Source organism: Caretta caretta, chromosome 1 (assembly GCF_965140235.1).
Source record: "Caretta caretta isolate rCarCar2 chromosome 1, rCarCar1.hap1, whole genome shotgun sequence".
In the NCBI taxonomy this organism is placed as follows: domain Eukaryota; kingdom Metazoa; phylum Chordata; order Testudines; family Cheloniidae; genus Caretta; species Caretta caretta.
This window is the reverse complement of record NC_134206.1, coordinates 339,574,653-339,792,694: the sequence shown is the minus strand read 5'-3', so window position 1 is coordinate 339,792,694 and position 218,042 is coordinate 339,574,653. Positions and strand designations below refer to the sequence as shown.

The following is a 218,042-nucleotide window of genomic DNA, read 5'->3' as shown; positions in this document are numbered from 1 at the left end:
CAAATAATAGCCTAGAATGACTGTGTTTGTCAGGCACTCGGAGTCAGTGGTGCTGGGGGCACCCTACATAAGAACGCAGGCAGGCAGGATGGGGTGAGGAGTGGATGATAAGGGGCAGTAGAGACTCAGTCATAGAATTAGAGTGGGAGACGAGGAATGGGGTAAGAAGTGAGAGGAAGTGGGATTGAGTTGGTGAAGTGAGGGACGACTGAGGAAGAAAGCAAAGGAGAATGTGTGGGCTACAGCTTCCCTGTATCCTCCTTTCCCCTACCCAGTGGGAAGGGGAGGAGTGGAAGAATACCCCTTAACCTTCCTCTCTCATTCAATGCACAGGAGATGAGGAGGAAGAAGACCAACTTCTGGGCAGGGGAGAACCCCTTCCTGTCAGCCCATCTTTTCTTACCAGTCACATGTTACCCCAGGCTACTTCTCTCCTCCACCTCCTGCTTCCCCACTTTGCTTACCTATATTAATTTGTTTCAGTCACACATATTTAAAAGCACCTATCCCTAGCTCTAGGCATTTTTTAAATCACACACAAGAAGAAAGATAAAAATAGAAAGGCAGGTCCAAGCACATCAACCCTTTCCTACCATCTCATCCTATCACATCACAACCTAGAGGTGTCTAGCGGTACATTTTGGTCTCTTCTGGTTAGCAGGACTACTAGGCCCTGGAGAATGTCTCCAAGGCTCTGACTACCACTTCAGCAACAGGATACATCTACCAGGGAGCATTTGGATCTCACACCTCTTACAGGTATTTCCTGAGGCCAATGGCACTGAAGACCACCCAACTCTGTTATAATAATAATTACATTTACTATTACTGCCCTTTATCTGAGGATCTCAAAGGGCCCAAACCTGATCAACTAAAGTTGATAGGAGCCAGGAATTAGGGTTACCATATTTGAACATTCAAAAATGAGGACACTCCACTCCACTCCACTCTATTTCCTTGCGCAACCCCCGCCCCTGGCCTGCCCCAACTCCACCCCTTCCCCGCCCCCATTTCAACCCCTCCCTGCCCCATTGGTCTCCTTCCCTAAATCCCCGCCCTGACCCCTCCTTCTCCCCTGAGTGCACTGCGTTCCCCCTTCTCCCACCTCCCTCCCAGCCGCGCAAAACAGCTGTTTCGTGGCGCAAGCACTGGGAGCTAGGGGGAAAAAGCAGGCACTCTCTCAAATGATCAACATTCACTTTCTTTCTTGAATGATTAACATTCACTCTCTTTCTTGAATGATCAACTTTTCTTTGCGGAAAAATAATAATGGCAAAATCCTGGACGTTTTTAGATATTTAAAAATTCCTCCCAGACGGTGATTTAAGAACCAAAAAGCCAGACATGTCCTGGAGGTATGGTAACCCTACAAGAATAGGCCCAAGGCACCTATAAAAGTCTTGTTAGCAGCTATACATCATGCAAAGTTAGTTAAATAACACTGGCTCAACTTCTGCTCTCAGTGACACTGGTATAAATCTGGAGTAACTTCACTAAGATCAGTGGAGTTACTCCAGATTTACACTGACAAAGCTGACAGCGGAATGTGGTCCAGAATGTTAAATAAATGCAATATTCACTTTTCATTAGTAGACAGTTCTCCTATACCTTAGTTCTTCTTCATAAATTTTATGGAAAAACAGCAAAGATCTGCCTAGAAATAGATTTTTTAAAATTTATCCCTCCTCCCCCCTCATTCTAGAGTAAATTTGACTGACAGACTCAAACCTTTTTCAACAGTCTTCAGAATCTGTTTCTTGGAGAGCAACATATTGATTCATAACTGTCAAGAAAAGCTTGATGGGGAAGCCACAATAATAAGAAATAATAATAAGAAAAATTACACAACAAAGGTCAAGGAATCAACAAACTACATGTGATTTTGAAAATGTAATCTCCCAGGGCAAAGTTCTTTTGTTTTGCAAACTGTGCCAGAGCTGTGATTATTAGGGGATAGTTCACAGGTTTGTTCTACAGATTTTGGGTGCAAATCAGAACTAATGTTCTTATTCAACTCCCACTGAAGTTGAAGATTCGATGTCATTGAGTTCAAAAGGAGCTGAATTGGACCCTACTGTATTGCTGTGCAATGCTGTATGTAACAATTATGAAGGCATCGGTGGTAACCCCTTAGTTAAGTTCGTATTGAAATTTGCACTTAAACAGTACTCAACCCTCTGTCAGACTTCGGTCATTGGATTTAGGCTCCACTTTTAGCACAGTAACTCTTCCAGGGACCTTTGAATAGTCCATGTAGTTTTTAAAGAGAAATCTTGACTAACATTTGCCAAGGAAACATTTAAAAATACTCCCTCTTTGAAATGTTGCCCTGCTTTTCTCACATTTACTTGGGTTTGGGGATTTCCCTACACCCCCCAATGGGGGTGCTTACCCCCCCTGAATTTCCCCAACGCCCACCCTCCCACACACACACACACACACACGCGAGTTCTGTGAACTAGTTACATACTGTGTTGCCAATTTATTGATTGTTTGGAAATGTGAATTGAAATTGAAACATTAATACACACTTTAAAAGCATATACAGTGTATGATAAAATACGTGTATCTGAAAAAGTATAATAGATTTGAAAAGTATGAACATAGACTAGCTTCCTTATACAGCTGTTGTTTTTAAGACCATGTCAGTGCATTCATTTAGGTGATGTTGGCCAACCTAATAATTTCAAATTATGATTTGTAAGCAAAGCCTAAATGAGCTCTCCCTGACAGCTAGTGATGAGCTGGGGGCTGGGGGGAAAGGCTTCAGGACCAGATTGTATTTACATTCACACCTAATCTACCTAGGTATCCAGCAAACAGAGCTGTGTTGCCCAAGTGATAGATTTTGGCTGGGGTTGGGTTACAAATCACTTGAAAGCGGGGGGGGTAAAGAAATGTTGTTATTCTTATTGTATGAGTAAAGGGCAGTAGAACTGTACTTAGCCTCTGCTGATTAAGGGCATAGAGAGAGAGAGTGGGGACAGGTGTTTTGCTTGATGGTCTGCCTGAGTCAGAAGTACTATTTGACCTGCCCCTCTCCACTGTTTAAAGACAGAGCTGATTAGGCTCCATAGATAGTCTTTTGTTCTGTTAAGTGACCACAACAGCTGAAATCACTGATGATCAGGTCTAAGTGCTTAGACCTGCTGTGGGACAGTGTTTCTGTGGAAGAGACGGCCCAGTCTGCACTAGCAGCAAGGTTCCCCCACTGAGAGCTCAGCTGAAATCACTGAGAGCTGGGTGGAACCTCATGAGACCAACTCACAGAGGTCACAGTGGCAGGTAGCAGCAGAAGGTGACAGCACAGGGTCATTGGCAACAGAGCGATGGAGTGAATGGTGGCACAGCGAACAACAGTGGCCAGAGCGAACAATGAGCAGCTGGAGGAACGAGCAAGGTGCCTTCTTGCCCCCCAGCTGGGAGGTGAACTCATGTGAAAGCAGCTCTGAACTCTGCGTCTCCACTGACCAAGGACAACACCGGTGTGTGTTAATGAGGCTGTTAAGAATGCTGGAGACACAACACAGTTCATGTGAACAAACATGGCTGTGGCATCCTACTTTCTATTTAACCAAGAGATACCACACACTACAAACTGGGAGGCCAATGTTAAGTGCATTGTCACTTGTTCATCCTGAAGTTGAACATTGCTTCCAAACAAGACCACCAAATACTCACTATCTTTCTGCAAGAAACTCAGCTGACTGGCTAGAAGCATGCGGTGCAACAGTGAAGGACTCTCTCACCACATTCAAAAAATTTGCATACATGGCTGATGAATGCACCAATGCAAATGGTCATCAAGTATTAAGTCATTGTGTTCGTTATCTTGATGTCAGTGGTAGGCCAGTAGATGCATTTCTAGATATTCAAGTTATAAAAGACAGATTGGCTGCATCTGTGACAACCCACATCTTAGAAGAGTTAAATATTTGTCAATGGGACCCCAAACCAATGGCTGCTTGTGCATTTGATGGAGCTGCAAACTTCTCTGGAAGACATGGTGGAGCACAAGCTTTGCTCAGAGAAAAGCGTAACCCTAATCTCTCCTATACACACTGCAGAGGCCGTCTACTCCAACTAGTGCTAGTACAAGCTGCAGACTCTTCAAAAAATTTTAAAAATCTATAAATGTAATGTCTTCATTATATTCTTGTTTTCAGCAAGAATCCAAAAAGACTGAATATCTTGGAAAATATAGACGATACACTGGGACTGAAGTTCAAATTAGTCCAACCTGGGAAAGCCCTCTGGCTTTCTCATGAGCGATCCTTGGCTGTTGTCTTAAAATTACTCCAGCCTTTATTACTGGCTTTGGAAAGTGTCTACCAAGATGGGATGGATCTAAGTAGTGAGGCTGGTGGATTACTTTTGCTGCTGCATTCAGAGAAGACTATTGCTATTCTCTCTCTTGTAAGTCTACTGTTGAAGCCACTTGGGTCATTAAACAATGGCATCCAGGCATCTGCTACAACAGTAGTAGATCTTTGTCCAGCAATAGAAGCTACATTTGGATCAATCAGAGAGCTATCCGTTGAAAAAGTACTGGAAGAAGCAAAGACTTCAGTCCAGAAGTTGACTAATGAAGGCATTTATCTTGAATCCTTAAGTGAAGAGGACAAGAAGTGTTTATTAAGACAACTGAAAAAGTACACAGACTTGATTCTTAAAAATCTAAAACGTGACTTCTAGATTCTACTCAATCTCTACGTAGCTTTTACAGATCCCTGTCTTATAAAACACTGACAGTTGAGTGGAGTGAGGCACTACCAGCAATGGGGCTGCCATGTGCTCAGGACAGAATAGAGAATTTGAACACAGAGTGGAATATCCTATGACGAATGAATGAAGATTTGACTTCAACTTCTTTTTTATCATCACTAGTGGCTCGACCTGATCTTTGTGCCATGTTTCCTGGGCTGAAAGAAGTAGGAATTCATCTCTTGCTACTCCCAGTCACAACAGCTACAGTTGAGCATTCTTTTTCGTCATTGAATAGAATTTTGTGTTTTGAAAGAAGTCGCCTTCTGCCTGATCATGTGAATGAACTAATGAACATATCAATTGAAGGAATGGAAGTACCGGACACACGAGAAGCCACCAAAGATGAATGCATTGCATTCAAGAAGTTCATTAACAGAGTTGTGCAAAATTATAACAAGAAACCAAGAAGGATGTAGATGTAATGCTTCATAGAAGGCTTGAGTACCCAACTTTAATTTGTGTGATGATTTTAAAATCTAATAAAATGGTCATGAAACATTTTTCAGTTTTTACTATGGTGCCATACAGCCCACTTTCACCCTCATGGTCTCACCCCTCATCGGCCCTGACCCCCTCCCATAAATTTGAACACCCCCCCTAATTTCAATTCTTGGGGAAAACACAGCTTGGGTTCCTCTAGCTAAACAACCATAATCTCCAAACCTCACCACCCGGGGGCCAAGGCAGCTGTGCTATGGGAAAAAAACCCTCTCCCCCAAATCCTATTTCTCCCATTCAGGGAATCCTATGTCATCCCGTTCCCCCCCCCCCCCCCCCGCAGATTGTCCCCGTGGTCTTCCACAGCTCTGTCAACATGCTCTTCCTACCCCACCATGCACCCCTGCTTTCCAATGACATTTAGCTTTGAAATGTTTGGCTGTATTAGCAGTTACATCTGGCAACAGTGGTACTTACAAATGGGGCTACATTATAAATATGGATGTTTGCTAATCTTTAAAAATCTTTAAAACTGCGAAGAGCAAGGAAATAAGCCATTGAGCCTCTCTCCCACTGCCTACAGCCCATATATTTTCATCCAACCAAGGTGCAGCCTTAACTCAAACATAAGTGTAATGCACCAGTACACACATGCACATTTATGTTCTGTAATTCCTACATAAAAACTACTAACAAGTTCACAACCATTAAAAGCATAGATGACCTATTCACATAACTCTTCCTAACCATTATAGAAAATCATATATCACAGCAACCTTTAGCAATTTGACATCATACCATACTTATGCACACCAATGCAAACCCGTGAACAGAACTATGTAGCGTGTTTTTCATCAATGCCACACCCATTCTATTAATAATCTAAACACATAAACTTAAACTCGGCTGGAGTCAAGTCTGTTGTGTTAGTTGTCCTGGACAAGGGTGGAGGTATGTGGTCTGTGGGTGATAGAAGGGAGGCATTTGAGGTTGAGAAAGAGAATGGATGAGTGGATTGTTGTTGCCTCCTTGCTTTGTCTGGTTTGTATTCCTGGGAAATGGAGTCTACCAACTTTAACTCCAAGTTAACTCAGTTTTTTTGTGGAGGAATATATATACAGGTACTTGGTGCAGCATTATTATCCACATGTTCATATATGGGTATTTGGTGCACCATTGTCATAGGACAAAAGTAGCTGATGGAAAGTGTTTATACCTAGATAGATACATGTGTATTTAGAGCAGCTTTATTATACTTGAATAGATATGTAGATACTATTTATTAATCATCTAAATAAGAAATTGGTAGCTTTCTAGATAGAGAACAGGTTCAGTGGAAGGTTCATTGTTCTTTGTTTTGTTTCGTATGTGTTGCAAATACCTAATTGGCGAAGGCTTAACAATGATCAAACCAGTTTTGGGAATATCTCATGTGAGCTGTGACTGATTCCATCACTGCTATTCCTTTCGTTTAATTTAGCCACAATGTTACCGTTGGGTTGTTTGGGGTTTTTTTTTTTCTTTTCTTTTTTGGAGCCCTACTGTAGTGCTGTGTTTTCTTAATGCCACTGTTAATAAAGTGAATAAATATGCTGTGTGACCAGAATATCCGAAACACAGCAGTCCCAAAATGCATGTGTGTGCTGACATATTTGCCTGTATCCTTTGGCTCAGACTGGAGCTGTCTGATTTCCTTTTCTGTGGTGATTACTGCAGTGTAGAAGCAAATAATTACTCTCCTTTGGAATTCTCTCCATGGTCCAGCAGTGGCGATGATGCATACATTGTGGAGACACATCTGGTGAAATCCTGGCCCCACTGAAGTCAATGGCAAAACATCCATGGATGTGAATGGACCCAGGATTTCACTCATTGAGTGCAAATGTTGTCATATCCTTAGTTTTATACAGAACCATGTATATATAAAAATAACAATACCTTTAATTTAAAGACTCATATTTCCTGTATCTATTCCATTTATCCAGTCTAGTTCTAAATGTCCAACACAATGAGGCTTCCTTTTGGAAGGCGTTCCACATTTTGCTAGCTTAATTATTAGAAAGTTTTCCTGATAATCAGCAGTAGGTGACCTTTCATCCCAGAGCCATCACAACCAAACTGGCTCCCCTAGACTGTTTTCTGTTTCAGTTAGGGATTTTATAAACCACTTTTAGATCAGTATTTTAGTAGATATGTTTAGCTCTCTGGACTCAGGACATGACAATTAATGCGATGTTCCTTCTAATTTTTTCACTGCAGCTCTTTTTTTTTTTTTTTTTTGTAAGCGGCAGATGTATTGAAATGTAGCGAGACCTTCTAAATTCTTACCAGGGTTCCTCTTCTTCTAGCTCCGGATAACAAGGTTTTAGTGACATAAAGCAAAGATTAAGAAATCCAGCCAGGAGTCTGCATCTTTAAGATCCGTGTTTGCTGTTTCTCCTCAGGGACCCTAAGGCTGATCTGAGACATTCTTCAGTGCAGTGTGATTTTTTTTCTGTGAACTCAGAATGGATCTGACAAGCACTGTAGCCAAAACTAACTAATCAAAGTAGCATCAATAGAGCCAATTATAGCTGTGTCCATGCTTTTAACCACTCATGCATGTGCCATGGGTTATTCATTCACTTCCTCCTCTTAGATAGTCTTGTAGACTTTGAAACAGACTTGTGGTTTTCCCAGGCAGGAACTCTCCTTCCTTTTCACACATTTTAATGAACATTAAAGCCAAGGATTTCTCCCTCAGGGCTTTGTCATTTTACTTCCTGTTTCTATGGCAATACAGGTGATTTAGGAATTCTAGTATAAACATAGCTCTGATCTTGCTCTCTTTGTCTCTAAAGCATTGACTGAGTTGAGCGTTAGTCCAGGTACCAAACAAAAGAGCACAGTATCAGACTCTGGCTGTCTTATGGATGAGTGTAGGTGACCTGAAACCTCAACTCAGCTGTCTTTTATTTATATATCCTCAGCGATTCCTTTGTAGTCTATGGTACAAAATATCAGACCCAGATTTTCCCCCCCCCTTTAAACCGGGTGACCTAGAAAGATGAATATTTGGCTTTCTTAGTTCCCAAAAGGAAGTGGTGTTTTTCCTTACCTTCTTATGACTATGTTTCCGTAATTTGGTTCATTCTTCTTGTGCATTTTAAAATTTGTTCCATTACATTTCACGATTTTTCTACCAACATCTGTTATTTTTTCCCCCATCAAACAAAACATTCTGCTGCCCCAAATTTTCTGTTAGCTTTTTTGTTTCTTTTGGACAATATTTATGACCTGGTGAAATAAGATCTGCCTTTTGGGGATCAGCTGTAATACACTGTTACAATGAACAGCAATGCAAAAAGCCGAGCATGATTTTATAAATGACAATAAACAGACTTTCTCCTAAAACAATTTAGAATTTAATGTAAAAGTGCTCAGGATGGATTAGGGAACTGGCAGTGAATTCCGGACTCTTCAGTTCTACCTATACTTTCCCAGATTGAATCCAGCCTAAGTCAGCAGAGACAGGAGGTTGTTGCAATCAGGTGTCTACTCATTAAGCAAAGTGAGCCAAGTTTGTGTTTCAGCCTAGATGCCAGTGGACAGACATCGACATAACAAAAAACACTTCCACAACTGGCAGCCTTAGCAAGGGGAAACCTATCTGAACATATCATTCCTACAGCTGTGGAGGAATGGAGCCAGATGAAGATCCTTGACTGTCTAAGTCACGCTCCCCCGTAATCCAAGTGAGTTGAGAGAGAAAATACCATTTGCACTGGACTCTTATGATTCATAAATGTTAAGGCCAGAAGAACCATTGTGAACATCTAGTCTGACCTGCATAGCCCAGGCAATAGAATTTTACCCAGTAATTGCTGTATCAAGCGGGTAACTTCTGGTTGATCTAAAACATCTCTCTTAGATTTCAGAGCAGCAGCCATGTTAGTTGGTATCCGCAAAAAGAAAAGGAGGACTTGTGGCACCTTAGAGACTAACAAATTTATTTGAGCACAAGCTTTCGTGAGCTACAGCCCACTTCCATGTGATGCATTCAGTGGAAAATACAGTGAGGAGATTTATATACACAGAGAACATGAAACAATGTGTGTTACCATCCAGACTGCAATGAGAGTGATCAGGTAAGGTAAGCTATTACCAGCAGGAGAGCGGGGGGCGGGGGGTGAACCTTTTGTAGTGCTAATCAAGTTGGGCCATTTCCAGCAGTTGACAAGAACTTTCTGAGGAACAACGCGGGGGGGGGGGGGGGGAATAGTTTTACTTTCTGTAATGACCCATCCACTCCCAGTCTTTATTCAAGCCTAAGTTAATTGTATCCAGTTTGCAAATTAATTCCAATTCAGCAGTCTCTTGTTGGAGTCTGTTTTTGAAGTCTTTTTGTTGTAATATTGTGACTTTTAGGTCACAGATTGAGTGACCAGAGAGATTGAAGTGTTCTGCGACTGGTTTTTGAATGTTATAATTCTTGATGTCTGATTTGTGTCCATTTATTCTTTTATGTAGAGACTGTCCAGTTTGGCCAATGTAAATGGCAGAGGGGCATTGCTGGCATATAATCATATATCACATTGGTAGATGTGCAGGTGAACGAGCCTCTGATAGTGTGGCTGATGTGATTAGGCCCTATGATGGTGTCCCCTGAATAGATATGTGGACACAGTTGGCAACGGGCTTTGTTGCAAGGATAGGTTCCTGGGTTAGTGGTTCTGTTGTGTGGTGTGTGGTTGTTGGTGAGTATTTGCTTCAGGTTGGGGGGCTGTCTGTATGCAAGGACTGGCCTGTCTCCCAAGATCTGTGAGAGTGATGGGTCGTCCTTCAGGATAGGTTGTAGATCCTTTATGGTGGGTTGGAGAAGATAGCTCACCTTACCTGATCACTCTCGTTACAGTGTGTACGATAACACCCATTGTTTCATGTTCTCTGTGTATATAAATCTCCCCACTGTATTTTCCACTGAATGCATCCAATGAAGTGAGCTGTAGCTCAAGAAAGCTTATGCTCAAATAAATTTGTTAGTCTCTAAGGTGCCACATGTCCTCCATATCTCTTAGAAAGACTTTCATTCTTGAGTTAAAGATTTCACAAAGAGGGCAAAGGTGGAGTGAACAACAATGGAGCAGGCAGAGGCATGAGTGACTACAGAACACATTTTGAAAGAGAAAGTAGTTAAGGACATAGAGGTCAACGGTAATTGGGATAAAATACAACATGGGTTTACAAATGGTAGATTATGCCAGACCAACCTGATCACCTTCTTTGAGACGATAACTGATTTTTTTAGACAAAGGAAATGCAGTAGAGCTAATCTACCTGGATTTCAGTAAGGCATTTGATACCGTTCCACATGGGAAATTATTAGTTAAATTGAAGAAGATAGGGATTAATATGAGAATTGAAAGGTAGATGAGGAATTGGTTAAAGGGGCGACTACAACAGGTCATACTGAAAGGTGACCTGTCAGGCTGGAGGAAGGTTACCAGTGGAGTTCCTCAGGGATTGGTCTTCGGACCAATCTTATTTAACATTTCTATTACTAACCTCGGCACAAAAAATGGTTGTGCGCTAATAAAATTTGCGGATGACACAACGTTGGGAGGTATTGCCAATATGGAGGAGGATCGAAATAACATACAAGAAGATCTGGATGACCTTGTAAACTGGAGTAATAGAAATGGGATGAAATATAATAGTGCAAAGTGCAAGGTCATGCATTTAGGGACTAGCAACAAGAATTTTTGCTATATGCTGAGGACTTATCAGTTGGGAGTGACAGAGGAGGAGAAAGACTTGCGTGTATTGGTTGATCACAGGATGACTATGAGCCATCAATGTGATGTGGCCATGAAAAAGGATAATGCAGACCTAGTACACACCATGCAAGCTACTTCCAATAGAGACAAAGAAGTGTTAATACAATTATACAAGGCACTGGTGACACCTCATCTGCAATACTGTGTGCAATTCTGGCCTCCCATGTTTATGAAAGATAAATTCCAACAGGAACACTTGCTGAAAAAGGTTACTCGGATGATCTGAGAAATGGAAAACCTACCTTATGAAAGGAGGCGCAAAGAGTTTCTTCGCTTGTTTAGCCTAACCAGAAGAAGGCTGAAGGGAGTTATGAGGGATAAATACCAGGGAGGGAGAGGAGTTATTTGAGTTAAATGCCAACGTGAACACAAGAACAAATGGATGTAAACTGACCATCCACAAGTTTAGGCTTGAAATTTTCTAACCATCACTATTTTCTATAATAGTGAAGTTCTGGAACAGCCTTTCAAGGGGAACTGTGGGAGTAAAAAACCTAACTAGCTTCAAGACTGAGCTTGGTAAGTTTATGGAGTGGATGGTATGATGAGATTGGCTACAATGGCATGTGGCCCATTGGCAACTACCAGTAGCAAAAATCCCCAACTGCTGCGGATGGGATGCTAAATGGGATAGTTACTAGAGAGAATTCTTTCCCAGGCGTCTGGCTGGTGGGTCTTCCCCACATGCTCAGGGTCTAACTGATCACCGTATTTGGGGTTGGGAAGGAATTTTCCCCCAGGTCAGATTGGCAGAGACCCTGGGGGGTTTTCACCTTCCTCTGCAGCACGGTCACGGGTCACTTGCAGGTTTAAACTAGTGTAAATGGTGAATTCTCTGTACCTTGAAGTCATTAAACCATGATTTGAGGACTTCAGTAACTCAACCAGAGGCTAGGGGTCTATTACAGGAGTCCGTGGGCGAGGTTCTGTGGCCTGCAATGTGCAGGAGGTCAGACTAGATGATCACAATGGTCCCTTCTGACCTTAAGGTCTATGAGTCTATGCGGTGACGGAGCAGCTGACAGCAGAGCGACTGATGCCTGGGTGAGCGATGCAGAGTGAACGGCAGGGCAGCAGAGATGATGCATTGCTCGACGCCTTCCCCCCTACCCTCCAGTGTGGGAAGTGAGCTCATGCGAATGAACCTCTGAACTCTGGGTTGCTTCTGACCAAGGACAACAACCATGAGTAGGGTGAGGTGGAGGCAGAGGGGAGTGGTGTGTTAAAGAGACCTTTGTTTGTTGGACTTTCACACCACAAGGTAAGAGACTGAGGAAAAGGACATTGCCCAACATATGCTGGGGTGAGTGTTTGGCTCGTGGTCATATGTCTTCTAATCATGTTTGTGATGATTTCCCAAATTAATGCCAGGTTCCTTTCCCCTTTTATTAAAAGTTTTCTTTTTCCTACACAGACTCAGCGGTTGCGAGAGGGGAAGTATTGCCTTCTGGAGGCACCCAGGGTTTTTCCCAGATTACTGAGTTTTATTGAAAAGGTGCCTTTTGCATTTGGACCTGAATCCACTCAAGCTAGGGCAATTCTAACCCCTTCTGGCAAAGAGTTCTAGAGCTGTAGCCCCAGGATCGGATAGTTCTTACTGGTTCTCTTTAGCCACCCCAATTGTCTTGGAGGACAAAGCAGTATCTGAAGTACTTAAGTTGCAATCCATCTATAGTATTGTTGATTGAGTCCACAACCCTGAATTCTGTTCTGAAATGAATGGAGTTCATAAAGCATAGCTGGGTAGTGTTTTGCTTTTGTCTTTATTGCTCAAGCTTTTAGTATTTATATCCTGCCATTATCCTATTTTCAAAGAGCTGAAACTGTTATAGTTTTTAGATACCTGCTTGACACTGCTTGTTTTTAAAGTGAATTGAGTGCTTATAAATGGCACCGGATTGACAGTCCTCATTTCTGTATCTTTCCACAGAACAGGAATAGCAAGAGCAGCAGCAGAACAAATTGCCCCCCAAATTTCAGTTGGAGGGAGGGACCACCTCTGAAAGGGGACAAGAGAGTAAAGTCTCTGTGCCCATTCCATCTTTGCCTTTGTGCCGAGGCTGTTCGTAGAATGCTGTGCTAGCAAGGATGAAAGATATTTTGCTGTCATTCTGTAGGGAGGGGAATAGGCTATGTATGGTAGGTCTGATAGGCCGGCCTTCCAGTTTACAGGCTAACTAATGGTGTTTCTACAAGAAACCACTCACTTGCCTCCTCCTCCCTCACCAAGAGCCAAATTCTGCTCTCGGGGATCCTTGTGTGGGCCCCTGCACTGAGATTAATTTCCTCCTCAGATATTCATAGAGTTCAACGCAAGAAGGGACCATTGTGATCATCTTGTCTGACATCCTGTATAGCACAGTCCAGAGAACTTTCCCAAATAATTCCTTTTGAACTAGAGCATATCTTTGAAAAAAATCCAAACTTGATTTAAAAATTGCCAGTGATGGAGAATCCACCACAACCTTTGGTAGATTGGAATATGTATGTACAGGCCTCCCATTGAGCTCAGGATAGGTGTCTGTGCACTAACATGAAGTCAGAAAATCAGAGCCTATACCAGGTGAGGCCAAACTATGGCCTGTGGGCTGGATCCAGCCCGTCAGGGCTTTCAATCCGGCCCACGGGATTGCCAGCCCCATGGCACAGCGAGGCTAAAGCAGGCTCCCTGCCTGCCCTGGCCCTGCACTGCTCCTGTAAGCGGATGGCACCACGTCCCTGCGGCCCCCTGAGTGGGGGGCAGAGGGCTCCGTGTGCTGCCCTTGCCTGCAGGCACCACCCACCGCAGCTCCCATTGGCTGGGAACAGGGAACCGCAGCCAATAGGATCTTTGGGGGTGGTACCCACAGGTGAGGGCAGCACATGGTGGAGCCGCCTGCCCCACCCCACCCCCAGGAGACACTGCTGGACATGCTGGCTACTTCCAGGAGCAGCACAGGGCCAGGGCAGGCAGGGTGCCTGCCTTAGCCCCACTGTGCGCCGCTGCCACCCTGGAGCCGCTCGAGGTAAGTGGTGCCGGGCCAGAGTCCACACCCTGAACCCCTTCTGCACCCCACACCCCAACCCCCTGCCTTGAGCCCCCTGACACATCCCTCCTGCACCCCAGCCCCCTGCCCTGATCCCCTAACCCCCTGCCCTGAGCCCCCTCCTGCACACCACACCCCCTCCCACACCCCGCACCCCAACGTCCTGCCCTAGCCCTACATCCATGGCCCTGCATACAGTTTCCCCACCCAGATGTGGCCCTCAGGCCAAAAAGTTTGCCCACCCCTGGCCTATACAAACAAGTATTTTCACTTACTCTCAGACTGGAAAAGATTAAAAATGAGAAGAGGCATCGCTAGAGTGATTTTGGCACAACATATAGTTAATGCAATTGAATTCAAACTGTGCTCAGTTTTCAAAACTAGGGTCTTATGTTGGTGAGCTAATTTCCTTCAATGTCCCTTATATTGTTGCCCGCCTCTGTGCTGAGATTCAAATAACCTAAGTGTCCATCTTGCTTATGGAATTACTGAACTTTTTAAGTGAGCAGCAAATACGCTTGCATCAGGATTAAATCTCTTTTTGTTTATGTTAAATTTTAAAAGTTTTAATTTGTCCACTGCTAGAGTGCAAGTTAATCCCCTTAACTCCACGGAAATGTGCTTTCAAGCACTGCAGAAACGGTTAGCCACAATTATTTCTCATTACAGTTGTTCTTTCCAATAAAGTTGTCCCATAGCATATTATAGTCTACTTATAAAGCTGTGCTTTGAATTTGAAAACACCTTGGAATTTGAAAGCATTTTAATAAAAACATTATGCTTAAAGGTTTTATTAAAATGTTTTCAGATTCCAAGACAGCCTGTGTTTCATACCCAGCAGCAGAGGCTCTTCTATTCTACACAGGTTCTTATGACCGTCTCATCACTATACTATCTGAGCACCTTCCAGCAGTGCATTGAGCAATGTGACTAACATGTGTCATGTGTGTGTATCAGTCAACACACAAAGGGCACTATCCATTGCCTGTGAAGTTAATGGAAGTGCCCTTGACTGGAGTTGGTTCCAGCACAAAGGCCTGTGTGTCCGTGTGTCTGGTCTGTGGATGGCTGAGGAGGGTCAAAAGCCACACAGAATGCAGAGCGAGAAGCATCTCTGTTGGAGAGAGGGGAGTGGTTGTAGTAAAGAGACATAGGCAGGCAGAATTGAAGGAGAGGGAGCACCATGGTGAGTGGGGCAGATGAGCAGTCCACCTCTCACTGTCTATTTCCCCCATAAATCCTGAACATGGCCCTACCATGGCCCTGCTCTCCCCACATTCTGTGGCCTCATAGGCCTCTCTCTATCCTTAGATTTACTCCCATCTCCAGTGTTTGGACCCAGTCTGTTTTTAATAAAAATCCCAAAGGATGGGGGGTTTCCACCAGTTCTCTGGGGTGACTGTTCCACAACCCAATAGATCTCAATGTCAGGAAGCTCCTCTGTACTGGTTTTGACAGTATTTGAATATTTTTGGCACTCATTATATTCCGCCTACTCACCCAGCCATCACCACCACTTCCACCTCTGCCACCTGGACTGGGCTGTTATTCAGCCAAGTTACACACATTTAGTTCTTGTAATCATTCCTCATAATCTATCCCTCCAGCCTCCTATCATTCCCACTTCTCTAGACTCCTTCCAATCTGTGAATATCTCTTGCGTGAAGAGATGCACAAAACTAAACCCTGCAAGGCTTAGGACGTTAATATCTCTAAAGGGACTTGAAACTACTGGGTGAAAGGTGCTATATGTGAGAGCGGTGTATTATTGTTACTTTGTATGCCAGGAATACATACCGCTCTTGTGTAGAGCACCTTTAAACAAGGTTCACTGGGTGCTTTACAAAGAAAACATGTTTAAAAAACAGATTGTGGCACAGTGTCCTTGCACTCACTTTATCAATACACTCACCCCGGTTATATTATTAAATGTGGTGGGGTTAGTTGTACTTCCATAGTAGCTGCATTGGTCTGTGTAATGGACAATAAATGATGGTTAGCGCGCTGTGCTGACAATCAGGGCTCCGAATGGGGCACTCTTGTAATGCTGCAGCACAAATCTGAGCAGAGGAAACTAAATGCGGTAGGCACTACATGCGATGTAGCAGAAACAAACATTGCGGAACCGGTCCAGTACTGTTCCGCATATGAATTCTTCATTCTTCCTTTTGAAATCTCCTGGCTAATGCACTGAGCACCACTGCCCTCTGCTGGATGGAATGTCAGAGCTGCTCTAAGTGTGTGATAATTTCTGACATTAGTAGCTGGCCGGCAAGGCTATGAGCCCTAACGCTACTGCTTCCTAACAAAGATTCTCCTTTGGCTCACGCAATGGAGGGCTGTGTGGCTGAAGCAGACAGTCCAGCATTCTGTCTCTGTTGCTGCACATGTGTCTTCACTGGCCGTCACATATGGATTTGTTACTTTTTCCAGAGCCTGGATTGGAACCCAAGATTCCTGAATCTCACCTTTCCTCTACTGTCAGCAAATACCGTTGAAGCCCACAGGCAAAGTGTATCTCATCCCTCTCTCATGCTGGTCCACATAAAGGACGGCAGCCTACTATTGCTCTCAGTTACTTCGTTAGCACAAGTGGAAGAGGTCTGTGTGGTGGATCTAAAAGTTCCAATCCTGCTGATAATCCATGTGGATGACAATATGAAGCTACATGATGGAATTTCAGGGTTTTTTTCAGTTTGTTTTTAAAAATCTAGGAAGTGACACACAGAAAAGCTAGATAAAAGAACGTTATTATGGTTGCAAAATCAAACACGCAAAAATTAGGTAAAAGGGCAAGAACAGCACTGTGGGTCTCTAAAAGTCTTGCATCTGTCCAGGAAATGATTTCCCCAGCACCGTAACTGCAGAAGATGGCCATAAGCCTGTCTTCGAAGGACCCCTTTGTAAGACCTGGCATGAGGGGCATGTCAGGGGCATGGCTGGGGCAGGAGAAGTGCAGGGTCTTAGCATGTAGCATTGTGGGGGGTTTGAACAGCACTGCCAGCCAGGCAAGGCTTCCATAATTTAGACAGCCCTGAGACACCGTCCAAACTACACCAGAGCAGCCTGGGATCAGGATGGTGCAAAGGTGACTTAACACCACCTTAAACAACCCCACCGCTGGGACTGCAATTTCTGTGCAATTGCTGCACAGAATCTCACCCCACTGTATATGTGATAACATTATATAGAGAAAAAAAGAGAAGACTCTCTCCTTGGCTGTGATGTGTTTTAATTTCCAATTCTCATTAGATTTATCCCAGCTGCTAGGAACAGCTGTGAAAGATGTTTTTTTTTTCTTTGCCTTTCTCAGATCTGATGTATTTCTCGTCAGCGTCTTCTTAAAAGAGTTACTAAGGGTGGGGAAAGAAACACCGGATAAAAGTGTTGCTCGAGGGAGATGCAAACTGAAGCTCTGCATAAATCTGTCACTTTGATACCCCGGAGAACAACTGCAAACTTGAAAAACGGCATGTTGAGCCAGGCACAGGTGTTAACTTTTCTTTTTTTTAAAGGTTGCTGTGAATGGCCATGGATACCCAATTTCCTTCACTCTGCTTTAAGCTTAATTAGCTTCTCTAGGTCTATCACTGTGCTGATAAAAGTCTTATTAATACTCGAGAGAGGAAAGTGTAACAGACAAATTGTACAGTCCTGCTACCTGCTGTGGGAACCATAGTAACTGCTCTTTGATGCGGCAGATGGTTCATTCCCTCGTTAGAGCGATTCGCAAGAGTGTCTTAAAAAAGGCATCGAAAGTTTGGTGTGGGTTTTTAATACAATGGGATTTAGGTGGATCCTTTAGCCTTAGGGTCAGCTTTGTATCCTCTTTTACTATTTGTCCCATTGAAACAAAGAAACATTTGATTGAAGAATATTCCTCATGAACGTAGAAACTTTCATCCCAAAGTGCTTTGGAAACAACTGGCCAGATTTTCAAACGTGCCCAGCTCCCAGCAGCTGAAGCCTCTGGGAGCTGAGCACATTTGAAAATCTTGCCGACTGTGCTCCATTCACTCTGGTTGACACAGCCTTGCCAATGGCTATTCGCACCCCTTTGAGACACCAGGGACTGCTGCACCCCAGGGCAGGAGCTACTCCTGGGAGGAAGTCAGGTGGCTTTGCTACTCCTGCCCTCCACAGGGTAGGTTAACTTTAGGCTGCAGTGAAGCCCTGCAGGCAGGGGCTGCCTGCACGTTCACTGAACTGGCCCACCCTTACCAAGCCCCCTCAACAGCTAGCCACACCCACCTTAGGGGTTGTACTAGCTGCTGCGGTTGTCCAACTACAGCAAGGGCTTTGCAGGCTCCTTGTGCCAGCACAGTCCTCCCATGCAGAATTTACGCTGCTGAGGGCACTGCATCCTGGGTCATAGATATTAAGGTCAGAAGGGACCATTATGATCATCTAGTCTGACCTCCTGCACAATGCAGGCCACAGAATCTCACCCACCCACTCCTGCGATAAACCTCTCACCTATGTCTGAGCTATTGAAGTCCTCAAATCATGCTTTAAAGACTTCAAGGTGCAGAGAATCCTCCAGCAAGTGACCCGTGCCCCATGCTACAGAGGAAGGCGAAAACCCATCAGGGCCTCTTCCAATCTGCCCTGGAGGAAAATTCCTTCCCGACCCCAAATATGGCAATCAGCTGAACCCTGACCATGTGGGCAAAATTCACCAGCCAGATACCCAGGAAAGAATTCTCTGTCGTAACTCAGATGCCACCCCATCTAACATCCCATCACAGGCCATTGGGCCTATTTACCATGAGTAGTTAAAGATTAATTAATTGCCAAAATCATGTCATGCCAGTAGAAGGCAGAAAAACCTAGGGATGGATCAAGGTCATTTACACACAACTCTAATGAACAGCAGCCACTTCTTGGGTGGAGGGCACCAATGAAGCAGCACAGTCAGCCAGCTACACAGCAGGGGACGGGACCGGCCTGAGTAAACCTCTGTTCTTAGGCAATGGGGTGCTTAACGGCCACATTAAGCAGATGGCGCCTTTGTTTTTAAGTCTCCATCATAAAGGCAGATGTTATTTTTTGTTGCTACAATATCTAATATCCTGCATCTTTTAATGTCATTACACCTCTGTTAGTCTTTATGCTGCTGAAATAACTGTGTGCTAATGGAGAGACATGCTGACTCACACCTGCGGATAAGAACATAAGAACGGCCATACTGGGTCAGACCAAAGGTCCAGCAAGCCCTGTATCCTGTCCTCCGACAGTGGCCAATGGCAGGTGCCCCAGAGGGAATGAACAAACAGGTTATCATCAAGTGAAATAAGGTAAACTAATTTTTAGAAAGTTCAGGCTCAGATCATACATGGGCCAATATTTGTTTTGTTACAAATGAAACTAAAATATTTTGAAAGACAAGGTGGATGAAGTGTAATATCTTTTATCATTGTTTGCAGTGGTGTTGTAGCCGTAGAGATTCAAAGATTTTTGAGGGACAAGGTGGTGAGGTAATATTATTTAATGGACCAACTTCTGTTGGTGAAAAAGACAAGCTTTCCAGCTTCTTCTGTGTAAACTCAAGTCAATGGGAGTTGACCATGTGACTCAATAGTATAATCTGACTCGCAGAGTGTATAGGTAATGCTTTGTTCACCTTGTAAATTTTGTATTCAAAAAGTGCAGGTCTGCTTGTGTTAAATCAAAATTAATAACAGGATTTTGGCCAAGTTTTATATAGGTTGAAACTGGCTATATAGGACCAAGGGCCAGTTTTAAAAATTGAGATTTCTCTCCTCTTTTCAGTTGTGTTTTTCTGGTCCCATTCCAGTTAACAATCAGTATTTTGCTTTCAACCACATTTAATTTTGCCTCCTGATAGGCTTCCCTCTGGCTTTGATGAGTTGTGATATTATAGGTAGAATGGAGTGGGGTTCATTTTAAATATTTAAAATGTCACGATTAATGAGACATCATTGCAGTCTAACTAAGAAATTAGTTTATAGCAACAGAAATAGCATTCATTCTACTACTGTCATGCATTCTGCATGGGCCTAGACTATTCAGAAGCTTAAGCTAATGCAGAATGCTGTCCCCTGTTTGTTGACTACTAGTGCAAATACACAGGAAGTATTCAGAACTCGGCGAGTTGTACTGTCTCTTGTGTGGAGTTTTTAATCTTAATAATCTGCAAGAGCCTGATTCAACCCCAACTGAAGTCAATGGAAAGACACCCATTGACTTCAAAGTGAGTTGGATCAGCTCTCTGGGCCATACATCCACAACTGAGGTCAGAAGAGGCATTTTGTGTGAAAGACCCTTTGTGTATAATGGAGGGAGCTGCTGACAGACCATTCTCTCTGACGGGTCCTTGATTTTCAAATTTGCTTCCTTTAGCTCCTCTTTCTTTGCCGGTGCTTGGTGTAGTTTGGAAATTCATAGGCAAAGGGACTGGAGACCATGACTAGGGTGCTAGCCCTAGACTTAGGAGACATGGGTACAATTTCCAGATCTGCCACAGGCTTCCTGTATGACCTTGGACAAGTCACTTAGTCTCTCTGTGCCTTCAGTTCCCCATCTGTAAAATGGGAATATCAGCACTTCCCTACCTCACAGAGATGTTGTGAGGCTAAATATGTTAAAGAATGTGAGTTGCTCAGTTACTACTGTAAAGGAGGGCCATAGAAATAACTCAAGGTATGTCTACACTGCAGTAAAACACCTGTGGCTGGTCTGAGTCAGTTGGCTCAGGCTGTGGGGCTATAAAATTGCAGTGTAGTCATTCGGGCTCAGGCTGGAGCCCAGGTTCTGGAACCCTCCCACTTCGTGGGGTCCCGGAGCCTGGGCTCGAGCCTGAGCTCAAACGATTGCAGCACATTGCAGTTTTATAGCCCCGGAGCCCAAGCCCCACCAGCCTGAGTCAGAGGACATGGGCCAGCAAGGGTGTTTTATTACAGTGTAGATATACCAATGGGTTACAGAGAGTTTTCCTGGGCTTGTACACACTGCCATCTGGCCATGGGAAGAAAGCTGGAAGAAAATACATTGTGACAGGAGGGGCAGATGGGTTGTGTCTAACAAGACTTTTGTTTTGTGTTTGTTTAAAATCACAGTATCTTCATCTATTCTTGTCTCTATGCAGACAGTAAATAAAGATCACAAAAAGAAAATTAAAGAATCCGATCTGGCTGTTGTTTGAGAGGGGGATGCAAACTTCACCCAGCAGAAGGGCTAGCTACACTGATAGTTTACTGAGGTCCCATGAAACTCACCCTAATTGTGTATATCAACTTCACGTATTGTAAACTGAGTTTACAACTTCATTCAATTTTTCCCCTTTCAAGGTGGAATTTAGAGACTCAGGAAGTGGAACTCCTGCATACTCAAATGCAAAAGATTTTCCAATTCTTATTCCTTCTTGAAATAACACATGATTCTCTATAGACCACACTGACTGTGTACCAGTTGAATTTATGGAAGAATTGCACCAGTACACCACATACCTTACCCCAAAATGCTTGCCTAACTGAAGTCACTAACATCTCTCACAACCAAGCCCTTAGTTTTTCTCTAGAGTGTCTGATGATTCTGCTCATTCATCCCATCCCTCATCAATGCTTGGACACATTTACTTCCTTGATCACTACAGGTGCAGATCAGGTGCAGGCTAACCACCATCTGTGGCGCTCAGTAACCTACAATTTGCTGTTCAGTTGTTCTGCTGTCCCTCTCGACTGGTGCCATAAGAAGCTTCTGGCTCTCTCAGCCATTTCTTCCATTGGTCCTGTGGCCCCTTCACCAAAGCTACTTAGAATTCTAAGCACTTTCCACCTAGGCTGTGCAGAAACCCTCCTGGGATTCCCATGAAAGAAAGGTTTCAGAGTGGTAGCCGTGTTAGTCTGTATCAGCAAAAACAACGAGGAGTCCTTGTGCCCCTTGTTGTTTTTCCATGAAAGAAAGAAAATCTTTACTTGGTACTTTTTGTCCTTTAGTTCTGCATCACACATGTCTTAGCCATCTTGGCATTAACTCCAACTGGATTTCTTTCCATACAATACTTGGAGGCCTCCAATTAATATTTACTGCTTTGCTGGTAGCTCTATCAATAGAGAATAATCCATACATTCCAAATAAATCCTTCATTAAAAATCCAGGCTATTCATTGAATCTCCTGTTTACAACATTTTTATTTAAACGTAGTGTAGTAAATGTCGGTCTCTGTAACCTGATCAACCACAAAACCTTCAGGTTTAGCACCTCCACACTCTCAAGCCATGAGTGAAATATCTACACAAATTGCAAAGGGTATCATGATTAAAATGACCTAACACTCCTTCTGCACTGTGCATCTGTCCCATAGTTTGTTTTGGAGAGGACAGCCTGTTCTCAGACTGTTTTGCACCTTTACAGTGGGATATTAAAGGATTGCTGCATTCCACTCTACAGGTGGCTGCATTTCAGTGTGTGAAGTGACCTCCACCCCATATGCACTGTAAAATTCTACTACCCTGATCAGGGTCATATCTGAGAACCTCCAGAAGTGCATTAAGCAATGTGACTAGATTCTTTTTCCCTTTTTTCCCAATTTCTCTCCAAGTTAAAAATTATGTGAGTGTTGGTTTTGGTTTTCTAATTTACGTTACGCGAACTGTGCTATGCGTGTTTGTTACCGAAGACGAGATCCAAGGAGAGTGCCTGGCACTTGGAACAGAATGTGGTGACATTTGAGATGGTTCTTAAATCCTGTGGGAGATCGTTTCCCCAGCCTAAAATTCTATGGGATCATTTTAAAGAAAAGGAGCTATATAAATAAATATGAGACTGCATTATTATTCACTTCTGCAGCTCTTTTTGTGAGCGCTATGACATCACAGCATGCTCTGACTGCTTTGCAGGGTTTTATGGGGGGGTTAGTGTTGTTTATTGCACCTTAAATCTAGACCTCTCACTGCACTTATTTTTCAGATATGTTAGCTCAAACTATGAGAGTCATGGATCTGATTCTGAATTAGGGAAGTTTTGTATTCAGTTGGCTGGCTGCTACTATCAATAATTAATGCAAGAGTACTATTGATTTCTGCTCTCTGTGCCTGGTAATGAAAAACTGAACAGATATGCAAAGGAGCAAAGAAGTAAGGTCTAGTATCAAAGCGATTCATTTCTACATAGTCCAAGTTGACACTGAATTATTTTACCGTATTAATGTATAAAGTTGTATTCAGTCTTCACACATCTGTTCAACTTCCTCTGTTGCTTTAACTAAATACTGTACATTATTCTTCTTTGCTTCCTGCCCCTAAAATGTGTTGGGTTGCTGGGCCCTTTTATAATGCAGCCCCATTCCCAGCACTCAGAGATGGGGATACATACCTCCAACTCCTGGGTGCCGGCCATGGGGCAGCAGGGCACGTGCTACAGCTCGAGCCCAGCCACAGGAGGAGCGTGAGGAGAAGAGGGCCGGGCAGCAGCGGGAGAGGCGCACGCCACATGACCCCGGCCTCAACAGCCAAATGCGGAGCGCTCGCAGGTCGCGCTAGTTCCTCCCCTGCCCTGACCCAGCCACTGGGAGCTGCAGGGTGGGGGGCGGGGCAGCACGCGGACCCACCCGGCAGCCCCTAAGGCTAGGAGTCGGTTACGAGGGCTGCTTCCCGACCCGGGAGCCGTGCGGCGTGGCGGCTAGCAGGGAGCCTGCCAGCCCCGCTGCGTGGCGCTGTTAACCGGACAGTCAATGGCCCAGTCAGCGGTGCTGATTGGAGCTGCCAGGATCCCTTTTCAACCAGGTGTTCTGGTCCAAATCCAGACATGTGGTCACCCTAAACGCACCACGCCTCCCTTCCTGAGACCCTGAGCCACCTGGTGGGAAAAGCAGAAACCCTTCCCGAAGAACACTGCGCTTTTTATACGCGCTATGCAAGTTCTGGGGCAGCTGAGGAGGTGGTATCTGCTACTTAGCTTCCCGGGTTCATCAGTGGAGTCCAGGGAGACTTCTGATGAACCCAGGAAGTGGAGTAGCACATACGGCCTCCGCAGCCACCACAGAACCTGCATGGCACACAATAATAAGCAAAAACTTCTTCTGGCAGAAGCCCCGCCCACTCCCAGCCCACTCCCAGCCCAATCACAAAAACACACGACCTGGCGTCCAGCGGCAGTGGCTGCACCAGGGGAAGCATAGCCTCCCCTGGCCTATTATACCTGCCGCCTATGGTTCTAATAAATACATTGTATGAACAGAAACTTGACATTTCTCAAATCATTATTCCACAATGTAATACAGTTAAACTAAAGCCTACATCACCCTGTGGAGCCTGTTCTCTCCCTGCAGGGTATGAATAACTCCCATTGAAGTTACTCTCCACTTCTCCTTTTTATCTTCTCCCCACTGACTTCAAAGGAGGTGACATGTATTCTGCAGGGGAGAACTAGGCACCCAGTGGAGAGAGGTGAAAGGATAGAAAGAGAAGGTGATAAAGGAAATAGGAAGCAGAATATGAATGATGGGAAAGAAGCTGTAAGTGGAGATGGACATCTTGGGTCCAGTGCTGCTCTTGGTCACATCTGTGCAGCTCATCTGACTTCAGAGGAGTTTCACAGGTAGATATGACAACAGGATTTGGGTTCTTGTATAATATCCTCCAACAACCTGCACAAAGGAAAGGAGTCAGATGGGGAGGACAAGGGAGTGGGGAAATGAAGAGAAGGAAACAACAAATTGTGTCTAAACCTAATGGTCACACTTTATATTAAGGTTCCTGTCACAGGGTGGCTGGCCCTTCCAAAGGGAGATAGGTCTCAGCCCACACTGGCACAGCTGATTTGCCTTGCCAGGTAGACAGAACAAAGAAAGTCATGTGACAGATGGTCATGTGATTAAATCAGGCTTCTAAGGCAATAGAGAAACAGAGGCCCATAGACAGCCAAAAGTGGGGAACAGCAGAGAGACGCTGTCTCCTGCAGTGGTCCCACAGGAAGGGAGTTGTGGCTGAGTAGGAAGACCCACCTAAAATTTTGTTTTCCTTTTAGGGAGAAGACAAAGAAGGCAGGCCAGGTCTTATATCTTCTCCAGCTCTCAAGAGCAGGAAAGAGAGGCAGGAAGGAGAGGCAGTGCCCAACTTAAGGCTGGGTGGAAGACTTTTCATGCTTGTTTTGGACCTTTGTGATAATAAAACCAGAGCCCAAGAAGGGCTGTTACTGTATTGGTGAAAGCCTCTTTTTGCATTTATTAAAGAAGCCAGAGGGGAAACAGAGGCATGGCTCTGCAAAACCACCACTGGTCACAAGAGGGCACATAAGAGGTGGCTAACATTATTACAGTTCCATTTTTAAAAGTGTTAATAACTGATGAGTAGGTGTTTTAATAAATGGTTAATTGATTGTTATAGAGTCCAACAGATCAATAGGTTGTTCATAACCATAGTTTATAATAACCATGCTATAAGATTTTTCAGTGATGTTTATAACCATCTATAACACGTAGTACTCATGTCTAACATGGTTATTACATCTATTTGTTATTTATTAACCTCTTATAAATTAAACCTTTATATAACCATGACTACTGTTATCCTCTAAAAGACAGAACTGGCTCAAGCTACTGAAAGAAGAAAACCAAAGTTGCAGAGAGAACTAGGAGGTTAATGGGGATGAGTGAAATACCTACCTACTCCATTTTAGCATACCTACAAACTCTTCCTATACTACGTAAGGGCCAAACTTGCGGGATGCTGAACTCAGTGGGAGTGGATGGCGCTCAACACCTCTCATGTTCAGATCATTAGAGTGTTAGCAACCAACGAATTACTCCTAACCCAGCGCCATTCTGAAGCCAAATACAGATTGATGACAGATAGGGTGACCAGACAGCAAGTGTAAAAAATTAGGTGGGGGGTAATAGGAGCCTATATAAGAAAAAGACCCAAAAATCGGGACTGTCCCTATAAAATTGGGACATCTGGTCACCCTAATGACAGATTAAGAAGAGATATCTGAGAGGGACGCTTCACTTTTAAGTGCAGCCACAGCCTATCCAGGAAACTAGTCAACTATGCCTTGAGAATCCTAATCTGAACTGCTCCAGACTATAAACAAGCAGGAAGGAGAACAGTCATTTGCATTGGCACTTTTGTAGCCGGCACTGCAAGGTATTTATGTGCCAGATATGCTAAACATCCATATGCCTCTTCATGCTTCAGCCACCATTTCAAAGGACATGCTTCCATGTTGATGAAGCTTGTTAAAAAATAATGCATTAATTAAATTTGTTACTGAATTCCTTGGAGGAGAACTGTTTGTCCCCTGCTCTGTTTTACCCACCTTCTGCCATATATTTCATGTTATAACATTCTCGGATGATGACCCAGCACATGTTCATTTTAAGAACACTTCCAGTGCAGATTTCACAAAATGCAAAGAAGGTACCAACATGAAATTTCTAAAGATAGCTACAGCACTTACCAAGGTTTAAGAATCTGAAGTGCCTTCCAAAATCTGAGCGGGACGAGGTATGGATCATGCTTTCAGAAGTCTTAAAAGAGCAACACTCTGCTGCAGAAACTACAGAACCTGAACCACCAAAAAAGAAAATCAACTTTCTCCTGGTGGCATCTGACTCAGATAATGAAAATGAGCATGCGTCAGTCCACACTGCTTTGGATGGTTATTGAGCAGAACCCGTCACCAGCATGGACACATTTCCCCTGGAATAGTGGCTGAAGCATGAAGGGACATATGAATTTTTAGTGCATCTGGCATGTAAATATCTTGCAACATGGGCTGCAATAGTGCCATGAGAATGCCTGTTCTCACTTTCAGGTGACACTGTAAACAAGAAGGGGGAGCATTATCTCCTGCAAATGTAAACAAACTTGTTTGTCTGAGCAATTGGCTGAACAAGAAGTAGGACTGAGTGGACTTGCAGGCTCTAAAATTTTATATTTTTGAATGCAGTTTTTTTGTACATAATTTTACATTTGTAAGTTCAACTTTCATGATAAAGAAATTGCACTACAGTACTCGTATTAGGTGAATTGAAAAATACTATTTTTTTTACAGTGCAAATACTTGTAATCAAAAATAAGTATAAAGTGAGCACTGTACACTTTGTATTCTGTGTTGTAATTGAAATAAATTATATTTGAAAATGTGGAAATATCCAAAAATATTTAAATAAATGGTATTCTATTGTTGTTTAACAGTGTGATTAATCGCATAATTAATCACAATTATTTTTTTAATTGCACAATTCATTGCAATTAATTTTTTAATCACTTGACAGCCCTAATATATATGTATTTTTCATATATATTATTTTTATAGTTGCCTTCACTTCATTAAAAAATCAGTTTTTTTAAAACCAATACCGCCTCCTTTCCTGATTGTGAAATTGTGGCTTTTTGGGCAACTAGTAAAGTGTTCTTAAACAATTTACAAGTATTATTCACTTTTTTAAATTAAATTCATCCTCCCAGCTGATTTGTCTCATAATTGTTTTCGGCTTCATGAAGCTGGCCCTTTTAAAGCACCAAGTTTATATATTACTCGTTTGGACTTTAGTCTGTTTGCTCATTATAAATGTGATTGAGTCATGATCACTTGTACCTAAGTGACCATTCATTTTAATTATGTGCCCTGTGTAAAGAGGACAAAAGATCCCATAATGAATAAAATGTTTGTCATGATCCCTAACATACCCTCTGGAACCCCAAGTCATTAAAAACATTTACACAGTTTTTCTCTTAAATTAATGCATTGTAATGCTTAAGATTAAGAGCCCCGAAGGCTAAAGTTCTCTATGCACAGAATAGCCCAGGAGTGCTCCATTCCGTGTATATGTAAATAGTTAGGTAATGTGCCAGTAGATTTTGCTTAAGAATATATAGCGTAGTTCCTGGGTTTTGTTGGGCCAATAAAACTTTTTGTTATTGTGCACTATAAAATGGCTACACATGTGCTACTCTTTACATGGAGCTCTTAACTCCCAGACAGAAGTGATTTTCAGAGCCCAGTTTTTATACTTGAACCCCTCGATTGGTTCTGCATTAGGGTACTCAAATTGGTACACAAGTACCTGAAAGAGATAAATGAGTGCCTATTTGATCATTTCTATTCCAGATATGAAACTGGACAGCATTTGAAAATTAAGCCCACAGTCACAATTGACCCAGACTATATTAGAAATGGGGACATTAATTACTTCATTTCCTAAAATAAGTTGTCCCTTGGTGCTGAAACAAGAATAGAAATCATTGCCATTATAATTAGATTAATCCTTCTTCCTGAGGACTCAGAAAGAAATGCCCAGCTAGGCAGATCTTTTAATATTTTAAAATTAATTATTTTACCTCTTTTTTTTAAAAAAAGAAACAAGTATAATTTTAACTTTGTTGTTTATACAGGAAACTGGTGGCAATTGTACAAAGAGAAATAAGATTGATAATAATTTGCACCTCTGTAGCACTGAGGATCCCAAAGTGCCTTACAAGGATTAGTTAACTGAGCATTTTCCAAAGAATATCGATGAATGAAGAAAGATCACAGAGGATTTTTAGCGGTCATAGTAACTTATATAAATGTATGGAAGATAAATTAGGAGCATTGCATTTGCAATGCAAAAAAACCCTTATCTGTGGCCAATGCAAAATGAATTTGGGAGGTATCAGTCTGGATTCCTAGTGGTAAGTGTCCATGTCACAAAATCCACCACCGTAGCTGGTATTCCAACTTTCTTGGAGTCTGGTTTGGCATCTCCAGGACTGATGTACATAGAATCATAGTAATGTAGGGCTGGAGGGGACCTCAAGCGGTCATCAAGTCCACCCCCCTGCACTGAAGCAGAACGAAATAAACCTAGCCCATCTCTGACAGGTGTTTGTCCAACCTATTCTTAAAAAAATGCAATGATGAGGATTGCACGACCTCCCTTGGAAGTCTATTCCAGGTCTTACCTATCCTTATAGTTAGAAAGTGTTTCCTAATATCTAACCTGAATCTTCCTTGCTGCAGTTAAAACCCATTACTTTTTCTCCAAATTACTTGACTTCTTCAGTAGACAAGAACAATGAATCACCACCCTCTTTACAACAGCCCTTAACATATTGGAAGACCGTTATCAGGTCTCCCCTGGGTCTTCTTTTCTCAAGACTAAACATGTCCAGTTTTTTTAACCTTCCTCGTAGGTCACTTTAGATAAGCTATTACCAGCAGGAGAGTGGGGTGGGGGGAGAGAAAACCTGGATTTGTGCTGGAAATGGCCCACCTTGATTATCATACACATTGTAAGGAGAGGTTTCAGAGTAACAGCCGTGTTAGTCTGTATTCGCAAAAAGAAAAGGAGTACTTGTGGCACCTTAGAGACTAACCAATTTATTTGAGCATAAGCTTTCGTGAGTTACAGCTCACTTCATCGGTGATCACTTCACCGATGAAGTGAGCTGTAGCTCACAAAAGCTTATGCTCAAATAAATTGGTTAGTCTCTAAGGTGCCACAAGTACTCCTTTTCTTATTGTAAGGAGAGTGATCACTTTAGATAAGCTATTACCAGCAGGAGAGTGGGGTGGGGGGAAAGAAAACCTTGTGAAGTGATAAACACCCATTTTTTCATGGTCTGTGTGTATAAAAATATCCTCACTGCATTTTCCACTTTTATGCATCCGATGAAGTGAGCTGTAGCTCACGAAAGCTTATGCTCAAATAAATTGGTTAGTCTCTAAGGTGCCACAAGTACTCCTTTTCTTTTTGCGAATACAGACTAACACGGCTGTTCCTCTGAAACCTATTCCAAGAGTGGGTCCCTACACACTTATGCCTAGAGGTGATCCCTAAAGAAGAGAGCTGAAGCACATTGATAGGACATTACAAAGAGACTTACCCTGCCACAGCGCCGGCTACACTTCTTCAGAGTATAAATATCCAGGGGTGTCAATCCGGCAATTTTCTTCAGTGCTAACTTCACACAGAGAGACTCAAAACTGTAAAATTGAAAAAAAGAAAAGAAAAAGAAAGCACTTCTGCTGCTTAAGGGAAGTAAGTGATCAAAGAGTTCTTTTAAAATGGTGTTAAAAATTAAAGTGTTAAATTCACACTGATCCAAGAATGAGATAATAAGCTAAGGCCTTTTACTTCTTAGCTGCATTTGTTGATAGTGTTAGATTCTAATCTCTGGTAGAGGTTTGTGAACCAAGCAGTGTTATCTTTAATTCAAGTCTCAATGTTTTTTTCGTGGTATGTCTCAGGGTCCATGCTTTAATGTGCTGAGAACTGCCCAGAAGTGCTGAGCCCCCTCAACTCCCAGAGAAAGATTTCATAGAAAAATTCTAACTTCTGTATGTTTTGCTACCTTGAAGAAATAGTCTCTGGAAAATCTCCATGTTTCTTTCTTGTAAAGCCTATCATTTCTGATGTGTGCCATTCTCCACATGGGAGGGTAAAGGTAGTTTTTGTCCTTGTACTTGTACCTTGGATTTTTGCTCCAGAGGTGGTAGATGTTATACATTATGAATAGTCCTTTTATTATTATATATTATTTGTACCTAGGGGTACCTAGGAGCCCCAGTCATGGACCAGGACCCCCACTGAGCTAGGTGCTGTACAAACACAGAAGAAAAAGATGGTCTCTGCCCCAAAGATCTTACAGTCTAAGAATACAACACGAGACAATACATGGATACGGACAGACAGATCACTGCAAGGAAAAAATTGGTCAGTATGATGAGCTGTATAGGATAATATTTTCAAAAGTGCCTAAGTGATCTAGAAGTTTTAATCCTATTTCCCAAGTCCAATTTGATCATAATGGTCTCTCCTGGCTTTAAAATCTGTGAACTTCAATGGCTCTTAAGTGCTCACTAGGGCGCTTTTGAAAACTTTATCCATAATCTGGATCACTAGCTGAGATCAGAAAGTTTTCTTAGTGATTTGCAGGATCTCACACAGTATTTATTATAAAAAGAAAAGGAGTACTAGTGGCACCTTAGAGACTAACCAATTTGGTTAGTCTCTAAGGTGCCACTAGTACTCCTTTTCTTTCTGCGAATACAGACTAACACGGCTGCTACTCTGAAACCAGTATTTATTATGTATACTGGGGATTGGGGCCCCAGTGTTCTAGGGATTGTACATGCATATTAGTGAAAAGATGGTTCCCGCCCCAAAGAGCCGGCATTCTAAGTAAAAGCTTACAATCTTTTGCTTGTATTGTAATATAGTTTTCCTGGTGGTTTGCAATCTCTTCTGATATGTGCTTTGCTCTTTTGGTTTCCACTCATTCTATCTAAAATGTTCATACTGCACTCTTCACCATGGTGTCATTATTGTCCATTCCCTCTTTTTGTGTGTCTCCCCTCACCATGTAAATAAGGAGTCACCCATGGAAAGTCATGATGACTGCATTTACAACAAATCAGAGGTGACATTTATTCACCCAGCATATAGTCAGCCTGTGGAATTCACTGACACAGCAGGTTGTTGACCAAATATTGTAGCTGGATTTGTGAAAAGATTGGATACGTTTATGACCAATAACACAGGCTGGGATTTTTCAAAGGGATTTAACTCCAACAAAATTCATTGGGTGCCTAACTCTCTTAGGTTCCTTTTAAACTCCCAGCCATAATGTATAATGTAATGCCTTCTAAGATGAGGTTAATTGCATATTATGCTTCTGGACATAACTTAATCCCCACGCTGGCCAGGAAGGAATTTCTCCACCATCTGCATGTCAACATGGGCTATGGGAGAAGGGGTTCATCTTCCTATGTGCCATGTGATGGTGGTAAAGAATCCCAGAGTTGTTTTCTTCTAACGCTGAACAAGGAACATTAATAGCATAAAGGAAAAACTGCATTAGCCCTAAAGCCATACTTGTTCTCTCTCTCTCTCCCTCTCTCTCTCGCTATCTCTGCTTCATTGCAGTTTCTGCCTGTATCTTTTCCCAACCCCACTCTTGCCTGGCTTCCTATTCCTGTTTTAAAGAAACAGTGCATGTATCCTCACACTCTGAAGCATCAACCAGTGGCCACTACCAAAGGCAAAATGCTAGACTTGATGGACAAATGTTCTGATGCAATATGGCAATTTCTTTGTTCCTGCCCTTCCCACATTTCTCTGTCTGGCCTGGAACACTGTTTCCTCATGCTCCTGTACAGATGCCTCTTCACTTCTTCTTAATACATCCCTAAAATATCCCAGCTTTTACCCGGTGATCTTCCCTAGCAAAAAGCCAACTACCCTCCTTCCCCCTGTAATATTAATTAATATTCATTGATTGATCTGTCTTTATTTTCATTACACTGCAGTATTTGGCAATAGTGCTGCATTCCAAAAACTTCATTTTCTCCGTCTGTTGCCTTCTGGGTCCAAATTTCACACTCAGACAGAGCAAAGGAAAAGGACAGATATGTCCTGATTTGTTTTAAAATATTTCCAGTATTTCCAAGCTGCTCTATTTGACCGACACTGTTGCAACTGACCTGAAAAGATCACTGGCACCATCTGCTGGAGACATGCAAACATGAACATATTTTTAGTTTATGTTTAAATGTTATGCCCAACATGAGGAAGTTACTCACCGTGTGCAGTAACGATGGCTCTTCGAGATGTGTGTCCCTATGGGTGCTCCGCTGTAGGTGTGCTTGTGTCCCTGCACTGCTGATTGGAGAACATCAGTAGCAGTGTCTGCTAGCACTGCATATGTGCTGTCTCTCCTTGTGCTGCGCCACGAGCGGGCCTGTCCTTACCCATACGCAAAGTCCGCGGCTGCATAGGGCATCAGGAAACTTGGGGCACCAAATTTCCCGGTTCCCTGTGCAGTGCGTGCTGCTCCAGCTCCTGCCCCACCTCTTCCCCACGGCCCCCGCCCCACCTCTTCCCACCCCTGAGGATTGCAGCGGGGCTGGGCCTGCACTCCCCGCCACCGGTGAGTGCAGGGACCTGGCCCCAGCTGCGCCGCCAGTGAGTGCTGGGGGGTGGTTCCCCCCTGCCCCACAAGCCAGCCCCTCCCCCCCTGTGGAGACCTGGGGCCAGCCCCCTCCAGCCCCATGGAGGCCTGGGCCCCCACACCCTCCCCCGCAGGGGGGCTGCATAGGGCCCCAGAATAGTTAGGGATGGCCCTGGCCACGAGGCTAGCCAGCACACATGGGCTAACTCCCTTCGGTTCCTGCTCTACCGCAGAGTCACTGACAAGAATGCTGAAATAAAGGTGAGGAGGGTGGGTTGTGGAGCACCCACAGGGACAAACATCTCAAAGAACCATCGTTACTGCACAAGGTAACTTCTTCTTTGAGTGATGTCCCTATGGGTGCTTCACTGTAGGTGACTCCTGAGCAGTATCCCTTCTGGAGGGCTGGGACTTTGGAATCGTGTCAGTTACAGATGACAGCGCTGTGGAAGCGAGGATGGCATCGGAGGTGGAGTCCCCAGTGATCGCATAATGATCTGCAAAAGTGTGGACTGACACCCATGTCGCCACTCTACAGATCACTGAGATAGGAACATTCTTGAAGAAGGCAACAGATGAGGAGACTGACCTTGTGGAGTGTGTATGAATAGTATCTGCAAACTTGGTAACAGTGTCAGACACGGTTCGAGACACACTTGGAGGGTCTTTGGGCTGATATTGCTGAATTCTTGGGTCTTTCCACAATGGAGAGGAAAAGCCTGGGGGACTTCCTGAAAACCTTTGTCCTGTCCAGGTAGAAGGCTAGGGCTCTCCTGACATCAATGTATAATTCAGTCCCCCTGTTGTCTTTGTGAGGCTTGGGGTAGAAGGTTGGAAGATGTATCAATTGGTTCATGTGACATGGGCAGGTTACTTTAGGAAGGTATTTTGGATGTGGCCTGAGCATAACCTTGTCCTGAAAGAATACTGTGTTGTGGGGGATGTGCCATCAGAGCCACTATTTATCCTATTCTCCTAGCTGAGGTCACTGCTATCAGGAAGGCTGTTTTCATTGAGAGGTATGTGAGCGATCAGGTGGCTATGGGTTAGAAGGGAGGCCTAGTCAGTCCTTTCGCTATCAGGTTGAGGTCCCATGTGGGAGTAGAAAGTCAAAGTTGAGGGAAGAGGTTTACTATACCCTTGGGGAGCCTTTTGGTGGTCGGGTGTGACAGCACTGAGTATCCCTCTACTGGTTGGTGGAAGGCTGTTATATCTGCTAGGTGGATTATGAGAGAGCTTAGAGACAGCCCTGATCTTTTTAGGGCCAGTGCACAGTCTGAGATATGTGGAAGAGTTGCAGATGTAGGGGAGATTTGTTGTGAAGTACACCAAATCTGAAACCTGAACCATTTTTGCAGGTAAATATGTCATGTCAAGGACTTTCTACTGTGTAATAGTACCTCTTGCACCTCCTTCGGAAAGGAGCTTTCTAGGTGTTTGAACCAAGAAGGAGCCATGCCTTGAGGTGGAGAAACCCCAAGTTGGGTTGTGGGTATGTCCTCTCTCCTGGGAGAGGAGGTACAGAGTGAGTGGGAGAGGGATCAGCGGGAATGTCATGAGCTGTGACAGATAAGGGTACCAGGTATGTCTCGGCCAAGTAGGAGTGATCAGAATGATGTGTGCTTCATCTCTTTTTATTTTCAGCAGGATCAAGTTGCAGTGGGGGAGGTTTAGATTGGATATTAGGAAAAACTTTTTCACTAAGAGGGTGGTGAAACACTGGAATGCGTTACCTAGGGAGGTGGTAGAATCTCCTTCCTTAGAGGTTTTTAAGGTCAGACTTGACAAAGCCCTGGCTGGGATGATTTAACTGGGAATTGGTCCTGCTTCGAGCAGGGGGTTGGACTAGATGACCTTCTGGGGTCCCTTCCAACCCTTATATTCTATGATTCTATGATTCTGTGACCTTCAATAGTAGGGGAAAAGGAGGAAAGGTGTAAAGAAGGTCTGCTCCTCAGGGGAGGAGGAGAGCATTGTCCAGAGAGTGTTGTCCTATCCCTGCTCTGGAGCAGTAGCATGGACATGTCTTGTTCAGGTAGTTGGCAAACGAGTCTGTGGTCGCAAAAAGAAAAGGAGTACTAGTGGCACCTTAGAGACTAACCAATTTATTTGAGCATAAGCTTTCATGAGCTCACTTCATCGGATGCATTCAGTAGAAAATACAGTGAGGAGATTTATATACACACAGAACATGAAAAAATGGGTGTTATCATACACACTGTAAGGAGAGTGATCACTTAAGATGAGCTATTACCAGCAGGAGAGCGGGGGAGGGGGAGAAAACCTTTTGTAGTGATAATCAAGGTGGGCCATTTCCAGCAGTTAACAGGAACGTCCGAGAAGCAGTGGGGGGTGGGGGAAATAAACATGGGGAAATAGTTTTACTTTGTGTAATGACACATCCATTCCCAGTCTCTATTCAAGCCTAAGTTAATTGTATCCAGTTTGCAAATTAATTCCAAGACTCTCGTTGGAGTCTCTTTTTGAAGTCTTTTTGTTCTAATATTGCGACCTTTAGGTCTGAAATCGAGTGACCAGAGAGATTGAAGTGTTCTCTGACTGGTTTATGAATGTTATAATTCTTGACATCTGATTTGTGTCCATTCATTCTTTTACGTAGAGACTGTCCAGTTTGACCAATGTACATGGCAGAGGAGCATTGCTGGCACATGATGGCATATATCACATTGGTAGATGTGCAGGTGAATGAGCCTCTGATAGTGCGGCTGATGTGATTAGGCCCTATGATGGTGTCCCCTGAATAGATATGTGGACACAGTTGGCAACAGGCTTTGTTGCAAGGATAGGTTCCTGGGTTAGTGGTTCTGTTGTGTGGCGTGTGGTTGCTGGTGAGTATTTGCTTCAGGTTGAGGGACTGTCTGTAGGCAAGGACTGCCATGTCTCCCAAGATTTGTGAGAGTGATGGGTCGTCCTTCAGGATAGGTTGTAGATCCTTGATGATGCGTTGGAGAGGTTTTAGTTGGGGGCTGAAGGTGATGTCTAGTGGCGTTCTCATATTATCTTTGTTGGGCCTGTCCTGTAGTAGGTGATTTCTGGGTACTCTTCTGGCTCTGTCAATTTGTTTCTTCACTTCAGCAGGTGGGTATTGTAGTTGTAAGAATGCTTGATAGAGATCTTGTAGGTGTTTGTCTCTGTCTGAGGGGTTGGAGCAAATGCAGTTGTATCGTAGAGCTTGGCTGTAGATGATGGATCGTGTGGTGTGGTCTGGGTGAAAGCTGGAGGCATGTAGGTAGGAATAGCGGTCAGTAGGTTTCCGGTATAGGGTGGTGTTTATGTGACCACTGCTTATTAGCACCGTAGTGTCCAGGAAGTGGATCTCTTGTGTGCATTGGTCCAGGCTGAGGTTGATGTTGGGATGGAAAGTGTTGAAATCATGGTGGAATTCCTCAAGGGCTTCTTTTTCATGGGTCCAGATGAGGAAGATGTCATCAATGTAGCACAAGTAGAGTAGGGGCATTAGGGGACGAGAGCTGAGGAAGCATTGTTCTAAGTCAGCCATAAAAATGTTGGCATACTGTGGGGCCATGTGGGTACCCATAGCAGTGCCGCTGATTTGAAGGTATACATTGTCCCCAAATGTGAAATAGTTATGGGTGAGGACAAAGTCACAAAGTTCAGCCACCAGGTTAGCCCTGACATTATCGGGGATACTGTTCCTGATGGCTTGTAGTCCATCTTTGTGTGGAATGTTGGTGTAGAGGGCTTCTACATCCATAGTGGCCAGGATGGTGTTTTCAGGAAGATCACTGATGGATTGTAGTTTCCTCAGAAGTCAGTGGTGTCTCGAAGATAGCTGGGAGTGCTGGTAGCATAGGGCCTGAGGAGGGAGTCTACATAGCAAGACAATCCTGCTGTCAGGGTGCCAATGCCTGAGATGATGGGGCGCCCAGGATTTCCAGGATTATGGATCTTGGGTAGTGGATAGAATGCCCCAAGTCGGGGTTCCAAGGGTGTGTCTGTGCGGATTTGTTCTTGTCCTTTTTCAGGGAGTTTCTTGAGCAAATGCTGTAGTTTCTTTTGGTAACCCTCAGTGGGATCAGAGGGTAATGGCTTGTAGAAAGTGGTGTTGGAGAGCTGCCTAGATTCTGACCTATTCATGATGATGACAGAACCTCCTTTGTCAGCCTTTTTGACAGTCTGTGGTCGGTGTGCCCCACTGCCTGAATAGATCATGAAGTACTGCTGCATCTATCTCCCATTTGTAGTCATGTGGGAATTTGCAACTGAGACTGTTCACTATGGAATTTTGTGCGCTGAGAGGTAGGCTGCTGACAGTGTGATGTCATGGGAGATACACCAGTTCCATAGTCTCATCACCTCCATGCAGAGGGAGGGTGACCTGGCACCCCCTTATCCATTTATATAGTACATGCAGGCTATGTTGTCTGTTAGGACTCTTGTGTGAGATCCTTTGAGCAGCGGAAGGAAGCAGGTGCAAGCATTCCTGACCGCCTTTAGCTCTAGGAAGTTGATGTGAAGGAATATCTTCATGGGTGACCATTTGCCTTGTGTTGTAAGGCTGTTTAGATGTGCACCCCACCTTATTGTTATCCGCACACTCTAGTGCACCCACCTTTACCTCATTCCTTGGGCTCAGGGCGTAACCTACTGTGCGTTTGCGGGGTCTTTTACCAGTGAAAGAACCCTACACAGTAATATCCTTAATCTCTATTAACAATCACCAAAACAGAATGCATACGCTAAGCATACAATGCTTACCACTCCCAAAAAAGCAGATGAATTTTCCTGGTGGCTAGTCAGGATCGGGTCATCCAGGGACTCCAGCTTCTGCACGATATAGTAGGCAGAGTGTTGAGATCTGGCAGCTCTGATCTTGGGCTGTGTCTTGGAGTTGGTTCCAAAGAACTTCCTTTTGGACTACAGTTTATATAGTGAAATTTGAGTCCTGCTTAGCTATACTTTAACCAAGCATTTTACTAAAATATTACAAAATAATTATTTGACCAATCCTAACATATTCTGAAACAATTCTTTACCCAATCATACCCCACCACCTTAATTGATTTAAATCAGGGTTTCTCAAACTGGGAGTCCTGACCCCTCAGGGGGTCACGAGGTTATTACATGGGGAGTCGCGAGCTGTCAGCCTCCACCCCAAATCCCGCTTTGCCGCCAGCATTTATAATAGTGTTAAATATATTTAAAAGTGTTTTTAATTTATAGGGGGGGGTCACACTCAGAAGCTTGCTATGTGAAAGGGGTCACCAGTACAAAAGTTTGAGAACGACTGATTTAAATCTTGCAAAATTAGTTATGCAACATCAGAAACAATCAAAGAACCAGACAGAGACCATGCAGATAAACAATAGAGAAGTGGGGTCCATAAAGACAAAACAATAAAGAAGTATAGATTTCACAACCACAACTGTTGATAACTGATTCCTTGACAGCAATGCTATTAAACAAAGTTTTCTTTAAACATCTTAGGATCTCTTTCTTTATCTGGCGATGGTGGGTACTGTTAGGACAGGATCGCTTCCTGAACAACCCGATATTACATTGTTTTAATGGAATTTAGATGGAATGTGAGGAAGTGACTTTCTGCTTCTTGGCTCATGGCTGCTGCTCTCCGAATATGGCTGCAGAAAAAGGCCTCAGACCTTACACTATGAGCGATGAGTCGGTGGTGAGAAGCAACGACAGGGGGTTTTGCGAGAAGGGGTATCCCTTTGCAAATGTTGGCTAGGTCTTTCCACCCATCTAAGGAGATTTTGACTTGGTGGGTAGGGAGAGGGGTTTGTCGAGTCTGCCCCTCTTTGGTCTGTAAACCAAGCTGAACCACATCTGTAGACATTGCATATGAAGCCCGGCGTGTGGCATTATCGCTGTGCCCGCTGCCATATGCCTCAAGAGTTGTAGGCAGTGTCTGGCTGATATTTGTGGGCTGTTTTAAACTGTCTATGAGTGTGATCAAAGAGAGGGATCTGTGTTGAGGTACGAGGGTTCTGGCCTGTAAAAAGTCAAGGTCAGAGCGTCTGAATTCCAGGCACTGCATTGAAGTGAGGGTTGATTTCTGGGCGTTGATCTGTAAGCCCAGCTCTGTGAACAAGTACATTGCAGCTTTGGTGACTCAGTGAGCCTCTTGCAGAAACCAGGCTCTGAGGAGGCAATCGTCCAGATAAGGGTAAATCATGATTCCTTGGGAACATAAGTGAAGAGCCACTACTGAGAGAACCTTGGAAAATACGCTTGGGGCCGATGATAGTCCGAAGGGGAGCACTCTGTATTGGTAGTGGTCTTGTCCTAGAGAGAATCTGAGAAATAGTCTGAGAGTCAATAGGATTGAGATATGAAAATATGTGTCTTGAAGGTTGAGGCCAAAAAACAGTCTCCGTGTTCCAACGCTGGAATAAGCGTTGCTAGAGTGACCATCTTGAATTTTTGAGCCTTGACAAACTTGTTGAGAGCTCTGATGTCTAGTATGGGTCTCCCTTCCTCTTGGGCATTAGGAAATAATGAGAGTAGAACCCTTTGCCTCATAGATGTTGAGGTATTGATTCTATGACTTCTAACTGGAGGAGATGATTTACCTCTTGTAGTAACTCTCATAAGAAGGAACTCTGAAGAGGACAGGGAAGGGTGTTGTGGATGGAGTAGGGAGATAAAATGGATAGAGTACCTATTGTTAACGATCTCTAGGATGCATCAGTCTGATGTTATGCATTCCCAGGTACCGCGGAATGGCTGCCAACTGGCGGCCAAATGGGTAAGTAGCAGTGGTCAGTTGTAGCAATTGGGGGGAGTGGTCTATTAGCACTTCTAACAACACGTCAAAATTGGTGCTTGGATGTAGATGGCTGGGACAAGGAAGATTGCCCACAATCCTCTCCAGGGGCCAACATTGCTGACCCTCCTAGGGGCCTGGGTTGGAGCCCAGTAGAGTGGGTGGGCCCAGGCTTCCCTACCACTACCCCCCGGCTGGGGAGGATGCTAGCCCCTGGGCCACCTAGCCCACTAAGGACCCTACTACAGGGGTTTGGTTATTTGACAAAAAATTGAAAGTTTCTATGGACAGCAGACACTTTTGCTAAATTTCATTTAGTCAAAAATCCAATTTTCCAACATAAAACAGATTTGACAGAAAATATTTGATCATCCCTAGGAGGGTTAGCGATTCTTACTCTAAACTGAGCCTGTCCTGTAAGGGGATTGATTAGTTCCTGCTCTCCGTGGAAAGACCCTTATTGACTCTAACGAGCTTTGGATCACACCTTAAGTTCAATAAGTTTTCAATGTTCCTCTTCAACACAATATGGCATCTTGGGGCATTGGTATTCATTGGGGCATTCACCAACAGTTTTCTAGTCCTTATCTATCTTGGGTTTGGTATACGTAAACTTATCATCTGTTGGCTGTTCAGTGGCCTGCGGGAAATGACCTCTGTGAAAATGTTCATTGGCTGTTCTGAGGTTAAGTGAAATGGGGATCTCAATCCAGTTTATAGTGGACCAGGGCCTCCATCACAAAAATCACCACCACATCTGACATTCCTATTGACAGTCTCAATGGACAACATAAGGACTGGAAAAGTACAGAGACTCAACTACATCATCCTTAATGGATTTGAATTAAGAAAGAGAGTAGTGTCTTGGAGAACAAGGGCTGGGAAGGAGTTCCATGCTTCGGGGTGGCATGAGAGAAAGCAATAGGAGTCGTAGGAGAACACAGAAGTCTCTCAGAGGAGCACTCATTTAATAGATGATCATGGCCAAGGCTGTTGTTTTCTATCTGCATCTGGCCAGGATGGCCTTTCTCTTGGATGACACCTTTGCAATCATTATCTATGTGTTTGTCACTTAGAGATGAGTCTGTTGGTATGTACTCAACATGAGACAACATCTTATATTAATTCCAAACAAATGCTAGTGCAGAAAGTGGTGATTTGTGTGAGCACAGGACACCAGTTCCCAGAATCTGCACTGGCTACGTGTTAGTTTCTTTGGATGGAGCTTAAAGTGCTGGTTCTGATCAGAGAGAGAGAGAGCATGAGTGTGTGAGACCCTATCATGATTGGGATATGCAGAGGTGTTTGAGGTGGAGTTCCCTTGGCTTAGATATAAGTTTTGTAGATTTTAAGGCAAGTAGGGACCATTATGATCATATAATTTGACTTCCGGAATAATACTTGCCGTAGGACTTCTAGGAATTAATTCCTACTTCAGGTCCAATAGCTGTGGCTGAATTAGAGCATATCTTTTACAAAAACATCCAATTGTGATTTAAAGATTTCCAGTGAGACCCTTGGCAAATTGATCCAATGGTCAATTATCCTCACTGTTAAACATTTGCACTTTATTTGAATTTGCCTAGCTTCAACTCCCAGCTATTGGATCTTGTTACACCCTTGTCTGCTAGTTTGAAGAGCCCTCTGTTATCAGATTTTTGTTCCCCATGTAGACAGACTCATAGACTTTAAGGTCAGAAGGGACCATTGTGATCATCTAATCTGACCTCCTGCACGTCACAGAACCTCACCCACTCCTGAAATAGACCCCTAACTTCTGGCTGAGTTACGGAACTTCCCAAATCATGGTTTAAAGACTTCAAATTACTGAGAATTCACCATTTATTACACTAGTTGAAATCTGCAAGTGACCCGTGCCCCATGCTGCAGAGGAAGGCAACGTGTCCCGTCCCCCCCCTCAGCAATTTTTACTTATAGCTGGTGATCACATCCCTTAACCTTATCTTTGATAAGCTAAATAGATTGAGTGTCTTGAATCTTTCACTATAAGTCATGTGTGCCACTCCTTTAAGAGAATACGAGGTGGGGCTGTTGCAAGACTTTCCCCATGATGGTCTCTTGACTTTGCAATTCACTTCCTAACTCAGTCTAAATGACCAAATTTGTTGACCTGTTGCAAAGCCAATCTGTTTGGGGAGGGATGAAATTTGGATGTGGGGGGGGGGGGGGGGAGGGAGAGTTTTGCGGCGGCTGAGGTGAGGAAATTCCACTTTTGTGGACCAATTCCTCTTGTGTGGAGAAAAACTGTTGTTCTAGATTGGATTTTGAATGATCTGCCAAAGGTGCTGTCACAGTGGTCACTGGCCCCTTGAAGAGATAATGGATCCAGCTCCACCTGTGTCTCACTCAGATCTTCTCCACAGGTGGGGAAAGTTATTGCAGTCACATGACAGATCACGTAGCTAAATCAGTCCAAGCCTAGGGATAAACAAGAACCATCCAGAGAGCCAAAGGAAGAAAACAGGCAGACAACTCAGAGAAGAGAATGCCTACCTGGCCTTAGAAGGAGAGCTATGGACCCCTGAACCAAGATGGGGAAGAGGTGCTCTGTGAAGCAGGACTGGAAACTGGCTACTGGGGAAGATGGCTTGAATCACAACACAGGCCCTGAGCAGGAGAGCTGTGGGAGCACTGGGAGTCCTGAAGAAACAGGATGAAGGATTTGAGATTGAGAGGCCAAAGAGTCTGGATTTTGAAAACATTTAATAAAAAAGACCCCATAAGTATTCTGGTCTGGAGAAAATTATTGAAAGAACCCTGAGGGAACTGAGCGCTGGGTGATGGCAGGGCCACACTGTACCACACAGGATTTGCTCTAGCACAGGCCCCTCTTACAGTTGCCTAGTGCCTGTGTTCCTCTTATATGTTGAAATTAAAATAACTAAGGTGGAGCTAAATTGCGCATTTTGCCTTTGAAAATCTCCCCCTCAGTAAAGAGTGTTAGCACAATGGGCTTTTACTGGAGTGTTGTTTATTAAATATATAGCCATTTCCTAGCTGCCCCTCTAACTTTTTAATTAGTTAGCAACTTCCTGTGAGTATTATGGCCCAAAGAGGTCTCAAGGATGGAGTTGCATGAGGAGAGCTTGGCCACCTCAGGACTGGTATTCCAGGCACAGGGGCAGCACAAAAGAAATGAAGTAGAAAGGCTGGTATCGTTAATAGGGTTTGTAAGGCATCCTAGTAGAAAAGGGACCCTGGCGGCTCCAGTCAGCACTGCTGACCAGGCCATTAAAAGTCCGGTTGGCAGTGCAGCAGGGCTAAAGCAGGCTCCCTGCCTGCCCTACCTCTGTGTGGCTCCTGGAAGCGGCCAGTATGTCTCTGTGGCCCCTAGGCGCAGGTGCGGCCTGGGGGCTCCGCGCGCTGCCCCCTGCCCCGAGCACCGTCTCTGCAGCTTCCATTGGCTGGGAACTGCAGCCAATGGGAGCTATGGGGGGTGGCGCCTTTGGGCGAGGGCAGCGCTTGGAGCCTCCTGGCCACCCCTGCACCTAGGGGCTGCAGGGACACAGCAGCTTCTTCCAGGAACCGCCTGAGGTAAGCACTGCCCAGCCGGAGCCCACACCCCAACCCCCTGCCTCAGTCCTGAGCCCCCTCCCCCTCCTGGGCCCCAACCCCCTGCCCCAGGTCGAAACCCCCTCTTGTACTCCAAACCCCTCATCCCTGACCGCACCCCCAGGCAGAGCCCTCACCCCCCCTGCACCCGAACACTCTGCCCCAGCCCAAAGCCCCATCCTGCACCCTGAACTCCTCATTTCTGGCCCCACCCCAGAACTTGCACCCCCTGCTCAAGCCTGGAGCTCTCTCCCACACTCCGAACCCCTCAGCACTCCCCCAGCCCAGAGCTGCTTCCTGCATCCCAAACCCCTCATCCCCAGAGCCCACACCCCCAGCTGGAGCCATCACCCCCCACCCCAACCCCCACCCCAGACTAGTCAAAATGAGCAAGAGACCAAGGGAGGGGGAAAGCGAGCAACAGTAGGAGGGGGGATGGAGTGAGGAGGGGTGGGGCCTCGGGGAAGGGGCAGAGCACGGGTGTTCGATTTTCTGCAATCAGGAAGTTGGAAACCCTAGTCATTAACACAGTGGATTATGGGTGCATAATTCTTTAGTAAAGGAGGGAGGGGTATGGTCTAGTTATCCGAGTTGCAGCAGCCTGGATGCTAGGATCGCCTGACGTCTAGTCCTAGTTCTGCTGCAATGTACTTTGGAGGGGCACAATTGCTCTGTTTCCCCAGTCTCAAGATGGGGCTAAATAAACTATGTACCCTAGCTAACCCTTACTTAGTGCTTCGCACCAGGTTTGTGAGGGTTAGTAGTTGCAACGGGCTTCCCCTCATTTTTCATGCCCTTGCTGAAACAAAACAGAGAACAGAGTTCTGTAACATTGATGCACTGAGGCCTCAAATGTCCTACAGATTCTGGATTTCAGCTATGAATGAGAATGGGACTGTGAATACCCCAAGTGAGGAGACTGATCTCTCCATGAAGATAAACTCTTTGATATATTTGCATATTCTCCCCTCTAACACATGTTGTAGCTGTTCCATTTTGTATGAATATTTAACTAATCATTAGGTCAGAGAGAGAGAATGCGAGAATGACTCTGGGTATGTCTACACAGCAACTAGACACCCGTGGCTGGCCCATGGCAGCTGACTTGGGCTCAAGCTGTGGGGCTGTTTCATTGCTGTGTCACTCCTAGGGGAATTCTGTGCCAAAAAATTAAATATTCTATGCACAATATTTTAAAATTCTGCATATTTTATTTCTCAAAATAACATTATATAATCATGCCAGTTTCAATTATTTTGATAATTTATTTCAAAATACTTGCCAGCAATTATGTCTATAACAACAGACACACAAAATAATTCCACCAGAAGTAGAGTTAAAGAAACTGCAATGACAACCCAGTTTCTGTTTCTCTGCCCCCCCCCCAGCCCAGACATCTGCACCCCTCCTCCACGGAGTCCAGCCACGGGGCACCCCCCAGCCCAGACATCTGACTCTCTACCCCCCAGATCCCAGCTGTGGACCCCTCCCCAGCCCAAACACCCCTCCCCGCCAGAGCCCAGCTGCAGGGTGTCCCGTCCCCCCGCCCAGACACCTGCATCCCCTACCCCTGAGAGCCCAGGGATCCAGAGGGAGAAACAGCCTGGTGCTGGGTCCAGTGCTTGCATGGAGATTCCTGCACACTGCCTCCTTCCTTCCTTCCTTCCTTCCTTCCTTCCTTCCTTCAAGGCATGCTGAGAACTGCAGCTGCCGGGGTACCTCCAGCTTCCTCTCCCCAGCCCCCCGCAGCATATTCTGTTTGTGAGCCGGTCTCTGCTGGGTCCAACAGCCCCTAGTGGCGGCCAGCAGCTCTGCAGCCCATTTCCAGGCGGCGGGAGAAGGAAATTCTGCGCACACAACATTAATTTCTGTGCAAATTCTGCACGCACAGCAGGGCAGAATTCCCTCTGGCTGGGGTACGGTGTAGACTTGACCCGTGGGATCCTGGGCTCCAGTACGAGCCAGGAAGTCCGCGCAGCAATGAAACATCCCTGGAGCCCGAGTTGGCTGGCACAGGCCAGCGGTGGGCATCCAGGTGCTGTGTAGACACAGGCGCTGTAGCCTGGTGGCAGGGGTGCTGGAACAATGTGTGTAGTGGGGGTGCTGAGAGCCATTGAACCAAACTGTGTCTGTAATCCCGGTATATGATGGAAACCACTTCAAGCCAGCGAGTGCAGCAGCACCCCCAGCACCCCTAGTTCCAGCTCCTATGCCTGGTGGTTAAGAAACCCACCTGAGAGATGAGAGACCCAGGGTCCCCTTCCTCTGTGCCAATGATTGGATCAATAATTAAAGGAGGACCGCTTCAAGAGGAGTCCGGTGGCACCTTAAAGACTAACAGATTTATTTGGGCATAAGCTTTGGTGGGTAAAAATCCCACTTCCTCAGATGCATGGTGTGAAAATGACAAACGCAGGCATCGTACAAGGACACATGAAGGAGCATCAAGAGGGGACCCAGCGCCTGACCCACAGCAGGAGATTGGGGGGTGGGAAGGCGGTAAAAGGGGGCTCCCATGGGAGAAACCATTTCAAGGCAGGTTTCAGAGTAACAGCCGTGTTAGTCTGTATTCGCAAAAAGAAAAGGAGGACTTGTGGCACCTTAGAGACTAACCAATTTATTTGAGCATAAGCTTTCGTGAGCTACAGCTCACTTCATCGGATGCATACTGTGGAAAGCACAGAAGATCTTTTTATACACATAAACCATGAAAAAATGGGTGTTTACCATTACAACAGGTTTTCTCTCCCCCCACCCCACTCTCCTGTTGGTAATAGCTTATCTAAAGTGATCACTCTCCTTACAATGTGTATGATAATCAAGGTGGGCCATTTCCAGCACAAATCCAGGGTTTAACAAGAACGTCTGGGGGGGGCGGGGTAGGAAAAAACAAGGGGAAATAGGTTACCTTGCATAATGACTTAGCCACTCCCAGTCTCTATTAAAGCCTAAGTTAAATGTATCCAATTTGCAAATGAATTCCAATTCAACAGTCTCTCGCTGGAGTCTGGATTTGAAGCTTTTCTGTTGTAATATCACAACTTTCATGTCTGTAATCGCGTGACCAGAGAGATTGAAGTGTTCTCCGACTGGTTTATGAATGTTATAATTCTTGACATCTGATTTGTGTCCATTTATTTTTTTACGTAGAGACTGTCCAGTTTGACCAATGTACATGGCAGAGGGGCATTGCTGGCACATGATGGCATATATCAAATTGGTGGATGTGCAGGTGAACGAGCCTCTGTTAGTGTGGCTGATGTTATTAGGCCCTGTGATGGTGTCCCCTGAATAGATATGTGGGCACAGTTGGCAACGGGCTTTGTTGCAAGGATAGGTTCCTGGGCTAGTGGTTCTGTTGTGTGGTATGTGGTTGCTGGTGAGTATTTGCTTCAGGTTGGGGGGCTGTCTGTAGGCAAGGACTGGCCTGTCTCCCAAGATTTGTGAGAGTGTTGGGTCATCCTTCAGGATAGGTTGTAGATCCTTAATAATGCGTTGGAGGGGTTTTAGTTGGGGGCTGAAGGTGACGGCTAGTGGCGTTCTGTTATTTTCTTTGTTAGGCCTGTCCTGTAGTAGGTGACTTCTGGGAACTCTTCTGGCTCTATCAATCTGTTTCTTCACTTCCGCAGGTGGGTATTGTAGTTGTAAGAATGCTTGATAGAGATCTTATAGGTGTTTGTCTCTGTCTGAGGGGTTGGAGCAAATGCGGTTGTATCGCAGAGCTTGGCTGTAGACAATGGATCGTGTGGTGTGGTCAGGCTGAAAGCTGGAGGCATGTAGGTAGGAATAGCGGTCAGTAGGTTTCTGGTATAGGGTGGTGTTTATGTGACCATCATTTATTAGCACTGTCGTGTCAAGGAAGTGGATCTCTTGTGTGGACTGGACCAGGCTGAGGTTGATGGTGGGATGGAAACTGTTGAAATCATGTTGGAATTCCTCAAGTGCTTTTCTTCCATGGGTCCAGATGATGTAGATGTCATCAATATAGCACAAGTAGAGTAGGGGCATTAGGGGACGAGAGCTGAGGAAGCGTTGCTCTAAGTCAGCCATAAAAATGTTGGCATACTGTGGGGCCATTGGGAGACAGCCCCCCAACCTGAAGCAAATACTCACCAGCAACCACATACCACACAACAAAGTCATTATGGAAGGTAACCTATTTCCCCTTGTTTTTTCCTACCTCCCCCCCCCCCCCCGACGTTCTTGTTAAACCCTGGATTTGTGCTGGAAACGGCCCACCTTGATTATCATACACATTGTAAGGAGAGTGATTACTTTAGATAAGCTATTACCAACAGGGGAGTGGGTTTGTGGGGGGCGGGTGGGGAGAAAACCTGGATTTGTGCTGGAAATGGCCCAACTTGATTATCATACACACTGTAAGGAGAGTGATCACTTTAGATAGGCTATTACCAGCAGGAGAGTGGGGTGGGGGGAGAGAAAACCTTTTGTAGTGGTAAACACCCATTTTTTCATGGTTTGTGTATATAAAAAGATCTTCTGTACTTTCCACAGTATGCATCCGATGAAGTGAGCTGTAGCTCACGAAAGCTTATGCTCATTTCAAGGCGAATCCTAGACTGAAGCCTGCCCTTCAGCGGCCCCGGGGCAGCGATTTCTCTCTCCCCGGCGCCGGGGGAGGGCAGCGGGGTTGTGAGGGGCAGAGGAGGAGCGGGCTGGGGGAAGCTCACGCCGCTCTTTGGCAGCCCACAGCCGCCCTCCCACGGGGCGTGAGCTCCAGGCGGGGCGCCTCTGGCTCCGGGCCAAGGCAGGCCCCGCTCCCCGCGGGCGGGGCCCGGGAAAGTCCCGCGGCGGCGGCGTCCGGCGTCACGGGAGTCAGCTGAGCTGGGCAGGGCGGGGAGCGAGGCCCCGTAACAAACCCGCCCCCGGCCGTGGGAGCCTGCGGCGGAGCGAGGAGGTGGCGGCGGCCGGGCGCGGCCGAGGCCGGGGACGGAGCCGTTGGGCGCGGCCGGACGCGCGGGGTCTGGAGCTCAGGTGAGCGTCGCCCTCCAGCGCGCCGCGCCGGGGGCCAGGGAAAGTGAAACTCACCCCCGCAGCGCGGCGGCGGGGAAGGGGCTGCCGCAGGTGCCGCTTCCAAAGAGCGACCGCGCCCCGTCCCGCGGCACTGCGCCAGTGCGGGGAGCCGGCCCTGATCCCCAGGGGGACCCCCCCGCTCCCTGGGGGAGCCCGGCGCTGCCCTCCTGCCGCCTGGGCATCCCCGCGGAGGGGGAAGTGCTCGGAGCCCGGGGACGTTTGGAGACCCTGCGAGCTGGGAGCATGCTCAGCCTCCCCCTTGCTCATAGGATCCCCGGCCCTTGTGACCATCTCGTCAGACCCCTGGTAGACCACAGGCCAGATAACCCCCCGCCCCGATAATTCCTATTTGAACTGGAGTATAGTGGGGTGTCTGTCTGTTTTTTACACCACAGCCATTGCGCAGTTGCCACCTTTCACACCCCGACTTTCACAATGAGCCAAAAATCAAGCTAATCCCATTTCAAAACAAGGCAATCCCTAGGGACCCCCACGCTGTATGTGACTAGAGCCCCTGGCATGCAATCTGGGACTGCGGTTGGCCCCTTGTTTCTCCCCTCCCGCACTCTCTCCCCTGCTTGCTCCCCCCCTTACCCCTGTTTGCTGGAAGCTGATTTAAAAAAAGAAGAAAGAAGAAGCTACAAGCCAAAAACCACCCAACAAGCAATCACAAGCCAATTAAGCCAAAAACAAGCCCAATTTCTGTGGTGGTGTTTTTTGGTGGGTTTGGCATGTCTGATTCACTGTTGTATGTCACCGGTTCCCATCGTGCTCCAAAATAGCCATTACTTTAAAAAATGATTGTACTGCACAGTCACGGCTCAGAGCCCTGCAGGCTTAGAGATAAAAAAAGGCACTGAGTGTTGTGGCCTTTGGGTGGAGGCACCAGGAGAATCAGCGGCGTGTTTTGTGGGTTGCTCTGTACCTCTGTAAAGAGAACCTGGTAGCAGGTGGCTGGAACTGGGAGAGGAGACACGAAAATTAGGTAGTTCAAAAGTGAGGCTGAAAGACTAAATCAAGAAACAAGATCTCTCCCTGCTGTCATAAAGCTGTGACACACAGGAATGCTGCTAAGAGACTGCGCTCTCCTGGCCTTGACCCATGTCAGGTAACTGGGGCTGTGGAATAAAAGTTAAAGGTCCCATGATAAGAGTCAGTGTCCAGAGATGATTTTACATCCACCTCCCTGTATTTAAAGAATAAATGATTTTTACCAAACCGAAGGGGCGTGAACTACTGCATTGCTAATGACTAAGGCCTACATTTTAGTCACAGGTATTTTTAGTAAAAGTCATGGACAGGTCACGGGCAGTAAACAAAAATTCACAGCCCGTGGTCTGTCCATGACTTGTATTATATACCCCTAACTAAAACTTGGGCCGGGGGCTGTGGGGGGGAGGGGGCAGCGGCATGCGTCTGGGACTCCCACTGGTGTTGGGGCGTGGGCGTGAGCAGCAGCGCATGACCCAGGACCCCTACTGGGGGGGAGGGTTGGTGGGGCTGGCAGGCTCCCTACCCAGCTTCGCGCATCTCCTTGGAAGAAGCCGGCACATCCCTGCAGCTCCTAGGGGGATTGAAGGCCAGGGGGGCCCCCCGCATGCTGCCTCTGCCATGAGCTCTAGTGCCGCAGCTCCCCTTGGCCGGGAACCGCAGCCAGTGAGAGCTGTGGGGGCAGCACGCAGAGCCCCCTGGACCCTCTGCCTGGGAGCTGAAGAGACGTGCCAGATGCTTCCGGGGGGGTCCTCCCACCCTGAGGTAAGCGACACCCCTGCCCCAGCCCCCACCCAAACTGCTACTGGGGGGAGGGGCACGATGGCCTGAGACTGCCCCAGCAGCGGCCGGTGTGGCTGGCCCAGAGGTTGCCTGATCTGTTCGGGCAGCCCTGGAGCCAGCTGCAGTAGCCGCTGCAGAAGTAATGGAGGTCATAGAAAGTCACAAAATCTGTGACCTCTGTGACAGACACAAAGCCTTACTAATGATACATCTCTTTAGGATTGATCAAGCCCTCCCCTTTACATGACCTCAGGGTTTTGGTTTCATGGCCGCCCTTCCCTTGGATGAGAAGGAAGAATTGAGATTCTCACTGGAACCTATTGGTAGAACTGTTCATGTTACCTGTTGAACCCAGCACTTACAGCTCCCTACAGACCAGGGTCAAGAAACTGGAGGCCTGAATTTTCTTCCCCTTTTTGCTTTTGGCACTTGTGTTGCTCCACTGGAGTGACACCAGTGTGGTGAAGCAGAGATTCAGGCCATGTGACTCAAACCTGCACCATGACTGTGGAGAGCAGAAACACATAGGTATCTTTTGCTGAGCAGCTTGCAGCTATTTCTGTTCTGGATGTTTCCATATGAACAATTTCTTATAAATGGGTTGCTATTTGCTTATCTCATTTATTTATTTATTATTAATAATAATACATGTTAAATATGTATAGTGCAAAAACTTTGTATGGGGCTTTACAGAGTTGAAGGCCAGGTCCCTGCACTGAGAACTTAAAATTTGTATTGGACAAAGCAAATAAAGGTAATCAAAAAAGAAAAGAATTTTAGGAAAGGGAAGGATAAAAGAGAAGGTACTATTTACTGTAAACAAATCCTAAACTCTCACTTTTTAAAATTGAGAATTTTTTGGGGCATCATCATAAGTTTCATTAATTTTGTTGTGATTATGGAGTTAGCTCTAAAATCCCTCCCTCCCTTACAATTAACTTATGTAGGTGAGAGTGAGTCATGCACCGGGCTAGGACTTAGACCCAGTTTGGCAGCCCTAGATTCAATTCCTTACTCTGATGCTGGTTTGCTGAGTGACCCTGAGCAAGTCCCTTTCCTTCCCTTCCCTGTGTCTCCCCACATCTAAAATGGGGATAACACTGGCCTCCTTTCTAAAGAGCTTTGAGATCTACAGGTGAAAAGTGCTATATAAGAAAAGGGCAGTATCTGTCCCTGACAATAGAATTACAGCCACAGGGCCACATTCCTGAGTATTTGGTTTTCTGGATTCAATAATTACATATTGCACGCCAGCACCACTCTGACAGGGCTGTCTGTCTGTCTCTTGAGCTTGACCTCTGTGGCAACCATCAAATGCTTGGCGGTGCTCCTAATGGAATAGAAATAAATACACTATGAATTATACCATACCAGCCCTTTAACATCCAAATGCTCAGAAACTTATGAGAAGGCCTGATTGAAAAAGGGGTGGAAAGGGACAGGTAGATTAGATAATATAAGCCCAGCTGTGGTGGTTCTATAAATACCTTTTTGGTGTAGGGAGGGAAAGAAAACTTTAAAGTGCCTTTTTTTTTTTTTTTAATTTAAAATAAGGTGAAAGAGGACAATATGGAGTTCAGGTGAGTGGAGATATGGATGTGTTCCATGCTATAAGGCCAACCATAGCTGTGAATGAATGAACTTTTAATGTGACGTGCCTACACTATTCTATTCTAAATAGTTTTTTGTACCACACTTATCACCATAGTGTCTGAGCACCTTCCAGCAGTGGATTGAGCAATGTAACTAACAGCCGTCATGTTTGGTTCTCTCATGCTGTCCTCAGGGGAAGAAGTGTGGACAGTGGAGTGTGGTGTTTTGGTTTTTTTAAATATATGTGTGTGTGTGTGTGTGTGTTTGTTGGAGAAGTCAAGTCAAGGAAATGCTCCTTGTTTTTGGAGTGGAAGTTGGTGAGGTTTATGATGGTCATTAGTTCCTGAGGTAGTTCGTTCCAAAGTCTTGGTCTGGCCTCCAAGAAAGCTGTTTCCTGCACAGAGGAGCTTTATCCTTATTGTAGAAAGTTCCATTGCACCGGAGGAGAGAAGCTGTCGACCATGGTCTTCATCCCAGAGCTTTAGCCGCTCTTTTAGATACTCTGGGCCTAGGCCATGGAGCGCCTTCTGGGGAAGGACCAAGACCATGAACTTGATTCAGTATTATATGGGGATTTGGTGTAGGGAGCCAAGAACAGGTTTGATGTGTTCCACGGTGGATTTGATTTAAATCACTAGTCAGGAAGTCTCGATTTAATCATGGATTTCTACATAAAAGTGTATTCTTATTGGTTGTTATAACCTTAATACGTATTCTTCACAACTCAGAGATAGATGTAGGTTTCATTTTTAGAAGGTACACACTATACATTTTTAAAGTGATTTATTTTGAAAACTTTTCAGATTAGTTTTACAGCTATATCAGAAAATGAATGATTGTTTGGTTATTTCATTTACCAAAGGTAACTGAAGCAGATATTTATGAAGTCATTGGGAGGTGAACTATCTACAAATCAACAGTTTAAGCATTAATATTTGGAGAATTTTCCTGCCATGCTGTATTAGGAGGAGAACATCACGAGACAGACATTTAAATTGTTTTGTTTAACTAAAACAACAACATTATGTATTCTAGATTTTTTTTCTTCAACAGCAAACCTATAATAGTTTAACAAAACAAGCATATGAATTTTTGAATTTAGTTAAACATTCAAGTTTTTTAATATCAAGTTAGTTTTTGTTAAAATTGTTTTTAACTAAAATAGTTAAATATATATATTTTTAAAACAAAAATTAAATCGACTATGTCAGCCAGATCAACATGAGAAGCTTAAAATATTGGCTTCTGCAGTTAACTCAGTCATCTTCACCTTCATTTTCCTCTTTGTTCATAATCTGGAAAAGAAAAACAAGCGTTCCTGGTTTTTCAGGTCCCAAACGATTTCTCAATTTGGAATGAATTAGTCCAAAGGAAGAAAATATTCTTTCTACACCAGAAGAAGAAGCTACTGTTGTTAAAAGTGAGATTATCACTTCAACAGTCTCTGAATCCAAGTGCTTAAGTGACTTTCACCAGTTCACTGGTGTGCCTTTCTTTAAAACATCATCAGCAAACATATATTTCTTGAATGGTTCTTATTCCCAAACTGGGTCTCTTTTATGGCCTGCTGCCATTATAGGTTTTCCCTTCTAGTGAGAGAATGGTATGAAGGCTACACTCAGAAAGACCTCAAAACTTCTTGAATATGCTGCTCAAACAGTTTCACTTTTGTTTCTACTGCCTGTCCCTCCCTGCTCACATTTATCTCCAGACGTCTTCTCCTTGTCTAGATCTATCCCGCTTGCAACAATCTTCTATTCACTGAACTTTTTGAAACTTTGCACTTTTAGAGAGAGGTAAGGTATTGACTCTGTATACACAAATTTGCAAAGGGACAATAGGGTTGAGGTCTGTGATTTCTCACCTCTATATATTATTTGTTTGTTTAAAAACATTTTTGCTGTTAACAAGCATGTTATCTCTGGAGACACAAATCCACAGTTTGAGAACTGCAAAATTAAGCATCTCTGATCGTAACTTCTAGATTGAGCACTGAGTCCCATTGGGTAGATAGAAAGATTAACCTAAATAATCTATACAGAAGCCCTTAGAACCCCATAAAATTGGGTCCCTAATCCATGAACTATTGGAACTCATTTACAAAACTTTTCTTAAACATTACATGAATATATTGTCTCATAATATAGAATTAGAATTTATAATCCTATTCCATGATGAGATATCTTTGAGCTATAATGTATCTTAATTAAAACCATCTTTAGATAGGTTTTTTCCTCAAAAAGCATTTTATCAAAAAAATTCTATTTAAATTTAAAAAATCAGATTTTTAAAAAACATTTTTTAAAAAAAAAATCATTGATTTTTATCCACCCTGATGTGTTCACAGTAGATTGTGTATTGCTGAGGAGATGTGCTGCAGAGTTCTGTATCAAGGCCCAGAATTGTAGATGAATCTCTTGAACAAAATGTGGATGAAACACCCAAGTGCTGCCTGGTTTCAAGTCAAAGCCATGTGCAACTTGTAGGGGTTTGCCCCAAAATGATGATACAAGCCCACGTTTCCTGAAGGTTAATGAGTCTTGGCTGAGTGTTATGTGAATAAACTAAATAGCTCAAGGCTCACACAGATCTTTTGCAAAAAGAAAAGGAGTACTTGTGGCACCTTAGAGACTAACAAATTTGTTTGAGCGTAAGCTTTCGTGAGCTACAACTCACTTCATTGGATGCAACAGCTGTAGCTCACGAAAGCTTATACTCAAATAAATTAGTTAGTCTCTATGGTGCCACAAGTACTCCTTTTCTTTTTGCAAATACAGTCTAACATGGCTGCTACTCTGAAACAGATCTTTTGGGGATTTATGGGGAATACTCTGTTGTGGTAAGCTCAATAGCAACACTCCTTTGTCATGGCAGTGCAGAACGATCTAGTGGTGTATCCATGGTATGTCTCAGTTGTTGGCTAGCTACTGGATTTTTTTGGTATGCAACTTTTCATCAAGAAATTAAATTTCTCTTTGTTAATCTTATTATAGTCACTGCAGTGATGTCCAGCAAGCCGCTAAGGCGTCCTGCTGAAAATGGTGAATGTCACAAGAGTGAAACGGGAAATGGACCCCACAATCTGGCTTCTCCTACACTTGGCACGTACACCCCAGAAGAGATGGTGCAGCAGATGAAAGAGCTGATTACAGAGAACAATGAATTAAAAGGTGAATGAGAACCTGCCTTGAAATGTAGAGGCTAGATTCTCCATGGTCTTGTTTCTTGTGTTGTCCTTTATACCTGTGCCAAGTGGGTTTAAAAACACTATCAAATACGAATTCCCCGCCCAACCACAGTGGTGTGGTAACATTGCACTGTGCATAGGTGTAAATGACTACACAAGGTGTAAGGCAATACAGAATCTGCCCCATGCTATATGGTAATATTTAAGGTGATCTTATGAAATTGAATCTGTATGGAAGAATAAGCGGAAACAACCAGACTGAAGTATAACTTGGTTTCTTGAGAATTATAGAAATAGTTAGTACAGGTTTGCAAAATTAGTATGAAAACTTACCAGACCAGGCACAAAATCTGTTTGGCTATGATGATTGATACAAAAAAAATGACATTTCCTTGTCAAGGAAACAAATGTATTTGCCCTGGTCAAGTAAAGTGTTTTTTCCCTCCTGAAGGCTGGGTTAGTGTGACCCGTGGCCAGAGAGTTCCATGAGCCATTAGGCTTTTAAAGTTTATATTTCAAAACAACATTCTGTATTTAAAACTTAGATTATTAATAATTCTTATCGCACTAATCTTGCATTACTAATTACATGGGGTACATGAAGGGACACATTTCAGAGCCTTAAATCAATACTATACATAGGAATTATGTTGAGATAAAATAAGAGAGCTCTCTTGGGCAGATCTTAGGGCAAATGGAAAGCTAGAGCAACATATGTAATTCATCACAGGTTAAAAAATGAAGACCAAATATCTGTACACACCTACCATTTGTCTTGCATCTTGTAAGATGTCGTCTCTGTAGATGCAACATCACTAGTGCTGCTCATTAATTGAGTACCACCTTTTTAGCTGTAAGAGCTCTTATTTTTACAGCTGTCAGATTTCCAGAGTCATTAGATCCTCTAGGATGTAAAGCCAAGGGTATCTTTCGTGGTCTGGGAAGCGATGTATAGAATAACTTTAATAGTATCTTTTCAATACCAGCTGGGCAGTCCAATACCATATGAAGTAAAGTTTCAGGACCAAACTTTCAGCTCATGTAAACTGGCATAGCTCCATTGTCTTCAGTGGATTTATACCAGAAGAAGAAATAGTCCTCCGTGTATATTACAGCTCCAGCACACTTTACTATTGGAAGCTAAAGAAAAGTACATTGTGTTTGAAATCCAGTAACCCTGAAAGAAGTGAGTCTTTAAAGTGGCTCTGACCTGAAATATTTTAATTGATTTGTCAGAGCCCTTCATAATTGTATATCCTCACAAATTCATGATGTTTATAAAAGTCTTCTCACCAAGGGAAAAAATCACTATGTACAGGACAGCAATGAGGCTGTTTACTTTGTGTGTTTAACAGCACTTTGTATCTAATCAAACAGGGAAATAATATAGCAAACCACTTTCAGCCATAGTAAGCATCGGTATAACTTGTAACACTTTCAGACAGAGATGTGGCTTTCAGATTGACAGCGTGTCTTTTAAATTCAGTGACTTTTTTTTTTGTGGATGTTAGAATGTATGATCCCTGACTGAGTCTGACATTTTGTGTAGTGGCCCCAAAGCTCTCTAATTTCCTTTAGCTAGATCGCTCTTTATTTAAATAAGGATCAGCACTGGCCTCTACATGTTATTGTCACTCAAGTCAATGGAAATTGTATGGGTATCTGAGCACTTAATTGGATCCTAAAATATCTTAGGTTTTGAATATTCAGACTGTATTTATGTAAACGTGTAGCCAGGATTTTCCAGTGAGGCTCAAGAGTATGGTCTGATTCTCCCCTGTCTTGTGTCTTGTAAAGTCATTTACACCTGCACAGTATGAAAGGCAGTGGAGAAGCAAGTCATGCCTCACTGGTAAGTGGTGATCTAGTGGTAACCCAAGAGATTCAGAGACCATGGACAGGTAATTTAGTGTTATGGCAATACTATTTTTTTTAGAGGGCCCCAAACAAGATCAGCACCCCATTGTGCTAGATACAACAAACCTATAGTGAGAAAGTCCTTATCCCAGATAGCTGACCATCTAAATAGAAATACTCTGCTCTTCTGTGCAGAACATTGTCACTGGCCTGGCTCACTTTCCTATTTCTCTGGCAAGGGATTAGTATCTGTTCATATGTTGTTTCTGAACACTCTCTAGAAGCCATGAAGATACATAACCAAGCTATGAAGGATCGGTATGAGGAGCTTTCTGTATGGCGAGAGAAACAGAAGGAGGAGCGGGAGTTTTACGAGTCCAAGTTCAAAGAAGCTAAACATTACTTGCAAGTCAAGTGCCTTGAAAACGAAGAGCTGCAGAAACAACTTCAAAGCTTAAAAGAGAAAGAGGTGGGGTCTGAAATGGTAAATAAAAAGTGGCCCACCAGCTTTTTATTCGTATCTCTTTATTACACTGTATTTTTTAAATTTTTTTCCATTTTTTTGTTTTGTTTTTACTTTAGAGGGATTGTATCATAATGGAAATCATTGGACTGATTTTTTTCCAAAGGTAACTGACTTCCAGGAGATTTGAGAAATCAGGCCACAGCTGAGAGAATTAAAACTGAACTTCGGACATCTCATTCACTTTTCATTCTCTGTTCTGTTAGTCATGTTTCTCTTTTGGTTTCATTTCTTTTTCCTAGTTAGTTTTTTCCTTCTTTTTTCCTAGTTTAGTTTAGTGCTCTTGCGTTTGGGCTTCCATTGTTAGAGGGGGAAGTTTAAATGCAAAAAACAAAACCCCACCAGAAACCCTTCCCACTATTTCCATCTAACTTTTTTTTTAAGTCATAAAAATACTCTTGTTCATATTGGGCCAAATGCATCTCTGGTCTGCAGTACCTATATTTTGAGTCCATCTAAACTGCCTGTCTGCATCCCTCTAAGTAATGGGAAAAGTTGCTTTGTAACTGAGTGGTTTGAAACAGGGTAGGAGGTGGTGCTAGCTCATTGGGGTGCCTTAAGCAGGAATATTGTTGCCCCCTCCCCACATACAGATGGCCCTCTTGAGCTGCTCAGGGTCCTAAGCAATTGCTAGGTCTGCTTATGCCTAGTGCCAGCTCTGCCCCCTGAGGTAGCTATCTAGTAGCTTGGCAACATTGACTTGCATGTATTGTCATGCAGAAGGCCTATATTGAAAAAACCTATTTAAGGTTTGTACTGGGATATGCATGTGGAGATATATTTGCACCTTCAGGTGTAGAACGTTATTTAAAATTGATACTTCAGGGTTTAAACCAACTGTTAGGGATTAAGATGAGAGCTTCATGGGGGCAGTTTATCGCCCATCTGCCTACTAAGGGGCTTCTTGCACCTTCCTTTGAAGCATCTAGTGCTAGCCAATGTTGCAGGATACTAGTTGTTTATTATTATTAGTTTGTATTAGATGAGCTACAGATCTGATCCAATCTGGCAGTTCTTATGTTCATTCAAATTCAAAGCTGACATCTCACTGGCATTCAAAGATTGATGTCCACAAATTCACTCTGTGACCTGTTTGCCCTCTGAAATATGCTTTTCTGCATTTGACTGGTGGGCAGGACTCTCTCTTTGTCTTCCAACCCCAAAGGAGTGGGGTGCATGGGGAAATGGAGGGAAGAGAGAAATCACTGTAGGGTAGAATAGAGGAGGATGATCAAATCAGAAAAGAACAAACCTCTTGTAAAAAGAATGAGAGCATCTTTTAGACAGAAAACACGAAGCGGGAGTTAGGACTCTGGTCTAACATGGGGTCTAAGATTCTGATCCTGCAATGAATTCTACATAGGCAGAAGTTATTGGGGCCCTTGGCAGGCCCAGGTGTTTGTCTGTCTAGACCTTGATGAGCTCTAAGGGAGGAAAAACTGTTCATTTTTTAATTCACAGTATGTTAAACTAGTTTCTCAAAACTCCGCTTTAAAGTGATGCTGTCAGGTCAAACTTTGCGCCAAATTAATTTTTTTTGCAAAGCCTGCCACAGAGAGAGATGTTTTTCTTTTAATATTTTATTTTGTTTCCTGTAAAAACTCTGTTCAAAAAAGCAAACCAACAACCAACTGCAGGATTTGCAAAATAAATCTTGCAGCTTTTGCCAGGGCATGAAAACATCAAAGTGACAAAGAAATTCAAGAAGTAAGACTAGATTTTTTTTTTTCAGGGTTAAGAATCTCTTGTGGTGGTGACCTAGGCAAGGACACTTATTACTGTTTGTGATTTCTAGCCTGACAATATCACTTAAGCCAAGACTATTTTCAGGAATTGTCCTGATTGTAACCTAAATTCTCTTCAGAGAGAGAATATGAAACAGTCCCTTATTTAAGATGAACTTTATTTAACTTTAACTTTGAATCCTATCTTTTTACTTTAGCATTTTCTAAAATAAAATACATCATAGCCACTTGCTGCTCATTAGGTGACCTCATGTGCCCACACAGTTTCAACTACTGATGAATCACAGATCCATCCTCTGGCCTTCACAGGCTATAAATACTAGCACTCAGAATGGCTTTGAGAGGAAAAACCCCTACACTTCTGCCTTCTTGCCAGCAAGGGCTGTGATAAGGCTACTTCCCCTCCTGGTCTGAACACAAAATCCGAGGCAACAAGAGGTGGAGGAGATGCTCTATGAGGAGTGGCAGCACCAGAGCAGATGCCAGCATGGCAAAACTTTAGGAGCTGGGGAAGGTGGGGGGGGAGGAACTGGGGCAAAGGATGCAGCATAGAAGGGAATGGAGGAGACTGGGGGGAGGGGGGGTTGCCCAGAACTCATAGTGGCAGTGCGGAGGGCAGGAGGGAAAAAGCTGGGGCAGAGGGAGACAAACTCAAGGGGAAGGATTGGGAGTTGAGCAAGTCACCATAGGGAGGGGTGGAAACTGGAGCTTAATGGTTAAGTAGAAGCCAAAAAAAGGGGTTCTCAAATCCCCCCTCCCCACCCCCAAGGAGGGAGAAGAGACTCTGGGCAAGATGTGGGGAGACTGGGGGGATTTGGAGAGGCTTTCCGAGGAAGAGATAGGAGGGAGAGATTTGGAAGAAGGGATGGGGGAAATTGCAGATGTGAAGAGAGAGCCTTCAGCAAAGAGAAGGGGAACAGGGGGAGAGATTGTAGGGAAAGGGGCAGACAGACGGGCATTTGGACGATTCCAGGAAGAGAGGAGGTAGGATCCCAGATGAGTTGGAGAAAGAGAAGTGAGGAAGAAGGGGGTACACAGGAGAGGGAATAGTTCTAAGTCCAAGGAGAGACTGGTGGGGATTGGGGAATGGGGCTTAGAGTGTTGGAGTCAATGGTGGGGAATGAGGAACAAAGAGAGATTGGATTTAGAGTCTACCTATTTACATGGCCCCCACACTGTATTGTCCACTTATTTAAAATAGTCCTGTCGGCACTATGGAATTTACCGTATTGAAGGACCTGGTGAAAACACATTTGTCTCCCTGGCATGGTTAACTTAAAACACAGTTTGTTCTTGCAGTGCAGATAGGGGAGAACTGGGCTTAATGAGCTTGAGTCTCCTCTTGCTTACACCAGTGTAGCTCTGCTGACTTGAGTGGAGTTGCTCCTGGTTTACGGCAGTGTTGAGGAGAATCAGGTGCATGTTTCAAAACTGGGCTCCAGCCTTGCAGGAGATGGTTGCGTTATTTGATAACTTAGTTTAATGCAGTTTGATCAGAGCAAATTTTAATAGTTTATTCACTGACTTTTTCTGTGTATACCTAATGGTGTTGAGGCTGTTTGGGATGCTGTTGTGTTGTTTTTGCCTCAGCACTTCTGCTTGGGTAGCTTTGGATATCTGTTTGGTTGGCTAATATGGTGTGTATTTTACATCTTTCCCAGGGGAACTGCACAGTCCTTAGGGAGGAAATGACCCAGGAAACTAAGCAGCTGAAGACCCAGGTGGTGCGGCTCCAGGCTGAGAAGGCAGATCTGCTTGCCATTGTTTCAGAACTACAGCTCAAACTCAATGTCCCATCGACAGAGGACTCTTTTGTTGAGATCAGAATGAGTGTAAGTTATTGGGAACAAACCATTAACAGCACCATATTTTTGCTTCAAGAAGTATCAGTTGGCCTATTGCAGGAAGAGTATGGAGAGCACAATCTGAAAAGTTTTTGTGGTTCAGACAGGATATTTTTGAGGGCAAATTTCTGTGAGATCCATGAGGGATTTAGCAGTGCAGTTTCCTGTAATGGTAAATGCACAGCTCAGTCCCTGTGCAATGTGTTGAAAAGACTGTATGCCACTTTGAGAGGGGGGCTAACAACCCCAGCCCTAATATCTGCAACACAGGTTGCACAGAAGTGCATGAGTGAATAACATACTGGTTTGTGGTTTGTTTGGTTTTTTTTTTTGAATAACTGACTTTCCTCTGGGGATGATTCTTTAAAGGGATTTTTGTCTACTTTCTCCTATAGTAATGAGGGCCCTTATGCGTGTGTGCGTGAGGGCTGGAGAACTAGATGGCGTTTCTGTTCTCCATTCTCTCCTGTTCAGTCTGTGTCTTCCACACTGTGCTGACACCACTCCAGGCAGATGCCTGGAGCAGGCATTGCATACCACAGGTTCACTTTTGTGCTGTGTTTAGTTCAGGGGAAACTTGTATGTATATGTGGGTTTTGGGTTTTCTTCCCCCTCCCCCCTTCCTGGTGGCAGGGAAAGGGTTCAATTTTCTGTTGACAGAAATTAGAGATGCTGTCAAACTCAATTTAGCTCAAATTTTAGATATTCAAAAGTTCTGTGCTGTAACTGTGCTAGAGACAGAGAGAGCTACTTCTGCTATCACCATTGAATCTACGGAGGCTTCTTCATGGACAAAATCAATAGTTTCTTGATCATTTTTATGGTAGTGGATCCATGTCTGGAAGGGCAATCGCTGCGTTAGGCTGAAAGGGTTTAATTCACCCTCACTCACTGGGGAATTCTAGAGTTGCTGGGGAAGCTTCAAGCCGTGAGCTCAACTTATGCCCCATTATGGCTACAAAATTCAATCAGGAAGGCACTGGGCTCTATATTGGCAGGGAGAAATTATTCCCTATGGGAGGGCAGGTTGTTGGCTTCCCACAAATGAGTGGTTGTTAGACCTATACTGGAAGTCATCTCTGATATTGATGAGCATGTCAACTGTCTGATCTCTGATTTTTTTGCTAGGGAAAAAATTAGTGGCAAAAGGTTGTAGGGGGAAGGGATGGCTCCTCTGTTGTCCTTCTCATTTGATCTGTACTAATGGGATGGCCAGAGTACACATTAAATATTAACTTTTAAAATTTCCAAATGTGAGATTTATTCCCTGGAATCTTGTGTAGTTGTGTTGTCATGGTGTGATTCTTCCTCAGCTTTCTCTTATTCAAAAAGTAAATGAAATAAAAGCAGATACCTAGCTAGTGACAACTTGGAAATATCAAAGCTAATATTCTTTTTATCCCCAACAGGAAGGAGAACCAAATGCAGCTTTAAAAGAAAATCAGGATGTTGTTAATGACCAAAGGACCAACAACGCAGCTGCCTACATGTATGTGGATTCTGGTGCTGTTTCAAGCTTGAGATATATAATTTTTTTTAAACCAAAATCACAGAATGTATTGCTTAAGACTCCTCCCACAATTCTATCTTCACATGAACTTTATGCCTGAGGCTTGTTTCCTTGCTGAACTTATACTTCTTTATAGGTTTAGGCAGCTGATACTATTAAAGTTTCCATTTTGGATGCTGCCCAATTTAGTAGCAAGAACTGTCTTAGATAATCCCATGTGACATGCTAGCTACGTTTCAGTAGCACATAATGTGATTCCTATACATCCTATCACAAAATTTGGGGAGTATGAACGTAATGAATACCCAGACACACACTCCCAAGCCACAAGGGGAGGAAGGTTGTGTCCTATCCCAGGAAAGTCAATTTCCCTATTACTTATAGTGAGGTCTCACATTTGATGTCATGAACTAATATGTTTTCCACTAGCATAATCTGACTTAAAAAAGCACTTTATGGGGGTGAAATACTACAGGATTTATTGGCTCAAAAATAAGGCAATTTTAATGAAAATGTAATTTTATTGGGATTTTGGGGTAGGGGGGGAATTGTTTTATAGAGAGATGTGAAATTTTGCATGTTTAATTGGAAAAACAGCCATTTTGTGAAGACATCCATCATGAAAAGCAACAGTTTTGGTTCCACAAAATGACCCATAATATACTTGTGAATATTTTAAATGTCAGATTTCTGTTTTTACATGGACCTACTCAGTTAAGTGGTTGAATACATCCTCCCTCTTGTTGTGAGCTGTTTTTGAAGTGGTGCTTGAAGCAAGAACTGCACTCATGGTCATGGAGCCAGATCTTGAGGATCATGGGCTGCCACTATTTTAGCCTTTTGGCAAGACTCATTTTTTGGGTGTCCAACTTGAGACACTCTAATGGGGCCTGACTTTCAGAGAGCTGGTTCTCAACAATTTCTGAAAATGTGGTCCCTATAAAGTGTCAAGCTGAGCATCCAGAATCACTAGTCACTTCTGAAAATCTTGGCATTCAGCTGGGCGAATGGTGGACTGTAAAAATTAATTTGTAATCACCTGTACTAATAGCATGTTTGATCAAAGCAGGAGCAGATCTGTGGATGAACCAAAGAATTTGGAATCTGAAGAGCTTACTGTTAGCCAACTTCTTTGTTGCCTTAGAAATGAGACTCAGATGAGAGAGAGCCTTGAAAAGGAACTTCAAGAACACAAGGAGAGGTATAAAATAGATGGTAACAAGTATTTTGAATTGCAACCATTATCCATCAGAGCCATTTCAGCCAAAGCTACCAAACCCGTGGGTAGACAGGGACAAGCTCAAACGTCAATATGATGTTGACAGTAGTATACAGGCTGTAGTACATGCTGCTGTGCATTGACCGATATTTATCTGATAATGACTCCTTTATTGTAGCCATGGGAGTGGTAAATCACAGGTTCTCTTCTTCTATTTTCTACTCCTGTTCTCTTAATTCTCAACACAAAGCAGTTCAGGATCCTTTTCCCGTTGCCCCCTCTGGGCTTGCAGTTTCCCAAAATTGAAGTGAAATGGTGTAATGGATATTTGAGGACATTTTAGCTCATGAATTGCTCATGCACTGTCTCTGCAGTTTTCCAATGAAATATTCTCATGGTGTGATGTCCTTTCTATGGGACCTTGGGCAAGTCAAATTTTATATAGTGTGAATAATAATAGTTACTTCACAGGGCTTTAATTCTTTAAAGTTTGAGACTCTCAGATACATTATTTTTGAAAGCTCCTTAGAAATGCCTAAAATAAATTTAATTCCAGATACCTAAAGCGAATGTCCCAGATGAGACCTGCATAAGCTCAGTCACATTGGTGTAAATTGGAAGTAACTGTTCAAGTTACTGGAATTTCACTGGTGTGAAACGAAGCTGCTCCACAATTGCCATTTTGCAAGGACAGCGTGAGATCTGTTTGGAGTAGACACTATACCAGTGCAAATCAGTCACATAATGATTCTAAACGGCCTTCCTAGAAGTGATAACAAGCTTTGCCAATAGCCAAATTACTTTCTAGATATGTCTACACTACAGTTAAACACCATGCAATTAATCACCTCCAGCTTGAGCCCAAATATCCACACCGCAATTAAACAGCTCCATGGCCAGAGCCCCTCAGGCTGACATGGCGAGCTGAGGGTGTTTAATAGCAGTGTCGACATATCCTCAGGATATGTCTACTCAGTAGTTTAAGTTGTTTTTTTGTAGTGTTGGCAGGTGTACCCATGCTGGCTTTAACCTGGCCAGCACAGGTAACAATAGCAGTGAAGACGCAGTTGTCACGGGTTGCTGCATAGGCTAACTGCCCCAGTAAAAGCCTACCTGGGGCACTATGTACTCAGGTTGTTAGCCCACACTGGAGTGCATGCTGCTATATTAAAGCTAGTATGGGTGTACCTACCCACAATATAATTTGCACCTTAATTTGCAGTGTAGATGTATCCTCAGAAAAGTGTGAAATTCTCCTTACCATTTGAAAACCTCAAAGGAAAAAATAGATTCAGAATTAATATTTCTGATCGTGTTCCCAACTTCCAAGAGACACAAGGGACAGATGCATCCATACTCATAGAAAAAGATTTTTGGAAAGTAGCTTTCATTTGTACTGTGACATGATCACTATGAACAATGATCACTACGAACAATGATCACTACAGCTGAATCCCACTTTATTCCTGTACCATGAAAATAAACTTGTATGTCTTTATATATAAAATGAAGTAAGGGCAAGGTATGTAGGAGAATCCAAAAAAATAAATCAGCTTCTGGACATATCTTCATATTTCACTGTGTGCTTATATATTTTTAATTCTGACTTATGCGGGAAATGTTAATGTTAGAGTAATATATACAGCAATAGCATATGGTCTCTGAATGCTCCCACTTTTTAAAATGCTCATTATCTCATACTGAATGTGTGTTGAAACTATCATCATTGATTCCTTATGTTTCTCAGGCTATCGAAGTTGGAGAAGGAAGTGGCTGATTATCTGGAGACTGGAACTCAAACGGAATGGGCAAAAGAAGAGGATGAAAGTGCAAAGAGAGTACGTAGCAGTCATCTGGGGACACGATTTTGAGCAACTACAAAGAACTTGTTGGGGGCAGGCAAGATTAGTGTTAATGATACAAGGGTCCAGCCCTTTGGCTGCACCTGAGAAGAATTGGGCAAAGTTCAAGAGGAAGATACAAAGGTGAACTCCATGCTCCTCTGATCCTGGACTGGTTCTCCTGAAGGGTGTTCTAAATTACACAAACTACCAATAGCCCCAAGAAGCAGTTAGTGGAGTCACACTCATGCCCAACTACCTTGACCATGCCCTCTAAACAGGGCACAAAGGAGTGACATAGGATCTTTTATGCCCACAGAGGATCTCTCTAATTTGGAGTAATCCTCCCATGTCTTGGGCCACAATCCACTGGCAATGTGGTGTAAAACACCGACCCTAGCTGCAGAGTTCAGGCCTGAATCCATGTTTGGATGGGGGTTATTTCTCTCCTAGCATTAATGTATTTTCCCCCCTGATTTTGGTGAGTTCATTGCCATGGAGGAGCACAACTGTCTTGGACATAGATGCAGTTGCAGATATAGCTGGGTCTTAATCCTTTGAATTAAGGCCTTGAACTGACGGTGGGAGCCAATGGAGAACAAAGTAGTAAGCTCACAGTGACTGGCAGTTGTATCTGCATAAGTTGGTTTTTCTGTTGCTCAAATGTTTAGCCATAAGTACAGTGAATTATAGTAATCAAGTCTGAAGGTGACAAACGTGGATTATTGGGGCTAGATCTTCAAGGAAGAAGGGGTGGAGGATTGTAGCTGCTGAAGGTGGAAGAAGGTGGTGCTGTGTGTGGTTGGTTTTTCATTTGGTTTTTTTTTGGAGGGGGGGGGCGGAGTTTGCTGTCACAAACCACTTGAAGGGGAGTCCCAGCCACTGATACTGCCTGGTCATTTAGGGGATGGTGGGTGTCCCAGGCAAACTACCTCTCCATACCAGTCTGATGAACAGAGTGGGAGATGTCCCAGCAAATTTCTTCAAGTATTTTCCTCTTCTGACTACTTCAGTCTTGTCTGGGTTCAGGTTGAGTCAGATACCCTTGATCCAGATGTAGGCATTGTGACATACTTATGACTGTGCTGGCTGCATCTGTGAAAACATGAAGTGTACAGCTGGGTTTTCTTAATATATTGTTGGCAGCAGAGTTTCTGTTGTTTCACCAACTCTCCAAGCAGCTTCTTGCCAATGCAGATGTTGTAGGGGGCCAGGAGAGCAGGGTGGATCTTTTGGAGACTATGCAGGTGAGAGCCCTTGGGGACCAGGAGCAGTTGCCCATCACCACTGAGTCTGGTGTGAGAGGGAAGACTGCAGCTGTTGCAGTGCTGTACCACCTTCTCCAGCTGTGTCATGTAGATGGGTCAGCAGCAGCTTGGAGATGGCCTTCATCAACTGTTAGGAGGAGAGTTGTCTTAAAGTGCCACTAAGGTTGTGGCTATGCTGTCCCCTGGTCTTGAAGTTTTCACGAAGTTGAGAGGTCACATGATGCTGGAGTTTGCCTGTCGTTACTTTCCTGTTCGGAGGCAGGTGTTGGAGAGGTAGTCTGCGCTAAGTGTTGGGGTTTTGTTGAGGATTGGGCTATTGCATTTTGCAATGAGGATGGCAGAGTTGCTTCTCAGAAGACTGTGTTGACTGTGCCCAGTGCTAATGGGAGTACTTGATCTTCAATGGTGTTCACCTGTGACAAAGCACAGCATTCAAATGTTTCCAAGGGCTTCCAGCACTTTATTGTGCATGAGTTAGGGCCTAACTGTTTTCTGTAAGGAGTGGTTAATACTGTCTGGGCTGCTTCTCAGTTTGCTGCCATGGGAAGTTCCTCTAGTATTTGATTTTCTGCAAATTAAAAAGAGAGCTCCTTTGGTGGCTGGTGCTTTGGTCTTGGAGTCAGCTGCTGGTAGCTGTTTTGTAGCTGTGATGGCAGAGGAGTAAAATGTTCTTTGCTTTTGTTTTGGAAGTGGGATTGTGCTGCTCATGGATGGATTTGGAGTGGGTCTTACACCGCCTGTGTTCCGGCCTTGTGCTTCATCTGATGTAGCTTGTGAACCATCGTGGTTTCAGTAGGTCATAGGAGTCAATGGCAGTCATCCGTAAATGACTGGTGTTCTTCTAGCTTGTCAGCACCTTGGATGAAATGAGAGAGCCTTTTAAGATGGCTAAAAACTTAAAGGTGTCTACTCCAAGAATGAAGATCCAATCCAGTATGTGCCAGGCTGATTGCATGGGGCTGGAGTGAGTTAATTTGAATCTCATGGTTCCATGCATGTGATATTATGATGTGTTGGTGTTTGTGGAAGTCACAGTAACTAGAGACAATTAAACTGGGCATTTTTAACTGCTATACTAGGTAGCAGGTCCAGCTCCTCCAGGAAATCTGCAGGGTCTATGTTTAGAAGTCTGCAGACCAGCAAGAGTCCTAGATTTCTCTTGTCCTTAGCTTCAGAGACCATGTGGAACAATTCTAAGGATTTGGGTCTGGAGTATCTTCTGCTTCTAAAGTTGGAGGGGAACACAACTGCTGCAGCTCTTTCCTTTGTCTTCTAGGATTTTGCTCAGTTTGTGTTATGTTGAGTAGTGTGTGAGGATGAGCTGTATTATGGGGGGGGCTGAATCTGGATTTAAATCAGGTATTGGTGCAGCATACACATCTTGTCCAAATGCAGATCCTGAATGGTGCTGGTTTTGTTGGTGACTGACCCATGGATTCATCACCATGAGTTTTTGAAGAAGTTATCTTCTGATACCAGGCACTGAACGTGGCTTGCAATAATGTGGACAGCTGACTAATTCAAATCAGTGTTTTGTTTTAATTATGTGGGATTGCTTCATTTTTGCATATGCGTTTTCATTACAACAAATTTTGGGGGTGGAGGGGAAACAAATTATTTCTCATTAACTTCAGAAATATTTTGTCTAAATAATTTACAAGTGGTTTGAAGCCATAATGAGAGAGCCTGGAGGCAGAGATTCTCATGGTGGGGATAATCTGTTGCAGATGTATGCAGTTTTGCTAGAAATCCTTTTCCTTCTCTTCTGGGTAAAGAACATAACATACGAATGTAAGAGTGGCCATATTGGTTCAGCCCAATAGTCCATCTAGCCGAGTATTCTCTGTTCCAGAAGTGGCCAATGCTAGGTGCTAGAGCTCTGCATAGGACAATTTTTTTAATCCTGCTCCCGTCCTGCCCTGCAATACCTACTCCCACCCACTCCTGCATTGTTTGTTCCATTTTTATCCCACTCCCACCCACAAAAACCTTGGATCCTGCAAGACAGACAGATTTCCCCCATGCTTCTAAAAATAAATAGTCTGTTAATATATTTTATTATACAGAATTCAGATAAAATTTTTACCACTAAAAGAATAAAACAAATCTTGCTTAAACCATGTTAAAAAAATACTTTAACTCTTGTTATAATAGAAATAAAATCTTTCTATCCCTTGCTTAAATTTAAGTATTAAAATCTTTATTTAAAAAAACAAAACTTGCTTTACATTGCTGAAACTCTTTGACAAACTGACAAGAGATTTAGTGTTTGCCCGCAAATTACTACAATCTGCTTTTTTAGCCCACCCAATCCCAATCACAACAAAATACATTTTACCTGCTCTCGCTATTATGGCAGCAGGTCCTGTGGGATCCCAATCCCACTGTAGGGCTCTACCACATGCTTCAGAGAGAATGAACAGAACAGGCAATCAAGTGATCCATCCCCTGTCCCCTCCCAGCTTCTGGAAATCAGAGGCTATGGACATCCAGATCATGAGGTTGCATCTCTGACCATCTTGGCTAATAGCCATTGATGGACCTATCCTTCAGGAACTTGTCTAATTCTTTTTTGAACCCTGTTATACTTTTGGCCTTTATGATAACCCCGGCAAGGAGTTCCACAGGTTGACTGTGCGTCATCTGAAGACACAATTCCTTTTGTTTGTTTTAAACCTGCTGCTTATTAATTTCACTGGGTGACCCCTTGGTTCTTGTGTTATGTGAAGGAGTAAATAACCCATTTCTTCAGATGAATAAAGAAGGGTTATTTACCCATGAAAGCTTATGCCCAAATAAATCTGTTAGTCTTTAAGGTGCCACCAGACTCCTCATTGTTTTTGTGGATACAGACTAACACGGCTACCCCCGGTACCTTTTTTATTCACTTTCTCTACTTGTGCTGCTGATCCCACAAGAATCCAGAAATAAATATTCATTCCATTCATCCTTTTAAAATGTCAGAACTGAAGGCTTCCTATCGTGGTACGAAGATGTGCTGTATAAGACTGGCTTAGATTGGGGGTTGTTTGGGGTTTTTTAATATAGGTATCTAATAAAATATAAACACTCCCTATATCCTCAGTTTCTGCCCCTACTATGGAAGGAGACATGCTATTTAGTGATTCAGAACTGGTAATTGGGAGGATTGTAGTTCCGGTTGGCACCTAACCTCTCTACATTGAAGTCCCTCCTGATGTTCTGTTTCTGCTGTGATGCCTACATGAAGACATCTGACTGAGGATAGCAAGTTTGAGGTGTACTTGGGAATAACTTTGTTTCAAAGAGATATCTAACTATCTAATCGCCTTCTATGATGAGATTACTGGTTCTGTGGATGAAGGGAAAGCAGTGGATGTATTGTTTCTTGACTTTAGCAAAGCTTTTGACATGGTCTCCCACAGTATTCTTGTCAGCAAGTTAAAGAAGTATGGGCTGGATGAATGCACTATAAGGTGGGTAGAAAGTTGGCTAGATTGTCGGGCTCAATGGGTAGTGATCAATGGCTCCATGTCTAGTTGGCAGCCGGTGTCAAGTGGAGTGCTCCAGGGGTTGGTCCTGGGGCCGGTTTTGTTCAATATCTTCATAAATGATCTGGAGGATGGTGTGGATTGCACTCTCAGCAAATTTGCAGATGATACTAAACTGGGAGGAGTGGTAGATACGCTGGAGGGCAGGGATAGGATACAGAGGGACCTAGACAAATTGGAGGATTGGGCCAAAAGAAATCTGATGAGGTTCAATAAGGATAAGTGCAGGGTCCTGCACTTAGGACGGAAGAACCCAATGCACAGTTACAGACTAGGGACCGAATGGCTAGGCAGCAGTTCTGCGGAAAAGGACCTAGGGGTGACAGTGGACGAGAAGCTGGATATGAGTCAGCAGTGTGCCCCTGTTGCCAAGAAGGCCAATGGCATTTTGGGATGTATAAGTAGGGGCATAGCGAGCAGATCGAGGGACGTGATCGTCCCCCTCTATTCGACATTGGTGAGGCCTCATCTGGAGTACTGTGTCCAGTTTTGGGCCCCACACTACAAGAAGGATGTGGATAAATTGGAGAGAATCCAGCGAAGGGCAACAAAAATGATTAGGGGTCTGGAACGCATGACTTATGAGGAGAGGCTGAGGGAACTGGGATTGTTTAGTCTGCAGAAGAGAAGAATGAGGGGGGATTTGATAGCTGCTTTCAACTACCTAAAAGGGGGTTCCAAAGAGGATGGCTCTAGACTGTTCTCAATGGTAGCAGATGACAGAACGAGGAGTAATGGTCTCAAGTTGCAGTGGGGGAGGTTTAGGTTGGATATTAGGGAAAAACTTTTTCACTAGGAGGGTGGTGAAACACTGGAATGCGTTACCTAGGGAGGTGGTAGAATCTCCTTCCTTAGAAGTTTTTAAGGTCAGGCTTGACAAAGCACTGGCTGGGATGATTTAATTGGGGATTGGTCCTGCTTTGAGCAGGGGGTTGGACGAGATGACCTCCTGAGGTCCCTTCCAACCCTAATATTCTATGATTCTATGAACATTGCATTGTATTTATAAGAGGTGGTCAGTCACTAACTCAAGCCACTTTGCTCTACAAATTGGGGAGAGCCCAGAGGAGAGGCATAAAATGATAAAAAGTTTAGAAAACCTGACTTACGAGGACATGCTTAAAAAAAAGGGGTGTGTGCGCTTAGTCTTGAGAAAAGAGGACATGGGTGGGGAGCTGATAAGTCTTCAGATATGTTCAGAGATGTTAAAACGAGGACTGTGATCAGTTGCTCTCTGTGTCCCCTGAAGGTTGGCCAGAAGTAGTCTGCAGCAAAAGGTGACTTAGGTTAGATATTAGGAAAAACCTTATAAGGATAGTTAAACAGTGGAATAGGCTTTCAAAGAAGATTGTGGAATCCCGGTCATTGAAGGATTTTAAGAACAGGTTGGACAAACACCCATCAGGGATGGTGTAGGTTTACTTGGCCTATTTTACATCACAGGGGGCTGGACTAGATGACCCCTTAAGGTCCCTTCCATCCCTACATTTCTATGAGTCTCAATCTTTATTTTTTGATAGTCTTTAAATTGTGAACTCTTTGATATGGTGCCTTTTCTGTCTGAACAGGGCCTAGCATGTTATGGGCACTACTGGAAATTAATAATACTCTTATCTGAATTATTGCCCATTTCCCCACAATTTTAAAGAAGTTTGCGGTGCCCAAAATTGCAGCTCTGCTTTCTTTAGGAATGCTCAGTAACTGCAAGATCTTTATATTAATCTCACAGTGGAACAGAGTTTACTGGTGCTGAATGATTTGTGCTATTCTCTTTAGAAAGAGAATGGTTCTTGCCTGATATAGCTGTCGAGTGTTTGCAATTTTCAAATCTTGAATTGTCTGAGTATACTTTCTTTCTCTCTAACAGGTTGGTAGTGAAATAGAAACCCTGAACCTGCAGGTGTCATCCCTCTTCAAAGAGCTTCAGGAGGCACATGCTAAATTAGAAGAAGCGGAGCTGATCCAGAAGAGGCTTCAAGAAAAGTAAGGCTCAGAAAAGGAAATGTTCTGCTGAGATGCTTGATTGTGCTGATGATAATCTTAATATTCATAACCCCTTCTATCAGAGGAGTTTAACAAGCTTTACAAACACTAACTAGTGCTTTGAGACCTACTTATGAAAAGCACTATATTAAAGCTAGGTATTATTATTGATTAAACCTTAGGATACTTCTGAGAAGTGGATATGTATTAATTTCATTTTACAGGTGGGGAAACAGAGGCCCAGCATCCAAAGGTATTTAGGCACCTGACTACTACTTATTTCAGTGGGAGTTAAGTGCCTAAAATACCTTTGAGGATCTAGTCCTCAGTGGCTTTCACAAGATCTGAGATGCCATCACAAGTCAAGCAGAGTTAGAAATAGACCACAGGAATCCTGATTTACTGACTGAGGATTTAATCCTTCCTGGTGTGAAAGGGCATTTTAAAATAAATGAAATCCCTTGAAGGAAGGGTTTTGCAATCTTAAAAAAAGCAATTAAGGGCCCAATTTGAACCATTATTCACAGGAGTTCTCAGCACACTTGAAAATCAGGCCACTTAATTAGGTGCATAAAAAAAGAATGTAAGAGCCGCACTTTCGGCACCCATTTTAAAAAACTTTTAGCCACGATTCCCATCTTTTTGAGAGCGTATAACCTAAGGAAAACCTATAGTTCAATTTTTTTTTTTTTTTTTTTTTACAGTTGTGCATGGGTTTTTCCTTCAGTCTCATGAAATAAGCTTTGGGGGTAAATTAATCACAAATGTAGGTTCTTTGTCTGATACCCATCATGATGATTTTCATCAAGAAAGGGAGATAGGAAAGATAACAACTCTCTTTCCTTTTGGTCAGGTGTCAGATACTTGAAAGAAAAAACTCTGCTACTTCTGCAGATTTGGATGAGAGGCAGCAGCTCCTATATACCATTAAAAAGCTGGAGCTTCAGGTGGAGAGCATGCAGTCAGAGCTCAAACTGGAACAAGCCAAAACAGAGGAAGAAAAGTGAGTGCGACAAGATTTTGAACCTTACAAAGAGATAGGTCAAGTGGGTGAGAATCTATGGTAATGTGTCCAAGGAGTAACTGAATCTCAGATGTGACTGTGTACACACACACTCCCACCCTCCACATTAAATTGAGCTTGTAGAGATTAATCTGAACTGGAACCCTGGATCCAGATAGCCTCAGTTTATCAAAGTTTTGACAGTTCAAACCTCTGTACAATAGGCCCAAAGTGGATTTTCATATTCAAAGAGCCCCAACCTTTGGGGAAATCCCAGCTCTAACCTCTGACTTGTGCCCTTCTCTAGCTGTATACAAGTTGTACTTTGCTGTCTCAGGGACATGTTGCAGATCTAAACTGATCCCTGCCTTCAAACATTGGGTACATTAACTTACTGTGTCTAGCCTGAGGACAAATGTAAACTGGCTTCCCATCTTGGCTTTTTCCCTACAAAAGGGGAAGAAATGGATAGGCTAGGCAAAGTGTTACCGTATTTTACTAAATTCTTCCTATGGAGCTGCACAAACATTCAAAACTGTATTGTGGGTAAGACTACTTGGCTAGTTACCCGTATGCTGTCCCCAGCGTGTAGCATGGAGCCCATCTCCCAATCAGCAGGAATTTCTGCAGGTTGGTAGGTTTGTCCAGCAGCCAGTTAGTAATTTCACTTGCCTGGACTAAGTTTAATTTCCCCAGGTTGTTACACAGTAGGCATTTTCTTCATTTGGCTTACAAAAGAAAGTGGAGAAACAGCTGAATTCTTTTTTAAGGATAAATCTGAGGAACGTTCCCTCTGATGGTTACATCCAAATGATGGCTACATGTGACCAGCCATAAAACTGAACTACTCCAGTCTGACATACATAGATGCAAATTTTAGGATAGGCTGTGAAGGGCCTTGAAAGTCAAGACAAGCAGTTTATGCTTGCAGATACTGACCAAGGTCTACCAGGCATTTCAGTACCAAGGCAGATCAGTTGGATTATAACTGGCTCTCCTGAGCATTCCCTGATTTGTCACTTCCTTGGACCCAAAAGCCGCAATCAGTTATATGTAGGGCTTGAACATAATTACATTAAGGAAAGGCTTGGGAACTGAGCATTACTCTGGTGGGAACAAGACAGTACCCTGGATACTCAAATGTTTGTAGACATGTTCACATTGTTACTGGATGCTCTCTGGTCATGAGCACAGTGCTCTAGAGCAGCGGTTCTCAAACTGTGGGTTGGAACCCCCAAGTGGGTCACAGCCCCATTTTAATGGGGTCGCCAGGGCTGGCATTAGACTTGCTGGAGCTTGGGGCCAAAGCCCAAGCCCCACTATCCGGGGGCAACTGAGGGCTTCAGTCCTGGATGGCAGGGCCCAGGTTACAGGCCTCCTGCCTGGGCTGAAGACCCAGGCTTTGCCCCCCTCCCTCAGCCCAGGGCAGCAGGGCTCAGGCTTCCTCCTCCCAGGGTAGCAGGGGCTTGGGCAGGCTTAGGCCCCTTCCTGGGGGTCACAAAGCAATTTTTGTTGTTTGAAGGGGGTCACAGTCCAATAAAGTTTGAGAATCCCTGCTTTAGAGGAAGCAACCCAAATGGCCCAGAGGGCACCAGGAGAATGGATGAAGTCTCCTACACTCTAAGGTCAGAAGGGACCATCATGATCATCTAGTCTGACCTCCTGCACATTGCAGGCCACAGAACCTCACCCACCCATTCCTGTAGTAGACCCCTAAACTCTGGCTGAATTACTGAAGTCCTCAAATCATGGCTTAAAGACTTCAAGTTATAGAGAATCCACCATTTACACTAGCTTAAACCTACAAATGACCCATGCTGCAGAGGAAGGCGAAAAACCAAGCTGCTCAGAAAGAGAGAGAAAAGGGCATGGGAAACACCAGTGCCTCCAAACTCTACTGGGATCAGTGTTTTGGTGAGACGCTCCACAAATAAGAGTCATAAAAGAATTAAAAGCTGTTGAGACACTGATTCAAAAGCTTAGCTCATTCTGTTTTATTTAATGAAGAAATGTTAAAGAAGTGACTGTTCTATGGTCTGTAAGCACCTACCTGGATAGTATATGGCAACTTAATCTAGCAGAAAAAAGCATAATGAGATCCAATGGCCAGAAGCTGAAGCTAGACAAAGTCTGACTGGAAATAAGGGGCACATTTTTAACCATGAGGGTAAGTAGCCACTCTTTACCTAGGGACATGGCAAATTCTCCTTCACTTGAAGCCTTCCAGTCCAGACTAGCTCTCTTTTTTTGAAAAGATATGCACTCTCTCTCTCTCTCAGAAGCTGTGGGCTTGATGCTGAAATTATTGGGTGAGAGTCTTTGGCCTGTAATGCAGGAGGCCTGATTTAAGTGATTGGAATGGTCCCTTCTGGACTTGAAATCTGTGAGAAGACTAGCTCCAGAGACCTTGAGAGAGAGGGTATGGTGAGGGGTAGAAGGCTACTTTTTATCAGACTGAAATATCATTTGTAAGTTGTTGACTGTTTTTTGCCCCTCCTTTTTTTTCCCCCCTCCTGTAAAAGTAAAAAGTCAGACTGGAGAAAATTCTGATAGTTGATATAGTTAGTCCTTCAGCTTTCTGGATCAGTGTGTCTTAAACTCTGGAGATTTGAAAGTTTGATGGGAAGGAGTGATGAAAGAAATCCTAAAGCGGGAGCCAGTGGAACAATTTAACAAAATGGAAGATGATAGAAGGATCATTTCCATGTAATTTTTTTTGTCTTAAACAGGGCAAAGTTTTCTGACTTGCAGCATACCTACAGTAAGCTTCTCCCTGAACTCACTAATGCAATGAAAACCATTGAAGAACTAAAAAACAACGAGGTAAACTGGTTATGAAGAGAAATTGCAATGAATTTTAGGGGAGAGAAATGAATGTGGATTGTAACAATATTTTGGCCGAGGACTTCATGATTTTTCAGCTTTACCATACTAATGACCATTAAATCTATGCAGCTATGGTGTAAGGACAGACCTAGACATCTCCTGCTCCAAGAACACAAATGCCACCTCCCACCACTTCAATTAAAGAACCACCACATCTCTGCTGTGTTACTACTGATATCCTCTGTAGGCTGCAAGCTACTGCAATGCGACACAGTTGCATACATTTGAGCAATTCTAAGTCTGTCCCAACTCAAGAGCCAGAAGTTAAGCATCTAAATATTAGTGTACTCTTAAGAAAGTAAGGTCTTTGGAGCAAGGATCATCTTTTTAGTTATGTTTTTTACAGTGCCTCACACGATCAGGTCCCAATCTATCACTGGGGCTCCTGGAATACATATAATAAAATACTATACAATGTATGTTGCAAAAGGGTTAATTAAACCTTAACTTTGAACTTGGTTGCTTTTCTCAGTACTTTTAACAGAGACCTTCCCCCCCCCCACCCACCCCCTTTTTTTTTTTAATACTGAATAGTAAGATCTCCTTCATAGACTGCATAAAGAGATTCCTTTTGGGCTTGACACAGTGGGAACTGGTGGGAACTGTATATCAGAGCTGGAAGTAGCCCTGAGCTGATAGATTTGGGGGGGGGGGGTGGGGGGAAGAGAAGAAGTCAGGCCATTTAAATGAATTCTTCCTTGCAGTTGGAGAGAGTGGATAAGGCGGTGGTAGAGGACCTGAATAAAAAGCTAGAGCTGGCAGAGAGAGCTTTGGCTACAAAACAGCTACAGATGGATGAAATGAAGCAGATTATTGCTAAGCAGGAGGAAGACCTTGAAACCATGGCTGTCCTCAGAGCTCAGGTATGGGGTGCCCTTCAGAAAAGTCAGGGAGGCTTGGATAGTTCTCCTTCCTACTGTTCAGAAATTGGAAGGAAAACCCTAATGTCTCGAGCAATTGCTCTGATTAGTTTAAAACAGACTTACAAGAATCCAGATATATAATTCCCTTTTTGAGTTTCCCCTACAGATCTTTATAGAATCTGTACTTCTGTGAATTCCCAGCTTCCATTGACCTTAGTGGATGGGATTTCTGGGAACTAAACGAGTCTGGAATGTGACAGTTTCACACCACCAATAAAAAGTTTGGTAGTTGATATAGAACAAAAATCTATTTTCAGTGGGCTCCCTTAATGTTAGAGGGGTAGTTTTAGTCAAATTAAGTGAGGTCATGGGTGTAAAGTGTGACTAGGAAGAAGGCTGGTCTTGAACTGGAACTCTGGGACCAGTTTCTAGCTCTGCTAGAGATTTTCTGTGTGACCTTGAACAAGTCACCTGCTCACTGTCTTTGCATCAGTCCTGCCTGTAAAATGGAGATGCCTGATTTCTTCCAGCCTCTCTTTGCTATTAGCTCTTTGGGTCTTGGAGTAGGCCTTTCCCTGTGTATGTGCAGCTTCTAGCACAACTCGGGCACTGATTTTGGTTGGGGCTTAGAGGGGCTGTTTCAATACAAACACCACACTGGTTGGCTGTGTTGGCAAATGAGATTAATTTATACACGGATAGCGTTAGATCTGGTCTAAATAGTAATGCTGAACATGATTTTATTTTTTCTGACCAGATGGAGGTTTATTGTTCTGACTTCCACGCGGAGAGAGAAGCAAGAGAGAAGATACATGAGGAAAAAGAACAGCTGGCTGTACAGCTGACTTACCTGCTACAAGAGAAACATACCCTGGACAATCTTGGCAGGTGAGAAACTGATTAAGGGAAATTCCAAACAGGTTTCTGACTGAGCTGTCTGGATTGTCTTGTTGTCACTTGTGTTGGGGAGCTGGCTAGGGACTCATTAAAATCAACATTGGCTTTAACGAGTGTTTAAAGCCACAACATATCTGTGCTCATTAATAAAATTAAAAAACCACTCTGCTCTATAGTGAGCTAGCTGATTTAAACAAGAAGTTAGCCAGATGACAGAATAGTGAGCGTGTGTGCGAGATTGATCATCCAAAGAACTCAAAGCACCAAAATTAATTAAGCCATATGACACCCCCCCAACCCCGTGAATTATGAAAGTATACTTATTGGAGAGATACAGTTAAACTCAGTGGGTGAAAACCTGGCCCCACTGATTTCAGTGGGGCCAGGTTTTCACCTAAGGACTCTGTAAATTGGCTTCATCTGAAACCCCATTTATTCAAGTTTTTCAAGTCTCTTCTAAAAACTAAGTCAATAGATACAGTTTATATCTTAAAAGAAAACAAACCAACCATTCTGTTCACCACCCAGATATCTAATATTTAGCTAGAATTAAGAGCAGAAAGGGCTTCAGAGTTATTTCTGTACATAAAGGCCATACTGGGTCAGACCAAAGATCCATCTAGCCTAGTATCCTGTCTTCTGACGTTGGCCAATGCCCCAGAGGGAATGACCAGGTAATCATCAAGTGATCCATTCCCTGTAGACTTCTGTTCTTCCTCTTAGGTTAACATCTCTTAAAAGGAAAAAGCCAAATTGATATCTAAGCTTTTATTTTATGATGGTAATAATAATTTGTACTTAAATCATAAGATTGAAATTTGGCCCAGACACAGGAATAAACAATTTGTATAAGTAGACCCAATATTAATTAATTCCCCCTGTGCTTTCATGTGAATAGTTTTTCCTTCCATTTTTGTCCTAAACTATAATGCTGGTTATTCTGTGATTACTATTATTGTGCTGCTCCTAAGAGACAAGTGCAGATCAGTCAGGGGTGGAGTAATATCTGGGTATATATAATCAATGAAGTATATTTTTTAATAACACCATAATAGTGGCTCAACCTAAATGTATACCCCAAATTAAAAAACAAACAGAGGACCAAAAAATGCCACTATGGCTAAAAATCATAGTGAAAGAGGCAGTTAGAGGCAAAAAGGCATCCTTTAAAAATCAGAAGTCAGATCCTGCTGAAGAAAATAGGGAGGAGCATAAACTCTGGCAAGTAAAGTGTAAAAGTATAATTAGGCATGCCAAAAAGAAGTTTGAAAAGCAACTGGCAAAAGACAAAAAGAGTTTGCTGTTAGTTTTTTAATAAGTACATCAGAAGTAGAAAGCCTGCCAAACAATCAGTGGTGCCACTGGACAGTAGAGGTGCTAAAGGAAGATAGGGCCATTGCAGAAAAGCTAAATACATTCTTTGCATCTTTCTTCACTGCAGGGAATGTGAGGGAGATTCCCACACCTGAGCTATTCTTTTTAGGCTACAAATCTGAGGAACTGTCCCAGATTGAGGTGTTGTTAGAGGAAGCTTTGGAACAAATTGATAAATTAAAATAATAAGTCACCAGGAACAGATGGTATTCAGCCAGGAGTTCTGAAGGAACTCAAATGTGAAATTGCAGAACTATTAACTGCAGTATGTAATTTATCACTTAAATCAGCTTCTGTACTAGATGACTGAAGGATAGCAAATGTAATGCCAATTAGTAAAAGGGCTCCAAAGGGGATCCTGGCAATTACAGGCCAGTAAGCCAAACTTCAATGCCAGGCAAACTGAAACTACGGTAAAGAACAATCAGAATGAGGACACATAAATGAACACTATTTGTTTGGGGGGGGAATAATCAACATGGCTTTTGTAAAGGGAAGTCATGCTTCATCAATCTACTAGAACTCTTTGAGGGGGTCAACAAACATGTGGACAAGGGTGATCCAGTGGCTATAGGGTACTTGGACTTTCAGAAAGCCATTGACAAGGTGCCTTATCAAAGACTCATAAGCAAAAAAGCAGTCAGGGGATAAACAAGAAACAAAGGCTAGGAGTAAATGGCCAGTTCTCAGAATGGAGAGAGGTAAACGGTGGTGTCCTCCAAGGATCTGTACTAGGGCCATGTCACGGGCTTGCACTCACTTCTCACGAGCACCCCCTGGCTGAGTGCGTGTGCCTGGACACTCTCTCTACCTGTCTCAGCCCTCCGGCCAAGTTATACACAGTGTCTGTGAGATAAAAGCAAACCCCTTTCAGGGTACAAGTCCAGCTCTGTAATGTCTGTTTTGAAATCAAGCAGAGCCCCAGGGCTTCTTCCCTGGAGGCAATGTCTTCGCCCTCTTAGGGCCTTTCCAGCCACAACTTTCCAGCTGGGCCACTGCAGTTCAGTCCCCCATGCCCCTCCGCCCCAGGGATGCCTCAATGTCCAGGCCACTCCCTCCTGTGGCTTATGGGGGTTGGAGGGGACCCAGGCCCACCCACTACTCCAGGTCCCAGCCCAGGGACCCTCTAGTTAGCAGCTGTCTGCTGCATCCCTTTATCTAAGTTATGCAACTGCTCTAATTCCCTGGGCCACTTCCCCACTGCCCTGTGCCATCTACACCCTTACCTCAGGGCTTTGTCCTGATAGAGTCCCCGCAACCAGCTCAGGGCTCCTTCTTGCTGTCCCTGGCTTCTGGCAGTACTACCTTGTCCAAGGTCCTGCAGCTTCCTCAGCCAGCCGCACGCCATCCACACTTCTCCAGCTTGGACAAGGAACTGAACTCACTCTTGCTCTGCAGCTCTTCTTGTACTGACCTACTGGGTCCTGATTGGCTGCCTCCCACACAGTCACTCTAGGCAGCTTGGAGGACCTCTGTACTGCCCTTTGCTGGGGCGAGGTGTAGCAGGGGGCCTCAGGGCCTACACCACCCGCTCACACAAGATTGAAGTGGTGCTCTTGCAGGTAATGTCTCTGCTTACCCAGCCTTTTGCCCTAGTTTCACAGGGTATTTACTTTCTCCAACCTTTCTGTCTGAAGAATTCCTTTGCCTGTACCCCCGTTTGTCATGGTTCTCCCTCCCTGGCCTCTCTTATCCAGGGAGCTTTAATAGTCCTTGCCCTGGTCTCTCTGGGTTTCCCTGCCAGGCCTCTCTGCCTGGAGAGATTTGGCAGTCTCTCACCCCAGTGAATCAGGGTCTTCTCCCTCAGGCCTTTCTCCCTGTAGAGCTGTCTTCCCTCCCAGGCCTATCTCTGCCCCTTTTTTGGTCAGGGTTCCCTCCCAGGCCTCTCTGCCTGAAGAGATTTTTCAGATCAGGCTCCTTCCTTAACTAGCTCTGTGGCACACCTGTCAGTTATGCCCTGCTTCTTCAGGGTACTTCACTCCCAGACCTTTCTACCTGGAGAGCTAGTCATGATAATCTCTGCCCTGGTGCCTCAGGGTTTCTCTCCTAGGCCTCTCTACTGGGAGAGCTTTTAACAATTCCTTGCCCCAGTTAGCCTGGGTTCCTCTCAAACCTCTGTCTGGAGAGCTATTCACTGCAGTCTCTGCCATTGTCTATCAGGGTTTCTCTTCCAGGCCTCTTTACCTGGAGAGCTTTTAATGGTTGCATTGCCCCAGTTAGTCAGGGTTCCTCTGACCCCTTTGTCTGGAGAGGTTTTCGTTGCTCAGTCTCCCTGGGAGCTCCTTTTATTTGGAGCCAACCTATCTCAAAGGTGGGCTCGACCAAAGTTACTCGTTAACCATGTTCTTTAGCCAAGGGGGAACTTCTTGTTTGGCTGACACTAGAAAGTTAACCAGGTCCTTGGCAATACCCCTGTCTTCCTCAGATAAATATGAAGTGACCACAGCCTGGGGTCCCTCTTTTTGTAGGTTACCCATACAGTGAACACAACCCATCATATTCAGTGGCATGTCATAATCTACCACATGCAGGGCGTTCAAATCGTCAAAGCCTTTTATCGCCTTTAGGGTGATTAACAGAGCTGGGTTTTCCCCTGAAATACTCTCTTACTGTGGCCTCCTGATCTGGAGAGGAGTCTTTCTGGATGCAACTGCTTGCACACACTTCAGAGTTAAGGATCTCTCTGTTCAGGTTCAGATCCCTTCTAGGGTTTCCAAAGACCAGGGACTGTACTGTTTTGCCCACTGCTTTCAATACTTGGCTTAGCAACACCCACTTTGTTTTCATACCCACACTATTGTATGAATGACATCCAGCATGTTAGGACCACTTTTACCTTCCTTTTTCCTCTGAGAAGTGCTTCTCTTTTTGGCAGAGATCTGCTTGTGGCCTTGCTCTGCCACCACTTCAAGATTCTGCGGTTTTATAGCCACAGTCTGGCAGCTCTCCGCTTCAGCAGGAAGCTGTATATCCCTGTCCAAGCTATCTTCCTTCTGTAGTGACCTCAGACCACATAATTCCAGCTCTTTCTCCTTAGCCAAATTGCACTTTGATCCTGGCTGGACCTTGAGCAGGTTCTGGAGCCTAGTCAGCTCCTTTTGCAGCAGAAAGCACTGCTGTTCCCCCTTCTCCACTCTGAGGTGGGTCTGCTCTTGCTCCCATTTTACTGATTGAAACCACCTCCATTCTATTCTCTGAATCTGGGTCTCATAAGCCTTCAACCTGTTACTTAGTTCATGCCAGAGAGCATTCATCCGGTTTGGCAGGTTGTAGGGTTGCCTGGTGCCCAACCAAGAGTCCTGGCTATCAGTCATTCTTTGAGCTCCCAGGCCCTGTGAAACAGGTTTCCCCTCTGTCTGACACCTCCCATCAGGGAACCCCGCTGTCCTCTCATTGGGCTCTTCTCCACTGGAGTAATTTCAGAGCCCTGGTCCTGTCTCAGTTCCTGCAACACATTAGGTACATTCCCCATGCTCTCTTCCCTCATAAGAGACTAGGTCTTTCCTTCAGCGAAAGCGTTCTTCAAACCCCACAACTGCTTTCTCATTTCTGTCCTGTGGGCCTCAATCCTGCTTCTTTTTCTAGCCCAGGTTTGCCAATTATGGGGAGGCCTGGGTCTATGATAGTACTAGTACTGCCTTCCTGAGTTAGAATTTTTCCTCGGGGCAATACCTTCTTGTGTGACTCATTTCCCCCTAATAGAAACCAATTGTCCCTGGGGTAGCCTTTCAAGCCCTAAACTGAGTCCTGATGGTCCTCTGCTCCACCTTCACTACAGCCTGAGCCTCAGTCATTTGTGGCCGGGTGTCTTGGTCAGCCTGGCCTTCACTGGTCTCAGTGGCTCTCACAGCAACTGGCCTGGCCTTACAAGCCATGGTTGTATCAGGGTAAACCCATCTCACCTGCCCCACTTGCCCATAGTACCTGCAGCTCCACGGTGGGGTCTTCCGACTCTTTCCTTCACAGCATCTGCAGTGGCTGGGCCTGGCTGTCAAGCTCCCTGCCACGCCTGAGACTGGTGATCCTGGAGTTGCTGCTGTTAAAGCCCCTCCAGGGTTTTGCCATGTGGCTGCTGGGCAGCTTGCTGGGACTTTACAGCTGCTGGCAGAGAGCTCTTATTTGCTCTTCCATGATCCCGTTGTTTGCAGGGGCTGGTCTGAATAAATCCAACTTCTGGTTCCAGTGTAACAGGGTTGTACTCACCTCTCACGTGCACCCCCTGACTGAGTGTGTGGGCCTGCACTCTCTCTCTCCCTGTTTTTGGTGGGCCTTTGCTGACTCAGCCCTCCATCCAAGTCATATACAGTCTGTCTGTGAGATAAAAGCAAAGCAAATCCCTTTTGGGGTACAAATCCAACAGGGGTCTCTGAGTGCCCTCTATAATGTCTCAGTTTGTCCCTGCTCCAGAATAGAACAGTGCCCCAGGGCTCCTTCTCTGGAGGCAGTGTCTTCACCCTCTTAGGGCCTTTCCAGCCACAACTCTCCAGCTGGGCCACTGCAGTTCAGTTCCCCCCTTTGGGGGTGCCTCAGTGTCCAGTCTATTCCCACCTTGGGGCTTATGGGGAGTTGGGGGGGGACCCAGGCCTGCCCACTACTCTGTGTCCCAGCCCAGGGACCCTGTAGATAGCAGCTGTCTGCTGTGTCCCTTTATCTAAGTCGCGCTGCTGCTCTGATTCCCTGGGCCACTTCCCCATGGCCCTGCGCCATCTTCACCCTGACCTCAGAGCCTTGTCCTGATGGAGTCCCTACAACCAGCTCAGGGCTCCTTCTCACTCTCCCTTGCTTCTGACAGCTTTACCTCATCTGAGATTCTGCAGCTCCTTCAGCCAGCTACACACCATCCATGCTTCTCCAGTTCTAGCAAGGAACTGAACTCCCTCGTCCCCTACAGCTCTTCTTATTCTGACCTGCTGGGCCCTGATTGGCTGCTCCCCACACAGCCACTCTAGGCAGCTTGGAGGACCTCTCTATTGCCCTTTGCTGGGGTGGAGTGTGGCTGGGCCACAAGGACTCCAGCAGAGGGCCTCAGGGCCTAGTCCACCCCGTCACAGATCAGCACTGTCAACATTCATAAATGATCTGGGAAAAGGTATGAGCAGTGAGGTGGCAAAGTTTGCAGACTATACAAAATTACTCAGGATAGTTAAGTCCAAAGCAGACTACAAAGAGTTACAAAGGTATCTCACAAAACTTGAGTGACTAGGCAACAAAATGGCAGATGAAATTCAATGTTGATCAATGCAAAGTAATGTAGACTGGCAAACATAATCCCAACTATACATAAAAAACGATGGGATCTAAATTAGCTGTTACCACTCAAGAAAGAGATCTTGGAGTCATTGTGGCTAGCTCTCTGAAAATATCCACTCAATGTGCAGCAGCAGTCAAAAAAGCTAACAACGTTCGTAACCATTAGGAAAGGTATAGATGATAAGACAGTAAATATGATTATGCCACTAAATAAATCCATGCTACGCCCACACCTTGAAGACTCTGTGCAGTTCTGGTTGCTCCATCTCAAAAAAGATATATTAGAATTGGAAAAAGTATAGAGAAGGGTCATAAAAATGATTAGGGGTATGGAACAGCTTCCTTATAATGACAGATTTAAAAGACTGGGACTGTTCAGCTTGGAAAAGAGACAGCTAAGAGGGGGTTATGATAGAAATCTATAAAACTATGAATGGTGGAGAAAATGAATAGAGAAGTGTTATTTGCCCTTTCACAAAACACAAGGACCAGGGGTCACGTGATGAAATTAATAGGCAGGTTTAAAACAAACAAAAGGAAGTACTTCTTCATACAACACACAATCAACCTGTGGAATTCGTTGCCAGGGGATGTTGTGAAGGCCACAACTATAACTGGATTCAAAAAAGAATTAGATAAATTTATGGAGGATGGGTCATCAATGGTTATTAGCCAAGATGGCCACAGACACAACCCCATGCTCTGGATGTCCCTAAGCCTCTGACTGCCAGAATCTGGGAGTGGACGATGGGATGGATCACTCGATAAATTCCCCCATTCTGTTCATTTCTTTCTGAGGTATCTGGCATCGGCCACTGTCAGAAGACAGGATATGGGGCTAGATGAACCATTCATCTGACCCACTGTGGCCATTCGTATGTTCTTATGCAGTGAGATCTTTGGGATTCCAGTTTTTATTCAAATTAACAATAAAATATGTAAAACGTTGTTGTTGATAAGTAGGACTGTCGCTTAATCGCAGCGATTAACTCAAAAAAATTATTCGCGATTTTTAAAAATCACAATTAATTGCAGTTTTAATCGCACTGTTTAAGCAAAAGAATACCAATTGAAATGTATTAAATATTTTTGGATGTTATTGTACATTTTTATACATATTGTATTCTGTGTTGTAATTGAAATCAAAGTGTATATTTTTTATTACAAATATTTGCACTGTAAAAATGATAAATAGTATTGTTCAGTTCACCTCATACAAGTACTGTAGTGCAAGCTCTTTGTCATGAAATTGCAACTTAAAAATGTAGATTTTTATTTTTTTGCTATATAACTGCACTCAGAAACAAAACAATGTGAAACTTAAGAGCCTACAAGTCCACTCAGTCCTACTTTTTCTTCAGCCAATCACTAAGCCAAACAAGTTTACATTTACAGGAGATAATGCTGCCCTCTTCTTATTTACAATGTCACCAGAAAGTGAGAACAGGCTTTTGCATGGCACTTTTGTAGCCGGCATTGCAAGGTATTTATGTGCCAGATATGCTAAGCATTCGTATGCTTCTTCATGCTTCGGACACCATTCCAGAGGACATGCTTCCATGTTGATGACGCTCATTTAAAAAAAAAAAAGCTTTAATTACGTTTGTGACGGAATTGTATGTCCCCGGCTCTGTTTTACCCACCTTCTGCCATATATTTCATATTATAACATTCTCAGATGATGACCGAGCACATGTTGTTCATTTTAAGAACACTTCCAGTGCAGATTTCACAAAATGCAAAGAAGGTACCAATGTGAGATTTCTAAAGATAGCTACAGCACTTGACCCAAGGTTTAAGAATCTGAAGCGCATTCCAAAATCTGAGCGGGACGAGTTGTGGAACATGCTTTCAGAAGTCTTAAAAGAGCAACACTCTGCTGCAGAAACTACAGAACCTGAACCACCAAAAAAGAAAATCAACCTTCTCCTGGTGGCATCTGACTCAGATAATGAAAATTGAACATGTGTCAGTCCACACTGCTTTGGATGGTTATTGAGCAGAACCCATCACCAGCATGGAAGCATGTCCCCTGGAATGGTGGTTGAAGCATGAAGGGACATATGAATCTTTAATGCATCTGGCACGTAAATATCTTGCGATGCCGGCTGCAACAGTGCTATGAGAACACCTGTTCTCACTTTCAGGTGATGATGTAAACAAGAAACAGGCAGCATTATCTCCTGCAAATGTAAACAAACTTGTTTGTCTTGGCAATTGGCTGAACAAGAAGTAGGACTGAATGGACTTGCAGGCTCTAAAATTTTACGTTTTATTTTTGAATGCAGGTTTTTTTGTACATAATTCTACATTTGTAAGTTCAACTTTCATGGTAGAGATTGCACTACGGTACTTGTATGAGGTGAATTGAAAAATACTATTTCTTTTGTTTTTTACAGTGCAAATACTTGTAATCAAAAAAATATAAAGTGAGCACTGTACACTTTGTGTTCTGTGTTGTAATTGAAATCAATATATTTGAAAATGTAGAAAATATCTAAAAATATTTAAATAAATGGTATTATTATTGTTTAACAGTGCAATTAATCACGATTAATTTTTTAATCGCTTGACAGCCCTACTGATAAATTATACATGCATTTGACAGTATCCGTGTGTTGGCAGTACAATCGAAGGGAGTTGAGAATTTGAAACCAAACTGGAACCTTGGAATGCTGTTCCAGAACTTCACTCCTCTGAGAGATAGAAAGTTTTGTGTAATTTCAAGCCTAAACTTATTGCTGGCCAATTTATATCCATTTGTTCTTGTGCCAACATTGGACCTTAATTTAAACAACTCCTCTCCCTCTCTGGTGTTTATGCCTCATATGTATTTAGAGAGCAATCGTATCTCCTCTCATCCTTTGGTTAGGCTAAACAAGCCAACGTCCATAAGTCTTCTCTCGTAAGATTCCTCTGATCATACTAGTAGCCCTTCTTCTGCACCTGTTCCAGTTTGAATTCATCTTTCTTCAACATGGGAGACCAGAACTTTACATAGTATTTCAGATGAGGTATCACTAGTGCCAGGTCCAATGTTACTAATGCTTCCCTATCACTACTGGAAATACCTCACCTTAGGCATCCTAGGATTGCATGAGCCTTTTTCATGGCCACATTGGTGGTTCATAGTCAGCCTGTGGTAGGCCTTGGTGCATTGGTTGTTCTCCTCCTCTGTTGTTGACAACTTATAAGTCCCCAACTTATAGCAGAAATTCTTGTTAGTCCCTAAGTGCATGATCTTGCACTTTTCACTATTACATTTCATCCTATTTCTATTACTCCAGTTTTCAAGGTCATCCAAATCTCCTTATATGATATTCTGGTCCTCTCCATATTTACACTATCTCCCAGCGTTGTTCCCCTGCAGACTTTACTGGTACACTTCCACTTTTTGTGCCAGGGCGTAGCAAAGCGATGGCTTACTGCTGCGGCGCCTCCTGCTGGTCATCTCGGGAATTAGCTCTTTCTAGCACACGGAGCGCCCTCTGCAGGTTGGTGGCTCGCCTGCTGCTGGCCCCGTGTCCCTCCCAGACCCCGGTGACCTTTACCTCAAAGTTCTGACCCAGCAATACCCCTTCGCTCTAGGTCTCCTTTAACCCCCAACCCTCTAAACCCACCTTGCCTCAGTGGCTACTGCCAGTCATCATCTAGCCCCCGCTCATTGGGGCAGACTGCAGTGTCATGGCCACTCATCATTGGCAAGGGGTTGGACCAGCTGCCTCTACCTAACCCCAGGCTACACCTCTGTAGCCTCAGTACCTGCTTTGGGCCTTATCCAAGGCCTCAGCCTGGGGAGTTGCCAGGCTGGAGCTCCCCAGCTCCTCTTGCCTTTCCCCAGTGCTGCTCTACCTCAGTTACTCTGCACAGCTCCCAGGCAGCCAGCTCCAGGGCTAGAGTCAGACTCTTCTTCAGGTTCTGGCCCACAGCCCTCTTATTAGGGCCAGCTGGGACCTAATTACGCTGGCCACAGCTGTGGCTGCTTCCCCAATCAGCCTAACTTGGCTGCTTTTAACCCCTGTTCTCCAGGAGTGGGGCAGCCACCCCAGTACACAGAGTCATTCATTAAAATATAAAATAAGATTTGTGCCAAGACAGATCCTTCACTAGTAACCTCCTTCCAGCCTGACAGTTCACCTTTCAGCATGACCCATTGTAGTCTTCACATTTTCTTACCCACCTTTCAATTCTCATATTAATCCCCATCATCTCCAAGATATGTAGCCCAAAACATTTTCCTGTATAACTTTGTCTTTTAACACTTACAATTGTGCATTAAATTATTTGAGTCCTGAGAATGTTCCAAAGGACAGAGTTCTAAGCACTTGTCCCAGGGCAGAAGCCTCTGTGTTGATGCCATACTACTTTCATAGAATCATATTTAAGGTCAGAAGGGACCATTACGATCGTCTAGTCTGACCTCCTGCACAAAGCAGGCCACAGAATCTCCCACTTTAAAATTCTTCCCTTCAGCAGTTCGTATCAGACAATCCTTCTGCTTTCCCTATTGTTCGAGGTTCGTTTCTCTTCCTAATAGGCTTTGTGTGTGTGCTTGACAACGAACAGCCTCTTAAATTCTTTAATCTCTGCAGAAGCTCTTTGGTGGAAATGCAGAGTCGTCATGGAGCCAGAGCATCAGTGGATCAAGATCATTCACCTCATCTTGTACAACGAGGTAAATTAACAGAAGATAATTGTTATGGCATCAAATCCTGGGCCTGGCCCTGCTGTGCCCAGTATAAGCCAGCTTCGCATTGCTGCCTGGGCCAGTCAAGTGGCACAATACTGAGCACTCTCAGGACTGCCTTGTCTTAGCCCAGCAGCCCGCAGGGCCTTTTTGTAACTGAAGATAGGCCAGCAAATGCAACTCCCTAGCTACAGTCCACGGGGCTATCAATATGGCATCTTTTGCCAGCACTTAATTCACATTTTCACAAAAGAGTGAAAATCCAGTTTAACATAGTTTTAATTCTCTTTCTCTGCAGGCACTGATCCTCAGGACTGGCGGCAGCACCAGAGGAACATTCCAGTACATTCCTGTCCCAAGTGTGGAGAAATTCTACCTGACATGGACACGCTTCAGATCCACGTTATGGACTGTATCATCTGAATGCTGATCTCCAACTCTTCATAAATGGAAATTTTCACATGCCAAGCAAATGCATTCTTTCCCTCTAGAATAGGGCCTGATCCTACTCCCCATGAAGTTTTACAGGGTTTTTCCACTGATTTCATTGACAACAGGGCAACACCACTTTTTTTTTTTTTTTTTTAGCATTTCCATTTGCTTTAGGGAAGAGAGAATTTTCATATTGTAAAATGAGTTGCTAATTTACGGAATTCCACATATATCTGCTGCGGTGGAATCTTTAACCATCCTCTAACAGCAAGCTCGACTTCTCATAGTTTATGATCACTCAGAGCAGAGAATGATTCACAGTATCTGGCTGAATTAATGCAGTCAAAGGAGAAACAAGATAGATATAGCTGTTCAGTTTATATATGAGAGATGAAGTGGTTACAGGCTTAATCAGGAAGCTAACTCATGTTTGAGAAGCTTTTAATAAAATGGAATAGTTTTGTATTCATTACACATTTGAAATGAATCCTGCTCTTGCGCTGAATAGTAATTTTATTGAATTCCCTGTAACCAGGCTAATCTGATGTTAGATTCTTGATACAGTAGTTTGTGTACTCTTTGCTTTTACCAGATGTGGGCAAAGTGTAAGATTAAACCGGTTGGGTCTGATATATGTAGCTGCTGCTATATTAAAGTCATTTGGTTTTAGAGAACAGTTCACAATTTAAAGAAGTTGTCTTTACTCCTCTCAATTGTAATAAATTCACCTGAACTTGTATAGTAGATCTCAAAATATTTTGCTGGAAACAGGTATGGTGGATGTAACTTAATCATTGAGGAGAGTTAATTGAGTTTCATGTTCACGAGACAAAAATAAATCTGTTGTAAAACACAAGAACCAACTTTGCAATTTGTGCATATTTTAGATCTTTATTATATTCTGGATTGGCTTTTTGTCCATATGTATTTCCAATAGGAAACTGTGTTGGGCTAGGTCTTTTGATGCTCTCAGAGGTGTGTGCATGTATTCTTTGCTTATATAATATCAAGTCTAAAAACTATCACCCTCTTCCTCAGGATTGTGGTGGGATTCCAGCTCAGCCCCTCAATCTGCTGCTTCTGTTGAATTACCATTGAAATCTAGAATGCAAAATCTACTGTGACAGCAACAACAACAAAAAAAAGAAGTGGGCACTGTGCTATTTTTCCAAAGTTGAGGGGAAGGGTAATTGTACACATCAGATGTAGATGGTCAGTGTTTTTCATATGTCACTTTATTAATTATTTCTTGGTTTGCCCTTATATTTTTGCGGTTGACCATTATGTAATAACCATAAATGTTTCAGTCCATTACTGCACACATTAGTATTGTGCAGCAGTATTAAAGCTTATGTGCTTGTTAGCTGCTGTCATTAGAAAGACTGATTTCACAAGTGCTGAACTTCTATTGCCGTCAGTGGAAGCTGTGAGTACTTGGACCTATGAAAAATCAAGCACACAGGAACATGTACTGCAGTAGGATGACATGCCATCCAGTAGAGAAGGCAGTACTCCTACACAAATGTGAAGAACAATGTGCAAGCAAAGCGTTTTTTTTAATAGCTGATACTTTGCACTTGGTGTACGTTTTCATCAAAGGATCCTCGGGATACTTTACCAACACTAAGGCCAAGTCTACACTACAAAGTTTTTCTGACACAAGTTACATCGGCATACAGGTGCCACAGTTAGAATATTGCTTGTCATATGTATATTTGGCTCCTTCTGTCGGCGCAGCACTTACTCACCAGAAGTGCCTGTGTCAATTCACAGTGCGGTGCACCATAGGTTAGTATCCCATTGTGCAACCCACCATCGTTCAGCGTGCTGTCTTTTGAGTGGTTTTGGCAATGCATGGTGGGGCAGAAATGACTTGTGCAGTGGTGACAGGGAGCAAGGGGTCTCATAATGTTCTCCATCTCATAATATTATCTCTATCCCATAATTTTCATGCCTATTTTCAATTTCCCACAAAACCCACGTGGGACTTGTCGCTGTCTACCGTCTCGGATAGGAGTATGGAGACTGCATAGCTCAGCATTATTGTCATAAGTGTTGCAAGCATAGGACGCATTGTCCTCTGGCATTCGCAGAGCCTCAACAAGAATCATGGGGAACATGATGATTTCCTTGTGGTCAGTTTGCTGTGGGACCTAGAACCAATTCAAGGCTGTAGGTGACCTGCACAGAGCAGCTGCAAATGGTGAAGTGCCACTTCTGGGTCCAAGAAATGAGCGCTGACTGATGGGATCACATTGTAATGCAGATTTGGGATGATGAACGGTGGCTGCAGAACTGTCGTATGCACGAGGCCATATTCCCAGATCTGTGTGCTGAGCTTGCCTCAGCCATTCAATGCAGGGACGCCAAATTGAGAGCTGCACTGACAGTGGAAAAGCGAGTGATGATCATACTGTGGAAATTTGAAAGCCAGATTGCTACTGGTTAGTGGGAAGTCATTTTGGAGTGGAAAAATCTACTGTGTGGACAGTTGTCATGCAAGTGTGCAACCAGCTCCAGCTACTCAGGACTGAGAGTCTTAGCAATGTGCAGGACATAGTGGATGGTTTTGCAGCTGTGGGGTTCCTGAACTGCAGTGGAGCGATAGACAGCATGTACATATCCATTTGGCCCCAGACCAATGGAAAGGGCTCCTTTTCCATGGTTATGCAAGCGCTGATGGATCACTGGGGTGTTGACTGGTTGGGGAAGGTGATGACACTCACCTCTTTAAGAACACAGTGCTCTTTAGAAAGCTGCAAGCAGGGACCTTCTTTTGCAACGGTCAGATTATCATTGGCAATTCTGAAATGCCAATAATGATCCTGGGGGATCCAGCCTACCCCTTACTCGCCTGGTTCGTGAAGCCATACACCAGCCACCTCAACAGCACCAGTGAGAGATGCGACTACAGACTCAGCAGGTGCAGAATGGCAGTTGAATGTGCTTGTGGTAGATTGAAAAGGCGCTGGCGCTGTTTACGCACCTGAATCTCAGTGAGAAAAATATCCCAATGAATATAGCTGCCTGTTGTGTCCTGTATAACGTTTGTGAAGCGAAGAGGGGAAATTTCCTGCAGGGATGCAGGTGGAGCGGCTGGGGTTTGAACAGCCAGGCACAAGAACTAGCGGATGTGCTCAATGAGGGGCTATATGGGTTAGGGAGGCTTTGAAAGTACACTTTTAACAGTGAACCACAGTAATGTGGTGTACTGTGCTCAAACTGGGGCAGCAGTTTGGGGGCTTGTTAGGAATTGTGTGGTGCTTTTTACACACTCTGTCACTGATATATGCACAAGTGCCTATTAATGTTGGGGGGGTTGTTATACATTTATGACAACTGCCATGTTTAGCACTAATCCGATGGGCTCTGGGTGTACAAGACTGATTTTCACTGCCAGCAGGCATTATATACAATGTGTATACTAATAAACTAATAAAAGATGAATAACTAGCAAAACAAGAGTTTTACTCTGTAACAAAAACAGCATCTAACAAAAAAATCGGAAGGACATAATAGTAAAATTTGGGAACCTTAATAAATAAGGGAAAGAAACACGGATGTCTGTTATAGCTACACATACATCAACTGTAGCTCTCAAAGGTCAGTGTAGGTGACACAGTGGTTGTCCATGCTTTCCCCCGGTGTGGAGTGGTAGAGGTACGTGTGCTAGTCCTGAGGCCATGGGGAATGCTGAGGGGGTGAGTTAGGGAGGCAATGGGAGTTGGGACCAGGATGGTTGACCCTGGAGGTCCACAAAAGTCTGCAGTATCTGAGTGCTGATGGAGAAGCCCCATTACGTCCTGGTGCATCTCCGTCTCCTTTTGCTGTGCCTTTTCACTGCCTGCTCTTTCCTTCTCCATAGTCTTCAATATTCACCCTCCAGGCCCTCTGTTCAAGGTCTGATGCTGCACTGGCTTGAAGGATGTCCCCGAACATGGCCTCCTGCATCCTCTTTTTTCCCCTCCTGCTTATCTAGTCAGTCATTCTGCTGGTGTGGAGAGTGCCCCTTCAGCCACAACGGCTGCAGCTACAGATAAAACACACAAAGGTACCAATGTCAGGATAGTAGGAACAGAAACGAAAACTGATGCTTCAGAACTCTTCCCCCCCCCCCCCCGCCACCTTCCCTTGCTCCCCTAAAGTGTTAAACAAGACAAGCTTATTGACGCTTCTGCTTTGGAGTTCCTGATCCTCATTGCCATTCTCAGCTCAGGCCACGGTGAATATGACCCATCAGGGAAACAGGGAATTGCTCAGTTGCACGTACAGGGCAATGGCACTGAATACTGGCACCGTTGTCCACAGGTGGTAGAGTTAGCTGATATCTCGCTCCTGAGAATAACAAAGGCAGAGAGAGCACAGCAGCTGCTGCTGTCCCAAAGTTGCCCGGGCCGACATGCCACTAGCCTGTTTACTGCAATTGTGTCTACCAAGTTATTGCAGACACAGGCATGCAGGGGTGTAATGAGGAAAGCCAAAGCACAATTGGAGTTGCAGCTAGCAAGAGATGTGAAGGGTAACAAGAAGGGTTTCTACAGGTATGTTAGCAACAAGAAGAAGGTCAGGGAAAGTGTGGGCCCCTTACTGAATGGGGGAGGCAACCTCGTGACAGATGATGTGGAAAAGCTGAAGTACTCAATGCTTTTTTTTTTTTTTGCCTTGGTCTTCACAGACAAGGTCAGCTCCCAGACTGCTGCACTGGGCAGCACAGTATGGGGAGAAGGTGAGCAGCCCTCAGTGGTGAAAGAACAGGTTAAGAACTATTTAGAAAAGCTGGACATGCACAAGTCCCTGGGGCTGGATCTAATGCACCTGAGGGTGCTGAGGGAGTTGGCTGATGTGATTGTGGAACCATTAGCCATTATCTTTGAAAACTCGTGGCGATCAGGCGAGGTCCCGGATAATTGGAAAAAGGCAAATATAGTGCCCATTTTTTAAAAAGGGAAGAAGGTGAATCTGAGGAACTACACACTGGTCAGCCTCACCTCAGTCCCTGGAAAAATCATGGAGCAGGTCCTCAAGGAATCCATTTTGAAGTACTTGGAGGAGAGGAAATGTGATCAGGAACAGTCAACATGGATTTACCACGGACAAGTCATTCCTGACCAACCTGATTGCCTTCTATGATGAGATAACTGGTTTTGCGGATATGGGTAAAGCGGTGGATGTGACATATCTTGACTTTAGCAAAGCTTTTGATATGGTCTCCCACAGTATTCTTGCCAGCAAGTTAAAAAAGTCTGGATTGGATGAATGGACTAGAAGGTGGATAGAAAGCTGGCTAGATCGTCGGGCTCAATGGGTAGTGATCAACGGCTCGATATCTAGTTGGTAGTCAGTATCAAGCGGAGTGCCCCAGGGATCAGTCTTGGGGCTGGTTTTGTTCAACATCTTCATTAATGATCTGGATGGTGGGATGGATTGCACCCTCAGCAAGTTCGCGGATGACACTAAGCTGTGGGGAGAGGAAGTTACACTGGAGGGTACGGATAGGGTCCAGAGTAACCTAGACAAATTGGAGGATTGGGCTAAAAGAAATCTGATGAGGTTCAACAAGGACAAGTGCAGAGTCCTGCACTTAGGACGGAAGAATCCCATGCACTGCTACAGACTAGGGCCCGACTGGATAAGCTGCAGTTCTGCAGAAAAGTTCCTAGGGATTGCAGTGGAGGAGAAGCTGGATACGAGTCAACAGTGTGCCCTTGTTGCCAAGAAGGCTAATGGCATATTGGGCTACATTAGTAGAAGCATTGCCAGGGGATCGAGGGAAGTGATTATTTCCCCTCTATTCGGCACTGGTGAGACCACATCTGGAGTATTGCGTCCAGTTTTGGGGCCCCTAGTACAGAAAGGATGTGGACAAATTGGAGAGAGTCCAGCGGAGGGCACTGAAAATTATTAGGGGGCTGAGGCACATGACCTACGAGGAGAGGTGGAGGGAACTGGGCTTATTTAGTCTGCAGAAGAGTGAGGGGGGATTTGATAGCAGCCTTCAACTATCTGAAGGGGAGTTCCAAAGAGGATGGAGCTATGCTGTTCTTAGTGGTGGCAGATGACAGAATAAGGAGCAATGGTCTCAAGTTGCAGTGGGGGAGGTCTAGGTTGGATATTAGGAAAAACTATTTCACTAGGAGGGTGGTGAAGAAATCTCCATCTTTAGAGGTTTTCAAGGCCCGGCTTGACAAAGCCCTGGCTGGGATAATTTAGTTGGGGTTGGTCCTGCTTTGAGCAGAGGGTTGGACTAGATGACGTCCTGAGGTCTCTTCCAACCCTAATCTTCTATGATTCTATGATCACTGCCTGTCGCGGGGGAATGTCTTACCAGAGGAGGAGAAATAAGGCTGCCATCACTAGAAACTTTTGGGAGAGGATTGCAGTGTACCTCTATGGAAGTTCCATTGAGATCTCTCAGGAGGATTCAAGGGATGTCCCTGTGTACATGGATAAACTGCTTTGTGTGCCCTCCCTCCGCCTAACTCTAGATAGAGGGAAATGAAAAGAAGATAACAACTCTACCTCTCTTTGGTGTACCACTCCCTCCACTACAAGTGAAATAATGAAAAGTCAAAAAATACATCCTGCTAATTTGTGGTGCCATCCCTGTAATGGAAAATTGATTTACACATTTACATGAAGTTCCTTCCAATGCATCGGGCTCACCCGTGTTGACTAGCAGGACTGGCTGCATTGCAGTGGAGTTAAAAACAGATTCTGGCTTATGGAACAGCTGGATCTCCAGGCCCCTGTCTTTCATACCCCTCCTCCTCGCTGTTCATGACTCAGGCACCTCAGAAATATCCATGGTGGTGTATGTGGTGGGGGGAGTGGGATCTGCGCCAGGCATGGTATGCAGTTCATTGTAAAAGTGACACATCTGTAGCTTGGCACCAGATTGACTGTTGATGTCCCTGGCCTTCTGGTATGCCTGCCACAGTTCCTTGGCTTTCACGCAGCACTGCTGCTGGTCCTTGTTGTATCCTTTCACATGCATCCCTTGAGCAAACTGCTCGTAGATGTTGATGTTTCTACAGCTGGTTTGGAACTCTGCCTGCATAGCCTCTTCTCCATGCATGCCCAAGAGATGTAATAACTCCTGTCTACACTAGGCAGAAGTGCAGCTGGAGCATGTAGCTGGCATGATCAGTTGGGCAGCTACGCATAACAATGGAGAGCCGATAGAGGTGTGCTCACCAATCTGGACAACCAGAAAAAGGAATTTCAAAAATGTGCAGAAGTTTTAAAGGGAGGGTGGTATCTGGTTTACGTGATCCCTGGGCAATGAAGCTCTCAGTTGTGACCAGAGCGGTCAGTGTCAAGCATTGTGGGACAGCTGCTGTTAGGGTCGACATGAGTAATGCCGTCTGTGTTTGCGCAGTATCGACCTCTGTACAATGACTGTTGCTCAATGCTGCTTGAGGAGGTAATGTTACTATGTTAGCGTAATGGGGCAGTTAAATTTGTCTCCCATCATTGTAAGTGTAGACACATGCACAACTAGGTCGATGCAAAGCAGCTTATGTTGACCTAGCTTTGTAGACCAGGTCTAATTGTCACAAATTTTTTAACTATGAATTACTTTGTGTCTGTTTTGCAAATGAAGAAACCCAGTTGTTAGAGATTCTGCATGTGATAGTAATTTGATAGAAGTACTGTAATTCAGCATTCTTCTGATAGAAGGTTAATGGAGCTGATTTAATAAAAGGAGCATTAGTCCTACTTGGAACATGGAAAATCCGTGCAAAAGGCCATAGTGAGAATTACCTATTCAACAATCAAGCCAATAATAATCATTTTTAAGTGGTTTGAGTTAAGTGGGGAGCTGGGTGTGAAGTGCGTCTGCAACGGCCAATCTACACATGGGGGAGGGATAGCTCAGTGGTTTGAGCATTGGCCTGCTAAACCCAGGGTTGTGAGTTCAATCCTTGAGGGGGCCATTTAGGGATCTGGGGCAAAAATTGGGGATGGTCCTGCTTTGAGCAGGGGGTTGGACCAGATGACCTCTGAGGTCCCTTCCAACCCTGATAGTCTATGATTCTATGATACACTGCAGCAGCATAACTACGGGGCTCTAGCAGTGCTGCTGTAGCACTATAGCATAGCTCAGGGGTCTCAAACCCCATTTACCTCAGGGCCAGCGCCAGTCCTCAAATACTCCCAGCGGGCCAATCATGTCACTGGAGATGGTGTTCGGAAAATAAAATGGTTATACTGTATTTTTTATTTCAAATTTCTTAGAAATAATAAAACTGTCAGACAACTTTATATAATTCTTTGCCTGCCAGAGAGTTTTTAGTGTTTGCCAGACACCTGGCAACGCTTCAGTTCTGTCAGTTTGTTGATGTTTGGCCTCAGTGACTGAGCAGTTGAAACCTTCAGGATTGCAGCAAAGTGGGCGTCAGATAGTTGTGTTCGGTATTTTGACTTGTTTATGTTCATTGTGGGGGAAAAACGTGGTGCTGCCTCCATGGCTGACTCTGCCTGGCAACTAACGATGGTATCTCTGTCCCTCTCCCCCAGCCAATGGTGGGGGGGCGGCGCCTGCAGCAGACATTGCTGGCAGCGTGTCTGCCTGCGTGTCTCCTCCGCAGGCCGCAGCGGGGAGGTTCTAGGGCCACAGATGTTGGATCACCCCTGCATTTATATATAAGAAGTAGTGGTAGGCCGTTTGATATATATATGTTATAAGGATTCTTTCTTTCTTTCTTTCCTTTTCTTTCTTTCTCATTCTGTCCCTGCACAAACTGTATTCCCGTTTTGAGCTTACCTCTGTAAGAATTGCAAGGCCAAAGCGCTAATTATCTCAGGCTGCTACGGGGGACTGAGTTAAAGTTTGTGTTAGAAAGTGATAGGAATGGCCGTTACAAGACAGAGAGTCTGTACCAAGGAGTGATAAGAACTTCGAGAAAACAATGCTGCTCTTTGAAGCAACACACTCTCACCCCTGAGGTGCTTTATCATGTCTATGTAGATTTTTGTATAACAAGAGATGGAAAGGGAATTGGATTGAATTTGTTACACCCTAAAAGTCATGAAATTACATTTGAAATAGAAGAATGATGAGTGTATGGGAGTGAGTGTTTGAAACAGGTAATTGATTGGTTAGTTGATGGTGCCAACCTAAACCTAAGAATTATAACTCCAATATCGATGGGCTGAAGAGAATGCAGAGTGGAGATAACCGGATGACCCCCTGAGGGCAAACTGGAATCCACCCGAGCGCATCAAGGAAGGACAGAAGAACTGAAGATAACACCCAGCCATCATGGAGCCGTCATGAATGTACCATCTGATGATTGAACTGATTAATGGTCATCTCGAGTGCAACATCAGCATGATGAAGCAACCTCCATAGACTTGTACTGGGCCAAAGACCTATAAAGACAGAACCAAGGGATTGGGTTCTTTGAGTCTGGTTCTGCGACCACCCTCCAGGAGCATCAGATGAGTATCTGACCATGACTTGGCTCCACCCTCGTGTCCGGGCCACCTGGCCAGTGACATGGCATGAGCAACCCTTAGGCTGGAAAGTATAACAACTCTGCAGAACCTGTGTGAATGTTTGTATGAGTGAATAGTTGTAGTGATTGCATTTGCTGATTTTCTGTTGTATTTACAACAAACGCGGCATTTTGCCTTATCCCTCTTATAGGATCCTATTGGTATTATTTTATTAGTGTAACACAGTTGGCCTGCGGGCCGGGACTTTGAGACCCTGGTGTAGATGCTTCCTACATTGATGGAAAGGGTTTTTCCATCAAGATAGTTGATCTATCTTTCAAAGAGGTAGTGGCTAGGCTGCTAGGTACCTAGCTATGTGTTCATTGGCGATTAGCTCAGCTTAACTATGTTGCAAACAAATAGTTCAACAACCAACTCAGAGATGGACAAATTGCACCAGTCACCAAGTCCCGTTATCTTCAAGCAGAGTCTGCAGCTACACTCTCTGTTAGCTGTGTTTTGCTCTTCTCTGAAACAATGACAGGTTTCAGAGTAACAGCCGTGTTAGTCTGTATTCGCAAAAAGAAAAGGAGTACTTGTGGCACCTTAGAGACTAACCAATTTATTTGAGCATAAGCTTTCGTGAGCTACAGCTCACTTCATCGGATGCATACTGTGGAAAGTATAGAAGATCTTTTTATACACACAAAGCATGAAAAAATACCTCCCCCCACCCCACTCTCCTGCTGGTAATAGCTCATCTAAAGTGATCACTCTCCTTACAATGTGTATGATAACCAAGTTGGGCCATTTCCAGCACAAATCCAGGTTTTCTCTTCTTCCCCCGCCCCCCCAAACACACACAAACCCACTCTCCTGTTGGTAAAAACCCTGGATTTGTGCTGGAAATGGCCCAACTTGATTATCATACACATTGTAAGGAGAGTGGTCACTTTAGATAAGCTATTACCAATAGGAGAGTGGGTTTGTGTGTGTTTTGGGGGGGGGGGAGACGAGAGAACCTGGATTTGTGCTGGAAATGGCCCAACTTGATTATCATACGTATTGTAAGGAGAGTGATCACTTCAGATAAGCTATTACCAGCAGGAGAGTGGGGTGGGGGGAGGTATTTTTTCATGCTTTGTGTGTATAAAAAGATCTTCTACACTTTCCACAGTATGCATCCGATGAAGTGAGCTGTAGCTCATGAAAGCTTATGCTCAAATAAATTGGTTAGTCGCTAAGGTGCCACAAGTACTCCTTTTCTTTTTTCTCTGAAACAGTTACCCCAAGTTTCTATATTTGAGTTACTCCCTGCTTGAGCTAGTTTAGCTAAAGTGACAGGCTAAACTGCACTGCAACACTTGAATTACACAGAGTGATTGGATTAGCAGCTAACTCAGAGTCATGATAAAGGGAGATGTTGGGGTGCATTCTCGAGACTCCTGTCCCTAGAACATAAGAATGGCCATACTGGGTTAGATCAAAGGTCCATCCAGCCCAGTATCTTGTCTTCCGACAGTGGCCAATGCAGGTGCTCCAAAGGGAATGAACAGAACATGTAATCATCAAGTGATCCATCCCCTGTTGCCCATTCCCAGCTTCTGGCAAACAGAGGCTAGGAATGTCATCCCTGCCCACCCTGGATAATAGCCATTGATGGACCTATCCTCCATGAATTTATCTAGTTCTTTTTTGATCCCTGTTATAGTCTTGGCCTTCACAAAATCCTCTGGCAAAGAGTTCCACAGGTTGACTGTGCATTGTGTGAAGAAATGCTTCCTTTTGTTTGTTTTAAACTTGCTGGCTATTAATTTCATTTGGTGATCCTTAGTTCTTGTGTTATGAGAAGGAATAAATAATACTTCCTTATTTACTTTCTCCACACCAGTCATGATTTTATAGACCTCTATCATATCCCCCATTAGTTGTCTCTTTTTCCAAGATAAAAGTCTCAATCTTATTAATCTCTACTCATACAGAAGCTGTTCCATATTGTAAGTAGAGTCAGAATGGCTCTACCCTGACATCTGGTGGTGAGATGTGGAAAAGGACTTCAGGGGCTGATCTCGTTTGCCTGGGCACACCCACCCTGCCTAGCATGATGGACTGCTTGCCCAAATGGTCACTTTGGCTGCTGTGGGATCCCCAGTCTCTCTGTTATTGGGGCAGGAGTAATAAAGTGTTGTTATCCTGGTTATGTGAATCAAGGACAGTAGAACTGTACTTGGCATTTTATGACGGAGGGACTCGCCCTCAACTATGTAGCACTCGCTGGGCAAGGGACATGGGTTCCAAAACCCAGTGAATGGAGAGAGGCTGGGGACAGGTATGTGTACCTGGTAGTGTGGGCCTATTCTTATTCTGAGGGCTTTAAACACTATTTTGACCCCTCCACTGTGTAATAACAGAGCTAATTTTGGCTCCATTAGGAGTCTTGTTACATGCTGCAGAGCTGAAATCACTGTTACCTTGGTCTAAGCATTAGACCTATTTTGGACTAGCACTGAGGCTCCCCTACTACCAGTTAAGAGTCACTGAGAGCTGAAATCACTAAAGAGCTGAAGTTACTAAGAGTTGAGATCACTGAGAGCTGTGTTAAGTTGGGAGTGGGGGGGCCTGAAGACAAGTTGGTGTGCAGACAGCAGGACCCCATGGAGAGGCGTGGCACTTGGCCATCGACCCAGCAGTGGAGCATGTAAGATGACCCCACATACCTCCCTCCACTTCCACCCAGGCTGGGAGGTAAATTCTGCAGATGAACTTCTGGACTCTGGGGGGCTGCACTGACCTAGGACAGAAACTGGGGGGGGGGGGGGGGTGACTATTGGGTTGCTGGACTTAAGACCCTGAGGGGAAAAGGACACTGACAAACTTACTTCGGGGTGGGTCTTTTGCTCATGGTTGGTGTTATGAATCCTGTTTGTGGTATTTCTCCAACATAATGCCACATTGTTTCCATCCTTTATTAAAAGGCTTTTGCTACACTCAGACTCTGTGCTTGCGAGCGGGGAAGTATTGCCTCTTAAAGATGCCCAGGGGGGTGGTATGTAATTGTCCCAGGTCACTGGGTTGGGGCTTGAGCCGGTTTTGCATTGTGTTATTGAAACGGAACCCCTAGATACTGAACCCAGCCCTTGTTGCTGCCAACTCTGACGGGCAGAAGAGTTACAATATGTTTAATCATTTTTGTTGCCCTTTTCTGAACCTTTTTCAGTTCCAATATATCTTTTTTGAGATGGGGTTACCACATCTGCATGCAGTATTCAAGATGTGGGTGTGGATTTATATAGAGGCAATATGATATTTTCTGTCTTCTTATCTATACCTTTCTTAATGATTTCCAACATTATGTTTGCTTTTTTGACTGCCACTGCACATTGAGTGGATGTTTTCAGAGAACTATCCACAATGACTCCAAGATCTCTTTCTTGAGTGGCAACAGCTAATTTAGACCCCATCATTTTGTATGTATAGTTGGGATTATGTATTGGTATGTGCATTACTTTGCATTCATCAACACTGAATTTAATCTGCCGTTTTGTTGCCCAGTCATCCAGTTCTGTGAGATCCCTTTGTAGCAATTTGCAATCTGCTTTGGACTTAACTATCCTGAGTAGTTTTGTATCATCTGCAAATTTTGCCACTTCACTGTTTACCCCCTTTTCCAGATCATTTATGAATATATTGAATAGTACTGGTCTCAGTACAGAGCCCTGGGTCTATTTACCTCTCTCCATTCTGAAAACTCATATTTTTTTCCAACCCTTTGTTTTCTATATTTTAACCAATTACTGATCCATGAGAGGACCTTCCCTCTTATCCCATGACAGCTTACTATGCTTAAGAACTTTTGGTGAGGGTCCTTGTCAAAGGCTTTCTAAATATCTAAGTACACTATATCCACTGGGTCCTGCTTGTCCACATGCATACTGACCCCCTCAAAGAATTCTAGTAGATTGGTGAGGCATGATTTCCCTTTACAAAAACCATGTGGACTCTTCCCCAACAAATTATGTTCATCTATGTGTCTGACAATTCTGTTTTGTGTGTGTGTGTGTAATCCGTTGGTTCAACGATGACGTTTTCATGCTATCTCTTTTTGTGGATTCTGGAGTGACTCTGAAGTCCAAAGCGTGACACGCATGCTCGTGAGCAGATTGGGCAGACAAAGTCATTGGTGAGCATCTTGGTAGAAATAGCCATAGTATGACACTTTTCCTTTGCAGCTAATGATTGATTATTTCTGTCCTCTTCAAAGGCTTACACACATTCAGTGGCACTATTCATATGTGTGTTTGCAGGATCATATCTGACTATACGTGGGAAATGTTGAAACAGACTGCACACATTTTTTTTTTTTTTTTTGGCAAATTCACAATGCAAGCAAATTATAAATGAGATTTCTTTTCAATTACAATAATCCCTAGGTGCTACTTTAAATAGGCAGACTGTAATTCTCTCCCTTGGAATTACAATCTGAAGCAGAGCAAACTGCTCCTGGCTGGCTGGCAGCTGGGCTGGTCTGGGTTCCAAAAATTGTACGGAGTTGGGGAATGGTGGCCTGTGTGGATGCAGGAGTGGTTTAGGCCAGGTGCCAGCCAGCTCCCCAGGAGCAGGGGGCATCATACGGGGGTGTCCAGCAGTTTTCTCTTGGGGCACAGAGGTTGGTGTGCTAGAGGGCCATGCAGCTGCCCCTTGGGGCACGGTGATGTCTTGGGATGCTGAGGCATTCCACTGGGAATGGGTTTGACATACATGCGGGATGTCCCATTGTAGTGGGGTAAGAGTGTGGCAATATGGCAGCCCTTTCGTGTAGCACCACCGCTGCACTTGGTGACGTGCAGCAGTCTGTAGGGTGACCTATTGGTCTGATGTCATCACCCTGCTTTCTGTGACATCAGCAGGCAGTTTCCCATGACATCATCATTATGGTGCTTGGTCAGCGGCCAGTGCTTTAGTGGTTTTTGCCCAGCGAGGTTGCGCCAAGGCTTGCAGGCGGAAGAACGAGGAGCTCAAGGCAGGCATTTAACAAACATTAGTCCCAAAGAGGTAGCCCTCGAACATGATGCATGCCTGCCCCTAAGCAAGATGGCACCACTGGCTTCACAACACTACTCTACCAGACACAGGACTGCGCCGCCCTTAATAAAGATGGCGCAGTTCCCACGGCTCGCCGTTTTGCGGGCCAGAGATGCTGTACGCATGCGCAGCACTCCAGCGTCTGTCCCCTGGCCGGGGAGGCAGTTGCGCCTGCGTGTGACCCGAGAGGCGAGGGGGCGGGGCCTAGTTAGAATTTTGGCGGGTGACCCGGCTGAGGGGAGCGGAGCTGCGCGCGGTAAGTGCGGGGCCTGCCCGGAGCAGGAGATCGGGGGCCGTTAGAGGAGGAGGAGGAAGAGGGTCGGGGATCTGCGGGAGTCCCGGCGATCGGGGTTGTGGATTCCTGGGCAGGGGTCTCCGAGGGGCGAGAGGGGGACACGGGGTCTGTGCTCGGGGAGGGGGATTCGGGGGCAGGGGTCCCAGGCGGGGAAGGATCGGGGGTCTCAGGGGGGTCGCGATCCCCTTCTCATCTCAGGAGGGTCGCTGAGGGAGGAGTCCCGCGGGGGCAAGGATCGGGTCGGAGGGGACTCCAGGAGGAGAGGAGATCCGGGCTGTGGATTGCCTGGGTGGGAGAAGGGGGCTGGGGATCCCTGGGGGCGGGAGGGGGAGTCCCGTGGGGGGCAGGTTCGGTGCTGGGGGATGTGGAGTCGGGGATGGCTCTGGCGGCGCCCAGGGAAGGGAAGGGAAGGGAAGGGAAGGGAAGGGGGGAAGAGTCATGGATAGTTCTGGGAGGTGTCTCTGTCTGGATGCTCATGAGGCCGGTCACGGCTGTGAAGCATCTCGCAGGTGATTCAAAGAGATGGGGAGTGGGTCAGAAATGAAACCAGCTCCTCCCTGACTGCTCCCCACACACCCTGCAGGGTAACCGGGGAGCCTCACGCTGCACCCGATCTCCTGATGTACTCCCTTTTCCATGGGGTGATGATTAAAATGTTATGGCTCCAGCTCCCTTTGCCTTGCTGCGTGTGGCTGTGTGCCAGGATGGACCTCAGCATTGTTTGGATGTGGGAGGGGGCAGGAGGTTGAGGCACCAGATGGGGTGAGGCGGGCTCTGGGCGGTGCTCACCTGGTGGGCTTCCCAGAAGTGGTGACATCCCCCTCGCTCAGCTGCTAGGCAGAGGCGTGGCCAGGCAGCTCTGCGGGCTGCCTTTGCCTGCAGACACCTCCCCCGCAGCTCCCGTTGGCGGTGGTTCCTGGCCAATGGGAGCTGTGAAGCCAGTGCTCTGGGTGGGGGCAGCCCGCAGAGCTGAGCGGGGGGGATGTCGCCACTTCCGAAGAGCCCCCTAGGTAAGCACCGCCCAGAGCCTGCCTCACCCTGTCCAGTGCCCCAACCCCCTGCTCCCTGCCACACGGGGATGGGGTGCAGCACGGTGACCCGAGACTGCCCCAGCAGGGGCCAGTGCATCTGGTGTAGGCAGGGGCTGCCTGAGCTGCCCCTGAGCAAGGTGCACCGGCCGCTGCAGAAGTCATGGAAAGTCACGGAATCCGTGACTTCCTTGACAAACTTGCAGCCTTAAACATTATCACTTTGGCTGAAACTTCTCAAGCAGCTTTAGAGTTTACAGCAAACATTTCTTAGGGGTGGTTTACACTAGGAGCTTACATGGGTTTAGCTATGTCTTTCAGGGGTGTGAAAATTCCACCCCCCTGAGAGATGTACATATACCCTAACCCCTGGTGTAGACAACACTAGGTCAACAGAAGAATTGTTCCGTTGACCCCTCTCAGGGAGGTGGATGGAGTACCTACACCGGCGAACATAGGTAGTGTCTACACTGAAGCGCTACATAACCATAGATCTCTGTGTGTGTATAAGAAACTGTGCTACTTGATATTAGTAGTTCTTGTTCTGCCATCACCCACTCTATTTTTGCTGTCCCTTGTATCTTATTTTCTGACTTCAGGAGTTAAACTCTTTGGGGTATGGGGCCATATCTGTTTTTCTCAGTAATGCTCCTGGCACACTTTTGGGTGCTGCACCCAATTTCGTTTATCCACTTGACTCTTCAGTGCTGACCAAATGATGTTTTCCCCATTAAATAAACTTTCCAGATTATTGTTTGATGATCTCTAAAGCAATGTTCAATGTCTTTGAAGAAATCTGCTTGTCCAGTAACCTATAATAAGCAATAGGAGAAACTGAGTTCTTCCCACGCACCACCACTTGTTTCCTGTCTAATTAATAATATCAAAGTTTGGTGCTCCAGATTTCTAGGGAAGTGTCCATATGTTTGGATCATCATCCTGAAATATACTGAAATACTCATATACTGAAATAAAAACGGGTCCATCTATTTTAATGACTGTGTGTTGAAAGAAGCACAAGAAACCTAGAAATAAAACACAGATTTATAAGAGTGAGAGTGATTAACCATTAGAACAAACTATCAAAGGAAGTGGTGGATTCTCCATCTCTTGAAGCTTTCACATCAACACTGGATGCCTTTCTGGAAGATACTCTATAATAAAACACAAGTTATTTGGTTCAATACAGGAGTAAGTGGATGAAACTCTATGGGTTGTGTTACACAGGAGGTCCAAATAGGAGAGCCATTGGTCCCTTCAGGCTTTAAAAATCTATGAATCTATTAACGTGTTTGGGTGGTTTGTTTTTTAAATAAGGAACCTAATGTTCTGATGCTGCAAAGAGCTCAGCATGGAGCCCAATTGACTTCAGTTGTTGACCTTGGGCCTGCATGTAGCTCACTGCAGGATCAGAATCTAAATGCAGAAAAATGAAATGCAACATTATAGAGATCTTAAACCAAAAATTAGAGTTCACATAAGATGAGACACAAAAAGTAAGCATAGTAAATAGAGGAACTGGGGAAGAAACACTTGCTAAAGGGAGGTGGGCATGGTTTGTAAGTTACTTCTGAGTTACTTTGGTATAAATGTGAGCCTGTAATTCAGTGTCCCTACAATAAGAAACCAATGATAGCTTATGGACTAAGAAATCATATGTACATGCAAAGTAGAGGAGATAAGCTCACCATGTTGAGGGAGCCTGTGTTGTCTAATGGTTAAATCATGGGACTGGATTCTCATCCCTGCTCTGCCATTAATTTGCTATGTAGTGGTATAGAAGTGTAAACTATTTCAGTTGGAAGCTTTGAGAGGATTATTATCATCTGTGCATAGGGGGTTGGTGAAATAAGGAAGTGGCCAAGACAGCAACCATTGCAGTTCTAAATAGTTAAACACATTAAGAAATCTTTGGATTTGTGTCCCCAGTTTATGCATTGAATCCTTGTTTTATTTGTCATGCAAGTTAACAAGATTGCTGCTTTTCTCTCCCTAACAGCTGAGATTCTTCCTTTGGGGACTCTGCTGAAGAAGTCCTGTTGAAATCATGGATGGTGAGAAATGAAGTTTTCCTTCGCCCCGCTTTCCTTTTACATCTAGGGCCAATAAATGAGTGTACTTAATGAGTTCAGAGTTAATGAGTTCATGGTTGTAAACTGCATTTAACTAGTGTAAAATTAAATCACAGTAATTGTTTATTAGCAGATGCCTTTGAGGTCCAGAGACTAAGGCTATGTCTACCCTAGCACTTTTATTGTTAAAACTTTTGTCGGTCGGGTGTAGAAAAAACACACCCCTGAATGACAAAAGTTTCACCAACAAAAGTGCCAGTGTGGACAGCACTATGTTGGCGGGAGACACTCTCCCGCCAACATAGCAACTGCCGCTCGTCGGGGGTGGTTTAATTATGCCGGCCGGAGAGCTCTCTCCCGCCAGCATAGAGCAGCTACACAGGAGACCTTATAGTGGCACAGCTCCAACAGTACAGCTGTGCCGCTATAAGGTCTGTAGTGTAGAAGTATCCGAAATCCCCTACCAATCTATACAAAATGCCTCCTTCAATTGGGCTGCTTTGGCACATCTTGTTATATCAATAAAATAAAAACCAGCAGGATCTTACTAAAGGGGAAAAGGCAAAATGCCACATTTATTGTGAATACAGAAAGAATCATAGTAAGCAGTTAGTTATAGCTATAACATTCCATTCTATCTCATATTTATTCACACATTCATTCATACACACACACACAGAGGTTCTGCAAGGTTGTTATCATAGTTACCAGCCTTGGAGTTGCTCATGCCAAGCCACTTGCCAGGTGGCCTGGACATGAGGAGGGAGCAGGGCCTTGTCAGATGCTCATCTGATGCTCCTGGAAGTTGGTTTGCAGGATCAGACCCCAAAGTTCTCACTTTCTAGAGTCCATTTTTATAGGAATTTCTTCCTATGCCAGTCTATGGGAATTGCTTCATCATGCTGTTGCTGAATCAGTCAGCAGATAGCACATTCCTGATGACTCCGTGCTGCCGGGTGTTATCTTGTTCTTTGGTTCTCCCATTCTTGAGGCTGTTGGGTGGATTCCAGTCTGCCCTCCGGGGGTCCTCTGGTTATTTCCACTTGACGCCATCTTCAGCCAATGGACGCTGGATTCTTAGGCTGGCACCTCCCTGATCATTCAGTTATTATCCACACCAAGCATCCATTCACATACATCCTCTATCTCTATTTTAATCACAATTGTTAACAAAGCGAGATGAATACAACAAAAGGGTGGGGAGTCTCTGGGTGCTGTTTCTGTTGTTACAGAGTATTGCTTTGAGTCTCTCTCTGTGTGAGTAGTTGTTGTTACAAAGAATTGCTTTGAGAACAGACTGTCTGAGAATGTACTAACACATTTAGCAGCTTGCAAGTTTCACACATAGAGGCAGAGAAACAGTACCAAAAACCAAGAGACCTCTTAATTAGTAATACCCTGGAATTTAAACTATGGGGAATCAAACTCATTTGTGATTTTAACACAGAACTTCTTTAATATGATCCAACAATCTTCAGCATCAAAGGCTAAATCACGCGATTGTTCTTTCCTTTGAATTTCATCTCCCCTCAGTCTGTTTCGTTCCTCTCTCTCTACTCATGTTTCTTTACTGCCTGGTCCCTTCTGGCCCTGCACATATTTCCTTGGTGCTTGATCCCCTTCTTCCCCAGACATGCTGCCCAGCTGCTTGGTCCCCATGCTCTCCTGGATATGCTCCCCTTCTTCTTTGATCCCATTGATATTTCCTGCTGATGACTGGCAGTTCCACCCCCACTAGTGGCTCTGATCCTTTTGGACAGCTCCTGTTTCTACTTTTTCAGACCTCCAGGCTCTTCTTTGTAATGAGGCTGCCAACAAGGAAATGCTAGCAAATTGGGGCCTGCCAGCTTTCTGCGGGCCATTGATGGACCACAGTTTGGAAGCCTGGGCAATAAACCAAAAATTAATCTAGAACTAAAATAATATAGAGCACACCTAACAAGCTGTAGAAATCTCCTGTCATTCACTGTGTTTCTGCCTGCAGCTCCAATGTACCTTTCTTGATCAACATAGCTGACAATTTCCGCTCCTTGCTTTGTTGTTTCCCATGTAATTTTTTTTTATACATAGCGAATTTTAAAGAAATAGTGTCTCAGACACATTGTTTTACATTAGACGAAGAGATTGGAAGCTATTCTGTATTCCATTGTTGTCTTCCTTTTTCCAACAGCAGATTTGTTTGGGGCTAACTTATGGTTTTATAAAAAAACCAGTGCTCTGATTACATCTAATTAGCGATCGACTTTTCTTTGTAATTAGATGTGATTGCAATATCTTGGGCACATATTACATTGCAGTTTTCCTTTAATTGGGCTGTGGTGACTCTTGGTTTGATTGGTTTGTTGCAGGTGATGAAGACTTGGAGCTGTTGGCTTCCCTGTTAGAAGAGAATGAGGTAGCTGAGGATGAGAATACTCCTGAAGAGACCACAGCTCACTCAGATGAGGCTGGAGAACCAGATGAGTATGATGAGCTGTTTGACGCAGAGGATGATGCATCCTACACCGAGGAGGTTGATGCTGAGGAGAGTGAAGCCAGTGAGCAGAAGGAAAATGCATCTGCGTTGTTTGGAGATGTGGATGACCTGACAGAAGAAGAGGAAGAAACTGTACAGGAAATACCCTGTTCTCCAGCTCTCAATCAGGAGAAGGAGAAAAACAATCAAGATTTGCAAGGTTTGCTAAACAGCAATTTTTGTCTGATTTGTCATGCCCTTCAAGCTCATGACCTTCAAATATATATAGTCTCTTTACAAGCTGCGGGGATCACTAGAGAGCTGATTGGGGTGTACCAGAGGGCTCACGGGATTGGTTAGGGATATAGAGCTCTTCCTCTCAAGTCTCCAGTTCAACTCCAACCCTGTTGGGAAGTGGTTGAAAGCGCTCATGAAGACTCTTGAGTGGCCTGGGTTAAGTAAGTATATTGGGGTTAGTCCAGTTTTAAATGTCCACATGGCAAAATTTACCATCCCAAATGCCACCTTTGTCAATAGAGAGACCAAGGACTGAATGAGCCCATTCTATGGACAAAGAGTTCTTCACCCTCTAGGGCTGTCACTCTGGCACCTTTCACCAGTACAAAAAAAATAATCACACACTTAAACTTCAACAACAGGCAGTTCATCGGAACTGCTTCTTGTGTGTTTACTGATCTTTGGGGCTGAATCTGATTGCATTGGTTAAAGTCTTAATATAAAAATGAGCATCAGAGTAACTTATAGGGGTAGTATCAATGCTATTGTTACTATGCTAAGTTGAGCCATGGAGACACACACCTGTTGCCAATCGCAGCTGTACGGTCCAGTCCTGGTACTTTTGAAGCTGGTACTGAGTACTCTCACTTCATTGCTTGTATTGAGAGGAAATATTAATGCACATGGCATAGCATCACCTAAGTAGTGTTGATTGTATGAAGAAATACCTTTGTTAAAGAAAAATTCAGCTCCAGTGGGGCTGCTGGGAAAGTCTGTGCTCCCTGTGAGCCTTACAGAACTTGAGCTTTCTTTTTATCATGGTGTCAGTCCTTTTTCTCTCTCCCCTTAGAATCACTTCTAAATTCCCATGATTTAGTAAAGCCACTAAGCTTCCAGTAATCTTGTAAATCTTAATCCATGCTGGTTTCCTGCTAGCTTCATTATTTCTTTTCTCTCCTAGATGAGCTGAGGAAATTGCAAGAGCAGATGAAGAAGTTACAGGAGCAGTTACAAATGACTGCAATTGGGCAGCCATCCAGCTCAGGCCCTCAGAAAAAAACCCTTGGTAACTAGGTTAATTAAACACATTTATCATGTCTCCACATCCAAACTTGTATTTATAGTCAAGTCTTGCAGAAAACTAGGTGTCTAGACAACTAGGCAAAAGCTGTCAACTAGTAGAAGGGGGCAGCCTGGTTGAGAGAACACAGGCCTGGGTTCTGTTCTTTGTTGCTACAAATTTCTTGTGTCACCTTGGGCAAGTCACTAAATCACTGACCCTCAGTTTCCCCATCTGTAAAATGGGGATGATGCTCTGGAGGGTGTTGTACTGACTCACGTGCATAAAGCTCTTTGAGGTCTTCTGATGGAAGCCGCTACATTGGAGCCCATTGTTGGTAGGTGGTACATTTCACACAATATACAGATCACATTGCTTTGTGGTGTTACTGTGAGTGATACACCTGTGTGGTGAATGTGGTAGGGATAAAAGGGAAGAGGGTCATATTTAGGGCTAGCAAAGTGTGTGTTGCCAGTGCTCCTGCTTAATATAGCCTAATGGTTCATTTGTACCTGCTGTCTTGAATCACTGGAGGATGAATGGCTGGTTTCTACCCAGCTGTTACATTTCAAATGCAGGCTTCAGGAGCTGGCAGCTATATGGAAAGGTTTCCACGTTGAGTCCTGTATTTAATTTATACAAGGATGTGTTTAGTTGGAGCAATTATTAGAGTTTGTGTCCAGCCAATGAGGTCTCATTAATATTCTTTGTTTTTGTTGACCAGGTAAATCGCCCTGTATTCCCTTCAAAGAAAGGAAAACTCCGAAACTCCAGGAGTCACCATGTTTCTCTGCTCAGCTCAACGGCCCTTTATCAATAACCAAACAGGGAGCCCAGAAACCAAAACATTCACCATCAGGTATAGGTCTTAGTAACTAGGTTCTGGTGCAGTTAAGCTGCCTTAGCGCTATGCTGCTGTCTGGTAAATATTAGCTCTCGTCTGAGAATATGAAAGTTACACTGTAGATCTGAGGCACTGGCTTCGTCTCTTAAAGGAAACTGCGTCACTTGAGTCATTTACAAGTGAGCAGGAGTTAGTCCTTGAGATTCCACTACAGGGAACAATCCTGTACTTAGGAGGCACAGCTGACTAGCAGAATAAGTTTTTCTCCATCGCTACTGTGGGTAATATGGTCTAGGTTGGTGTCTCTTGTTAAGTTTTTAAATTGCTGAATTTTATAACTGAGAATATTGTTTTTCATTCGTTATGCAGATTTTCCTTCTTATTTACAGAGAATAAGAGTCCTCCTCCAAGGCCAATATCAAGTTCATCATTTCAACCACTCAGATCTACTCCTGGGAACAGGCCCAAAATGGCCACCAGAGACCGGACTCCTCAAGTGCAAGGGAGTTCCAGTGTGACTGATCAGCCAGTCTCTGTGGAAACCTTCTCTGGACTCAGATTAAGGTCAGTGACCCAAAGCTGTTCTGGATGTCAAGGGAACATTTTTAAATAACAGGAGAGATGTGATCCTTCTAATGGACTGTCCCAAAGGTTCTTCCTTTGTCAAATGTATTGTGAATGGGGATCTCGGGCTGTCAGACCAGGGTGAAATTTCTGGTTGGCAGTATTTTATAAATAGCTTTCCCATCCCAGAATGAATATTCTCTGATCAGGGTGGAATGTTAATAATCTAGCAGCAGCACTGGTAGGTAGTTCAGTAATTAGACAGCAACATCTCTGCTGGCTTATTTACCATTTTTTGTCCTCTTCTACAGATGCTAACCATGCTGTTTTCACCTAGAGTCCATTTCTAACAATGTAGTAATTTTATTAGACAGTGTGCTTAGAACTGCTTCTGTCACAATATGTTCAGAGATGGTGTGGAGGCAAGGGAGACATGATGGAGCCTGCTCCTGCTTCAATCAAAATGAATGGGTGTCTTGCTATGGACTTCAATGTGAGCAGGAGGGGGCCCTCAGGAGTTGACCCATATTCCCAATGCTTGTTGTGACCACAAAAGGTCTCTTGTTACTTGAAATGGCTTTCCTCATTGGAAAGAGCGGTGAATTTCAAACCCGCACTCATGCTTGGGCAGCAATATTGTTCAGTCCTTGCTGAAATGAATAGAATTAACCACAGATACAAGTTTAACTTGTTGTGTTGGTACTTGGACACAACTAATTACATCAGCAGCCTTCAAATATTTGTATGTTTAACACCAGTAACTGACAGGAATTGTTTCAGGCTTTCTAAGATTGTACAGCTAGGAGGAATGGGATGAAATCAGGTGCAGAACATACTTTTCATTGACTCCTATTAGACTGTGGAGTGATCTACCGGGGGGATGCTGGGCTCTTTAAGAACAGAGCACTACATACTGTACTCCCAAGAACAGTCCTGCAATGATGGTGGTTGGGGATGGGCTAGACAGTCTAATAGGTCTCTTGCTGTAATTTCATGAATGTAAAAGCTATTGGTCATCTCCATGTATTGGTGCTAATGTTAGTGGTCTCTATATGCTCTGTTTCTTCATGTAGAAAACCCCGTGTGTCATCAGTGGAAATAGACAGGAAAATGGCTGGACGGAAGCTGATCAGACTGTCTCAACTGCAAGGCAAGCTGGCTGGGGGGAATCTGGAGGAAACAGACTGGGTAACATTTGGAGTCATAATAAAGAAAATCACCCCTCAGAGCTCAAATAACGTAAGCAGTTTTGTTCTATTCTCAATTAAATGAGGGTATTTTCACTGACAGGCTAATTAGATTTTGCACATTTTGTCAGCCAACTCCACATTCTTGTTTTAATTAAAACAAGCTACTATATTACATTTGAATATTCTCAGTAGTCTAGGTTAATTCAATGCTGCTAGTGTCAGCTCTCATATGAGAACCTGGATGCATGGCATAAGATTGTCACCTACAGAATGATGTATAAATCTGCTCATTCTGTTGTGGTACATGCATTCTGTAGGATTATTTCATCTTTATTATGACTTATATTGTTATGAATTGCTAAATTCACTAGTTTTGGCCCCCAGAAGAGCAGCTACCTCTATGAAAGCAGAAGTCACAATATTAAATAGCACCAAAAAAAATAAAAGCAGTCTCAAAAGGTGAGCTGATGTCTAGCTCATGAAATCACAAGATAGAAAAGATCTGTTAGGTCACTCAGTCGTTTTCCCTTCCAATGAAGGCTTGGCAGAATTCAATTGTTATTATTTATAATTTTGAGAGATATCAATATTTGTTTTTAAGCATTTTTTTCCCTATATTTATCCATTTAAATTTTCACAGTTGCAGGAAATTATGGAGGGGACAAGCAATAACTAATGACAATAGATGTTGAGATTCAAAAAGTTAAAGGGTTATAAGTGTTAAAAAACAAATTGTCAACATCCCATGTCAAAATATACAAAGTACGTAGCTGAAAATCAAACTCTAATAAGTTCCCAAGCAGAATTTTTCTTTCTTTGCGTATTTGTAAATTTTGGTTATCATTATTGGAAATATTTTTTGTTGGTTTGTGTGTAAGGTGAAATAGATGTTTGTTGACATTTACCAATTAAAATTCAATCCTTCCAAGCCTACTTATCATAGACTTACTAGGGCTTTGTTCAATCTTGTTCTAAAAATGCCAAATCATGGGGCTTCTACCAGTTCACTTGTGATCATTCTACAAGCTAGTATTTTGTCAGCAGACGACACGGAGCTGAACACAAGGTCTGTGTTCTAGATCCAGCTAGGTAGTCTTAGGCAAAACTCTTCCTCAATTTCATCATCTGTAAAATGGGGTCAACTCATACTGTACGGGATATTATGGATTAATAAGAGTCTGTGTGAAGTGCTCTATAGCTATTAAGTATTGGTAACAGGAGCAAGAACAGCGGTCACAATTACATGTTTAACAATTACCTTTGTAAGTAAATAATGTTGTCATAGTATTCCCTAGCCTATACTAAATATAGAGAACAAAGGCAAAATAGTAACAAGTTCCGTGCAGATTGCTGTAAGCCTGGGCAATATCAGTGGTTTTCTTATTAAGATCTTAAAGGGAAAACCAATGTCTGTTCCAGGGCAAAACTTTCAGTATCTGGCGGCTGAACGACCTGCGTGATCTGAACAGCTGTGTCTCGTTGTTTTTGTTCGGTGATGTCCACAAAGAACACTGGAAGACAGACCAAGGCATGGTCATTGGGCTGCTCAATGCTAATCCCATGAAACCTAAAGAGGGCTCGGATGAGGTAAGAGTGTTTTTATTCTCTTGGACTCATAATTTTATTGGGCTGTCACTGGGAAATGTTTCAAAACACTTTGCCCAACTGATGTTGTAATTCAGAGTGCCCTCAGAAGGAAAAGTGCTTGGAAATTCATATCCCACCCTGCAATGCATTCTATAAAATACCTCCAGCCCTACCACAGCTCCTTGTCTTGTTTCCCTGGAACCCTGAGCATATAAAGCTGGGATTTCCTTTTCCTCACTTGACAATAAACAGATTATATGTCGAAAGGGTCTCTTAGAATCATAGAATATCAGGGTTGGAAGGGACCCCAGAAGGTCATCTAGTCCAACCCCCTGCTCGAAGCAGGACCAATTCCCAGTTAAATCATCCCAGCCAGGGCTTTGTCAAGCCTGACCTTAAAAACCTCTAAGGAAGGAGATTCTACCACCTCCCTAGGTAACGCATTCCAGTGTTTCACCACCCTCATAGTGAAAAAGTTTTTCCTGATATCCAATCTAAACCTCCCCCACTGCAACTTGAGACCATTACTCCTCGTTCTGTCATCTGCTACCATTGAGAATAGTCTAGAGCCATCCTCTTTGGAACCCCCTTTCAGGTAGTTGAAAGCAGCTATCAAATCCCCCCTCATTCTTCTCTTCTGCAGATTAAAGAATCCCAGCTCCCTCAGCCTCTCCTCATAAGTCATGTGTTCTAGACCCCTAATCATTTTTGTTGCCCTTCGCTGGACTCTCTCCAATTTATCCACATCCTTCTTGTAGTGTGGGGCCCAAAACTGGACACAGTACTCCAGATGAGGCCTCACCAATGTCGAATAGAGGGAACGATCACGTCCCTCGATCTGCTCTCTTGTTTTTCCCCTTTCTTTTCTTTCCTTTTCCAGAAGGCTAGGAGTTTTTACCTCCTCTTTTCCGTTAGAGCCACTGTTTTTCAGTAATTCTCCCTGGACCTGATTTATGGGCATATAGCAGTATTTGACCCCTTGTCACAATGACTGCCAATCCGCTTCTGAGGAAGGCCAACACCCCTTCTGGTACAGGCGGTGCCTTGAACTGCGGTGGACAGTGAGCTAGCCTGAGCCCTTGTGTACAGTGGGCTAGCCTGGTATAAATCTTTCAATTAAAGTGAACTGTAAAAGGTGCTAACTTCCAGTAATGACATATGAAGCCGTCTGTCTATCCACAGAATGCATACAGCATGGTCCATAGCAATGCAGCCTAGTCATACCAATATAGCTAAGCTCTGTTCCAAGGATGACCGTGTTCAGGACTGAGCAGGTATTTGGTCTCCATGCCTGTTCAGTCTTTGGCTTCTCTGTGGAGACTTCCAGCAGCCGGGCCACTTGATGGTGGCTTTTGTCCTGCGAACACATGTTCACTAGAAATTTGGACTGAGACCATCTACTGGCTCATAATCCATCAATTTGCTGTCCTGTGGTAAATTACATTTGGTCACTACCAACCTAGACAGGAACTGAACCAATGACCTGGAGATCAAGGGCTCTGTTTCATTACCATCCTGTGACCCATCCAGCCCCTCTCCAGAAGTCTGTTTATTGAGCCTTGGGTTTACTCTTTGTGCTGTTTCTTTTTAGATGTGTTTGTCTGTTGATCACCCCCAAAAGATATTACTTTTGGGTGAAGCTCTGGACTTGGGAACCTGCAAAGCTAGGAAGAAGAATGGTGACCCATGTACACAGATTGTTAACCTGGTATGTATCTGTTGTTGCTTTTATGGGTCACTGATGAAGGAAAATCTGGCTGGTGCCTTTGAGCCAGTGCTCTGATTCTGTGCATTACTATTGGGTCGTAATTTATAACTAATGTGTGTGTCATTAGTTGTGTCAATGGGCAGGCCTTCACCTGCATGCCCCCTTGTGGGCTGTTGGTGCTCTACAGGTGGCCTGCCTCGGTTTCCCCATTTTTTTAAGGCTCTCTCAGTCAAATTGCTAAAACTCTTCTCAAGTCCAGAAACGCATCTCCCTGGGGCAGGATTTATTAACAGAATATTCAAAATAAAATTTCTCAAATCCCCATCAAATCTTGACTCCTTGTCTCCCTACTTGGGGTCTCCCAGGCCTTCCCCGCCTCTAGCCTTTTACTCAAAAACTCAGGGTTTCCTGCTGCAGTCTACTTACTCCCTGCAGCCACTCCCTGCTGTCTCAGGCCTCTGCTGAAGCATCTTATGTCCAAAGACTCTGCCGTCTCTCTCTCCCTGAGCATCCCCCCTTGCTGGCAGCTTCCTGCTGCTCTTTATAGGAGAATTATAGAATGGTAAGACTGGAAGAGAGCTCAAGAGATCATCTAGTCCAGTCCCGTGCACTCATGGCAGAACTAAGTATTATCTAGACCATCCCTGACAGGTGTTTGTCTCACCTGCTCTTAACCCAGCTGGTTCTACTAACTAAACCCCACACCACATCGTCGGTGTGGCAGTCAGGGCTAATGGTATGATACTTGCCTGCTCCAGGCCTGCAGCCTTTAGGGGCAGGCCACTCCATTAAAAGTGGGAAGGTCAAGAAGGAGGAAATGAAATCTTAATCTAATCTAAATATCCTTTGGTCACCATGTGCTATGTTAAGATGTGAGCTTTGCCATCTCTGCAAGGGACCCTATGAGAGTGGAGCCCCTCTGATAATCTTTGGGTTCAGTTCTACCCAGATATATACACAAGCAAATGCATCTTGAAAACTGTTCCCTTGTGACTAAGACTCAGTACATGCTCACAGCTCTGATGTCAAGACCATGTATCGAGAGTATAGAGTTGTGAAGAAGGAAGGGTTTGGGTGTGGGGAATATTCTAGTTTCCACTGGCGTCTGAGTTGGTGGTAGTTCATCCAGGCTGAGAGTTCAGACAGATGTGGAGATGAGCAGAGAGGGGAATCATCCCAATAAGAGCAGAGCCGAGCACCCACAGGTAGGTGTAGAAGGAAAAGAGTACAGGCTTAGTACAGAACCTTGAAGGATACCAGCAAAATGGGGGAGGATTGGAAGTGGGGTAGAAGCATTTGGAGATGGAGGAGGACAGTAATTGTATAAGACATTTGCAACAACATTGGAACGTGCTTATATGTCAGCACATGGTGACATGGATGTGCAGTATCCTAAACCTCAACTGCATCAATAAACATCTAGAGCTGGCAGTAATGAGCCTTGGGGAGGACATTTCCTGGCGGCTAACCTGGCTGGAGGAGGTGACTGGTTCTTGGCTAACAAGCACAACGTGCCTGATCTGGAAGGTATTGCTACTAGAAACCCTGTACATAGAACTACATAGAGAATGACGTTATTTCAATTGTGATGGAAAGTTAATGAACACCATGAGTGGAGGGTGCTGTTCACAGTATTGATCCCTCCCAACAGACAAACTAGGACAATCACTGATTTTAATCTCTATTCTCTCTTGGGTTTATATTGAAACGTGTCTGTAAACTTTTTTAACTGGCTGTAGGAAACTTCTCATTTTTAGTGTTGCTTTTCTTCCATGTCTATGCTTGTAAAGAGGCCGTGTAACTGAAGGTCATGAGCCATGGCCACATACATACTGATGACCCAGATGTCGGTGAGGTGAAACCTTGGACCTGCAGACTTTGAGAATAAGCTATTCTAAGAGGGAATATGTAAGACATTAGTGTGTGGGATCTTGTCTCCCTCTAGTGACTGGTCCCTGCATTATAACAGCCTTCAACCCACAGTGGTAGAGGCCTGTGTGTGTGTTGGTCAAGCTCAATACTTGCTGGTGACTCATCATGTTTGTATGAGCACAGCTTAGTTACAAAAAGATATTGTTGTTTTTCTCAGGGGAAATGTTATCTATCAATCTCCAGTTAGTCTTCAATTACAGAGCTCCCTTATTTCTTTCCTTCAGAATGACTGTGAATATTGCCAGTACCACGTACAATCCCAGTACAAGAGGCTCAGCTCGAAGCGGGCAGATTTGCAGTCTAGCTTCTCCAGTGGCCGTGCTCCAAAAAGGATAGCTTGCAAAAATCCCAGCTTGAAGGAGCGGCTCTGTCAGGATGGGTTTTACTATGGAGGTGTTTCTTCAGCAGCCTACGCAGCCTCAGTGTAAGAGAAACTGCTTAATTTCCTTGCAGCCCTTGGCTCTTTGGCAGAATTCACTTCCTGACTACTTATAAGTGTGCCTGAAGTTACCTTTAAAGAGACCAGCATTCCTTTGGGTTCACTAAATTAACCAAACAGGAATAAACTGCTCTGAGCCACACCGCATTTGGCAGGGAGCCTGCCTGGCCATCCAAGGTAAGCAGTCAGTGCTTGGATGGAAAACACCTTCCTATCCTTGAGGTGGTGTTGGTGAGTTGGTATGTGATGTTCTTACCTCAGAATCTGTACCACAACAATACCGCATTGTGAGGCTGGGGATGCTGTGCTGCCCTCTTTCAAAGGAGGGGTAAATTTAAGTCCTGAGCACTTAGGGTCATTAAAGATCCCTGGGCACTTTTAACCACTGTGTCCTGGCCAAATGCTATCGTGGGTAATTACATTCTGATGACATATCCCTGGATCTTGTGTTTTTTCACTTCCTAACTTAAATGATATGATGTTGCTGTGTGTTATTAAATACCTACTGCCTCCCACCTGGGAGTGATGGGTGAAGTGAGCTGTATGTATCCGGTCTCTACTTCACATGGGTTCTGAGACTTAATTGGACCCTTTCCAAATCCCAGTGAAGTCAGCAGTGGAAAGACTCCCATTGACTTGAGTGGAAGCTGGATCATGCCCAATACTTGCAAATCACTTTTAGGATTCTCCTAACAATGCTACCTGATTACCTCATTAAATGACATGTGTGGCTGCATGTAGCAATCTCTCCTATCTTTTTCTTGAGCTAAAATTAGCCAGATTTCGTCAAAGTCTCTGTGTCTCCTTAATACTCAGAAATGTGTATCTAAATCTTGGCAGAAATGGGAAGCCCAAGTCTTTGAGATACAAAAGATTACAGCACAATGTCCCTACTTGTGAAGGAAGCACCTGCTCAGAGTGAACGATGGGTAATTGGAGCATTTGGGGAGTTGCTGAGCTGATACTCAAACTCCAGTACTGCTCCTCACCCTTTACTGCTACGTGTCTTGGAGCAGCACTCACTTTTTGTGGGGTTTTGTCTCTGTAGTGCAGCAGCTGCAGCCCCTAAGAAGAAGATACAAACCACTCTCACGAATCTGGTCGTAAAAGGAACCGACGCAATTGTACAGGAAACTAGAGAGAAAATAGGTAACTTTCTTTCTTCCCGTCACATGCTTTCCGCTTGCTGTGTGACATGTCTGTGGAGCCCATGATGTGTGAGCTAGTTTAGAGCCTCTGGGAAATTCTGTAGTTACAAAGATGGCCAGTTTGAATTCACTTCCCCAAATGATGTAAACTACCTCCCTCTGGTATCACAGCTGCACAGAGAATGTCCAGCTCTCTTCAGAGTATGTTTTGTACCTCTCTTTTATTATACAACCTCCTGCACGCACATACCTCTGGGATAGAAAATTACTGGCCAAAGTGTGGAACTTGCTCCATCCAGTCCTTGGCCAGCATGAAAAAGTTACTGCTAGACTGAGGGAGCACTGGTAATTCTAAGATCTCCAATTGTGAATCACTGGGCTGAAAACAAATGACTTGAACCATTGGAAACAGGGTTTTCACGATTTCTGGGGACATTGAGTATGCCCCGAAGAGAGAGGCATGCTGGGGTGGTCCCAGCACAGTCCTGGGAGATGGGGATCTCAAGAGTGCTAATCCTGGCTCTGACACATTCCTTCCATGGCATTGAGCAAGTCACTTAACCTCTCTGCCTCCATTTCCCTTTCTGTAAATAGGATAGCCCTTGTTGGGCCTCCCAGGGGAGAGAGGAAGGCTGGTCTAGTGGTTAGGCACTAGTGTGGGACTTGGGAGATTTGGTTCAATTGGTATATTTCTGTGTGATGCTGTACAAGTCACTTAGTATCTCTCTGCTTCAATTCCCCCTTTGTAAAACATGTCCCTGCCTCCCAGGGGTGTTGTGAGGATAAATACATTAAAGATAGTGAAGTGCTCAGATACTAGAGTAATGGGGCCATCTAAGTACCAAAATAAAGAGGTGGGATGTTGTGAAGCTAGTTTGTGACCTCTGTTAAGATGAGAGTACTATGTGAGCACTGAATATTATGTTTCATAGCCATTCTCATGTTAGAAATGTTTGATGCATTAAGTGTGAGTGCTGAAGCCAGACCTACATTTCCCTTCCTGGTTCTGAGTCTGTTGGGTTTTTTGTACACTGCTCCAGGTATGGTGAAGAGACCCATGCCATGTACTGATGAATTCAAAGAATTGTTGGCAATGCCAACCTTTGGAGCACGAAACCTCTGCAAACACTTGGCCAAAGCAGATGCAGCAGGTATGTCCAGGTACTCCCGTGACACTCCCCTTTGCTGAGCCTTGGCTCATTCCTTGCAAGTCTCACTGTCTGTATATTTATTTCAGATGCTCGAGGGAAGCAAGGATCTGCCTTCCAGTCTATCTCCGCTTCAGCACTGCTCAAACAACAGAAACAGCAAATGCTGGAGGCCAGAAAAAAGCGATCAGAAGATATACAGAGGCGGTAAAACACTCTCCATCATCTGATGTTTTACAGGCAGACTGTCCTGTTAGGTGGGAGGGTTTAAAGTTTTATGAAACCTATCTAACTAGCAATATCATGAGGCTTATTTCAGTGAACAGTCAAATGCTGCATCATTGTGCCTGAGAACCAGAAAGGATAATGTAGGGAGAGTGTTAGAGCAGGAGGCTGGGAACCATGATTCCTGGGATCTGCCTACTCTGTGACTGACTTACCTACCTCACAGGGTTGTGGTGAGCCTTAATGTTTGCAGAGTGGTTTGAGCTCTGATTAAAAGGAAACTGACCAGCCTAACTGCACTATCCAACTGGGTGACATGCAGAATGCTTTAATAGCAATACAGGCAAGGCCTCTCCCATTGAACAATGGCTTACAATATGGCTTCTAAAGTCAATTGTACTATTTTCGAGCTTTTCGATTTGCCAAGATGAATCATGACTATACTTCAGTGTTTTTGTCCTCTTTTAGGTTTCTTCAGAAGACAACAAAAACCAATAGCCCAGCTTTACCATCCTCCTCAGGGCTCCGCTCTCCAACCCCAGGGGCTGAATTTCCCAAAGCTGCAAAAATGTCAACCCCTCAAGCACCTAGGCTGGGGATAGGCCTCTCTGAGGGCGATGACGTCCTCTTCTTTGATGATTCTCCACCTCCAGTACCAAAACTGAATGGTTTAGCAGAAGCTAAAAAGGTAACAATCCCTTTGAACAGTTGGACTTTGAGCTCCTGACATGGGTCATGTTGCAACATGCAGCCTTTACTTCCGAGATCAACGTGTTAAGCTCTGTTGTACCCCATTGTAAGCTTCTAATTCCGATTAGCTGTTTGTGTCCAAGACACCATGCTACTAGTTTGTCTTTCAGTAAGTATTCAAAGTGGTAGGATATCTGCTAAAGAAAATCTGTGCTATGCAAACTTCTGGCACTGGGATTTGGAGTCTCACCTCTTGCTGGTTGAAATCCTGCCTGAGTCAGTCATGAGTGAGGTATTACTGACTGGCCTATGAGAAATGATTTGCTGTCAGTCTAAATCCTAAGGCACAAGTGTCAGCATCACAGAAGCCATCGTTCTAACTGGCACCCTTGCTGTCAGTCTTAGCCAAGGACATGGATTGGGTACTTCCTACTCCTGGGGGTGGTCCGCTCCAGGTCAAGATTGAGGCCCACTGCCTTGCGTAGGGGAGCTTGCACCCCCTAGCACTTCACTGTGTCTGACCGTCAGTCTGGCACCTCACACTGTGAAATTGACTTTAAAAAAGAAGTTGAGTCACAAACCTGCTGCACTTTAGTTTCCTTTGATCTGAAGGTGGGATTGACTCCCCCTTCAGCAAGTGGCCATTCTTTGGAGATTGCTTTGAAGGAGACGTATTTGTGTGTTTCTAGGACAGTACACAGCAGGGATTTAAAATGTCAGCACCAGAAAACAAGCTCAGTACATGTACCAGGATGGGGTGCATAAGCACATTCACTCCCAGAGGCCAAAGGCTTTCCCTGAAAGCTCATATTATGCACTGTGCAAACATAAATTCTTGTTTGCCCCGGTTTCTGAGACAAACCTGGGAGATCTGCAGTAGCTGCACAGAAAGCAAGAGTGTTATCCGCACTCTGTTTGCTAAAGCCTGTTTTGTTTTCCATTTTGAGAGATGTTTTGAGTTTTAAGCTCCTCAGAGATGTTATAAAAATATCAGTGTTCCCTCTAATTTTTTACGTCCATGTACAGAATGAATTTTGTTATGTGCACCAATATGGAGGTGATGTGTGACACATCACCTTCATATTGGTGCATGTAACAAAATTAATGTGGTGGGGGTGGGGCTGAGGGGTTCGGAGTGTGGGAGGGGGCAGAGGGTTGGGATGTGGGAAGGAAGTGAGGGCTCTGGGGTGGGGTTGGGGAAGAGGGGTTTGGGGTGTGGGAGGGGGCTCAGGGCTGGGGCAGAGGGTTGGGGTTTGGGAGTATGAGGGCTCTGACTGGGGGTGCAGGCTCTGGGGTGAGGCTGGGGATGAGGGCTTCAGGGTGCAGGAGGGGGCTCAGGGCTGGGGGAGAGGGTTGGGGTGCAGGGGGTGTGGGCTCTGGGGTGGGGCCAGGGATGAGGGGTTTGGGCTGTAGGCCTGCGGTGGGGAGAGAGAACTGTCCCCAGCCCTCTCTCGCCGCAGCAGCTCGGGGCCGGGGGAGAGGCGCCTCTCCCCAGCTGCGGCAGCTCTGGCGGGGTTGGGCTGGGCCAAGGGAGGGGCTCCTCTCCCCTGGCCACAGCAGATCTGGGGCAGGTCCATATTGTTGCCGAGGGAAGGGTGCCTCTCCCCCGGCCACTGCAGGTCTGCGCTGGGGAGGGGTGCCTCTCCCCTGGCTGCGGCAGGTCCGCCCTGGGGGAGAGGCATCTCTCCCTGGCGCTGCCCTGAGCCCCAGCTCAGGGTTTAATAGGCAGCTGCATGGCTGTGCAGCTTAGAGGGAACTTAGCTCTTGATCATTTTATTAAATGTAACCCCTTCGTGGCTGGGTCCTTTGCCTCAGTCAGTTAACATCCAAGTGAAATCTTTGGAGTGCTAGGATGTACCTTGTACATTCAGCAGCACAGCAGATTCATTGTAATCTGTATTTTTCCATCCTCACTGCCATGAGCTTTAGTAGTCTGGTTCCCAGCCAGCAGAGAATAGGTACGTCTTTCCTTTGCAGGGGTTTAATTTCTTGTCTGTAAGAGAAAATCAACTCCTCGCTAGTGAGATAGAAGAGAGGAATCTAACATTTTTGGATAGATCTGGAGGATTATCTGCAAGTTTCTTTTAGTGCCCAGTTATTAGAGTGATTTATATAGAAATCTCCAGTGATGTTTCCTTTCTGCCTTGAAAATGCAATTTTCTTTGTTCTAGCTCCTCTCTATCTTGTCCAGCACCGTCGTCTGGATCTCAGACACGTAGCCCCGTAACACACCAGTGAGAATTATCAGCCTCGTTTTACAGATTGGGAAACTGAGTCAGTGGTTGGGTGATTTGGCAAAGGCTACACTACTAGGAAATGCAGAGTTGGGATTAGAATTTGGTTGGGATGCCCATGCTAAGTCTAGAACACCTTATTGCTTCTTCCAGTTGACATTTTCCCATCTGCCTTGGAATTAGGAATGTGTGACCTTGGATACTTGTGTTCAACATTAACATTTAGTTCCCATCTTCTAGTTGGCTGCTATAAAGAAACTGCGAGCAAAAGGCCAAATCCTCAATAAAACCAACCCAAACAGTGTTAAACGGAAACGATCTGATCTTGCCGAAGTTCTGGAGATCATGGAGAGAGTTGAGAAAAACATCCCCTCATCACAAGGTATGAAAGCACAGACCTGACTTTAAAAAGTGAGTGCGTTGTACAATACAGTACCCTCCACGTATCACCAGGTGCCTTACGACCAACCATGTTCAGCTCAGCAGCTGCTGATGAATTACAAAAGTACTTTTGTAACTAAAATCACAGGCTGTGTCAAAGAGATTTGGAACTAAAACAGGTTTTCAACCTGATTTTAAAAGGCCTAATTCCATGATGGATCTGGTGACAAAGGTGGGGTATCCTGCTGCTATGGAGACAGACAGACCCTGAAAGCTCTGTCAGAGATCATGCCCAGATTTTTTTTAAAATTGAAAAATAGGATGAGTGCTATTGGATTTTCTGCTGTTGGAAGGAATAGAAACACAAAATCTGTAATTCTGGCTTTAAATCTTTAACCTAGTCATGATCTCTAATCGTGATTTTTTTTTAAAATGTGTATTGTTACTAAGTCCTCCTGGATCATATATGATGCAAGAGCTGAAAGCATGGTAGAAACATCAACGTGTTTATTCATGAACATATCAAGCATGTTGCAACTGTTGGCTGGAAGATGTTCAAGCAGAGCAAAGCATTGTATAATGCCTCACAGTCATCCTGTGAGATAAATATTCTCCCCGTTTCCCTGAAGTGCACACTGCTCCATTTGTCACAATGGATTGTTAACTCTGAAACTAAGAGATGACAATTTTAGGGTGGGAATTCCAATTGTGCCCAACTGATGTAGGAGCAGGAGTCCCACGGACCCTGAGAGGCTTCTTTTCCTAAATCTCCTAATCTTATCCTGAAATGTCATCCTTAATTTTCAGAGTTAACACTTTTATGAATGTGGTATGCACAAATCTCTTTGAAAGGCAATGGGACTTGTGCTCCTAAGTCAGTTAGGCATTGTTGAAAATCTCACCTGTAAATGTCACTATTGCTGACTACTTTGCTGTTGATCATTTTAGCAGAAACATTTCCTGCTGCTTTACTTACCCTACAGCACTTCCCCTGGCTTCTGCAGTATCGTGTGTGTGTGTGTGTAAGGCTGCCGAAATCTTCAGCTTGCCCCCAGCTCTCCCCAAACAACTTACCCAATGCTGCTGGTTGTCAGTAGTGCAGCATATTGCAAACCTGGGCTTACCATAAACTAACTGACTATCCCAATAGGTAGCACGGGCTCTGCTATCCTCATTGACCTTCATAGTTAATTGGTTCCAAGCTTCTTCATTTTAATGAGGCTGCTGCAGAATTTCTAGTCTCCAGAATCCGGGGATAATGCTGCAGAATGTAGGTCCAGCTTGCTACAGGATCCACTGGGCTTTGATCCTGCTCTGGCAAGGAACCTCACTCGGTGTGTACGATACCTGCTATTCTAAGCCTGTTTTCCTCCCTTGGCTCAAGGTATTATAGTATTTGTAATTGTACACAAATTACATACTTGGCTAAATCTCATCAAGGAAAGTGATTTAGTGGCTACAGCGCGAGAGTGACTCATAGCTTCTCCTTCCAGCTCTGCTACTGACTTGCCATGTGTATTCTGGTAAGTCACTTAACCTCTGGTTGAGTTTTCCCCTCTGCATGACGGGAATAATACCAATCTCATAAGTGTTGGGAAGCTTAATTGTTTGTAAAGTACTTTGAGATCTGCAGAAGAGGAAGCTAACATTGTTAGTAGCATTTTATTTTCTCTTGTGATGACTGGATTGGAATTTGTCCTAAGGCCTGTAGCTACTGCACTAATTACACACCCTATTCTCACTCACTTCTCCTTTACAAAATATTATTTCATACGACTTGAGACATCGCTTCGAGTGCTTGTTGTTTGTAAAGTACAAAATGATGGTTATGCTTAGAAAGCAGAGCATGATTTTAAACTTACCCAGCGGCATAAACAGCAACCCTATCTTGTTTCTCTAGCTGCAGATGAACTAGAACCTGCCCAAAAGAAACGTCGAGAACAGCTGGCATATCTGGAGTCTGAAGAGTTCCAGAAAATCCTGAATGCCAAGTCCAAGCACATGGGCGTCCTTAAGGAGGTAATTGCTTTGTACATATACTTGCACTGAGAGTGAAAGTTCAGGATCATTACAAATAATTAGACACTCTAAAATCCAAACCTAGGTGTTGTGTACATGAGCTTTTACAAAATATGCATTCACTAGAAATGTTTCCACAATTTAAAAAAATTCCAGTGAAATTTGTTTGTTGGAATTTCCACATTCCCTTGTAGACACTGCAGCATTGTACTAATATTACTTCTGGGGGAATTCTGCGCCACTGCACAATGCAGAATGTGTGCAGAAATTAATGTTCTGCACAGAATTTTGTCGTCCCCCCCCCACCCCTTACAGAAACGGGCTGCAGAGCTGATGGCTGCCACTAGGGAGCCACTTGACCTGGCAGAGCCCAGCTCACATATAGAAGACAATGCCAGGGGGAGGGAGCTGGAGGGATCCCGGCAGCTACAGTTCCTGGCTGAAGGAAGGAGGCTAGCTACGTGTAGGAAACAACCCAGCATCAGGTTGTTTCTCTCTCTGGATCCCTGGGCTCTTGGGGGCAGTGCAAGTGTCTGGCCTGGAGGGCTGGGGCTGGGCTCTGGAGAGTAGTGGGTGAGGGTGTCTGGGATGGGGGTGGGCCTTGTGGCTGGGCTGTGGGGGAGAAGAGGTGCAGGTGTCTGGGCTGGAGGGTGCCCCGTGGCTGAGCTCTGGGGAGTAGGGGGTGCGAGTTTCTGGGCTGGGGGGTGCCCTGTGTCTGGGCTCTGGGGAAGGGTAGAGTGCAGGTGTCTGGGATGTGACTGGGTTCTTGGGGGGTGGAGCGGGGAAGCTGGGGGCGAACTGCGGCTGGGTTCTGGGGAAGAGCAGGTGTCTGGGGTGGGGGGGGGCACGGCTGGGTTCTGGGGGCAAAGGGATGTGAGTGTCTGGGCTGGGGATGTGCCCTGTGACTGGGCTCTGGGGGGTAGGGGATGAGGGTGTCTGAGCTGGTGGGGGGGTGCAGCTGAGTTCTGGGAGGAGGGGGTGTGAGTGTCTGGGCTTGGGGGGAGGGGGGTGTCACTGCTGGTTTCTGGGAGGAGGGTGTGCAGGTGTCTGGGCTGGGGGGTTGCCCGCGGCTGGGCTATGGAGGGAAGGGAGCTGAGAAACAGGAACTAGGTTGCCCTAGGAGTTTCTTTAACTCTCTACTCCTGGGAGAATGATTTTTTGTGTCTGACATAGTTGCTGACAGGTATTTTGAAATAAATTACCAAAGTAATTGAAACTGATGTGATGATATTGTGTTATTTTGACAAAATATGCAGAATTTTAAAATATTGTGTGCAGAATTTTTAATATTTTGGTGCAGAATTCCCCCAGGAGTATAATATATGAAAACTAGGAGGTGAAACTGACTAGTCTAGCATCATTGTTCAAGGTGCATGAGGTGCAAAGAGCCAGTGAAAACACAGCTATTAAATATCTAAATTATACTGTCAGGTTTAATGTTAGATGGGGTGATAACACCAAGACTTTAGATTTTTAACTTGACAGTGTCCCTTTTAAGACACAGTTGCAACGGTGTGTGGGTGTGCGTAATAAGGGAGATGCTCACATTGGTTATAATTCTTAGTGTATTTATAGCACTTTTCACGGGAGGAGCTCAGAATGCTTTACTTTCTATTTATTTTGTAAAATTAGAACAGATGTCAGAGACCCGTTTAGTCTCAAGGTGAACCTACAAGTCCTGATTTTTTAATTTACTGTTAAAGGCTAGTAACTGCTGTGGCACCTAATAAAAGCTTTTTGAATAAGAATTCTCATTTCCCTTTGTTGGCCCAAGCACAATCCTGCAGGTGTTTCTGAGATGCTGAATGTACAGTGCCCCTCTGTAGCATACACACTTAGACACACCCTGAAATGCAGCTTTGCTATGAGGAGTGACTAAAACCAGCGCATTATTATGAAAGACAGAGCAATTGAGGCACCCACTGGAACAAACCATCATGAATCTCTTCCAGGGTGCTGGCCTAGGTGTCGTGGGACAGGTACAATGCCCCTGTGCCCTAAAGCTCCGGCAGGGAGCGTTATAAGTGGCAGTGTGCGTGACACAGAATGGCTAGTATGACCACCGTGCAGTATTGCAGTTTGCACTGGTTCAGTCCCAGCAGTGCTGGTTGCTATTATGTGATTCTCTGGTGTGGCTGACAAGGCTTTTGAGAGCCCAGGTTGACTTTGCATAGTTCCAAATTCTGCTCTGCTACGGGTGTAAATCTGGCATATCTCCGCTGAACTTTGGGTCTACACTGCTTTTACTGTGGGTGTGTCTCCACTGCAGCTGGAGCTGTAACTTCCAGCTCAGGTAGACATTCCCTCGCTAGCTTTGATCGAGTTAGCATGCTAAAAATAGCAGCCCCACATACAGTCCTGTCTGAGACCCTAGGTATGTACTTGATCAGCTGGCCTATGCTGTGATGGCTGCAGTGCTAGGTTTATTGATATAGATATAGATAGTGCTGGCTTGATCAAAGCTAGTGCAGGAGTGTCTGCCTGAGCTGGAAATCACACCTCTAGCAGCAGTGTAGATTTACCCAGAGAGGAGGATTTGACCCACTCCCTGTCATTTTACTGCTAAACTGATCAAATTTGATCTGAAGTCAGAGCCACAGACTTGGTCTCGGTCACTGTTTCCCTCTTCTGCAGTTAGCTGCCGTCTAGCACCCTGTCTGTCCCCTCCTGCCTGACATGCACTCTGTCCTAACAACATCAGCTTGTGGCCCTCCTCCTCTTCCTCCAGGCTGGCTCGCTCCCCACACACGCTCCATCCATGTGGCCTCCATGCTCTCCCTTTCTAGAAACCATAAGGGGATTGAGATTTCTCTGGAATCTAGTTCTCCCCTGTGCACAACTGAGAGTGCCAGTTATCAGCGCCAGGAGTCCCAGTCATGGGCCAGGACCCCATTGTGCTAGATGTTGTTCAAACAGAACAGGACAGTCCTTGTCCCAAAGAGCTTATAATCTAAGCAGTTGTTTTATAGCGGGCCACTATTTCAAATATTCATATCTGTGGAGTCACTTTGCTCTCCAGAAAATGGACACATGCCTATTTCATTCCACTTCTGTGTTGTAACCATGTGGGCAGAGGGGTTGTGGCCCTCCTCCTCCTCCTCTTCCTCCAGGCTGGCTCGCTCCCCACACACGCTCCATCCATGTGGCCTCCATGCTCTCCCTTTCTAGAAACCATAAGGGGATTGAGATTTCTCTGGAATCTAGTTCTCCCCTGTGCACAACTGAGAGTGCCAGTTATCAGCGCCAGGCGTCCCAGTCATGGGCCAGGACCCCATTGTGCTAGATGTTGTTCAAACAGAACAGGACAGTCCTTGTCCCAAAGAGCTTATAATCTAAGCAGTTGTTTTATAGCAGGCCACTATTTCAAATATTCATATCTGTGGAGTCACTTTGCTCTCCAGAAAATGGACACATGCCTATTTCATTCCACTTCTGTGTTGTAACCATGTGGGCAGAGGGGTTGCAGAGCCCAAGCTTTTGACTAAAATGTGGGCAGTGGTACAGGCGATCCAGTAGATGGCGCTCTTCCCCTGGAGTCAGTATCATAGAATCATAGAAGAGTAGGGTTGGAAAAGAACTCAGGAGGTTGTTTAGTCCAACCCCCTGCTCAAAGCAGGACCAACACCAACTAAATCATCCCAGCCGGGCCTTAAAAACCTCTAAGGATGGAGATTCTACCACCTCCCTAGGTAACAGTACTGTAACAACTCCCCAGGATGGTGTGAGGGGCACTGTGCGACTGGAGATGAGATGCGTAAACCTAAGATACTAATCAGTAAAGATCTCACGGCACTTTTCGTAAGAGTCTGAAAGCTGACTATGGGAGTCTGGGCAAATCCCACTTCAGGTCATCCTGCATGCCTCCCTGCACTTTACACTTCAGTACAGAAGTGAGTGTAACTAAGTCGTGTGTTAGCTGTTAATCAGCATCTGAGATCTGCCTGGGCGAGCGCTACATTTCAGCAGTGGGTGAAGTGCAGCGTGTGCGTTACATACTGTACTCTTTCAAACAAGGAACGCACACGAAATGGATTATTCGGAGCTTCTGAACATTCATCTGTCGTTCAGAGGTTTCAGTCTCTCCGGGGTGGTATGTAGCAGTCCTGGCCAACCTACTAGATGCGGAGCTGCTTGCACTGTTTCTAGGTGTGCTGTTTGCATATCAGACGACAGTGCCTCTCTTGTGCTCTGGCAGGCTGAGGCTGAGCTGCAGGAACGGTACTTTGAACCTCTGGTGAAAAAAGAACAACTGGAAGAGACGATGAAGAACATTAAAGAAGTGAAGTGTCGGATTGTGACGTGTAAAACGGTGAGTGACACTGGAGCAGGCAGGTGTGTGGAGCATGCAGACTGGTTTGAACTGGATTTGAGTGAGGCCTTCAGCCGCTATCTCTGCTGAAGCCTGGATTGGTGATTAGAAAGAAAACCACTTGATCCTTATGAAGGTTCTTAATTATACCAGCTGGAGCAGTGAGTGATATTGAAGGAGTTAGAGCTTTGGTGAAATAGCACAGATTTTAGTATTGCATTTGAGATTTCCGGAAGCAAAGTTAAGTGCCCCTTTGTGGGTTCCCAGCGCCTAAGTCACTCTGGGGAAGATCTGCTTCCCAGCAACTGATTACCAGGTTGTTTCACTTAGATCAGACTCGATAGTCTCTCATAATTCTTGTCAGTCTGAAACTTTGTACTGGAATCTGGAGTATTCTAGGACTGGGTGAAGAATGAGCTCAGGTGCCTTGGAACATAGCAAAAGGCATCCAAACGACTAAATTTTTTTAATCTGCATTTCAGTGGCTCCATTTGGAATGGCAGAGGTGGTGCTTTACCATAATTTAAAATGCCATGGGACAGAAGGAAGTTTCTTCCTGCCTGAATAGTTTGAACCACTGACATACTTTCCCTCCTATCTGTACTCTGCACTTCGCTGGGAATTGGGCCAAACATGACAAAAGGTGGTAGTGAAGAAGAGGGAGGGGCAGAATGGGAAGGGTTTGGAGGCAGTGATCTTATCAAGTGGGCCATTCTCTGGGCATGCAAGAATGGGGGGGAGGGGTGGCATTCTGCTAATCCCGAATGAACACTCAGTTCTCCTTGGACAGCAGAATAACACTTCTTTCACTTATAGTGTCTCTGCTCTCTCTCTCTCTCTCTCTCTCTCCCTCCCTCCTTGCAGTGTAAATACACGTATTTCAAGCTCCGAGAGACATGTGTGAAGGAGAATCATGAATACCACTGGCATGATGGTGTCAAGCGATTCTTCAAGTGTCCCTGTGGAAACAGAGCCCTATCTTTTGACAGGCTACCAAAAAAGCCCTGCAGGTAGGAGGGGCTCTCAGGAACATGTTGGCAGGTTCAGTTGCACCAACCAAAAATCTGAGGACACTTTATCCCAGTAACGTTAGCATGTGCTAATGCCCAAAACTGTCACTCCCTGCTGATAAGCATTATGGAAGGGATTTGGGTTCGCTAGAGATCCTCTGTACAGGGCACCAAGCGAACCCCAAATCTAAGGCCAAGTCTACACTACAAACATATATCAGTATAACTACATCGATCAGGGGTGTGAAAAATCTACAACTTTGAGCAATGCAGTTATCCCCCCACCCAAACCCCTGGTGTAGACAGCACTGTGTCCACAGGAAGGCTTCTCCCACCGACATAGCTACCGCCTCTCGTGGAGGTGGATTAACTATGCTGACGGGAGACTCTCTCCTGTCGGTGTAGGAGCATTTTCATTAAACAGCGGCACAGCTGCACCGCTGTATGTGAAGACAAGCCCTAACGCTCCATCTTCCTCTTTCAGTGCCTGTGGCCTCTTCAAATGGGAACGTGATGGAATGCTCAAGGTAAGCCTGGGCCAAAGCTTTCTGTTGCACAGTGGGAACTGGGCTGCTTCTGTTAGTGGGTTTCCCCAAGCTTTGTTTTGGCACTAATATGAGCTGTCTGAGAAGGGGACAGCTTCTCTATTTAAAAAATAGCCATGGTTAATCAGGGCCCAAACCACCACACGCTACGGTAAGATGTAAAGTCTTCCACTCCTACTGAAGTATCTGTGGTGGAATGATGTGGCGACTGAATTGTCCATATGTTGAATAGTAAAAGGCCTGTGCTGTCACTATACACCCCCTTATGTCCGGGCATAGTGCTGCGGATGTGCCCAGCCTTCCTTTCTCCAATTGGCGTCAGTAAATTCATGGGCAAGGGGAAGCCAAACACAAGCTAACAAAATGGATGGAGCACTTGTAACAGCAGATCATACGGCCTACCTCGGGATGCTGGCTCACAGCTCCCAAACTGCAAGTCCACAAAACAGTCTCTGAGCCTGGTCAGGCTGGTCTCCTGGACCCTGAGAGAGAGCATGACTACCACCCATTGCAGCCTACAATGCGTCTAGTCCCCTCACCCCTGTTCAGCTTCCTTATCGTGTTTAAAGAGGCCAGCCCAAGGGCAAGCCCCCTGATTACACCCAGGCTGCTTTGGTTGTGAGCTCCTGCCTGTTTCTACATTCCGTGTAGACATTAATGCAAACTTACAATGACGACTTTGTTTTTCCAAGATGTACCTTAAACCAGTGGTTTTCAACCTTTTGTCATTTGCGGACCCCTAAAACATTTCGAACACAGGTACAGGCCCCTTTGGAAATTCAACCTGTGGTCTACAGACTCCTACCTTAGAAGTCTTGGACTGAAAACCGACTGAACAGAATTCAGCTACAAATGTTGCATGCGCTCAGCACAGCATTTGACGTGTCAGAAAGGGCACTAAACTGTGGGCTTCTATGGTAACAACAACACTTCCAGGTTTTGACCTGTAGGTGGGCTGTTCACATACTTTTGATTGATCAGAAAAATGGAATGCCTTTTCTGGGATCTGAAATTCTTTTTTCGTAGTCACCTTTTATGGATCCCTTAGACATAGTCTGCGGATCCCCAGGGGTCCACGGATCATAGGTTGAAAACCACTGACTTAAACCAACAAGAGCCAGGGAATTCAGACTGCTGTCCTGTTCTGAAAGGGTCACTGACAGTTTAAAAATGATACTGTTGTAAATAAAAAATACATTGCTACCTTGCTTACATATAACACATTAGAGTTTTAGATACTTAAGTTTTTTCTGTGGTAACATTTCACTATGCATGCTGTTTGGGAGAAATGTAAGAAGGGAACAGTTCTGATAGTGAAAACAGACTGATCAGTTTCACTTCTGTGTTTCACAGCCAGTTTCTAGTCAATTTCATTTTCCAAATTCATTTTTTCATGAATTAACATGGTGATGTGTTTGGGTTGTAAAAGCAGGGAGAATGTTAACTAGACAGTTTCCCTTTAACTCACTCAGTTTTCGTTAGGCATTGTAGTGTGCATGTGTAAAATTGTGGTATGGGACTGCCTAACCTCCACTTTAACGCCTCAGTATTGTACGTTTCTGTATTTTTTGGCATCCTTAGTTTATTCTTTTCTTTTTGTTGTGTAGGTTCCTTATTTTAACTGGCATGGTGGGAGGTTGCATTTGCAGGATTGTCTGTAGGAACTCTTGAGACATTGTCATGATTTTTATGATTTATGTAGATACGTATTCAGATAATTTAGCCCACCCATGACTCCTTTGATGATGATATATTGCAGCTGCCTTAGCTTGGATTTTATCTTCCTTTGTATGTTAATATTTCTAGGAGAAGAAAGGCCCGAAGATTGGTGGAGAAACGCTTTTACCAAGAGGGGAAGAGCAACCCAAATTTCTTACTAGCCTTAAGTAATCCACCAGTGATTTTCACAACATACTCCTCATTTTTTGTCTCCGAATGAATCACTTGTTTATCATAAAGCAACTGGGTGCTGGGTTTTGCAACAAACAAGCAGGGCAATTGATTTCTTGGGACAAGGTCGTCCCATAATCTTTCCTCCAGTATGTGGATTGGAATGTCCAGCTTCGAACTTTTTAAACTGATTGAAGGAACCTCATGTGGATTTCTTGTTCATGCCCTTCATTCTTAGGAACGTGGTGTTCACAGTATTTAATTTAGGGAAGAGATATCTAGTATCATGGAATCTGAACCAAGAAGTGGTTTCCTCTGGATCCTGAAGTGTGTATAGAACAGTTCATTAGAACTACCCCACCGGACGTGTAAGACGTAAACAATTATAATCTTGGAGGGACCTTTGAAACAGTCTGCAAGAACTCGTAGCATTTCTGTGGTTCATATAGTGGTCCATCATGGGGAACACATCCATCAAGGTGTCTTAATTCAGCTATTCCAGCCCTAGGATGTATTCCCTCACATTGTTACAGGGTACATAAGCAGCAGCATATAGCAGGTTGAACTTATAGAGGTACATGATGTGGCATGACACTTTCCATTGGTTCCAGAAATCCACAGGGGAAATTTCAAGCTGTTTGTGGAAGTTCTTCATGTGTAAAGTTTTCAAAAGTGCCTGAGTGGCACAGGCATTTGACTTTTATCTAAGCCACTCAAGTGCTTTTGAAAGTGGCACCTCACCTTCCAACTGCCCGGTGCATCTAGGCTGCCCGGGGCCGACTGATGACGTGTTATCTTTACAACCGCACACCTAGAACGTGCCACTTATAAAATGGTATTTAAATTCTTTTAATGAACCGGCCAATATTTTGTCAGTGGCTTTAATGAGCAGACAAATAACAGATTATTTTAGATAGCTTTTAACCCTTTCTCTAGCGTTTTAATTTTTTTTAATGATTACAAATACCACAGTCTTTAGGACCCCCTAGGGCCTGAATGTGTGAAGTAGCCATTTGTGGGATATTATCTGCTTCACATTGAGCTAAGTGAGCTGCCAAATGCCAGGTCTCCCACAGAGTTTCCCTAGAAATACTGGCTGTGTTTGGCAAACGTTACCCTATTTGACAATCTCCTTGGAAGCAGCCCTGGTTTGTGGCATCTGGGTCCATCAGGTTCCTAAAACCATGAATATATTTGTAGGCGCTCAGACCAAACTCCCAGAGACCAACATACGGTTTGGTTTACACTTAAAAGTTATGTCGGTGTAACTACGTTGGTCAGGGGTCTGAAAAATCCATTCCCAGACAAACAGCTGTGTCGCCAAACCCCCTAGTGCTGATGCAGCTACGTTAAAGGAAGAGCGCTTCTGTCTGTGTAGCTGCTGCTGTTCAGGGCGGTGGTGGTCCTTCATCAACAGAAAATCTGTTGATGTAAAAGCTGCATCTATGCTAGGGAGCTGTACTGACATACCTATGCCAACATAGGCTCCGTCATGTAGACGTATCCTAACATGTCCAGTGGACTTCTAGCTCGAAAGCTCTCATGTTACCCTTTCTTGCACAAGCTATGCAGATGAGGAGTAAGTAATTTGAATTGTAAAGACGTATCTGTACACTACGCAACAATTAGTGTCCCCAGTTGGTGCTGTTGCCTTCCGTCTTGCCCATCCTAAGAGGTTCAGAATCATTGGCTTTAATCCACTGTGTGGACAGTTGACAAATGGGTACTGCCATTTATTGACTATTGTAAATATTTGGGGTCACTCGGAATTTTGTAAATACTTTGCACAATAAAGAGCTCCAGGGGTTTAAATGTTAATTTGTATTACAATAAATGATAACTCCTGAAGAGCTTTTTTTTCTTTTGATCAGTTCTTTTAGGCAGGTTGACAGAAACAAGGAGCTAAAGTAGCTTGGTTTGCCCAAGTACACACGTGACTGGTGACCGAGAGGAATTGTCTCGCAGCCTCTGGCTAGACAACATTCTCTCTTCTAGACCTGGGCTTAAAATTTAGGTCTACATAGCTATGAGCTCAGGTGTGTGACAAATCCACACCTCTGAGTGCTGTAACTGTGCCAACCTCGCCCCCGCTGTAGACATAGCTATGTCAACAGAAGAATGCTTCCATCAACCTAGCCACAGTTGCTCTGGGATGTGGAGTTCCTACAGCAGTGATGAGCCCTATGTATAGACATGGCCACAGACTGGTAGGAGTTCACTGCCAGTGCACAAAGTCTATCACTACAAAAATTAACACTAGGCCGTGGTCTACAAATGTAGATCTGCCTAGCTGTGTTGCTCGGGAGTATGAAAAATTCATATTCCTGAGCCCTGTAGTTAATCCAACCTATCCCCAGGTGTAGATGTGACTAGTCTTTGCAAGAATTCTTCTGTTGACATAACTACTGCCGGTCGGGGAGGTGGATTACCTACAGTGATGGCAAAACCCTGTCCATTGTAGCACCCAATAGTGTAGACATGACCAGATTCATTAATAGCTTCCCTCAGTGTACAGCTAGGGAACTGGAAAGAGCTCTGGGCTTTCATTCTTCAGCCAAGGTAAAGCACTGAAGGAAGAAGAGTTGTCCTTGCAAAAAATGTTTCTAATGAAATTCCAAAACCAGAAAGCTTGTGCACTGGGTTTCTGATGTTAAAGAGCTCTCTGGCTTGTCTGTAAATTCCATCAATAAGGTAGTGATGTGTCATTCCATATTCTTTATGAAAATATGCTTATGATATGAATATGACATAACTGAGATATACTTTATACAAGATGGCTCATGTGAGATGTCATGGGAAAGGTTGTGATTTACTGAATGCGATTATCGTGTTTGTATACCTGTATCATTTCTGTATCTGAAATTAGGAATATTGACTATGTATCTGTATTTCAGCTGTGTTACTTTGGGTGATGCCCACTACTAACATTTCAGGTACAACAATGGAAAAGCCAGACAGGGCGGATGGCCCATCAGCGAGGACAATAGACGGTGAAAAGCTTGGCCTTCCTGTGGACTCTCCATATTGCCACTGACTCATGGACTCTGTGATACTACAGAGTCAGGTGGTCTTGTCACCTGATACTAAACATTACCTGGGACATCTTGTAACTTTCCACTGTAAGGGAAGGGGGGGGGTAAAGTTTGGGAAACAAAGGATTCCTGTCTTATGTAAATCCTATTTAAGGGTGGGGAGGAAGGCAATAGGACTCCTCCTCTCCATGGCCTGTCTGCCCAAGAAGAAAAACTGAAGGCAAGGGGGGAGTCCAGACTGAGACAGGGGTCTAGTTTGAAAAGAAATATAACTGGAACTCTGAACCACAGACCTTTGCAAACTGCCTGCAACAATATCTAGGGTGAGAAATACTATTTGTAACCAATTTCTTTAGTGAAACTAGCTTAGTTTACATGTTTGATTTCATTTGCTTAGTCATCTGCTTTGTTCTGTTTGTTACCCCTTTTACCACTTAAAATCTGCCTTTTATAGCTAATAACATTTGTTTTGTTTATTATTAAACCCAGTTTCTGTAATTTCTAACTAGGGTGGCAAGAACTATGCACTCCTCTCTCCACATTGAGGGAGGGGGTGAATTTCATATAATTTTGGGTTTGTACTCCAAGGTGGAGGGTGGACATCAGGATGCTGTGGCACGCCCCATAAGCTGAGCCTTCTCAGAGCGGATCTCGGTCTCTCTGTGCAGCTGGGTATGGCCCTGCCTGTGTGCTTGGCTGGAAAGGCTGGGGAGCTGAGCACAGTAAGACCAGATAAAAGGGGGCCCAGGCTGGCAGAATAGTTTGCCTCAGCAGCGTCCCAGCACACCAGGTGTCATCCCAGGGGGCCCAGCCCGTCACAAAGGTGCATACACTTTTATACGCTTGGGGAAACAGAATTCCCTCTCCAAACTTCTAGTGTTGCTGTCACCATGGTAGGCACATACCTAGGAAGCATTGTTGCAGGAGAGCCAAAAATGAAATATCCCAGACAGGAGCATTTATCCTCAGTGGGGCTCGGAGCACTAATGTTAATTCCCTTTGTGCAAATGTGATAGGTACGTGGCACAGTGCCATGCTTAGGCTGCAGAAGCAATGGACGAGGTGGGGGGCATGAAGGATCAGGTCTTAGGCACTGGTTTCAGGGTTTGGGTGATAACATCCCATGTCTCAAGGAAGGGCATCAGACAAGAGGTGGCCTCGAGTCCCAGAGCTAGAACCAGTTGCCTAGATCCAGTTGGCTTGGAAGCATGTGGGACCCAGCAACTGGGTCCACTCACAACAGGCCATCCACTGGGTTAGTGGATCAGTTTGTAACAACCCAGATCCTGCAATCCTTTGTGGCTGCAAAGGATTGTGGGTCACAGCAAGAAATGACAACTGGCAATTTGGTCTGGGTGAGAAAGGGGTTAGAAAACCTTGCTCTAGTGGAGTGAGTGGGGCCTGGCAGGCACGAACGCCTTGGTTCTAATTCACCTTGCTGTGTGGCTGAGTCCAAGCTGCTTAACCTCTGTCTTCCCCTCTCTATGGAGGATAACATACCTCAGTCCTAGGCGTGTGGCAGGGATTAATTAATATCTGCAAGCACAGAGATTTCTTTGTTCGAACCATGTTATCAGATATTCAACTGATAAGCCCTGTTAAATCTGCTTGGTAATAATTATAAACATTCATCTAGTGGTATCCTTCACGGTAAAAGGACTAAGACTCCCATTGACTTCAACGGCCTTTGGATCAGGCCCTGAACGATCTGCACCAAAAGGGGTAAGAAATGCAATAACTGAGCACTCCGTAGGAAATACTTCTAGGAGATCCTGGTAATTACAGGCTGGTAAGCCCAACTTCAGTACTGGGCAAATTGGGTGAAACTATAGTAAAGAACAGAATTATCAGGCACATAGATGAATGCAGTATGTTGGGGAAGAGTCAACATGGCTTTTGTAAAGGGAAATCAGGCCTCACTAATCCACTAGAATTCTCTGAGGGTGTCAATAAGCATGTGGAGAAGGGTGATCTAGTAGCTGACATAGTGTAGACAAGCCTTTGACAATGCCCATCACTAAAGGCTCTTAAGGAAACTAAGTAGTCATGGGATAAGAGGGAAGGTCCTCTCGTGGATCAATAACTGATTAAAAGATAAGAAACAAAGGGTAGGCACAAAGGATCAGTTTTTATAATGGAGAGAGGTAAACAGCAGTGTCCAAGGATCTTTACTGGGGTCTGTGCTGTTCAACATACTCATTAATGATCTAGAAAAGTGAGTTAACAGTGTAGTGGCAAAGTTGCACCTGATAAAAAATTACTCAAGATAGTTACGTCCAAAGCTGACTGCAAAGAGTTACAAAGAGGTCTCACAAAACTGGCTGATTGGGCAACAAAATGGCAGATGAACTATGACATTGATAAGTGGAAAATAAAACACATTGGAAAAAATCCCAAGTATACATATACAGTGATAGGTTTCAGAGTAGCAGCCGTGTTAGTCTGTATTCGCAAAAAGAAAAGGAGTACTTGTGGCACCTTAGAGACTAACCAATTGATTTGAGCATAAGCTTTTGTGAGCTACAGCTCACTTCATCGGATGCATAAAGTGGAAAATACAGTGAGGATATTTATATACACACAGACCATGAAAAAACACACATTGTAAGGAGAGTGATCACTTAAGATGAGCTATTACCAGCAGGAGAGTGGGGTGGGGAGAAAGAAAACCTTTTGAAGTGATAATCAAGGTGGGCCATTTCCAGCACATTTCCAGGAGTTAACAAGAACATTAGATGACATTAATAGGCAGAGGTTTTAATACAAACAAGAGGAAGTACTTTTTTATACCACACAATTAACCTGTGGAACTCATTGCCAGGGCTGTTGTGAAGGCCAAAAGTATAATTAAGTCAAAAAAAGAACTAGACAAGTTACTGGAGGAGGGGCCTCGTGAGGTCATCTAGTCCAGTCCTCTGAACTCATGGCAGGACTCAGAATTACCTGAACCAGTGGTTCTCAAACTTCATTGCACTATGACCCCCCTTCTGACAACAAAAATTACTACAAGACCTCAGGATGAGGGACCAAAGCCTGAGCCTGCCCAAGCCCCACCACCCCGGGCAGGTGGGCCAAAGCCGAAGCCCAAGGGCTTCAGCTCCAGGCAGGGGGAGGCCTGTAAGTTGGGCCCTGCCACCGAGGACTGAAACAGAAGCCTGAGCCCTGACATCGAATCGTCGAAGTCAACGAATGGCTACGCAGGTGGTGTCGGAGAGAAGGCTTTGGATTCTTTGACCATGGGATGGTGTTCCATGAAGGAGGAGTGCTGGGCAGAGATGGGCTCCATCTTACGAAGAGAGGGAAGAGCATCTTTGCCAGCAGGCTGGCTAACCTAGTGAGGAGGGCTTTAAACTAGGTTCACCGGGGGAAGGAGACCAAAGCCCTGAGGTAAGTGGGAAAGCGGGATACCGGGAGGAAGCACAGGCAGGAATGTCTGTGAGGGGAGGGCTCCTGCCTCATACTGGGAATGAGGGGCGATCAACAGGTTATCTCAAGTGCTTATATACGAATGCACAAAGCCTTGGAAACAAGCAGGGAGAACTGGAGGTCCTGGTGATGTCAAGGAACTATGACGTGATTGGAATAACAGAGACTTGGTGGGATAACTCACATGACTGGAGTACTGTCATGGATGGTTATAAACTGTTCAGGAAGTTCAGGCAGGGCAGAAAAGGTGGGGGAGTAGCACTGTATGTAAGGGAGCAGTATGACTGCTCAGAGCTCCGGTACGAAACTGTAGAAAAACCTGAGTGTCTCTGGATTAAGTTTAGAAGTGTGTACAACAAGAGTGATGTAGTGGTGGGAGTCTGCTATAGACCACCGGACCAGGGGGATGAGGTAGATGAGGCTTTCTTCCGGCAGCTCACGGAAGCTACTAGATCGCATGTCCTGATTCTCATGGGTGACTTTAATTTTCCTGATATCTGCTGGGAGAGCAATACAGCGGTGCATAGACAATCCAGGAAGTTTTTGGAAAGCGTAGGGGACAATTTCCTGGCGCAAATGCTAGAGGAGCCAAATGGGGGGGGCGCTTTTCTTGACCTGCTGCTCACAAACCGTGTAGAATTAGTGGGGGAAGCAAAAGTGGATGGGAATCTGGGAGGCAGTGACCATGAGTTGGTTGAGTTCAGGATCCTGACGCAGGGAAGAAAGGTAAGCAGCAGGATACGGACCCTGGACTTCAGGAAAGCAGACTTCGACTCCCTCAGGGAACGGATGGCCAGGATCCCCTGGGGGACTAACATGAAGGGGAAAGGAGTCCAGGAGAGCTGGCTGTATTTCAAGGAATCCCTGTTGAGGTTACAGGGACAAACCATCCCGATGAGTCGAAAGAATAGTAAATATGGCAGGCGACCAGCTTGGCTTAATGGTGAAATCCTAGCGGATCTTAAACATAAAAAAGAAGCTTACAAGAAGTGGAAGGTTGGACATATGACCAGGGAAGAGTATAAAAATATTGCTTGGGCATGTAGGAATGATATCAGGAGGGCCAAATCGCACCTGGAGCTGCAGCTAGCAAGAGATGTCAAGAGTAACAAGAAGGGTTTCTTCAGGTATGTTGGCAACAAGAAGAAAGCCAAGGAAAGCGTGGGCCCCTTACTGATTGAGGGAGGCAACCTAGTGACAGAGGATGTGGAAAAAGCTAATGTACTCAATGCTTTTTTTGCCTCTGTCTTCACTAACAAGGTCAGCTCCCAGACTGCTGCGCTGGGCATCACAAAATGGGGAAGAGATGGCCAGCCCTCTGTGGAGATAGAGGTGGTTAGGGACTGTTTAGAAAAGCTGGACGTGCACAAGTCCATGGGGCCAGACGAGTTGCATCCGAGAGTGCTGAAGGAATTGGCGGCTGTGATTGCAGAGCCATTGGCCATTATCTTTGAAAACTCGTGGCGAACGGGGGAAGTCCCGGATGACTGGAAAAAGGCTAATGTAGTGCCAATCTTTAAAAAAGGGAAGAAGGAGGATCCTGGGAACTACAGGCCAGTCAGCCTCACCTCAATCCCTGGAAAAATCATGGAGCAGGTCCTCAAAGAATCAATCCTGAAGCACTTGCATGAGAGGAAAGTGATCAGGAACAGCCAGCATGGATTCACCAAGGGAAGGTCATGCCTGACTAATCTAATCGCCTTTTATGATGAGATTACTGGTTCTGTGGATGAAGGGAAAGCAGTGGATGTATTGTTTCTTGACTTTAGCAAAGCTTTTGACATGGTCTCCCACAGTATTCTTGTCAGCAAGTTAAGGAAGTATGGGCTGGATGAATGCACTATAAGGTGGGTAGAAAGCTGGCTAGATTGTCGGGCTCAACGGGCAGTGATCAATGGCTCCATGTCTAGTTGGCAGCCGGTGTCAAGTGGAGTGCCCCAGGGGTCGGTCCTGGGGCCGGTTTTGTTCAATATCTTCATAAATGATCTGGAGGATGGTGTAGATTGCACTCAGCAAATTTGCGGATGATACTAAACTGGGAGGAGTGGTAGATACGCTGGAGGGGAGGGATAGGATACAGAAGGACCTAGACAAATTGGAGGATTGGGCCAAAAGAAATCTGATGAGGTTCAATAAGGATAAGTGCAGGGTCCTGCACTTAGGACAGAAGAATCCAATGCACCGCTACAGACTAGGGGCCGAATGGCTAGGCAGCAGTTCTGCGGAAAAGGACCTAGGGGTGACAGTGGACGAGAAGCTGGATATGAGTCAGCAATGTGCCCTTGTTGCCAAGAAGGCCAATGGCATTTTGGGATGTATAAGTAGGGGCATAGCGAGCAGATTGAGGGACGTGATCGTTCCCCTCTATTCGACATTGGTGAGGCCTCATCTGGAGTACTGTGTCCAGTTTTGGACCCCACACTACAAGAAGGATGTGGATAAATTGGAGAGAGTCCAGCGAAGGGCAACAAAAATGATTAGGGGTCTGGAACACATGACTTATGAGGAGAGGCTGAGGGAGCTGGGATTGTTTAGTCTGCAGAAGAGAAGAATGAGGGGGGATTTGATAGCTGCTTTCAACTACCTGAAAGGGGGTTCCAAAGAGGATGGCTCTAGAGTGTTCTCAATGGTAGCAGATGACAGAACGAGGAGTAATGGTCTCAAGTTGCAGTGGGGGAGGTTTAGATTGGATATTAGGAAAAACTTTTTCACTATGAGGGTGGTGAAACACTGGAATGCGTTACCTAGGGAGGTGGTAGAATCTCCTTCCTTAGAGGTTTTTAAGATCAGGCTTGACAAAGCCCTGGCTGGGATGATTTAACTGGGAATTGGTCCTGCTTCGAGCAGGGGGTTGGTCTAGATGACCTTCTGGGGTCCCTTCCAACCCTGATATTCTATGATTCTATGATTCTATGACATTCAGGGCTGAAACCCTTGGGCTTCAGCTTTGGCCCCCGGGCGGTGGGGCTCAGGCTTCGGCTTCAGCCCTGGGCCTTAGCAAGTCTAACTCCAGCCATGGCAACCCCATTAAAATGGGGTTGGGACCCATTTTTGGGTCCCAACCCCTAGTTTGAGAACCCCTGATCTAGACCATCCCTGACAGGTGTTTGTCTAACCTGCTCTTCAAATGCTCCAGTGACGGAGAATCCACAACCTCTCTAGGCAATTTATTCCAGTGCTTACTGCCCTGACAGGAAGTTTTTTCTAATGTCCAACCTAAACCGTCCTTGCTGCAGTTTAAGCCCTTTGCTTCTTGTCCTATGCTCATATGCTAATGAGAACAATTTACCTTCCTCCTCCTTGTAACAACCTTTTATGTACTTGAAAACTGTTATCATGTCCCCTCTCAGTCTTCTCTTCTCCGGACTAAACAAATTCAATCTTCTCTCATAGGTCATGTTTTCTAGACCTTTAATCATTTTTGTTGATCTCCTCGGGACTTTCTCCAATTTGTCCACATCTTTCCTGAAATGTGGTGCCCAGAACTGGACACAATACTTCAGTTGAGGCCTAATCAGTGCCAAGTAGAGTGGAAGAATTACTTCTTGTATCTTGCTTACAACACTGCTGCTAATACATCCCAGAATGATGTTCACTTTTTTTGCAAGTGTTACACTCTTGACTCATATTTAGCTTGTGATCCATTATGACCCCCAGATCCCTTTGCGCAGTACTCCTTCCTAGGCAGTCATTTCCCATTTTGTATGTGTGCAACTGATTACTCCATCCTAAATGAAGTACTTTGCATTTGTCATTATTTAATTTCATCCTATTTATTTCAGACCCATTTCTCCAGTTTGTCCAGATCATTTTGAATTTTAATCCTATCCTCCAAAGCACTTGCAACCCCTCCCAGCTTGGTATCATCCACAAACTTTATAAGTGTACTCTCTATGCCATTATCTAAATCATCGACAATGATATTGAACAGAACTGGACCCAGAACTGATCCCTGCAGGACCTCACCTAATATGCCCTTCCAGCTTGAGTGTGAGCTACTGATAACTACTCTCTGGGAATGGTTTTCCAACAAGTTATGCACCCACCTTTAATAGCTTCATCTAGGTTGTATTTCCCTAGTTTGTTTATGAGAAGGTCATGCAAGACAGTATCAAAAGCCTTACTAAAGTCAAGATATACCACATCTACCTCTTCCCGCATCCACAAGTCTTGTTACCCTGTCAAATAAAGCTATTAGGTTAGTTTGTCATGATTTATTCCTCACAAATCCATGCTGACTGTTACTTGTCACCTTATTGTCTTCTAGGTGTCTGCAAATTGATTGCTTAATTATTTGCTCTATTATCTTTCCAGGTACTGAAGGATTATCATTAGTCCCCTTTTTATAGATTGGCACTATATTTGCCCTTTTCCAGTCCTCTAGAATCTCTCCCATCTTCTGTGACGTTTTGAAGATAATTGCTAAATGCCTCAATCTTCTCAGTCACTCCTTGAGTATTCTAGGATGCATTTCATCAGGACCTGGTGACTTGAAGACATTTAACTTGTCTAAGTAATTTTTAACTTGTTCTTTCCCTATTTTAGCCTCTGATTTTACCTCATTTTCACTGGCATTCATTATGTTAGACGGACAATTGCTACTAACCTTTCTGATGAAAACCGAAACAAAAAGAGTCATGTAGCACTTCTGCCACTTCCACATTTTTTGTTATTGTTTTTCCACCTCATTGAGAAACTGGCCTACCCTGTCCTTGGTCTTCCTCTTGCTTGTAATGTATTTGTAGAATGTTTTCTTGTTACCTTTTATGTCTCTAGATAGTTTAATCTCCTTGTGTGCCTTGGCCTTTCTAATTTTGTTCCTACATACTTGCGTTATTTATTTATATTCATCCTTTGTAATTTGATGTGGTTTCCACTTTTTGTAGGACTCTTTTTGAGTTTCAGATAATTGAAGATCTCTTGGTTAAGCCAGGGTGGTCTCTTGCCAGACTTCCTATCTTTCCTATGCAGTGGGATAGTTTGCTCTTGTGCCCTTAATAATGTCTCTGAAAAACTGCCAACTCTCTTGAACTGTTTAGACTTGCTTCCCATGGGATCTTATCTACCAACTCCCTGAGTTTGCAAAAGTCTGTCCTCTTGAAATCTACGATCTTCATTCTGCTGTTTTCCCTCCTAGTAGTACTATGGATGACTTTGTCATAAGTCAAGACCAGGAAAAAAGTTTAGAGGAGAACATGGACCTGTATGCAGTTTTTATGTACTTGACCAAAGTTTTTGATATGGTCAACAGAGAGTGTCTATGGGCTATTCTACTTAAACTGGGCTGCCCAAGAAGGTTCATACGAATGATCCATCTGTTCCATGACCACATGATGGTGCAAGTACTCTCCAGTGGTGACTCTTCTGATGCATTTGAAATCTCAAATGGAGCGAAGCAAGGCTGTGTACTTGCTCCAGTGCTGTTCAATTTGTTCTTTGCCTGTGTCCTCAGCCATGCCACAAGGGACTTGGATCAGGGGATACACATCCACTACTGACTCAATGGCTCCCTCTGATCTTCAAAGACTCAATGCTAAGACCAAGATGCTAAGACCAAGACTTCTTATCAAGGCACTTTTTGCAGATGACTGTGCCTTGATGGCCCATATACATGACGACCTTCAGGTCTTTGTTGATAGGTTTTTTGAAGCATCCCAGCTCTTTGGCCTCACCATCAGTCTCAGGAAGACAGAGGTCTTGTTCCAACCTCATTCCAGTGCCCCAGCACCAGCCATCTCCATCCAAGGCACACAGCTGAAAAATGTGGATCAGTTCAAGTATTTGGTATTTCTAGTGCCAGTTCCCTTGATAAGGAAATCGCCTCCAGAATTAGTAGACAGCTAAGCCCTTGGCCAACTCTGAACAAAAGTCCTTAACCAACACAACATTCATTTCTCCACCAAATTGAAGATCTACAGTGCAGCGGTTCTAACATCTCTCCTGTATGGTTCTGAGATGTGGACTCTATAGTCGGCACATTAAATAGCTTGAGCAATTTCACATGTGCTCCCTCTGCTCAGTAATGAGCATTCGCTGTCAGGCCAGAGTGACCAATATTAAGGTCCTTGAGAGAGCAAACACAACCAGCACTGAGGAAATGTTCCTGAGAGCACAACTTAGGTGGACTGAACATGTCATCAGAATGGAAGACCACTGTCTCCCAAAACAGATCTGGTATGGGGAGCTGAGTCAGGCCAAAGAAAGAAGGGTTGTCCGCATAAGCAGTTCAAAGATAACCTGAAGAGCAGTCTCCAGTGGGCTGACATCAATCTCAAAGAACTCGAGCAAATAGCTCAGAACAGGACTCACTGGCAGTATCTGACCAGATCAGCATCTAACAGGTTTGAGAGGGATTTACTAAATCATCTCCAGGCTGCACATGAAAGGCGCCACAGAGCTGCATCATCAAACATCATAGACCTGGACTTCCCATGCCCTCAGTGCCCTCTGCATCAGGGATCGAACACTGGAACCATATGCATAGCCAGAGATGAGAATTGCGACAATATCGTCATCATCAGTGATGGACTACTAACAGCTGTTTTCCCTCCTACTATTCCTTAGAATCATGAACTCTATCATTTCATAGAATCATAGGACTGGAAGGGATCTCGAGAGGTCATCTAGTCCAGTCCCCTGCACTCATGGCACGACTATGTATTACATAGACCATCCGTGACAGGTGTTTGTCTAACCTGCTCTTAAAAATCTCCAATGATGGAGATTCCACAACCCCCCTAGGCAATTTATTCCAGTGCTTAACCATCCTGACAGTTAGGAAGTTTTTCCTAATGTTCAGCCTAAACCTCCCTTGCTGCAATTTAAGCCCATTGCTTCTTGTCCTGTCCTCAGAGGTTAAGAAGAACAATTCTTCTCCCTCCTACTTGAAAGCTGTTATCCTGTCCCCCTCAGACTTCTCTTTTCCAGATTTCATGATCCCTTTCACCCAAGCTGCCTTCCACTTTCAAATTCTCAACCAATTCCTCCCTCTTTGTCAAAATCAAATAAAGAACAGCCTCCCCCTAGTGGCTTTCTCCACCTTCTGAAATAAAAAATGGTCTTCAAGACATTCCAAGAACTTATTGATTCATAGATACTAAGGTCAGAAGGGACCATTATGATCATCTAGTCTGACCTCCTGCACAATGCAGGCCACAGAATCTCACCCACCCACTCCTGCGAAAAACCTCACCTATGTCTGAGCTATTGAAGTCCTCAAATTGTGGTTTAAAGACTTCAAGGTGCAGAGAATCCTCCAGCAAGTGACCCATGCCCCATGCTACAGAGGAAGGTGAAAAACCTCCAGGGCCTCTTCCAATCTGCCCTGGAGGAAAATTCCTTCCTGACCCCAAATATGGCGATCAGTTAAACCCTGAGCATATGGAACTTGTTGTATAATCTGTGCCCTGCTGTGTTGTTTTCCCAACCAATGTCTGGGTAGTTGAAGTCCCCCATCACCACCAAGTCCTGCGCTTTGGATGATTTTGTTAGTTGTTTAAAAAAGCCTCATCCACCTCTTCTTCCTGCTTAGGTGGTCTGTAGTAGACCCCTACCCTGACATCACCCTTGTTTTTTACCCCTTTTAGCCTTTCCCAGAGACTTTCAACAAGTCTGTCTCTTATTTCCATCTCAACTCCAGTCTAAGTGTATACATTTTTGATATATAAGGCAACACCTCCGCCCTTTTTTCCCTGCATTTTCTTCCTGAGAAAGTTGTACCCTTCTGTACCAATATTCCAGTCATGTGTATTATCCCACCAAGTCTTTGTGCTGCCAACTATGTCATAGTTGTGTTTATTTACTAGCATGTCAAGTTCTTCCTGCTTATTCCCCATACTTCTCACAGTAGTATACAGACATCAAAGATGCTGGTTTGATTTCCCTTCTATGTTCTCTCTTGTCTCTCCCTTATCCCTGCTATAGTGGCCAATGCTCTGCCTAGATTCTGGCCCTTCTCCCAGGTCACGTTTTTGACTTACCTGCCCCCATTGAACCTAGTCTAAAGTCCTCCTCACTAGGTTAGCCAGTCTGTATCCAAATGCGCTCTTCCCCTTCCTTGATAGGTGGATCCCATCTCTGCTTAGCAGTCCTTCTTCCTGGAACAGCATCCCATGGTCAAGGAAGCTGAAGCCCACCATCCTCACAGCAGCCTCTGACTGCCAGAAGACCGGCAGGGAAGACGGGAATGATCACTGGAACTGCCCCATTTTGTACCCTCCCACTAAAGCTCTGGTACTGGCCACTGTCAGAAACTGGCTAGATGGACCTAGTATGGCAGTTCTTATGTGCTTCTACTCTGATGTATTATTTTGGCAGTCAAATTCATAATGTCAGTCAACTCATTGGACTAAATAAACTGTACTGGAATTCAATTCTGAATATGAAAAATGTAGTCTATGATGAGGGCATTATTAGGATTTGGAGCACCAGCTAATAGATCAGCTGGTACTGGAATTCCTAGGGAGGAAATGTTTACCTGGCCATGGGATTATTTCTTTTTTCCAGATGCAAACTTCCAAGTATGCATATCCAAAGGGAGGGGAGCGGTTCAAGCCCTTTTATAATACGTCATATCTAATCAAACTTGCTTCAATAGATGGGCTAAACGTGTCTTCCTGTCAAACTTCATCTCCCCTTTGGAGCATTAGTGGAAAAGAAGACCCTGGGCTGCTGAAACAAAGCTTCTTCCCTTGCCCTTCACAAACGCTTTGGAAAAAATGAAACCGTTCCCATTTCAACTTTCTGCTGCAATCAGTTCAGTCTCATTAACTATTCAGTAAAAACAGGTTAATGACAATTGACTACACTTTTGAAAACAGTAGCCGTAGCACCTTCATTTTTCTTTGTTTTTAAATTCAAGATGATATGAAACTGACGCAATTATAGCGCAGATTTGTAAGTGCAGCGCCAACTTGGCATTACAGGCACCGAAGCATTCAACCCGCAGCATGTTTCCATAACAGGCTTTCTAGCCGAATGAACAGTATCTCATTTGAGTGCTTGGCTGAGGTTGTTTTAGTGATTCATTTCAATGCAAGGGCTGGAAGGCAGCTCTTTTAACCTTTTTACAGCTTGGTACCCACACAAAACTTTCCTGAAATCATGCTACTGGAGTCATTTTCTTTATTTTAAAAGCGAGTGCGAGTTTCCACACAAAGGTGTGTGTGCTGGAGGAATGCCCTGGAAAACGCAGACATACTTGTGGAGCAGCAAGTGGCAGTCACGCTGTGGAAACGTGCAATGCCAGATTGCTACCCATCAGTGGGAAGTCATTTTGGAGTGGGAAATTCCACTCTGGGGGCAGTTTTCATGCAAGTGTGCAGGGCCATTTATCATCTCCTGCTATGCAGGACTGTGACTCTTGGCAATGGGTAGGATCTTGTGGATGGCTTTGCAGCTATGGGGTTCCCGAACTGTGGTGGAGTAATAGACATCAAGCACATCCCTGTTTTGGTCCCAGAACACCTTGCCATGGAGTACATCAACAAAAAGGGCTAATTTCCCAAGGTTTCTTGTCTCTTCCCCCACCTAGGCTGAAGGCAATGAGAATGCTGGAGCTGAGGAGACTGGTCCCCAGGCTAACAGGGAAATCCTGCTTATGAAATACTATAACCAATTTGCAGTATCCAGTGGGGTGAGTAAAACTGCTTAGTCTAGATATTGCATACCGGTTGAGAATTTAAATTACATGCTTATCTCTTATTTTCTTTTGGTAACTACTCTGATTTTTGCCTATCACTTATAATCACTTAAAATCTATCTTTTGTAATCAATAAACTTATTCTCATGTTTATTGTTACCCATGAGTTTGACTGAAGTGCTTGGTAAATCCTCTCAGGTTTCAAAGCCTGGTGTCTGTCCACTTTCCACTGATGAAGTGGTGAACCAATTAATAAACGTGCATTGCTCAAGAAAGGGTCCTGAGCAGGGCAAGATGGTCTATTCTGGTGGTATGAGGTTAGGAGCTGGGGGGATTTGGCTCGTGTCTTTCTGTGTGTGATTTGTGAGTAGCTGTGGGAGCACTCATGCAATCTAGCTGAGTGTGGGGCTCCACATGTGGTTGTAATAAGTGGTAACAGCACCTGGAGGGATTTGCTGCTTGTCACCAGTAAGACATTGAGTGACAACCCTGATTAGTGAGTTAAAGGGGCAGAGTGGTCCCACAGTCCAGGTTGCACCCCGGGGATCCTGTCACACCTCTGTTTGCCCAGATTGAATGTAATTAGATCATGATCACTGGTCCTTAGGCAGCCGCCAACTTCCAGTCCAGTGATTAATTCATCTTTATCCATCATAATGAAGTGTAAAATGCAATCACTTTGTGATAGAAAATCATCTAGAATTTTTAGAAACTCTAATGATGTTTTACTAATGGCTGTATGAAACCTCCAGCAGTTGTCTCTCAAAATGAAGTCCCTGTAAGAACAGTTTTCTCTCCAGAGTATAGGTTCAAAGAGTAACTCATCCTGTTCTCTCGTTTGATTCGGTCGTCTGTAACAGACCCACCACAGTATCCCCTCCAGGGCTTTGTTAGCACATTGATCCACATGCATTTGAGTTCCTGTGGCTCTGAGTTATCAGTTTTAAAACAGGTAATGGTCTGTTTAATGTAGAGTGTCAAACCATCCCCCCCTTTTACCCACACTGTCCTTCCTGACTAGGGTAGGGGGATTTTTAACATTCCCATTGTGACAGGTTGTATCCCCGGGGTACAGTCTGGGAGCCGTTGGAGCAGCTATGCCCCCTAACAATTCAGTTGGGTTGGCCACTCTCACACTGCTCTGCTGATGACACCCAGCCAGCCTCCCAGGCCCTGTTATCACCCAACAAGACAGCAGATGGCATCACACACCCAACAGATTTCAGAGTAACAGCCGTGTTAGTCTGTATTCGCAAAAAGAAAAGGAGTACTTGTGGCACCTTAGAGACTAACCAATTTATTTGAGCATGAGCTTTCGTGAGCTACAGCTCACTTCATCGGATGCATACCGTGGAAACTGCAGCAGACTTTATATACACACAGAGAATATGAAACAATACCTCCTCCCACCCCACTGTCCTGCTGGTAAACAATGGTCACATAAACACCACCCTATACCGGAAACCTACTGACCGCTATTCCTACCTGCATGCCTCCAGCTTTCACCCTGACCACACCACATGATCCATCGTCTACAGCCAAGCTCTGTGATACAACCGCATTTGCTCCAACCCCTCAGACAGAGACAAACACCTACAAGATCTCTGTCAAGCTTTCTTACAACTACAATACCCACCTGCAGAAGTAAAGAAACAGATTGATAGAGCCAGAAGAGTTCCCAGAAGTTACCTACTACAGGACAGGCCTAACAAAGAAAATAACAGAACGCCACTAGCGGTCACCTTCAGCCCCCAACTAAAACCCCTCCAACGCATTATTAAGGATCTACAACCTATCCTAAAGGATGACCCAACACTCTCACAAATCTTGGGAGACAGGCCAGTCCTTGCCTACAGACAGCCCCGCAACCTGAAGCAAATACTCACCAACAACCACATACCACACAACAGAACCACTAACCCAGGAACTTATCCTTGCAACAAAGCCCGTTGCCAATTGTGCCCACATATCTATTCAGGGGACACCATCACAGGGCCTAATAACATCAGCCACACTATCAGAGGCTCGTTCACCTGCACATCCACCAATGTGATATATGCCATCATGTGCCAGCAATGCCCCTCTGCCATTTACATTGGTCAAACTGGACAGTCTCTACGTAAAAGAATAAATGGACACAAATCAGATGTCAAGAATTATAACATTCATAAACCAGTCGGAGAACACTTCAATCTCTCTGGTCATGCAATCACAGACATGGAGGTCGCTATCTTAAAACAAAAAAACTTCAAATCCAGACTCCAGCGAGAAACTGCTGAATTGGAATTCATTTGCAAATTGGATACTATTAATTTAGGCTTAAATAGAGACTGGGAGTGGCTAAGTCATTATGCAAGGTAGCCTATTTCCCCTTGTTTTTTCCTACCCCCCCCCCCCCCCCGCCAAATGTTCTGGTTTAACTTGGATTTAAACTTGGAGAGTGGTCAGTTTGGATGAGCTATTACCAGCAGGAGAGTGAGTTTGTGTGTGTATGGGGGTGGGGGTGTGTGAGAAAACCTGAATTTGTGCTGGAAATGGCCCACCTTGATTATCATGCACATTGTAGGGAGAGTGGTCACTTTGGATGAACTATTACCAGCAGGATAGTGAGTTTGTGTGTGTGGTTTTTGGGAGGGAGTTGAGGGGGTGAGAGAACCTGGATTTGTGCAGGAAATGGCCCAACTTGATTATCATGCACATTGTGTAAAGAGTTGTCACTTTGGATGGGCTATCACCAGCAGGAGAGTGAATTTGTGTGGGGGGGTGGAGGGTGAGAAAACCTGGATTTGTGCTGGAAATGGCCCAACCTGATGATCACTTTAGATAAGCTATTACCAGCAGGACAGTGGGGTGGGAGGAGGTATTGTTTCATATTCTCTGTGTGTATATAAAGTCTGCTGCAGTTTCCACGGTATGCATCCGATGAAGTGAGCTGTAGCTCACGAAAGCTCATGCTCAAATAAATTGGTTCGTCTCTAAGGTGCCACAAGTACACCCAACAGAGTCACCTTTGTGCTTTCTCTAAGCCACTCATGGACTGGCAATGGAGGCCTCAGCCAATTTCCCAGCTCCCCAGCCTTACACCTTTACTGGAGTATAAACCCAGACTTATGCCATCTTGCACTGCACAGGGATCTGTATGGTGAAAGCTCATTAATTAATCCACTTTCCCCTCAATGTGGGGAAGATGGGCACCAAGCCTTTGTTAACTGAGCTGATATTTTTCCAAACACATCACTCAAAACCACACTGGTTAACATAAAACATAACACATAAAACAAGTTTATTAACTACAGAAAGATGCATTTTAAGGGATTATAAATTATAACAAACAGAGCAAAGCGGGTTACCTAGGAAATTAAACAAAATCGCAAACTAAGACTTATACAAACTAGACAGGATTTGAATCAGCCATATCTCACCCTGACTGGTGCTAGAATCAGGCTTACAGATTAATGAGGCACAGGCTGCATTTGCTGTGCAGCCCAGGTTCCCCTTCCCCCAGTCCAAGTCCTTTGTCTTCCCGAGGTTCTTTCAGGTGTTGAGTTGTGGGGAAGTGAAGACAAGTCATGATGTCACTCCCCATCTTTTATAGATTCTTCCAGCTTGCTGGAAAGTCCATGCATGTGACGTGGGGGATCCAGCCCCCATTGGCCAAACATTCTCCATTGCCTACATGCTCCCTCTGAGGAAACTTGCTTATACAGAGTTCCTGTGTTAGTGGATTCTTCCCTCTATGGGTGTTGATGACAGCAATTCACACTGTCTGGCTACTCCCCTGTCATACCTGGAAGGCTGCTTTTGGGTGTTTCCAGCCTCACATCATACCTTAGGGTATGTCTACACAATGAAATTAGGTTGATTTTATAGAAGTCGATTTTTGGAAACCAATTTTATACAGTTGATTGCATATGTCCACACTAAGCGCATTAAGTCAGCAGAGTGCATCCTCACTATCATGGCTACCATCGTCTTACAGAGCGGTGCACTGTGGGTAGCTATTCCACAGTTCCCGCAGACTCCACTGCCCATTGGAATTCTGGGTTAAGCTCCCAGTGCCTGATGGGGCAAAAACATTGTCACGGGTGGTTTTGGGTACATGTCGTCAGCTACCCCCCCCCCACCTCCCTCCGTGAAAGCAACGGCAGACAATCGTTTCCCGCCTTTCTTCCTGGGTTACCCGTGGAGACACCATACCACAGCAAGCATGGAGCCCGCTCAGCTCACCGTCACCATATGGCTCCTGGGTGCTGCTGGTAGATGTGGTTCTGCATTGCTACACAGCAGCAGCTCTTTGCCTTTGCGGCAGACTGTGCAGCAGGACTGATAGCCGTCATACATCTCCTGGGTGCTCCTGGCAGACCTTGGTGAAGTCGATCGGGGCGCCTGGACAAACATGGCTATTCTTCTCTGAGAGCACTGAATGGGAGCCAGAGACTCCAGGTCATTCTCTTCTTTAAGTTTCGTCTCATGGAGATTCAGTCCTGCCTGGAATATCATGCAAGCTGGAGGCTTCTGCCTCAGGCTGCTCTCCCAGCTGGCAGCACTGCATGGTCACACCTACCCCAGTGTACCCCTTGCTCCCATGGCTCATGAAGCCTGGAGAGTAGTAAGGAGCTGTTCAACTATAGGCTTAGCAAGTGCAGAATGGTGGTAGAATGTGCCTTTGGACGTTTAAAAGCTTGCTGGCGCTGTTTGCTGACTAGGTCAGACCTCAGCACAACCAACATTCCCATTGTTATTGCTGCTTGCTGTATGCTCCATAATATCTGTGCGAGTAAGGGGGAGACATTTATGGTGGGGTGGGAGGTTGAGGCAAATCACCTGGCATCCGATTTTGAGCAGCCAGACACCAGGGCGATTAGAAGAGCACAGCAAGGTGCGTTGCGCATCAGAGAGGCTTTGAAAACCAGTTTAATGACTGGCCAGTCTTCGGTGTGACAGTTGTGTGTGTTTCTCCTTGATGCAAACCCACCCCCCTTTGTTGATTTTAATTCCCTGTAAGCCAACCACCCTCCCCCCTTTGAAATAAAGTAACTATTGTTTTGAAACCACGCATTCTTTCTTTACTAATTAAAAAAAATGAGATCACGGACAAGGTAGCCCACGTGTGGTGGGGGAGGAGGGAAGGACAAGGCCACATTGCTTATTGTAGTCACACTAAAAGTCAAACTGTTTGAAGGACAGCCTTCTGTTGCTTGGGCCATCCTCTGGACTGGAGTGGCTGGGTGCCTGGAGCCTCCCACCCCGTGTTTTTGGGCGTCTGGGTGAGGAGGCTATGGAACATGGGGAGGAGGGGAGGCGGTTTTTCAGTGGATGCAGTGGGGGTCTGTGCTCTTGTTGGCTTTCCTGCAGCTCCAACAGACACTTCATCATGTCTGTTTGCTCCCCCAACAGACACTTTAATCATGTCTGTTTGCTCCCACATTAGCCTCAGCATCGCGCCCTGCCTCCGCTCTTCGCGCTCACTTAATTCTTTCCTGGCCTCTGCCACTGAATGCCTCCATGCATTAAGCTGTGCCCTATCAGTGCAGGAGGACTGCATGAGCTCGGCAAACATGTCATCGCAAGTGTGTTTTTTTTTGCCTTCTAATCTGCGATAACCTAAGGGACGGAGATGATAGGGGGAGCGTAGAAACATTCTACGCTCTATGATTCTGGGGGGACTGCATGGTCACCTGTGCTGCTGAGTTCGCCACGCTGACCAAACTGGAAATGAAATTCAAAAGTTCCCGGGGCTTTTCCTGTGTACCTAGCTAGTGCATCGGAGTTCAAAGTGCTGTCCAGAGTGGTCACAATGGAGCACTCTGGGATAGCTCCTGGAGGCCAATACCATTGATTTGCGTCCACACTACCCCAAATTGGACCCAGCAAGGTCGATTTTAGCGCTACTCCCCTCGTCGGGCAGGAGGACAGAAGTCGATTTTAAGAGCCCTTTAAGTTGACGCAATGGGGTTGATTGTGTGGATGCAGTCATTTTTAAATTGACCTAACGCAGCTAAATTCGACCTAACCCCATAGTGTAGACCAGGCCATAACTTACATAGCAAGGTTTCATAACTTCACATGCAATGATAACACATACAATTCAACGAGATATTGATGTTTAGTAGATCAAGACTTTCACAAGGCATGCTTTGTACAAAACATATCATAATTATATAACAGTGGTGAATATGGGGGTGCCAGGGTGTCACACCCATCATGCAGATTGTCCCACTAGGTTTCAGTAATGCAAATTATATCAAATTTCTTCCCATTACTGAGAGTTTCTAATTCCTCTTGCTTGCTACCTAGGCTCCTAGCATTGGTTTATAATCAACTGAAGAATTTCTTCTCTGCGTATTCTGTCTCATATCAGTTTAATTTGTTCGTGACATACTGAGTTGTACTGCATTTGCTTTCTTAGCATCCTCTACTATTCTAGAACGAACAGAAATAGCCGAATAGACTTAACTAACAAGACATCTGCTGGAAAAGTAAGACCGCAAAACCAAAGTTTCCAATAAGTTATTGGAATGTATTGGGGACACCTTTTTGTTCCAGAAAGTGGAGGAAGTAACAAGGGGAACAGCCATTTTAGACTTGATCCTGACTAAAAGGGAAGAATTGGTGGCAAATCTGAAAGTGGAAGGCTGTTATGATGAAAGGGATCATAAAACCATAGATTTCATGATTCTTCTTCGAGTGCTGTTGCTGTGGGTGTTCCACTCCAGGTGATGGTGCGTCCCGGCGCTGTTGATCAGAGATCTTTGGTAGCAGTACCTGGTCGGGACGCACACGCCCAGCTGCTGTCTCATGGCGTTGTTAGGGTCTGTCTGAGCGTGCGCATCCCGCACCCTCCCTCAGTTCCTTCTCAACCATTGTTGGCTGAAGATGGGACTCAGGGCAGTGCTGAACTTCTTCCCTGGTCACTGAAGGAAATAAGTTAAAATAAATAGAAACAGTTAGACAGAAATATCCCAGTTCTCTCCCTTCCTTTAGAATAGTTTGTTAATTTAAAAAACAAACAAACAAAAACTTTTCTCTCACGTTCGTCTCCCGTTGAGACTCTCCCTCCCAGGCAATCGTAGTTCCACGATATGGGGGTACCCGGGCATCAAGAAATGTGGCTCCTGCAAGGAGCCTATGCCATGGTCTGACAGACACTCACTGTGTGTGAAGTGTCTCGGCGAGACACACGGCCCTGCTAAGTGTCTCCACTGTACCATCCTGAAAACCAGGGCTCGTTGTGACAGAGACTTGCGGCTAAAAATACTCCTGATGTAGAAAGCTCTGCAGCCATCTATGGAGACGGGCACAAGTAGACCCTCTCCCTCATGCTCTCCTGCTAGGTCGGAACCGACTGGGAGCGTGGCTTCAGCCTCTCAAGCGAAGAGGCAGGAAGCTCCAACGTCTCCGCACAGAGACCTTCAAAAGGGTAAAGGGTCTCCTGTGTAATCTCTACCCTTGGTGCTGACAGCGCCAAAAGCCGGTGCCTCCGACCGTCCCAGCACTGCAGCCGCAGCTCACACGGAACACAAAAGCAGGGAACCGACTTCCCACAGTGGGTCCCGCTGGCACCGAAGATGGACCCGGTACCGGCAGCGCGTTCCACCCTGGCGCCGACAAGAATGTCGGCACCGCACCTGACTATCACCCCTGTAGCGGACACGGAACCCCCGCAGGGTGCCTATAAACGGCCCACGGCGCCCACTAAAGCTAAACAAAAATCGCTGCGGACATCAGCTCACACTCTGCGCCCCACAGGACTGCAGCCCACGGAGCACCAACAATTTTTGAATCAAGCTGATAGTTCTGTGGCCCCAGAGCCTGACTCTCTGCTCCTTGACACAGAGCGCTCACTATTTGAACTGCCGCTCAAACTGCCGCTCACCACCCAACCTGGCTACCCTCACTGACAGTGAGAATGACATGCAGCAGCAGGCAGAGTTCTCCCTGCCTGATTCTCCTCCCCCACCAGAGCCGTATCTATCTCAAGGCACAGCACCTCACAAGAACCAGCCTCAGTTTCTCTACTTTGTCCCTCCAGAGGCAGGGCCCCACTTTTCCTACCCCATGCCTTGGCCTCAGTAGTACCCTTGGTTGGCCCCTGCTGCCACTCCTCCTTGCGGCCCTTCCACCAGACAACAAGTCTGTTCTGTACCTCTATCTCCAGCTCCTTCTACATCTAGAGCTCCTGAACCCCCTCCTGAAGAGGTGGTTTATGAACCCTTCCCAGATTCACCGGCTCCTAACTCGCCATCAGCTGCGGATGAAGCCCTCATGCCTTGACCTCCACAAAATGTGGACAACTTTAAGCAATTCCAGGAACTTTTCAAGAGGGTGGCACTCAGCCAGGACATTCCTTTGGAGGAAGTCCAGGAGACACAACACAGACTCCTCAAAATCCTCCAACCCTCTTTGCCCTCAAAGAGCACGCTACCCATAAACAAAGCCCTCCTAGAACCAGCTGACACTCTCTGGCAGACCCCTGCCTCCATCCCATCAACATGCAAAAAGGCAGAACATAAGTATTATGTTCCCGCTAAGGACGTAGATTTCTTATTTTCCCACCCACAACCCAACTCTTGTGGATGCAGCAAAGCACAGAACAAAACGGCCACAATACTGACCTGCTTCGCAAGACAAGGACCTCAAACAGCTTGACCTCTTGGGTGCAAGGTTTATACTTCCTCCACTCTGCAATTCAGAATTGCAAATTACTCCACCCTCCTCGCAAGCTATGACTATGACAACTACAACAAGCTATTTGATTTTACCTCCCATATCCCAGAGGGCAGGAGAGCGGACTTTAAATCAGTCCTTGTTGAAGGTCAACTAGTGTCCAGGAGGGTGCTACAAGCATCCCTGGACATGGCGGAAACAGCAGCCCACACTACCTCCACCGTGGTGGTGATGCGCAAGTCTTCCTGGCTGTCTGCATCCGGTATCCCCAAAGATCTGCAGACCAAAGTGGAGGACCTTCCCTTTGATAAAGATAAACTTTTTTCCAAAAAAAACCCGATGAAGTCCTTCACATTATGAAAGACTCTAGGGCCCCCCTGCATACACTGGGGATATACCTGTCCCTCCCCAGGAGAAAATGGTATCAACCTTATCAGAGGCCCCACGCACAACAATATCACTGGGCCCAGTCCAGACCGTATGATAATGGGAGGAACCGCAACAGACCTCCCAGGTGCAGGCAAACTCATGCACAACCAGCTACCTCCCACCCATCGGGAAACAAACAGCAATTTTGAAGCACTGGTTGGGGGTCTGCACGACCACCCCTTGACTCCACCACCTATTAGCCCATTTGGCCACCGCCTCCAGTTTTTCCACCATGTCTGACAATAGGTCACACAGGACTGCTGGGTCCTGGAAATAGTTCAGTCAGGCTCTCCGTTCACCCCAGAATACAGGCACGCACATGCCTGCAGCTTCTTGGCCACATGGCAGCCACCACATTTGTGGTCAAATATGCCAGACTACACATGAGATGCCTTCAGGGTTGGCTCAGTTCCAACTACAAACCCAGCAGACACAGCTTCTGCATGATGTGAACTCCTCCAGCAAAGGTATTGGCCTCCCTACAAAGGTATTGGCCTCTGGAACTTTGTAGGGCATTTCACAGGAACAGTTGGTGTTGAAGTAGGAAGTGTGATCTAGTGTATAAATTAAGGCAAATAAAGCAAGACAGATAACTAGTCAACTAAATCTTAAGACATCTGAAAACAGTTTTGTAACCCTAGAGTCTGATGCTCTCCCCCTGTCTAGTGAAATCGATAAGTGCCACATCATGCCATTGTTTTTAAGTGGAACCCTCTCCTTGGAAACCACTGGGGATCTGTTGAAAATAATCAATAACATAGTCTAGCTGTAGCCATTGTCTTTGCTGGGAGTTTAATTAAGATCTTGCCCATTTATATCCTACTCTTTGCTCCACCTACCCACTTGCTTTGTAATTCCTCTAAAAAAAGCTTCGTTAGTTTAGGGTTAAGATTGTCAAAATCATTAAAAATTAAGAATGTCACCAACCAAACCCTGTAGGGATCCATGTGTGACTAGAACCCAGGTCCACTGAGCTGGGGTCAGCTGACATTCCCATATTGCATGCAAATCCATATCCAGGGAGCGCTGTGGAGATTAGGCACTGAAGGAAGTACCGCCCAAAGTGTCCAGAGTGTCTGCATCCTAGAGCCCTCTGATTGGTCATGCACAGTATTTAACCCTGGAGGGTGCCTCAGGAACTGTTGTCTGAGCAACCACACAGACTTCTGGCCTACTGTGACTCCAGACTTCACCTTGTTTTCTGATCTCCGGTCTCTGACCCCGGCCCGACTCTGTTGAGACTCTTTCCTCCTGATTCCAACCCGGTACTACAACTGCTCTCAGCTCTCCAACCCCAGCCTGACTCTGTCCTGGTTCTTGCATATCACTCCTGGTTCTTCCCCTGTAGGGAAGAAAGCTGCCAGGTTGTCACCTACCCCTTATGTACTGATTATTGCTGTGATGAGTGCAAAGCCTGGCAGCTCGTTTCTGTCAAACCCACAATAAGGGCTAGATTTTCACAAGAACTCAGCTCCTGTTTAGGCACTGGCATAGGTGACCAGATTTAAGACCATTCATCACAGTGGGTGCTGAATGCTTTCGAAAACCTGGCCCCAGTTGTGGGTGCTGAGCACTTGTAAATGCACCCCTAAGTGAGCGGCGACTTTTCACTAGTTTAAACATGATCTGTTTTACTTATTTAAAAAGATCCCACTGCCGCCGAGATGTGTACCTCTCTTCAGTGGAGACTGTGAGATTGTATTATTATACCATCTTTCCCTCCACCATTCCTCCCTGCTGCTTGTTACCCCCGTGCAGTGTGTGTTACAATTACATTGAGGTTCATAGAATCATAGACTATCAGGGTTGGAAGGGACCTCAGGAGGTCATCTAGTCCAACCCCCTGCTCAAAGCAGGTTGGAAGCTCTCTGGAGCAGGGACCACATCTTCCTAGGACTTCAGCGAAGTGCCTCGTATGGTTTGGAACCCTACAAAATAACTGTGATAATGGCTGGAGACTGGAGCATTTTGCAGTTCCAGGAAGGAAGATTGAGCGCAGAGGGTACAGAAAATGCACAGAGACAAATAACATCTCCAAAACAACTCGCCTGAAGGGGCAAACTGTGCGGAGACAGTTTGTGGGAAAGGTGCCAGTCCTGTGGGATGGTAGAGGAGAGTAAGTATTTCTTGGGCACCCACGTCACATTCAGCACGGTACAGATTTATAGGAAGACACAAGCCCTGCCCCAAGGGCCCTATTTTAGGTACAGAAAAGTCCTGTAGAATTTAATCAGCATGAAATGTATAGGTTTCTATAGATACTGAATAGAGTTCAGTAAAAAAATTACTCCAAAAATAGCAGTCCTTGTTTAAACATTCTCTAGAAAGGTTTTGAGTCCAAGACTTTCCCATAAGGGAGGCAGTGCCGTCCAGTGGCTAGGACACTGGCTGGGAGTCAGCAGGTCTGAGCGCTAACAAGCCTAACCTTGCTTTATAAAGAGCTTTGAGATCTACAGATGAAAAGCACCAGAAAGAAGCTAAGTATTATGATTAGTAAAAAAACCAGCAACAACAACAACAAAACCCACAGAGACACAGCATCTGTGAAGCCAATGCGGTCAGTGTGTCCTTCCCATGCACCTGACAAGACAGACAGGGAGAAAATCCTCAACCCGACCTGCAGATTTAAAACACACTTTCACCCATTCAGCACCGGACACAGGCCCACGTAGGGTGACCAGATGTCCCGATTTTATAGGGACAGTCCTGATATTTGGGGCTTTGTCTTATATAGGCATCTATTACCCTCCCATCCCAGTCCCAATTTTTAACACTTGCTATCTGGTCACCCTAGGCCCACAGCAGGGACTTACAAAGGGACAACATCTCTCCGTGGGAGGGATACACAAGTACCAGAAGGGGGAGAGATTGCTGCTGAGTCCAGAGCTGCCAAGACCTGCCCAGTCTCCCCAAGCCCCTGCCCTTGCTCCGCCCCTTCTCCCTGAGCGCCTGCCCTTGCTCCGCCCATTTCCCAAAAGGCCCAGCCCCCTCACCACCCCTTCTCCCCAGCCCCCATGCTGTCACAGCCTCTTTCCCTTAGGCCCCACTCCTGCGCTACCCCTTCCCCCCAAGACCCTGACCCCTCTCACTCCTCTCCGCCCCCTTCTTGTTGCTTGGTCTCATGGCCAGTGAAAAGCCTTCCTACTTATTAGTTGCTATGCATAAAATGTGTGGAGTAAGATGGGGGTTTTTTCTTTGACTAAAGCTTCTCACACACACCCCAGAATATATTCTGCACCCGTTCCCCCCAGGAGGGCCTGCCCCTTCCCCCACCCCCCAGTTTGAGAACCTCTGATTAATCTCTTGGGATAAAATCCTGGTTTAACTGAAGACAATATTAAAACGCCCACTGGATTTCAGTATGACCATCCCCGCATGTTTATTTTTAACTTTGGGAGACACTCAGATACCTGGTGACAAGTACGTTATAAGAATCCAAAGAGATTGGGATGGGAATGAGGCGTGTGTAACTTTTATGACAGGTTTCAGAGGAACAGCCGTGTTAGTCTGTATTCGTAAAAAGAAAAGGAGTACTTGTAGCACCTTAGAGACTAACCAATTTATTTGAGCATGAGCTTTCGTGAGCTACAGCTCACTTCATCAGATGTATACAGTGGAAACTGCAGCAGACTTTATATACACACAGAGATCATGAAACAATACCTCCTCCCACCCCACTGTCCTGCTGGTAATAGCTTATCTAAAGTGATCATCAGGTGGGCCATTTCCAGCACAAATCCAGGTTTTCTCACCCTCCACCCCCCCACACAAATTCACTCTCCTGCTGGTGCTAGCCCATCCAAAGTGACAACTCTTTACATAATCAAGTCGGGCTATTTCCTGCATAAATCCAGGTTTTCTCACATCCCCCCCACCCCCATACACACACAAACTCACTCTCCTGCTGGTAATAGCTCATCCAAACTGACCACTCTCCAAGTTTAAATCCAAGTTAAACCAGAACATCTGGCGGGGGGGGGGGGGGGTAGGAAAAAACAAGAGGAAACAGGCTACCTTGCATAATGACTTAGCCACTCCCAGTCTCTATTTAAGCCTAAATTAATAGTATCCAATTTGCAAATGAATTCCAATTCAGCAGTTTCTCGCTGGAGTCTGGATTTGAAGTTTTTTTGTTTTAAGATAGCGACCTTCATGTCTGTGATTGCGTGACCAGAGAGATTGAAGTGTTCTCCGACTGGTTTATGAATGTTATAATTCTTGACATCTGATTTGTGTCCATTTATTCTTTTACGTAGAGACTGTCCAGTTTGACCAATGTAAATGGCAGAGGGGCATTGCTGGCACATGATGGCATATATCACATTGGTGGATGTGCAGGTGAACGAGCCTCTGATAGTGTGGCTGATGTTATTAGGCCCTGTGATGGTGTCCCCTGAATAGATATGTGGGCACAATTGGCAACGGGCTTTGTTGCAAGGATAAGTTCCTGGGTTAGTGGTTCTGTTGTGTGGTATGTGGTTGTTGGTGAGTATTTGCTTCAGGTTGCGGGGCTGTTAATTTAGGCTTAAATAGAGACTGGGAGTGGCTAAGTCATTATGCAAGGTAGCCTGTTTCCTCTTGTTTTTTCCTACCCCCCCCCCCCCAGATGTTCTGGTTTAACTTGGATTTAAACTTGGAGAGTGGTCAGTTTAGATGAGCTATTACCAGCAGGAGAGTGAGTTTGTGTGTGTATGGGGGTGGGGGGGATGTGAGAAAACCTGGATTTATGCAGGAAATAGCCCGACTTGATTATGTAAAGAGTTGTCACTTTGGATGGGCTAGCACCAGCAGGAGAGTGAATTTGTGTGGGGGGGTGGAGGGTGAGAAAACCTGGATTTGTGCTGGAAATGGCCCACCTGATGATCACTTTAGATAAGCTATTACCAGCAGGACAGTGGGGTGGGAGGAGGTATTGTTTCATGATCTCTGTGTGTATATAAAGTCTGCTGCAGTTTCCACGGTATACATCTGATGAAGTGAGCTGTAGCTCACGAAAGCTCATGCTCAAATAAATTGGTTAGTCTCTAAGGTGCTACAAGTACTCCTTTTCTTTTTGTAACTTTTATTTAACTGAATTGATAGTTTTGTATTAAATCACAGTGAATCGAGCTCCTGTATTGCTACAGGTTTAAGATCAACAAGGTAACAATTATCCTTAGCTGTGGAGGCTGCAGGAACGCACGAAGAGACCACACGCATAGTCACAAGTAAGAAGTCTTGTCTGCATTATACATTTTACTAAGCAGATGATTAAGGTTGCAATAACACATAAGTATACAAATCCTGAGAGGCCATCCCAGAACTGCTGCTGTAGTCAAACTCACTCATCCAAAGATGTTATAGAGTCTCTCAACAGGTGGTCGTCGATAGAGGAGTGGTTCCTGCTGGGATCTTTCCAGTGAGGTCTTCCTTCAGGAGCTTCGAACTCGAGCCATACCAAGGAACCCTTTTATCCTGTTATTATGCCCACTCCTAACACCTTGTGTATATGCATGTGGGTTCTAACCTACTTTTCCTTTTCCGTGCTTCCACACCCCATACATTTTGGGGTGTCTTGCTATTCACAGGTTGTTCTTTTCATTCCCTTTATTTTTATTAGCATGTCATTAACATTTATGTAAACATGTTCCCATGGTAACCTGTGGTCAGAGCAGAACTTTCCATAATGTTACAATCAGGTGCCGTGCTGACTGGACAGATACGTTGCTGTCTAGATGAGTCCATGACGACACATTTTCTTCTGAAACACCCCTATTGGCACTTTTTTACCATAATCTTGTAACCTTACTGGTATAAGGTCACTCCTGGGTTATACCTAAGTCAAGCCTCTGTAAACCTGAGGCCTAGTTTGGCCAAGCTGAAATCTTACAGGCCTTAGCCTATAGGCCTTGCATTACTGCCTTGCCTTACTCATATACCTAATACACGCTAATCACTCCTAAATACTTGTCAATTTTATATGCCTGTAATGCTATGCTACTTACATCTCTCCCTATATCTACAACTTAAATCTATGCATCACACAGGAAATAACAAATGAGTTTGCCATGACAATAGATAACACAATTGAATGATACAATGAACTAGGTTTCAGAGTAACAGCCGTGTTAGTCTGTATTCGCAAAAAGAAAAGGAGTACTTGTGGCACCTTAGAGACTAACCAATTTTTTTGAGCATGAGCTTTCGTGAAGTGAGCTGTAGCTCACGAAAGCTCATGCTCAAATAAATTGGTTAGTCTCTAAGGTGCCACAAGTACTCCTTTTCTTTTTACAATGAACTAGTTGGCTACAATTGTCACCACATCTCAGTCGATAAGATAGATGGGGTCAGCGTCTCTCTATAGCTTATCAGCATCTGCATCACAGGGAAGAGTTCATCAACTCATTTGGAGAGGAAAACTGGTGGTGTTGTTCCCTCAGGCTTCCAGTTGTTACTCCCCTTTCCCTTCAGAATCCAGGCTTGATCCATTAGGAATCCTGGATCGGTGAAGCAGTGTGTAATGCCCTACCCTTACTGTGGTGGCCTGTTAACAGACACTGTGGAATAATGTCAGAGTCACTTGTCTATACTGACTATGCCCTGTGATGCTTATGATGTCTTACGTCCCTACCTCAGTGCCAACTGTTAGGAGGTCCATGTGAAGAACTGCACACAAGATTTTACTGGCAATGCACAACAAAAACAACTTTTATGGAAATTCCAGGAAGCATCCTACACATTCTTGACCACTGTCTGCTTCCACCTTGTCTACTAATTTACAGTTCACATAAGTACAGCCATCTCTAGTAACACCAACTGCCCAGCTCCTGCCTGTATCTGACACTGTATCCTTCAATCTCTCATTAATGCAAATAGGAATGGGACTAGACAAGCAAAAACGTTGTTCATTCCATCCAGAATGTTATTTCATGCTAATGGCTGAAATAAATTAAAAAAAACCCCCACAATTTGTTTTAAATGAATAATAATTTCAGTATGGTCGTGTCATAAACTAGAGATGACTGCACCATAGCTGAAATTGCTTTGTTTCTCATGTGGGCATTACATGACTTTAAGGGGTAGAGAGGAAGGTTTCCTCCAGCTAATTTTCATATCTAGGTATTAATTATTATTATCCAGACAATGGATGCTTATGAATTTTTCTACATATACAACACCCTCCCCCCGTGTGGTAGAAGGAGAGAGCCTGGAGCACAGGGCCTGGTGCAAGGCCTGAGGCCGGAACCAAAGGCCTGGTGAGTGTTGCTAAAACACAGGCATGCCTAGGTACAGGATATTCATGTCAACTCATTCCTGGGAGATGGTACAGGATCACACCAACCCTGAGAAAGACAAAGATGGGAGGATAGAATGATGGATGGGGATGTTTTGTTAGAACGAGCAGGTACAAGGGTTGGTAACTAACCACGTCAGCAGTGTAATACGTAACTGGTTTGTATCAATGTCTAAAAGAGAAATCATCGGAGGGGCACCTTTGTCCAGCAGAAAGGCCGGCTGCTGATTGAGCTGAGTCCATTGTGATGGGCACACGCGTGTTAGTGTACCTGTCACCAGGGAGCCAGGGTGCTAGTACTGTGTTTCGTCGATAATAAACCTGCAGCCACAGTAGAACAGCAGCAGCCATGAGCCGAGAAACAGAAAGTCCCATCCTCACATGCCATCTAAATTCCATTAAAACAGTGTAATATCGGGCTGTTCAGGAAGCGATCCTGTACTAACAGTACCCACCATCGCCAGATAAAGAAAGAGATCTTAAGATGTTTAAAGAAAACTTTGCTAGCATTCTGTCTGGCAAGGAATCACTTATCGACAGTTGTGGTTGTGAAATCTCTACGTCTTTATTGTTTTGCCTTTATGATCCCTACTTCTCTATTATATGCATGGTTTGGGGGGGCCAAAAGGAAGTTCTTTGGAACCAATTCCAGGACACAGCCCGAGATCAGAGCTGCCAGATCTCAACACCCTGCCAACTATATCATGCAGAAGCTGGAGTCCCCAGATGACCTGATTCTGACTGGCCACCAAGAAAAGTTTGTCTGTCTTATTGGGAGTGGTGACCGTTGTATGCTTAGCGTGTGCATTCTGTTTTGGTAACTGTCAATACATAGATGTTCAGGATATTACTGTGTCAGGCTCTTTCACTGCTAAAATGTCCCGTAAGCCCACAGAGGGTTGTGCCCTGAGCCCTAGGTATGGGGTAAGGAGGTGCCTAAATTAACTGCATTATACCTTGAGCCCAGGGAACTGGGTAAAGGCAGGTGCCCTAGCGTGCGTGGGTAACACCAACAGCTTCTCACAGAAGCCTTCCAGTCCTCAGATGAGTGAGCGGAGGGGTTAGGCAAGCGCTGATGGCTCACTGGGGATGCTTCACTGACGTCCATGTTGGCTGGTTAGGGAAGGTGCATGACACGTAGCTCTTTAAGAACACGGGACTGTTCCAGAAAGCTACAAGCAGGGACCGTCTTTCACAACCGGTGGATTACCACTGGCGATGTTGAAATGCCAGTAGAGATGCTGGGGGATCCTGCCCCCTTAGTCTCCTCATGAAGCCGTACACCGGCCACCTCAACAGCGCCAAGGAGCAGTTCGACTACAGGCTCAGCACGCAGGGGGTGCGTAACAGCAGCAGATACAAGTCTGCCTCCTGCCTTCACAGGATGGACAGGCCATTCGATCCTGGGAAATTCTGCATTGTGAAAGCTGCGCCTGAGGTTTGTCAACCTTTGTTCATTTCATGTTCATGTTGTAATCACGTGATAATTGATCTAACATGGATTAACAGTCCCATTCCAGCTCCCAGTGGATGAATCCACCCTCCGTAGCCTACTCCTGCTGATAGGCCCCACTGCTCGGTCTCAACGGAAGGAAACTGAATTACTTTCTGATCCCTGCAAGTGATCCTGACTCATCACATTTGCCCTACCTTGGCAGGCGGTACAGCCAAGGTTTTTACAGCTCTCCGAGTAGAGAGCTCCAGGTGCCTTTCCCGGTTAAGTGCATGTGAAAAAGAAGCTAATTAGCTCTTAGCACTAGCATTTCTGCAGGGATTCCCCTCCTTTAGTTCATAGCAGGACAGTTAGCCAAAGCGTCCAGTGGGGCTGTGCTTTGATGAGCAAGCTAGTAACATAGGCAAGTGTTTGATCCTCCCCATTGTGACATATTACATTTTAAAAATGTGTCCCCTCCCCCCGCCCTTGGTTCTCCACAGAGATATTATTGTGCTGAGGTATCTTTCCATGTGTTCCCTGTGTTCTCTTTCCTTCATTCCTATAAGAGTTGCTGGTGTGAGAAGATTTCCCCATGAGAGAAGTTATTTCTCCACACCTCCTCCCCAGGAACAACTGCCACAGGCTCTGATTAATTTTGCCCCAGTTAACAGAGCTGCTAGTATACAGATAAGAACAGAAGAACGGCCATACTGGGTCAGACTAATGGTCCATCTCACCAGTATCCTGTCTTCTGACAGTGCCCAATGCCAGGTGCTTCAGAGGGAATTACCAGAACAGGTAATCATCAAGCGATCCATCCCCTGTTGAGTGTTCCCAGCCAGGGGTGCTGGAACAATTTTTATAGTGGGGATGCTGGGAGCCATTTAACCAAACTGTAAACCCTGATGAAAACCACTTCAAGCCAGGGGGTGTGCCAGCACCACGAGTTCCAGGACCTATGTCCCCAGCTTCTGGCAAACAGAGGCTAGGGACACCATCCCTGCCCATCCTGGCTAGTAGCATTGCTGGACCTAGGCTCCAGATGGAAGATCCCTAGAGTGATCCTACCTCGTGCTAGAATGATGGTGGAGCACTATTTCACTAGGAGGGTGGTGAAGCACTGGAATGGGCTACCTAGGGAGGAGGTGGAATCTCCTTCCTTAGAGGTTTTTAAGGCCTGGCTTGACAAAGCCTTAGCTGGGATGATTTAGTTGTTGCTGGTCCTGCTTTGAGCAGGGGATTGGACTAGGTGACCTCCTGAGGTCTCTTCCAACCCTAATAGTCTATGATTCTATGGCGCTATGTTTATTGATAAACAGCCATTATAGAAAGTGAAGATAGTTATTTAATGTCTGGCTAGAAAAAGAATAATGTAGAGGAATAATTTCTACTGTATCAGAAGGGTAACCATGTTAGTCTGGATCTGTTAAAGCAGCAAAGAGTCCTGTGGCACCTTATAGACTAACAGACATATTGGAGCATAAGCTTTCGTGGGTGAATACCCACTTCGTCAGATGCATGGAGTGGAAATTTCCAGAGGCAGGTATAAATATGCAAGCAAGAATCAAGCTAGGGATAACGAGGTTAGTTCAGTCAGGGAGGATGAGGCCTTCTTCTAGCAGTTGAGGTGTGAACACCAAGGGAGGAGAAACTGCTTTTGTAGTTGGCGAGCCATTCACAGTCTGTGTTTAATCCTGAGCTGATGGTATCAAATTTGGAAATGAACTGAAGCTCAGCAGTTTCTCTTTGAAGTCTGGTCCTGAAGATTTTTTTGTTGCAGGATGGCTACCTTTACATCTGCTATTGTGTGTCCAGCGAGATTGAAGTGTTCTCCTACAGGTTTTTGTATATTGCCGTTCCTAATATCTGATTTGTGTCCATTTATCCTTTTAGGGACTGTCCAGTTTGGCCAATGTACATAGTAGAGGGGCACTGCTGGCACATGATGGCGTATATTACATTGGTGGAAGTGCAGGTGAATGAACCTGTGATGGTGTGGCTGATCTGGTTAGGTCCTGTGCTGGTGTAGATATGTGGGCAGAGTTGGCAGTGAGGTTTGTTGCATGATTTCTACTGTGTAAATGCAAGTATAAGAGTAGTTTCAAACTTTCTTGTTATTATTTTTCCTTCATATAAAACTTACATCACTAGCTGCTTATGCATCTTGAAGGGACTGATGATAGTTAAAAAGGAAGTTATATTCTTTGAAACGTATAGAATTTCCATTATTTATAAGATTAGTAAGGAGGAGTAATATTGAGTGATATTGCAGAAGCTAATACTACTGTTTAATTAAACAACTATTAGAATGTTAATACAGTTCCTTTTTTTAAACTTAAAGTAAAATATTACAGAGACTCTGGGATTACAGCAAACATAGATTTGCTTTTCAGTGATTCCCAAGATACAGTGATTTAAAAAAAAAATTCTTATCTGTTTACATAAGACAAATTCTAAACAGCCTAAACTATCCTGATTTATACATGTCTCAGGGACCTAATTCTGTCTGCATTGTTCCACTTTTGTGTTTTAAATCCAGATTTTGTCACACATCCAGGCACCTCAAAATACAAAGCAAAGCAGCACCCTATGAGAAGCTCTATCTATTAAAACAGAGTCAATGCAATTACTATAGGAGGAGGGCTTGGTGGAGTAGATTCCACAGTGGGATCCATGACATGGCCAAGACTTTGGAAATGTGGTGGCTTCTTTGGTGTCCTGTGAACGGCTTAGTCAGCAAATATTTAACTTTTTTTTTAGTTCACTCTTTTTACATCTAGATGTGGTGACGGTTGTACATGTAAGATGGGTAGAGACCGTCGTAGTGATATTGACGCCATTGCTCGATCTGTTCCCGGCTTCTCTCCTGTTGCTCTGTAGATGGGGGTGGGGAGTAGAAATAAAAAGAGACAATGTGAACTGCGATTCATTTTCGGACAGCCAACTAATCTAATGCCAAATGTACTAGCAACATTGAAACGGTGGCAAGGACTGTTGGCTCTCAAATCTCCAACTGCGCATCCCTGTCTGTCAAGTTGTGTGTAACATATAAAGGGAGGTTGTGGGGGAGGTTAGGCCGAGCATACTTCCCCAAAGGCTGAGGGTTTGAATGTAGGCGTTTGGCCCATTATAAGGACAGCTGTCACTTGCACTGTTCAGATCTGAATCCTCATTTCGTGACTCGGGTCCACCTCTGATTTGTGAGCTTTCCTCATCCCCAACTTTCAGTTGGAGTTAAAAAAAAAAGAAAAAAACCCCCACAAAATGTCAATGCAAATCTTGGTCAAAAGCACCAACTTGCACCTATTTTCATGATATGTCCGTGAGATGTGGCACTCACATAGTTTGGTGGTGGGTGCCAGTATAAGAACCTAGAGAGAGATTTTTGCAGGATTTCCTTGCAAACCCCAAGCCTGCTCAGTTTTCCAGAAACAGGGTCCGGGTTTGCTCAAAAGTTTAGTGTTCATGAACATTAGCAAACCTTTCAACATGCTGAGTTTCTAGACTGTAACAGGGGGTTGGACTAGATGACCTCCTGAGGTCCCTTCCAACCGTGATATTCTATGATTCTTTGATTCTAAAAAAAGAGGTACATTACATGGCCCTCTGTGTTTTGTTGTGAATATTTTGCACAGCATGACCCTCTTCCTACCTCCAACATATACTGGATCCAGGTTTACTATTTCAGGTTGATCTATCTAGGTACCTACCTGCCCCATCACGACTGTATCTTTGTGATATCCTTGCAAACACACAATTAATGGGAGGATTTTAATGTTCACTATTAGTGATCTTGGGGAAGTGGTGAAAGGTTGTCTTACAATTTATTTATTTCGATGTATGGTTCTTCAAATCATTATCGAATTATTCATTAACCCATCAGCTGCTGGTCTGCCATAGGCCATGGTGCCATCCATTTATATGCTACTGAAGTCACTGGAATGGGTCCTAGCTGACACATTTGGTAGTACAACAGGATGCATCACCTTGGTGATGCTTTGAGTGTTGGGCTTTTGTCATAAATATAAAGGGAAGGGTAAACCCCTTTGAAATCCCTCCTGGCCAGGGGAAAGCTCCTCTCACCTGTAAAGGGTTAAGAAGCTAAAGGTAACCTTGCTGGCACCTGACCAAAATGACCAATGAGGAGACAAGATACTTTCAAAAGCTGGGAGGAGGGAGAGAAACAAAGGGTCTGTGTCTGTCTGTATGCTGCTTCTTGCCAGGGACAGAACAGGAATGGAGTCTTAGAACTTTTAGTAAGTAATCTAGCTAGGTATGTGTTAGATTATGATTTCTTTAAATGGCTGAGAAAAGCATTGTGCTGAATAGAATAACTATTTCTGTCTGTGTATCTTTTTTGTAACTTAAGGTTTTGCCTAGAGGGGTTCTCTATGTTTTGGAATCTAATTACCCTGTAAAATATCTACCATCCTGATTTTACAGGGGGGATTTCTTTATTTCTGTTTACTTCTATTTTTTATTAAAAGTCTTCTTGTAAAAACTGAATGCTTTTTCATTGTTCTCAGATCCAAGGGTTTGGGTCTGTGGTCACCTATGCAAATTGGTGAGGCTTTTTATCCAACATTTCCCAGGAAAGGGGGGGTGCAAGTGTTGGGAGGATTGTTCATTGCCCTTAAGATCCAAGGGTCTGGGTCTGTAGTCACCTAGGCAAATTGGTGAGGCTTTTTACCAAACCTTGTCCAGGAAGTGGGGTGCAAGGTTTTGGGAAGTATTTTGGGGGGAAGGACGCGTCCAAACAGCTCTTCCCCAGTAACCAGTATTAGTTTGGTGGTGGTAGCGGCCATTCCAAGGATAACGGGTGTAATATTTTGTACCTTGGGGAAGTTTTGACCTAAGCTGGTAAAGATAAGCTTAGGAGGTTTTTCATGCAGGTCCCCACATCTGTACCCTGGAGTTCAGAGTGGGGGAGGAACCTTGACATGGTGGCACAGTGGTGGGATTAACCTGAAATCATTTTGAGATCCAGTTGAGATTTTTTGAACTAGAAATACAGATTTTAAAAAGGAATTTTTAGGAAGTCCAGAAAGCAGCTTTGAAACTGAAAGCAGCTTGGTTTCTCTCTGCTTTGTGGCCAAGCAGAGACAAAAGGGGATTATCTTTGTGAATTGCAGGTTTTCTTTGCCTGGAGGCAGGGTACTTAACTCCTGCAGGGAAATTCACAGTCTTCCAACCCAGAGTTTTTTTTTTCTTTTCTTCCTAAAAGTAAATAGGGGGTGTGTGTTCTACCCATTTGCCTGGAGACAAAAGTGGCAGGGGTTTTTTTTTAGGATTTTGATTTTTTTTGTTTTACAAGGAGCACAGGTTTGAAAAGGAATTTTTTTTTTTCCTTTGGGCTGCTGGTAAGCAGGTTTCCAAGTAGTTGGAGGTTTTTTGCTTTGATTTGGGCCCAGAGCAGAGACAAGGGAATTGTCTTTTTCTGTAGGCTGACAATCACTATCAGAGAATAGGTATTCTATTCCAGCACAGCAAAATTTTACAGCCAAGTTTTGTTTGTTTATTTCTAAACCTTGGGTGTAAAGTTAGTTAAAAACAGAGAGGTTAGAATGACAAAATCCACGACTCGACAAAAGCTGGAATTAGCCAGATTTCAGGCTGCGGAAAAACAAAGGGAACATGAAAGACAGATAGAACTCATGCGGCTGAAAATGGAAGCAAGGGACAAAGAAATGGAAGCAAGGGCCAAAGAACTGGAGGAGAAGGAAAAAGAGAGGAAGCATGTGGAGGAGGTGGAGAAGATAAAGGCCCAGCAGAATATACCAACAAACCCTAGCAATCCTTCTCCAGGTACCACTTCCCATCCCAGAAAGTTCCCCACCTACAAGGCAGGTGATGATACTGAGGCCTTCTTAGAGAACTTCGAAAGGGCCTGCCTTGGGTACAACATCTCTACTGACCAATACATGGTAGAGCTGAGGCCGCAGCTCAGTGGACCCTTAGCTGAGGTGGCAGCTGAAATGCCTAAAGAACACATGAACAAGTATGAACTGTTAAATCCAAGGCGAGAGTCAGAATGGGGATAACACCCGAGCAGTCTCGTCGGAGGTTCAGAGCCCTAAGGTGGAAACCAGACATGTCATTTACCCGACATGCCTACCACATTGTGAAACATTGGGATGCCTGGATATCAGGAGCAAGTGTTGAATCTCCAGTAAATTTGCCCTTCCTAATGCAAATGGAACAATTCTTAGAGGGTGTTCCTGAGGAAATAGAAAGATACATCCTAGATGGGAAACCCAAAACTGTAATTGAGGCAGGAGAGATTGGAGCCAGATGGGTGGAGGTGGCAGAGAAGAAGAAAACTGGTCGCAGTTGGAGCGGAGAGCAGAAGGGACCACCCCAGACCACACCCTATTACCGGGGGCCGCCCAAAGCCCCACCTACCTCCCAAAGAACCCTCCAGACCCCTTACCGTCCCACCACCCCGTTCTCCAGCAACCCTCCTCGCCCCAGTGACCCGTCAGCTGGACGATGTTTTAAGTGTAACGAGCTGGGGCATGTGAAGGCCAACTGCCCCAAGAACCCCAACAGATTACAGTTCATTGCACCGGAATCACACCAGAGGTCCACAGGCCCAGATACCTCCCAGATACCCTTGGAGCGGAGGGAAACTGTGAGTGTGGGCGGGAAGAAGGTCACCGCGTGGAGGGACACCGGAGCACAAGTGTCAGCTATCCATGCTTCCTTAGTGGACCCCAATTTAATCAACCCAGAGATCCAAGTGACGATTCAACCCTTCAAGTCCAACTCTTTCAATTTGCCTACAGCCAAGTTGCCTGTCCAGTACAAGGGCTGGTCAGGAATGTGGACTTTTGCAGTCTATGATGATTATCCCATCCCCATGCTGTTGGGGGAAGACTTGGCCAATCATGTGAAGCAGGCCAAGAGGGTGGGAATGGTCACCCGCAGCCAGGCTAAACAAGCCGTGAGGCCTAGCTCTGTTCCGGAAACTTCTATCAGGACCCAGTCAGAGGTGATGGACCCGGACCCCAGGCCAATGTCTGCAACAGCAGTAGTGGATCCAGTCCCAGAGACCCAGACGGAACCAGTCCTAGAACCGGAACCAGCCCAGAACCCGTGTCAGCACTGAATCCAGTACTTGCAACCTCAACACCAGAGGGCCCCACCGAACCTGAACTGGCAGCAGCCGATAACCCTACACGAGAGGCTCAGCCGGAGCCTGAATCCCAACATAGTGCACCAGCGGAGAGCGGTTCACAGTCAACAGAAACAGCTCCATCCCCTATATCGCTTCCAGAGGGACCAAGCCTAGGTCCACAATCCCATGAGGAACTGATGTCCGCAGCATCAAGGGAACAGTTCCAGACCGAACAGGAAGCAGATGAAAGCCTCCAGAGAGCTTGGACGGCGGCACGGAGCAACCCACCACCTCTCAGCTCTTCTAATCGATCCAGGTTTGTTGTAGAAAGAGGACTTTTATACAAGGAAACTCTTTCTGGTGGACACCAGGAAGACTGGCATCCTCAGAGACAGTTGGTAGTTCCAACTAAATACCGGGCCAAGCTCTTGAGCTTAGCCCATGATCACCCTAGTGGCCATGCTGGGGTGAACAGGACCAAAGACCGTTTGGGGGGGTCATTCCACTGGGAGGGAATGGGCAAGGATGTTTCTACCTATGTCCAGTCTTGTGAGGTGTGCCAAAGAGTGGGAAAACCCCAAGACCAGGTCAAAGCCCCTCTCCAGCCACCTCCCATCATTGAAGTTCCATTTCAGCGAGTAGCTGTGGATATTCTGAGTCCTTTTCCGAAAAAGACACCCAGAGGAAAGCAGTACATACTGACTTTCATGGATTTTGCCACCCGATGGCCAGAAGCAGTAGCTCTAAGCAACACCAGGGCTAAAAGTGTGTGCCAGGCACTAGCAGACATTTTTGCCAGGGTAGGTTGGCCCTCCGACATCCTCACAGATGCAGGGACTAATTTCCTGGCAGGAACTATGAAAAACCTTTGGGAAGCTCATGGGGTAAATCACTTGGTTGCCACTCCTTACCACCATCAAACAAATGGCATGGTGGAGAAGTTTAATGGAACTTTGGGGGCCATGATACGTAAATTTGTAAATGAGCACTCCAATGATTGGGACCTAGTGTTGCAGCAGTTGCTCTTTGCCTACAGAGCTGTACCACATCCCAGTTTAGGGTTTTCCCCATTTGAACTTGTATATGGCCGTGAGGTTAAGGGGCCATTGCAGTTGGTAAAGCAGCAATGGGAGGGATTTACACCATCTCCAGGAACTAACATTCTGGACTTCGTAACCAACCTACAAACCACCCTCCGAACCTCTTTAGCCCTTGCTAGAGAAAACTTACAGGATGCTCAAAAAGAGCAAAAAGCCTGGTATGATAAACATGCCAGAGAGCGTTCCTTCAAAGTAGGAGACCAGGTCATGGTCTTAAAGGCGCTCCAGGCCCATAAAATGGAAGCATCGTGGAAAGGGCCATTCATGGTCCAGGAGCGCCTGGGAGCTGTTAATTATCTCATAGCATTCCCCACCTCCAACCGGAAGCCTAAGGTGTACCATATTAATTCTCTAAAGCCCTTTTATTCCAGAGAATTAAAGGTTTGTCAGTTTACAGCCCAGGGAGGAGACGACGCTGAGTGGCCTGAAGGTGTTTACTACGAAGGGAAATGTGCTGGTGGTGTGGAAGAGGTGAACCTCTCCATGACCCTTGGGCGTATGCAGCGACAGCAGATCCAGGAGCTGTGCACTAGCTACGCGCCAACGTTCTCAGCCACCCCAGGACTGACTGAACGGGCATACCACTCCATTGACACAGGTAATGCTCACCCAATTAGGGTCCAACCTTACCGGGTGTCTCCTCAAGCTAAAACTGCTATAGAACGGGAGATCCAGGATATGTTACAGATGGGTGTAATCCGCCCCTCTGAAAGTGCATGGGCATCTCCAGTGGTTCTAGTTCCCAAACCAGATGGGGAAATACGTTTTTGCGTGGACTACCGTAAGCTAAATGCTGTAACTCGCCCAGACAACTATCCAATGCCACGCACAGATGAACTATTAGAGAAACTGGGACGGTCCCAGTTCATCTCTACCTTGGACTTAACCAAGGGGTACTGGCAGGTACCGCTAGATGAATCTGCCAAGGAAAGGTCAGCCTTCATCACACATCTCGGGCTGTATGAATTTAATGTACTCCCTTTTGGGCTGCGAAATGCACCCGCCACTTTCCAAAGACTTGTAGATGGTCTCCTAGCGGGATTAGGAGAATATGCAGTCGCCTACCTTGACGATGTGGCCATATTTTCGGATTCCTGGGCAGACCACCTGGAACATCTACAAAAAGTCCTTGAGCGCATAAGGGAGGCAGGACTAACTGTTAAGGCTAAGAAGTGTCAAATAGGCCTAAACAGAGTGACTTACCTTGGACACCAGGTGGGTCAAGGAACTATCAGCCCCCTACAGGCCAAAGTGGATGCTATCCAAAAGTGGCCTGTCCCAAAGTCAAAGAAACAGGTTCAATCCTTCTTAGGCTTGGCTGGTTATTACAGACGATTTGTACTGCACTACAGCCAAATCGCTGCCCCACTGACAGACCTAACCAAAAAGAAACAGCCAAATGCTGTTCAGTGGACCGGAAAGTGTCAGAAGGCCTTTAACAAGCTTAAAGCGACACTCATGTCTGACCCTGTACTAAGGGCCCCAGACTTTGACAAACCGTTCCTAGTAACCAAAGATGCATCTGAGCGTGGTGTGGGAGCAGTTTTAATGCAGAAAGGACCTGATCAAGAATTCCACCCTGTAGTGTTTCTCAGCAAAAAACTGTCTGAGAGGGAAAGCAACTGGTCAGTCACTGAAAAAGAATGTTACGCCATTGTCTACGCTCTGGAAAAGCTACGCCCATATGTTTGGGGACGGCGTTTCCACCTGCAAACCGACCATGCTGCACTGAAGTGGCTTCACACCGTCAAGGAAACTAACAAAAAACTTCTTCGGTGGAGTTTAGCTCTCCAAGATTTTGATTTCGACATCCAACACATCTCAGGAGCTTCTAACAAAGTGGCTGATGCACTCTCCCGTGAAAGTTTCCCAGAATCAACTGGTTAAAATCGTCCTTGAGATGTGGAAAATATTGTTAGTCTTTATGTACTTGGTAGTATATTTAGAGATGCATGTGTCTTATTAACTCTGTTTTTCCTAGAGCTCCAAGAAGAAATCCCAGCCAGTGTTCCACCCTAGCTGAGATTTGGGGGGCGTGTCATAAATATAAAGGGAAGGGTAAACCCCTTTGAAATCCCTCCTGGCCAGGGGAAAGCTCCTCTCACCTGTAAAGGGTTAAGAAGCTAAAGGTAACCTTGCTGGCACCTGACCAAAATGACCAATGAGGAGACAAGATACTTTCAAAAGCTGGGAGGAGGGAGAGAAACAAAGGGTCTGTGTCTGTCTGTATGCTGCTTCTTGCCAGGGACAGAACAGGAATGGAGTCTTAGAACTTTTAGTAAGTAATCTAGCTAGGTATGTGTTAGATTATGATTTCTTTAAATGGCTGAGAAAAGCATTGTGCTGAATAGAATAACTATTTCTGTCTGTGTATCTTTTTTGTAACTTAAGGTTTTGCCTAGAGGGGTTCTCTATGTTTTGGAATCTAATTACCCTGTAAAATATCTACCATCCTGATTTTACAGGGGGGATTTCTTTATTTCTGTTTACTTCTATTTTTTATTAAAAGTCTTCTTGTAAAAACTGAATGCTTTTTCATTGTTCTCAGATCCAAGGGTTTGGGTCTGTGGTCACCTATGCAAATTGGTGAGGCTTTTTATCCAACATTTCCCAGGAAAGGGGGGGTGCAAGTGTTGGGAGGATTGTTCATTGCCCTTAAGATCCAAGGGTCTGGGTCTGTAGTCACCTAGGCAAATTGGTGAGGCTTTTTACCAAACCTTGTCCAGGAAGTGGGGTGCAAGGTTTTGGGAAGTATTTTGGGGGGAAGGACGCGTCCAAACAGCTCTTCCCCAGTAACCAGTATTAGTTTGGTGGTGGTAGCGGCCATTCCAAGGATAACGGGTGTAATATTTTGTACCTTGGGGAAGTTTTGACCTAAGCTGGTAAAGATAAGCTTAGGAGGTTTTTCATGCAGGTCCCCACATCTGTACCCTAGAGTTCAGAGTGGGGGAGGAACCTTGACAGCTTTAGATGAAGTAAGTTACTCTGGATGTCATACAATGGTGTCCCTCACATCTGTCAACTGGCTTTGAGTGTTCTAGGTACGTCCCCCGCATGTCTGGATCACACGGCTGCATGAAGTCCAGATTAACTGTCTGATGAGTAAAGCATGCTCAAGCTATTGTCAAGTTAGCCAGCACCTGCTGTGCTGCTGAATGCCACAGGTGTGTCCTGATCACCCATTAACAAGTGTAAACTCTGGACCTTACATAAACCTTGGATAGGTGCATCTTAATATCCACACTCTCCTAAGCACTTATTTGGTTGGACAATGCCAGTGTTCTAAGGTTAATTTCAATAGTATGGCACAGGCCCACAGCAGCACAGTGTGTCCAGTGTCAGGGCTAGCAGGTAAAAGATAAAAATAATCAGGTGTTTAGGCCTCTTAAGCCTACATTTAATTTCCTAAGGGCAGGTCTACACTATGGACCTCCAGTTATGCAACTCCAGCTACGTGAATAATATAGCTGGAGTCGACGTACCTTAGGTCAACTTATTGCAGTGTCTACGCTGGGCTGGATCGACAGGAGAAACTCTCCCATTGACTTACCTTATGCTTCTCATTCCGGTGGAGTATCGGAGTCGACGGGAGAGCGATCGGTGATCAATTTAGCAAGTCTTAACTAGACCCGCTAAGTCGACCCCCGGTGGATCAGTTGCCATAGCATCAATCCACGGTAAGTGGAGACAAGCCCCGAGTCTCTTCCTTTCTCAAAGGCACAAATATAGACATTCTCCAAAGCACCATTTTAAAACAGTGTGGATACAATACTGGACTGGGACTCAGGAGACCTGGGGTCTATTCCTAGCTGTGCTACTGGCCTGCTGGGTGGCCTTGGGCAAGTAATTTCACCATTCTCTGCCTCAGTTTCCCCATCTGTAAAATGGGGATAACGATAGCGACTGTCTCTGTAAATAGCGACTGTCTCCTTTGAGATCTACTGATGAAAAGTGCTATATAGGAGGTGGGTATTATTTATTTTATCTGGAAAGTCAGACTATTTTGACAATCTTCTCAAAACAATAGACTCTCATATTCTGTACATGTGTCTCCATGACAGTTCTGGCATAAAACCAAAAATGTAATAAAGATGGGGCAATAAAAATAACTAATGCTTTTGGGTGAGTTTTTACCATTAGAATCATTTTCCTCATTTAAAAGGATGTACTGCAGAGCTGCTGAGAATTTGGCTTGGTTAGCCACCTCGATGTGAGGTTTCAGAAATACCTCCATGGATGTCTTTATTATGCCAAGTGAAAACCAGTCCCTTCCGTTGCTGTCTTTACCTTTAACCACTTCACTGAACAGTCATCCCACAAATGGTTTTCACTAGCTGAAATGTCTGTACGGCCACTTGGTCATTTTTTTTGGGAAGGTCTGTTATGGAATGCTTTCTTACTGCAAGTATAGTCTCCACCATACAGAAAAAGTATGGAGGAGCATCTGAAAGACCGTTGTCATAGGGCCATCCCCACCTCATAGTAATGGGAAGGCATCACACAAGAGCAATGGGTTTACTAACTGAATAACTGCGCTGTTAATGTCCCCCATTCATGTCCTGTCAATGAGGCCTTGCGTCTAAAGTTTGTTATGGGCAAAGTGAGAGAAGTATCAAGTGCAGGAAAAAAATACATAGAATCATAGAATATCAGGGTTGGAAGGGACCCCAGAAGGTCATCTAGTCCAACCCCCTCCTCAAAGCAGGACTGATCCCCGACTAAATCAACCCAGCCAGGGCTTTGTCAAGCCTGACCTTAAAAACCTCTAAGGAAGGAGATTCTACCACCTCCCTAGGTAACGCATTCCAGTGTTTCACCACCCTCTTAGTGAAAAAGTTTTTCCTAATATCCAATCTAAACCTCCCCCACTGCAACTTGAGACCATTACTCCTCGTTCTGTCATCTGCTACAATTGAGAACAGTCTAGAGCCATCCTCTTTGGAACCCCCTTTTAGGTAGTTGAAAGCAGCTATCAAATCCCCCCTCATTCTTCTCTTCTGCAGGCTAAACAATCCCAGCTCCCTCAGCCTCTCCTCATAACTCATGTGTTCCAGTCCCCTAATCATTTTTGTTGCCCTTCGCTGGACTCTCTCCAATTTATCCACATCCTTCTTGAAGTGTGGGGCCCAAAACTGGACACAGTACTCCAGATGAGGCCTCACCAATGTTGAATAGAGGGGAACGATCACGTCCCTCGATCTGCTCGCTATGCCCCTACTTATACAAGTAGAAAGAAATGCTGCCATTGCTGGAAGAAAGACAACCAAGGAGAAAGAAAACTGTTCATGTTTTATTTAGATGTCTATTTCCAGAAATTTGGAGGAACGATTTAGTTGCATACAACTAGTCTAAAAAGTCTATTTAAAATTTTGCCCTCTTTGTTCTCTTCAAGAACTCCTTCTAGACTCTCTTATTTTTGTTGGATACATGTACAAAGAAATAGGACATCTTTCCACTTATATCAATTCAATGGCTGAGAAGCAAAAATATTTTCATTAGTGACTTGAATAATGGAGTGGAGAGTATGCTTATAATATATGCAGATGACACCAAGCTAGGAGGCGTTGCAAGCACTTTGGAAGAGAAGATTAGAATTCAAAATGATATGGATACATTGGAGAATTGGTCTGAAATCAATAAGATGAAATTCAATAAAGATAAGTGCGAAGTACTACATTTGGGAAGAAAAATGAAATGCACAAAATGGGAACTAACTGGCTAGGCAGCAGCACTGCTGAAGAGGATCTGGACGTTACAATGGATCCCAAATTGAATGTGAATCAACGATATGTTGCTGTTGCGAAAAAGGCTAATATCATATTGGAGTGTATTAACAGAAGTGTTGTATGTAAGACATGGGAGGTAATGCTCCATTCGGCACTAGTGCGGCTTCAGCTGGAGTTTGTGTCCTGTTCTAGGAGCCACACTCTCGGAAAGATGTGGACAAATTGGAGAAAGTCCAGAGGAATGCAACAAAAATGATCAAAGGTTTAGAAAACCTGACTAAGAGGAAAGATGGGAAAAAATTGGCTTGTGTTGGCTTTAGGAAAGAAGTCTGAGGGGGGACCTGATAACAGTCACCAAATATGTGAAGGGGTGTTATAAAGGAGACAGTGATCAATTGTTCTCAATGTCCACTGAAGGTAGAACAGAAGTAATGGGCTTAATCTGCAGCCAGGGAGATGTACGTTAGATATTAGGAAAAACTTTCTAACTCTAAGGGTAATTAAACTCTGGAATAGGCTTCCAAGGGAGGTTGTGGAATCCCCATCACCAGAGGGTTTTAAGGACAGATTGGACAAACACCTGTCAGGGATGGTCTAGGTTTACTTGGCAAGCATGAGGGGCTGGACTTGATGACCTATTGAGGTCCTTTCCAGACCTACATTTCTATGATGTGCTACTTTGCCTTTCTCTTACATTGTTCATTCAGGGATCCAAAAGTGTTTTACTAGCATTAATTAATCAGGCCCCACCATTCCTCTCTGACGTAGCCTAACTTTACAGATGGGTAAACTAGGCAAGTCACTCCTCAGTGTCACACAGCAAGTCATTGGCTCATGTTCTGGGCTTCTGCTCCAATTTTTAGAGCATCAGACTGGGAGTCCGATGACCTGGGTTCTATTCCCAGTTCTGCTGTTTGACCTTCATCAAAACACTTACCCCACTGTGTATTGGTTTATCCATGTGCTAATCTTTAAGTGATAAATGCAGGGAAACTGCTAGTTAAAGCTGCTTCTCACCTTGTTACATGACACTGCATGCAGCCAGCATTTAAAACTACCCACTCTTCAACCTCCTGGGGTTTTGTATAGTGATTCTATTGCTAAACACAGGGTGCTACCATCATGCACATTCCTCGACGGAAATGTTACCATGCAGGATGCAAAGCCCAGTTGAAACCAGTGGGGTTGCATATATGTGGGATGTGGAATGATGGCCTCCAGGTACAGTGTGTGGCATGGAGGAGTTGCTGCTTACAGTGGTTAGCAGTGACTTTCTAAGAGCTCTCTGCCGGCTAGATTGTGTGGAAGCAGTAAGGAAATGCAACCCAAGAGACATTCTACATTCCTAAAATCCCATCCCAAAAAACAGAAGCCTCATTCCAGCATCCCCTTTTCACCTTAAGGCAATAAATAAAACCTCATGGAATAGGCTTTCACAGTGGCAGTGTCCTCCAGGCAGGGACAGGGAAGAGACTCCATAGAATCACCCCTAGGAAATGCAAACCTGGAATCCCATTATATAGTCCTATCTAGAATTAGAGCATCACCGGTAGGTGGGGATATAAATCATACGGTATATGACAGAATATTGAGCCTGTGGGAATGAACGATGTGAAACCCCTGTAGAATTTGGCAAGAGTTGCTCTCTCGAGCAAAGAGTTTGATTGTAAGTTCGTTGGAGCAGGGGCTGTCATTTATTATATTTTTGTACAGGACCTAGCCAACAGGGCCCAACCACATTGTGGCCTTTAGGTGCTGCTACCATATCAATGTTAAATAACACTAATAATAAATAATAATAATATCCTACCAGCCTGCAGCTAAAGTTTCAATTTTTGTTGTTTTGCTGTTCTTACCTTTATGTTCTTCCTTGACAAAATTCTCAAACTTGTTCCTTTGCTCTTCAAAGTACTCCCTCCTTTGCTCATCAGCAATCAGCATCTGCCCGGTCTCCGCTGCGTAAGAGATGTTTATTGTATTAGCAGCAAAAAAAATCTTAAGAAGCCAGAGCATAACTTTTGTCCTCAAAACCCAATGAATCTGATTAGCCTTGTATAGCAGCACCTGTATCCTGGGCTTTCACTGGAGGCTTAGCTGCTAAAGTCCTTGTTTACAGTAGGCTTTCTAGACAATCTGTATGTATTTCATCATCCCATTGTGCAGCACAATGAAACAATACATGCAATGATGCTGGTAGAGAAATTGCTAGCTCCCATGTTTTGCCTTTTAAATTCCATAGGAAAAACACAGGTTGTTCTAATTTAGTTTGGTGGATTACAGTTATCATATTTGTCCAATGATTTAAAACCCTGTGATAAATGCCTACTAGCTAAAACTTCCTAATGAAAAGTTCCCAATGAAAATGAAACCTTATGACATTGGCTGGCTTTGGGGTGTTACTACAATGTCAGAATGCATACCATGTTTGTTGAAAAGTTCGCTATGTATTCAAATAGAGAGGAGCCCAAATTGATACAGTCAACCTTTAATTTCAGGATGTGGATTGGAATCAAATCCTTGGTTCTGAACCTGGCTTCATGGCTTTGGGATTGTGTTCCCAATCTTTGACCCTGCTCTGTGCCCTTTCAGCTGTTCCACAGTGGGACAGAGCAGGGTCAAACAGCTGTCTGGAGAATTGCCCTTGCACAGGGGAATTTCAGGGTGGCAAAGATGGCATAGCAGGCTCTCATGGCATAGTCATCTCCTCTTCTCTGGGGCATGCTGAGGCAGGAAGTGGTATGGGAAGAGTCCCCTGTGCTCTAGCAATCCTGGTTGAAAGAATAGCTCCTTGGGGGCTATAAACAGCCAGCATAATTTAGGGTAGCTGTCAAGTCTCTCTAAATTGCAGTGGGGGCCAAACCGGACCCTGGCTGTCCCCAAGACTGGAGTGGCAACAAGATGACCTAATACTCCTCTGTCTTTACCTTTTGGATCTTGAACCAAGGATCTGGCCCTGGTTTGGATACAGCTCCAGATGGTGGAAATCTTCTGTGACTTTCTTCAGTCACACTATTTCTGCCCAAGATGGCAGAAAGTGAACAGGAAAAACTAATTTTGTGAGATTTCTGCTATTTTGGGTTGAAATCTCATTAAAACAGCTACGAAGATGACATCATCTAGCCCTGGTTTGGTCATTTACACCTTGCCTGGTGATAATTTAGGGTCCAATCTTAGAAGGTGTAGGTTTCTGCCAGAAGATGAATTTTTCTGGAAAGTGAGTTTTAGTTGGAATTTGATAAGATTTTTGCTAAGGTATTTTGGTAAGAGAGGCAATTGTTGTGCATATCCTCAAGATGCTTGTGCTTCATCTGTCCATTTACTTATACATATTTCTTTTCCTCTATTTCTTACATCACTTTCTCTCTGTGTTTTTACCTGTTGGCTTGCATGAAAATGCAAAGTAAATAGCCAATTTCTATTTACAGCCATTCTTATAATATAGCTTTAGAAATTACGGTCTTGCTCAGTGGATGGACAGACCTAGATAAAGTAACTTTGTTTTAGGGACCCAGGAGAATTTTTACCAGCTGGTTTGTTGAATCAATTCCCAAAGAGTTCAAAGTGTTTTTTCAGGCAATAAGTAACAAGATAAAAGCTCCCACCACAGACCATGCATTTCCGCTGTACCCGTGCTTTGCTGCAGAGGTAGCAACCCACACTTGCGACAAGAAAGGTTGAACTCTCAAGAACCAGGCCTGTTACTTCTCACCCTATTATCAAATAGGATGCAACCAGAGAAAAGGCTCTCAGACAATTGAATAAATCTCACTGTACACATGGGACTGGGAACTGAACTGAGAGCATCCTGAAGAATGTTACTGGATAACTGAGGGAGCAAGCTAAAGGAGCCTGTTTGAACGACAACAGAGTTGGCTAATCCGGCCCATTCTAAAGATAGCCGTGAGTCATTATTATCCAGGAGAGATTCTTGGAAGGAACACTTGTAAAAGACAGTGGAAAGCAAGAGCTGTGACCACTTTATAGAAAGCCTTTGCCATATGCTTGTATGGTTCCTAGTGTAATGCCAACAGTTGTCGGCGGGCGGGATCGAACTGGGGACCTCTGGAGCTTAGTGCATGAGCCTCTACCGCATGAGCTAAAAACCAACTGCCTGTGAGCTCAGGCCATAGAGCAGACTTATTTTATCTCTCTAAGTAGTCTTGGTGCCACTAGATGGGACGGAACACCACACCCAGAAGATGTGTGGGTTACACTAGCACAATGGGGCTCCATCTTGGGGGCAATGTAAATGTTAAACACTGATAATCAAAACTAATCCTATAAATAAATGAATTGTTTGTATTGATGGCCCTACATGTCATTAGTCAAAAGACTATAGGTATTCAAAATAGAGAAGGTCCAGCTGGTCTCCTTAGCCAATGCAAAAAGAACATGAAAGAACAATTTTCCAATCCAGTGCTTCAGAGGCAGAGCAAAGTGAACTTCAGATGAGTAGAAAGAAGTGAGGGATAGAAGTGCAGGGATTTAATCGAGGCAGCAAACTTGAGGAAGTGGAAAATTAATGCTTTTCCTTCAGATATAATAAGAAGGAGGAGTTCACGCAACAGAGCAGAGCTAATTTCTGTATAGCGTTAGACTTGGCACCAATGAAAGAAAACACAATTAGCTCATTTTCTTTGGGTTTGTTTAAAGGTATAGATATTGATAATAGGTATTACATCAATTCCCATGTGTATTTTTAAAAGTGGCTGAACACCTGAAAGTTGAGAAACCTGCTTTGTGACATTGGAAAAGAGATGAATGTAAGAACAGCTTTAAGAAAGTGGAATATAAATATATTGGCTTAAAGAAGAAGGTAACATGACCACTGATTAAAGAACTGTAGGAAGGAGATGAGAATGGCTGAGGAAAATGAATGGGAACAAGTATTGAGTTAATCTTCTGTTCCAAGATCTATCATAGCTCTGGATGCGGTATTGACCCCAAGGTAGACCATTGCACAATTAGTTATATTCGGGAAGTGTTGCATGTTCCTCTGAAACATCCAGTAATATCCGCCATTGTTGGAGATAGATGGGCCTGTGGTCTGCTCCAGTCTGCCAACTACTTAAGGTCTCGTGTTTTTGAGCACAGCCTAGAATAAACAATATTTTATGTTCTCCTTCTCATTGGCATCACTTTGAATCTGTACCAATGCTGGGGTACAGGTCTTTGCTGGTTTGAGGAAGGGGAGAACTGTCCTTACATTTAGCATATGATCATCTATGTTGGTACTCAGACTCAGTTCAGATGTGATCTGATTAGACTGGAAGTTTAGCAGAGTCTTCATTTAGGTTTCAGGTTGGGTTTGGGCAACTGGAAATATCCTTATTTCAGGACAGTGCTGGAGAGGTACAGGCTCCTTGCATCTTTTTTTTTTTTATGATGAGTGATAGGAAAAAAACTTGATGGGTCAAATTTCTCTTTCACCTACAGCAGCATAAATCCAGTGTAACACCACTCAGAGTAACTGAAAGAAAAATATAGACCAGTGCCTCTTTCTAAAACATCAGGCTACAGAAGAGAGAAGATGTACCATAAGCTTCCCGAATGTGCCTCAATTCTGATCTGCCATGCAAATTGCCAGTCAGATCCAGGACATCTGGACATCTCCAGGGTATCATTTTCTGTTCATGCTAAATATTCCCAGGTGATTAGGACAAAAAGCACCAGGCTCCTCCTAACCCATAACATAAGGATGTGATCGGAATTGTGCATTGATAAAAGGCTGGTAATGTAACCAACTGTGCCATCTGATGCTAGTATTTGACAAGAATGGGTACATTCAACCTATCTTGAGTGGGAGGAAATTGTTCTGGTTCCCATCAGCCAAAGCCAGCTGAATCTCTATCTGGATGCAACCCTTTATAGAATAAACCAGTACTTGTTTGATGGAGGGTGACTAACCTATTTTTCCGCCATGGTTCAGAGACACTTCTACATCGCTCACTAGTAAAGGAAGTGACTGAGAGTTAGCTCTTTGTGTTACAGGATACAAATATCATGAAGCCGTTTAATTTATTAAGCACTTATTGCCAAGCACATGTGTTCTGCACATGGTGAGAGGGGAGGCCATCAACAGTAAAATCATAACCTGGGCCCAGTGTCCCAACCAAAGCTCCCCAACACCAGATCACTAATGCATGGAAGGATGCATGGAAATGGGGGTTCTTGGTTAAACTGGATTAAACAGAAAGGATGTACAATGATTCTGTGGACTCTGGCTAGACTTTGTTAGAGAGGGAGTTCTAGAGATCAGACCCGACCACTACGAAGCTCTTGTATCTCAGCCTGATCCCAGTTTGAACATCAGGAGGCTGATCATGGACAATCCCACTGCTCAGTTATTTGGTGGAACATCATCCACAAGTAATGACCATATAATCTGCAGGCCTGTGCATATTTAATAAAGCCACTGGGCCAGATTTTGTTCTGAGTCACACCAGTGTAAACCTGTTCACTTCAATGGAATTGTGTATTGGAATAGTGACTTCAGTGGGTTTACCCTGATGCAAATGAGAATACATTCTGACCCAAAGGCTTTATTAAATGACTGGGAAAATAGGTTATATGGTATATTGCTTCTGGACGGTAGCCCATCAAGTAACTGAGATCAGCAATCGAATGGCAGAAGGTTGATCATGCTCATTTTATATAACCCATTAAAATATTACATTATTGGTTACCTCACTGCAAGCATTGTTTTTATAGACCCTGTTGTAACTTACCTGTAATGGTAATCATCCTCCTCCTATATGTTTATTACCCAATTACATGGACACTATCTGGTAATTACAATGTAATTAAATAGTCAACAGTTAACATACTATTATATAGTAATTACATGATATTTGTGCCCTGTATTTTAAAGTGTTACCAGTTAAATCAGCCCTCCCTTGCACTTTAACTGAGTTAATTTTCAGATTATTACTGAAAGGTTAACATCTCTCCCAATAACCTAGCTGAAGTTTTGTTGAACCAGAGGACAGATCATTTCACTGTTATCCTCTTCAGTGCTTCAGCAAACAAGCCATGTGAATTAAGTTATGTTTTCCATCCCATGTGGAAATAAAATGGTGTTGTGGAAGCCAGGTGCATATTTCTTAATGCTACATTTGCAAATGTTTTCCAAGAAGAGCTGAAAACATTCATTCAGCACCGGGCCTGAAACCTGCTTGTTATTTACCAGCTTTCATAAGATGACGGTGTGAAAGGAGCTGAGGAGAGGAACTAAATAAGCCCCTATATTCACTTCACCATGCTGTCCTGCACCTCCTACAGCAGCCTGCTGAGCTCCGTCTGCCCTGCTAGATGTCTCAGCCCTTTTGAAAACCAAGGAATTGGCATCCACTTCAGTTCTATTAGCCAACTTCAAGAGATTTTGCAGATGAAAAATATTTCATTTTCCAAAGTTACCTCTTGTCTCATTTAAAAAGATGCCAATGAACAAACCTCATTTTGGAGAGCTCAGTAATGACTGATCCCTTACACCCACTCAGAAATGATTCGGTATGCCCTAAATCTTCCAAAGTGGAAGCCTGTAAAGTTCAATTTTTTGTCCTTCTTCCATATTATTTTTATTCAATTCATAAAAATTACATTTCCTCCCTGTCCCCCTCACACACTAATCCCTCTGGCGGCCCCCCCAAATTGCTATTTGTAGGTACATTCCGTAATTTAAAATGTAGATAATTGAGAAGAAACCTGTTCTAATCCAAAAGAAACAACAACAACTTTGATCGGTGAATAAATCCTTGTAGAGAGTGGCAAGCAACGTAGGACTGTCTCAAGGGAAGCGGGAGATGAAAGAGGAGCAAAGAAAATACAGCTTTCCATAAACACTCCTGAACAGCCTCACCATTGAGCTCATCTCTGGATTTGGTGGCTCGCTTGCCACGCTTTTTGAAGAAGTTAGAGGCATCTGATTCTTGTATAAAAATCTTCTTTTTCACACCTGAAAGCAAAGAGAGAGGACTTGATCAGCCATGGATAGTAAATAGGGGCATCAATGTATATTTAAAAGTCGTAGGAGCAACTTTTCTCCTCTCCCCCCTAAAATTTTCAGCTCCACTTACTTTCCTTGTCCTCTTCCCCAGCTGCCTTCCTGGTGCCCACAGCAGCACTGTGGCTCTTCTCAAGAACTGGATGACAACAGCACAAACATAGTATTGGGTTCAGTGAAGAAATGCAGCATCCCACAGGAAAAACCTCAAGCAGATGTTGAAAGCTGCTACCTGCTAAAACCCTAAAAATCCTGCAGTCCAATAACAACCTGCCTGGGAAATTCACTTTTACACAGCAAGAGCAACAGTACAATCAGCAGCTATGTAGACATATATTTTTGTGCTCCCGGTTTTTATTTTTGTAGAAAGTCTTAAAAATAGCAATTAACAAGACCTATAAGGACATTTAGTCCAGTTTATCCCATTATATTTAAAAAATTGTCTGTATATTCCTAGTATAACTTGATGCCTAAATCCTTTAGAGATTGTGATAGATTACAGTGGATTAGATTAGTTTCTCACATACTCCCTCATGCTCATTTGACTAGCAATGTGGTAGATGACAGTGTTCTTATGTTACCCCAATGACACGAGTTCAGATTTCTATCATTCCTTGCTGAAATTCTATGCTTCCTGCTGGCACTATTATTACTCTGGATCATACATACCAACCAAGAGCACAAAAGTTGCAAGGCAAGAGAGAAAAAGGATTTCTTTCCAGTTCATCTTTGTTGCACTCCAGTTGACTCCTCAGAAAAATAGTGAATATCACAAGAAGTTTCTTGAGATCTGCTTGCAAATTCCTCCTGTTAGCTGGAAAAGGAAGCAGGGAGCTGGGATGTCACTGTGGGAAAGAGGAGGGGCATGGGGTAGCACTTCAGTTGGCTGCTCATTGCCAGATCAAAGGAGGTTTCAGGCAACTTGAAAACATCTATATGAGACATATCCTGTGGTCATCAGCATTTTGATGGAAGTCAGCGTTACAAACTGCCAGGCAAGTGGGATGGCCTGGCTGGGAGATGACTATTACAAGCAAAAGATTATACAGCATATTATTTTTGGTCATCTATTGTATATAGTTTAAAATGCAATTAAACTCTGAAAAAAAAAACCACCCCTTTGTACTCAGCAGATCTGCTCTCTGCTGTATCAGAGTCAAATCTAGTGAGTTTAGTGACTATAAGCTTTCAGTGCTTTTTTAACTTCCGTTAGCCCTCCAGAGTCAGCCCAGCTAAGAAAGGAGCCTGATTCTATTGTTTCTAGTGCATTACGAGCAGAATGGTTTACTAGGCTCATTCATTTACACCTGTGCAAGTGCCAATGAAGGCAATGCGGCTGCACAGGTGTCACTGAGGACGTAAACATTAGGGCCTGAATTCTCAGCTGCACTAAGGCCCCTTCACACAGTGCTGGCAGCATAAAGGGGCCTTAAAACTGGGGTATGTTACATAAGTATCTGGAATTATATCCCTCTGATCTTCTGGAAAGCCATTAAGTATGTGCCCAGAGCTGGGGATATGTAACAGCAGCACAATCAAACCGTGTTTATCTTATATCTTTATCTTATGGAATATAAAAATAATTTGGATACGGTTGGGAGGAGTTTGGCTACCTAATGGGTGTGATGCAGGTCAAGAGACATGACCTCATTTTAAATAAGAGGAATTTTTGGACAACTGTGGCTCAGTGAGCTGTAGCTCACGAAAGCTTATGCTCAAATAAATTGGTTAGTTTCTAAGGTGCCACAAGTCCTCCTTTTCTTTTTGCAAAGTTTCAGTGTAACAGCTAGGTTGATGTTTGGATGGAATTGCCAGACTTCTTGAAGAACTCCAAAAGAATCCGAATATTGCCTAGGGCTACTTTTAAGCTTCTTATATTATCATATTGCAGGACACTCATCTGTGGAAATGGCTTTCAGAAAATGACATTCTGGAAATAAGACTAATAGATTTTAAGGCCAGTAGGAACCATTACAATCACCTCTTGCATAGCACAAGCCATAGAATGTCATCCAGTGATTTCTGCATCAAGTCCAACAACTTTAGGCTGAGCTTCAGCATAGCTCTTAAGAAGACATCCAGTCTTGACTTACAGACTTCAAGCGGTGAAGAATCTATCACATCGCTTGTCGGCTTATTCCACCGGCTAAGTACCCTCACTTTTACATATGTACACCTTATTTCCAGGTTGAATTTGTCTAGCTTCGGCTTCCAGACATTGGATCTTGTCATACTTTGTCTGCTAGATGAAAGAGCTCTCTAGTAACAAATATCTATACTTTCAGCCATATCAGTATATAAATGTATGTGTATTCGAGGGAAATTGTAAATTCAAGAAAATTAATTCTAGGAAGGTAGAGGGGAAAACTGCAACATGATTTAAAGTCAAGAAAGATAGAAATTTAGTTGGTTGCATCAGTTCACGTTGCCCGCTATATCAGAAGGGAGCACAGAAACAACCCGAGTGAAGGGAAAGAGGTGTTTTACATAGAAAAGGGGGTGATCTCTCTCTTTCAGTGATGATTCACATGATGGACTGGACATTCCAAGGATCAGAAAAATTGTGTTGGCAGTAGTCAGGTAAAGGAATATACACGAGGGTTTAAAAATAAATAATGGGAATGCTAGAGCTCTGCACTTGGCTTCGTAGCCTGAGAATTCAGTGAATGTGTGGTTTGTATTCTGAATTCCCTGCAGGCCTTGACATTTTGGCACAAATTGGGTGTCACACTTCTTAAGTACAGTATGTGAAATGGGTAAGTCACCATACCTGTCTGGATCCTGGATCCTGTCTGCTTTTATTAATGATGAATTACCCACCATAAAAAAATAAAAGACAAATATCAGCTTTGTGTTTCCTCCGTTAAAATGATGTGCTTATTAGCCACCTAAACAATTAATCATATAGAATTATTCCATCGGGACATGCTGGTGGAAACACAATAGCACACAGCAGGATTTACCACATTGGATCACACAGAGCCCAGCATCCTGATTCCAGTAGTGGCCAATACCTGAAAAAGATGAAAAGAGCCGACAGTGGAGGTGTGCAAAGTTTGGAAATTCTATCCTCCCACTCCAAAGCATGAGATTTGATTAAACTTATTATTTCATAAAAGGAGAAGTGATACTAATGAACATAAAGTTAGCCAGACAAGGCTGGTTCCCAGGCAGATGTGCCTGGGAAAAGAACCCTGTGCCATTGTGTAAAGGTGTGTGTGGGCTGTCCCCATGAACCCCCTTGGGAACCCAGTGTGGTGTTGCAGATAGGCTCTGCCTTAATTTCCTCTGAGTGGGGCAGCAATATGTTTGCTATAACAGCCAGGGCAAGGAGAAGCCAACATATACTAACAAAATAGTACATCCCTGTTTCATAAAGCTTCAGAGCAGGGGAAATTACAATAAACCTTTCATCAGGAGCCTGATTTAGTGCTCCCGAATTTAAAGGCTACAACACCAAGGCTGAGTCAGTTTAGGCTAGTCTCTTGTTGGGGGATCCGTGAAGGGATTTAGGCATTGCAATGCGCTAAGTATGACACCACCTAACTTTTAGGCACCTAGAAAATCCAGGAACAGCCCTGCAAGCCACCAGGCCAAGTTACACACCTTGGCTCCTTATACAGTGAATGGGGAGAGAATGGCGCCGGAGAATGGGCTCCACAACAGCCAGCTTGCAAAGCGGGGAGCAATGGGAGGTGCTGACCGGAGGGTTCTGTGGTAAACCCCACCCCTTTCTTGACGATGGACCCTTATCTCTGCTGCTCATTCACCAGCAGACAACGCTTTGGCGCCAAAGGGGTTCCTTGTGGAAACGAGTTAGGCACCTGTCTCGCTCCACACAGAGGAGGGGGAGGTGATGGTGGGGCCATTCTCCTTACACTTTTAGCCCAGTGGTTAGAGCAGGCCAGCCAACAGCAATTCTGGGGCCCAGGGCAGAACTGTCAATCGGCCCCCGAGCTGCTGGCTACCCTGCTGGGAGCACTCTTCCGGCACGGTCAGGGCTTCCACATGCCCACCCGGCTGCCTTCGCCGTCATCGGTGCCACCCCACACGTCCCTAGGAGCATAGGCACCAGCTTCCAGCATAGGCGCTCGACCTGCCACTCCATTCTAGGCCCCTTCCCCCAATGCCCCACCCCCCCGTACCTCTTCCCACCCCTGTTCCACCCTCTCCCCGAGGGCACCCCATATACAACTGGTGCCTCCCCATAGTGGGGGAACCACCCCCAGCACATTCTGCTGCTCTCCCTGGCGGGCAAGAGCCCAGGTGGGGAGCAGGAGGGAGACGCTTTTAATGCCGGCCCCTCCTGGTTGCTGCTCTGAAGCCCTGCCTGAAAGCTGCCTGAAAGAGTCTGGCTGGGGAGGAGGTTGCTGCTGGGGACCCTGGCACCCGAGCAGGGAGTGGGGATGAGCTGATCAGCAGGGGTTCAGTGGGAGTCTTGTGGATCACAGTAGAACCAGAAGTGGGACTTTGGCACTTAAACCCTAAGTCTGGGGTTAAGGCCCCTAAATACTTCTGTAGATCTCACCTTTAAAGCCTGAGAGAGAAAATAGCTCCCACAGGCTTCTTCCTTACTCAGCTTCCTGTTCCTGTTTAAATAGCCCATCCATCCTAAGGCTTCCTTGATTACGCCCAAGGCTGTTCCAGCTGCATGCTCTAGCCTGTCCCTTAAAGGGGTAGTTCACTCCCTTCACATATGGTCTGGCTTGATTAACTTTTACTGACCTTCATGGGCCGCTCCCACCCCTACCCCAACCCTGCAGGAGGGAGGACTAGCAAATCCATGTAACCCCTGCCTCACCATGTGAATACTGCATAGGAGGTCTCATGGGGGAGTGAAGGGGCGTTCTTGTTGTGACTCCCGAAAAAACCTCCTGCACTTTCACAGCAGAGCCACACCATTTCCTCTGCCTGGGCACTCTCTGCTGCCGTGGGGCAGGGGGCAAGATGAACCCCTGAAACAACCACGCACGGTTAGTGATGTGTTACTAATATTTTAACAGGACCCTCCCACAAAGGTTTCCCCTTCACCTGTGACAAACCCATGGAGTGGGGGGCCCATGTACTCAAAGAGAGAGGAGAGGGAATGGGAAACCTATTCATGAACTTCCCTATTTAAACAGGAACCCTTTCCCCTAACCACGACCACAATCAAGGAAGAGGGCAAGAACACTTGGCAAACAAACTGAAGTACTGAGGGCAGGTGTTTTGACAAACATTCCGACTAACCATGTGCCTCTGATTCCCAGCTGTGTCCCAGGGCTACGTTTACCTTTCTAGGAGATCATCTCCTCTCCGCACGCTCGCGGGTCAGCTTCCCCTACATGGGCATTTGCAGCAGCTCCAGCCTCTGCAGGCTTCAGGGAGAGAGTCAGGCCAAGGAACGCTAGAGGCACCAGGAAGGGCTTGTGTCTCCTGCTTCAACAGTTAGTGAGTGTCTCTTGTTGGGAAGCATAGCTGGCTCTAAGTGCAGAGAGCTGTTTCCCTCCTGGCCCACTCTGGGGGGGGTCACTTCTGTCCCCCTTTCCCAGGCAGGAAAGGGACAGGCAGGATTGAAAATGCTGGCTCTGCTGGGTAAGATGCAGCCCAGGCTGGGGGGGGTCACCTCTGTCCTCTTTCGCCCGGCAGGAAAGAAGCTAAGCAGGAGTGGAAAAGACATGGCTCTGGGGCAAGCACCTCCCACTCCCCCATTTCTGGGAGGGGAGTAATCGCAGAAGGGCAGAGCACCAGATGGAAGATAGTTCCCGAATCCCTACAGTCCGCACAAGCAATTATGCCTCGACTGCGGCACTTGGGCGCCTCGTCCCCTTTCACTTCCCCGCAAGGTACTAATGGAGGGCACCAGACACAGCATGGACACTGCTGAGGCTGGACAGTGGATAAGGGGCCTTCAGGGCCAGCTCTGTCCTCATGCTGCCTCCTCTATAACAACCCCCTACCCCCAGCGGATCCCTACTCATACCCCAAGCTGACATCTGGCTCATGTGGATCCCTTGCACTAGAGGGGGTAGAGCAGGGGGTGGGAAAACTATGGCCCGCGAGCCAGATCCGGCCCCTCAGGGCTTTGGATCCAGCCCGTGGGATTGCCACCCTGGTGGCACCGTGTGCCCCGTGCTGGTCCGGGAACCAGCCGGCACCACTTCCCTGCGGCCCCTGGGGAAGAGGGGGGCAGAGGGCTCCGCACGCTGCCCTTGCCTGTGGGTACCTCCCCCGAAGCTCCCATTGGCTGGGAAGGGGAACCGCGGCCAATGGGAGCTTCGGGGGAGGTAGCCACAGGCAAGGGCAGCGTGCGGAGCCCTCTGCTCCCTCTCCCCCAGGGGCTGCAGGGACGTGGTGCTGGCCACTTCCTGGACGGGCACAGTGCCGGGGCCAGGGTAAGCAGGCAGGGAGCCTGCCCTGGCCCCGGTGTGTGCCGCTGCCCCCCTGGAGCCACTCCAGGTAAGCAACTCCGGGCCAGAGCCCGAACCCCTCCTGCACCTCGCCCCCCAACTCCCTGCCCTGAGCCCCCTGCCTGCACCCCAACCCCCTTCTCTGAGCTCCCTCCTACACCCCGCACCCCTCCTCTGCCCCAACCACTTGCTCTGAGCCCCTTTCTGCACACCGCACCCCCTCCCATACCCTGCACTCCCTCCCTTCCACAGTCCAACCCCCTGCCCCAGCCCTACATTCATGGCCCTGAGAGCAATTTCCCCACCCAGATGTGGCCCTCGGGCCAAAAAGTTTGCCCACCCCTTGGGCAGTGTGTCTGGAGATCCCATCCTTGAGCGCCAAGCCAGTACCTTCCTTGAGAGACCCAGAAGGGGCTCATTTGGGGGATGGGAGACATAAGCCCAGCACACCCTCACTCAAGAGGGAATTCTTTCTTCTGAGGGGAGGAAGGCTGCAGTGGATTAAAATTGTAAAATATATTAAGGAAGAAGAAGGAGGTGGAGGGGGAAACTCACCAGAGGAGTGACACTTTCTGGCACAGTCTGGACCAGCACTACAGAAGGATGAGTGGGCTTCACAGACATTTTCTGACAGCAGAGGAATGGTCAGACTCAGGAATCTTGGGTTCCAGTTGAGGTTCAGAAATATTCCCTCGTGGACACAGACTTCTGCCCATTCTCCCCCCACCCCTGCTTGACCCCACTCCTGCCCTTCCAACCTGTCCCTGTCAAATCCTGTCTCTTTCCCACCCCTGGTTCTTATCACTGTCCCATTCTCCTTTCTGATCGAGTCTCAGTCTCTATTTCTCAGGCTTCTCATTGCAATCCCAGTCTCCTTGCCCAGCCAGTCCTATTCTTTCCCTCTGGACTCACTCTCTAACCTCTAATGTCCCCCCCGCTCCCCCATTCTGTCTTTCCTTCTCCTCACCCCCTATCCCAGTCTCCTTGTGCAGCTTGTCGCTCCTTCCTCTATTACTTGGCCCCAATCTCCTTGCCCAGACAGTGCCACTTTCCCTCTCCAGGCTTCTTGTCCAATCTCTCTCCCCTCCCTTCCCTCCAAACTCATAATCCTAGTCTTCCTCCCTAAAATGCTCATCCAGTCTCAATGTCATCCCCCACCTCTTCTCCAGCTCCTTGTCCCAGTCTTTTTGCCCAGCCAGTCCCACCCCGAGCTCTCTGCACCCCAGTTCCTTGTCAGATCTGTCTCCCTTCCATCCCACTCCCATTCTGACCCCCAAGCTGGTTTCAATCCCCATTTCTTTGTCCAGCCAGGGTTAGTCTCTTCCCCTGCCTCCAGCTCCTTGTCTGATTTCAGTGTCTCCCGGCATCCCAGTTGCCTGGGTCCCAGTTGCCTCACATTTCCCTCACTGGCTCTGAGGTCTAGTCTCCCCCTTCTGGATCCCAGTCACCTTGTCCAACCAGTCCCAGTCTCCCCTACCCTCCTGCTCCCAGTCAGTCATTCCTCCCTTTCCTTATCTAGTCAATCCCAGTTTCCTTGCCGAGCCAGTCACAGTTTTTCTCCCACCCTCCAGTCCCAGAGTGACTGGAGTCCCAGGGAGCCACACTGGAGTTACTCAATTAGGATGAACTGCAAGAATGGGGCAGACAATCCCCAAAGCTGGTGGATATTCCAATACTTAGATTTACCAAACCAGCACAAACAGCTTCTATAATACCTCACTGGTTACCCAGAAGCCAACAACACAGTTCCATTAAAGCAACCCAACCTTAGGCCTCCACCCAGACAGCCAAGTCAAATACGATGAGGATTACTGAAAATCTTAATCATCATATAAGAAAGTTCTACCAATCCCAAAGGATTGGACACATTACCTCCCAGGTTAATGAATATTCTAGCTCTTACCCAAATACACGCTTACAGCCAATTCTTATTAACTAAACTAAAATTTATTAAAAAAGAAAAGAGAGATTATTGGTTAAAAGATCACTACACATATAGACATGAGTACAGTTTTGAGATTAGATTCATAGTAGAGATGGTGAGTTTTGTAGTTGCAAAGAGTTCTTTTAGAATTAATCCATAGGTTATAGTCCAATGTTCATATTCAGGGTGATCCAGATTAGGTCTGGAGATCTCGGCCTTATGGTTTAAGATTCCCCTGCATGAAGCATTAAGCAGATCTGAGATGACAAGGATCAGGACTCAAGGTGTTTTTATACAGTTCCAGGCTTTCTTTTGACAGGTCAGAATCCTTAGGTGAACAATAGGCAATTATTGAGACTTTGAAGTAGATCTATTTCCTAAGCATTACCAGTAATTAGCTTCATGGATTAACATAAGGCAATTTATCCATTAGGCAGTTTATCACAAACTTTAAAGAGACATATAGACAATGACATTATTTCACCCAGGATTCATTAAACTGTTAATATTCCTTTTTGATCTTTGAATCAATCTTTGAATAGAATCAATCAATAGACAGACAGGAACTAACATCTAACAAGATATAAGTAAATACATACAATTAGTATCACCTCTAATTCTCTAACAATACAAGGTATGCACTTCAAAGTTCTAGTCTATCTAACATGGAATGGCCCTAATTACCATTTACATACTTTTCTGACATGTCTCTAAAAGTTGAATCTGGGTCATTTATCCTGCAGAATGCTTAACCCTTTCTAGCCATGTGTCGCACTTTATGTAAGATTTGTTGCAATTATATAGCAGTGGTAGCAACAATGATTTGCATGGTCATACTCTAATCAGATAACGTCACACCCAGTCTCACCACATTCCTTGTCCCAACCTACTCCTTTCACTCCCCTGGTCTGGCTTTTGTTCCATCTGCATTCAAATTGGGTAGTTTCCTCCTCCATGCTGAATGGATTGCAACAGGGGGATCATTGAGGGCACAGAAGAGACAAGCTCCCTGCTCTCATTTCCAGAGCTTGGCCCTACCCCAGTCTGGAGCAGCCATTATGGGGAAAGTCCAGCTTTGCTCCTGTAGCTCTGGGCTGAAGCCTGATTTCTCGCTCTGTGTGGATGGGACATGCACAGTCTAGTCAGCAATCTGACCTATGATAGGTTTCAGAGTAACAGCCGTGTTAGTCTGTATTCGCAAAAAGAAAAGGAGAACTTGTGGCACCTTAGAGACTAACCAATTTATTTGAGCATGAGCTTTCGTGAGCGACAGCTACACCTTCATCTGATGAAGTGAGCTGTAGCTCACGAAAGCTTATGCTCAAATAAATTGGTTAGTTTCTAAGGTGCCACAAGTACTCCTTTTCTTTGAACTATGATAGGTTCAAGCATGCTCTGTGAGGATGTAATCTTCAGAGATCTTAGCTGCTAAAATTGAAGAAATTTCTAATGAGCAAGCACAAATTGCAATTTTTTTTTTCAAAAGGTTATAACTTGGCTAAATTTGAGCTGATTTTCACAGGGATGGGCTATCCCTTACACAGGCCACCCCCTGCCAAGTTTCACATCTCTCTGCTTCAAAGCAGAGCTTTTCAAAGACAAGGTCACTAGAATATCTTACCATGGGTAAAACAATGTATTTTACCCTATCCTCATTTTGGCAGAAATTTAATATATGTATTTCAGCCTGAGGTATATAAATATCAGCCCAAATAGTTAGTTTGGCAAAGTTATAAGCAACTGAAAACAGGGCTTTACAGTGAGAAGTGTCAAGTAAACTTATTAATAGGCAGTTCTGTTTGTCCCATGGATGTAAGCAGGGTCTGAACGAATTCTCCCCTGACAGCTAGCTGGGATGGGGAGAGACTTCAGGAGCAAACTGTGTTTACAAGAACACACCTACTCTGCTTAGCTATCCAGCAGAAGGAGTGGTGTTGCTCAAAGTAATCAACTTTGGCTGGTGTTGGATGACAAATCACTTTCGTACTGAATGCAGGAGTAGTAAAATGCTGTTACCAATGTTGTTGTCATTATTGTATGAATAAAGGGGAGCAGAACTGCACTTAACCTGTCCCAAATAAGGGGATCACCCTGATCTGAAAGGACCTAGTTAAGCCAGGGGCTCGAATGCCAGAGGCCTAGGAAAGTAAGATGGGGTGAGAACAGATGTCCCAGGCAGGAGGTGTGGATTTTCCCTAAGGATTCCTGGACTGGTTTAACCTATTCCCCCCCCACACTTTTCAAAGAAAGAGCTAAACAGGCTTTATTAGGAGCCTCTTTGTTATTTTAAATGCTCAATGAGAGCTGAGATCAGTTGAGGTGGGACTGTGTTTCTGCCCAGCCTGCTAAGAGCTAAAAAAACCACTGAGAGCTGAAATCACTTGAGATGGGGCAGTGTTTCTGCCTAGCCTGCAAAGAGCTGAAAATTACCAAGAGACTGATGTGCAGCGGTCACAGCAGAGAGGCAGGTGGCAGCAGAAGCTGACTGACAGCTGGCTAACAAGTAGCTGGCAAGGCAACAAGCAGCTGGTGAGGCAGGCTGCGAGGAACCACAGCCAGCAGAGAGGAATTGTGGCTGGTAGGGCAGCCAGGCGCCGAGGAGTAGCGGCTGGCGGGGCAGCCAGCCAGAGCAAGTGCTCAGATGGCGGAGCAAGCAAGGTGCCTTCTTCCCTGGGTGGCAGGTGAACTCACACAGATGCACCTCTGAACCCTGGGTCCTCACTTACAAAGGACAACCACTGTGAGTGGGGTATGGTGAGGGAGCAGGGGAGGGGGGGGGCAAAAAAAAGGAACTTTTGGTTGTAGAACTCAAGAACATGAGGCAGAAGACGCTGCCCCATGCACTCTGGGGTGGGTGTCCTGCTCACAGTTTTATGATTATGAATCCTGCTTGTGGCATTTTCCCTAATTAATGTTGGGTGATTTCCCTCCTTTCATTAAAAGTTTCTTTTCTACAGTCAGACTCTGTGCTTGTGAGAGGGGAAGTATTCCCTTCAGAGGCACCCAGGGGTGGTGTGTAATTTTCCCAGGTTACTGGATGGGGGCATGAGCCGGTTCTGTGTTGTATTGTTGAAAAGGAACCCCTAAATATTGAACCCAGCCCTGCTTGCTGCTGACTCCACCTGGCAGAAGGGTTACACATACAGTAATAAAACATACCTCGTTTGGAATGTCCACATTTAAAGGATGATCCTGCTTCCCACACTGGAGGCACAATGCTATGAAAATCCTATTGTGCTGGAGCTGTGTGAAGAATAGGAATATTTATCCATGTTTATCTGAAAATTTCCTTTGTGTAATAATGTCCACAGATCTGGGCCACCCTGCAGATCAGTGGTTCTCAACCAGGGGTACATGTACCCCTGGGGGCACACAGAGATCTTCCAGGGGGTACATCAACTCATCTAGATATTTGCCTAGTTTTACAACAAGCTACACAAAAAGCACTGGCAAAGTCAGTACAAACTAAAATTTCATACAAAGACATGTTTATACTGTTCTATATACTATATTAGGAGTTCTTAAACTGTGGGCGAGTGTTAGACTCACTGGGACCCAGAGCAGAAAGCCGAAGCTCGAGTTTTTAAGTGAGGTGAATCTTAGGGTACTCAGACAAATCAGACTCCTGAAAGGGGTATGGTAGTCTAGAAAGATTGAGAATCACTGCTGCAGAAAAATAGGTCGCTCAGAATAGAGATGAAAACTGACAATGAAGAATTTGGGTTTGTTGTCACTAGTGGGAATTTCCTATACTCTGCAGTAAGAAAAGTCTGCTGTACTTTTTCCTCAAAATATAGCTAACACAACCTTTAAGTTAGGAAAGTAGATTTGAATTATCTTGGCTGTGGTAGTTATTTCAACTGGAGAGACCTTCAAAAGGTAGGGCATTCCCCTATGACTAGCAGGTCTGGCTTTGCCCCTAAACTTCAAGCAAGCTGAAGAACCCTTGTAAGAGTTCTTTGGACCTTATGACTTGGAGAGGACATTTTCAGGTAATCACCAACAAATTTCCTGTTCCAAAGGTGGAAAATTGCTCATCAGATGCATTGTCATGAGCACCAAGAATGAGACATTTCTGGTAGGATGAGTCAGCAGTACCCCAAGAAGGATTTTTTTAACCCTGGTTTCAAAGTAGTACCCAGCGGCTGCCTCATAATCTACAATCTAGTGCAGGGGTTTTCAAACTTCATTGCACCGTGATCCACTTCTGACAACAAAAATTACTTCATGACTCCAGGAAGGAGGACTGAAGCCTGAGCCTGCCCATGCCCCATTTCCCTGAGTTGGGGGTCAAAGCCCAAGCCCCACCGCTCTGGGAAGGGGGGCCAAAGCTGAAGCTCAAGAGCTTCAGCCCCAAGCAGGGGGCCTGCAACCTGAGCCCCACCACCCAGGGCTGAAGCCCTCAGGCTTTGGCTTTGGCCCCGGGCAGTGGGTCTCTGGCTTCAGCCCCACTGCCCCACCAAGTCTAAGCCAGGCCTGGCAACCCCATTCAAAGGGGGTCGTGACCCACTTTGGGGTCCTGGCCCACAGTTTGAGAACCGCTGCTCTAGTGTCTGTGTCAGTCCTCCAGGCCCTTAATTCACACTCCTAAATCTCGAGGATTTAAGGGAGCTTTTAGCACCTATGCATTTAAAGGATTTAAAATACTTAAAAGCTTGTACTACTTTAAAAATTTAATGGACTTAAAAGTTTAGGATGCCTCAAGGGTTTTCAAACTTTTTCCTCAATTTTAAAGTCTTTTTCTCACTTTTTTTAAATTAAAAAAAGAAAATAAATGTGAAAATCTCTGTTAAGGCAATGTTAGGGTTACACTTTTGTGACCAAAAACTGCCTCCCCAAATTTGTGGCTTGGCTTGTACTAAGCATGCTCACATGGATGAAGCTGTCTGCAGGCTTGGGTCATCTCTGCAGAAAATGATAAATTTCAGCTTTCTGCAACAATGAACTCATCCATATTGTACATCCATAATGTTCTCTACTCTTCTCTTATTAATTATGTAGTTTAATATAATACCCTTATTATATTCAATTACATATTTAATACTGTTTTGATTAGATAGGAAGGATGGTCCAGTGGTTGGGGGGTTTAGCCTGGGACTTAGAAGATCTGAGTTGATTGGATGATTCCCTATTCTGCCACAGACTTCCTGTGTGAGCTTGGGCAAGCCACTTGGTCTGTCTGTGCCTCAGTTTCCCCATCAGTGAAATGGAGATAATAGCAGTTCCCTCACCCACAGGGCTGTTGTCAGGATAAGTATGTTAAGGATCATGAAGTGTTCAGATACTTATATGTCCCATGTTACAGTACCTTTGAGAGAGAGTAATATTTTGCACTTCTATAGCTGCTTTCTAATTGGAGAACAGAATGCATTTCAGAAATGTTAATTTAGCCATACACACCCTTATTTCCATTGACTCCACCTTGAACTTATGGGTGCTCAGCACTTCTGAAAACCAAGCCCAAGGTGTTCCAGGTTGACGCCCCAAATCAGTCAGCACTCTTGGCTTTCATGGCTGCTCATGGTCACACAGGAAGCCTAGGGCAGATATAGGATTAGAAGTTAGAACCCACGTCTCCATACTTCCAATTCTGTGCCCTAGGCACAGGTGTATTCCTTCTGCCCTACCAATATATAACTGTGTATATTGCTCAACGTATGCCATGACTTAACACAGGATGTGCAATGTGGGCAAGTTAATGTTTTTGTGGGAGCTTCAACTTCTGCATTTCTTGAGAGTTTGGGTTCTAAACCCCACGCTCAGTACTGCAATAATGCAGTAGATAGTTTTATTCAGTCATTTAATAAAGCTTGTAAAGACTTCAGGAACTATCTGATCTAACATCTTTCATCCAATATAGGTTCGTTATTACTATCACTAAATCTAGCCACAGAATTTTTCTCCATGACCTTTGATTAAAGCCAATGGTTAAATACACTCACAATTAAAGATCCACGCCTTATTTCTAGTCAGAATTTGTTTAGCTTCAACTTCCAGCCATTGGATTGTGTTATATCTTTCTCTGCTAGATTGAAGAACTCAAATTAAATATTTGTTCCCTCTCTAGGTACTTATAGCCTGTAATCAAGCCACCCTTTAACCTTCTTTTTGTTAAGCCAAATAGATTGAACTCCTTGAGTCTGTCATTATAAGTTTTCTAATCCTTGAATCATTCTCATGGCTCTTCTCTGAATCCTCTCCAATTAATCAACATTTGTCTGGACTTGTGGGCACCAGGACTGTACACAGTATTTCAGTAGCAGTTGCATCAGTGCCAGTAGAGAGGTAAAATAACCTCTCAACTCCTACTTGAGATTTCCCTGTTCACACATCCCAGGATTGCATAAGCTCCCAGTGTGACACTGGCCAAAAGAACTACTGTTCTGCTGATTATCCACCATAGCCCCCAGATCTCATTCAGGGTCACTGCTTCCCAGGATAGAGTCTCCCATTCTGTAGGTATGGCCTACATTCTTTGTTCCTAGATGTATACATTACATTTAGCTGTATTAAAATGCATATTGTTTGCTTGTGCCCAGTAAACATAATGTCCCAGCACACACACATATATCATATTAAAACCATGCACATAATACCTATTTTCAACTTTTCAAAACATCTCCAACTCCGGCAAAATCACTGAACGGGAAAACAAAAGCGTGGCTCTGGCTACACTACAGAACCGTTACCAACATAGTCTCCGAGTGTACACACAGCGTACACCGACGGAAGCAGTTGTTCTCCCTGTGGAGGAAACTATGTCCCCAAACAATGTTAGCTACACCGACAGAAACACTCTTCCTCCCGCTATATCTGAAGCTACGCTGAGGGGGTTATCTGCACAGGTGGTCGCTAAGGGCCCAGTGATTTCAGTGGGAGTTAGGTGCCTAAATACCTTGGAGGGTCTGGGCCCAACTCTCATTTTCCCTTTGGCCCCTGGGTAACTATTCCAAACATGGAGCCATTCTGAAAAGTTACAGAGCAGAAGTGGGGGGGGCGGGGGGGGACCCAGAAAAAGCAGAGGAGAAAAGCAAAAATCCTACCCTGGCCATGGTTTATATTATCACACTCTATGGCAAAAAGGGGGAGGGGGGGAAGAAGAGAAAAAGTTTGAAATTAGAAAAATGGGGGGAGGGAATGGGGAAAATGCAAAACCAAAAATGGGGGAAATAGAAAAAGGGGGGGAAACGCAAAATCAAGCATTCAGCATTTATTTATTTATGATTTAGTTGAGGACTGGTCCTGCTTTGAGCAGGGGGTTGGACTAGATGACCTCCTGAGGTCCCTTCCAACCCTGATATTCTATGATTCAATGATTCTATTAACGAGGTGTATACTGTGCCTAACATATGTAGTGGCTAACATACCATACCTCTAATAAAATCCTGCTCACTTCACTCATGCCAGTAGTGCCAATGAATTCATGGAAGTTCTGTCTACTAAAGTTTTGCAGGACTGGGAGTAAAATGGGTTAAAAGTTGCCGAGAGCCCACAGATGATTGGTGAATGGGCAGCTTGACACTTTGAAAGAAAGAGAGAGAGGGCAGTTCAAAGCTGCCCCTTTGGGCTAGATCTGCAAAGGGGACTTAAACCCATGTTGCAACGCCTAACTCCTGCCGCCTTGTGCCATCCACAGCCCTGAGTAAATACCCAGGCTCCCTATACAATGCACAGGGAGAGTTAGTCACCTAAGAGTGAGATTCACAGAAGCCAGCAAGCTGAGTTGGCAGTCACCTAAACTAGCCAACAGGAAATGCTGAGGCAAGGGGTGTGGTCTACGCCCCATCCCTCAAAGGGAATTAGGCACCTAACTCGGGGCTGCTGGGGGTGCTTCTATCTGTTCAGGACTCACAGCTGTGAGCCCTCTTCTGGAGGTAGGTATCTAAGCCCTTTCTCAAAACATATGAGACGGTGCCTGCTGTTGGCCCACTGATTAGAGTACTTACCCAGGAAGTGCTAGACCTGGGATAATGCCTCTTCTGCCTCATGTGGAGTAGGGATTTGACCCCAGGTCTCAGGTGAGTGCCCTAAGCATGGGGCTATGAGATATTTGGGTGCAGGGTCTCTCTGTCTTGCCTGTTGAATCTGTTCCACTTTGCATAAATATAAATCATTAGGCCACAGAAAACATGAGCTGGACTCCATTCGACTGGGCTGTGGGAGATCCAAGTACAAGTTCCCCTTCCACTGACTAATTTTTTATACAAAATTGGGACAAGGGAGTTGGTGCATGGGTGTGGCATTGTAAAAGGCCAGTCATTCTCAATATTCTAATAGTAACCATTCTCATTGCCCTTCTTTGAACCTTTACTATATCATCCCTCTGGCTCTTGTTAACTCAGGTAACAGTAACCAAAAACACCACTGCATGGCAGATGAGGGAGTTTAATATTAGTTATATATCATATCACTAAGATTTTCCATATGACTTTCTTCCCCCTTTATGCGTGCACCTATGCACCCTATTTGCTTTCTTTACTGCTACAGCACACTTGGCAGGTTAGTTAAATTATACGTGTCAGCTCCTTAGGAGTCTGTTTTACATGCCCCACTTTCAAACCCAATCCATTACAGCAGTGTTGTACCTGCTGCCCTACATTTCAGATTGTTGTAAGATGCTCCTTTATGTAGCTGGGTAGATTCTCCATCCCAAACAGGCACATTGTCACCACCTAAACCGAAGGCACATGTGAGCAGTGGGGTTTCGCTGATTATTGTTTGGTGAGAGAAACAGTAGAAGGGACAGAGAAGGAAGTACCAGATGTAGCAACAGAAACATTAGTAGCATGACCTTCAGAAAACGCTAAATGACAGAGCTTTTGGGCAGAGTGCTGCCTGGAAGAGGCTTGGAGCTGTGAGCAAGAAGGCTTGATGCTGTAAGCAAAGTAACTGTTTTCTGTTTAATCCCTCCTGTGTTCAGGGAAAGAGGACTTTGTACACTCTAAAAATCAACAGGGTTGTATCAAGGACAGATGACTTCATCATCAATTTATCCTCCTAATGGAATCAATCTGCACGGCCCCAAACTTTAGTTAACTGCTCTGGGTCAAAAATGAGTAACTATCAGTAATATTTTTGGAGAAGAAAAACAAATTTCCCTTTCAATCGGCTGTTGCATAGTTTTTTACCCCACTATCATTTTCTGTTGTATTGAAATAATCTATCCAGTCACAGCAGGTTTTGCATCTGTTACTCGCCCTCAAAAACCTGCTGTTAGAATGCAAGTTTCTTTGTATCCCTAAGCTTAGAACTGGTTCTTAATCTGCTGTTTGTGGAAGTAAACTGATTGCAGGAACTTTTTGTTTTGTTGCTTGGCAAAGCTTCTCATTAAAAAAGCATCAATGGGGGAAAAGTGTGCATAGCCTCTTTCATTACAAGTGAGCTGTCTTTAGCAGTTCAGATTCTATCAGGTGAAATATACAACTGTCTATTGGGGACAGTCTGTTTTCAACTCCGTATTTATTTACATGTATTTAATATGTAATCAGTAAATAAATGGTATGGCCTAACCTCTTAACACTGGTGCAATTGCACTGAAGCCAATGGACTGGTTATGGCATAACTTGAGAGAATTTGGCCTTGTAATTTTACTGACAACCAGAAATGGGACTGTATCTAAACTCCCTATCTGAACATCCCTAGCCCTTGGATAGTTTGATCTGGAAGCCAGCGGGCCTATAATGGCCTGAACCAAAGCCTGTGATCTGAACAGTTCAAGCTATTGGGAAATTCAGCTCCAAACTTTGTGGTTTGGGCTCATTATCTACTGAGAACTGATAAACAATTGTATTCCGTTGTAACCCTTCTGCCCATCAGAGTTGGCAGCAACAAGGGCGGGGTTCAGTAGCTAGGGGCTCCTTTTCAACAATACAACACAAAACCAGCTCGAGCTTCAGTGACCTGGGACAATTACATACAACCCCCTGGGCACCTTTAAGAGGCAATACTTCCCCTCTCGCAAGCACAGAGTCTGAGTGTAAAAAAAAAACTTTTACTAAAAGGAGGGAAGTAACTTGGCATTAATTTGGGAAAACACCACAACTAGGGTTCATAAACATAAACCATGAGCAAAAGACCCACCTCCAAGTAAGTTGGGCAGTGGTCCTTTTCCCCTCAGGTTCAGAAGTCCAGGAACCCAAAAATCCCTTTAATATGCCTGTCCCTTCTCTGTACCCCAGTCACAGTTGCTGTCCTGGGTCAGTGCAGACCCAGAATTCAGAGGTGCATCTGCAGAGTTTACCTCCCACCCTGGGGTGGAGGGTAAGGAGGCACCTTACTCATTCCACTGCTCAGGCACTCACTCTCTACAGGGCTCTGCTCTGACCCTCTCCACCAACCACCCTGCTGGCCACTTGCCAAGTCTCTCCTTCAGCCATGCTGCTCACCAAGATGTCTTCAGGGGCTACCGCTTACACAGCTCTCATTGATTTCAGCTGTTAGTTGGGGAGCCTGACTGCTGGTGCACACTGGGCAGCCTCTTGCATCAGAGACACTGTCCCAAAGCAGGTCTAATACTTAGACCTAGATATCAGTGATTTCAACTCTGTAATGTGTAACAAGACTCTCAGTTGAGTCTAAATTAGCTCTGTTATTACTATTTGACCTTTTTCTCTCCACTGTGTATCTACAACCCTTAAACAGGGCCCTCACCACAAAAAAATATAAGTGCCTGCCAACCCCTATCCCCCAGATTTGGGGCCCATGTCCCCTCCCTGCCTAGCGAGTGTCATTTTAGTTGAGGGTGAGTCCTTCCATCAGGCTATGCCAGGTATAGTTCTGCTACCCTCGATTCACACAACAAGGATAACAACCCCTTATTAATCCTGCCCCAATAACAAGGAGACTGGGGATCCAAAACTGGCCAAAAGAGATCATTTGGGCAAGCAATCCCATCGTGCTGAGCACCTACGCAGGGTGGGTGTGCCCATGCAAACAAGATCAGCTCCTGAAGTCCTCTTCCACAGCTCATCACTAGATGTCAGCAGAGAATTCATTCAGACTCTGCTCCCACTCTCATCATGGCAAAAGTAACCCCGCAAGGCCTTTGATGGCATTTTGCCAGGGCTCTGAAAGTTAGTGATAATGATAATGACTGACATTGACATAACATTTTTTGACTAAAAGCTCCTGAAGAACCCAACAAAGTTTACCAACCAATTAAAAACTCTGTGGAACTACATCTAATTATATTGCCCTGCTGGCCTTGGTTGAGGTGAGGTGACTGTACCCCTGAGCCTGTAGGGGCAGCTGTGCCACATGGCAGATTCACTCCCAAGGATTTCACCAAGCAGAAGCAACTTTAAGTTCCTGGCTGGATTGCTCCAATTTCTGGGCTGCTCTGGCCAGTTCCAGGCCCCCTAGGCAGAGTGAGGGGTTCCAAGTCAACCTGAGCCATTCTACCTTGCCCTCTTCGGCAGAGTTTTTTCACCACCAGGCCTGCATTCACCTGTCTATACACTAATGCTGGGAGCCTGGATAATAAGCAAGAGAAATTGGAATTGTTTGTTTACGAGCATAAACTGGACTTAGTTGGTATTACTGAGCTGTGGTGGGAAGACTGGCATGACTGGAATGTTAAAATCACTTGTTATAAGCTATTTAGGAAGGATTGAATAGGCAAAAGGGATGGAGGAGTGGGTACTCTGTCAAAAAAGGGCATTACCTGTTTCTGAGTCACTGACACCTCCTGAATGCTTGTGGATCAATGTAAGCGTTGCTTCCAATCCTTGAGGGGGCCATTTAGGGATCTGGGGCAAAAATTGGGGATTGGTCCTGCTTTGAGCAGGGGGTTGGACTAGATGACCTCCTGAGATCCCTTCCAACCCTGATATTTTATGATTCTATGATCTGACTCCACCTCTTCATCAATAACTTCATCCTCTGGGTTCACTCCTCTTTCCGTGGCCTCCAAAAGTATCCATGTGGTTCTTGGCAATGGAGGTGGGATTGCCACCAAGGATAGTATCCAGCTCCTTATAAAACCGGCAGGTCTTAGGTGAAGCACCTGAGTGGTGGTTTGCCTCCCTTGCCTTTTGGTTCACTTGCCTCAGCTCCTTTATCTTCACTCTGCACTGCTGCGTATCTCAATCATAGCCCTTTTCGCACAAGCCTCGAGATACCTGCCCACAGATATCCCAATTCCTGTGGCTCAAATGCAGCAGGGACTGCACAGCCTCCTCTCCCCATGTACTGAGCAGATCCAACAGCTCTGCAATGGTCCATGCGGGAGAGCGTTTGGTGCAATAAACTACTATGCTCACCTGGGAAGATGTGTTGAGACCTCTCCATGCCAAGCAAACAGGAAATGGAATTTTAAAAATTCCTGGGGCTTCTAACGGGGAGTTGTTTACTTGGCTGCAGGGCAGTGGAGTTCAAACTGCTGACCAGAGTGGACAGGATGGGCATGGTGGGACATCTCCTGGAGATCAATTAAAGCGATGAAATGAAGAATGGTGTCTACACTTGCACTTTGTCGACAACAATGTGGAGGGAAAAGACGTAAATCCCTCTTGAGGGTGGATGTATTTTGTCGCCAAAACCGGGCATTCTCCCCAACAAAAGTCACCTTGCAGTGTGTATGCACTCACTGTTTGGGTCAACAAACGGCAGTTTTGGCGACAAAACTTGGTAGTGTAGACACGGCCATAGTCTTTCAATCTTGCCGAAAACACTGCCTCCCTCCCTGCTCCCAAGTGAGTCCAAATGAAATTCTAGCAAGTCTTGACAATAAGCAATGGTTTATCTAAACTTGCATGCAGTCAGCTCTCTCATTTCTACATACACAGACCCCCTTTTGTTTCCAGCCTCATTTAAAAAGTAAATCCTTTTCCACAATAAGCCAAGAAGACGCCCTTTGTGAAGCAGTTTAGCAAAGCTGTGAGCTCTTAGCCATTAACAACAGATTTAGAGCCATAAAGGGGGGGTGGAGTTGGAGAGGAGAGGGTGTGTGTGAGGGTGAAATAGGCAAGAGGTAAATACATAACAGGAGATGACAGACAGTGGACATGCTGGGAGAACAGAAAATACAGAAACTAATGGATTCAAAGAGGCAGGAAATCTAATCCAGGACAGAAAGATCTAGTGAACAGAAAATCCCATTTGCTAATGAGAGCAAACAATGTGAATGGGAAGAAATCTGTTCTTATTAAATAAGAGCTGGGGAAGTAAATATCCGACAAATCCTATCGAATTTAGTAACAGTCATCCAAGGCCTCCCTTAAGACACCGCTCCCTCCATACATACACACACACACACGCCAGCCTGCTCTGATTTGTACACTAACAACCGTGACATGCACTTGCCCCTGCTCCACATACACACAGCAACTGTCTCCTCCTGCAGCTGGCTCTGCCTATCCAGTCACAGACAAGTGAGAGGACAGGAGCCGTATGAGCTCGCTGGCACAATCTCACCCCCCTCAGCTTCCAACCTACCCTTCTCCAGGTCCAGCACCATTGTCCTGGGGATCGAGGGGAGCGGCTGTGTTTGCCACTCAGTCTCTGCTGCTCTCTCCCCCTCCAGCAGCCACCTCTGCTTCTTTGCTCCAGGGATGGGAAGGGAAGGAGGACTGGAGTGTTTGCAATGCGATGCCGAGCGAAAAATGCACCCAGACCATCCTCCCTAAGTCCCGCACCTCAGCCAGCTAGCTACAGTTGCTCGACTTTAGTAAGGGGAAGGATTATGAGTCCCTTACTAGTGTGGACCATTGGTGCCATTGTAAACCCGGTCCTGAGCCTTTCTAATGTTGTTCCTACATACTTGTGCTATTCTTTTGCACACCTCCTTAGCAATCTATCCATGTTTTCACTCTCTGTGGGATTCCTTTTTGATTTTCAGGTCATTAAAGAGCTCCTGATGGAGCCATATTGGTCTGTTCCTTTCCTTTGCATTGGGATTGTTTGCAGTTATGCCTTTAACAGTGTCTCTTGGAGAAACTGACAGCTCTCCTGAACTCCTTTTTCCCTTACATTTTCTTCCTATGGGACCGTACCTAACCAGTTCTCCGAGTTTGTGAAAGTCTGCTTTTGTTTTGAAGTCCATTGTTTTTATTATGCTGCTCTTGCTGCTTCCTTTCCTTAGAATCATGAAATCAATCGTTTCATGATCCCGTTAATCATAACAAGGGCCTCAGACCCCTGGTGGAGAACTGCTGGACTAGGGCAGTAGAACCAGGCTTTTTTGGATCAGTGGAGTAGAGGGAAGCATGTTCCAGAGTGAAGAGCCCCTCACAGAGAATGCTCCATGACCTGCCCCCCTCTCTTTTTAATTAAGGGGAATCTAGTCTGAGTGCCTCTTCCAATTGTAACTCTGGCAGTATTGCCCAGGGGTTGGGGCGGGGGGAGAGGTAGTCCCCGAGGCAATAGCAGTGTTCTGTGAACTCACCTGAGGGAGGTCGCCTACAGCTTGGAGATGGTGGACTGGAAATTTTGAATCAATGCAGTTCAAGAACATGTTCATACAGAATCTTATTTTTTTCCACTTGTGAGCTCTCAATACCTTGTGGACAAAGTCTCCTTCACATAACTTTATCCTCATCCCTGGAGGTATTCCAAGCAATACATAGGATCTGCCACTTAGCTGTGAGCCTCAGACACAGCTAGTTAGTAAACATCAACTCCGAGGTCTACCAAACAAGGACCTCAAGAAAGGCATTTTTACCGAAACTGCTATTTATCTATTTATTATGATTTTATTGTTACAGATGAGTTCCTGTACGTGATCCACTCACAGGCCAATGATACCAGTCCCCAGTTGTTTCCCCAATGGCTTTCTCTATATTTCTTCAGTGATGGGAGAGGGAACTTGCGCATTAAACCACTTTTCTCTTTCGTCTCAAGTCAAATGATAAAATCATTTTAGAGAAAAATTGTTAGTCCCTGGTACAGTCTGACTTTCAGTGGTTGAGTCAGATTGAGGCTAACAGGCCAATAGGCAGATGGTTAGGATTGCTATTCAGTACTGGGGATCCTGACCCAAAAGAAACAGAATAGTGCAGAACTTTCACACACTCAGACATCGCAGCAGTTCTACTGATTCTAGATTAGTCATTTTTGGAAAGATTAGCCAATTCTGCAGCCGTAAGATATTTAGTTAATTATAGAGTTTGTGAACCAATATAAAACAAGAGCAACTCTCATGAAGTCAATCTGATTTATACCATTGTAAGACTGACATTAAGTGTGAGGTGACTAAGGTCGTGAATGTCTGGTTTTCTCTCTAATGCCCTGAGAAATGGTTTGTTACATTTAGGATTGGGGTGAAATTGTTAAGAAATTGTCACCGTCAGCAAAGAAGCTTTGAACACATATAACTAGAGATGGGCAAACAGTACAAACTATTTCCATGCCCATTCATTTCAAATGGACGTTTAAACACATTTGCGTTGAGTATGGTTCCATCCCTGTTGTGTTCATGTAAGTTTTAGGTGGGCTACAGCAGGGGTTCTCTAACGTTTTCTTTCTGAGGTCCCCCCCCAACATACTATAAAAACTCCAGGGCCCAGTGGGAGGTGGTGGGGGGGATGCTCAGGGTTCCTGGCTTCTGCCACCAGGGGTGGGGAGACTCGAGGCTTTAGCCCCTGTAGGGCTCAGGATTTCAGCTGCAGGGGAGGAGGTTGAGGCTGTGGACTTCACCCACCAGGTGTGGGAGAGCTGGGGCTTCAGCTGCGGGGTCAGGGGGGACTTTGGGCTTCTGCCCTACAGGGGCACCAGGCTCAGGGCTTCAGACCCATGGCTCTGCTCACAGCTTCAGCCCCGCAGGGGTGCCTGGGCTCGGGGCTTCAGCCTGGTGGGGGGCACCAGGACTCAGGGCACAGGGGGCATCCAGGCTCAGAGCTCCCCGCAGCTATGCTCCGGTTTCAGATCCATGGGGGTGCTAGGGCTTGAGGCCCTGCACTTCAACCACAAGACAGCTCACGGCCCCCCAGGGGGTCTCAGACCCCTGGTTAAGAACTGCTGGGCTAGAGTTTGCTTTACCTCTCCTCTCCTAGCACTTCAACACAATTCCTAGAGAAAAGTCCATGGAGAGCCAGAATTCAGACACTGAGGATTTCCAGCAAGGATTTCACAGGGTCAGCCGCCCCCACAATCAAGCTGAAAAGAACAAAAGGAACAAATTGAATTCTTAAGCACCAACTTTATAACATTTTATAATAATAACTAATAATTAATGCAGTTTAATCTCTACTGAATAACAAGGCTACTTCATAATCTACATACCTTATCTTCATTTATACATAAACATAATCAAACAAAACAAATTAAATCTATACCGGTCAGTCCCCACAAAGGGTAGTGCAGGGGCACAAGGGAATGAGGAAGAGGGTAGCTGAGTGGGGTGCAGGAACACATGGGAATGAGGTGGTGCAGGGATGGATGAGGACAGGGGTAGGGGGTGCAGGGACACATGGGGAGGGGGCAGATGTGCCTGACTGAATGGGAGAGGTTAGGGGTCAGCCAGGGTCTGCATGGTTCCCCCACCTCCCTAACAATCCCCCTCCCAAAAAAAACCCCCTTGTTCTGTACTTCTCCTACCACGTCCAACAGTCCTCCAGGTTCACTCCCAGGCTCTTTCCCAGCAATTACTTCCCTTTCCCTCAGCTCCTCCTGACACCTCCAAGCCTTTGCACTGCTTCTGGGGAGTCCAGGAAACACATTTCTGTAAACGTTGTAGGTTAAGTAAATTATTACTCAAATATCTGCATTAATATGCCTAGTAAGGAATCTCTTTGTCAAAAAACATTTCCTGAATCTTTTTTTTGTCTGTATTGTACATATTTGTTGACAGGTATTTTGAAATAAGTTACCAAAATAATTGAAACGGGCAGGATTATATTGTTATTTTGACAAATAAAATTTGCAGAATTTTAAAATGTTGTGCGCAGAATTCCCCCAGGAGTAATACAATGCACATGGAGAGTTAGGCGCTTGAGGGTACGTCTACACTGCAGTTAAATACTTGTGGCAGGCCCATGTCAGCTGGCTCAGGTTTGCAGGGCTCAGGCTGCAGGACTGCAAAATTGCAGCATAGATGTTTGGAACCTGGACTCTGGGACCTTCCCCCTTTGCGGGTTGCTGGAGCTCAGGCTCCAGCCAAAGCCTGAATGTCTACACTGCAGTTTTACAACCCAGTAGTCCGAGCCCCATAAGCCCAAGTCAGTTGACACAGGTCAGCTACAGATGCTTAATTGCAGTGTAGACATACCCTGGGAAAGGGGCTCCTCAGAAGCCAGCCAGATGAGCAGGGAACCACCTAAGCGAGCCGAGGGCCTGTGATTTTTTTCCCCACACACTCCTAGCTGACACAGCTATACTGGCAAAACTTGGTAACGTAGACCAGGCCCTAGTCAACCTGCACTGGACTCGGATGTCATTTATAAGCACGACACTCCCAGGTAAGAGCAGTGGAAACAGCAGCAGCTGTTTCTGAATGGCGACGACCCCCCATGCGGCTGTGCTCTCACACCTTTACTACCTATTGCCTATCTGAGGTACTTATACGAGCACCTCACGATCTTTAAAAGACCTATCCCCACATCACCCCTGGGGGAGATGTGCTATTATCCCCATTTTACATAAAGGAACTGAGGCACGAAGGGCTGGATCCTCAAAGATATTTAGGCACCTGACACCACCACGTGGACACTGACAGCTTCAAGGCTGCTGCCTAACCCTATAGGTACCTAAAAATCCCCCGGCCTCTAAGTTTCCACCAGTAAGGTCCTCCAGATGCCTAAATTTCTGCCAGTGGGGATGCACTCAGCCTCTTAAATCCTGTAGTTCAGTGCCTAACTCCTGGGGGGGAGTCACATAGTAGGCATTCCCCCAGCTGTCTCACCAGTGGGGCCCCATCCAGTGGATGTGCTCTTAGGTGGCCTCAAAACATGTCTAATGGATCAGGTCCTGCACAAAACACAGCTGGAGGAGGTGGTTCTCCCACTTACGTCCAATAGCCTGCCGGTTATAGCACTCCCCGCAGTGGGCAGTTATGGTACACATTCCTCCTCTGATGTGGAGCAGGGACTTGAACTGAAGTTTCTCTTCTCCCACAAGAGTGCCCTAACCACTGAGCTATGGGGTATCTCAGTCTTGCCTATTGAAGCTTCTTCACTTTGTATACAATGCTTAATCAGTCATTGGGGATGGGGGTTAGAAAGAGAGAGAGAGAAAATATGACCTTATAACCCAGCCCAGGGGGCACTCACCTGGGAGTGAGTCATTGCTTCAGTGACTAAGTGTGCTTCATCCCCCCACCGCTGAGATGTGCAGACTGGATTGTGCATACACCATCTCCACAGCATGACTGGGCATGCTCCAGTCCACAGCTGCAGAAGCTGAGCAGGACCAACCCTGCAAATGCTGCTCCCGGCTACTGTAGGTCCAAGAACTGGGGCTGAAAGGAGGGAGGCTGTCTATGCTAGGGGTTCTCAAACTGGGGGTTGGGAGCCCTCAGGGGGTCACAAGGCTATTACAGGGGCAGGGTCACAAGCTGTCAACCTCCACCCCAACCCCGCTTTGCCTCCAGCATTTATAATGGTATTAAATATGTAAAAAACTGTTAATTTATAAGGGGGGGTGGTCACCCTCAGAGGCTTGCTTTGTGAAAGGGGTCACCAGTACAAAAGTTTGAGAACCACTGCTCTATGCTGTATTCTCAGTGCTTCCCCCTGCTGGTGCTGAGGCAATGAGGAGGGGAGAATAGGGAGGTGCAGGGAGCTGGGTCTTCAGGCACTGAAGGGAACAGAAATTGGGACAAATTGCTAGGGT

General features: G+C 44.9%; 3 protein-coding genes and 1 long non-coding RNA gene across 7 annotated transcripts; 2 read left to right on the top strand and 2 right to left on the bottom strand.

Moving 5' to 3' along the window:
- The first annotated feature begins 48,076 nt into the window (after positions 1 to 48,076).
- Positions 48,077 to 90,443, top strand: OPTN (optineurin). 3 transcript variants are annotated; one of them, XM_048836575.2, is made up of 14 exons: positions 48,077 to 48,280; positions 54,679 to 54,855; positions 57,011 to 57,213; positions 60,659 to 60,829; positions 62,251 to 62,330; positions 63,418 to 63,552; positions 65,318 to 65,408; positions 72,077 to 72,192; positions 73,046 to 73,195; positions 75,925 to 76,018; positions 76,786 to 76,944; positions 77,702 to 77,832; positions 89,058 to 89,140; positions 89,451 to 90,443. In XM_048836575.2, exons 2-14 carry the CDS (start codon positions 54,690 to 54,692, stop codon positions 89,573 to 89,575), a joined length of 1,704 nt encoding a protein of 567 aa, XP_048692532.1. In that variant the 5' UTR covers positions 48,077 to 48,280; positions 54,679 to 54,689; the 3' UTR covers positions 89,576 to 90,443. The 3 variants fall into 3 exon arrangements, with proteins under 3 accessions (XP_048692532.1, XP_048692533.1, XP_048692534.1); XM_048836576.2 differs by having other exon boundaries at positions 48,079 to 48,280; positions 63,421 to 63,552; XM_048836577.2 differs by having other exon boundaries at positions 48,080 to 48,280; positions 57,011 to 57,198.
- Positions 90,444 to 104,304: 13,861 nt separating this feature from the next.
- On the top strand, positions 104,305 to 138,610 carry MCM10 (minichromosome maintenance 10 replication initiation factor). The gene is made up of 20 exons (XM_048836574.2): positions 104,305 to 104,363; positions 107,430 to 107,484; positions 109,851 to 110,177; positions 111,156 to 111,260; positions 111,979 to 112,113; positions 112,488 to 112,662; positions 113,736 to 113,901; positions 115,272 to 115,439; positions 117,031 to 117,147; positions 119,304 to 119,503; positions 120,567 to 120,667; positions 121,707 to 121,817; positions 121,904 to 122,021; positions 122,508 to 122,727; positions 125,204 to 125,345; positions 127,245 to 127,363; positions 131,559 to 131,672; positions 132,537 to 132,682; positions 133,167 to 133,209; positions 135,034 to 138,610. Exons 2-20 carry the CDS (start codon positions 107,478 to 107,480, stop codon positions 135,115 to 135,117), a joined length of 2,598 nt encoding a protein of 865 aa, XP_048692531.2. The 5' UTR covers positions 104,305 to 104,363; positions 107,430 to 107,477; the 3' UTR covers positions 135,118 to 138,610.
- Positions 138,611 to 171,317: 32,707 nt separating this feature from the next.
- UCMA (upper zone of growth plate and cartilage matrix associated) lies at positions 171,318 to 195,031 on the bottom strand. The gene is made up of 5 exons (XM_048836573.2): positions 191,634 to 195,031; positions 191,038 to 191,103; positions 190,821 to 190,916; positions 184,819 to 184,917; positions 171,318 to 171,893 (listed from the first exon to the last, which is right to left on the bottom strand). Exons 1-5 carry the CDS (start codon positions 191,689 to 191,691, stop codon positions 171,796 to 171,798), a joined length of 417 nt encoding a protein of 138 aa, XP_048692530.1. The 5' UTR covers positions 191,692 to 195,031; the 3' UTR covers positions 171,318 to 171,795.
- Positions 195,032 to 199,145: 4,114 nt separating this feature from the next.
- Positions 199,146 to 215,739, bottom strand: LOC125630511 (uncharacterized). 2 transcript variants are annotated; one of them, XR_012666598.1, is made up of 4 exons: positions 215,253 to 215,739; positions 204,678 to 204,814; positions 202,437 to 202,520; positions 199,146 to 199,605 (listed from the first exon to the last, which is right to left on the bottom strand). It is a non-coding gene; the product is annotated as an uncharacterized LOC125630511 (long non-coding RNA). The 2 variants fall into 2 exon arrangements; XR_012666599.1 differs by lacking the exon at positions 215,253 to 215,739 and adding an exon at positions 212,712 to 213,005.
- Positions 215,740 to 218,042: the final 2,303 nt, after the last annotated feature.

Excerpts from the sequence above, each read along its gene's own strand:
- UCMA (XM_048836573.2), bottom strand. The coding sequence starts at position 191,691 with ATGAACTGGAAAGAAATCCTTTTTCTCTCTTGCCTTGCAACTTTTGTG. Across the intron at positions 191,104-191,633 it reads AACTTTTGTGCTCTTGGTTG|TTCTTGAGAAGAGCCACAGT; the intron begins GTATGTATGATC and ends GTTGTCATCCAG. Across the intron at positions 190,917-191,037 it reads TGGGGAAGAGGACAAGGAAA|GTGTGAAAAAGAAGATTTTT; the intron begins GTAAGTGGAGCT and ends CTTTGCTTTCAG.
- OPTN (XM_048836575.2), top strand. The coding sequence starts at position 54,690 with ATGTCCAGCAAGCCGCTAAGGCGTCCTGCTGAAAATGGTGAATGTCAC. Across the intron at positions 65,409-72,076 it reads AGGATGAAAGTGCAAAGAGA|GTTGGTAGTGAAATAGAAAC; the intron begins GTACGTAGCAGT and ends TCTCTCTAACAG. Across the intron at positions 89,141-89,450 it reads ACCTCATCTTGTACAACGAG|GCACTGATCCTCAGGACTGG; the intron begins GTAAATTAACAG and ends CTTTCTCTGCAG.
- MCM10 (XM_048836574.2), top strand. Across the intron at positions 125,346-127,244 it reads AAACATCCCCTCATCACAAG|CTGCAGATGAACTAGAACCT; the intron begins GTATGAAAGCAC and ends TTGTTTCTCTAG. Across the intron at positions 131,673-132,536 it reads GGATTGTGACGTGTAAAACG|TGTAAATACACGTATTTCAA; the intron begins GTGAGTGACACT and ends CCCTCCTTGCAG.